Raw genomic sequence first — 244369 nt, forward strand, 5'->3', positions numbered from 1 at the left:
CTCCCCCTGTTACTCTCAATGGGAGTCCAAGCTGCTTTTCTTCTGCCTGTAAGTGCTGTGTTCTCTGTCCAATTGGCATTGGATTTTCAGACATTCTGCTACCCCTCCAAGGGATCAGACCTGCCAAATTTCAGACAAATAGGAAAAAGGGCCCCCATTGTTAGGCTATGTCTATGTCTGTCTAAAGTGGCATTTATTTTTAGTCCAGGCCCTGGACACATAGCTACTCACATACAGCAAACTAATTCCTCCACTCCCAGTGAATATTAAGGCTCTAGGAACCAATGAACAAGCCTAGGGACACTCCATGTATTACAGGAAATAAGCTGTACAGTTTGGGGCTTGCGATGAGATTTTAGTTTGCTTTATGTGAGCAACAATTGACTTTGACTGAAAACAGATTTAACTAAGAGCTGCTCATTTGCTTTTTTTTCACCCTTCCCTCCTTAGGTAACCTCCACCAGCATGTATTCCGAGTTTAGAGAAAAACAAAAGTAAATGAGTAACAAATTAATATGTGCCAATTTGGAATTCATTTGACATTTATCTTGTATTTCAATTTTTAATCAGTTGCCAAAATGAATCTGGTTTTTCTAGCATATGCTATCTTGGCCTTTGTGCTCCCTGCTTCATGTCTTTCAAACTTCCTAAAACCTCTTCTCATCATTCCCCTTAGTCTGTCCGTACCAGAAATAAAGTTCATTCTGTCTCTAAAGGCATTTTGTTCAAGAATAGCCAAAACAGTCTTTCACTTCCCTCACAAAAGCCAGACAGCTTTTGAAAATTCTGTTGTCTGTATTTTCGTTCCCTCAGTATTTAAAATGCTTGTGGACATTCAGCGACAGCACAGCAGCTCAGCCAACCATTGGCAGAGATTTTAACTGCCATGAGATCTCACGGCACATTACAATATGTATGTGCAAAGTGTCAAGAGTTCTTATGCCGGCAACATCTTTGGTAGCAGCAGTCATGTTAAAATGTTAGGATGAAGAGGCCAATGTTATGTACTGAAGTTCTCACCCTGGGCCAGCAGGGGGATACTATAGTTTTTCACTCAGGTCCACATATGCAAATAAGGGATTGAAACTGACATTCAGTGATTGGATAGTTACAGAAAGTGTTACAGTTGCATTGTAGTGGAGCTCTATATAAGCAGCCTGGCTGAACCCTTCAATTCAGTTCTGTTCTGGCCTGTGAATAAATAAGAGCTGTTTGAAGAATTGCTGTGTCATCTGATGTGTTCACCCACAACTTAACAGTCAACATTTAAAATGGGTCAAAATTGACCACCCATGGTTGGTAGAATTTTCAATGGAACCTAACAGACAAGGTTCTCTGTCCTCATTTCTTAGTGTTAACACAGGTTCTTTGAACTCAGTACCTGATATAACATCCAAGAGTGTGTGATACTACACCCTAAAATATACATAACAGGGTGGATTTGATTTAAATCAAATTAATTTAAATCACGATTTAAATCACTAGTCAGTAAGACTTGATTTAATTTATTTTTTTTACAGAAAGACTCATTCTTGCTGGTATAATCTTAGTATTTACAACCATATGAAGGTTTCGTTTTTTGGAGTAATAAATTTTCAGAGTAGTTTTTACAGTTATATCAAAAATTACTGATTTCGTTATGCTATTAGAAATACATTGACAGATAATTATGAAATTATTGTGAGGTTTAATAAGTTAACTGTTTATATTTGGGCAACTTTTCTGCTGTACTTTATTGGAAGGAGAAAAATAACCATTTCCTTAATAACAATTTAAACAATTTATTTAGCTAAAACAATAACATTGTAGCATATGTATCCATGTTTGTTAACTGATGTGGTTAAACAATTTAAAAATGAAACAAAACCCAACAACCTTAGACTGAAATACTTAGCAGACATGAAATACTTAAAGCAAATCCTTATTTCCTGTTGAAAAGCCTTTGGACTATAATGTAACTTAAACAGAAAACTATCTTCAGAAAGATTTTTCCTCCAAAAGCATTTTATTTAAAAAATCCAATTTAAATAAAAATCCAATTCAAATTTTAAAAAAACTGATTTTTTATTTTAAAAAATCATTGATTCTTATCCACCCTGATACATAGTTTGATTCCTAAAATCATTTAGACACAAGTAGGCAATATTAACACTTGCAAAACATATTCATTTATAGGACTCGTGTTGGCTGCTTCTGCTTTAATTACAACTAGTACAGCTATGTAACGCCTATTTCGGTGATAGTTATTTTGATCTTATATTTTGTTTTCAGAGAAAGAGACTTTAAACATTGCTGGGCTTTATCCCTGCTCCACCATAGATTTGCTTTTAGGCTTTGGGCACATCTCTGTCTCAGCTTCAGTTTCTTATCCAACATTTATAGAGGTGACAGGTCTACCTATCTTTCAAGATTATTGTAAAGGCAAACAAGTTTTTTGTTTTTGTTTTAATAAACTAGTGTCATTCAGTTTTACATAATATTTACCTTTTTGTAGGCTTTTAAAAAACCCGAATAGAATACACATGCTGACATTTTTAAAACTCGGCTGTACACATCTTTGATAAATAAGTATTAAGCATTTTATATAAATGATCTCTTGCCTTTATTGAAGTATTGGCATACTACAAATATAAAAGAGTATGTGAGTTGTGTGAAAGCTCACAAAAGCTGATAAACATTCATAACAACCTTTAATATTGTTTCCAAGGTTATTGAAAAATTCATGCTTAACTAAAGTCCTCAAGAAGGTTGGATGAAACACTGTATCGTAGCTTATATGGAAGTCACTGCCCCTGAATGCTGTGAATTGTCTGCTCACATGTTACACCGTTTAGACAAGTAGACTGTTAACATATACTGAAAAAAGAGAAATGAAAGAGGAGAAAATATGTGAATGAGCTCTTTTGCCAGCAAATATGAATCAAGGGCAATAAGCATTATATGTTTCTATACACATCATTCTTCATTTGTGCTCTATTTGCTATCAATACAGATAATTCGTGCTAGAGAAATACAGAATACAACAATTTGGGATATGGACCGGCACACAGTTATAGTTCAGTGTTATAGCTGACAAGTGGAACCTGTAGCAAATAGAATGCTGCTCTATTTTGTCCAGCCTGCCATGCCACAATATTCCATTTCTTCTCCCCTAGTTTTAAGTTTTCCACCCCTTGAAACTCAGCATTCAGTGATCAAAACTCTCAAAGTTTTGCACCGTCCGCCCATTATTATTCATAAGATGTTGGGATTTCCCAGGACCATGTTTGTTTTCCAGTGGTCCTGTTTCACCATCAGTCCCCTCTGCATTTGCTGTGGGAGGGAATGGTGCTTCTACTGGGCAAATGACCCTAGATGAACCATGTCCTTGTATTCTGTCAATAACGTCTGGTATTTCATTGTGACTTTTACTGGCAATGTAAAGGAAGCTGTTTCTTGTTTTGTTACTGTTTGCTCAACACTTTTATGCAAAAACAAGAAAAATTATGAAGAAAACAGACTGTGATCAGTCTGCTTGTGAAAATTGCTCAGCCTGCTGACATAATAGTCAGTCACTTGATATCATTGTTATAGGATTTGTTGCTCACCAGCAGGTGTCAGTATGAGCATTGAAGGTACTATGCGTATCTGAGATGTACTTATCTGCATTCACACCAGTTCTAACATCCCAGCCTTCAAACATTACTTAGAAGCAGTGCTTCTCTTCTAGAAAATGAAAAAGGTGTCGGTACTGCATACCCTTGAGTACCCCCAGGAAAAAAGCACTGCTTAGAAGGAAGTCCCATTTCAGCTTCCTTTTAAGAACATCTTTATACCATTGTTTTGGTGCTTTTTTGTCTTGAAATAATCTAGGATAAGGTTAAGTTTGCCTGTTGTTGCTAACTTTAGTCTTCAGTTATTTGGGGATATTGTGCAGCCTTCTTTCTAGACCTTGAATGAGAGACTCTAGAGAAGCAACATGTGAAGAAAGAAGGGATTCTGCTTACTAAAACCAGCATAAAGAACCAGAACTCAAGTGTTTTTGATGGTATGGATTGGTAGCCTCTGGCCAGTGAAGAGTGTGACTGAGAGGTGATTTGCTTGTTTGTACTTCTGACTGTTTCTCTACATCATCCACCTACAGTGAAGTCTATGGATTTTGCCAACTGGCTCCTCCTCCTTACTCTGCATGAGCTGTTCTCAAATAATTGTTTTCCTTGCCCCTTTCCTACAATATCCGTGTTCATTCCTACATTGTTCACAACGGAAGGCTCAGTAAAATATGTGTTCCCGATCCTTTCAAGATCTGTTTTTCAGCCAGGGATCTGTGAGCATCCTTGAAGGGCTCTGGGGGGGGGGACCCCCAAAAATTGCAATTGCAGGGAGGCTGCAATTCTCTGCCAACGTATTTGGGAGTGGGTCTTAGTGAAACCAATGGGACTTCACTCTGGATAAAAACGTACAGGAGCAGGATGTCAAATGGTCATCATTTGTTCACATGACTACAGGAGACTAGGGTTAGACACATCACAGTTTACTTCACTTTAACCCACATTTAAGATTCTACCAATTCAACACAAAAGAATGCTGCTTGCTTCTTGAGGGGGGTTTACTGATCGCTTAGACCTGCTTCTGCAACATTGAGAAAAATAATGCAGGAGTTTAGTTACTACTCCTCTTTGACAAGCACCACATATTCATGCACTGTTCTTGCAATGACTCCTGTCAGAGGGCCAGATCATCCAGTTTCTAATCTGAAAAAAACTTTGGGTTGTATTCAATCAAGTTATCCCATGAGCAGAAGGATTTCTACTTGTGCAGCAGACATTCCCCTACTTCTACCCCACCCCGTACACCCCTCAAGTATGTTCTGAGAGTTCCCCCAACCCTCCAAAGCAGATGGGGGGCAACAGGTAGAGGAGAAGAAGGGGAAGTTCTATTGCACTAGCAGAAGTTCTTGGATTGATGGGAAGACTTCATTGGATACAGTCCTACATATAGTGGATCAATAAGCTTCACTGAGTGCATGACATAATGCTTTATGTGTGGAATGGAGAAATGGAGCTAGGTGTTAGCACCGCAGTATCATACTGTACCAGAAAGTAAGGCAATGCTGGCATGGCAAAGAGCTGCAGTGTGGGCTCTTTCCATGTGACTTGGGGCTCCTCACATTATCTGGTACAGGAAGAATTCAGTAGCCTCTGTACCGCAAGAATAACATCACAAGAAGAGCGAAATCAGTTTTCTGATTTAGATGACCAGCTGGCATGCCATACAAAGTTACCCAGCTAGAATTGAGTTGTTGAACTATAATTGTCCCAATATCCCTACTGAAATGATTTTCCTTTGAACTACCCATTTTAAGATGAAAACAATTTTGCACAATTGTCATTCTTATTACTCATAATGCCTTGTTTGTTTGGATCACATAGAAAAGTTCTGATTTGTCCCAGAGGCACGTTCTGGTTGTAGCTGATATCCCATTGTATAAACGACCCTTTTTAGTCTAATATAATAGGTTTTGTTTGGGGGGTGCTTTTTCTTTTTTTCCTGTTGCTTGCATGCCGTCTGAAATACTTTCAGTCGCATGAACAATTTGTCTGGGACAAAGTCTTATCTACAGAAAGTCTGATTCAGCTTCAGAGACTTAAGACTACATGGTCTTGTTGTGTTTGTTTCTTTTTTAAAAAAGAATACATATATGTATGTGCGCCTTGTTAAAAAACATTGCTGCCCCCATCTAGGAACAATACAACACTCACATCATTTCCTGAAAAACGTGTAGAGTTGGAAGGCAATTATCTACTTACCAAACAAGCTAAAACAACAGTTCCTGATATTCTTCTGAAATATTTCAACTTCCCAAGAATCCGGAAAAAATAGTTCCATGAGATGGTGCTATGAATGAAGGTATGACATTTCAGTTTCCTTCGCTTGGAATTTGACATCTCAGGGCAGTAGATTACTGTGTATTTGGCACTGGTGAGGGAGGAGATATCAAGTGAGGTGTGGGCAGAGTGACTGCAAATGACACGTTATTTTTCTTCAGTACAGGAACAATGAACCGTTTGTGTATGTTTCTCTCTTATAGTCACAGGCATATAGCTTCTTTCTTGGTGGCCTTTGAGCAACATCATCTGAACCGCCAACAAGAGAAACAGGAACCACATGATTAAATAGTTCAGTAGCAATAGACACCCATCTTTTGTTTGTATCTCCATAAAGTAAAATTACTAAATAAACTGTAAACTGAATATAGTGGAAAATAATTTGGGGAAACAACATTAAGAAGACAGATGGTTTTCTTTTTGTTTCCTTTCTAGCAGTTCAACAGCATTCCCTTTGTGATATTATAAATGTGGCCCTCCATCTGTGGTTGGGGTGGTCAGGAGTGATGGGAGTTGTGACATGCCCAAAATTGTTGGATTACAAGTTCCTCAGCCTTGTAACAAAGTAAAATAGGACAGCATGGTATAAATACTGCTTTTACAGTCTCACATATGGCATGTATTCTCAGTCTTTAGAAATCATTAGCTATTAATTGAAACTGCAATAATATTTTGAGTGACGCTCTTCTACAATGGACATTCAAAGGGAATGCAAGGGTGATTTGCAAAGACGTCTGCTTCAAGCTCAGCTTCTCTGTTTCCTTATTAACAACTTCCTTTTTGTATCTGTGGAACATGCCCTTGCTAGACTAACATCCAAGAAAAGGAGAAGGTCAGATTAGTTTACTGGTTACAGTATTTGGCTTTTGTGGGTTGCATTGCTGAGTTTTGCTTAACGCTTTGTTTGCAGGCCATGTGCAGCTCTAGAACTTGCCACTGTTGTTGGCACCAGTTGGTCCTTTTGGCTGGCAGATTCCTGGTAGAGTTAGGCAAATGAAGTCTGAAAGAGTGAACACCTTGTTTGCTGCAGATGGTTTTTTAAGGTCATGTTTGACTCATTAGCGTTGCTTCAAACCTTTTGCTTTTCCTACATGGAAAGCACTTCAGTATGGGACATGGGTGGCCAGCCTTTGGCATGGGCACCACCACAAGTAGCAATAATTCAAAATATTCAGAGTATTTATATCTATTAATAGAGCAGTCTTTTTATTGAACAGTACTGTTCCCCACCCTTTTATTAATACCAACTTCCTGGTTAGCTCGGGTGGAGAGGTTTCCATTGAATTATCTACAATGGCTTTAAAAAAAACCATTTACAGTTACATTATCTACACACTAGATAATAATCTTGGTAATAAAATAATTGCTTTCCACTATTCTGCACTTCAACCATGATAGTCTTCTTTTCCAAATTTTTGCAGTGCCCTCCAACCCTCATAAACCCTTTTGCAAACTAACGAAATATTTTTGTTGTTGTTTATCCAAATATTTAAGCACTCCCACCAGTCTAACCTCATGCAAAATCCATTAGTAAACATTGGAGACACTACCAGCCTTACTGCAGGCCAGCAACTGCAAACTTTCTAGCTTCAATGAACCCTTTCCACATTGATTTCTTTGCCAAGGAAAAACTGCACATTGGTCATAATATCTACCTATCTATCCATCATCTATCTATCTATCTATCTATCTATAACATGCATCATCTTGCCATAGGCACTTTGCATGTTGCAGAGGATTCAGAGGCATATTTGGGGATGCACATTCAGTTCATACTCTGCCTCACCATTGTTCCACTTTGGACTGCACCCAATATTGTTCTGTGGCTGCATGTTTTGGGGGTGTGATTGCTAATGGTGGGCTGTTTCACAGAAGCTTTTCCATCATTACTGGTCTCCTCAATGAAGGACCATTGACAAGCTTCCAAGAGCCCCAGGACATGGGTTGAGAACCACTGCTATAAACATTTGAGAGGTGGGGAATACTCCTCAATTAACTGTGTTTAAACCTAATTAACTTCCACTTTTCCTGTGCCTAGAAAGCAGGGGTCCAAGTAGTTTTCCGTTTGTCCCCATGCTTTTAAGGCATGGGCCCAAACAGTTTTGTCATTGCCCCGCTGCTTTGACCTAGAAAACCCACTCTTTAGTGCTAAATGGGAGCAAATGTCAACTCAGAGAAAACCCAGTTGACATTTGCTCCAATTCAGCAGTAAATGGCAGGAAGGCGGTGAGGCAAGTCAAAGAATACTCCATTTCCAGCCTTCCCCTTTAGTGTCTTCCATTATCATGCAAAAGAAGTGAACAGATCCTTTTCATTTCCTTTAAAAGAACTCAGCTGTTCAAGCTCTGATTTAGGACATGCTGAAAGAAAACACAGGCGGAGGCAGTCAGAGTAAATGAGGAATGTCAGGACTCAGAAGGCTACGTTGTTTAGCCTGAAGGGCAGTTGGAAACTGAAGTGAATGAAGCCAGGTTAAAGGCCTGGATCAATAAGCGCTTACGGTAAGATGTCCCAGGAGTGAGCACACAAAGACGGCTGTAGTACTCTCAGCCATTTTCTTGCCCATACCAATATCATGCCTTCTGGCGAAATAGGAAGCCAACCACAGTCACGAACCAAAGGTGTCCTAAAGGAGGTTTCATATTCTCCCAGGGCAGAGGCTGCAGTTGTAGCCCCTGCCAACGGCTTGCGTTCAAACCAAGCCATAAAGGCAGAAAAAGGAAAGGCTCAAGAACACCCCAGCCCACCTAGGTGCAATTAAACTAAATAACTGAAACAAGTTGGCTGCTGCTGGCACTTTTGGTGCCCTGGGGAGTTTTCTGTTTTGGAGCCTCAATTGCGGTAACGTGTAGGACGCACAAGACAGCGGAACCAGCCAACCGGATGGGCCTGCTGTCCGCTAATTGGGCTCAGTCTGCTCCCATGTCCGGCCACCGGACGACAGGCACAGCAGCCCCCGTCGAGCACAGCCTCCTTGAAACTGTCGCCACCAAATGAACCACTGACCTTAACTGAAGGAGCCACATATATCTTGGGCAAGGGAGAAACTAAAATTAAAAGGGTATTTTTTTGTTTTTCCACCCCTGCCTTCCTTCTCCCCCATCGTTCCAGAGTTTGTCATCCTATCACACCTATCAACAGTGCCAGCCTCAAGACATTTTAGCACCTTGCGTTGAGTGCCAAAAAAACCCCTGAAATGACATGCTATCCCCCTGCATACTTGAAAAGCTGCCATTCTTTCCCCTTACCCTCAATAAAACTCACAGAATCTGAGCTGCATTGATTCAATTCAGGGTAGAGGAGAAGCTAGAAAAAAAGAGCCCACAGCAATATTGTAATTGAGGTGATATTAGACTTACTTTGCGCTCCCCCTCCACACGCCCTCTTTAGGTGGTGATGGGTATTACTTCACTTGCTTCAAAACATGGCGGCAAGCCAACCTTGCCACTCTTGCTCCTGAGTTGGGGCCCTGGACTTTTGTCCTAGAATACTACTCTGATGGGACTACTGGCCCATGGTCATCCCCTCCACACTTCCAAATTAATGAAGAATAGAGTCCCATAGTTAGCACAGAAGAAACAGACTGTATGTCTGTGTAAATTGCTGTGAGTATGAGGCTCAGCAGTTTAGCAGCAGGGTTGCCACCATCTTTTATTGCTTGGGGTGTGGGGGGGTATGTTGGTGGCATTTCTTTATAAACACAGGAGGCTGCAGGGGTTGATTAAAGAACTTGTTGATAGATGAAAATGATGCATCTGGCGGATCAAGCAACTTTCTTTTTTAAAAAAAAGTATTGTTAATTGTTTTTTATGCAAGAGCATGCACAAGCATGGAGTGGCAAGCATCATCTTGGAGGAGGGTAAATGCCAAGTCTCTCATGCACGAGGGAATGCCTCTGCGAAGATGGTGCCTGCTGTCACTGGCATGTGCACAATGTATAATCTATAAAGAACGAATCCTTTTGTCTCCAGGCGGACTATTTTATTTGAATGCATCTTGTTTGCAGGTTCTGTGGATAGATCTGTTCATTGACTGGAATTAATTCACAATCGACCTATTAGTATTTCCTTAGTTGAGTGACGACGGTCCTGCCACTTGTGAGGAGTGTTTAAAGAGCACTACAAGATAATAAAGTAAGGAGGACATTTACAGCCCTATAAATCCAGAGAATGGGCGTGGATCCAGAGAATCATAAACTAGTTCTGTGAGCCCAAGGAGGCTTCAGTCTTGTTTTTCTTGAACATCAGCCCACTCATCTCTGCTGCATGGCAAACCTAAGACACACATCATGCAGTTCTTCATTTTTCTTCTATTTTTTTTTGGGGGGGGGGGGTAAATAAGTGGATGATGTGTGTATCTCTGTTTGTCCACATGAAAATCCAGAATCCTTTAAAAAGCAAAAAAATATTATCAGGGTCGCGTAAGCCCCACAGCAACACCTTTCATTTTAAGAAGGTGGGTCTTTGTAAAATCATCATCATCATCTTCTCCCGTATCGTGGACCCCATAGCTCAGGACTTGCTACTCCCTTAAAAGGGCAAAGAGAAGATCATGAAATACTGTAAGACAGCATAGCCATTCTCATCCCAATTTGTATCATGATCATGGCAGAACCACATTCCACACAGCAGTTGTAATATGTTTGCACCATCTAAGCAAAGAATAGTGGACTGTTGAGAAAAATAGATATCCCCGCAATGGAAACACTACCGTAAAAGAAAGATGTCTTGAGATTGTACAACGAATGAGCAACAGCTGTGCATTTGTTGAATGGGAAAATGGGTTTGTGGAAAGGCCTTAAGATCTGGAAGATCCAGGAATTTGCCTTTCCAGATTGTATAGAAGATCCTTCACAAGAAATGAATGCAAAAACAGTCCAGAATCTTAACTCAGAAGGACTGAGTATTTTTATGCCCATTGTCTAACTACACAAAAATACTCTCCCACCAGGTGTCCTGAACTTGGTCCTGAATACTAACAGATCTTTAGGCAGCTCTCCGAGCAAAGAAGTGAGATCAGAGCCATCTATCTGAGGTACGGTTCAGAGAGGTTTTGCCTTGCTGGGCAAAAAGCATAGGCTTGAAGCAGTTGGGATTTTGACTACAGACTGCCAATTTGGGGTTTTAAGGTACTGGTGTTACTTTTGGGATCAGCACTGCCCATTTGTATTATTGTTTCTGTACAGTGGTACCTCTGGTTGCAAATGGGATCCTTTATGGAGCCCCGTTCGCAACCTGAAAAGCACGCAACACGCGCAGGTTGCAATTCGCCGCTTCTGTGCATGTGTGTGACGTCATTTTGCGTGTCTGCGCATGCGCAAGCAGCAAAACCCAGAAGTAACCCTTTCCGGTACTTCCGGGTCACCGCGAGATGCAACCTGAAAATGTACAACCTGAAGCAAACGTAACATGAGGTATGACTGTACTCCTCTAGGACCTGTTTTTCCTGCAAATGAATTATGGAAACAGCACACATTTCCAATGTTCTGTCCTTGAAAGGAAGCTTACAATTAACTTCACCGCTTCTTGGGCAAATGGGGAAATAACCAATCACACAGCAGTTTCTCAGTTTGGCCTGTTCAGTAGTTGGTATATTTTTAAAAGTAAAGCAGTCTTTAAAATGAAATATTTGCTTGATATACATGGGTTGTTATATATGTATTGGCTGCTGTTTCTACAACAGTATGTTGTCAGAATAGCAAAAGTCAACAAAATACCATACAAAAAAAACCCTAAAGATGTTTCTACTGAAAGTGATTATGCATACAACATAAACCTCATGGTCAACAGCCCCCAGTGTATCTGTTAAACTAGCAAATAGCACATCAAAAAGGAAAGGTGCCAACACACAGCTCTGGCAGGTGCCAGTCTTGATATAAAATTTCTCCATTGTTTGCCATTTGTCAACAGCATGAGTCATAATGCTGGAACCAATATGAAAAATAGTGGCCAGCTTCATGAAGAATTCAAGAGAGTGTTCCAGTTTATAAGGTCAAACAGTTTTGCAAGATTGACAGAGAGAGAACAGGTCTTGGAGGTTTTCGTCCAATGTTGATCTTTGGGTGATATCCTGTGCTTTGAGGACTTGATGACAACAGCCTTGGCTTGGGTGCAAAGTTCAGGCTAGCATCTTAAGACTAACACAGTGCTGAGCAATGTAACTTTAATGTCACATAGCATCCGATCCTCAAATGATACAGTGACTAAGGAGACAATGAGTAGCCTGAGTAGTTTTGCAGCTTGTCTTTTCTAGTGTTTGTTGAATGGAGGCAGGACTACTCAGATATATCATGGAGATTCAAAGAATGGCAGAACAGCTCAATCACTCTTGTCTTTCCCTTTTCTTGTGAGAGTTATGCCTTCGTCACAGCAAGATACACCAATATGTAGATGGAAATGTTTAAATTGTTTGTTCCAGTATTTCTTTAGTTAATAGATTGCCCTCTCTTTCATAATACCAGAATGTCAGTGAAGCTGAATACTGGGAGATCCAGGACAGACAATAGGAAGTCGTTCTTCACACAGTGCATACTTAAAACTATGGAAATTGCTCCTGCAAGATGTAGTGATAGCCACTAATTTGGATGACTTGAAAAGTGGATTAGAGCAAAGCCATGGAAAATACCACTATATTGACTGGTACTAGTCTCAATGTCTTTATATTATTACCTCTATATTGAAGGCAGTATGAATACCAGCTGCTAGGGAAGGCAAATGGGAGACTGCTATTGCGTGTGTCCTGCGTTAGGTTTCCCATAGTTAGAGAGAACATGATGCTGAATTGGATGGGCCTTTGGCCTAAATCATTAGGGCTCACCATACATTCTTTAAAATGGTACTGACCTCTAGTATAATAATTGACTCTAAAATTAAGATGCATAAAAGGCTTACTAGACTCCCATCTTAAATTTATATTATAACAAAAAACTTTTATTTTATTTTTAAATGATCAAGTTTAGAAGATGGGTGATGTGATAGAAATCTGTAATATATTATGTGTTATATTTTCAGTTGATTTGATCTCTGGTAACTGAAAAGGGCACATGTAGGTGAAAATCATTAAGCTGTGTTTGAAATCAGATGTTGGTTAAAGTTCTTCTGTCACTGAAAAACCTTGAAATGAAGTAGGTTTTAGAAACCCCCTGATCTCCATCTTGAAGGTTTCTTGCAGGAAGCACATTTGTTCCCCCAACAACACAAACTCACATGGGATAACTTTGTGCCATCAGGATGCAAGTGTCTAAACTTGTGAAGCTATTATTGCAGGTGATTGTGTACATTTTTTACAGAGCGAATGTGGCCATGCATAAGGAGGTTAGATGTTACTGTCCATAAACTAGTATTTGGTCCCAAGACCAAAGATACTGGCCATCCTTGGTGTAGAGCAGGGATGGGGTACTGTGGCCCTCCAAATATTGTTGGGATACAACTCCCATCATCCCTCGCCATTGGTTCTGCTGGCTGGGGCTGATGGAAGTTGAGGTCCAACAATAGCTGGAAGGCCTCAGGTTTCCCCATCTCTGCTGTAGAGCAACGACTGGCATTAAACAATGCTAAAAATATTAAATGGGCATTCCTGAGCTCCACCACCCCCATCCGTGAAAATGCTTAAAATATTTTCTGTGCTATGTAAGTAATACATCAACACTGAGGCTGATTAAAATTTGATAACCATTGACCTCCCCACTCCATTGTTAGGAAGACTGTGAAGCAAGATAAAAAACAGTGTCACAGCTATGAGGACAAACAGCATAGCATCCAATAAACTATTTTATGTACATATTTTGTTAAGACTGGTTCCCATTTCCTTGTTTGTTAATGAGTTGACTCATCCAGATTTTCAAAAGCCTAGTTTCCAACACCAGTGTGATAGGTTTGAATTTCTGCCAAGTGGGATTGGAGGCAGAGATAACAGTCAGCAACAACAATAGTCTTCCTTGGTCCATTTGCCAAAAACAATTGGCAGAAAAGGCTTGCCTTCTAACTTATCACTCAGTGCGGTGAGGGCTCTGGAGTTCTGGAAGAACACAGATAACTTGTAGGATACAAGGAAGAGGCAGGCTCACACAAGGGACCATTCTTACCTGAGATTCCACGTCTCACCATTAAAGTTGTTTATTTATGTTTGCAAATGTGTACCCTGGACTATCCTCATTCTAGGATCTTAACAACCCTCTGTCCCAGTAGTAGCCTATGAATGATCCCATAGGCTGCATTTCTCCAGGGTGGGGAAATCCTTTGACTGAGCAGCCTCCTAGTATGTGGCTGTACAGTAACAATCCAGACAAATATCTTGTTAGCAAGATGCAGCCCATTCAATTAGAGATGAGGAACCTGTGGTCCTCCAGGTGTTTTTTGGACTTCAATGCTGGCCAGGGCTGATGGGAACTGGAGTCCAATAACATCTGGAGGACCACTGATTCATTGCCTATTCCATCCCTTATCTTTTCAATTAAATTTTTTGAAGCGTTTTGTCAAAACAAAATTCAACCAAATGTTTTCCTATCTACCCCCCACCCTCGTTTATCTCTGTTCCCATGGGAATCCCTTCCCTTGCACAAATTCTGTTTACTGTTTCATCCCTCCACTGTGCCGATCTTACTCCCTACTCCCTGGACCATCTAGTCCAGCATCTTGTTCTCACAGTGGCCAACCTGATGCCTGTGCAAAGCTAGTAAGCAGAACCCAAGTGCAGCAGAACTTTCTCACAGATTTGCATGAAATGCGCACATGCTACAGTTCAGAAAGACTAGGTGACCTGCTCAGTCCACTGTCAAGACCTCTGTATTCTCTGTTCTTATTGTTCGTCTTTAAAACGAACTTGGATCTGGATATATGGCAACCCAAGTCATTTTCCCAGTTACTCTCTGACATTAGTCTCTGCCCCCAAAACTAAAACCTTGAGCCACCTACAAACAGCCTGGTACTCTTAAAAGTCACCATTTCTACAGGGTTAAGACAGAAGATTATAGAACAAGTTCAAATATCAAAAAGCAAATACTAAGAATAAGTACTGGGAGTGTTTTCTGGAGTGCGGTCCTTTTTCAGAACACAGATCGAGGCTTATAAACATACTTTTTTTTTTTAATAAATTTTTATTGAGTTTTCCAATTTTTTATAAACAAACACACACACACAAACACCAAACACAAAAACAATACATATATAATTTTCATTACCCTCTTTCCTTGACTTCCCCACATCTCTCCTTCCCACATTCCAATTTTAATAGTTAATTCAGCAAGTTATTTCCTCTTCTCTCTATTATATTGTTATCCTCTATTCTTAATATTTAGCATCTCTTGTTAGACTCAAATTTACTTATAAGTTATTACACATTAACTCCTTTCTCTAAGGTCGACCTATCTTCTCTCACACGAATCCTCCCATTTTAAAAAACATTTCCAAATTAAAAAATCATAACTCAAAAATTCTTACTATTCTACTCTCCCCCTCCCTCCCTGGCCCAGTTTCTGTCCCTTTCCACATTTCTATTCTGAAAATCAGTTTCAACCCGGATTTCTCACATCCGAGGCCCTCAAGCCCCAGTTAGTCTCTCTCCGTCTATTTTGTTGCTTGTTGGCCTTCAATTCTCGAAGGAGTTGTATCCCAAGCTCCCTCTTCCTTCCTTCCGCCAAAGTCGATAGCAGTTGCTGCCAAGGATCTGCCAATCTCCCATGCTCAAACTCAAAGAAAGGGTCCCAGTCATACTTGTTCTTTCCTTCCACCGAATCAGTCCATAGCAATTGCTGCCAAGGGTCTGCCAGTCTCCCATACTCAAACTTGAGGAAGAAGTCCCAATCATGCTTGTTAATTCTTTTATATTCCAGTATTTCAGATGTTCCAGGGGCTTCTTCCTTTGTCCTTCTCTCCTTTTGCAAATTTACGGTACACTGGTCCTGTTCATCAAATCCTTTATTTTCTGAAGCTGCAGGCTTTTGGTTGATACTTTCCATCTGAACGTCCTCTCCTTCTTCTTCTTCCTTTCCCCCTATTTCCAAAACTATCTCTTCTGTTCCGGCTGCCGGGTTATTTTCCAGCTTTTTGTCATCAGCAGAGTTACACAATTTCAGATTCAAGGTCACAAGTTGTTTGCTCATATCTGCAGTCTGTTCTTGTAGAATTCCCACGAGAAAAAACATCCTTTCAATCTCTGCCAGTAATTTTCCTTCTGCAGCCATTGCAGTATCTTTTGTTCCCTCCAGGGGGATTGCCAGTCCAATCGTTCCTTTCCAACAGTTCGTTACTTTATTATTCACAAATACTTTGTTTCCAATCAGTTCAAATACAATATGTCCCCTTTAATCCAAAAGAAATTTTCTAAGTCTCTCAATTCCAGCCTTTAGTTGCCCGTCTGACAGCTCTTTTGACAGCTGTCAAACTTTCTTTCTCCTTTTCCTCGGGCTCACACACAGGACCCTCCCGGGTCCAGAATGAGGGGGGGGAAATTACACAAAAACTTCTAAAGTTCCTCTCTCCTCTCCAGCACAATAGCTTTTTAATCCAATTCGTGCAAGTTGTTTTTCTAAGCACAAAAGTCTTTCCACCTCAGTGCTCTTCTCCTTGCTTAAATCTTTTTGTGGGGGGGGAGTGTGGACTTCCTTTTAGCACATCCCCCGGTCGTACTCCAATCCAAGGTAAAATTTTAATATCAAATTTCCGTTCTACTCACGGGTTCTTTATTTCAGTCCGAATTTCAGGAAGAAAGACAGCGCTCTCCGGCCATGGCTCGCGGCTTCGCTCCGCCGAGGTAGCGATGGACTCTCAGCACCGCGCCGCACCCCAGTCCACTCCGCAGCCTTTAAAAAGGCTCTTCGCGGGTCGGGGAGGGCGTTTAAGGTGCCCACCGAGTCACCAAGTCCGCAGGCTTCAGCGCCTGCGGTTTTTAAGGGTCCCCGTGTCGCCGGCACGGCAAGACCCGTCCTCAGCGGAGCCGATTCCCTCTGGAGCTCGGAGGGAATCCGCCATTACCGGATCGCGCTATCCCGGAAGTCCGAGGCTTCTAAACATACAGTGCGATCCTAAACATGTCCACTCAGAAGTAATTAAGTGGGAGTTACTCACACGTAAGTAAGTTTTGCACTGCCACCATCTTGAATGCAGTGAGGCAGGGCTCCCACAAATATATTGATAGGGTTATACTATAAAAAAAAAAAAATATCTCAGAGGCATGGGGAGCAGGGAGTTTATATTTTGTTTTTTTAACTAGGTTTGCTTTAATTTAGTTTACAAATGTTTGCTTTTGAAATTTTATTCCTTTTTACAAGCTGTTTTGAGCTGCCATATTGTAGCAAGAATGATGGGGTATAAATGGAAAAAAATAAATTTAGACCAGTAGTAAAAAAAAATGTCAGTGGATTGGTGGTCTGGAAAAACCATCCGATTGTTTATGGGTTATTACTGTCTTGGCAGAGACCTGCTCTGCAGTCCTCCGAGTTTTGAATGGCTGTGTCTAATATTGAAAACGATGTTGTTGTCTTCAGATCTACTGTGATGGGGTTTTTTTTGTTTTTTTAATCCCTGGGGTTTCTGGCAGTATTATTGTCACTTATTTTTGTGTGCGATGCACTTTCAAATTACAGGTGGAAAACATGTAGCCTCTTTCCACAATAACTTACGGTGTAATGCTAAAAAAAGCATTACAAGTGGAAGAACAAAGCAGCATAATAGGATGGCAGATAAAAGAAATACAATCGTCATGTGGTTTATCACTATGTGGTCCACAATGGTTTTTCTATATTCAGTAATTGTCACAAAAGCAGTCATATATTTTCCAGTGTGCATTGCTCTCAGCACCAGAAAACACAACCATCAATAGTTGTGCTGTGGTGCAGAGTCCTTGTTAACATATTCCGAATTAGAAGGCGCATATTCCAACTTTTCACCTATTATAACAGGGGCAGGGTACCTTTTTAACCCTGGGGGGGCACATTCCCTTCTAAGCAACTTTCCGAGGTGTGGTGGATGGGGCCAGAGGCAAAATTGGGCAACTAATGTAAATTTTACCCTCTTTTGTAGGAGAGCTTCTCCACACACATCTCTAGACTTGTCTAGCTCAGAGGACATCCCTCCAATACATGCAGCCATGCCATAGGAACCAGCAGTTACAGAATAGGGCACTGGCCCTTTAAAAGAACAGAGAGAGCAGGGCCAATAAGAGGATCAGGTCAACCAGCCTTCATAGAAGCTCAGGAGGTTTCAGCATGTTGCTGAAGCAACAGCTCTTCCTGTGCGAGTCTTGGCCAGTTCTGGCTACAGTGAGCTCTCCAGGGTACTGACTGATATGCTACCTTGTGCTGGTTGGGATCTGGCAGTGCTGTTGGGGTCATGACCTCTGTCCCATTGATGGAGGTCCTGTGTTAACCTGGCCTCACCAAGCAGGACAGAGCTTAAATCTGCCTAATGGTTAAAAACATACTTAGCTGAAATAAAGATTATTTGGGTTTGTTGTATATTTTATATATCTGAGTTTATTGTTCTTACTAAACTCAATGTCATTTGTGATTAGTGATTGGTTGTACTAGTGTTACTGGTTATATATTATCTTTATTGCTGTGGTTTTGCATTGATTATTGATTATATGTGGACCTCCAGGCTTCTCTGGCCCTCAGAACGATTCCTCCTCAGGCTACACTCATCATGAACTCTGCTCTGCACATTCAAGTGTTTTTGCCTCGCTCCACAGTGTCCACGGCAATGTCTCTTGTCTGCTTGGATAAAAGAAGGAAAGATGTAAAGTAAGTACGTACATGGAAAACACTTACTTTTCTGTGTCTTGGAATTAATAGCCTGTGCAAAAGGTTAAAGAGACACTTCAGTTGCCCTGTCAAATTTTTGCCTTCCCCTCCCTGCCCACCACTGGCATGAAGACCAAGATGGTTCATCTTGAGGGGTTTTGGCCCTCATAGATTGAAATGATTCGCCACTCTGGATGTGATTGTACATGCTGGAAGATGCCTTGAGAGGGTTTCCCCTAAAAAAACAGCATGCAAATAGTTTAAAACAAGCACTATCTGCTAATGTTAAAGAATCCTTTCACATGATCTCATTGTTCCAATCGTGTGTTTTCTGAATACTAAGGCAGGTTTTGGGTTTAAAGCTGTCACTTCAGTAAATTTATTATTTTGTTGGTACATTTAGTAGATTTATAACAAGCTTTTTTGCCCACCGCAGACGTTACACTCCAAATACTTAATCACTTTGAACGAGCCGATCCTGGAACTCACCTCCCGTTATTTATAGCAAATTGTGGCTTACTGTGCAATCAGCAATCCTGTTAAGTCAAAGTACTTGGATTTAAAATGATTAAGATCTATGAAAGGGCTAAATGTCACAAATATGCATTTCATTTACAAGGCTGAAGTAACACTATACAGTCCTTGGATTATTCTTTTTATAGACCAATTTTCTTTCTTCCTCTAAAGGCTAATCAGATCAAATGTCTGCTTTTACAGTTTGTCTTCCACTGCTGTGAAGAGGACACTTGTTATTGTACAGCTCCCATTAATTTTAATGACAAGAACTGTGCAAGAGAATGTGCTATTTGTCAACTAGTGCAGCCAAGTTAAGTGGTAGTATGTATACTACCGTTATCTTCAGTTTAAGTGTTTGACATAAGAGCCCTTGGGACTGCAATCCTGAACTCAGCGGGACTCACTTCTGAGTAGACATGCACACGATTGCATTGCAAGTCAACTGCATATATTCAGGAACCAGTATCAGAATACCAATCTAGAGCAAAGCTATCGGCTGCCCAGCCACTTTAGGAGGACTAGGAAGCAGCATAGATAGTATTTCTACCTCCCCCTGTTCTTGATTCAGATATTTCCCAGGCTCTCAACTAGTTCCCAGCATGGCCTTCCAACTGTCTGGGGGCCTTTATATGAGCTTAATGGGTTAGTACAGCTTCCACTCCTGGACATTTTGCTGGTAACTAAGGGCCTTCTAGTGCTGCATTTTCTTGGCAGCAGGCCAACAGGCAATGCGGATGCCAGTGCAAACATCCCACATAGACATCTTGTTAGCCACTGTGGAAACAGAATGCTGGGCTAGATAGGGATTTGGCCTGGTCCAACAACAGTCTTCGTATGACTGAATGTTTTTAATGGGAGAGAATCGCAACAAGTGCATTGTGTTTTTTAACAGCAGCAGCAACGTACCAATGACACAGGAAATTTGTTTTCTTCTTGCATTGCAAGCATTAGGCCCATCGGCGTTGTAAAGAAAAACATGCACCAGAGATTTCTCATAAAGAGAGTCAAGCTTCCAGCTCTGCTGTTGCATCCTCGCCCCAGCACAGCACCATGCAGCGACTGATCCACAGGATTCATGGGACAAGCTGTTTCCGAAAGAAGAAAATGTCCTACCCCTTCTTCCATCTGTGCAGTAGCCCAGCAGAACTCATTACGCTGGCTCTCCTGCAAGCACGTTTACTTAATGGAATCTGGCCCTCAGTTAATAGCTTAATGGAAACGTCAAGTGTGTGTGGCAGTTGTAAAAATGGCAAATTCCTTGCTAGGGATTATTGGGAATCAGAAATAAAAATTCCAGTGCTGTAACGCCCTTATACAAACCTATGTATTGGATGCATTTGAAACACTGTGTGCATTTTTTGGTTAGCCCATCTCAGAAAAGATGTCATAGAAAAATGACTTTTGAAAACGACAAAGTCATGAAGGGGTTGGTGCACATTCCCTGCATGAAACAGCTAAAAGCTTTTAACTTAGGAAAGGACAATTAAATGGGAATATGATAGAGATTTACCCAATTATGTGGAGAGTGGATAGAGGTTTTTCGTCCATTCCCGTAATACTGTGACTTGTGGTCACCCAAGGGAGCTGGCAGGCAGTAGATTCAGGACAGATAACATAGGGAACTTCTTCATACACATCATCTATGGAATTCACTGCCACAAAATGTGATGATAACCATTGACTGAGACAGTTTTTAAAAAGGGATAAGACAAATTCATGGAGGATCGATCTATTAATGGCTAATGTCTGCGCTAGCTAAGTGGACACTGGATAAGCCTGGAAGTCTGTTGATTGAAGTGCTAATGTCATGGCCTCAGAACTTTGCAGGACATATCCTATGTTACAGAGAAGCCTGGGTTATTCCACCAATACCCACATTCCAAGCAGAGTGAATAAATCTGTGTCATAGTTTTCATAGGACAAACTACTAGTGCACAAGAAAACAAGAGTTCCGTTGACTGTCAACAACCTCTAGCTTAAGAAAAAAATGGCTAGAGCAGAGATGATCATATCTCAAAAAGTTACGAAAGTAACCAAGCAGCATTTTTTCATTTGTTTTACACTTCCCCAAAGTTAGTTCAATGAGAGATGATCTCTTTCAAGATAGGAAATCAACAGAACAGCACCTTGAGCCAATTCCGCCCAAGCAGCTAGTGAAGGGAAGTAACTGTTGAAACTGGTCTCTGAAACTGCATAATCAGGGTGGTCAGGAATCCACCGGGTGGTGGTTAATAGCTAATAATAGACCTGTGGAAGTTGCAGGTTCTTCTGTGCAAAGTAGAATTAGTATGCAATGTTTCTTTTTTTAAGGAACTGTGCTATTCCTGCACAACTGAAGCCCCCAGTTAAAATGCCTAGAACTCCATTGCTCTCTTGCCCATCCATGTACATGGCTGACAGGAACCAAAGGGGGAAATATTATGGGGTGCCTGTCACCATGCAGCTGTTCTTGTAAGCTTACCTGGTCTACTGGCTTGTTGAAGACCTGAGAGGATGGTGGTGATGACGATACAATCCATATACACAGTACTTTCATAAGAACATAAGAAGAGCTTTGCTGGATCAAACCCAACATTTGTTGAGTCCAGCATTCTGTTCTCACAGTGACCTACCTGGTGCCTATAGAAAGCCAAGTAGGATATGGGTACTCTGCCAGCACAACATAACTGAAACACACAAAGCCCTGCCTCTGGGAGCTGACCAGCTAAATTCAAAGGATGGGAAGGGAGAAGCTTGGGTAATGAGATGGATACGAGCAAATGCAATTGTCAATACTTAACACAGCTTTGTTTCAGTTGAGTGGTAGACTTCACAGGAATGGAGTGTTTTGAGGAGGGGTTTTAAAGGAGGAAAGATGACACATGTAGTTATTCTGGACGAGTTTCAAGCATTGGAAGCACTAGACTAGACAAGACATGAGGATCAGGTTACTTTTTAGATGGCCGAGATGCAGCAGTGGGGGGGGGTCATGCAGGGCCGGGCAGCTTTGGGTCTTTTTTCAGTGCAGGAATGAGGGACAGAATCTGCAGGAATGCCAGGTCAGAGCCTTCTTGCTCTGGCAAGTGAATGGAATGCTAACAAGGCTTTCAACATGAGTTCAGTGAAATTAGTCTTAGGAAACAGGACTGATCCTAATAAAGTTTGTTTCATGCTGCTCTTTGGTACCTCTGTGCATAATAAACCAACATCTTTGGACTCATTTTGGGGGCATGGCTATAGAAGCTGTAGCAATGAGCTCCTGAAGTTCAGGGTTTGGCTAGACAGCAATTAGCGGAGGCAGTGTCTCCACCCAAACACACTCTGAGTCGAGGGCAAAAAGTAGAGTAGGGGTACAAAGCAGATTGACCTAGCCATTCTTAGGATTGTAAAACTGTTCTGGAGTGGGGCAGGGAAGCAAAAAAGTATCCACTTGTTACGAGATTGTACTTTCTCTTACCATGCTCTTACCATCTCTTAAACTGTCTTACTGCATAATGTTTTGTGGGTGGCAAAATTATGTCATTTTATTCAACAGCTTGTAGAAGTTTCCACTCCCAGCCCTACATGAGAGGTACAAATCATTGAAGTAATTGGGACAGATGCTTACAGATGGCAGAATCACTTTTTCCCTCTCCACTGAGATTATATCCTTCCTAACCAATAACAATTGGGCTGTCATGAAAATTACATCATATTATCTCTCTGGAGAGACCAGCATTTCAGTCAAAGGACAGCTGTCAAAATAAAAAACTACTATATTTGGGAGACTTGTAGAATCTGTGTCCTTTTAAAGACTCTCTGAATTGTAGGACAAATTAATAGCAAATTCTCAATTGAAATTGTTCATTCAATTGGCTTGTTATACGTCAGCTGTCTAACAAATGTTACATTAACATTGGTAGTATTTGTTAAGAGTGTTGTTGTTGTGGTGGTGGTGGTGGTGTGTGTGTGTGTGTCAAAGTTAGGCCTGTGGCAAATAGCGGTTCCCTTGATTCAACTAACTGGTGCATTTCTCTGTAACAAAGTCAGCTCTGGTTACAGTTTTGCCTAGCTATTTTATCCTTAGCTATAAAACAGGCTAGATGAGTGTCATGAAAGCCCAGCTCAGCTTTTAGGTATGATAGACACAGGAACACAAAGCCCTGTGTCCACTAGGTCTCTTTCTAATTTGTCCTAAACTTAAATTCTACATATGGTACCCCCCAAATTTATATCTATCTTTGTTAACATAGTGATTAGCTGTGCAATGCCTTTATGACACGGTTAGGTCCTCTTGTGTCATCAAGCTAGGAATGGAAGAATAATACAAGAGCAAAACTAATTTGTCTTAAGAACGTAAGAGCCCTGCTGGATCAAAGGGCCATCTATTCCAACCCCCTGTTTTCATAGTAGTCAACCAGATGCCTTTGGGAATTCCTATGCCTGGGAACAACCCCCCTCCCCCACTACTTTGTGTGGTCTAGGCATGTCTAGAATTGCGTTGTAAATAAGTACCCCTAGTTAAAGCTATGGTTTTCCCAGTAGTGATGTATGGAAGTGAGAGCTGGACCATAAAGGCAGATCGCCGAAGAATTGATGCTTTTGAAGCAGCCAGTGAAGGGAATTATGGTACTGGAGGAGACTCTTGAGAGTCCCATGGACTGCAAGAAGATCAAACCTATCCATTCTTAAGGAAATCAGCCCTGAGTGCTCACTGGAAGGACAAATCGTGAAGCTGAGGCTCCAATGCTTTGGCCACCTCATGAGAAGAGAAGACTCCCTGGAAAAGACCCTGATGTTGGGAAAGATGGAGGCCACAAGGAGAAGGGGATGACAGAGGACGAGATGGTTGGACAGTGTTCTCGAAGCTACCAGCATGAGTTTGACCAAGCTGCAGGAGGCAGTGGAAGAGAGGAGTGCTGGCATGCTCTGCTCCATGGGGCCATGAAGAGTTGGACATGATTCAACAACAACAGTTGCTTAAGAGCTCTATTCCTCATTAGAGTCCTCAGGGCGGGATGCACGCGCACGTGCTTAAGGCGACTAAGTTGACTTAAACGCGCTGCCCAACAGCAGCGGCCCTGAAGGGGGGTCCCCTCCTCCTCTTCCTCCTCCTCCGCGCCCTCGAACCGCTTCTCTTTCGAAACTTAACGGGCAGCTTCCTCGCAGGCGCAGCTTTGCGCCGAGCCGCGAGGGGAAAAGAAGCGCGCTTCGGCGTCGCCGGCCTTTCCCTGCCGGCCCCTCCCCGTCGCCCTTTGACTCCTCCGAGGCAGGCGGAGCGGGGGCGGAGGCTGAGGAGACGCCGCCCTCGCAGCGGAGGGAGCAGCAGCAGCAGCAGCAGGCGGGGTTGGCCGCGAGGGGAGACGTGGCCCGGGCCGGCTTCTTTCTTCCTTCCTTCTTTCCTCGCTCTCTTTCCGTTTGCACCGCCGCCATGGCCGCCGCCTCCTCCTCCCGCCACCACCACTCCACGGCCTGCCTGGCCCTGCTGCTCGGCTGCCTCTCCTTAGGCGCGGGCCCCGCTCGGGCCGAGGGGACGGAGGCGGGCGGCGAGGAGGACCCCCACGCGCGGCACCTCTACAGCGCCGAGATGCTGCGCCATGGCGCCCAGAGCGCGCCGCACTTCGTCATGTTCTTCGCCCCGTGGTGAGCGGCGGCGGCGGCGGCCTGGGGAAAGGGAAGGGGGTGGGCGCGCGCCCAGGTCTGCTCCTCCCGCTGACGTGGCGGGCCGGAGGGCGGCTGGGGCGGGGGGTCCAGCAGGCTGGGGTGGGGGGCGGCGGAGGCTCCTCCTCCTCCATCATCCTCCACCCGCTGCCTCCCCAAATGCGCACACGCGTCCAAAGGTGTCTTTAAAAAGTCTCCACGAAGGCTTGGGTATTTGTGGAGAAGTTGGCGGATCTCGCAGCAGCAGCCCCCCTTTTTGGGAACAGCTGCATCTTCCTGCACGGCAGCGGGTTGGACTAGATGACCCCCTGGTTCCCCTTCCGACTCTACAGTCCTATGATTCTGTTAATCCAGCTGTGCTGCCTCTGCGCCCTATCATTATTCCGGGGTGTGGTTGGGGAGAGAGCAGGTGCTCTACCACTTCAGGGGCAGAAAACCCGCGAGGAGGTTTTCTTTCCCTGCAGAAGTAGCTGCTGCAGCCTGCCCCCACTTGTGACTTTTACCCTCTGTCCCCAGAGAGAGTTTAATGGCATTACCGTAAGCTGCCCTTCGCCCATGGGACCCAGCAGGGTATAAATACTAGCCATGTTGATACCTGCACTATCTTGAGGCAGTGTGCTTCTGAAAGTGGGTCGTTGGGGTGGATGGACAAGTCAGGAGAGGGCTATCGCGCTCAGGTCTTACTTTTGGGCTTCCCACGGGCATCTGGTTGGTAAGAAGAACAGGATGTTGGGACGAGGTGGGCAGTGCTTTTAGGTTGCTAAATGAAAAAGTTCATGGGGGCAAGTTATGTCAGATCGATTGGTGGTCGTAATACCCGAAGTAGCTCATCACTTATTTGTGCGTGCATTTAAAGTACAGGTGTGTTCACGTGATGGCCAGCACAGAAGTCAGGTAACTGTGCGCACACAAATGAGCTATGCATGTGAGCAGGGTACATTCTGGAGTGGAGGCACGCAGAAGATTGCAGAGACAACTTCTGTGATTAGAAAAATGGCAACTTCAGGGTTGCAGATTAGTTCACACATTGCTAGCCTACAGAAAGGTTTAGTAGTTTGCCTACCAGTACATTATTTTTTTAAAAAAACTTTGCTGTTTTTCAAGTGTCTTTAAAAAGAAGCTGAAAAAATATGTATCTGGGCTAACATTAAATAGAGAGTAAAGGGAAAACTAATGGAGTATTTGTGCCTTTTAAAAAACTTTGATATACTTTTTTTGTTCAAATTTTCATAGGCATACAAAGGACCCATAGAAAAATCATTTCCATTGTTGCAGATAAGTCTGTCATTGCTGGATCCCATTCACAGGTCCTAACTGACCAAAGGCAAAGCAAAAAATACACACACACCCTAAGTGGAATCTAAACAAAACAGCAGGACATAGCATGTTAACCTCTTTCCCCCCTCCTCCCCTCCTTTAATTTGAGCCTAGGTCTACTAAGACTCGGGCCAGAACTTGGTCTCAGACCAGCTCCATCATTAATAAAATGCCATTTTTTAACTCACTGAAAATTCATAAGCAGTGTTGCATAGTCCTCAAATAAAGCCCATGCAAAAGTGGTTTCCAAGCTATTTTCTCTTAAGGCAGCTGAAGCTTCTGCAGTAAATGCAAACAGCTAATTAAGAATTCACATCTTTCCTAGGTCTGTGCCTCAGGGCAAAGAAAAAGGTAAATAGAAAGAGCTCCTTCTGAGACAGAGTCTATATGCACAGATAATCTTGCTCTGAGATGTTAATATAGGAAGTGTTGATCTGTGCAGAGCTCCTGGCAGGGCAAAGCAGGAGACTTCTGGCGTCACCCAACCATCTTAATAATTGAGAAGTGTTCAATCAGCACTGAACTGACTTTAAAATTTTATTTTTAAAGGGGTAGACGTCTAGTAGGAATTGCGCTGCAGATCAGGAGCAGAGTCACCACTTGGGTTACGTGGGCGGCAATTTCAAGTAGCTAGCAATGGCCTAGTCAGGTTGCCCCCTTTAGCTCCAATAGTATCTCCGGTCTCCTGCGTGTCCCCACTTCAAATGTGAATTTATAGCTAGAAAGATAAACGGGGGAAACTCCTAACATGAAACATCAGCACAGGGTTTCTCCTGGTGCTCCCACCCCCGCCCCCTTCATCCAAATGAGGGCTATGTTGAGTTAAATAATCCAGAGGTTTTCAATTCCTCTTTCTGCAATACAAATAGGCATCTTCTGTGGGTGTCTTCACATATACAGCTCATTGTTATAAAGGCAGAATTTGAGCATTTCTTCTGTCATGAGATGTGCAATCTGGGTTTCCCCACCTTCAACATGGGAAACCAGGGAGTTGTTGGACTCCCAAGTTCTATTCAGCCCCAGCTATCATAGCCAGTGGTCAAGGATGCTAGGAGTTTGAGTTCAGCAACGCCTGGAAGGCCACAGGTGTTGCACACCTGCATTATGTGTTATACTTGAGGCATGAAAAGATTCATTATCCTTTGTCTTTCTCCACACATGCCTTGTGGTAGCCAGAGGGACACTTGGTGGGGTGGGGGTGGAATTTCCCTATGTATGCAAGTGATCCCATACTGATTGCAACATTTGCAAATAGTCACCCCAGTCATTGAGTTCATGGTCTTCCCTCTTTTTCCAGGATGCTTCTGGGTACACATCTAGCTTGCTATTTCTGGTCTGTGACCATAATTAATCAATTCATTCAAGCTAGCTTGCTAGAGGGTAAATCATAATGTGAGTTTTGGCCTTTGCAAAATTGCTCTGAAGAGGACAAAGGAACCCTGGGAAAGGAATGAGTGGACCATACATCTCTCTAATGCACTATACAGTAATGCCAGACCTGTGTGGTCTTGCACCAATCAGTGTGGAAGTAAAACAGGCCACCTATAAATATAGGGATGATTTCTGCACACTTGGGGGAAGTCTTTGAAAATGGATACTACTTTGTAAAATAAAAAGAAATGTTTGGAAGCCCTAAAGCAGCTCAATTTTGACTTGTGCAATGTTGACAGTATCAGTTTAAAAAATAAAAGAAAATGGAGGAAGATGGAATTGGTCTGCTCGAGCTCCTAACCACTTATAGATATCCTGGATTAGCGTCAGGGTGACACATATTGTGAGGTTAAAGAAAAGTGCCTTTCCCACACTACATTGAGAGGTTTTACAGAATATACCTGATGCTTCTTGTCCAGTGATGGTCTTGATTGACCTTCACATCAACTTGATGATTCGGTTTTCTGCATCCACACTGTTTGCTGTTGTAATGCAATCTTCTTTTTCAAAGCAGCATTATTATGTTTGGGATCCAAAGAGCTGCATTAGACTCACTCTTTATCTCTTTGAACAACTAACTAACTAATGTCAGAACAAATGCTTAAAACTCTGCTGAGTGTTTGTCAAAAGTAATTATTAATAATAGTAGTAATAATAAGTTTTTGAGGCACATTAGTTGCTAGATACAGTGATTTCAGACTTTGTATATTTTGGGAGTCCTTTCCATCATATCAAGTTTTGTGCAGGAAATCTGCTGTCTCTCTCTCAGCAAGACGCTGAGGTTTCTGGGATGTTCTAGGCTATATACTCATTTCACATCACTGTTAACTCGCGTAAACTAAGATTGCATCCAGTACACTCCCTTGGTGGCACCCCATCAGTAAGAGGAGATGAGAAATCTTTTAGAGAATTTTTCCGGCCATTATTGAAATTACCAATAAGCTTCCAAGGAACCTGAGTGTTTCCCCAGAACACGGTTTGAGAAACATCAGCTGAAACCTGAAATTGGACCAAAGCCCAGCCCCCCGGGCTTCTGTTAGACGATAAGTGTGGTTGAAAATGGAGATCCTAAACCATATGCAGTAATCCCTGTAACAAAGGAAAATGAATTCATTAATCATCTTCTTTTTTACTCCAGGTGTGGGCACTGCCAGCGCCTGCAGCCAACATGGAATGATCTTGCAGACAAGTACAACAGTATGGAAGATCCACAGGTCTATGTCGTCAAAGTGGACTGCACTGCAGATACGCCACTATGTTCTGAGTATAGTGTCAGAGGTTACCCGACGTACGTTTAAAGGAGCATTGCATTCGTTAATTGTTCTGTGTATCTCCCTTAGGCCCATGCCAGCATGAGGGGGGGGGGCAGTTGCTTTTGAGTGCTTATAGTGAGGGACGCAGGTGGCGCTGTGGGTTAAACCACAGAGCCTAGGACTTGCCGATCAGAAGGTCGGCGGTTTGAATCCCCGCGATGGGGTGAGCTCCCGTTGCTCGGTCCCTGCTCCTGCCAACCTAGCAGTTCGAAAGCACGTCAAAGTGCAAGTAGATAAACAGATACCGCTCCGGCGGGAAGGTAAACGGTGTTTCCGTGCGCTGCTCTGGTTCACCAGAAGTGGCTTGGTCATGCTGGCCACATGACCCAGAAGCTGTACGCTGGCTCCCTCGGCCAATAAAGCGAGATGAGCACCGCAACCCCAGAGTCGGCCATGACTGGAACTAATGGTCAGGGGTCTCTTTACCTTTACCTAGTGTAGCATTGTGGTGAAATGCTAAATGTCAGCAGGCTCGTCTTTTTTGCCAAGTGCATGGAATGTACTGTATTGTGTATTATACATTAGATTCTATTTCTTGGAAGGACCAGAATCCTCTTTTTCCCTGTTTTGTGAACAGACCTTCTACCTAGCAGCAGCCCATGTAGCAATCACATAGTGATTGTTTTAAAAAAGCCCTCTTAATATTATTGCTTTATTTTCTTAAATTATATCCAGACTTTGTTCTGTTATGGAACTCAAGTCAGCATTTATGAGGTTCTTGGGAAATCTTCCATCTAGGCACTTAGGCTAGGTGATAATATCAATATATCATCCAAAACTGGTTTGATGTCCATATTGTGACTTCGGTTTCATAATTTTTTGACCCTGGCAATATATCTTGGATCGTGATGCGTGTGTCTGTGTGCTACGCAAAAATCACAATGTGAGGAACAGTGTGAAGTCAGCCAGTGCTTCTCTTGATTCCTGCAGCCCTTGTTAACTCTGCAGGATCTGCTCTCACCTGCCTCATTCAGGGGACAGCCAACCACAAGAGCAGGCAGTGGCAAAAATCATGATGCAGGAAAAACCGTGAAGCCAGCCAGTGCCTCTCCTAGGCACTGCCCAGACCTGCTTAGCTTCAACATGGTTTGTGGGTTTATGTGCCCGTGGACTGTACCATGGGATTATGTATTCTGAAGTGATACATATTTGCCCAAGGAAATAAAAGCAATGGGCTGTATTCAACTAGCTTCTGCTCAGAGTAGACCCATTGAAATGAATAAACCTAAGTTAGCCATGCTCATTAACTTCAGTGGATCTAGACTGAGGAGTACTAGCACTGAAAACCTTTCAACATTTGATGCGCTTTCTGTTTCCTCCTTGCTCCTCTTGGGTTTTAGTGAAAAATGCAGTGAGCACACCCATATGTTTGCCTGTGCATGGATAAGAGGAACAGCTGTGCAAATGTGCCACGGTGATGCAAAGGTTTTATAGCTAGCAGAAGGTGGTTGAATTGCTCTGGGGTGAGAGGACCACACCTCATCGGGTATAGTAATTACTCAGTGTTTCCTTCTCCAAGGCCCGTCTTCATTTGCTAAACCAGGAAGAACCTAATTGACTACACCCTGGAAGCGTCTTGGCAAGGGTAGCCTGTTAGATGATTCTGCAGATATAGCCTCTCTTTGATGAGCTCTTCCCTGTTGTGGGGCGTATATACCCACAGCCTGGGCAGGCTGAATTTTCATGAGGTCGGCAGGTTCTTGATTTCATACTTACTGTGAATTATCCAACGACGTGTACGGGCAGATAGTGATGAGCCTCTGGCCTAAGTTTCTTAACATTTTTTTTTACTTTAGATTTCTTAATATGCTGATATAAAATGTTTCATAAGAAGACAGGTGTAACATTCAGCAGTAGTCATAATGGGCTCTTTATTCGTGGTGTGAGAACCTAGCCTTGCAGTTGGGCTTGGAATACATATCTAGCAAGTTTAAACATGCGATTGGCTCTGTCCCTTTATGTGTCAGGCATGCTGTCCTCAAATATATACGTGTGTGTATATAAGCAGAGTTTATATTAGTAAACGCAGGTGGCGCTGTGGTCTAAAACCACTGAGCCTCTTAGGCTTGCTGATCAGAAGGTCAGCGGTTCGAATCCCCATGATGGGGTGAGCTCCTGTTGCTCGGTCCCTGCTCCTCCCCACCTAGCACTTTGAAAGCACGCCAAAAAAGTGCAAGTAGATAAATGGGTACCGCTCTGGTGGGAAGGTAAACGGTGTTTCCGTGCACTGCTCTGGTTTGCCAGAAGCGGCTTAGTCATGCTGGCCACATGACCTGCAAAAACTGTTTGCGGACAAATGCTGGCTCCCTCGGCCTGCAAAGTGAGATGAGCATCGCAACCCCAGAGTCGTCCGCAACTGGACTTAACTGTCAGGGGTCCTTTACCTTTTTTTGCCCTTGACATTACCAAGAAAAAGCAACACAAGCAATTTTAAAGCAGTTGCAGAACTGCTCCATGAATTGTTTGGGTGGAGGTGCAGATATGCTAGTGACGTCACAGGCACTAATCTATAGACCCCTCCCCCCCCCGCATTGCAAATAGTTTGTTTTGGGTACAGAAGGTGGTACTGTTACGTTTTCACTGGCATTCAGACTATCTCCATCACAGTTAGATCTGAAGCTGTCTTCAGTTTTTTAAGTCGTTTTGAAAGTTTGCAGAGAAATTGTGGCCTTGGAAAGCCTAATGCCGTGCTACTGAAATCAACACAACTGTGAAAAATTAGGATTAAAGAGACCACCCTGAGGAAGGTTCTTTGAGCTGGGACATGAGGGCAAAAGTACAGTCGTTTTCAGAATGTTTTGACATTGCATGACCTTAAAAACATTTGCATTTGTTGTCTTGCATTTGCAGCCTGAAACTGCTTAGACCAGGCCAAGAAGCTGCAAAATACCAGGGACCTAGAGACTTTCAGTCGCTGGAGAACTGGATGCTGAAGACACTAAAAGAAGAACCTGCCGTAAGTGATCAAAGAGTCCTTCTTTCAGGAGACACAAAATAAAATGCAATTCAAATGGTTTTTTGTTTGTTTTTAAAAGAGTGCAAATACAGCATATCAGTTACTGAACTATAAGGGGAGCCTATAGAAAGCCAGAAGGCCATATGTTTTGCATTCCCCCCCCTTAGATAATCTGTTAGAAAATAAAGAAGGGATGTGATGTGGCTAAAATTGGACAAGTTGAAGGTCTGGGGCCTTGTGCTAGCCTACCTCTTCCTCTAATAATTTGAGCTGGGCAGTGATGAACAGCCATCAATAATGTCCATGTTTTTAAAAAACCAATGCCGTTCACATTGAAGGGAAACGGTAGCTGAATGTGGGTATTTTTTTTTTTTTTATCCTTCATTCCTACACTGAACCAAATGCAAGCTCTCCTGGTTAGGTGTGGGCTAAGGAAGTAAACTGGTTGAACTTACGAGCTCTACACGCACACAAACACACACACACTCTCTTGCTCACTCACTCACCCTGCAGCCCCACAACATGCCCTCAGTGCTGCTGCTTCTGCTGCCAGCATTGCTTTGTTTTTTTTCTTGAAAGTTGGCTGCCTCTCATTTGTTGCTCTAGGAAAATAAAATTTATTGATCTGCAGACATAACATACATTATATACATGTGGGTGTGTTTACCTTTGGGGGAAAATAATTCCATGCAAGTAGTAGTTACATTTGGCTGTATGGCATGAGTTTTAAAAATGTGTATACAAGCACGTTAGCTTATAGGTGTGTGCTTTTATCTGAAAATTCGAACAAGTATTGTCATGTTTGCAGTTGTGAGTATAACCACAAATTTATACTTGCGGTTTCATTATGCATGCAGCTATATAACCAGCTGTGTCTGTCTTGAGATACAATCGCGTTGTTAATCTAATTTTCCTTTGTATGATAGGAGAAAGATTCTGAACCAGAATCTCCCAAAGACCCGGAATCGAAGCAGGGTCTATATGAGCTCACATCGGCTAATTTCAAAACGCATGTTGCAGAAGGTAGCTTGATAGTTATTGCTGCAAATCCTTCCTTTTTTAAAAAAAAAATGCTCTTTATATTTAATAAATTTATGTAACAGTGGTACAGTGTCCCATAATCTATCTAATGAATCTGTGTAGCAGAAATGAGATTTAATCTTGAGAGTTCCTGGGTCACAGCTCAAGCATTGCAAACTCATGACACTTGCCATGTTCTGAATGTTCATATCCCAAGTTTTGAAGCTGAGTTACAAATCATCCTCATGCCCTCTGCATGTAGCCACTACAACGCCTCCTTTCACGTAGGCAAGTGAACAAAGGACAGCTCAATTGGTAGAGGAATGAGATTCTTAATCTTGGGGCTGTGTGTTTGATCCCCACATTGGGCAAAAAGATCCCTGCATTGCAGGGGGGGTGGACTAGATGACCCTCGTAGTCCCTTCTGTGTTTCTATGAAATCAGGAAGGTTTTAGTTAATGGTTTCAGAGCAAGCCTCTGGTTGGAAGTTGGCATCATGCCCTGCATTGTTCCCAAGCTATTAACCATAGTTTCCCAGTTCGGATGCAACCAAAGACTTCCTGACTTGTTCACTGGTTTGTGTGAAGGGGAAAGCGAAGAGGCTGTGAGCACCCAGGTCCTCCTTGCAAGCTTTTTATAGGTATCTGGTTGGCCACTGTAAGAAAAGAATGCTGGACTAGATGTCTTTGGGCTGATCCAGCGTGGCTCTTTTTGTGTCCTTATGGAGGCAAAAGGCCTACGTTCAGCTTACTAAGATGAACTGTAATCCTCAGAACTCAGCTGTTATCCTGTTGTTACCCAGGACCTGATGCTTGGCAACATACTTCCAGGGCAGATGGAGATTGCTCTGAGCCTTCTTCAGACCCAGTAAGACCAGTGGTTCAAGGAAAGGCCTTTTCCCATCCTTGTTGTTCTGGCACCTCCAACAAACTTTCTCCACTGAGAACTCCAAAAGGCCATCAGTTGCTGATAACCTTTTCACCTGCTGATAACCTCGAGGCCTGCAAGACTCAGAGGAGATGACGTTTTAGAGGAAACATTTTGGAATCAAGATGCTTTAGTAGCCTTGTGGCACGGGTGGCGCTGTAGTCCAAACCACTGAGTCTCTTGGGCTTGCTGATCGGAAGGTCGGCAGTTTGAATCCCCGCAACGGAGTGAACTCCCGTTGCTCGGTCCCAGCTGCTGCCAACCTAGCAGTTCAAAAGTATGCCAGTGCAAATAGATAAATAGGTACCTCTGTGGCAGGGAGGTAAATGGCGTTTCCGTGCGCTCTGGCTTCCGTCACGGTGTTCCGTTGCACCAGAAGCGGTTTAGTCACGCTGGCCACATGTGGACAAATGCCGGCTCCCTCTGCCTAAAAGCCAGATGAGCTCTGCAACCCCTCAGTCACTTGTGACTGGACTTAACTGTCCAGGGGTCCTTTACCTTTTCCCTTTAGAAGCCTTGTGTAAAAAAAGAAAAGTGCTGCATAAAGTTTTTGAGTGCAGTGTGGTAGAGAGGGGATTGGGGAAGAATGTCAGACAAGGTTACCTTGCTTATCTTACCAAGGTTTCTAAGTGGTTATGCTAGGGGACGTATGGAGGAAGTGACTGGGAGCTACAGGTGGGAGCGAGCCCCCTGCTTTACACAGGGCAGCTGTGTGATGCTGGGATCAGGATCCCCACCTCTTGAGAATGGAAACCCAGTCATGGCAAAGGGTAGCAGTACACATTCAAGTGTTGTTTGTCTGCATAAAGACAGACACTTAATCACTGCTGGAATGAATGAACTGAGTGCTGTTTATTTATATACGCCTTGTTTTGTTTTGTTTTGTTTTTAGGCAATCACTTTATCAAATTCTTTGCCCCCTGGTGTGGCCACTGCAAGGCCCTGGCACCAACTTGGGAGCAGTTGGCCCAGCACCTTGAAAATTCGGGGACTGCCAAGATCGGCAAGGTAGGCTTCGTTTACAAGGTCTTAAATTGAACATTATGTACTTGGACAGTAACATCTATGATGGGAGAACGCTGTTTGCTCCATTAACCCGCAATTAACTTCATTTACTCTGCGGTATAATACTCCTGGCAGTCCATTCGCACATCTCGGTTTTTTAAAAAAAATCTGGTGCCTTGCTTGTTTTGCTGGAACCTGCCCACAAAATATTTATCTTACCTGTGTGTATGTCACAGGGAAGCTTATTTACTCATTTAAAACCTTTGTACCCGGCCTTTCCACATTTTAAAAAATAACATAAAAATACAGTGGTACCTCTGATTACGTACTTAATTCGTTCCAGAGGTCCGTTCTTAACCTGAAACTGTTCTTAACCTGAAGCACCACTTTAGCTAATGGGGCCTCCCGCTGCCCCACCACTGCACGATTTCTGCTCTCATCCTGAAGCAAAGTTCTTAACCCGAGGTACTATTTCTGGGTTAGCGGAGTCTGTAACCAGAAGTGTATTTAACCCGAGGTACCACTGTAAAAATCAGGACAGTTAACAGCAAAATCAAATAAATTATCTGTTACAGAAACAGTAAGTAGCAAAGTGCTTACACAGGAGGGATTCTTACTCTTTGTGGGCAAGTGAATGAGTGGTTAATAGGAATATAGCCATACCAGGGCCTTGTTATTTTAAAGAAGGAAAAGGCAGGGTCCCTACAGCTTACTTTTATGATGATGGAGCCCTTCTTTCCATCTTCAGGCAGATGTGTGTGGGTGTTGGAACAACTTCAGCTAACTATAAAAACAGGAGTGTAGTCATATTGTTAGCTTTCTGGTGGAAAAGATTGCTCTCCCAGCCTGAAATGTTCAACTGGGTGCACGGTTAATAGTTTAGACGAAATAAAGTATTCGGGGTCTTTTGGGAGACAAACTACACATGACATTGGAAGGAAAGTCTGATACTTATTTTTTGTTTTTTGTTTTTTTAAATTAAATCAATATTTTCATTTTGTTTTTCTAAACCGAGAGCAAGTTTGGAAGGGGGCAAATAAATGCTTGTTGAAACCAACGCAGACAAGTGTTCTGCCTGCCTTAAAAAATATTGAGTAACACCAAGCCTGTTACATTTTAAACCCACTGAAATCAATTGGATCTAAACTTGCCGAAACAACATGTCCTCATTGATTTCAATGGAGCTACAAAGTGTAATGGATTTCAAATGTAATCCTAACCCCGTTTACCTGGGAATAGGCCCATTTGAATTCCATTGGACTTACTTCTGGGTAAAGTCCTGGGTAGGATTGTGGTGTTCGTCTGGATCCAGGCCACTGTGCGAAGTGTTTGCAATTTTGCTTTTCAAGGGTGTTTGGACTGCTGTTCTTTGACGTCTCCATTTCCCCACCCCTTATTTCACGCTGGTTAGCTGGTAGTGTTGCTCTCAGTGTTGGCCCTACTGCACATTGCCCTCGTCATCCTAATTTAGTTTAAGTTCTCTGTCATGTTGTTGTTGGTTTGCCTTGATTATCATTCTCATTTACTTTCCTGCAGCTATCGAATAAGCCACACTGCTTGGTTTCTTCCTCTGAATTTTCTCTCTTCTTGTTCTTCCAGTCTCTCTCCAGTTGACTGCTGCCTTGAATGCTCTTCCTTAAGTCATTCACTAGTCTTTTCTCACTCCTGCCACCTTGAAGTTTGTAGTGGCAAGTCATCTGTTCTCATCTTCTTGCTTGCTGCAGATTCTTGATTTCCCCTCTTCTAATTCTTTATCTTGTTTCCAACATAAGAAGAGCCAGCTGGATCAGGCCAGTGGCCCATTTAGTCCAGAATCCTGTTCTTATAATTGCCAAGCCTGTGATAAACCCACAAGCAGAATTTGAGCACAAGAGCACTCTCCCCTCCCGTGGTTTCCAGCAACAGAGGCAGAGCATAGCCATCATTAGTAGTCTTTGATATCCGCCCTGAATTTGCCTAATCCTCTATTAAAGCCATCTAAGGTTGGTGGCCACCACTGCCTCCTGTGGCAGTGAGTTCCATAGTTTAATTGTGTGTGTTATTTTCACTGCTCCTTTTAATTTGTGGGCTGCTATGATTTATCACCATCCTGTTCATCCATGTCTTGACTTTAGAGTACTGGCTTACTTTCCTCCTTTCTTCCCTTCCAATTCTTATTCCTGTTGGTTTCACTCATTCTGATAAATTTGTGCTCGGCATTTTCTCTGTCTTCAAGATTCCCTCCTCCTGCCACTCTCACTTCTCGCATCTCCCATCCATTCTGCTGTTTGCATCTTAGACCTTGTCTAATCATTCCATACAAATGGCTATGAATGCCATTGCTTATGCAGCCAAAGCAACACCACCCATGCACAGCTTTTGATGAGGAAAGGCAGGTAAACAAGGGGTTTAAATAAATACATAAACCACCCTGCAATAGCTGCAGGTTTAGGGAAACCCCCAGTTTTTGCAGAAGCACCCCAAAAATGGTGGGGGGGACCCTAAGAGGGGACTAACAGCTTACATTTTTTCCTTAGTAGGCAACAAATGCTGACTGAATGCTGGGAGAAAACTGAGATGAGGGTACAGAGTAGAAGAGGGCCTGGCTGAATGAATGGAGCAGTGAACAGGAGCTCTTCTTTCTGCAGCGTTTACCCCAGGCACCTTAGCCTTTCTTCTCTCCCTTCTCATGCTCCTTTTGCTTCTGGGTCAGAGCTCCTGGATGCCCCTGGGCCAGTTTTGACTTAATTCTAATTTAATGCTTTCATCTTATCCTTCTTCTAACCAAGCTTACTTTTTTCACTTTCTTCAGTCTTCAACTTCTCCATCCTTAGCATCTGTTTGCTACTTCATGCTCATCATTATCCTTCTCCTCCTCTGCTGTCCCTTCATCACTTTCTTGTAATAATTTTGTCCAATAGTTTATCGATTTCCGCTCTTCATTCTTCATTACACTCTAGTTCTGCCTGTATTCTTCATTATCATCACTATTTTTTACCCATCTTCTCTGCTTTCATTTCCTGCTGTTGCTTTTCTTCTTCCTTCAGTCCTTTTGACCCAGTTCCCCCTCTTCCTTCTTTCCTTCCTTTTTTCCACAACAAATACTCCATCTGTTCTTTCCTCTCTAATTCTATTTATATGATCTGAAGAGAAACCAGAGTATCGTATAAATCTTGTTCTATTTTCAGCCTTTACCTTTCTTCTCACCATTCCCTGTTGTGCTTTAAACTTGCTATGTCTTCTCCCAATGCCCCCAGAGCCTATTTGAGGGCAGGGCAGGAGTGGGGAGCCCAGTTGCACAAGTGCCCTGTTGCTTCCTTGTGCAGGACTTCCACTGACAGGGCTTGTTAGGTAAATCCTGCCCTGTGGTTCCCCATTTTTATTTTAACTCCCCTTTGAACCCCTCACCTCCTTTCCATTTCTATCTTTCTTTTGTTATCCAAACTACTTGAACAACAGCAGCCAGGTTTTCTTTTTACAACAGTTCCTTTTCCAGGCTGGTATTCAACATCTGCATTTGATTGAGACGGCCCTATATAAAATCCTCTTGCTCTCATTGATCTTGCCTCATGTTTTGATACAATTGATCCCTCTCTGCTCCTTAGTCCTCGGCGTTATTTGGGGGTTTGCTGATACTCTCCTTTCTTGGCTTCCCTCCCATCGTGACTTGTCCTTTTAAAGCTTCCCTTAATGGCACTCTTCTTTCTCAGTTTCCTCTCTGAACTGGTGTCTGCTGAGCTCAGTGTGGTATAGTGGTTAAGAGCAGTGGACTTGTAATCTGGTGAACTGGGTTCGATTCCCCGCTCCTCCACATACAGCTGCTGGGGTGACCTTGGGCTAGTCACACTTCTCTGAAGTCTCTCAGCCTCACTCACCTCACAGAGTGTTTGTTGTGGGGGAGGAAGGGAAAGGAGAATGTTAGCTGCTTTGAGACTCCTTCGGGTAATGATAAAGCGGGATATCAAATCCAAACTCTTCTTCTTCTCCTCAGTCCTTAGGTCCTTTCATTGTCCCATTTACTCTTGCTCTTGAAATTCTTTTGTTACACGGTGCTGTCCAACTCTGCCTTTCTCTTCCTTTCTTTCTCAGTGTGTTCCTTTCTCTCTCTTCCCCCTTACAAAAAAACATCTCAAGAGCCTTGCTGGGTCAGCCTGAGTGCTCATTAGCCCAGCAGCCCTGTTTCCAAGGGAGACCAACCAGGTGCCTTCAGGAAAGCTAAAGCTGGCCATGAAGGCAAGGACCCTCCCCTGTTTTGTGCTTCCAGCACCCGCTTTTCAGAGCCAATACTGCCTCCTAACACCAGTCTGTCTAATGCTTCCAACTGTCTTCTGCTGGGATGTTGGATCATTATCGCAAACACTGTATACAAAGGATGGAGTTTGTCATGTTTCCCCTTAAATCACATTTCCCCTTCTCTTTCTCTTTCAGTCAGCAACTTCACTCTTCCGTCTTCTCAGCAAGTTAAGAGGCTGGGCATTGTCTTTGATCCTTCTTTCTCTTGCTTGGCTCACATTACTGCTCTAGCTGAGGTCTGTCACTTCTCTCTTTTATAATACTGTTTTTAAAAAAGCACCACACACGCACACACCTTCTGATCAATTGGTTCTGCCTAAGCCCTTATGCAAGGGTTATTGTAATGCTTCCCTCACAGATCTCCCCACTTAAAACTCTTCTCTCCATTCCCAGCTCTTCTGCTCATTTAACTTTTTGTTTGGTTGTGTTTCAATCATGTTACACCTCTGTATATTTCTCTTCTGTGTTTTTATCTTCACTGGCGTCGTCTGTTGGCCCCATGAGTCTTATTTTGCGTCTCTTCACATTTCTACTCCTTTCTCTGTTTTCCTCCTGGGTCCTTCCATTCATCGAACCTATTAAGCTGTCCATTCTAGCTATGCACTTTGTCTCTCTTACAGCTTCTAAGGCATGGAACTCCTTCCCCGTTACATATATGACCTCATATGTTTTCTTGCATCCCCCTCCCCCAAATTCATTTCCTTTGATTATATTTTTCAGGTTTTATTATCACTCCTTTTACTTCGTTTTAGTTTATAGCATTTTTTCATCTCTGCATCCCAGGTCCCTTCTTTTGTTCCATGGTTTTTTAGATGCAACCCCAAGGGCAGGAAAATGTGCCGTTTTCAATCATGTGCCATGCCCAGTATTGTTTAGCTGCTTTATATAAGCAATCATGGCGACACCCTTCAGCAGTTGTGTCTTCTTTTTGCACAGCAGCGAGAGTTAAATATTTCAGCACACCTGCTGACAGATTATACCTTTACTTTGTGAAATTCACAATGGCCTTTTTACTTGATACTTGTGTGGTGTTTCAGGTGGATTGCACACAACATAATGAAGTCTGTTCAGAAAACCAAGTGCGCGGCTACCCAACCCTCCTTTGGTTCAGAGGAGGAGAGAAGGTGAGGTTATTACGAAGCTTGCCCCCTTTATTCTGTTTCCTATGTTTACGTGATGGGATCGGTTACGTCACTTTCAGGCCTGCCCTGGAATGGACTGAAAGCCCGATGGTGTAGTTTGTGAAACTGAATCTTTATGTAGCCACAGGTCATAGGAGCTGTGAAATGCCGAGTAGAACAAACATGTCGTTTTATACACACAGAGAGATATAATGCAAACACACACATATAAAATACCTCCAGCTTCCACTACTGAGCTCCCGCTTTCACAGAGGTGTAAACCATCATGTGTGTTGCCTTTGGACAAGGCTGAAAAGGAAAATATTCTCCAGTCAGTGGAGCATTGAGTCCTTGTGGATCTTCCTCCTCACCGGGGTGGGGTGGGGTGGGGTAATGGAGGTCATGCATGAGTATCAGAGGTAATAATAATTACCTTGCTCCTGGAATGTGTGCTTTGGTTTCAGAGCACTTGCCTTAAATCCTGGCCCTTCCTGTTCAGTTATTGCTCACTTGAAGGGGCGACACAAGTTTTAAAAGGAGCTGAAGGCAGAAGGCCTTCTCGGTAGTGGCGCCCGCCCTGTGGAACGCCCTCCCACCAGATGTCAAGGAAATAAACAACTATCTGACTTTTAGAAGACATCTGAAGACAGCCCTGTTTAGGGAAGTTTTTAATGTTTGATGTTTTATCGTGTTTTTAATATTTTGTTGGGAGCCGCCCAGAGTGACTGGAGAAACCCAACCAGATGGGCGGGGTATAAAGAATATTATTATTATTATTATTATTATTATTATTATTATTATTATTATTATTATTGCATGGATCGTGCCTTTAGCGCTCCCCCGGTAGTTGCACATCTCCTTTCAAGTTCCCTCTTGTTTAGGACCTCCTATACTCATGGAAGCTCCTCACACCTTTTAGAATCCTGCTAACTCAGGGTTCTAGACAGGTGTGAAATTTCCAGAAATTTTGAAGCTGCTTTTTCCTCACAGGGTGGGTTTTTTTTGTTTTGTTTTTTGTGGACGGGTAGGTGGAATTTTTTTTTAAAAAATAGGGAAAATGCAAAGTTTTATATTCTTTTTAAAAGGAAGTCTTAACTTATTGAAACTCTCACTCTGTTACTCAGAATGCATTAAGATTTGCAAGGATCTCTTTCTTGGCAAAAAGCAAAAAACTTAAGCTGTGGAATTCAATAAACCAAGCTAATGAATTGGTAGGATGATATAGATATGTAGCAATGAGTGCTTAAACGTGAACATCTTCAAATGGGGATCCAAGAAAGGTTTGCCTAAACTAAATGATTCACATGTTGTCATTGTTGTTTTGTAGGTTGACCAATATAAAGGAAAGAGAGATTTGGACTCTTTGAAAGAATATGTAGAATCCCAGCTAAAAGACGCCAAAGAAGCCTCAGGAGATGCTAAACCTACAGAAGCACCGTCACCACCTAGAGAAGCAACTCCAGAAGAAGAGGTAAGTCCTAAATCAGGGGTCAGCAAACTTTTTCAGCAGGGCGTCAGTCCACTGTCCCTCAGACCTTGTGGGGAGCTGGACTATATTTTTTGGGGGGGGGGGGATGAACGAATTCCTATGCCCCACAAATAACCCAGAGATGCATTTTAAATAAAAGGGCACATTCTACTCATGTAAAAGCACACTGATGCCCAGACCGTCTGCAGGCTGGACTGAGAAGGCAATTGGGCCATATCCGGTCCCCAGGCCTTAGGTTGCCTACCCATGTCCTAAATAATACCTCTTAAATGTTTGTTTTCCCCAAACTCTAAAAATTATTCTTGCGATTTTGCTGTCACGCCTCCACTAGAGTTCTAGTTATAACACTTGATCAGAATTTGCAATAAATCTGTTGTTGCTTTTTTAAAAGTGTGCATTGACTGCTGCCATGGAGCTGTGCTTTCATGTAAACATGCACAAACATACATACATACATATGTCGCTATACTGTGTATATCAGGTTCGTGTCTGAATGAAATGGTTCCTGGCCTCTCATCCTTTTAGTTTAAAGATAATACAGTGATACCTCAGGTTAAGTACTTAATTCATTCCAGAGGTCCGTTCTTAACCTGAAGCACCACTTTAGCTAATGGGGTCTCCCGCTGCTGCCGTGCCGCCAGAGCACGATTTCTGTTCTCATCCTGAAGCAAAGTTCTTAACCCGAGGTACTATTTCTGGGTTAGTGGAGTCTGTAACCTGAAGCGTATGTAACCTGAGGTACCGCTGTATATGGATAGATAATATATGTAGCTAAATAGAGAGGTGTTTCCTTCCTATTGGATGGTATATGTTACATTTCCTGTAGCCTCTTTCTCACTTAAGTCACCATCCTTGTGACATCACAGCTTGTTGCCAGGACAGAGGTAGTCATGATCAGATTCTGCCCTGTTTTGGGTTGGCACAGCAAGAAGGCAGGGAACAAATGGAGGGGGACGATGGGACTACAATAAAACAGGAGGTGCTGAACAAGGAATTTGAATCCAGAAAATTAAAATGATAGTGATGTCCATTTAGGCTGCAGTACTCATATGAGGGATTTTCAAGGAGTGCTTTACAGATTGCTTTTAATTAGCTCCTCAGGGAGTGCAGCTGCATACGTCTGAGTGCCACGCTTTCCCCCCTTCCAGTGGCTCTCACCTGATGGTAGATAAACTGCAGAGAAAAACAATTGTCCTGGCCCAGCAAGGGTGCTTTGTGGAGGGGGAAGCAAACTCGGGATGTATTGAAAAGCCTCATGTATTGGGTAGAGATTGGGAAATCTCCACACTGCGGCATGGCTTCCTCTATGCACCCCTTTTTCTTAATACAACATCATAGCAGTGGCGAGAGACTTGTATCACTTCCAAGTCCGCACTTGGCGTGTTTGAAGCCGTTTTGACTTTCACCTCCCTTTCCTTTGACAGGGCAAAGTCCTTTCCCTCTCTGAAAAAGACTTTGATAAAGAAGTGTCTCAGGGAATCACCTTCATTAAGTTCTACGCTCCATGGTAAGTTTTCTGCATGAGGATTTTATTGATTACTAGAACAACAAATGAAGTGAATAGATAAACGTTTTCAACAGAGAAAACATTTTGGATTGCAGGCATTTGAACTTTTTGTTTCTGTGCTGTTGCTGCTGCTGTTCTCCCCACTTACTTATTTCCGCCTTTAGAGTGGGATAATTGTGACCTTATTTACCTGTTGGTAGCATTTATCCAGAAGTGAAAACTGGTTTTCATCTGGGAGCTATTCTTTGCCTCCTTGTCTTGTTAGAGATCAGCTGGAGGTACCCCTGGCAGACCGTTAATTTGTTGGCTGTTTAGAGTCTACATGCATGAAGAGGTCCGCCTACCCCTGTCAGATTAGCCAATGGCAGCACCTCTACCTGTTGCAGAAGGGCTTCTCCTCTTTCACGCTACAACTGCTGGGAGGTCTTACCGGTCAGGAAATGGAAAGGACTTTGCGCCTAGCAGTGGTGGTGCGCAAGAGGAAAGAGAGGCGCCTTTGAAAGTTAAGCAAGGGGGTATCTTCTCTATCGCAATGCCGTGCTGCGAAGATCCTCCCCTCCTGCAGTTGCACAGGAAAACCACTCTCTCTGCTCTTCAGAGATGGCTTCCTGAAATGCAGAGAAAGCACTGTGTTTCCACTGGAGAGGACAGAGATATTCCTCTCCTGCTAGCTCAGTGTTGCAGTGGTAAGAGAAATGGCTGCCTCAGCACTGTAGTGATTGCCAGAGAGGAAGTTGTTTTCCTCCCTTTCCCTACTGTGCTATGCTGTGGTGGAGAGGAAAGTTCTACTTTTCTTGCCCCTCTTTGATTCGTGTCTCAAATGTGTAAAAATACATTTTCCACGTGCCCAAATCCTGCTGTGATTGTCCTCTTAATGTACTTATTCCCAGGCCTTTGCGTTGGATGTATTTGACTCAGGCCATAACAGCCTCAAGATTTTGCATGTATGGTATTTTGTACATCTTGCTTTATAACATAAAGGTAAAGGTAAAGGTACCCCTGCCCGTACGGGCCAGTCTTGACAGACTCTGGGGTTGTGCGCCCATCTCACTTAAGAGGCCGGGGGCCAGCGCTGTCCGGAGACACTTCCGGGTCACGTGGCCAGCGTGACAAAGCTGCATCTGGCGAGCCAGAGCCGCACACGGAAACGCCGTTTACCTTCCCGCTGGTAAGCGGTCCCTATTTATCTACTTGCACCCGGAGGTGCTTTCGAACTGCTAGGGTGGCAGGCGCTGGGACAGAGCAGCGGGAGCGCACCCCGCCGCAGGGATTCGAACCGCCGACCTTTCGATCGGCAATCCTAGGCACTGAGGCTTTAACCCACAGCGCCACCTGCTTTATAACATACAATCTTGATTAAACTGGTACTAAAAAGAATTCTGCTGTTCATGCTACATAGAACCCCAGAGGTTTAAGCATGTTTTATTTGGGGGGGGGAGGGGTATCAGATCTGATTTAATTGCCATAGGTACAGGATCAGTACTGTGAGGTTGGGGTCTGGTTCACGTACATTTAAGTCAGTTTCGCAGATCTTCGTTATACTGAAAGTATGAATTGCTTATACTGAAAAACATTGAGCTGGCTCCTCAACTGATTTCACCCAGTCTAAGAATGACACAGTCAAGAACCAACCCGTTCTGTCTGATGGACTAAAGATCAGTTGTTAAGAGTTATACCCCACTTCTCCACTCACATCACAGCAAACAAAATTGCCAGGCAAAAGTTCTGTTAGATCGGTGGTGACTTACTGACAGATGTGTGCTTTCTATAGTCATTACATGATAAATACGGTGTGTGGATCGGCCCAGAGACTGGCTGAAGACCACCTAGTGACTTTATGGCCAAGCATGGATGTGAAAATTTATTTAACTACGGAAGTGGTTCGGTTCTTGATCTCATGCAGTGCTAGCTCCACCATACTGTTCTGTGGTCTCTTTGCTGGCTCCTGGAGACTTCCTGACTTCTTATCCCATGCTATTGCTGATAGCAGGGAAACCTGGAGTTTGGGAAGTTGTTATCAATGTGACATGTAGGTTGTCCCTATGCAATTCACCCACCAAGCCTGCCACTTAGGAGGTAGCACTTAGATGAATGGCATTAGGTGAAACTGGTCTGGTCTTAATTATTTACAGGTGAGAAAGAGACATGTGAAAGAGAGGAGATACCTGTAGAATTCACTGAGCTCTTCTGCAAATCTTAGAGCAGAGCTGCATTCCAAATATAGCTTCCATTCTCTCCTGACTTCATTCTAAAAAGAGCCATGCCACAAGGATGCTAAATATCCAAAAGTGAGGGCTGCGTTAAAGATATTCTAAATGCCACCTGACCAAATCCACTCTCATTTGGCAACAAGTTGTTTCCATGAAAAGCTCCAGTTCAGGCTAATGTTTACTACACAAATAGCCAGTAGCCTATTCCTGGCCAGCTAAATTGTGTACACAATTATAGTTCATTGTATACAAATTGACCTTTTTCTCTTGCATGTCAGCTGTTTTATGTTTGGCTAAGCAACCGCTAGTTCTCTGAGGTCTCCTTTTGCCCTTTACTTTAAGTAAATATTAACATTAAGCTGAACGACAAGTAAAAAGCCCATCTCATCTTAATAGTTTTCAGTACATATGGTCAGTAACCCTCTTAATACACACCCTCTATATAGTAAGAGACCTTAAAAATGATTCCTTTTGTTTCCCAAGGCAGGGAGCAGGTTTTTAATATTTTTATAAGTAGTGCCTTGAATCAGCTACTGACTGGGAAAGTAGTGCGGAACTTAATGTCACAGCAGTGATAGATCAAAAATGGATTTATGTGCATAGGCTGATTTCAGCTTGATGGCTGCCAGTTTGCTGACATCTACTTTATAATAACAGGGATAGTATATTCATGCACCGAGTTGGTTTGCAGGTTTATTCCAGTGCAGCTTACTGTGGACATGCTGTGGCCACAATTTAGTAAGTGTTTAGACTCTTTGCAGTGGAGCATCAGTGGAGCATCAAAGTGCTTCGCTTGTGACTGGATTGCATGCCATGTTGTTACATAACACAGACTGGGTGTTCCACGGGAAGCAGGTCTGTTTCAAAGCACAGTCCTGCATCTGCCCCTGTGCAAATGTGACTGGAACATTAGATGGGCATTTGGATTGGCAGAAAACATTAACCATCCCAGTACTTGCCTGGTTACTCTGCTGCATCTTAAGATAATTCTGTTGCTTGCCAGGTAAGTTATGGGATGCAGGGAGGAAATGAGCAAGCCAGCCACTTCCTCATATATAACCTCACAATATTTGGACCCTCTTTGGTTTATGGAGGCAATTTTTAAATTTATGAATCTGTTACAGCAAGAACGGACCAGCAACAGAGGAATAAATCTTAGGTTTCTCTGGCGAGGTAACTTAAAGGGTTGGGGCACTAGCTGTGCTCGAGTTGTGATTTTGAAATAGACCTACTTCTAGAATAGCAAAGCCACTCCTACTCCTTCTCTAAAAAACACCACCATCTTTTTTGAGCTTTTTTGAGAAGTGATGGATAGTAGCATATTTTAAATGTTAGCCTCACTGTTGTATAAACAACATGTCAGAGGTAGAAACTTTGCTTTATTGCTTTCTGAATTTTAGGTAAGCTTGAGGGCTGTGGCGTGAGGACATTTTGCTTCACTGATTTCAGCAAGAACCTACTTAGCAATAGGTGGGTTTAGGGCTGTGGCTTCAGAATTGTTTGCTCAAATGGTACGTTATTTCCTAATTTGATGACTATGAGACATCACCTCCAACTTTAAGGAAACCTAGGTTGTTAGAGGAGGGCACATTTACATCACAACAGAAAAAGATGAATTATCAGTGGGGTTTCCCCCCCTCCTTTAAATTGGTAGCCAAAATTAAGTTTATTGCTGTCTCCGTCCCTTTCACAAAGCACTTGGAAAGCAGTAGAGTCTCGTGCTGCTCTTCAAGGAGACCTGCACCCTCCTAAGGAATGAGGAGGGCAGGGGCTCTTCCTGACCTTTTGCCGAGCCTTGCCTCATCAAATGTGGGACAAAGTGTTATTTGTAATTTTTGGATGAACTAGTGCTGCCTAAGAATGGTTGAAGTAGATACAACTCAGTGTTTTTTGGTGTCGTATGGCTATTGAAAATGATCCAATGTCTCATGCGGTAGGATTGATTTTTCTTAATTTGTGCTTTTTATTTGAGATTCTGGCTTGAAAAGTATTGTTTTGTACTTTTAAAATGTTACTTAAAAGAAACAAACCTTTGTTGTATATTGAAATCAACATGGGGATTTTTTATTTTTTTAAAAAAAATGTTATATGCTTTCATTCTAATCCCTCCCCCCAGGTGTGGTCATTGTAAAAACCTGGCTCCCACTTGGGAGAATCTCTCAAAAAAGAACTTTCCGGGACCAGTAGATGTCAAGATAGCAGAAGTCGACTGCACCATGGAACGCAATGTCTGCAATAGATTTTCCGTAAGTATGGAAGCTAGATGACTTTACACTGCATTTGTGCTAAATTGTTGAAATTGCAAGTGTGTGGCTGCTTGGTTTACAGTTAACTCTCCAAAGTAATTAGTGTCTGCTACGGGGAAGAATGTGTACAGAATCTTTTCACTATGGGTTGTATAAAAAGACATGAACTAAAGCTGAGGAGTTTCTACATAATGTGCTCGTGGTACCTGCATAACTGCACTGACTACGTGTGGTCAGATGTGGTTCTGAAACTACAGTGGTACCTCCTGTTGCAGACAGGATCCGTTCCAGAGGTACGGTCGGATCCCAACCGAAGGACCGCTTCTGCGCATGTGGCAAAACCCGGTAAAATACTTCTGGGTTTGCCGCTTTCGCATCCTGAAGTTTACTACTGTACTGAATTTAGGGTGTGGCTGTGGGGACGCTTTGAAAACGGAGGAGGTAATCTCCAAAGCCTTACTGCACATACAGAGTTCTCAGTGTAGCCTTGATCATAACCAGGCTCCTTGAATATATTTCATTCTGACCGTGCTTGGCCAGAAACCTTTTCCTAATTAAACTACATACTGATGAGGACCACTTTTCTGGCAGGGCTGGGGGAGTTGCATGCGTTCTCTGTATGTTAAAGGTATTTCCTCTCTCCTGGCTATCTCCAGCTGTGGTTTAACTTCAGCTTAAAACACCTTGCAATCCTGTTGTGTTGCTGAGAGAGAAGGAGGGAATCAAATCAGTCCTGATGAGAGGTTTGTGGGAAGGGAAGCAGGAAGCAACAAGGAAGGGGGAGCCTTCCTGCTGTATGGAGATACCTGCCGCCTCTTCCTGCTTTTTTCTTTTTCACAAATCTCTGTGACAGCTCCATGGGCTTCCTCCTGCCAGAGGAGGGAGGAGACTCTTGGGCCACATGCACATTACACATTTAAACCAGCACTGGCACTGAATTGGGCCCCAGATTATGGGTGCCCAGCAGCGTCTGGGCCTGGGAGGCCCGCCCCCCTGGGGCCTTAAGACGCGACTTCCACGGCCCCCGTGAGGCTGGGTGCCAAGTACCCATAATTTTTTTGTGGGTGCCTGGGCCCCCAGTAGTTTGTGCCAGTGTAAACTAGTATGATAACCCTAACAGCTTCCCCCAAATAATTATGGGAGCTGCACTTTATTTAAGGGGCTGCGATCTGTTAGGAGATCCCTGTTTCCCTCACAGAGCTACAATTCCCAGAGTTCTCTGTGAATAGGGATTGAATGCTAAGCCACGCAGGGGAACAGGGGTCTCCTAACAACTTTCAGCACCTCCCAGAATTCTTTGGGGGGAGCCGTTAAAGGTTTGAAGTGGTATCAGAGTGGTTTAAATGTATATATATAGTGTGGCCTTTAGCGAAGCTTGAAAACAGAAGGAAGAAAATAAATCCCGATTTGCTACTCCTCAGCAATACAGTGGTACCTCGCAAGACGAAATTAATTCGTTCCGCGAGTTTTTTGTCTTGCGAAGCATGGTTTCCCATAGGAATGCATTGAAAATCAATTAATGCGTTCCTATGGAAACCGCTTGCCGGGCTGGCGGTGCAGAGAAGGGCTTTTCTCCCCACCGCAAGCCTTCAGAACAGGTCCGGGAACAGATGGGAAGGCGCGCTGCGCTTCTCCTCTGTCCCCAGAGCTTGTGGGGCTTGTGGTGAGGAGAAGGGCTTTCCTCCCCACCGCCAACATTCAGAACAGCATTCTGAATGTTGGCGGTGGGAAGGAAAACCCTCCTCCCACCGCAAGTCTTCAGGACAGGTCCGGGAACAGAGGGGAAGGCTCTCCGCCCCACCACCAGCCTTCGGAGCAGCCTTCCGAAGCCTGGCGGGGGGAGGAGGTCTCTCCGCCCCACCACCAGCCTTCGGAGCAGCCTTCCAAAGCCTGGCGGGGGGGAGGAGGTCTCTCCGCCCCACCGTCAGCCTTCGGAGGAGCCTTCCGAAGCCTGGCGGGGGGAGGAGGTCTCTCCGCCCCACCGCCAGCCTTCGGAGGAGCCTTCCGAAGCCTGGCGGGGGGGAGGAGGTCTCTCCGCCCCACCGCCAGCCTTCGGAGGAGGTCCGAGGACAGTGGGGAAGACGTGCTGCGCTTCCCCGCTGTCCCCGGAGATTTCCCTATGGGCTTTCCTCTTGCGAAGGAAGCCCATAGGGAAATTCGTCTGGCGAAGCACCTCGAAAAACGGAAAACTCTTTCTTCTTGCGAGTTTTCCGTACTGCGAGTCATTCGTCTTGCGAGGTACCACTGTATGAGCAGTTCCTGAGGTGCTTTAAGCTAAAGGCGGAGAATGTTTGAAGAGAGAGGTTATCATAATTTACAGAACAATTGGCATACACATACCTTCCACTCAGGAGATTAAGCAACCCCAACTACTCACTCTGTCTTATTATAGGTCTTGTACTAATTTGCTCATGTTATGAACATGAGGCCACCTGTTCAAACTCCCTTCCATCCAGCAGTGACATAATATATATATAACAATATATATAACAGATTGTTTAAAGTTCTCAGCTTTTCTAAAGAGGAAATCTGGAGGGGGTGGGGGAAGTACAGGTTGGCAAGGATGATTTGTGAACACCGCAAAAAACATAATAGATTCCAAGCAGTGCCATGCCCATTGGCCATATGGAAGAGCCTTTTACTTTTGAATCAGGACATATAGGATTGCAGTTGCTTTCTCACCTACATTCTTTTCTCCCCTTTTGAAGGTTCGTGGCTACCCAACACTGATGCTCTTCCGTGGTGGGGAAAAAGTCACTGAGCACACTGGAGCCAGAGATCTTGAAACACTGCACAACTTTGTCCTGGGGCAAGCAAAGGATGAACTGTAGAAAACATGTCTGTTTGGGTATTGCTCCTCAAGCTGTGTCTGCCCAGTAAACAAGGGAGTTGAATCAAGGTGTGCTGGTACCAGATTTCCAATAGTGGTCATTTGGGAAACTGAATGTACTAAAATGTGGTATCCCTGTGTGTGTGTGTTTGTTTCCTCTAAGGCCCTACTGTGCTGAGCTTAAGGGAAGCTTACAACAAGCAAATCATAGTTCAAATTGGAAACAATTTTCATTATTAGTTGTGTTAATGAACTTCCATTTTGTCCTGGTAGTCAGTCGCCTTTTTGTATCTAAAACCAGTAAGGAAAGGTTAAAATTAAGGGGGCCTGGTAGATGGTGGCAGTTTACGCAAGTTACAAACTTACTACATGCCTGGACCTTTGCAAAACTGCACATTGTAAACCTTATTTGTGGCAAATCAGTGCTTTTTAAATGTCTCATCAATAGAAACGTCAAAGGAAAACAAACACACACACGCACACACTTTGGAAAGACGCCCCTGACCACTGCTGTCATTTTGTGTTCTCTCATCATGAGAGATGTACAACAAAAAGCAATGGTACTATGTGTCCCTGCATTTATTATTGAACCATGCCATTTGTCAGGTAGTTTTTGACAGCTCAAAGACACAATGGTTCTGTTCAGCCATTTGCAAAGAGATTTGGCTCCTTTTGTGCAGACCTAGATCATGACCGGCCATCCTTTTTTTAAAAAAATAAATTTTTAAAATTCTTTTAAAACCTAGAGATGGGTTATTTTTGTTACTTCAGGGGCTGTAGTTTATTAATCATGGTTAAAGAGCCTCTTTCCAGGTAATATAAACAAAGGAACAAAACCTACCTATAAGTTTTTCCAGGTGGTCTTTCATTCTGAGTAGTTTCTCTCCAGCCAGTCCCCCTCCTTTCCAGTTTGGTATTCAATATGACAGACTTAAAGCCAAAGAATTTCTAGTGCAGGTACTGATAGACACTTAAACTACAGCAGCAAACTAGATGCTGGGGGGGGGGGGAATCTGGTTTATATATAAACATTTATTGCCATTTTATTGGGGGAGTTTTCAGGTATGTACATAGGCTAGATGTTTTCTCTGTAGAAAGATGCTGTTGCCATTTGTTTGTTGCAGATGGAGCAATGCAACTTTCATTAGCCATATCTACATTTCTAATTTTTGTACTGTACTTTTGCCCTTCCTATTGAAGGCCAGGAAATGTGTCCAGCACAAATTTGGGGGTGGGGGGGGATGTAGAGTCAGGGGGTACATAACAGATAGGAAGAATGGAAAGGGCTAATTGAGATATGGCAGATGTATCAGATCAACACACATGTTTCTGCCTTAAAGGGAGCCTTTATTCAACATGGTGACTTTTAAAAACCTAATGAAGCACAATCTCATGAGCAGGCTGAACTGCAAGTCATGACTCCTGTAAAAATCAAGTGGTACAATTGTTTACACACACAGTTTCTGAATAAATCTTTTTTTTTACAAAAAAAAAATCTTGGTCTTGCTAATAGTACATCAAAATTACTATATCTGACAGTTGCAATAAATTATCATTTTCATTTATTTACAAGAGCAAAGTAGTCAAAGGGAAGTGCACTTTTCCTTGCCTTGGGGAAACATTTCTCTTACATTAGAAATAAGTATTGTATATACATTTTAAATTCATGTTTGCAGAAGTGAGAGGTGCAAGTTTATTCCTGACCGACCAGATCACAATCCGAAGAGTGCTTTTTAATTGGGTCAGTGAGACTGAGTAACTTGCCACCTGCCAGTTCTCCTGCATGGTCTGTCCTACCACCTCTACCCACCTCCCTTCCCACACACCTCTTTTTCTTCTATAGTCAGGCTTTCAAAAGGAGGGGAGGGATCAAAACTAGCAAGAGGGAGAGCTGCAGAATGTAAGCATAGAAATTTCCTTTAGAACAAATGTACAAGCTTCTTCCTGTTAGCCTGATGGGACAATTTAACCTCTAGAACACTTCCTTTTGTGATAGCTATAGGGGCACATTGCCAGTTAAGTCCCTGTTGAAGGGCAAGGAACAAAACTTGCTTTAACACAGTGTGTGTTGCAGAAACAAGTGCAGCAGTTCATACAAGGCACTTACCTTGCCGATCAATGTTCTCACCTACAGTTTTCAGGCCTTTAAAGTTAAGCAAGGAGAGCTTGGTTTGGCTACATTTAAGAATGGAGATTTTTGCCTTGAATAGTGCATTTCATTTCTTAGCTACAGTCTCTGTTTTTTCCTTGTGGGCATCGCCACCAGGATTTGGCAGGTGCCTGCTTAGAGAAACGGAATTGAAGATTGAAACAGCGTGCAGGTTTTTGTCTGTACCTTTGCTGCTTCAGCCATGGTCCATACTTTATAATCCTCTTTGGTGTACTTAGAAATTAGAAGAACCAAAGGCTACCATTGTGCAAATACTTTAAAAGGGCAAGTAGCATTGGAGTCCCCTGCTTCTGCTTAAAAACAAACAACAACCAAGAAAATCCTCCTTAAGGCACAAATACAGTCTTAGAAGCTTCAGGTTTTTCCCTTTGAGGCACTGGATGGAAGTTATTTAGGATGGCGCACCAGATCTTTCTGAAGAGAACTTTTTGTCAGTGACATCCACAAGCTCTTACCACCATGTTCCTGTACTTTTTCAAAATGACGTTGGAATTGTCATCAAAGTAGAGAACTGATATTGCGTTCAGCTTTGTAGGGGCACAACATGGCTTAGGAACGTTCTCTGGATTCATTAGGTGAACCTGTTTTAAGTAAATTAACAAACATATTTGTAACTTCAGCCCAACTTGTTAATCTATCACATTTCTGAGCCTGACTCCAAGCAGCTTGGGGCAGTGTCTAGCTCTTTTTTATCTCCATGGCCAACTCTGTGCCCTAAAGAATAGACTTCTCAATGTATTGTTCAATTACCGTATTTTTCGCTCTATAGGACGCACTTTCCCCCCTTCAAAACTTAAGGGGAAATGTGTGTGCGTCCTATGGAACGAATGCAGGCTCCTTAGCTTCAGTGATAGCAACACAAAGCCTCTGAAGCACAGAAAGAGCGCTCCCTCCATGCTCCTTGGCTTCACGTTGCTTTTGCTGAAGCCTGGAGAGCGAGAGGGGTCGGTGCACACTGACCCCTCTCGCTCTCCAGGCTTCAGGGATAGCCGCCTGAAGCCTTTGGAGCGCAGTGCAAGTTCCCGCTGCGCTCCGGAGGCTTCAGGTTCCTTTTGCCGAAGCCAGGAGAGCAAGACTCTCCTGACTTCAGCAGAGAGGGAGAGCTGCGCAGCGCCCCTTCAGCCAAGCGGGAGGTAAAATGGAAGGGGCTCCGTTTCTCCTGCCGCTTCGCTGAAGGGGCCCTGAGCAGAGAGGGGGAGATTTTTTTCCCCCTTGTTCTCCCCCTCCTAAAACAAGGTGCGTCCTATGATCGGGTGCGTCCTATAGAGTGAAAAATACGGTAATCCTCCTTATCCCTTTGTCCCATGGTAGATTTCCACTGATGCCAATGGCAACTTCCCTGCAACCTAAGGAAGGTTAAGCAGTTTTTCTTGGCATTGTGGTAGGGCAAGGAAATATTAAACCCCCCCCCCCACATGCAGCATGATCCTAGTTGCCGCCTACCTGTTAGAGATAAATATTTATTGGGACTTGGAAGTGTCATTTTTAAGCATCAAAGGTGTACTGTGCCCATAAGCTGCATGAAGGCAGTATTTTGAAAAGTGAAATTACGTTGTATGTCAAAGGTCTCTTAAAAAACTCTGCTTCCTCTCACCAGCATGAGAATCCCAGATCAAATTCCAACTCAGTTAGCCAAGTGTATTAGACTAAAGCAGCTGCTCTCAGCTCATTAAAGGAAAGGTTGGATAGAAAAGGTAATGGGGCTAATTTCTAATCCCAGAGTTACTTTCCTCTCCCATCCTGCAAGTGCAATCCCTTGGCCATCCTCATTTACCCAAGACCCAACCACAAATGATGGATGAATTGCTCACCCCCACAACCCAGTCTTACATTTTGCCACCAATATGAAAGAGACAAATTGGAGCCTCTTCACTCCCCCAAACCACATTAGTGGGGGGTGGGGAGGAAACCAGGCAGAGTGGACTGTTTTACAGCATCTGTGAGCTAAGCCAAGGCCTCTACTTACCAAAGTCTGCACAATGGCATGGTTGGTGGCGTTCATATGAGCATTGAGTGGGAAAGAACATTCTCCATCGCAGTAGTTTGCCGGATAGCCCTTGGGTGCAATTATCCAGTCCTTTATAAGAATAATATTACATCTATGAAGCATAACTATTGCAAATGCATACAGGTTGGTCCAGTTCATTGCTTATCAGAACCCTCCCCGTGTCAAACTACAGAATACATGTTGGAAGAGTCTTACCCACTTCCTTATACCCAAGCTTCTTATGTCCTGGCTTCAGTTTTCAAGTATTGGCTGTAGGTAAAGAGTATTATAAATCTCTATGGAGCATGTTTCAATGCCCTGTTTAATTCTCTCTACCCCTCCTACACATATGTTCATATCTGCCAGCTCCTTTCCCATGTGTAGAGAGCTGTGCATGCCAAAAGCAGACATAAACCAGAACATACTCTTAAAATGTTTACATGACATAGTTATTTTTTATAATAAAAGTCTATGGGTATAGTAACTAGTTAATACACACTAAACCATGGTTGTGGTGGGTTATACACTTGGTTTAGCTCAAGATGCAACACATTATGCTTTGACCTCCTTTTTAAAGGTGTTTCAGGGTATGTGCAATCTGGGCTTGCACAAAATTGTGTGCAAATCTACTAAAGCTTCCAAGTGTTTTAAAGAGTTGGAACCATTTAACATGTGAAACCAGTGACAGTCAACCACTGGTTGATACTAGCATGTAAAAAACCCCACATTTTTAGCAAGAACAATGCAGCACTTATAAGCTGTGTTCAAAAAAGGCCTTATGACTGGACTAGCCAACACACATTGTGTTAAACATTATACCATAATTGTGTACATTAGAAGACACATGGGTTCAATAGAGCAAAGAGGATAGAAGAAAGGGATCTCATTCTTCATGACTGCTATAGTGATTTTGGCTGCTAAAGTTAAAGGAACCAGCAACATCAGCCACGTAAATAGAAACATTTTTTTTTAAAAAAAAGGTAATTTAAAATGGTGGAAGCCATCTTCAGTGACAATTGTGTGAAGCTTAAGAACACTGATGGTGAGCCTATGGAATTGTGCTCTACATACTAAAATGTGATTTTCTACTTAAAGCTGAATACAAAATAAACATCTGAAAGAAAAGGTAACTCAATGGAAGCAGACCTTCACCCCACTTTCTTCCAACCTATGCTAACACAGAACTCAGTCTGGTGGGGGGGGGATATACTTTTGTGTTCCGAGCATTGTTTTCAGAGCATGTTTATGGACATAGAAACACCACATACCTGCCATCCCAAGTCTTGGAAGCTAACATAAAGTTCATGCTTTCTGCAAGCTGTTTTTAGGTCACTGCTGTTGTAATCTATGAGGAAGTATATGGGGGGGGGGGGGAGAAGGAGGATATATTTGAAACAACAAATTAAAAACCATATCACCATAATGTGGCAGAGACATTTTGTGGCTTTAAAGCCTAATGCAGATCCAAAGGAAATTCTCTCTCGCTTATCAAACTGCTATTTGAAATTAAAAGAACACGCACAAGGTTTTTGCCAGCACCAACCTGGCCACAGAGGTTTACATCATATAGGGTGCAGTGCTCCAGTTATCACAACCTAAGTCGTGATAGGGCCAGCATCCTCATTATTACTAGTCAGATGCTTACAAAATTTTGTTGCAGCCTCTTGACACCTGTAATCTGCAAGGCTGCAGATATAGAGGCCCTTTGTTAACTGACTCAGTGCCACCAGACCACAGAGAGGAGGACATGGGCAGCTTTCTAGATACCATCTTCCTATTGAAGCTGTTTGCAATTCCTCAGGGTCTCGAAGGAAACTTCTTTTTTTTAAAAAATCCAGTATTTACTTAAAGGGAAAAGTACAGTGCTAAAAGCACATCAAGCGATCATAGAATCCAGCTGGGGCACAGTGTTTTGGCGTCCCTCTGCCTCAAAATAAACCTAACCTAGAAACCACAAGAGATTGGGAGTTGTTTTAAAAAGAGAACAGTGTAAGAGCTTGGGGAATGTTCCTTTTTTTAAAAAAATAAATAAATAAATCTTAAGAATTTCAGATTGACTCTACTTGAATCACAGATTCAATCAACTTTGCAAAAGATGGTTAGCTAGTATAAGAATGCACTCCCCATCACCAGAGGTTTTTAGACAAGCCATTGGATTTCAAATCAAGGCCACTTGTGCTTGACCAAAAGTGGAAAGCATTGTTAAATGCCTGCTTCTTGTACTTCCAGTCCAAGCTAGCAGCTGGAAAACAATCAGGAGAATCGTGTGGTGCAGTTTCAGGCCACATTTTACAGTTTTGGCCAACCTGGAGCCTTCCAGATGTTTTGGATAACAACTTCCACCATCCACACCCAACACTCGTCCACATTAAAACAACAACAAGGAAAACAACTTTTATATATATATATAAAAGCAGCAACTAGCATGTTGTAGTAGAAAGAAAAATAAAGGCTGGAAATGAGCAAAAATTGGGTTGGTAACTATCAGCCTATAAATCAGCATTTTTACATTTTGCACTGTTAACAAAACACTGCAGACCCCTGTACTCAGCACTGGAATTCATTTCTGCAAAAGACAGGATTGAGTACTGTATTGGTACCTAATAATTTTTTATGTGGTTGGTTCTGAACTAGTTTTTAACTTTAGTTTCAATATCAGTTAATGGAAAAGTTTAAATTTGCATAAAAACTAAATATTTCAAGTTTACACAAATATAAATACGTGCCAGTCCTCCCCCCCACCCCAGCCCAATAATGTGGGGAGCAGCTTGGAGCGAACGACCCTTGAAACTTAACTATAAGAAAGGTTCGTTCTTATGTGAAATTTGGCATTTTCGTGGGCTGGACTTAAAATTTTAAAAAGCTTCTCTCCACTGAAAGTATGTAAGCTATATTTATTGGCGCTAATCCTTCCAAAACACATGAACTGCTCCTAATGAGCCCATTCACCAGATTCCACAATGTAATTAATATCCAGGATACATCAACATTGTTTTGAAAGAGATCTCTACGACTCTCCTTTTCTCAGGGTTTGCTTTAGCAGGCAATTGTTTTGAAGGATACAGCTGTTGTAAACTGATTAACCCACTTCACATAAAAGGAGTCGGCTTAGGAGAGATAATGAAATGCCTTGCTTCAGTATACTCTCATATGCTGTACTTTGACAGTCTACACAAAGAAGCAAGATGCATGCAACTTTAGACGCCTGTTCCTACTTTCCCAAGTTCTCTGGCCAATGGTGGAGAAAAACTTACGTCACTTTCAAATTCCTCTGATGAAAACCACAGAGGGCCGCTGAAGGTTTTGGAATGGGCACATGGCCTTAATATCCTGAAATGTGTGATCGTACCATGGCATTATCGGTTCACCAGCAGTTTGCAGTTAACTCAAAAGGAATCTGCGCTGCCTCAGACATCATCAACACAAGATGTCAGTCAAGTTACAGTTCTGTCATAAAACCCTGGACTGATAGCAGTAGGCATCCATACTGAGAGCACAAATCTATTGCTATAGTTACTGAATAAGCAAACTGACCTGCGCTGTCAGATAACCGAAACAAAATAAAAAAATCCCTTCCAGTAGCATCTTTGAGACCAACTAAGTTTGTTATTGGTATGAGCTTTCGTGTGCATTCACACTTCTTCAGATACCACTTCTTTCCCAAAGCATTGGTGTAAAAGATGTTCAGTCAAGGTGTATATCAGTCCAAGGTTTTATGACAGAACTGTAACTTAACTTCATACCACTTCATACCAATAACAAACGTAGTTGGTCTCTAAGGTGTTTCGACTACAGCAGACCAACACGGCTACCTACCTGTTGTCAGATAACCGATTGCAAAGGTATACCAAACAGCTGTTTATGTAGCATATGCAGCTGAATCAAGGCTGGTACTTAAATAAGACATTGCAGCAAAGGAAACTTAACTGTCTTAAAAGCATAATAATTCACTGCTGTGTGTGTAGGAGTGGCACAGGGCTTTTTCGTTGTTGTTGCCTTAGTAGGATGTTTTTACTGCCTGCCACTTCTTTATTTCCTCCCCGTTACAAATGAGTTGGAGCTCAACTGCTGTGACCTCAGCTAAAGGAAGCTCCTCTGACAGTAAGATAGGTTTAAAGCAAGGCACTCCTAAGCCATCCCTGGGTATCTCCTCTGAACAGTTCAGACAGCAACTCATTCTCTCTTCCCAAGACAATTGCATAAGTGAAGCAGGTTTGCACCCTGGACAAATGCTTAGTTTGCCACTTTGGGCCTGGACTTGTATACATGGCTTATTACTTACTTGTCAAGTGCAATAGCATTAAACAATCATTAAGGTAAAGGGGCCCCTGACCATTAGGTCCAGTCGTGACCGACTCTGGGGTTGCAGCGCTCATCTCGCTTTATTGGCCAAGGGAGCCGGCGTACAGCTTCCGGGTCATGTGGCCAGCATGACTAAGCCGCTTCTGGTGAACCAGAGCAGCGCACGGAAACGCCATTTACCTTCCCGCCAGAGCGGTACCTATTTATCTACTTGCACTTTGACGTGCTTTTGAACTGCTAGGTTGGCAGGAGCAGGGACCGAGCAACGGGCGCTCACCCCGTCATGGGAATTCGAACCGCCGACCTTCTGATCGGCAAGTCCTAGGCTCTGTGGTTTAACCCACAGCACCACCCGCGTCCCTTAAACAATCATAACTAGGCAGGTAATTAAAATGTGTGTTTTTAAGGCGTTTGTTTAGAAGCACAGTAAGTTCTGGACTTTAAGGACGGAAGAAAAAGAGCTGACTGAAAGACATATTCAGCAATGCTTGGTTTGTTTTTTGTAGATCAGAGCAGATACTAAAATAATAACAACAACCAAAGCAATTAAGCAAACAATTTTTCAGTTTTTCACACGTTTCAGTTTTTTATCACAAGGCTGCAGGATAAGTTTGGTCAGCTACCTCACCCTGCCTAATGGTAGGGCTCCTCTATCAACTTTGCCTTACTAGAGCCATCATGATTTTGAGTGATGTCCCACTCTACACAAACTTGCAGAACAATGAGTTCCTGCTACCCAGGGAACAGATCCTCCCTTGGAGGGTCATCTAAACTTTTGTGACCATGAGAAAGAAAGAAAAAAGAAGAAGAAATGAAACACTCAAACGATGAGAGATGAATTCAAAGCAGCTTCTGAATGTAAAGTGCTTGGGAAACGAAAGCTACAAAATAGTATTTTGTCCCCCTTTTCATTTTCACATAATCCAGGAGGCAATGAAAAGAGGTTACCTGTGATACTGGATACCCTGGAAACATCTTGAGGCTGAGTAGAGCGGTTTCGACTCTGTTCCCTCCGCCTGTTGGAGGCTGACCTAGCCGTCCGAACGTGAACCTCACTCACTTTGAAAAAAGCCACCATGAAAGGCTGTTTGTCATAAGGGCCATCCCGACCTATTAGTCCTGCTTCTCTAGGGTTTATACCGAGACCTATAAATTAAAAAAAAAAAGTGGTGTGTCATATAAAGAGCACAGTGTTTCTGAATAGCTCTTTTGAGCAACGCAGCTGCTTTCCTACAACTAATGTTCTTCTCACCCCCCTCTTTAGTTTCCCCCTCTCTCCTCCTCCTCTATAGCTGATATCATAGGATACTCTCATTTTCAGTAAAAACTTCACAAGCTTCTTTAAGGCTCCAAAGGCCGCAAGTATACACAAGTGCTGTAAGAGGTACTTCACTCTGCTAATTTGCAAATTTAGGAGGAAATGAGTGGACAATATTAAGGAACAGGTCAGGGTTATGTGTACTCCATATAAAAAATAATGACAACTCTGGGACCTGTGCAAAAAATGGCAAATTAATCAAATTCAACAAAAATTATTTTATCTCACAGCTCTTCTTATCTTGTAGCGTTTATTCTGGAGGGTTTATTATTTTGAACCATCTGTTCTAATTGCTTTAGTAATGGGGATGAGCAATGATCCTTCTCCACTCTCCAATTACTGGGCTTCAGAAAGCAATTGTGAGCCAGACTAGATACTGAGTATAAGGCCGCTTTGCATAGGAGCCAAATCCTAGGGGCTGAGGTCCCTTTGCACCCCTTAAGTAAAACATTTGAGGCCCCCCCCAAATTAATGGACAATGCCATTCAAATGGTGTGTGTGATGTGTCTTGTGACTGATTATGTGGGGCAAGGTGTTATGTATTCAGTGGTCTGTGTTTGCCTGAGCTTGAGTCTGAACTAAGGATTCTGAGTTTCTGTGTTCTGTTTCCATACATGGTGTTCAATCACAGAACATTTCAGGATTAGGGTCTCTGCCATTGGCCCTTGAACTGATTCGCAGCTTGGAAGTTTAGACAGCCAATCACAGTGGGAGTGGGAGTGGCTCAAGCCTTCAGAAATGTATATAAGCAGTTTCTTTGCCCCCATTTCCCAGTTATGTACCGTATTTTTTGCTCTATAAGACTCACTTTTTCCCTCCTAAAAAGTAAGGGGAAATGTGTGTGCGTCTTATGGAGCAAATGCAGGCTGCACAGCTATCCCAGAAGCCAGAACAGCAAGAGGGATTACTGCTTTCACTGTGCAGCGATCCCTCTTGCTGTTCTGGCTTCTGAGATTCAGAATTTTTCTTCTTCTTGTTTTCCTTCTCCAAAAACTAGGTGCGTCTTGTGGTCTGGTGCATCTTATAGAGCGAAAAATACGGTAGTTCAATAAAGGTTCTTGCTGTTATTGCTGTGTCTTGCCTCATGGCAATCCACCTACAATTCACAGGGCTTACCCGCCCCCCACTTCCAATATTTGATTCAAGTTGGTACCCTTGCAGCTTCGTATGCTCTATTGAATTCCACCAGAAAGTGAAATATATTATGTCAAATTCTGGGGCTCCAAAGGCCCCAAATTATCTGTGGCATGTTGCAAAAGGGAAGCATGAGAGGAGAACTCCCCAAAACTTAGCACAAGTTCCTCTCCGTAGCTGCATCAGGAAAAGAGGTTGAAACACTGAGGAAATGTTATGCACTGTGGCATTTCATCAGCAGACAAGCAAACAGAAGGCCTCTTGGTCCGGCTGAAAGATACACAAAAATTGAGGAGCTCACATCACCCTCCCAGAAGACAATTCCACAGCCCCACACAGAGACCTATGGGTATTATTTATATTTAAGAAAAACCTTGCTGTAAGCACCATGCCCAACCCCCCCAACCCCTCACATCCAGAAGTCAGGCATTCCCCAAATTTCACAGCCACAGACATAGGGCATGCAGCCTAGAGAGAGCAGCTTTCCAATATGTGCAGTTGGATCCAGACCCCGGCCATCACATCACAGCTGTGTGCTTGGCTACATTAGCCAGATCATCACATCACAGCTGAACACTATAAACAGAGCTTCCAATTAATGACTAGGACATTGGCCAGATGTTTAAAGTATGTTGGCCTGTTACCTACCGTCCCTGGTCACCACACTCATCTGGAGTCCCAAGTTATGCTGAGGGTTTATCACCCACATGTTGCTGGTGGCAGTGATGTCAAACTCCAGCCAGCCTTCTTCAGAGGCCCATACTGCTCTGGTGTCCAGCAAAAACAGATCTGAATCTCTGAAGAAGAAGAAAGGGGAGGGGAGGGGGAGGAGCAGAGAGAGCATTTTACTATTATTCTGGTCCAAATTTCCCATTTGCTTTCACAGCTTCTTCGCTAGCAGGAGGCAATGTTAGAAACACTTCTCAGCTGTCACTATAAATTTAAACACAGCCTTAAATCCTGATGCATTCAACTGTTCCCTGCACAATCATCATCATCATCTTATTATTATTAATATGCCACCCATCAAACGAAAGAAGTATCCAGTCTCTTCTTAATTCGTTTCCACATTCTCTGACTTCCTCTACACCAAACCATGGGCCTAATTGGGCCTGCCAGCCCTCTGAAGTTGTCCCACAAGGCTGTTTGGGGAAACCATACACACCTGGCAAATCACCTGTTGTCATCAGATGCCAGGCATGGGACAGTTAAAAGGATCTCTTACCCCCAAACTAAGCACCACAGAGCTGAGCTTTCCTGCTCTCTCCTACCAATACACCACCATACAAAACTCAGTGGGAACCACTAAGAACTGAACCATATGCAGAACTGAACAACACTTGCATATTCCAGCCTGTTGCTTGCTCTTCAGGAGTTTGAAATGTGTGTTTGCAGTGGGAAACATATTTGGAACTGAGGAGGTTATGATTTTTTTTTATTTATTTACAAAGCATAGAAATGGCACATGGGAAAAGTGTTACGCTCACACACACAAGCAAATTCTCCTCATCAGATCAAGAAGCAATCACACTTTTGTTACGTATGCGTGTGTGTGTTTTGTTTTAGAAATGTGAAGCTAAGCCCTACAATGAAGACAATGACCCTAGTTTAAGAGCCACTCTGCAAAATGACGAAATGTTTATACAAAGGGGCGATAAGGGAGTCTCTGAATTGGAGGGAACATTTTTTCCTCATGGGAAGATAGAACTTGATAAAAACTTTTTTTTTTTTACCCAAAGTCATCGCTTCTACGTCCATTCACACAAGCATACAGCTTATCGGGAGCAATGTGTCAGTGGCCTGAAGATAATTCTGCTGTCTGAGTCTGTAAGCCCAAATTCAGTGGACTTACATGAAGGCATTGGGAAATCCTATACGTACAGGAATGCCACAACCTGTCCCACTAATATTTACGGTTTTCAAACATTAATTCGCACAAAATGTGTTATTCCCTGTTCACTGGCTTACCACTAAAAGCCAGATGGATTAAATTAACATTTAAATCACCAATGGAGATGACTCATAGAAATCTTCACACAGCAAAGTCCGTTCTGCACTTTGAACCACCTTTCAGCAGCTCTGAATATTTAGACCTTAAGTTCGAAACTCCACCACTTTAGCCACAAGAGCAGCTGCTATGTATTTACAGAATGACTGAAAGCCCTGCCTTTTCAAGTCAGGTGCAGATACACAGTTTCCAAACTGATTTCCAAAAAAGCAAACAGGTCCCTGAGGGACTCGCGGTAAACTTTCTTAAGTACACTGACTCCTTCCCAATTCAGGTGTAAATACACACATTCTGCAAGCTGTCCCCAAGCAGAAACACAACCCCCACCCCCAAGACCCACACCTGTTTGTTTGCAGTAGAATACAAACTAGAGGAGAAACCGGACCACACATACTCTAAAAACTATGCAGCTCTTTTCTGAAACGGCTGGCAGCATGCTGTGTTTTTCACGCCCGATTTCCACTCCTCATGACGACCTGGCCTAACCTTTCTTCATCACCTGCAATACAGAAGAATTGTCCTCTTGCTAAGAAAGATCCATCCATTCATAGAACCTTGTCTTGGTTCCTCCTCAAAAAATAATCCTAGGAACTGTAATTTTACCCCTCAAAGAGCTTCAATCTCCAGCACCCTTAAACTACAGTTCCCAGGATTCTTTGGGGGAAGCCATAATTGTGTTGAGGTGACATGTTTAAACGGCAAACCATAGAGTTGGAAGGGACCCCAAGGGTCATCGAGACCAACCCCCTGCAATGCAGGAGTCTTTGGCCCAACACGGGACTCAAATCCACAAGCATGAGATTTAAGAGTCTTAAATCTGAGCTATCTCCATTCACAAAGAAACACAATTCAGATTTCGCTCGCCAGGAGCTGTTCGCAGCATATACATGTTCACATCCCTTTCCCACACAATCTTAGCCTACCCTACTTTACAGGGTTGTTGTAGGGATAAGAGTGTGTGACTAGCCCTCCCCGATTTATTACATTGGAGTAGAAGAGACATCTCATTAATGACTGGAGAAAGGCCAAAGAACGTTGGATATCTGCTTGGGAGGTTTCTGACGCAGTATTAATTCAGCAAGGCGCCAGGAGTGAAACCGAAAGTAGACTGACCAGCTAGCTGAATCAAATTATATTGCTATGGGGGGCGGGGGGTAAACCTCTAACATTTTACTCTTTGATAGTTGTACTTCCAGTTTACTTGGTAAACCCCCCCCCCGCCGTCGCCGCCCACCTGAGAAAAGCTAATGTTTGAATAGCAGCTGGTTAAGGAACAACACTGGGCAGACGCCACGATTTGATTTTATCTGGACTATTTGTCGGTATGGCAACTACCTGCAGTGGAAGTCTCCTGGACTGATTCGGCAGAAACACCAGTTTGTGAAAAGAGGATGTGAATTTACTGAGGGGAATCCTGGTCTACAGATTTGGACTATAAAGAAGAAGAGTAAATACATAAAATCCACACAGAAACATTTTATTTGGACTTAAACTCACTTGCAGAATGAATGCAGAGGCTGTTGAAAAGAATGAAGGATTAACATCAGAATGTATTAAGGGAATTATTGTAATACTTTGAAATGCAGTAGAACTATGAGATTATTAGGATTCCCTCCGATCTCGAAGCATGGGAAGTCAGCTAAAAAATAATAATAATTTATAATTAGGCATAATATTGGGGTTGTTTTTGGATAATTTGTATAATTTTGAATATATAATTTGGTTTGACTGGAAATTTTTAATACAGTGGTACCCTGGGTTAAGTACTTAACTCGTTCCGGGGGTCCATTCTTAACCTGAAACTGTTCTTAATCTGAAGCACCACTTTAGCTAATAGGGCCTCCCATTGCCACCGCCACACGATTTCTGTTCTCATCCTGAAGCAAAGTTCTTAACCCGAGGTACTATTTCTGGGTTAGCAGAATCTATAACCTGAAGCGTATGTAACCTGAAGCCTATGTAACCCGAGGTACCACTGTAATATGAGTGTGTGACTAGCCCAATGTCATCTGCTGAGCTCCATGGTTGACTCAGGATGTGAACCAGATCTCTTCAGTTCTAGCCTGGGCATTTTAATGCTACTATACTACTCAATCAAAGAGAATATGGGAGAACAGCTTCATGGGCATTGCCTACATACATATGTTTATGTACGTATGTATTTGTGTGTGTACACACAATACACACACTGTTTTTACTCTTCAGTAAACCCCTTCAAGAATAAATAAGGCCATCAAACACATGAGCTAGAAAAAAAGAAAGCAGTGACCAGGACTACCTAAGCAATATGGACTCTGTTGCTGACACAGAAATCATTTATTTCTGGAATTTCTATCCCACAAGGCTCTTGAGAACGGAAAAATTAGCTTCAGCTTTTCGAGGAAGAATGTCCATTTGCTATTTTATAAATATCGCCTCTGAGCTACTATTCTTAAACAGATACGTCCTGACACCTATTTAGAGCATTTGCAGGACAAGCACTTTTGCAACTGAAAATGACATTTCCCATGAAATCTAAACATTTCTTTTACTATAAAACTAAAACTTCTTTCTTCAGGCAAGAAGCTGGAAGATTTTAATTCATTCTAATCATTTATCTCAGCACCGATTATATTATAGAAATTTACGTAATTGGCGAAGTAGCTACTGGTTTTGCTTCTATATTACTGAGGTAGCCAGATTAAAATAATTTTTCCTCTCTTCCTTGAGCACACATCACACCATGGAGCACTGCCACAGCAAAACATCAGAGCTATAAAAAGCTATATTTCATATATACGTGTGTTTTTTCTCAACATTGCCTACTTTCCTACACTCTCTATCCAGCCCTTCAGTTATGTATTTTTTCAACCAGGCATAAATATCCCTGAAAATGCAGTGAGAACAAACAGAACACTTTCTTCAAGCCATTGAATTTCAGACAGGGTCCTCTTATTTTAATTATGGTTCTGAGGACCACAGTTTTTGGCCTGTCTTCAAAGGTCAGCATTACTCAGGTTCTTAACAGGACTATTACACATCAGCAGCCATTTACTGAGCCATTAATTATCCCAAACTCACTAAAAGGTTCTTCATGCCGAACTTCTTCTTTTTTCGTTTGTTTACTATTCTTCAACAACACGTTGACATAGCAGTCTAGACTGAGTACAGTGGTCACCACAGGAAGGATATTTTTTTAAACTTAAGTTATGAGAGTGTTTGTGGGCACAGACTACTACTCTGCATTTAAATGCAAGCCGTATATATTAGTATATCCTTCCTGCGTTGGACGAAATCTTTGACCTGCTAACTCCAGCAGCTATGGGCTGCCATGCTTCCGGATTTTCCTGAACGTTTTACCGATTTCAGCGCGTACGCTGCTGCCAACTGCGGTATTCTGGATATATCTGGGAAATCCTGGACGTACTGCAACCCTATTTTGAATTAGAAACTCAGGCACTGGTTTGGCTCAATTTCCTGTTGGGATGGGGGGGGGGGTTTAATACTGTTAAAGGTAAAGGTACCCCTCACCATTAGGTCCAGTCACGGACGACTCTGGGGTTGCGGCGCTCATCTCGCTTTATTGGCCGAGGGAGCCAGCGTACAGCTTCCGGGTCATGTGGCCAGCATGACTAAGCTGCTTCTGGCGAACCAGAGCAGCACATGTAAACACAGTTTACCTTCCCGCCAGAGCGGTACCTATTTATCTACTTGCACTTTGACGCGCTTTCGAACTGCTAGTTTGGCAGGAGCAGGGACTGAGCAACGGGAGCTCACCCCGTCGTGGGGATTCGAACCCCCGACCTTCTGATCGGCAAGTCCTAGGCTCTGTGGTTTAACCCACAGCGCCACCCACGTCCCTCAATATAATAAATACAATTATAATTAATATGTGGTGCACTCGAGTAAAGGAATATCAACAGTAGAGTTCCACCCTTTCTTCTCTATTTACTTCTGCAATAACCTATACACAAGCACCAGGCCACCTTTAATAAACAGTTCCCGTGCAAAAGGAGCAAGACAAACAGTACCCATTGAGATGGAGTATCTCCCTTTGATCATCATCTCATGCCACAGACTTGTGGTTTTTAATAGACTACTTGTTTGGACAGTGTAGGAGGATTTGGGGGGGAGGGGGGTTGAGGAGGGGTGAGTTAACAGGATATTTACCTTTGAAAAAAATAATCAAGCCCAAGGCTTTATATATTTGATCAGCCACAAAGTTTCAGTCCTGTACTTCTGACCTGACACCTCAAGGGGGTAAAGAAAATTTCAAAGTTTCTTTCTATATTATGTAAACAACCGTTTTCTAAAAATAAATTCCATTTACTTCCCTCTCACTTTAAAGGCCTCCTTCCAAATGAATTACCTCGTTTCCAGAGAGATCCAACATTCAGCTGCTGTCTTTACCACAAACTCAACACTTTTTTAATCTTCTAGTCACAGGGATACTAGCTTCTTGACAATCATGTCTGGAAAATTTACTACAAACCTTTGCATTTGATAATGAACCAGGTATGACTTTGGAGAAAGAGAGATAGATGGAGCCCCATTTTGGCTGTCTGTCAAGGCAGACCCGGGATCTGCCAGGCTATGGTCACTTCCACGGAGAGCAGATACCAAAGGCCAACATACTTCCCTTATAATTTGCTGCAGATCCTGGTAACTGTTCCAAGTTTCAACCCTCAGTGGCTTGCAAGGGACCATACTTTTGTCTGTAGCCTCACATTCCTACAGTGGTCAGCAGCTAACAGGTGGATCTGTTGTCCCTTAAGGCAAGGATTTGCAGGGTGAATGAGATCTTAAACAGCTGGTGACTGGATTCCCTAGATGAGCCATTCACACAGGTGATCTATATTACTGTTTTCAGGATTTCAACCACAGGCCAGTCTTGAGGCTCCTGCATTGTTGCTCTTTCCCTCAAAGTGTGTAGACTCCATCTGCCTAATTTGCATCAGTGCCTCTCTAGTTGATAAGAGCCAGAGATGCAATAGCTTTCCCTCCTCCTAGTCATTCTACCAAACTTCCTTCTACATCTCCAGACTCCTGCATTTTCTATGTGAAACAATTTACACTACCTAATGGCAGGATTACTAGTTGCAGATGCTTCATAAAACTTGGCAGCTCATCCTTTGGACTCTTTTATGACTGGTGCTTCAAAGTCTGCATTGACCTTATATCCTTCTAAATGTATAGTAAAGGGTAAAGGTACCCCTGACCATTAGGTCCAGTCGTGGCTGACTCTGGGGTTGCGGCGCTCATCTCGCTTCATTGGCCGAGGGAGCCGGCGTACAGCTTCCGGGTCATGTGGCCAGCATGACTATGCCACTTATGGCGAACCAGAGCAGCGCACGGAAACGCTTTTTACCTTCCCGCCAGAGCGGTACCTATTCATCTACTTGCACTTTGATGTGTTTTCGAACTGCTAGGTTGGCAGGAGCTGGGACCGAGCAACGGGAGCTCACCCCGTCTCAGGGATCCGAACCGCCGACCTTCTGATCGGCAAGTCCTAGGCTCTGTGGTTTAACCCACAGCGCCACCCGCGTCCCGTCTGAATGTATACTTTTGCACAATTTCCCACTGACTTCACTGGGCTGTCACAGCTGTGTTTCCTTTCCTAGCAATTTTACCTTTAATTATTGCCAAATTCAAACAGATTTTTGATGTGGTGCTGACATGGTTTAGTCACAAGAAGCTGAAAGTTAGGCTTTAATGGTGCTGTGCTCTTCTTTACTAGATTGTTTTCATAATAATAATAATAAAAGTTGTTGTTGTTGTTGTTACCTCACCCATCTGGCTGGCTTTCCCCGGTCACTCTGGGCAGCTTCCAGAAGAATATAAAAACATAATACAACATCAAACATTAAAAACTTCCCAATATAGGGCTGCCTTCAGATGTCTTCTAAAAGTTGTATAGTTCTTTATCTCCTGACATCTGATGAGAGGGCGTTCCACAGGGAGCATGTTACCACCGAGAAGTAATTATATTACAGTTTAATTATTTTTAAACTATTTTCTCTTATACGTTATAAATATAACAACAACAACAACTGATAATTGTAATTTGATACAGTCTTACATATCCTCCAAACTACTCACAACATGCTGTATCATGGAAAAACCTCCAATATGAGCTTGGCAGGTGTTTGATAAGCCATTACCTGCGCTTACACTGGTGCATTTTCAACAGTCTTCAAGCAAGAAAGAATTTTTTAAAAAACTATATTATTTCAACAAATTCCTGTGCCCTAATGATTTAAGAACTGTCATTAAATCAGGGAAGAAATAACTCATGGGGAAAGAGGTAAGAGAATGTTGTGGTTTCAACTTAGATGGTTCCTCTTGAAATAAGGTCAAATGTTACCATCATTTTCTTTTACTAGGGTTATTGCCTTCACAAACAATTGAAGAAAAGCTGTGTAATTTTCTCCAAGGGATGCTAAGGTTGGCCAGAAACTTGACCTACCTTACAAGAATATCATTAATCTTTCCATTATGTTTTGTTAACAATGCCAGCGGTTTTCGTAATGATAAAATGTGGTCTGCAATGATGATGTGATTTAAAACCACTACCACAACTTCCCCCCTGTATTATTATTTTTAAGAGCTCTAAAAGATAGAAAAGGAAGCTTCATTCTGACTATTCATTAAGACTTTTAAAACCCTCTTTTAAAAAAGAAAAGATGTGCCTAAATTGCATTAGGCTGAATGACTTTTATAATACTGTAACAATTCCACAAACACCATTTCTACTTTTGTGTTGCCTTAAATGGTAGCAATAAAATAATGTTCCCCTAAGACACCTTGCTAATTTAAGAAGTACTTTGGGCATGCGTTTAAATGATGATACATTCAAAAGTTATATTCAAGTAATTCAAACAATGCAGCAGCTCATTAAGCTAATGGGTTAGATCAACATTGTGCTCAACTCCATCTGTTTTTGGACTACAATTCCCATCATCCCTAGCCTAGGGATGATGGGAGTTGTAGTCCAAAAACAGCTGGGAAACGCTGGATTAGATGATCTTATCTATTTGCCACTTCTCCAATTCTGCCTCTGCAAAATCATTACAAGTCAAGGTTTTGCCTGACAAGCCCCAATCTATGTGCAAAATTTAATCTTTTTTAATGATACCTCATAAAATAAACTAAGTATCAAGTACCAATGTGATAAATAAGTAAATACAATTCAGGGGTGCCTGACTCTTGGCCATCTCTACAACATGGCAGAGAAGGGTTTGGCAAAAGAGGTCTTTTTTAATGTTCCCCAACTTAAATTTTGTCCATGGAGTTTTCTTGGCAGGGATACTGGAGTGGCTTGCTGGTTCCTTCTCCAGGTGGATCACATTTGGTCTTAACTCTCCACTATGACCTGTCCATCTTGGGTGCCCTGTTTGGCATAGTTCATAGCTTCTCTGAGTTATTCAAGCCCGTTCGCCACAGCAAGGCAGTGATCCGTATAGTTAAAGCTATGGTTTTCCCAGTAGTGATGTATGTAGTGAGAGCTGGACCATAAAGAAGGCTGATCGCCGAAGAATTGATGCTTTTGAATTATGGGTGCTGGAGGATACTCTTGAGAGTCCCATGGACTGCAAGAAGATCAAACCTATCCATTCTTAAGGAAATCAGCCCTGAGTGCTCACTGGAAGGACAGATCGTGAAGCTCAGGCTCCAATACTTTGGCCACCTCATGAGAAGAGAAGACTCCCTGGAAAAGACCCTGATGTTGGGAAAGATGGAGGCCACAAGGAGAAGGGGACGACAGAGGACGAGATGGTTGGACAGTGTTCTCGAAGCTACCAGCATGAGTTTGACCAAACTGCGGGAGGCAGTGGAAGACAGGAGTGCCTGGTGTGCTCTGGTCCACGGGGTCATGAAGAGTCGGACACGACTAAACGACTAAACAACAACAACTTAAATTTTCCTTTGTGTGTAACAAACTGGACACATTAGGGAAGTGGGCATGCTACACAAGTTCTTTGATGTACTGCTTTGCTACATGCAGGTCATTGTTTATGTGGGAAGATCTGTAGTCTGAATTAGTAAAGTCCAGGATTCTACTACCAAAGTCTCCAAAAACTATTGTATGGTTTTAGGTTCAATTCACGTTCACAGCCTCTAATTTTTAAAACTATTGTGAGGCCTGACATAAACAGTCTGGGATTTACCATGTCAACGCTGTATTGACTTTGCCCTCAAACTAAACAAACCCAACTCAAAAGTGCTCATCCTACTTCCAAGTGGACAACAGAGCAATCTCTCTTTGCTTCAGCTTCACAAACTCTATAGATTCATAGTTATTGAAAACCATCTCATCAAATGTTAAGGAACATAACATATTTGCTCACATCATTAGTCTCAAAGAAAAGAATGAGAAGTCTGCAGTTTAAGTAAAAGGCAGCTGTTCACTTTTGGCTTATATGGAACATTTTTCTGGAACTCGGTGTCTTAGAAACTGTTGCTGGCTTCAAATAAGGGCACGGATGATTTGTGGAGAAGCTGAAGGAAGTCTTAAAGAAATAAATTTGTGATAACAAGATGTAAATATTTTTATTTTTGTTTGTTATGGTTTAAAAATCAATAAAAAATTATGTTTGAAAAAAAAAAACTGTTGCTGGCTTGTGTTGTTTTTTTCTTTTCTTTTCTTTTAAGTAATTTTGTCCTTCTCTCCACTCTTGAGCCTTAATAGACTGTTCCCAATAGGAAAGCAATATATTCCAAATGAATCATCAACACAAAAGAAGCAAAAAATTAAGAAAAACATGCTGCAACTTGTGCAGAAGTTCTCATTTTAAATTAGCAGATGGGGCAGGGAGAATGATAAAGAGATAATAAGGGGACAGAATTGTTCCAAGCAAATTTGGGTCCAAATTATTCAAAGAGGCTATAGTGAATTTATTTTATTTTTATTTTTTAAAAACCATGCTTATGAGATCGTGTATGGATTCATACTTTGGGCTTTCCTGGATATGGTTCCTACTACTGCATGGCCCAAGAACAAGTCCCTAAGGTGTGATTCTGGCACCACTGAAGAGAATGGCAAGTCTCCCACTGGCTTCAGAAGAGCCAAGGCTTCTTCCTGGTGATTGCTGGAGTGTTTGTATGAGATCTAAAATGCACCCATGATGAGACCATTGCAGAGCACACATTTGAGATCAAACCTGAGTTTATGCATTTGGTCACAATGCCTAATTTAAAGCCTGACAGTTTCACAGAGCTTGCAGTTTGTGGAATTTTCATGAAATAATCTCAGAGTTGGCCCAGCAGGTGTTTAACACCATATACATATATACAGGGCAATCCTTGTTTTGCACAGGGGTCTGACCTCCACAAGCATCCACAGAGCACACGTAAGCCCAGACCAGCCCCTTTTCGTGACATTTTGGGGTGATATCCCAAAGGTTCAGCGCTGTGCATGTGTGTGCAGCCGTGTGCCATTCAGATGCTCCTAAACCGGGAATTGCCTGTATATTAAATAGTGTTGCAACGATGCTTGGAATATCTACACACAGACGACTCGGTTTGGCACAACTTGCAGATGGGCTTTCATGCCTTCTTAGCTAGCCAAAATGGAAGGGTCCATGGAAGCAAGAGTCAAATTATAGTGGTACCTTGGGTTAAGTACTGTACTTAATTTGTTCCGGCAGTCTGTTCTTAACCTGAAGCACCACTTTAGCTAATGGGGCCTCCGGAGCCCGATTTCTGTTCTTCTCCTGAAGCAAAGTTCTTAACCTGAAGCACTATTTCTCGGTTAGCGGAGTGTGTAACCTGAAGCGTATGTAACCTGAGGTACCACTGTATCCAGTAATCAGAAGAGATCAGACGCACACCAGTTAGAATGCAATTCTGTTACAAAAGCGCGACTGAAGGTTTTCATGAATTGGAGGGGGTTTTTGTATATAGGGAACCCATAAAAACACAAGGGTATTTTCCCCCTCCAACATACCCTTTCTATACCTGTACCTATAATTAGATATTACACAAACACACACACACACACACCACAATATACATGGACTCTGTTTCCTCTATATGCAAGCAGACTAGCTTCCTCACAACTTGACACACACAGCTTGACACATCTTCAGACTCCTCATCTGCAAGTCCTTCATATTCAGCCCTGTTCAGCCCTTTAACTTACGAAATCTCATTTGTTCACTTTATCAGTACCACCATACATAAGCATATTCATTCATGGTATAATCTAAAACAATGCAATTGTCCAAGAATGCTACATATATTCTTATAATGGCAGTTCTAATTTAAAGTACAGTGGTACCTTAGGTTACATACGCTTCAGGTTACAGACTCTGCTAACCCAGAAATAGTACCTCGGGTTAAAAACTTTGCTTCAGGATGAGAACAGAAACCATGCTCCAGTGGCGTGGCGGCAGCAGGAGGCCCCATTAGCTAAAGTGGTGCTTCAGGTTAAGAACAGTTTCAGGTTAAGAACGGACCTCCGGAATGAATTAAGTATGTAACCAGAGGTACCACTGTACATAAAACTTTGGTTTCCAAATAGCTGGCTTGCTTGGTCTTTATTTTAGGCACCGCAGTGCAGCTCCCTGAGGAACTTTCTTGGTGCAGTTGTGTTAATGTTGTTCATATCCAATCACTGCTATTGAAATACAAATCATAGATATCAGCTATGGAACAGCTTCCCTCCAGAGACTGACTGAAATCCCAGCTGGAGCCTATTTCAGAAGCCCCCTAAAACCTCCTTATCTGGGCTAACTTTGAGTGAATGATGGACTTTGGATTTTTAGCTAGGAGGAGTTTGGAATTTTAGGGTGGTGCTTTTAATTACCTTTATTTGGCCAGGTCCAACCTATTGGGATGGAACATATTAAGCAGTACAATCTCTCATGCAACAAAAAATAATATTTAGAATATACTGGACCCCATTACGTTTGTTTAAAAAAGGGGCTATCTAAGGTATGGATATGTTGGAGATGCGATAGGGATAATGCTTCTCTAAAACATATGTTTTTTTCACTGTCTTATATTGAAAGATTTCTGGCAGAAGGTAACTGAAATCATCAACAGAGCTGTACGGAACCACCTTACATTTACAGAGCAAAATATCCTCTTGAATTATATACCCAGCACATGGAACCTTACAAAAGGACAATATGACTGGATTCTCCGTGCCCTTACTACAGCAAAAAGACTGATACTGATGAATTGGAAAAATAAAAATGGGGCTCTTTTCTACGATTGGATTAAAGACTTATACCAACTCGCAACATATGAACAACTTGCATATAAACACAGACTTGCCATGGACAAATTCAATGGTATTTGGAATCCATTGTTACAAATACTGTAATCGGTGAAGATCTGGTGAAGAACAGTAACAAGCTTGTAAAATATACAGTTTTGGGTCCCCGTCCCCCCCCCTTTGTTTCCCCTTCTGCATGGATTTTATTTCTCTCTTTCTCTTTTTTGTTTGCATCTCGCCATGTTTGGTGCACATATAGTTATGTGCTTTTTGAACTTTCAATAAAGATGTTACAAAAAAAGAGAACCATGTTAAACAGTACAATCCTATATATGTCTACTCTGAAGCCAGTCCAAATGAGTTAAATGGGACTTATTTTCCCAGCCAACTTAAGTGTATCCAGTAAATGATTCCTGCCAACAAAAGGGGTGGAAATTAAGTCACAGTCTCCCTCCCTCCAGGTTTTACAATTTTAGCACTGAAAGGCACAAACCTGTTCTGATGTTCTTTCAACACTTGATAGATGCTAATCAGAAAGGTTTGGTTTTTAAAGCCTCCGAAAACACAATCCTTGTAGATTCGGAACTCGGCAGCGGTAACAGCCTCTCCTTCTGGAATCCGAGACAAATTAAACTTGAATTCCTTGTGGTGTTGCTGGTAAGGTGTGAACTCCTTGTCGTATTCAACTGTTTAAAACAAACAAGACAATTCAATTTAACTGTGATTTCTCCACATTCTCCACTTCTCACTCTATTTTGTTTCAAAAAGGGCCCCAGAAAATGTTCAACCTTCAAGTATTTTATATTACAAAGCAACTGAAATTTCACAAGAAAGCCTGTATGGAATTGAAGCAAGTGAGATCTTTCATTCACCCATTCAGGGGCGTCTTACCCATAGAGGCCAGTTGCGTGGGGTGCCAGGGCGCCAAGTTCTGGAGAGCGCCAGGGAAGAGGCAGAGGCTGGACGCAGTGAATCCCGGAATCAGCTCACCACCCTCGCCTGCCTCCGCCATGCCACGCCAAAGCAGCGCCGTGCCTGGAGCCTCCATCTGCCATGACCACCACAGCACGAAGTGGCCAGCTGAGCCGGGACGCACCGCGTCCAGCCTCCGCCTCTTCCCCGCCAAAGGAGCTGCCCACCTCCTCCAGCCCTGCTGGCAGCGCTGTCCTCCCTAAAAAACTCTGGGAAATGGGGGGTGGCACCTTGGGAGCTTTGCACCACGGTGCCAGATATACTTAAGACGGCCCTGGACCAATTCATACTTGACATAGCCACATTTTCTTATCTCTCTTGACATGAAACGATTAAAAGTATTTGTTACATTTATTTCTTGACTTTTCCCAAATAATGTGGATGCAGTGTGCATGGGAATGCCGTGCCATCTGAAATTCCTCTTACTTATTTTTCAGAGATGGAACTACATTAGGCACATCAGAATACAAGACCAGGACCATATACTCAGCCATTTTGTATAGAATTTGCTATTGCACCAGCATATCAAACAAGCTTATAACCCAAATCCAGTATAACCCAGTATAATCCAGTATAACCCAGTGAAAGCTTTGCCACTGAGTTAAGTATCAATAGGTCTTTGATAATGGGGATGCATTACTTATGTGGCAAAATTAATTGGTGTGCTTGAAAAGTACAGCATGAGTAGCTCTTGCTCTCGAAGTTTTAAGTCTTGTTGGTGCAACTCCCTCCCTGCAACGCTTAAAGCTGTACCAAAACTACACACTCTACTCCTAAAATCAAACAGTTGGAACACTGCTTTTCTGCTAGAAGCTACAAGAACTGTATGCTGGAGGGTAGAGGAATGACAGGTAGTTGTGTGTTGTGTTGTTTTTCCATTACATACATTCATTTTTTTCTGTGCTATTCTAGTTTTTCTTTATCACCTCTTTTAAACATTTAATACAACATCTAATAAAATAGTAATTATCTATTACAACCATAAAACATCTATCATGTGAAGACTTCCCAGCCTATCTTTCCTTGACATCCTAGATTTTCATCTAATTTTGCTGCCATCTCCTTGGTTTGTATTCCCTCCCTTTTTTCTTTCCCTCCCTGTACATATCCTTTTACCCTTTCTTAACTGGTATTCATAAATCTATCCCTGCTTGTTTATTTAACACTACTCCGCTCTTTTTAAAGTATCTTTCTAGTAATACCCACTCACTTATTATTATTATTTTGTCCATGTTTCTTATTATGGCCATCATATTGGCTAATTCTATAAATTCTATTAGTTTGAACAGCCACTGATCTTTTGCTAGGATCGCCCTTTCTTTCCACATTTTCACATATGTTATCCTTGTCACTGCTGTTGCATCGAAGAATAGGCTTTTTTGTTTCGTTTGGGATTTTCTGTCTTATTATGGGTAGCAGGAATACTTCTGGTTTGGGGGGAGATTATCATTGGAGCATCTTCTTAAGTTCTTCATGGATCATCCTCCAAAATTCTTTTGCCCTTTTGCACTACCACCACATGTGGATTAACATGCCTTCTGTATGCATATACTTCCAGCTTCAGTTGAATCTTCTTTTGTTTATCTTTCCCAATTTGCTGTGTGTCGGGTACCACCTAAAAACCATCTTTAGTATATTTTCTCTAATTGTATAGCATGCTGAAAATTTAATTGTATTGTTCCATAATTTCTCCCAAACAGCCAAGCTCTATATTATATCCAAATTCGTATTTTAATTTATTAATTTTATTTTGTTATACCTGCTTTGCTGTATGATGTATTGAATATGGGCCTATGGCCATAATAAACTATCTCTATCTATCTATCTATCTATCTATCTATCTATCTATCTATCTATCTATCATCTATCTATCTATCTATCTATCATCTATCTATCTATCCAAATTCCTATTTTTGATCCAGGTTGGTTTTTACAGTGTACCCACCCACCACCTGTCCCATCAAACCAGCTCTCGGAACCAAATAAGCTATGTTTCTGTATATTCAATGGCCCTTTAGACCTACAATTCACAGCAAACCATGTGCAGCCTCTTCCAGCATCTCCAAGCAGCTTCACAATATTACAGGAAGAAAAAGAGAGAGACCAAGGTCTGAGTACATCTCATAATCTCATAAGTACTCCTCATTTTTGCCGTTGTTTTTGTGACACTACTTAGGCACAGGCTCTTAAGGATTTTCCCAGAATTATCTTGGAAAAGCCACATGAACAGGGTGGGATGTACTGTACTTTAAGGTGTCCACATTCAGAAATTGGAGAGAACAGGCTGGGATGGATTTGTCCATCCCTAGTTGGAAGTGCTCCACTGCAGTCACTCAAATACTTAAGACTAATCCTGCCAATCGTACCTCATGTGTTGCCGTTGCTTATCATATCAGACCATTATTTACCAAGGAAAGCCAAAATCTATGGCAATGTGTCTTACCAAGCTTGGCTACAACACAGTACAAGCTAGCTTAAACCAAGCAGGTAAATTTAATATTATTCTGGGTTTTGCTTTATGTCACCCACAATAATGCACTTATAAATTTCATGTTCTCTTCCATTTTCAAACTATTCTCTACAACAAAACACATTTCAGAAAGCTGACACTGGCTGCAACCCCATACCAGTAAACATGTGTACGGTGGTGCTGTTCCCTATGCACTTCTTTCTGTCTAAATACTTTGTTTTGCAAATTTTCTTCTTATTAAAAGATCCAGCTTCTTAGAAACCTTGGCAGACTTGGACAGGCAAAACCCCTTTCTCTTCATTTCCAGGACATAACCAGCTTGCACTGTTCTCATGTTACACTGCAATAAGTGACCTTATTATTGAAATAACAGACCGTGTGCGCAAAAATGAAAAGCAGCCATGTTAAGGAGAGGGTCCTTTCTCATTCTACCTCCCAGTCTTTCCCCACCAACCTGCAATGTGATTTGGTTCAGGCTGGTCTGAGTGCTAGCTTATGGAAACCAATACTAAGCTATAACCAAATGTATCTGTGTACACCTCTTAATTTTACAAACCAATGGCATGTAGGGAGGGGTGAGGCAATCAAGCAGTGTGGGGCTACGCTTTTCTCAGATTTGCTTGGCCAACATTCTCTTAATGCAGAAGAACATGACGGTGTTCAGTGGCTGCTTCTATTAATAAATATGATGAATTATTTCTCAAATTACCATGATTTCAAAGATTGCCTGACACTTGCCTCCGACTGCTGATGCTATATATACATCTCTCTTTTCTTTGGTACGCCACCTTTCCATAGTGAACACCTTCCAGGTGTTGTTGAGCTACAACTCCCATCACCCCTGACTTGGAACTGTAGGTTCAGAAACATCTGGAGGGTGCCATATTGGCTACTCCTGATCTAGCAGCTCCTTGATCAGTGGCTAATAACTTTAACATCTACCTGTTGTAATAGCTGATATACACTAATAGGTGTTTCTAGATAAGCAGACATCCACGAGCCATTACAGATATAACCAGCTAGGAGCTTGTGAGTGGACCACAGATTCACATGCTCCCTGTACCTATCAGGGTCTACTGGGAACAAGTTCTTGCCCCACATCTTAGACAGGCTTATGCCACTACCTGAATTAATAACAATCAAGACTAGAATACCCATGTTGGCCTGACCTAGAAGTGCTGGAATCCTTTTTATTGTTGCCTTCTGTGACAGGGCTCCTATGTCTCTTACAGCCGTACAGTAAGCTGAACACAACCACAGCTTTTAACAGTATGGAAATCCAATGCTGGTCAAAGCTACACCTGTCAAATTTCCGCCGGCCAGTTATCTTGCAAGGCGGGGGAGAGGGGAATGGCAACCCTAATTAGTTAGTACACACCAATGTATCTTTGGTAACAACAACAAAAACGGTGCAATATATAAATGTTAGAGTTATTTCTCTACCTGCCACTTTCCTTCTGGAAATGGTGTTTAGAATTCATTTAATGTTGCTGGTGAAAATGAATTATCAATTCAGTTGATGACAACAAATACAAATTCAATGATTCTGCCATGTAGTTTACATTGCACAGCAACATCACTGGGAGATTCTACTCCCCTTTACTGATGATGAGTAGAAAAGCAGGAGGTAATGGTAATTCCAGATCAGCAAATCTGAGATAAATGGTTATGAACCTGAACGTTGCAGGGCAAGCTCTGACCATCTGCACAGAGGGTTCGGTTTTTTTAAAAGCCCAGTTTCTAAATTCTCTCTCTACACATACGGTTTCAAAATTAATATCCCCTGATGGTTTAGAACATACTTGGAATGCCACTGTCCATCTGATAAAGAGATTGGATGCTGCAGTTCAGTTGCAGATAGTCTTACTCTTAAAATATGTAGCTTCCATTTCTGCATGAAAACCTGCTGTAATTTTAAACAGGAGGGTGCAAAAGTCAGGGAAACAATACACTGGGAATTAACCAACAATCTTGGTGGAAAAGCTAGTGAAAAAGATTGTTCCAGTGGGAGGGGACAGCAGCTGAAATATGAACAAACAAGACCTGAAGAGTCAAAAGAGTTGGCTTAATTCTGACACAGTAGTACAGATGGATAAACCAGCTTAATAAAATATGAGACAGAGGCAAAATCAGCTGCGCATCGAGATCCCGAAACCACCCCCTTGTCAATGAATGAGACACAAGGACACGGATATTAGGTTAATGTTACTGGGCAAATTTTGGCCACAACTTTATTGGTTACAGAATGTGAGCGGTATTGGCTTAGGCTTGTGACTCTGTTTAAATGGGGCCTGGCCATGCCTCCCCAGCCAGCAGATTGGCTGGCTGGGTGGTGGCATGGCTGGGAGCCTCCGGGTGACACAGGACTCTGTCCCCTGCCCCCGGAGGGGAGTTGGTGGCCACCTGGTCCACCGCAACTCCTCTTCACTGTTAAGTGGAGCAGATCTCTTGCCAAGTCTTACAGACACTGAATTCTACCCCCACCCCCATATTTCCATTCTGAACTCAGAAGATTAAACTCAAAAGCTTTTGCATAAGGTATGGGTTTGAATAATATCAGTATGCAAAATTAATTGGAGAATGTCAGGCTATCTTACTGGTGCAGCTAAGCCAGGGCTGGCCCATCCACGAAGCAGAGCTTCTGGATTCCAACAACATTGCGCAAGAGCCCCATGACATCGCAAAAGAGTCCCGCAAGATCCCACGACATCTCACAGGAACCTGGAACCTGCAGCAGCACAACCTCAGTAAGCGGGGCTTCAGTGGGGCTGGCAATGGGGGGGGGGAGAGTGGAGGGCGGCTCATAGTGCAGGGCAGTACCTTTTGCCTCAGGCGGCAAAAAGGGCTGGGCCACTCCTAAGCTAAGCTACTTGCAGGTAGGACTGCCCAGAAACCATATTCACATAGCTCTGAACAAATACCATAGCAATACAATAAAGGACACTTGGAACCTTGCGGTAAGAACAAATCATTCATAAACAAAGCTCTACTAAACCAGACCTAGGGGTTCACCTAGACAGCATCTTAAAAAGCAAAGACATCACCTTGCCAACAAAGGCCTGTATAGTTAAAGCTATGGTTTTCCCAGTAGTGATGTATGGAAGTGAGAACTGGACCATAAAGAAGGCTGATCGCCGAAGAATTGATGCTTTTGAGTTATGGTGCTGGAGGAGACTCTTGAGAGTCCCATGGACTGCAAGAAGATCAAACCTATCCATTCTGAAGGAAATCAGCCCTGAGTGCTCACTGGAAGGACAGATCATGAAGCTGAGGCTCCAGTACTTTGGCCACCTCATGAGAAGAGAAGACTCCCTGGAAAAGACCCTGATGTTGGGAAAGATGGAGGGCACAAGGAGAAGGGGACGACAGAGGACGAGATGGTTGGATAGTGTTCTCGAAGCTACCAGCATGAGTTTGACCAAGCTGCAGGAGGCAGTGGAAGACAGGAGTGCCTGGCGTGCTCTGGTCCATGGGGTCACGAAGAGTCGGACACGACTAAATGACTAAACAACAACAAAGAGGTTCACCAAGTCCAGTTTCTAACAATGGTCAGTCAGAAGTTTCCCAGGAAAGTTAAGAGCATGTTGGTTGGTTTGATTTTGCTAAGTGAAATGCAATATATTTGTAAAACCTCGTTGATTTAGAGCAGATCCATGGCTTTAATACATTATGAAAAGGTCTCCATAAAAAAAAGCACTGAGTGCCCACAGTCAGTATTCAACACATGTAACAGCAAACATTTCATAGCTAACACTGCAGGAAACGAACTTATTGCAAAATGGAATTTATGTCAACACCAGTCACTGTTAGAAGCATCAGTCCTGAAATGCTCTGGAAACATTCGAAATATGCTTTTGCTGCTGGAGGACAGTGATAATCTACTCTTGGAAAAAGTTCGCTGTATCGTAATTGCACTCTCCCAGAGCATGTTAATATGAAAAGCCCCTCAGGACTGTAAATAATACAAGTCATATCACTTTACAAATGTTTCCTATTTAGGCACAAAACACTTATTCTGTAATTTCATACTCACATTTATATTAACAAGATTTGAAATGGAGAACAAAAATTTGAAGCCTCCAACGAGTAGGTGTATAAACAAACAGCCATTTCTGAGCCATTCCAAATCCTTGTGGTTTTTAAATACCCAAGGAAAAATTAGCAGAACAAACTAGTCTAGACCACAGATTTTTTCGCTATTTTATGCTACTTTAATATAATCAAAAAGAATGAACTTCAAGCTTTGATTTTTTTTAAAAAACAACAACAACTATGTCCATGGAGGTCTGCCTATGCTTTTAAAAAGGAATTTGGAGAAGAAAATGTGCTTTCCAGTCGTCACCGCTGGGTAAAATCATTTGATTTTCAACATGTCAGCATTCTTCCATTTCTATTCTACTTCTTTGGTCTAGCCTTTCTATCCTAAAATAGTTCATTAGGTTATATTACATAAACTCGCTCTGTTTCTCAAGTTCCAAGGGTATTTAGCATTTAGAAAAGAAAAGGGGGGGGGGAGATACTACAAAGTGGAAAATAAGTTGTTCAACTGGCAGGAAAACAGCTACTTACAAGCAAATTAACTATCCCCAACTTCTACATGACTGCTCAGTTAAAAGTAATCTGTTATGGTTCAGGCTTTGCCAAACCTCTGGAGGTACAGCATTCCAGTGATCGAAAGCTGTGAGCCAAAAAATGTTCTTGATACCTTAAACATTTGGTAGAATTAAGTGGCAGGTTCTTCAGAAAAGATTGTGATGGGATGTACAAAACAGAGCACTGATATCCATGCTCCTTAATGCTTCCATTTTAAATACATTTTGAAGTATTTAAAAACAAGGAAGGCCTTCAGCGAGAGAATGCTTAAGGAATCAGAATGCTATAAATATTCCATTATACGTGGAATTCTAATGAGATACCACCTGTCACCAGGGCGAATTGCCGCCCTGATAACAATCTGCATGGCATGAATAGAGGGAGGTCTTTTCTCATACCTGTATGTCATTGCATGATTTCACAACCCTCCAAAATATGCTATCAGTTATGAACTATACATTGTTAAGAGATAATAGCACAATGAACTCATTTGTGATACTGAGTCTACCAAAGAGGGGAACAAGTCAGCTTCTGAACTTTGGTTTCACCTTCTGGGTTGTGGGAAATGGTGCTGAACAAAATAGCTGACATTTTTTAAGAATCCCTGTGTGGAGACCTTTCCCTATACATGAGAGTTATAGAGAACCGATATGAAAGAAATAAAAGAGATTTCAGCCTGAAATCCAACTCTGGACAAAAGTCGCCTCCAGACTGTCAACATTTTGCGGGAGGGATTCCAAAGCAAACTAGAAATTCAGAATCCCACCATTAAAATGGCTTAAAGTGCTCTGTCACCCGAGCACAGCAAATTCACAGTCAGGAAAATGATGGGGAAACATACAGAAAAGTGTGGGATGAACAAAGGATTAGCAAGAAGACACATAAAGACTGTGAAGGCAAATGCTCATTATAAGATAAGCTCCCTGCAGACAAACTCATTGAACATCCAACCTCTGTGTAAAGCACTTAACAAACAAATGCTTGATAATCAGGTCATCAGGAGCAGCTCAAAGCTGTAGGCATCCAGTTCCGCTCTGCCTTAATAGAGGCAGCCCCTACGACAGTGGGAGATCGTTGGCAAAGGAAAAACAAGGATGATTGAGGGTAAATCATCCTTGCAAATTTCCCCCAGGGACAGCGGGAACAGGCTTCACCCACAGTTTGTCTCTGTACCTGGCTCTTCCAGCATGGAATGCGGGGGGCAGGGACGTGCTGAGTGCAAAAGCACTTTGCCTGCTGAAAACCCTCCAACGCCGTCATTAAGAAGCAGAGGTTCTCCTGTTAATTAGAGCTTAATTGGACTAAAGTATTGGCACGTGCTAGAAGAGATTACAGTAACTGCGGAACAAACCAACTTTAAGGACTTCAAGGTTTGAATTTGAGATAAGACTTCATTTGGTGCAAAAGACGTGGGAGGGAGCCTACGGTTTCTTTATTTAAAGTTCTATTCTCTACATTTGTGATTCGGCAACCCTCCTCTGAATGTTAGTTCAAATTATATTTGTACAAGTGAGGATGGAAGAAATTGGATTATAAATATGGAATATAACATCAAATGGAACTGTGTATGTAAAAAAGGGGGAGGGAAGCTCTATTTTGTGAAAGGTTTACAATGGAAACTTAGAGCTGAGTCTTCCCCATCCTTTATTATCTATGAAGTGAACTGAATAATGCTAAGAGGACTTGGAATTTAATTGGAAGGATAATTGGCCATATATCTTCAGCTGGAAGGAAGGATTAAAGAAGTTTGGGAGCTGCCAAGGAACGAATGAGGTTCTTTACTGAGTCATCTGCAGTTCAACAGACCGCTCTTCTTCCCAGGCTGAGAGGAAAAATGGTGACAACAGTTTATTTACTGGGGAAAAGAGACTTTTGCAGTTGTTGTTAAAGTTATCAGTGCAAAGCAACGAAGCACAGGACGGAGCAATGGAGAAATTTATGGAAAAACAATGGGATATCAGCTCCACCCAAGGCATGGTGGATAATAGCAACAATCGGGGAAAAGAAAGACCTCTTACAAGAACAGGAAGAAACTCTATGGGCAGAATAATTGCCACACACAGGAAGAACAAGGATATAGTTTGAGTTCCTCACTTGAAGTTTTATAAATCATTTAATGTGTCAACACGAATAGAAGTTATTAATATTGCAGTTGTTGTATAAAAGATTATTATTATGACCAGAATGCAACTGAAACTAGTAAGATTTTGGAACACAGAAATAAAAAAAATCATCAAATCTAGCATGCAGGGGGCCACTTTAAATAAATTATATAATTCAGTATTTGAATGACTGGTATTAATAACTGTATTTATAAATTGGCATTGTTATAATGAGGCTAGATTGTGAAGCTGAGGCTCCAGTACTTTGGCCACCTCATGAGAAGAGAAGACTCCCTGGAGAAGACCCTGATGTTGGGAAAGATGGAGGGCACAAGGAGAAGGGGGCGACAGAGGATGAGATGGTTGGATAGTGTTTTCGAGGTTACCAGCATGAGTTTGACCAAACTGCGGGAGGCAGTGGAGGCCAGAGGTGCCTGGCGTTCTCTGGTCCATGGGGTCACGAAGAGTCGGACATGACTAAACAACTAAACAACAACAACATGCAACATAAAAGCTAGATACCACCAGAGAGGTACTATATCTCCAGTAAACTAGAGCTATTTACGTTTCTTACCATAGGGATCTCTGTGGATGGTAATTTCCCTGTTCCCTCCATATTGTGTTTTGAAATGCTGCAGGCTTATTGTTTTATAGGGAAAAGATGGTAACTCGGAGCTTTCAGCAAATGTTTTTACAATTAGCTCAGATTGTGGAATGCCGACGGCGTGTATGTTTTCGAATGCTTTCCCCACAATATTACCAGATTCCTTTCATTTAGTCTTCATCACTCTTTCATCGGTGGTTAGCCATGCTTATTAACATTACTCAACAAGGAAATCAACAGCTCGCTGAAATATTCGTGCACTGTGAGCATTTTTTTTAAAAAAAAAACTGGCCTTACAAACTTACTGATAACTCTTCAACTTGCAACTGTTCTTAAGAAGAGCATTCTATTTGCAAACACCACCTTCAAAACAAGTTTCCAAAGCAGCCAGATGTTTCATCTGCCCTAGACCAAACTGATTCAACCACAGCATTAAGAAGATTCTTTGCTAGTAAAACAAATAAACTCTCGTATGCATTATCAGTACTGACAAGGATGGTTCACATCCAATATCGCTGCCCAGGTTCTTCTTTTTACTGTGTTGATAATATAACTATTTGTCAATACACAAGGCTACATAGCCCCAGAATTAATTGCGAAGGAGAGAGGGGCATGTTATTAATTTCCTGAAATCCCACCTTTTAACCCATTCCTCTAAAAACCCACAGTTTCAAAACGCTTCCTTTACACTCCCTGCTTGCTCAACTGCATGATGAAATGTGTTCTATGCATCAGGTTAGCTGGGTCCAAAAAAAAGGAAAGGCACATTTGTATGAGGTCAGCAGCCATTTACCAGTTATAGTGAGATGAAGCATTTGACTATCTGTGTGCATGCCCTGTCAGTACTTAATTGGCATAACAGAATCAACCAGAGAAGCACACAGAAACCTTCCTGCCAGAGCAGTACCTACATATCTACTTGCACTGGCGTGCTTTCAAACTGCTAGGTTGGCAAGAGCAGGGACCGAGCAACAGGAGATCACCCCGTTGCGGGGATTCGAGCTGCCGACATTCCGATCAGCAAGTCCTAGGCTCAGTGGTTTAGACCACAGCACCACTCGCGTCCCAAGTTATTCTTACAATGGCTCAAATCATTGGTTTTTTTGATGCAGGACGGCTATCTTAACTTGATTCGAGACCTTCTCTAGGGTTAACATGCATGACCAAATTGTTTCAGCAATGCTTGAACTTACCACATAATCACCTAGACACCTGAAGCCAAGAGAAATTAAATTTTCATTGTAGGGCATTTTTGGGAGCATCAAGCACTCAGGGAACTAGGAGCAGACAAGCCACTGCCTGAGGCCATATGTTTCTTGTTTTGGATTATCCTTCACAATGATTTTAGGGGGTGGGGGGAAAATTATTCACAAAGCAGAACCACATTTATTTGTGGCATTTTCATCCTGCCCTTCTTCCAAGAAGTTCAGCGAGGCATGGATTGCTCCCTCTCATTTTATCTTCCAGAAAAATCTCATGAGGTAGGTTTGGCTGAGAGTATGTGACTGGCCCAAGGTCACCCAGTGAGCTTCATGGCTGAGTACATATTTGCACCCAGGTCTCTTTGGTCATTCTCCAACAATTTAACCAGTACTCTACTTTGGCATCCTGCCATATCTGAAATTCAGACACACTCCCTTCTCAAGCATTTATGGCAGGTAATATTTTAAGAGTGAACACATATTCATAAATTACCTACCCTGAACACATATTAAACAAGCATTAAAATAGAGAATAAATACATGCTTAAGATATATCGCTTTCCCCAAGAAATCAGAAAAGTGCTAGCTGTCCCTCTGTCCGTCGTCCCCCCCCTCCAAAAAAAATACAGTGGTACCTCGGGTTAAGTACTTAATTCATTCCAGAGGTCTATACTTAACCTGAAACTGTTCTTAACCTGAAGCACCACTTTAGCTAATGGGGCCTCCTGCTGCTGCTGCGCCGCCGGAGCACGATTTCTGTTCTCATCCCGAAGCAAAGTTCTTAACCTGAAGCATTATTTCTGGGTTAGCGGAGTCTGTAACCTGAAGCGTATGTAACCTGAGGTACCACTGTATACTGAGGTTTTAATAGATATTTGAGTCATTTTCAACAACCCTCAATAATCATATCATATTTTACTATAATTCTGAATGATCAAAGCTGGCACTAAAGTTGCCTCACTGTTTGCAATTCCTAACGGAGCTGCAGCGCTGTGAGTTATGTGCCTGTCATTTATCATAGAGGCCACCAGTGAAAAGATTTCTCTTGGCGATTGCCAAGCAGGTGCAATGTGATGTGAAAGGCACACGTGCAGACAATTTAAGGCTGAAGCTGCTCCTCCGAGATTTTTTCCAGATTACATCTCATGTTTGGGTAGAAACTATTTCATCTGATTCAACAAACTAAACCAACGCTTGTAAAGAGTTAGAGAGGAGAGAGAGAGGAGGGGGGGGAGAGATTCCCCACCCCCACCCAATTCTGATGGAGCTCCTCAAACATTTCTAGAAACCAGACGAGCGCATTAAAAGCAAGCCAAACCTGTGAGAGAAGCGTGAGCTGGCACCAGCTATCTGCGCTCCATCTTAGAATACTCTCATCCTGGATCTTAAGTTAACAAGGCCAGATTCTCTCCTGTCAATACACACACACACACACACACACACACAAAACTCACACTGGCTTCAGGAGAGTCGCCTACGCACAGAAGAGGGTATAATTTAATCCAAAAAGGAAATGATTCCCTATTCACTGAAATTTGTTTCTAATTAAGATTCATGTGGATCCAGACAGGCGTGGTCCGTAGCTGCAACATCACTTCTTTCTTGAAGGACTGTCTCTATCAGGTTTCAGTGAGTCAGACGCTAGTTATGAAGAACTTGATTTAAGGGCACAAGTTGTTACAATTTGAAGAGGGAGGAGAAGAATTGGGTGGGGGGTATTGAAGCTTTAAGAATAGCAAAACACAGCGGCACTTGCAGCATTTGCAACACAGAAGTGGAGAGGTCATTTTTCCACAATCCATTTTATTCGTTAATTTATTTAAGGTGTTTTATATAGTACCTTTCATCATCTTTATCTCAGGGTGGTTTGGAATAATGCAATTTTTTTTATTAAAGAAAACAACAGGACAATGAGAAAAGATATAATAAAATAATAAACATATCACATAATTAGCTCAATGTACAAATTGAACTGGGATGTGGGTGGCGCTGTGGGTTAAACCACAGAGCCTAGGACTTGCCAATCAGAAGGTCAGAGGTTTGAATCCCCACGACGGGGTGAGCTCCCGTTGCTCAGTCCCTGCTCCTGCCAACCCAGCAGTTCGAAAGCACGTCAAAGTGCAAGTAGATAAATAGGTACCGCTCTGGTGGGAATGTAAACAGTGTTTCCATGTGCTGCTCTGGTTCGCCAGAAGCGGCTTAGTCATGCTGGCCACATGACCCAGAAGCTGTACGCTGGCTCCCTCGGCCAATAAAACAAGATGAGCGCCGCAACCCCAGAGTCGGTCACGACTGGACCTAATGGTCAGGGGTCCATTTACCCTTACAAATTGAACTAGCAATGTTTTCAAAAAATCATTCCTTTCCAGTGCTTTTGATTATAGCATCCTCCTCTGGGTACTAGGGCAAATTATTCTTATTTATTACTACAGGCCAACATTTAATCCAAATCTAAGTGACTGCTTGGATATAATTAGACAGGAAAACTACTTAAGTTGGCAGTCTTATGCCTTCTCATCCAACTCACCCACCTACATGTGGAATTACCTAATCACACACAAATCAGGGTGACGTAGGGACAGCTTCTCCACACTGCTCCTTTGACAATTCTACATGCTTTTTTCGATTCATTCTTTTTCTATTCTCATTTAGACCACGATCCTCCTGCTTTGACTGGCAACAAAACTTCCAAGGAACAGTGGTTTCTTGACCATGTTGGCAGTTCTCCTTGAAACCGGACAGAGACCATTGATTCCACAGTACACACCATCACCTTCATGGGAATGTGTGGGTACAAACATTTAAAATTAGAGAACTAATTCAGGACATGGCTCCAAGCAACCAAAAAAAAAAAAAAAAGATTAATATGTGTCAGAAGAACTTTGCCCCCTGCAAAGTTCCCCCTTCACTAAAATCTTCTAGCCTCCAACCAGTTTTGTTCTGCTAACTCAGTTGCTCAACATCACACATTTTCTAGTGCTGCAAAGGCATGTATGATGTCCTGAGGAAGCTCAAGAGATACAGGAAAATTTACTGCCCAGCAGTAGTCATTCTAGCCACCAGAGCTATAGTATGAATTGTTTTGAAGTACACTAAGCATGCAACCTACATGGGGGTTACATTTCGGGGGCCGCGCCTAAAGCCAAAATCATGTATAGTCAAAACACAATGTGTGCAGTGGTGGGTGGGACTGCCAAAGTCAGATGCTCGCCCCCTTTTTAAAATTATTTTGCTAAGAGTGTAAAGCTAAACATGCACAAGTTAAATGCACATAAGTTATGGTACCGGCTGACTATAAATCAGGCATGGCCAAACTTGGCCCTCCAGTTGTTTTGGGACTACAACTCCCATCATCCCTAGCTAACAGGACCAGTGTTCGGGGATGATGGGAATTGTAGTCCCAAAACAGCTGGAGGGCCAAGTTTGGCCATGCCTGGTATAAATGCTTATTACCAGGGCTGCCATTTAGTGAGGACAGAGAGAAGAAATGCACCCCATGCTTGCCATGTTTCAGACCACATATGATCGCTTAGGAGCTCCTAGTTTTCTAGTCAGCTTACTGGTTCTATATACACTGTGCGTGTTCACTGCTGTAAACAATTAAATGGACACCAGGTACTAGGGATATATGGCTCATATGCTTAACAAAAAATGGCTGGCTGGTTGTTGTTATTATTCATCTATTTATTTATACCCTGCCTTTTTCCCTGGCTGGATTCAAGGTTGCTTACAGATTTTTAAAAATCTCTTAAAACTGAAAAAACTATTATTATTATTTTTCAAAAAACAATTAAATATTACTAGAATTAAAACTATATACATGTATAAAATCTGTTTTAAACCTACAAATAATTACAATAAAGGTTACCGGTAATTCCCAAAATCCTGGTGGAACAAGAAAGCCTTCACCTGCCAACAGAAGGTCAACAACAAGGAATGAGTCAACACTGGAGAGGAGTAAGGCTGGACTAATGGTATCAAATAGTATGGGAACAGCCTTATTAGAAAAACTAACCAACGGGAACAAACAGAAGAAGACGCCTTCACCCTGGTTTGGTTCTCCTTTATCACATACACAGCCCAACCAGACAATAAGAAGAAACCGCTGACAGCATACGAATCAATCTGGCTAGCCTGATTCAAAAATACACACTCACACCTGCTCACACACAAAAACAATTATCACTACAGCCAACCAAAGACAACCAACCACACCCAACCTCTCTCACCACCAAGGAACTACAACAAGTGAATAGTAAGAGAACCCATAGGACGCGGGTGGCGCTGTGGGTTAAACCACAGAGCCTAGGGCTTGCCGATCGGAAGGTCAGCAGTTCGAATCCCCACGACGGGGTGAGCTCCCGTTGCTCGGTCCCTGCTCCTGCCCACCTAGCAGTTCGAAAGCACATCAGAGTGCAAGTAGATAAATAGGTACCGCTCCGGCGGGAAGGTAAACGGCGTTTCCGTGCGCTGCTCTGGTTCGCCTGAAGCGGCTTAGTCATGCTGGCCACATGACCCGGAAGCTGTACGTCAGCTCCCTCGGCCAATCAAGAGAGATGAGCGTCGCAACCCCAGAGTCGGCCACGACTGGACCTAATGGTCAGGGGTCCCTTTACATTTACATCCAAAATCTTGGAAGAAGCTTGCCCTACACGTTGACACCTCCATCATCACTCCAATATGAGAAATAGTGAGGAAACCTCTCAAGTTTCATAGCCACATATATTTTTACCCTTGCACTTACAAGCCAGAAATCTCTGCGTATTCAATTGTACGCTTCATAAAAGTCTATATATTCCTTAGAGTGTCTTGAACATTTGGGAGCAGCAGTTTGCACATTCAGAATTTTTATAGTTGACACCTAAGGTTTTCTTAACTAATTGGGATGGATACAGCCCAACATAAAAAAGGTACTCGGCTATAAATCTGACTTTAATGAGATTTTGGAATCAAAATGTTTAGAGAAGGATCTTCCAAGGCAGTATTTAACAAGTTGCAGTGGATTCAAGAGGGAATAATATTTTTCTGTTCCAATTTATATATTTAATTTTAAAAAATAATAATAAAAAAATACTTTTCCAGAAAAAACCTACAGAACACTTTTTATGTCGCTAGGCCAGAAGTAATTCACTGCTAAGCTTTCATACTTGGTATTCTCAGACTAATTCTGTTATGGTTTAAGGCTTGGCCAAAATAACCCCAACTGAAGTAAAATTAAATTGCAAGTTTACATGTGGTAGTATTTTTATAAATTCATGAAAAGTAAATATTGAGGGCTATGGGATGAGAGTGTGCAGAACTGCCGCTGACCAGCTGTCCAGGTTGGGGGAATTCCACAAGTAGAACATTAAAAGCATTTTGTTTTCCAAAACAGGGTTGTGTGTTTCTCTTTCTTTCCTTTATTTTAAGCGAAGCATTACAAACATCCTGCCAAAATTAAAGAGAAACTTTTAAGTTCCTGCTGTTTGCTTACTGATAAACTAAATGTAGGCATTCAACCATTTGTGCAAACTGAACAGCTTTGATCAAACTGTTCAGCAAGTGTTAAGTATTTGTCAAATTAAAGGATCAATATTCTTGGAAACTGGAGATTATTTTTTTTAAGAAACACTGAAAATTTCCTCTTTAAATTAATGTCAGTGGGAGCAGGAGTTTGATGTTTTCGCTTATTCGTTCATTATTTCTTCTCTTTTGTCATTGCTTTGGCGGAAATTATTAACAGATAACATTGCTTTAGGGAGTAATTAGAATGGAAGGAGAACTATGGAAGGGGATTAAGCGATATGCTAAATGTCCATCACTAATTAATTAGCAAGAGGTAGGTAAACTGGCAGACAGTAGGTGTATTATATATCACTGTTCAGCCTACCACCTGTTCAGCTTCCTTCATTCATCAGACCACTGCCTACAAAAGGTCCTTGCAACATCAGACACGTTAGTTTGCAAGGTGCTTCTGTCTCCTTATCTTAATGAAAATCTTCTATATCACTACAATGAATAAGCCTCTTTCTGGCTACATTTTGAAACCCCACCTATCTATACATTAGAAACCTTGCCTTGATAGTACACAATATCATGCTGATGAAGAAACAAAAGAATCTGCCAGGGCTGGCCCTACCATTAGGGAGAGTACAGCAGCTGTCTCAGACAGTCAGTGCAGGGAGGAGAAGAGAGATATTTGCAGAGTGTTATGTGTGACATTGAGGGACGCGGGTGGCGCTGTGGGTTAAACCACAGAGCCTAGGACTTGCCGATCGGAAGGTCGGCGGTTCAAATCCCAGCGGCGAGGTGAGCTCCCGTTGCTCGGTCCCTGCTCCTGCCAACCTAGCAGTTCGAAAGCACAAAGTGCAAGTAGATAAATAGGTACCGCTCTGGCGGGAAGGTAAACGGTGTTTCCATGTGCGGCTCTGGTTCGCCAGAAGTGGCTTAGTCATGCTGGCCACATGACCTGGAAGCTGTATGCCAGCTCCCTCAGCCAATAAAGTGAGATGAGCGCCGCAACCCCAGAGTCAGCCACGACTGGACCTAATGGTCAGGGGTCCCTTTACCTTTAACCTTATGTGTGACCAGCCCTGTGCCCCCTAAGCTAACCTGCAACTTTCAGATGTGACCAGAGGATTCTGACGTAATATTCAGCTGCCAGCCACGCTGGCTTCTATATCTGTAATGGGACAGGGGTGATATCAAATTCTCCTTCGCCTCAAGCAGCAAAATGTCTTGGGTTGGCTGCAGGTGACTACCATCAATATCATTTTGTGCTTTGTGTTAACAGTGCCTATTGAACTAGATATTTTTTTGTGGGGGAGAATTCATCTGGTTTACATTTCAATGTGAATCAAATTTGCACTTCTGGAACCAATAAGTGAACCGAACCACACCTCTCATTCAAAGACTTCAATTCTCCAAATTAATGGTGCTTTTCTCCAAACAAAGAATGCATACAAGTATGTGCATATTAATGGGAATTATATGCAGAAAATGCATGTATTTGTGAAGATAATACACAAAACAGGAAAATAGAGAATTTAGAATTTCTCTTCTATTTTCAAAATTGCTCATATTTTGTTGATTCCCCCGCCCCCAACCTCTCTTTCTGTTTTACCAATAAAGCTGTCCTTTGTGTGTATATTAGGAAAGGGATGGATAATGTAATTAATCATAATATTTACTCACTGTAGCATATGTTTCATTCTAAGCCACAGAGTTGTATACAAATGCACAGTGAATGTTCTAAAACAAGGAGTATTACCTTCGACTTTCATCTTATTCTAAGCTAATTGGATAAACTGGGCAGCTCTTAACAAAAATTCAGAGTTGGCAACTGTGAGCATTTATCACACAGAATTTGGGTCACCACTGGTAGGAGAGAAAAAAAACTATTAGTTGGTTTGAGCACATCTGCTTTTCTGGAATTCTAAACTGTAAGCTTTCCTGTTTACTGCCTGTTTCTGCTCGAAAACAAGGACAGTTGTTATGTGCATATTGCAAACAACAAATCCAGGCTTCAGCAATAAAACCTCAAAACCAGTGTTTACTTGTTTCACTGTCAGGAAAATAACTCATCTAGATTCTAAATCGTCACTGCCTACCCAGAAGCAGTAGAAACCAGAAATAAAGAGCAATGTCTGAGGGGGGTGACATGAGCAGGGCTGCCATTTCTTGCTCAAGGCTGCAATTCTGACCTCGCTTAACCTGGGTGTCAGTACTTGCTTCCAACTGGACATGGTTAGGGTTGGGAGTCCTAGTTGCAAGAAAAATTTGTAGAGAGGACAGGTTAAAATCGTTTTGAAGGCCAACCTACACCACCAGATTGGAGTCCGGTTTTCCCTCTTTGGAGACTGTTCTCCACTGCCAACCCTGAGGTCACAGTAGGCAGAAATACTGCAGTACTGAAGCAGTGATCAGAATGTCCCATTGCATGCTCAGTTCTCCATTTTTCAAACATTCCCAATTCTGCACTAAATTGGAACTTGGGGCCACAGTGCAGCAAATTTGTGTGTGACCACTTCAATTGCATTTTTTATTTAGGGCAATGGGGTAGAGTCTATGATAATGTGGCATGTTAGCCTAAGAGTCCATTCTGTAAATTCATTCATTCATTCATTTTTTTAATATTAAAAAAACCTTACTAAAAGCAACAAATATTTTGTTGAATGTGCTCTCAAATTATTTCATATGTAGACATACTTATGTAGTCATATTTCTTATTTAGTTTCCTCTCTAAGCATCCAAAACATCTAACAATAGCACATAAAACATGAGAGAGAGACCAGCCTGGTTCCATCCACTGGACAGAGGGCGAGCAACTGCTTGTTTCTTGCTTCTGCCAGAAAGAGCACTCTGGCAGAAGGTTTCCATGGGACTGAAGAAGGAAAAGGAGGCACACACTGGCTTCTGCCACTGGTCAGGAGACCAAGGGCTTCTGGGAAAGTAAGAGGCTGCATACACTGCCTTCCAGGAGGAACGTAACGATGAGGCAGAAACCAAGACAGCCACATCTATTAGCCAATAAACGAGCAGCTGCTTCAATGTTTGCTTTCCTCTTCCCTCCCCATTCCCTTTTCCTTTTGTGCTGTGTCTCATTAGATTGTATGCCTGAAAACAGGGACTACCTTTAGATATCTGCACAGCACTTGGAAATATTAGGCAATTTATTCAAAGAAGATGCCAGGCAGCCAAAGCCAAGGTTATTGGAAATAAAGCAGTAAGAACAGTGTGTGGTTGCTGGAGGCAGGAGTGAAAGCATGTCAGGGAATGCTCAGAGTAGGCCTTCAAGTGGCAGCCTGGGGGATTCAGCCTGTGCCCCAGCACATATTTTTGGCCCAAAAAGGAACTGCAGCAAGACCAGCCACGCTGGCAAGGAAACTTCATAGAATTGTAGAAGTGGAAGGGACCACGAGGGTCATCTAGCCCAGCCCCCTGTAATGTTAGAATATTTTGCCCAGTGTGAGACTCAATCCCACAGCCCTAAGATTAAAAGTCTTGTGCTCTACCAACTGAGCTACCCAGTTCCTTATCAGGATTGCTGTGTACGAATAAAGGATATTGGGGTGGGGGTGGGGGTGTCGGTTTATGGAAATGACAGCAAGGCAAGATGGGCAAAGCCTTTATACAATTATCTGTAGCTCACAGTGGAAGATTTGTAGGTTTTAGTGAAGTTTGTACTTAAATCGGAGCTCTTGATGATCAAGCTTCACGTCATGGGTGTTTTCTTGTAGTTGGTTCCCTACCCCCTTTCATTTGAGCTCAACAATAAAAAAAGTTATGCCAACAATGAGGTGACAGCAAGTCACAAGTAGAGCCTTAAAGACGATACAAGAGAAACATTCCAAGAATTGCCAAGAGTATTATTTATTGGAGAGAGGCAAGGGTTTATGTCAGGCGCTTTCCCGCTCCAGACAAAGCCTGTCTCTAGTTACTGCCATCAGTTTACAGCCTGGGTTTTCAAGGTCTGCACGGATACTTGACTCCGAACAAGAATTCAACGGAATTCCGGACAAAAGTTCAAAATCCATCTCCAGCTAAACAGCTTCCCTCAGCAATACAGCAAAAAGCAGAGTGGCCCCGGGCGTACCTGAAAAATCTGTTAGGTTTAGTTTTAAATGCAACGCAAGCGTTTCAACATGAGCAGAATTATATATCTATCTCATGGTAAAAGCATGCAGCTTTTCCAAAGTAAACTCTCCTGAATTAAGAAAAGATGGTGCTCCTGACATGATCGACTTAGCAAGTTACTCTACTCCTGTTCCTCAACAGCTTTTCTAATTATATCATTAAACATGTCAGAGACGTCAATTGCAGCAGAATCCCATGCTTGCTGGAACAGGGGCTGAGTGCAAGGCCAGTCAGTAAACTTCATAGCTGAGCAGCTAACCTGCCCCTTCCCCACCTCTTTGGCTCTCTAAGAATGTGGGAACAATATAAAATTGCCCTTGCCACACACACACACACCAGCTCTTGTGTAATTATTGGGTTAAAATGCTTCTGCTATGAAGGGAGCAGAAGTCTCATTCCAAACCAGGTTGTTTTTAAAAGTAGCCCACAACGTCAGCTTTCTTTTCAAACTCAACACTTCTCAGCTTTTTCAACCTCTCGGCACTTGGAAAACAGGCAGTACTTTTGCCTAGTTCTCAGAGCCGATCTACATGAGATGCAAGACAACTGTGATTGGCCCACAAACAAATAATTTTTAAAAAAATAATTCAGAAGAAGCTGCAGGGTGCTTGGGATTAGATGGGAGCTACAATGACACTGGAAGAGTGGGTGGGTTAACCGTTTCCCCACACTCAGTATTCTCCATAGCTCCGTTGCTTAGAGCATTTGTGCTGGTAACACCAAGGTTGCAGGTTCGATCCCCACATGGGACAGCTGCAGATTCCTACAATGCAGGGGGTTGGACTAGATGACCCTCAGAGTCCCTTCTGACTCTACAGTTCTATGATTCTATAATCCCCGTGTCCATCCCAAGCTGCTGTTTATCTCAATAGGGTGAACAAAAGCTCCGTGGGAAGAGCAAAATGGAGAAAATTGAATATATCTATATATATATTTTAAAATAAATCCCTGCATACAGAATACTAGCATATCAGGGAGAAGCCTATGGTAGAAACCTTCTCCCTGATATCAGGTTTTCTATGTGCAAGGTTTTGTATACAGGAGAATCCAGTTCTGCAGCCCCCTCCAAGCACCTGGCAAAGTCAACACACAGGTTTATCACCAGGGTGAGAAGTGGACTTTAATCAACTGCATGTCATCTGTCACAAGTTTTCCTATTTAATGAGTTCCAGGAGCAGTGCTTACCTGATTGCTTACCCTAAGGACAGATGACTTGAAGCTGCTGCTATTTGCATTTACTAGCACACATGCAAATTTTAGCATATGAAGAAACAGAGAGTGTAGTACTTCCTACAAGCAGCAAATCCATAGTTTTTCACAGTTCTCCAAAGAAGCAGCTCAACACACACACACACATACGTGTCTCTCTCTCCCCTCCCCTCCCCCCCCCCCCCGACTGCCCATTGTTCTGGTCAGTTACAAGGAATGATTATATTTATTCCTGGAATGCTTTGGCCAAGTGCATCTCCATTTTTAATCCAGGAAAGAAGGGGCCCAGGTATCAAAAGTTAGGGGAACTTGTGAGATAAGCCACCTAGTTAAAGCTTTTAAGATGGACCTTAAGGAAAAGCTTGGCTTCGATTTCCCTGCGCAGGGGTTTGGGGCCTCAGCCGTTGCTCCACAGACCAAGAAGCATTTTCTCCATTTGCGAGTGAGTTCTTTTCCATCTCCTCCTGCGTTGTTTTATGGAATGCTAGATATGTCAGGCGTGTCGCTGGGGGATGACAGCTCTCCGAGGCTGATGGAACCTGCAGAGTCTTCACACATATGCTCCCTCGCTCACACGCACACAAACCCCCCTACACGCCCAACGAAAACAACCTGTTAAATCTATAAACCTACTGTAGTAACAGGTGCTACTTGTGAAGCAATATCTCTGTGCAGCTCTCAAATACTTTCAGCCGAGGAAACAATTGCCAGAGTTCCAAGCCAAGGGAGCCTTCCCCAAGGGATTTGATAAATAAGGGAAAACAGACGAAAGAAAGGAAAGGCAGCTGTTTGGAAACGAACTGCAAAAACATCTGTACTGCACTCCTGAGGAACTTTAAAGGGATATGGCTTTACAACGAATTTCAGTCTACTGGAAAGGACACACTCAGACATGAAACAAACTTGCAGGAAGGAGGTCTGATGCAGAAGTGTGCCTACACTGAAAAACCTTCTTTTACAGGCATTGAAATATACAAACTGGAGTATTCTTAATGAGTGTCCTTGAACGTTTTCGGTTTCTTTCCCCCTTGTTATGTGTAATAAAGTATTTTGGTTTGTTTTGGGGGTTTTTTTGCAATCTGAAGGGCTGTGGAATAGCAACTTGAACCTGATTAACAAACTGAAATTGGGAAAGCTATTAATGGGCCCATCCACAGCTCAGCTTAACATAGATTGTCAACCCCTTTAAAAAGGTAAAGGGACCCCTGACCATTAGGTCCAGTTGTGACCGACTCTGGGGTTGCGGCGCTCATCTTGCTTTATTGGCCAAGGGAGCCGGCGTACAGCTTCCGGGTCATGTGGCCAGCATGTGGCGAACCAGAGCAGTGCATGGAAACGCTGTTTACCTTTCCGCAAGAGCGGTACCTATTTATCTACGTGCACTTTGACATGCTTTCGAACTGCTAGGTTGGCAGGAGCATGGACCGAGCAACGGGAGTTCACCCTGTAGCAGGGATTCGAACCACCGACCTTCTGATCAGCTAGTCCTAGACTCTGTGGTTTAACCCACAGCGCCACCTGCGTCCCTCCCTTGCGTCAATCCCTTGCTCTCCCTTTAATTCCCCCTTGCCCATGCATGGTTCTCCTCCAACCGATGTTGTTCCGCAATCTCCAGAGACTCCCTATGCAATAGATGTAGCTCTCCTATTCAGGTTTCCAAAGCATAGGGAAATTCCACAGCCAAACAACAGGGAAGGGCAGGAGGAAGAGGAAAAAGGAGGAGGAGAATCAAGTGTCCTTGGTGGATGCCAAGGGGGATGTGGAAAGGTGCTGTGAAATTCATGGGTTCCATGCTGGGGACCCAATACAGATTACAGCTTCCAAAACCCAGCCAGATGGGCAGGGTATAAATAATAAGTTATTATGAAAACATCAAAGAAAGGACGAAGTATGCTCTGGATCCATTCCAGTCCGGCTTCCACGTTGGTCATGGGACCGAAACGGCTCTGGTCGCCCTAACAGATGATCTCCGCAGGCAGCTGGATCGAGGCAGGTCGGGGCTGCTGATTCTTCTAGACCTGTCAGCAGCCTTCGACATGGTCGATCACGAACTCTTGGACCAACGCCATGCCGACGTGGGGATCCAGGGCACAGTCCTTCAATGGCTGCACTCGTTTCTCTCTGGTCGGGGACAGAGGGTGGCGCTTGGGGGGGAATTGTCATCGCGCCACTCCTTGGTGTGTGGAGTGCCTCAGAGTGCGATACTCTCCCCGATGCTTTTTAACATCTTTATGCGCCCCCTCGCCCAGCTTGTCTGGAGTTTTGGGTTGGGCTGCCATCAGTATGATGATGACACCCAACTCTATCTGTTGATGGATGGCCATCCTGACTCGGCCCCAGACACACTGATCAGATGTTTGGAAGCTGTGGCTGGATGGTTACATGGGAGCCGGTTGAAGTTAAATCTTTCGAAGACAGAGGTCCTCTGGCTGGGACAGGACAATATGGGATTGAGGGAGGAACTCCCATCTCTTGTGGGGGTGCAATTAGTGCCAGCACTGTCCGTTAAGAGTTTGGGTGTAATCTTTGATAGCTCCTTCTCCATGGAGGCGCAGATTACAGCTATAACAAAGGCGGCATTTTTTCATCTCCACCAAGCTAAGCCCTGACCTAGCCACTGTGATCCACACGACGGTCACCTCCAGACTTGATTATTGTAACTCGCTCTACGTGGGGCTGCCCTTGAGACTGACCCAGAAACTCCAGCGGGTGCAGAATGCCGTGGAGAAACTCCTTACGGGGTCGTCGCTGTGAGATCACATTCACCCGGTGCTATACCTGCTGCACTGGCTCCCGGTGGAGTACAGGATCAGGTTTAAGGTGCTGGTTTTAACCTTTAAAGCCCTATACGGCTTAGGACCCTCGTACCTACGGGACCGCCTCTCCTGGTATGTCCCACAAAGGAACTTATTCTCTAGACCTGTTCCCTGCGGAACACTTAAAGTATACTGGGGTCACTTGTGTGTGGCCTTATTCCACCACTTTTAGGCTGCCTGGAGTTGGGAGTTGAGTGAACACCAATGAGTGGTCTTCTTTTTCTTAGTTATTATCTAAGGAAAACTCAAAACACTTCCCCCATTTCACCATGGACCAACAATACCCAGTACTTGTATGTGCACTGATAAAGCGGTAAATTCCTTATGTGGGATTGACCTAAATGCATAATGAACACTGGGACGAGGGTGGTGCTGTGGGTTAAACCACAGAGCCTAGGACTTGCTGATCAGAAGGTCGGCGATTCGAATCCCCGCAACGGGCTGAGCTCCCGTTGTTCGGTCCCTGCTCCTGCCAACCTAGCAGTTTGAAAGCACATCAAAGTGCAAGTAGATAAATAGGTACAGCTCTGGTGGGAAGGTAAATGGCGTTTCCGTGCGCTGCTCTGATTCACCAGAAGCAGCTTAGTCATGCTGGCCACATGACCCGGAAGCTGTACGCCGGCTCCCTTGGCCAATAAAGCAAGATGAGCGCCGCAACCCCAGAGTCGGTCACGACCGGACCTAATGGTCAGGGGTCCCTTTACCTTACAATGAACACCATAATGCACAATGCATTATTCCTTCATCATTTGCCTAGATCCCAGTTTGTTGCTGCTAAAAGGCTTCCTATAGCCAGTCATTGGAGCACTGTAATTTGCGTGCCCAATTTTTTTTGGGGGGAGGGGGGCACTGGATAATGAAAAACCATATTAGAAAGAAGATTCCGACCAAACTTCAGGAAGAATTTTCTGACAGTAAGAGCTGTTCAACAATGTAACGGTATCCCTTTGAAGGTTGTGGACTCTCCTTCCTTGGAAGTTTTTAAGCAGAATTTTGATGGCCATCTGTCATGGATGCTTTAGTTTAGACTCCTGCATTGCAGGTGGTAGTACTAGATGGTCCTTGGGATGCCTCCCAACTCTTCAATTCTACGATTCTATGTTTTTAGTTCACACCTGACCAGGAGAGTGCTGATCTGGAAAAAGTTTTGAGAACTCTCGAGACTACTGTGCAGAAACTGCCGTGCTACTCAAAGAACAGATAATATAATTATGTGTGACCCAATTAGCTAAATTCAAGGGTATCTTTTAAACTCGGTTCTGCCTATGAGCTAAAGACTTTGGATCGGAGGACAGGCTAACTTCAAGGTCTAAGTAGCACAATTTATTTTTCAGTAACTAAGTTACCAAAAACTTGTAGCAAGATTGTATTTATTTTCTGAAGGAGTATCCAAGTTGGCAAAGAGGTCTTTGGAAGTACATATTTCTTCACGTTCTCTTGATCTCAGTGTGTGGAGATTCATTTAACAGCTGTTTTATGTACAAGTGTTTTTTCAGGCACAAACTCCTGCCCCATAAACAGATTAAAAAGGAAAAGGGGGGGCGGGGAGGGTCCAAATCCATTTAAAAAATCAAAATGGAATTAAAACAAACTGATACAAATCTTCTCTTCTGCTCTTGTAGAAAGTATGGGCCATCTTATAAAATGTGTGTTTTCCATAATGCTGAAAGATGCAAAATGCCTAAAGGCTACACTTCCGTGTGTGTGTGTGTGTGTGTGTGTGTGTGTGTGTAATCAATCACACACACGCACACACCAATTAACCTTGTGCTACTATAACAAACTTCTTTTGCTGCCAATTACTCTACATGGCTGAGGAAAGAAGCAAGCTCTACAAGTGTTACACTGTTAGACATTAAGTTTATTTCACTTATACTTTCCAAAATACTTTTGCAAGCACAAATTCTACTGTCATAAACACCCTCTGCACTACAAACATGGGAGGGAAACCTACGTAATGCTCACTGAGGGCCACCTATTAAGCAATGGAAGGCTGCGACTAATTTTTATACTTATATTTGCATGCGTGGCATAATTTGCATACCATCTGCATGGACATGGTGTATGCCAAGACACATCTGGTTTGTCTGTTGCACTTACTGTGGAATTTATGTTCTGGTATTGTTTAAAATCCTTCAGCTGCCCCTTTAAAAATGGGCTTAGGAATAGAGACTGTGGAAGCAGGAATGAAAAAGAAACCCAATAACATCTCAGACTTTTAGGGGACCTTTCCCATGCCAATCCATCTGCTGCAGCGGGTCTGCCAACGAAATCATCTGCAATGGAACTGCAGTGCTTTGCAGAATATTCTGATAGGTGGGCCACTCGCCTGCTTTGTTGAGCTTCCCTGCTACCCTGCGTGAACTGAAAGCAAATCCTAGAACAAGTCTAAAACTCTCCTGTGGTCCCCCCCATCACAGATGGGTATCAATACTGGAGGCATTTGCTGGCCAACGCCTATTCTCTTGTCTCTTCCTTTGCTCCATATTCTTAAACCCACCACCCAATTTTCTGTGAGCCCCTTTGCTTACGCTCCCCCTCCTCTGCTGCCACCACCGCAATGTTTAAGGTCTTTGTTTTTGTTAACTTGGCTTCTTTAAATGTGCATTCTGTAATTGACCCTCCTTTGTAATTTTTCATTTTGAAAGCTTTAGTTTCCTGTTAATTATGCTTTTTTGAATGGATAACTATGTTTTACTTCCTTCTGTCATGTTTAATCTGGGTTGTTTTATTTGATGCTTTGATGTATACTGTAAACTGCTTTGGTATTTTTTTCCCTCTTAAAAATATAAAGTGGTATAGAAATGAAATGTATTATTATTATTATTATTCAGGGTTGCATGCCAGCTGTTAGTAACATTAGGTCAGTTCAGATGTCCCACCAAACTACTGTTTGGAACTACACAAATGAATCCTTTGCTCACACACTCCCTCCCTCAACCTTCATGCATTCCAATTTCCCTTCTCACATCCAGTTTAGCATTACATTCAAACAGGGCAAATATGATTTGTTCAAGCCATAACTTGCCAGTTCAGGTGATAGCAGCAAACTATCATTTTCCATTATTTCAGATCTGAGCACAAATTGGGAGAATTGGGAACATATGAGTGCAGAGTTTGTTCATCTATTTCCAACCTGTGGTCTGGAAATTCAAATGACCTAACCATATTGAAGAACCCCTGGAAAGCTCCCAGGATCCTTGGATCCTTGTAGCAAAGACTGCAAATCACTAGTAGCTTGACCCAGACTTGCAGGGACAAAGGGTGGGGAGCCAGTGGCAGACTGAAGAGGCAGACTGAGCCAAAAAGAACAGAGTTCCTGATTCTGCAGTCCTTGAACCTGATTTTGTTGAGAGGTTGGCATTCTCACCTCCAAGAGCACTGAGCCTGCCAACAACAAAGGCAACATGACCAGTAATTGACTGGGGAATTGACAGAGTGTGCCAGATTCCAAGGCGCAGAGCTGCTTTTTTAAGGATCTCTCCACCCCTGCAGACCAGAAAGGAGGAGTAGTCAGGCCCAGGACACACAAAAGTGCTCAGCTGAGACTGAGCTCTCATTGGAACAACTCTCCTGTTTCCGGGGCTCTGTCCAGGGTCCTGAAAACCTGCCTTTGGTCACCCTTGGTGCTAGAATCCTGATCTGTTTCAGACTGTCCTTTCACCTCTTCCGGCGCCTGCACCCTCCCAATCCACCTATAAGTTCCACTTCACCAGAACTAGACACTGGCAATTATTACTGCATTTTCTTAATCATCCCTCAACAGCATCATATGTTATTTAAGCAAAAGGCTCAAAAAGCATATAAAGTAAACCTTCAGAATATTAAGACCAAAATTCCATACAGTTTTTTTAATTAAAAATGTCATTAAGCTATCATCCTTACAACACATTACACTCTTGAATATTTTATGTGCTGCAACATCATATCCAGCTGCTTTTATCCAGTTTTCATAAAAGCATAAAACCATCCATTCTGATTTAGACCAAAGGCCCATCTAGTTCAGTATCTTGTTTCCAACAGTGGCCAACCTGACACCTATGAAAAGTCAAGAAACAAGATAGGAAGGCAACTCCTGCTGTTCCTGGAAGCAGTATAAAGCCGTCATCCAGCCAGCAGGTATAGGCCACTATTTGGTGAGATGAGACAGGACCTTCTCTGTCGTAGCAGCCTTCCTTGGGAATTATCTTCCCCAGTAGATGTAGATCGTTTTGAGATTCCACCACAAAGTTAAAACTTAACTTCATTTAATGCCCTTTTTAAGGTTGGCAGCCATCACTACATCTTTTCTTGTTATTTAGTCGTTTAGTCGTGTCCGACTCTTTGTGACCCCATGGACCAGAGCACACCAGGCACTCCTGTCTTCCACTGCCTCCCGCAGTTTGGTCAAACTCATGCTGGTAGCTTCAAGAACACTGTCCAACCATCTCGTCCTCTGTCGTCCCCTTCTCCATCTTTCCCAACATCAGGGTCTTTTCCAGGGAGTCTTCTCTTCTCATGAGGTGGCCAAAGTATTGGAGCCTCAACTTCAGGATCTGTCCTTCCAGTGAGCACTCAGGGCTGATTTCCTTAAGAAAGGATAGGTTTGATCTTCTTGCAGTCCATGGGACTCTCAAGGGTCTCCTCCAGCACCATAATTCAAAATCATCAATTCTTTGGCGATCAGCCTTCTTTATAGTCCAGCTCTCTCACTACATCTTATGCTAGTGATTTCCATAGTTTAACTATGAGCCATGTGAATGTGCCATGTGGCTTTTGTCTATCCCAAAGCTTCCACTATGAACTTTCATATGAACCAACTCCTAGGGGCTGTGGAGGCTTCGGCCCCCACAATAAAATATCTGAGGAGGAATGGGCATTCCCATTCAAATGGTGTGTGTGCACTGCATCATGTGATCAATTATGCAGGGCGGGGCTTACCTGGGACTCCATAATATTTTATTGAAGTTGATCAGGACAGCCCATGAAAAAGGTTGTTCAGAACCACAGTGATTAGCTAGAATGTATGCCATAAATCAGGGAAAGTACCAACCAGCCTGAGATGATACAAATGTTCTAATTCGTCAATTAGCTTCCATACACATAGCTAACTCACTCTGTAGCTTATAACTAACTTCATCTTTAGTATTAATTGTAGTGATTGTAACAGTTGCTCTTTTATTGCTACTAATTGTATGGTTCCTCTTAACACTGTCATATGGTTTGTCCTTCTATAGGACAACCCATGAAACAATCAACAGTGTCTGGGCATAATGGTAAGCCATGGTTTATCATGACAAGAATGTGACTGTAAAAGCCTTGGATTAGTTGCCATTTCTGTTTTAGATTAACCACAGTTTGGTGTTATGCTGAACTCAAAATGGTTGAATAGGTTAACTATGGTTTGTTGAAACAAGTCAGTTATATAAACTATGGTTAAAATACCAGACACTCTGCCTTCATTATTTTGAAGAGCATCTGGCTGGTCACCATTGGCAGCAGTACTAAGACTGACACAATACAACATAGCAATTCTTGTTTTGTTCAGGCTCACAGGAAGTCATTCTGAGCAGTGGTGACACAAACCATTTTCTGTGCTGTGAAATCTTTTCAAATCACCAGAACGCAAGTATTAGTGACATAACTTAATCCTATACAGTGTTACCTTGGGTTAAGTACTTAATTCGTTCCGGAGGTCCATACTTAACCTGAAACTGTTCTTAACCTGAAACACCACCTTAGCTAATGGGGCCTCCCGCTGCTGCTGCGCCGCCGGAGCACAATTTCTGTTCTTAACCTGAAGCACTATTTCTGGGTTAGCGGAGTCTGTAACCTGAAGCGTATGCAACCTGAGGTACCACTGTATGTGCAATATTGAGTTTATTATGCAAGGGAGGGTTAGACTGAGAAAAACGGGAAAATGGCTCCTCTGATGTTTTGTTAATAGCATGTACATACAATGCAACTTTGACCACACCCCCTGGTACCCATCACCCCAAACACATTGCCAAAACACACAAGCAGACACAGGACTTGCCTAGACATCACTCATTCAATGCTCCTTATTAATTCTTCCACATCATTACTCATCTGCTCAGGCTCAGCTATTCATCCATTCTGCAACATTCTTGTGTCTCCTACTCATTTTACTCATCTGTTTACCACTCCTGCCAACTCAAACATATAACACACAGAGAGAGATTTCCCAGTCACCCACCTGGGCTCCAGATCCAAGCTTCTAGGACAATGATGCTCTTGTCCTGGCTGGTCATAGTTTTCCCTTATTCTTATAAGGAAGGGGAACCCTGCTTGTGTTTCTAAGGACAACATCTGTATGGAAGTTTCCTGCGTGGGCAGTTTAGTGTGGTAGTGCACAACGGGGAGGGCAGGAAGCAACCCTGAAAAGGGTCAAGTGTTTTTCCCCTCCAGAGTGACTATGCACAGATCCAAGGAAGTTAGTCATGTAGTTCAGCTGAGCTAGCCCCACCGGATCCCCTTTTAGCTGCACATAATAGGCTGAACTATGACACAGATCTCTGTCCTCAAGGCTATGCTGGTGCTGTGCTTCTCCAGGGTGGGTGTTTCACCTGCAGGGGGCGCTGTGCTGCCTGAGGCAACTGCTTCACCTCGCCTCATGGGTGAACCTGGCCTGGCTGCACCTAAACAAAAGAAACCTTTGCTCCCTCGAGTTCACCTCTTCCTTTGAGTCAGCATTTAGAGTTAAGAATAACACAGGTGACTAAACCAGCCTGGCTTCTTAAAACACCGACTTCTGATTTATTGTGCTACCCAACCTCCCACACTTACCCACAACTATGTACCCGTTCACAAAAACAGCTGCTTGTTGCTTTTTCGGACACATCCCGACAAAAGAAAGGAATGAAGTTTTGTCTCTAAACTGGGTTTAATAAATAATGTTGATGATGACACAGAAAATTACGAAGGATGCCAGCTTGCTTTTGCTTAAGGGGCACTGGAATGATACGAAAAGGACTCCACTGGTTTCCCCTCTGCATTAGCATCATTGGTTTTATAAGCTTTAAGACACTATGATGGTGCTCATTCTCAAGACCGTAGCAAACCTGACCGCGAAGTAGTGGATGTTATGAACAGGCAGGGAGTAGAGTAACTTGTCAGCATCCTAATAATCCCAAGTATTGCATGTCCGGATACACATGTCCTCTCAGTCTATGTCTTACACAAGTACCGTATTGCCCCAAATATAAGCCGCACCCACATATAAGCCGCACCCTTAAAATTCAAGTTGGTTACTCAGATGTAAAATTTAGAACTCCCTAGTGTGTAGGTAACAGGAGGTAACTTCCCCTCAGTGGCGGAGCTTAATGCTCTGGCACCGGGGGGGGGGCGCGGAGAGCAGGCAGGGGCAGGGCTGGCACATGTCTCGGGGGCGGGGCGCCCAACTGGGGCAGGCAGGGCAGTCACGATGGCACCCCACCGGGATCACGATGCCGGGGGCAGTGCACTCCCCCCGCACTCCTCTTCCTCCACCAGTGCTTCCCCCTCAGCCACTGGCTTTGGCATCTGTGTGTATACACATGCGCGTGCGCGCGCGCACACACGCACACACACACACACACACACAGAGTATCAGACATTATTCTACATCTGACTGCAGAAGATGAACCTCAGGATCCTAGCCATACAAAAAAAAAGAAGAAGAAAAAGGAAGAGGATGGAAGATGTGGGGAAGGGAGATATAGAGGAGATATAACCACCTGCTTTTCAGCTACATCTCACTTTCCCACATATCCCCCCCTTCCACAATAAGCTGACCCAATTTGGGAGTTTCTATCCCTTTCTATATACTGGCGAAAGCATGAAGATCAAAGATAAGCAGGAAGAGGATAAAAGGGAGGTAGAACCATCCATATTTGGGGTTGCAGCGCTCATCTCGCTTTATTGGCCGAGGGAGCTGGCATACAGCTTCCGGGTCATGTGTGGCAAACCAGAGCAGTGCACGGAAAGGCCGTTTACCTTCCTGCTGGAGCAGTACCTATTTATCTACTTGCACTTTGATGTGCTTTCAAACTGCTAGGTTGGCAGGAGCAGGCACCGAGCAACGGGAGCTCACCCTGTCGTGGAGATTCGAACCACCGACCTCCTGATTGGCAAGTCCTAGGCTCAGTGGCTTAACCCACAGCACCACCCGTGTCCCATTTGGTACATACATGGTTAATAAATAACAGGATCCATAAAAATGCAGAACGTCCACACATTTCCCTTTTTCCTTAAATCACCAGCTCCTATCGTGTGCCCCGAGAGAATTGCTAATGTGCAATGAGAAATGAGCTGAATAATCAAAGGCTCCGAAAGAGGCCTACTTGCCATCTCCATGCATGATTCACTGCTCTGGAAAGTCAAGCAGAATTGCCCTGTTCCGAGAGGTATTTGCCAATAGTGTCTCTGGATTACAGTCTCGGGTTCACCTCTTTCCAATTAGAAGGCATGCCCAGAACATTGACTCAGGCAGTAAAACAGGGGGCTGACTCTTCTGAGGGCAGGTCACACTTACCCTTACCTCGGCTGAAAGAAATGCTTTTTTTAAATATACACAACCTATTTTAATTCAGAAAGTAAGTGCGCCTCAGTTATGGCAAGTTTGGGGACATTCTGGCTTAAATAGTTCCATGAAACCTTGGGCTCCTGTGCCAATGAAATGTGAGGTGGAGTGTATGGACTGCTTACACACACACACACACCAATAAATATGACACAAATAACCAACCCAACCCAAAGCATCCTTTTACATTTATACAGAATAAGACATCTGGCTGACAGCCGTGTGTGGCCAGCCACATGTACTAACTGCACCAGTAAAAATTATAGAGTTATTCAAACTATTCCAGTTGGGGAAAGCCGCAAGCTGCGACTGGCTCCCATAATGAACTCTGTAAACGTTTGCGGACATTTTGGCCCTTTTCTTGGCAGAGTTCTCCTATTGTGTTGGCTTCCCCACCCCCTTCTCCTTCGCAGACCTCCAGTATTCTCCAGGAGGAATGCTGGGAGGCCCATAAAAATTCCCAAATAGTCTCAATGGACAAAGTAGTCTTCCACACCCAAGTTTAGTCATGTCATTATATATATATATATATATATATATATATATATATGCAGGTTTTGGTGTCCTCGGGTGTCTTCCCGTGTAAAAGTTGGGGTGTCTAGGCGACGTTTCGACGAGGTCTCACTCGTCATCTTCAGGCTGGTGCTTTCGGCTTCTTGTTACTGGAACAGAAGAAGCCGAAAGCACCAGCCTGAAGATGACGAGTGAGACCTCGTCGAAACGTCGCCTAGACACCCCAACTTTTACACGGGAAGACACCCGAGGACACCAAAACCTGCATTCCTGTACCCGTGAAAATCTACGAAAGCATATATATATATATATATATATATATATATATATATATATATGGCAAGAACTGTATTAAACCGGCATTTAAAATTGCTGTATATTTTTAAATGCCACACAGCAGAGCTTTTGCCCAAGACTTTTCTTTTTCGTTTTCCTCAGTCTTGAAGATTACTCAGAAATTCTGGCCCAGCAACAGAGGACCGGTGACATACGCAGAATAACATAAATGAAAAACGATGAGGACAGAAGGTTTTTATGTCACATGTTAGGTCGAATGTACACAAAACCAGATCTTCATGAAGACCTGCAAATTCTTTTGCTGCAGTCTCCATGGCGAGTGCCTGTCCCCACTCCCTCCACTTCTCCCACTGAGTGCAAAAAGCTGAAGTTGACAGCGATGAGATCCTGGCTCCCCATGCAGGAGCATAGGGAGGGCATGACCGCTCTGCTGCCTTCCAAACACTGTGCATCGCTGGCGCTTACTAGAGAGGTGCAAGGCATGGGGAACTCAGGGCTGTGCAGCATGGCAAAGCCAATCCAACACTCTTGCTGTTGCAGCAAGTTCGGTGCACCTTGCGCCTCCCCCTGTGAAAAGCACTAGTGATATATTGTGTTTGGCAGCCAGGAGAACAGCAGTGTCCCACATTGGCTGCTACTGGTCCCAACTCCTTGCACGGGAGCAGGGAGGACAGGAGCATTTATCTCTAAGGCTTTGGGTGGGGACACCCACACACACCCTGCACCAGCAGGTAGAAGGGTGTTTGTGGATTGCTCTGTCCCTCTCGAGGGCGTAGCTTTAGGACTCCACTGTTACAGTGCAATACTATACATGTTTACTCAGAAGAAATTACCACTGAGCTCAACAGCACGTACTCACAGGTGACTATAGGATTGCAGCCTGAATCTCTTTCCATTTCTGAGAAACTGACATTTTCATTGGTGAATAAACGCCTGAATATTGTTCAACTGGTGGTTGCACTTGCCCACTAAGGAAATATTGGCTGATCGCAAAAAAAAAATTAAAAATAAATAGTAACTAGCTCAGTTATTTTTTATTAATTCTTTCAAGCTGTAAATATTCTGCTCAGCTAGAAAATTTAAATTCTGCATGAGATACAGAAAGCTTTGCACTGACTGACATTTGGAGTGTTGATGGATGTTAAGTTTACTGGATAGCAATTCTAGAAACATTTGACATCCAGCTCTTTTTTGGGTTCAAAAAATAGAAGCTTGTTATCAAACTCAAAATTTATAGTGTTTATCTTGGGTAGCACACACATGCCTGGCTGAATTATGTGGTGACAATTGCCTCAGGTGGTGGGCTTGGCGGTCGGCAAATTAGAACCCTCCAGACACCCCACTTACTTGCCTCAATACTTGCCCAGGGAGCAGCACAACCTCCCTTGAGAGGTTGTGGATTCTCCTTCCTTGGAAGTTTTTAAAGCACAGGTTTGGTAGCCATCTGTCATGGATGCTTTAGCTGGGATTGCTGCAATGCATGGGTTAGACTTGATGACCCTTGGGGTCCCTTCCAGGATTCTCTTTCTCCTCACCTCTGCCTCACATTTAGAAAGGTACAGGGGAAGTCCTTCCTCAGAGCGATGCATTCTGGGCAAGGTATACTGAAACTTGCATAAATGCATACCCTCCAACATTTCTCTGATGAAAATAGGAACATCCTATAGGGTGGCACTGTAGGTTAAACCACAGAGCCTAGGACTTGCCGATTAGAAGGTTGGCGGTTCAAATCCCCGCAAAGGTGTGAGCTCCCATGGCTCGGTCCCTGGTCCTGCCAACCTAGCAGTTTGAAAGCATGTCAAAGTGCAAGTAGATAAATAGGTACCACTCTGGTGGGAAGGTAAACGGCGTTTCCGTGGGCTGCTCTGGTTCGCCAGAAGCGGCTTAGCCATGCTGGCATATGACCGGGAAGCTGTACGCTGGCTCCCTCGGCCAATAAAGCGAGATGAGTGCTGCAACCCCAGAGTCAGTCACGACTGGACCTAATGGTCAGGGGTCCCTTTACCTTTACCTATTCCATCATAATAATTACAATTTTATTATTTATACCCCACCCATCTGACTGGGTTGCCCCAGCCACTCTGGGTGGCTTCCAACATATATAAAAATATAATGAAACATTGATTTATTTATTTTTAAAAAAAACTTCCCTACATAGGGCTGCCTTCAGATGTCTTCTAAACGTTGTATAGTTACTTATCTCCTTGGCTCAGGGGGTTGCAAAACTCCATCCCCTCCAACATTTCTCCAATGAAAATAGGGACATCCTAAGGAAAAGCGGGACATTCCAGGATCAAATCAGAAAACGGGACGGCTTCTGCAAATCCGGGACTGCCCCTGGAAAGCAGGGATACTTGGAGGGTCTGTGTACATTTAAGCAAGAGCTACCAAATATATTGAATATTATTTAGCTATTGGTTCCCATAGTTTTTTGCCTCTGTATTTATATCCAGTCCAGACCAGGCTTCTCTTAAATCTTCTTTTAACACACATGGAGTATTCCAGTTTGTTCCTTGAAATACTTATTTAACAAGAGAACAAGCAATATTCTGGTGGTAAGCTTCTTTTAATAAGGTCATAACAAGAGAAGCATATGAACATCATTTCCTTCCAGGCAGTTGTGTCAGACTTCCCTCCCAGACACCTCAGAAGAGAGTCCATTCATCAGCTGCTCACGGAATAGACCAGAAAACATGAAGGGACATTACCCACAGTTCCATCTCCATGATACAGGTTCATTAGTCTGAATGAGACAGCTGTTACATCACTACGTGGTGGGAATATAACATACCTGTCTGGATAACTAATCCTAAAAACATTTTAATAACCCTCCATCGTGCAAATGTTTCCCAGTTAAATAACAACATGGTTGAGCACGTATGGTTCAATTTGTCAACTTGCTGTGAACTTCACAGGACTATGTCCATTCCTTGCTTGGGGTGGTTTAGGACTGTGGAGCTATACCAGCATCTGTTAAAACTTGGTTGTTGTTTTCACTCCATTACAGGGTTTCACAGTGTTAGTACAAAATTTCCCCTTAACCAACATGTTTACTTCCACAATGGAAACCCGCTTAGTGACCACTATCCATTGCAAGTCATGGCGGTACTATAATCTCAAATGCAATCTTCGGAGTAACAGAATTCCTTCTGTATATTGAAAGACCAAGTACTAGCTGAGGACACTGAATCTGAAAGTCAAAATTCAAGCACTGAAGAAGTGTCATATAAGTTGAGTACAAAGTACTTTACCTATTTGTGATTTATTAGTTGGTGTTAATTAGCTGGTGTGGTGGCTTGCAATGTTAAAAACAATTTAAAGCCGTCACCATCCTGATAATGTCTGAAAATTTTATTTCTATTTTCTCATTAACTACTCTCTTAAGCAAACAAAGGGCGCTGTGGTCTAAACCACTGAGCCCTCTTGGGCAGGCATAGGCAACTTCGGCCCTCCAGATGTTTTGGGACTACAACTCCCATCATCCCTGACCACTGGTTCTGATAGCTAGGGATGATGGGAGTTGTAGTCCCCAAATATCTGGAGGGCCGAGGTTGCCTATGCTTGCTCTTGGGCTTGCTGATCAGAAGGTCAGCGGTTCGGATCCCTGCAACAGGGTGAGCTCCCGTTGCTCGGTCCCAGCTCCTGCCAACCTAGCAGTTTGAAAGCACACCAGTCCAAGTAGATAAATAGGTACTGCTCCAGTGGGAGGGTTAACGGTGTTTCCATGCGCTGCTCTGGTTTCGGTATTCCTTTGCACCAGAAGTGGCTTAGTCATGCTGACCACATGACCCGGAAAAACTGTCTGCGGGCAAACACCAGCTCCTTCGACCTGTAAAGTGAGATGAGCGCCACAACCCCAGAGTTGTCTGCAACTGGACTTAACTGTCAGGGGTCCTTTGCTTAAAAAGGTAAAGGTAAAGGTAAAGGTAAAGGTAAACAAAAAAGAAGAGTCCAGGGGACATTCTCTCTCTTTTTAAATATTAAATGGGATGGGATAAATTAAAGCAGTGCCTCCTGCCACTTAAACCATAGGAACTGTCTGTATAGAAGTTACAGTACAGAACATATACCTTGTGGCAGTGTGGCTCTGTGAACCAACTGTCCTCAAGGGTGTCAAAACCTGTCAAATGGGCTGCTGTAAGATAAACTGGTGCTGAAGAAGTTTTACCAATGACTCTCTTCTTGTGTCACTAATCTTGCAATGTGCAGTGGTTTTTAAACCACATATTTGCAAAGATTTAAAGGAACAGTTACCAACTCTCCGCTGGCGTAAATAAATATTGCATCAGGGACATATTAGGAAGGCACCTGCCTTCCAAAAAGGGAGAGCACATATGAACACAGACCCTTTAAGTGTCCTTATTTTCCAGGGACAGTGCCAGATTTACAGAAGCTGTCCCGGTTTCTGATTTGATCCCAGAACGTTCCACTTTTCCTTAGGGCGCCCCTATTTTCAGGACGTCCCAATTTTCTTCAGAGAAATGTTGGAGGGTGTGGAGTTATATGACCCCCCCAAACCAAGGAGATAAGTAACTACACAACCTTTAAAAGACAAGGCAGCCCTGTATAGGGAAGGGGTTTTTTTATATATAAAAAACTGTTTGTTATATTATTATTTTTATATGTTGGAAGCCTCCCAGAGTGGCTAGGGCAACCCTGTTAGATGGGCAGGGTATAAATTATAAAATTATGGAATAGGACGTCCCTATTTCCACTGGGAAAACATTGGATGTTATATGAAGATACATCTGACCAAATGCTTGTAGACCATTTCTCAAAGTTTAGCATTATCAGCTCAACAGCGCTTAACATTCTGGCTGGCTTTTTACATGAGCTGTTGGGGAATGAGAACGACTTACTCATGTTAATGTTACCCTACAGTGCCATAAATATATGAGCTATATAAACAGAAATGGCCAATCTCAGCCGAAGATAGCCTCTAGTCCTGACGCAGCCTCGTGCGTTACATATTTTTTTCTGCCGTGATCTCACTAGCAACGCATCACCATTTTTACCGCTCTTATTCACCGATTCTACACTCAAGCAGCTGTGTTTGTTTACAGGGCTAGGAACTGACTCAGGATAAATGGCCTTCATCCAGCAGATTTTTGGGGCATTTTCCACTACACTTCACAATATATTGGTCCTCGTAGTCCAATTAGGCATTCGTCACTCGCACTAGTCAGAGACCTCGGTTAAGGAAAGGTTCTCCAACATTATGTGCGGAAGCTTTTTTTATGGCTTCAAAACACACACACACACACAGGCTCGTTAACAATTAACGTATGGCCTAGCTAACTTACTTTCGGAAAAGCCATTATGGTATTGTCCACACTTGACTTTTTCACCACAGACATAAAGAATGTCATCAGAGTCCATCCTGCAGCCTGCACAGTGCCAGTCTAGTAAAAGTGATGAAATCCAGCAGTATTTTATAGTTTCAGAGTCTGCCAGTATCCTCCACACATATTATAATCCAGCTCAGAAAAGCGAATGCTGAAAGACCATAAAGCAAACTTTCACACTGTGACATGTCAGCTCTTTAAAAAGCTTGCCATTTAAAGTCTCCACACGGGTTTGAAGTAGAATCTAGGTAATAAAACATCTAAATTTAAAAAATGAAGGTCAACTTAAGACAGCCTGTGGGTTGTTGTTGTTTTTTAAAGGTGTGTGTGTGTGTGTGTGTGTGTGTGTACGGTATGTATGTATGTATGTATGTATGTATACAAACACACACCAAGGTTTGCCAAAAAAAAACCTGTGCTCAGTCTACTAACTGAAAAGTGTTTTTTTTTTAAATAGCAATTTTCACAGCTAATAGCTTTTGGGAGTTATATGCTCTTCTCCAACACACTGTCTCTTCAATAATGGACCTGTTTCATTCATGTATTCTGATAACCTCTTTCAGTACATCTTTCAGAATTACAAGATTGCAAACATTTTAGCATTTGAGAGGTAAGACCTCACAAATTGTGTTTTTTCTTAGTGTGACATATTCAAAGTGGAAATGTGTGTGCGCAAGACATTTTGCAGCTTAAGGAGAAGAACAGCATGGACACACACACCCTCCCTGGTCCATATACTGTACTGCAAATGCCACCTGAATCTTACTTTACTACTGGTGACAAGAAAGTCCTTCACTGCACCTGAGACTGTTTAGGTTTCCTAAGACAGTTTAGGGGACCCAGGACAGGCCATATAGTACTGTATACATATAGATCTGGCATCCCCTTGAGAGTGAACAGCAGTTCAGGAGGAACAGCAGGGTTGGGGTCTGCTGATCAGAAAGTCGGCGGTTAGAATGCCCACAACGGGGTGAGCTCCCGTTGCTCTGTCCCAGCTCCTGCCAACCTAGCAGTTCGAAAGCACGTCAATGTACATAAGTAGATAAATAGGTACCACTGTGGCGGGAAGGTAAATGGCATTTCCATGCACTCTGGTTTCTGTCACGGTGTTATGTTGCACCAGAAGAGGTTTAGTCATGCTGGCCACATGACCCGGAAATCTGTCTGTGAACAAATGCCGGCTCCCTCGACTTGAAAGCGAGATGAGCACCGCGACCCCACAGTCGCCTTTGATTGGACTTAACCATCCAGAGGTTCTTTACCTTTACCTTTTTACCTCACACCATCTGTCACCTAACCTAAAGCATTCACATCACTCTACTGAATGGTAGACCAATCTTGTGTACATACTGTTGTGAGATATATAGTGTATGCTCTTGCAAGATTTACAGAATGGCTCAAATCCAAAAGCTGTGAGGTAGGGCTTTATTATATGCAGGCCAATCTACATGCAAAATGACATGACCATGAAGGCTACCCACACAACTAAGGTGAATGGGAAGACTTGAGTGAACATGACAATTATGTGTACACATCAGAGCTGCCTTTTGCACATATGGGCTGATAGGATCTGGGCAAAAGTCATTAAAGTCCTTTAAAACGAATTGTGCCAGCCATTATAGCCTATTAAACCAGCATGGGGCCACTTCCAGTCAGCAGTCATCTCATTCCAGTCCAACAGAAGCCCAATTAATGCAGGAGAATGGCATGATGTTCTCCTTTTTAGAAAAGCATTGCCTCAGCTTTTGGGAAGACTAATGTTGGCATCAGAAATAGCTATGATGCCAGCTCTTCCCACATGACCTTCAATGTTACCAAAGCAATGTGAGAAGTGGACATGCCTCGGAGGCTTCCAAGCCATTGAGGTAACATTTGTAGGTATCCTTCCTGATCACAACTCCTCATTTCCACACCACAAAGATATTTGCACCTGTCACCTACACAAGCACAGAAGACCAGACATATATCAGGAGATTAGCTTATAAACATTGCAAATGCATTCCTCAGTTGCAATAAATAGGTACTGTACATATATGTAAATTATACCCCTGTGAACCTCCCCAAAATATTTATTTGGAACATCTACACCATCTATTAATCAGGATTTTGATGAATGTGTACACAATAGGTTAAGAAATGTCTTTCCAAAACGACATACACACAGTTGAGTTGCATGTTAGTCTTGCAGTTCTGAGTAGTGGTGAGATAATGTCAAGAGATCACAATAAGGCACATGGAGAACGCTGTCAAAGTAATTTATTGTGCTTTTCTCTGTAATTATGTTATGTTGGAGCAGAGCACTGGAAAAGTTCGTATAATCATTAGCAGAGTGGTGAATGTTTTGATTGTCAGACAGGTTGTATATGATGCAAATATATGACTCAGAAATGATTTCACATAAACATTTTGCTTAACAGTAATCTGACTCATAACCTCCAGCATAGAAAATAACAAGCCTCACAAAACATCTGTGCACTACAAGTATTCCAAACTTGTAACAAGCCTTAATAAATATTGCACAGCAAAATCGAGTGAAGGGGTGGGAATGGGGTAGAGAAGGAAAGGGTGGTTTTCAGCCATTATTCTTGAGAAGGTCTGAGGACCTCAGCTATATCACTGACTTTGTTCCAATCAAATTTAATGTTACTGGGGGGGTGAGGAACTCTGTCTCAAAACACCCCAAGTGCCAGAGGTATCCACTTAAACATGTTTGGTGCAACACACAAGCCACACAGGGGAATGTGCCGATTGTTTTCAAAGTCTGTCCAGGATCTAGCAAAGCATAGCAAAACACAGAGCAGTGACTTCAGTGCAGAACCCGGTCTTCCTAACGGCTTCAGGTTTAATGCTACAGTATAAAGTCAGAGATGGGTTTAACTACTTCTCTGAATGGAATTGTTAAGTTGTTGCCTTACAAAAAGTAACAAACAAATAATCTTTATTACGGTCCAGAGACCAACAAAACATTACAAATCAATACAGAGTTCATACAGCCTGCCTCCAGGTTAATCAAGCACTTTGTTTGGAATATAGGGCTCATTTGTTCTTTCAACCACCGATAAAAACTTTGCCACTGCCAAAGTTCTAGCTTTTGTCCGGTCTTCCAGTAGGAACCTGACATAGTGAGCCTCTGACTTTCCCGGGAAAGGCACCAGCAAGGGTAGTATCAGTTCAGCCCTGGCCTGCTCATACTTCGCACAATGTAACAAAATATTATTTATGGACTCGATGTCTTGAGCACACGAGCAAAGTCTGTCCTGGTAGGGAACTCCTCTCAACCTACCATCCAGCACTGCAGAGGGGAAGACATTCAGTCTGGCCTTGGTGAAAAGGCTTCGATAGTTAGGTACTGTCAGGTTTTTGATGTAAGGTGTTAACTCAAAGACATACCCATATTGAACTCCTGCTGCCAGTGGACTACAGACTGTAGTAAATGTAGCTGTGTAGGCCCATAATAAAGGTAATTTCCCCGATACAGATTTTGCAACCTTACAGAATAAACCCACAGTTACTAGCCCCTCCAACCCTAGTCTACCAGTCCATACACCTGTGGCCTGAAAGAAAAAAGAACATTTTGTAAAGTTTCCCTGCCTAGTTAAGGTTATTCTTTCTTGCTGCAGGTGAGCAGGTGAGCAACTATTTCCAATATTTGGATTAAATCCCTCTTTGGATCTGAAAGTATACTTTCTATAAACCACATTTAGTTTAGATGGAGTTGGTGTGGATTGTGCACACACCTGACATTTGTTTTGTAAGTGCCACTCATGGAATTGCTAATTGCGAGGATGTCGTCTTGCCTAATTCAGTCTTCAGACTCAATTCTCCTGACCCTTTGCTTTCTCCTTGCCCTTACTTCCCAAAATATGAGTATGTACTTTTCTTGGGAAATGGGTGAAACTTTTAAGGAGGGCTAAAGAGCTGAAGACGTGGGGGGGGGGGGGACTTAAAACACTATACAACAACAACAACCTCTCAGCTTGAACACTGGAGCAGCCCAGTTGATTTTAGCGATGGCTTACTCCACTGTGATGGCTGTGTGAGTGTTGTTGCTTCATGCTTCCTTCAGATTTGAGCACATCTGTAGGAAAAAGCACATGGCCAGTAGAATAGGTTAGACCATGTGCCTTAATTGGGATGGAAAACTGATGAACAATGGCCATGTTCACACATTTACCATGCATAAACAGCACACTGGTGCATGAATTACAGGCATTGCCTGTAAGCCACGCAAATCAGAAAGGTTCTAGGTTTATTTTTACAGAGCATTGCTCCTGTAGGCAACTTACGCCCTGAAACTAATTTATCCAACCCTCTCTAGTCTGTTGTTGGAGTATACTATTAATGTGGAAGTTTTTCAGCATGGAATGATTTGTAATTTATTTATTTTTAGACACTGGGTAGAATTAAACATTGCACTATGATGAACACTCCAGCTGCACAAGACTTCTCTACCCCTCTCTGGCTGTGCTGGGGGCTCTCCTGACTCCCCCCCCCCAAGCTAGTTTTTGGGGGGTGCAGGGGGAGGGGGGAAGCCCTACTGCACAAGTGGAAGTTCGTGCTCAAAGCTTCTGCTGAATCCCACCCACTGGATTTGTTTTCGTGCCCCCATAAATGTTGAAGTTCAGTTTTGCTATCATTTATGAGAAAATCCAGATACCTCTCATATTCCAAAAATGAAGAATTTATGATACCAATGAAGAAATCATGCTTTCATCTGCTTCTGCCAGTGTAAACATCATAGTTGTGCCTTGAGATTTTTCTCCATCGGGTTTTACTCATTTCAGCAAAATGATCAAGTTTTCCACATTTTCTCCATTCTTTCCCACATTCTGGGCAGACCACACTTCTAACAGGCTTCGGCCAGCTGGTGCAGAAGGATCACACCCATGGGAGTTGGCAACGGGAGAGGGGGGAGGCAAACACGATCATCTCTAACAAGCGTATCCTTCACATCTCCTTTTTATGTCAGGTGAAAGTTGCTTCATTTTTGCTTGCATCAAGTGCATTGCATCCCTCCCTAAATTTCTTACATCTCTTGGAACTGCCTTGCATCCAACTCCAAGACAAAGAACTAAGCCAGCTTTATCTTTCGGTCCTTTAAGTTTCTGAGCATCGCACTCAGTTTCTCTCTCTTTGACATAGCTGTCAAGCGTCCCTTATTTGGCGGGACAGTCCCGTATCCCAGCGCCATGTACCACTGCTGTCCCTTATTGATGATGTCCCTTAAATAAGCTACCGAAGGTAATGGGGCCCTTTCTATGTCTAGCTGTGCTTTGTCAACAACAGATTGTTGCTGTTTTTTTGAGTTGAATATATGTTATATAGTAATTTATGGACCTAATAGGTACCTAAAGCCATTTGCACGCAACAAAATATGTATTTTATCCAAGTAATTGTTGATCCCTTATTTTCGAGGCTGCTGGTCCCTTATTTTCAAATCTGTAAGTTGACAGCTATGCTCTTTGAGCCCTTCCCTGGCCAAGGGTCCTCTCTCTCCAAAAGAGTGTTGCTAAGAGTAACTGGAAGACTCAAGCTAACCGATGTTCATTCCTGCAACTTCCTTAAAAGCTAGCGCTTCCAGTCTTCTTTAAGGCAGTGGATGAAATAGAATCAGTCTGCCAGAAGTGGTATCCTCAAGGTATGTGGAGGTTTTGAGTATAATTACAAATGTAAATTATCAGTGGACCTTCCAGCTCATGATACATCTCAATGTGACCTTAGCCTCTTGCGGTAGTGAATGAAATATGAATTATTGACTCAACAATTATGTAAATAATTTGTTAGGAATTTACTCCCCCAAACTCCCATGTCTACCTCTTGGTATTTTGTTTGGCCTGAAGCATCCCTTTGGAATGATCCGAATTAAGACAGACACTGTACAAAATCTATTCACTACTTTAACCTGAAAAAGAGTCTACATTATTGTGTTTTTATTGTTGTTCCTATTGCACACAGTTATGACAAAGGACACCAGCCATATTTAACGCTCCCATGCACATTGCTTACAACTGTGGTTCATGCCTGGTTGTGTAAATAAGAAATGTTGTGAGCACACACTGTACCAATGCACCCATTTTGTAATACTGCGCCAGAAATAAATTGCTAGGTGTTTTATTATTAAATTGGCAATATTTGCAAACTGTGGCTGTTAATTCCAAATCGACTACTATTAGCATTGCACAGCATATTGCCCGCAAGGCCAACAACAGCTAGATCGCTGGCAGTCGGAACTTTTTTCCAACAAGGACCTTCACTCCCATGAAGAATGAATCTATGCTCAAGGCTGTCAGTCGCAAGACTACCAACTGTGATTAACAAAAGCCTATAAGGTAAAGGTAAAGGTCCAGTTGCAGACGACTCTGGGGTTGCAGCGCTCATCTCGCTTTACTGACCGAGGGAGCTGGCGTTTGTCCGCAGACAGCTTCCAGGTCATGTGGCCAGCATGACTAAGCTGCTTCTGGAGAACCAGAGCAGCGCACAGAAACGCCGTTTACCTTCCCACCAGAGCAGTACCTATTTATCTACTTGCACTTGACGTGCTTTCGAACTGCTAGGCTGGCAGGAGCAGGGACCAAACAATGGGAGCTCACCCCGTTGCGGGGATTTGAACTGCCGACCTTCCGATCGGCAAGCCCTAGGCTCTGGGTTTAGAGCACAGCGCCATCCACATCCCTAACAAAAGCCTATAGCCCTGCTAAAAACAGGCTCCTGGCATATAACTCTGAAGTATCAGTCTTCTCGTCTTAAAGCATTTCTCCAGAAACATAGGAACACTGCAACATGGGAACAGCTCAGCTACCAGCTTTATCTCTTCTTAGAAAAAGCTACTGGCTTCCTTGCACTGGCTGCCAACTGGTTTCTGGACCAGGTTCAACTGGTGTGGCATACCCCCCCCCCCACTGTTTCCTCGTATGTCCCAAGTCGGGTATTAAGGTCATCGCGACGGGGGCCTGTTTTGCATCCCTTCTTTTTCCACAGTGACATCTGCATGGGAGCAGAGCAGCACTCCCTCTGTACCTCCTGCCTACCAGAGCAAATCCTATTGCATTTTTCTGACCAAAAACACCAATTTATGTAGGCATCACATGCTAATGCTGTGTAGAAGCCACATCATCTTAGTTGGATGCTGCTGCTGCTGCGGCGGCGGCAGACTGTTTAGTTTTATTGGATTGTTATGGCTTTATTTTATGATTGCATATTGAATCGAGCACTCCTTGGAGCAGAATTGCAAGTAAATTTTTATTAAGTTAATAGTGCTGCCAGGAGACCCACACCCCAGGCACTTGTGGACACCCACATAAGAAATCTGCAATGGGTGATGCACCCTTCCAGAAAGGCAGCCGCCATTGCCACCCTCACCCCCCCCAAAAAAAACCCTGTACCATTCAGTTTTTCAAAATTTTATCTTGCAGATTTCCCAATTGTTTGGAGAGTGGCAGAAAAAGTATAATATGGATCATAAGTGCCAACTCCCTTGGTTCCCAAGCACCCACAAAACTCCCCATGAAGGGACCAGGCACCCACAAATTTCAGTGTCTGGGCAATGCACGCTGCATGGCACCCATGGCCCTGGGCAACTATTGTCACGGGGCCAAGCTGACACTCCTGGTAGCGATCATACCGTAAGGGAAGCAATGAAAGCAATGGATTCACACAGGAGGAGGGGAAAGTGGAGCGTTGCACCTAAGACACTGCTCAGCAGCAGCAGCAGTTGTTGTTTAGTTGTTTAGTCGTTTAGTCGTGTCCGACTCTTCGTGACCCCATGAACCAGAGCACGCCAGGCACTCCTGTCTTCCACTGCCTCCCGCAGTTTGGTCAAACTCATGCTGGTAGCTTCGAGAACACTACCCAACCATCTTGTCCTGTCGTCCCCTTCTCCTTGTGCCCTCATTCTTTCCCAACATCAGGGTCTTTTCGAGGGAATCTTCTCTTCTCATGAGGTGGCCAAAGTATTGGAGCCTCAGCTTCACGATCTGTTCTGTCAGCAGCAGTATCACTATTCCAATCCTATATACTTCTACCCAGTCAAGAGACAGAAGAAGGTATTTGGATCTCCCCTGGATGACAAGGCCCTTCAAACATCCATGTCTCTCTCTTGGGCATGACTTCTAGATCAGAGATCTTTTAAAGAAATGCAGTTCTGCTCCATTGGGTAAATTAGTAAAGCTAATGACAAGTGTGGGTTCATAGAACAAGGCTGTTGAAGACGTGACTTTAAAGAATTTCCTACACGATTTCAAACCCAACTTCCCTGGCATCCACAGGCAATTAACATTTTATCCATTGTAATTTTAGATATGTATAGTTAATGCTGCCCTATTCTATTGTAAGTATTGTTATAAAGCTTTTAACTTGCGTCTCTCCCATTTAAAGCCTCTCCCTTCTAAAAATGCAATTTCCACACTGTTTGTTGTCAGGTAAGTGTTTGCAAAATAACTTCACCAAAAAAAGTATCACGAAAAGGTATATAATTTACATTTTCCAATTTCTAAACAACCTTTGCACCATAGAATGGAATGTTTTGTCTAAGCTGCTGTTGCAGTCATTAGCAGTACAGTGACGTGACATGACGACTCCTAAGTAAGCCCTGTTGTGTTCAGACTTACTCTCAAGCAAATGTGCATAGGATCTAAGTTTTTAAAACAAGGAGCAAAAGAGCAATATTCCTGTACTTTGAGCCCTCTTTCCTTGTAGTAAAAGGTTGTAGCCTTTCATCTTAACAATCCCAGTAAGTAAAAGAGTATCCCGTTTAAAAATAGGAAATTGCACACCCCTTGTTGAAGAAAATGAGAAAGGCAAGGCATTCACTAGAGCTTATTCAGTATGCTATACTGAATGTTGGCATGACATCCATGTTTATGCTTTCCTTGCACTGTTTATAACAATAACTTAAACAAATCATTATCTCTATAGCCACTGCTCATTTGCTTTGAAGTAAAATGAAAGGGTTCCTCCCACCTCAACAATTAAGAAACTGAATATCTGTCTTGCACTGGGAGGTGAAGAATGGTTGGTGGGGTAAGAGAGATTTCCATGACTGCCATGTGGCTAGGCTGGCTTCCCTATTTCCCCTTCCTCAAATTAAGATGTGGGACAAATAAAAGGCTAACAATTTGCTTAATCTCCACCCCCAAAAAAGGAATTGTGGAAAAGGCTGAGGAAGAGGGGGTGGAGTGCAGATTGCAGAAAATCTGGTATTCAACCATTACCTTTGAAGTTAAGAATTCTAGTTCTCAGTTAAAACTGGGATTTCCATCACTTTCAAATGTGCTTATGAAACAAAGATTGGCAGATTGATTATATATATTCAGTGGTTAGTATGTACAACAACCAGCAATTGTGCACATTTACCAGGCCTCTCCCATGAAGAGAGAATTATGCACATTAACCAGCCAATATACATAACCCTCAACAAATATTGGGGCATGAACCTATATCAAGTGAATTTTGTATATTGTCTGGGCAGCATGTGCTTTCTCCAGTCAGTACACACAGTCTCTAAGAAACGTGCCCCCTTTTCTATTTTTTCTGTTTCTATTGTTGTTGTGTGCAATCTGTGCTCCCTGGGCTGCTATTGGCCCACCAGCCAAGCAGCAGGAAGAAGTGCATCAAAATAATTTATTTTTAAACAGTTTCTCCAAAGGAGCCCTTTTTTCTTCAGTCCAGCCCCCTTTCCACCAAGAGCCAACCAGTTCAACAACACAAGGAAGACTGCAAGGAGTGGGGTTTTTTATTTTATTTTTTTTAAAAAAACCTCCCCTCTCCCTCTTACAACGCTGATGGAAATCCCTCCCATTATCTATTAAGCATAGGAAGAATTATCTGGGGCAATTAGAATAAAAAATATTCTAGGGAGCCAGTGTGGTGTAGTGGTTAAGAACGGTAGACTCGTAATCTGGTGAACCAGGTTCGCTTCCCCGCTCCTCCACATGCAGCTGCTGGGTGACCTTGGGCTAGTCACACTTCCCTGAAGTCTCTCAGCCTCACTCACCTCACAGAGTGTTTGTTGTGGGGGAGGAAGGGAAAGGAGAATGTTAGCCGCTTTGAGACTCCTTCGGGTAGTGATAAAGCGGGATATCAAATCCAAATCCAAAGATCCACTATTTGTCTATTGATTCAAAACCCTAAAATGTATTTTATATAATCGATTTTTAAATTTCTATTCTTTGTATATCGTATTGTTGTTTTATTGCTATGGCCGATGCAAATAAAGATTCATTCAATCACAGGAAGAAGCTTAATAGCAGCACAGGCCCAATTATCATGAGAACACTGCAGAGGAGGTACATTTTATCTAGCTGAGGAGGGGTTGCTCAGCAGGGAAAAGAGGACTGGGAGAGAAAGTGTGAGAAGTACCTCTGATCTTAATTTTTGGCCCCACTCACTGCTTGCAAATTACCTCCCTCCCTGCCTTTTCACCCTGCATAAAATGTTCTCACTAACATTTAGGGGGAAACTCTATATTACTGTGTATGTTATAGTTTTCATAAATGGATGTAACGTTTTGCCCACACTTGTTCTCTAGCTGGATGTGGGATTGGGGGCCTTGCCAACAAGTATGAACTGCAGAGACGAGCAATCCCTAAATTCAAGCGCTGTGCTGATGTGCTTTCAGCAATGTTCCCCCTGCCCCCAGTATCTCCATGCTAAAATATAAACATCCCAATATGCCTAAGAATCCTTGCTCTGTATTCAATTAATCCTTGTTGCCTAATGGGAAAGGTGCCTTTGCTTCAAATAGACGTTATGTCACTCTTTCGCCGTTGGGTAAACAGAACATCTAACCTCTTTACAAGCAATACCCTCTAAGCAACCATAATATTGAAAATGACAAGATAAGTATTTTTTGCATATGCACCTGTGTGGGGCAGTTCGCTAAAAACATATGCTTTTATGGCTGAGGATTTAAATGATGAAGCAACAGAAAACTGCAAATCATGATTCTTTAATAATGAAATGATGGAAGAATCTTAAACAAAACATTTATTTTGTTTGCTTAAAAAGAATTGAAGGACTGACTTCTAACATGCTATGCCAACAAACAAAAAAACACCCCATCATCATGAAAGCCTGGATGATTTTCACAGCTGCTCAATCTGTCCAGTATGTTGATTTGCTATATGGTGTTATGAATTTGTGCATGCCAGACTCCCCCTAAATTCCTGGGTCCAGTAGGTGTTAGAATTTAATCAAGACATGGGGTGTTAAATTATATGCCAAGCTTCTAATCCTTGGACCCAGCTTTCCATGTTCAGGAGATCACCTGGGAGATGGGCCATTAAGAAAACAAAGGCTCTGTGCCGGATAACAAATGGGTGAGGCTCCTTCTCCAGCTCCGAGATAGTTAGAAATAAAGCCAGAGTTAAGAGCTGAGAGTTGACGCTGATGTGAGGGGAAGGGGGGAGTTACAGGCTGAAAAGCCAGAGCCATGCCTGACTTCTCCTGGAATCCAAGGCTGTGGCTATGGGAGAAGCGAGACTCTCTTGGGGTTGTTGATGCTGTGAACCCCTCCATCGTTGGCTCAGGTTATATATATGTGTAAATAAACCATATAGTCTAAAGGTACCAAAATGTCCGATGTGCCTCATTTCCAAAAGGAAATATGTAAGCACCTGGAGCCTTGCACTGCTCAGAGAATGGGGTGGCTTGCAAAAATATATTTGTCATCTGGCTGCTCCCCATCAAGTGTAGCAAACTTGACTTTGCTGCTGTCTAATAAAATGCAATTCTAGAACTCTAAGGAATTCTAAAACGTTTGCATAAATAAATAAGTGTAAAGTATCAAATGTTCCAGTATGTATATACTATAAACAAACATTTGAAAAATCTAGAGGGAAACTGAGTTACTGATCCGCTGGGCATCAGTACACTACACAGAGCAGTCACGTTAAATGTGAAGATTAGCATTCTTGCAAAGTCACTTAGTCACTATGTAATACATTATTTATTTTTGTTTTTAATCTCTGGCCACAGCAATAGAAACAAGAGAGTCTGATTTACAAATATGAGGTTTTTTTCAAAGATATTGCTACTTCTGGAAAACTACTCCTGGCCCTTTGCACCAACTTGTGAACTTGATACAGTCTAGTGCAGAGGAAGATCCAGTTGGCATACACTGGGCCAGGAGATTCCTCTACTGCAGGGGTGGCCAAGCTTTGGCCATCCAGATACTGATGGAGTAAAGCTCCTATCACCCCTGACTATTGGTCATGCTGAAACACAAATTCACAAATTCCTTAGACACCATATCACCATCTATGTAGGGGTCTCCTTTTGATCTGCAATTTCAAAACTACCCTGTAAACATCACTGGCTTAAAAAATAAAAAAAGAAGTACTGCAAGGACTTTCCTTTCAATTTGGAGCAAAGCTGGGTGGAACACATCAAAATGCGGTATTTCAAAAGAAATGACAGGATAGATACAGGATATGGGTTGTGGCTAGCATCATGTGTACTCTGCTTCTCAAACCAGCAGTGGGAGTGTACTGGGCACAGAGTAAACAGGAGTGTGTACACAGTCAGTTACACTAGACCCAAAGAGCTATGAACTAGCATGGTGTGTTAAAAGTATGTTGCTTAATTCAGACTTGTACAGTGGTACCTCGGGTTACATGCACTTCAGGTTACACACTCCGCTAACCCAGAAATAGTGCTTCAGGTTAAGAACTTTGCTTCAGGATAAGAACAGAAATTGTGCTCCGGTGGAACAGTGGCAGCAGGAGGCCCCATTAGCTAAAGTGATGCTTCAGGTTAAGAACAGTTTCAGGTTAAGAACAGACCTCCGGAACGAATTAAGTTCTTAACCTGAGGTACCACTGTATTTCTTTGTAACATATGATTTATAGACTAAGTTACATCACCATTCTGATTTATGGGTGGGGGGCAAAATATAGCCACCCTGAAATTTTGTCAGTACCATGCGTATTTGGAATATTGGGGTGGGGTGGTCTTTACAAACAGGCCATGCTCTCTACCTTTTCAGAATAGGACAGATAAGCCTATCCTTGCCAAAAGCATACTGCCTATTTAAGGCCCAGTTCTCAATTTCATGTCATATTGTTCTGCTTCTTTGTAAAGTTTTATTTTTTAAGATAAGAACTGTAGTACAGTGGTACCTCGGGTTACATACACTTCAAGTTACAGGCCCTCCAGGTTACAGACTCCACTAACCCAGAAATAGTACCTCGGGTTAAGCTTTGCTTCAGGACGAGAACAGAAATCGTGCAGTGGCAGCTGGAGGCCCCATTAGCTAAAGTGGTGCTTCAGGTTAAGAACAGTTTCAGGTTAAGAACGAATTAAGTACTTAACCCGAGGTACCACTGTACACTACACTAGGAATAGTAGGGGGGAGAAGACAGAAGTGAAAGCAGCAATTAACTACATCTGGTTAAAGCTTAGTTCCAGTTAAAGAATTGAAATGCATCATTGAGGCTTGCAAGCTGGGTGCTAGTAAGAAGTTTCTGGTGTTGATTCATATTTCCTGGTACTTTATCCATGACATGACATGATTCAGAATTCGTCTGCTGTCTGTGTCTCTCTCTCTCGGGAATTATACTTCTCACTGTCCCCCAAAGGGTTTCCCCTGCACCAAGTCATCTACAACACAAACCTCCATGAGTCCCTTATGTTACATTAATGGACCACAAAGAAAATAGATTCAAATCTCTTTCAGGTGATTATCTGCCCAGCACAAAGGCTTTTAAAAAAAATAGTTTTCAGATAAATAAAAAGTTCAGAAAAGCAAAAGGTCCCCAAAAGTAAAATGCAAAATAAAACAATGTAACAAAAAGAGAGGTCATAAACATATTGTCCAGCTTTCATATCTATCAAGGGTGTCAACAAACACCTGATGAATTACAGTTTGCTCCGATGTTCTGAAAAAGTAAGAGTCACATATTCCAAACATCCAACAAAACAGGTGGCAAGGATTGTTTTAATTGTTCTGCAGTGGCATATGAAGCAATGTCCCACCATTTGAAGTAAAGCCCAGCTCTTATTTGCCATGGCTGACTGGACATCTCTGAGCATGGCTTTAACTCACATGCACTTTAAACACGGAACACAAAGGCAAATTAACATACTATCTACCCTAATTCTTACTCCTGGCTGCACAACCCCAGGCAAGGGGCTGGTAGCCAACTGCTGAGCAACAACCTGCAGAGCTCAGTGAAGGCCAGAAGATTATCTGAGGCGTACTTGCCTGGAGGCAGAGTCAGCATGCGAAGTCAGGTCCAGTCCTATGGTCAGGCGAACAGCAATCCAGGGGTTGGGGAATCTGAGGGTCAAGGGTCAAGACAAGCAGGAAGCAGCAAGGTAGGACTAGAAACTATAAGTGTGGTTACCAGCAACTGACTGCTGTTGGAAGCTCTGCTTAAGGCCAAAGCCAGCTGGTTCTCATCAGTGCCTTCTCCACTGTGTCCCTGAAGGCTGATCAGCTGCAGGTGGAGTCACTCTGCCTTCTCCCCCTTCAGGCTGCTGTTCAGCAGGCGAAGCTGACTCCTGCCCCATGACAAATTGCTGCATTAGCAGCACTGAAGTGACCTCCCTGAGGTGCATGGAGGTCCTGGGCTGCCCAGTTTACAGAAGAGGTAAGACCATGTAGATGGCCTTCTCAGTGGTGGCACCCAAGCTATGGAATGCCCTCCCACCAGATGTCAAAGAAATAAAGAACTATCTGACTTTTAGAAGACATCTGAAGGCAACCCTGTTTAGGGAAGTTTTTTATGTTTGGTGTTTTTAATATTCGATTGGGAGCCGCCCAGAGTGGCTGAGGAAACCCAGCCAGATGGGCAGGGTATAAATAATAAATTATTATTATTATTAGTAGTAGTAGTAGTAGTAGTAGTATTACTGCATAACCATCATGGTTAGTAGCCACTGTTAGCTTTATCCTCTAGGAAAGAATATCCTTCATTAAAGGATTTCCTTTATGAAAGATTCAATCTTTTGAATCTTTCTACAATTCTTCCCCCAGTGAAGTTTCCTTCCCCACAGAATCTGAAATGGAGGAGTTTGCATAACATATAGATGCCACCACCATCAGCAGAACTAGGTTAGGATACAATGAAACATCTTGCCTGCTTTTAATGTGTAAATTTGGGGAGGGGTGGGGGGCTTAAAATTCCATATAGCAAAATGCAGTCTCTAGTGTTTAGGTTCTTTTGAAGAAACTTATCCAATATCATTTAATGAAATTAATTAACCAGACTGCTTTTAAAATATGTCTTAGCAAAGTGTTCATTCTGGTTCCCATACTTCTGTTGCCAACTGGGAGTGTTTTGAAAATTGATGTAAACATATCGTTGGACTAGAACTGAAAACATGAAAAACGTTCGGCAGGGTATTTCAACAGCACAATCATTAAAGAAACCATTTCCTGCATAGTTATCGTAGTTCTACTGCTTAGCTTAATGATCAACATCATTTATCAAAACATATATAAATATATAAATCCACAATGAACTCAACATACCAAAATTCTCTCACGATCTCAGAATTTTCATTATTCCCCCATCTCAAATGGCATAATATTTCAGTTCCAAAAATACTCTTCAAATGCCATCATCTTTTTAAAAAAGAACTATCAACATTCTAATCAAGCCTGCTTTAATACTTTATTCTTCTGTACTCATCTTTCTACTGCATTCCAGCTGTCAGTCAGTATTCCTTAGAGAAGAGAGGAAAGATAATTCTCATCCATTCTGCATTATTCTCTAAGATAAGAATCACAATTGTTCAACGTACTTTCATCCAAGTTAAGCACATTCCCTATAGCTGGAAACAATTTTTATGGGCTTTCCCTCATTCTCTGTGTTAATGGACTACCAGAAGGATGAAGTGCATTTATAGCAAAACCATGTACTTACACACACACACACAACCTAAACAACTCTGAAGTGCGTGCAGACGGTACAGTCATTTGTGGTCCTGCACCATTTCACATTAACCAAGAAGGACAAGAATGAGATGAGTACACTGAGCACATCCATGCTGCGTAGCCTAGAATTGCAGGAACACTGCAGTCCCCAACACTGCAGTTTAGGACTCAGCTACACAGCTGCAAATAAAACGTTTTAAGTGCAATATACAATGTGATGCTAGATGGCGATGGTGAGCCTCATGGAAAATTCCATGTATTTTTAAAAACACTTTTAAAAAAAGTATTTTCAGACCGGTTTTTATATGTGTGTAGATTCCACCTAAGTCTTTACATCACCGATGGTTGCAAACATTCATTGTACTCATAGACCATCACACCCAACTATCAAAGCACAATTCGTCTTTTGAAATCGCCTCACCAAAATGCTCTGCACACAACACAGGGTTCACCAAAGCTTTTTCCTAACTCATGGGCCCCAGATATATCTGCTAAACTTACGCGTGGCATCTCTTATTTGCTTCTGCACAACACAAGTTATGTGTGTTTCTGGTTTTGTTTCGTTTCACTTATCTGCAATATTTAAACTAGCTGTAAGGGTTTAGCCACACTTCCTCTTGTCTTACTGCTTCTCCCCTCCGGGAAAACTGCTCTTCGGTGCTCAATTGAAGCAAATGGCAACTCTGGTTTTCTCCTGCTAAAGTACAGGTTTTCCCTAGAAAAGGAGCAGGCAAGGGGAAAACTGTTCAGACTCGTTCTTAGAAAGCATGGGCCAAGCCGACAGTGTGTACAAACCCTAAGTAACTGCCACTTTTGGGGGTCAGCAAGTAGTAAGCTATATTGTTTATTTCCGATGATAAATAGTTGAAGAGGAAAACCAGCATGTTCTGTAAGGGATTTAAGCACCTCCCTTTCCTAAATCAGAAAAGGGGCAGCTTTTTTATTTGATTACCATACAGTTAATGTTTATGTCTGCTCCTAGCGATGCCTTTTATCAGCATATACACCAAGAAGCAACTCTCAAAGGATCAGAGGAATTATGTGCATTTGGGAGGGGTATTTAGGGAACGAGTCGCTAACCTGCGTCCATCCATACACAGGAAAAGACAGACCCTGTTTTCCTAGACGGTATGTCACACTTTAACCACACAAACTCACAGCCGCTGAAGTTTTTAGTGCTTTTAATATCCAACATAAATTAAGGGACTGGAAAGTATAAAATGCTCTGGAATATGCTGGCACGTGGCTTACCTAGGAAGATAGGACGTCTGAAAAGAGGTCATAATTTTGGTAGTAGAGAATGTGCTTTACATGCTGGAGGTATCAGATTCAATTCCTGGCATGAAAAGGATTTTGGGCAGTATACCTGCTTGAAACCTAGGGTGAGGGACTGGGCAAGATGGAACAGTGATCTGATATTGCAGCGGTACCTTGGTTCTCAAACTTAATCTGTTCTGGAAGTCTGTTCCAAAACCAAAGCGTTCAAAAACCAAGATGCGCTTTCCCATAGAAAGTAATGCAAAACGGATTAATCCGTTCCAGACTTTTAAAAACAACTCCTAAAACAGCAATTTAACATGAATTTTACTATCTAATGAAACCATTGATCCATAAAATGAAAGCAATAATCAATGTACTGTACTATAAAATAAATAAGACAGTATTGTAGATGATAAAAATTAAAATTATTATTTTTTCTTACCTGCACTGATGATAGTCATTATTTGGATGGGGGGCTTTTATCCATTTCCGCAGTCACACAATAAATCAGTCAGTAGCTGAACTGGGTTCCACACAGTCACAAAAACAAATTAACCAAAAAAGCCTCAAAAACAAAAACACAAAATAAATAGCAAGAACAAAAGCACCAAACTTAATCCATTCCGGAAGTCCATTTGCCTTCCAAAATGTTCAAAAACCAAGGTGCAGCTTTCAATTGGCTGCAGGAGCTTCCTGCACTCAAATGGAAGTTGCGTTGGACGATCGGCTTCCGAAAAACGTTCGCAAACCGGAACACTTACTTGCGGGTTTTTGGTGTTTGGGAACCAAGGCATTTGATTACCAAGGCGTTTGAAAACCAAGGTACTACTGTATTGCACACAAACATTCACACAAACATACACAGAGAAAGAGTCTCTGAGTGACTAGAAGTTTCGCAGGTCCCATAAAATCTCTTAAGTTTTGCTTCCTTTCAGTGAAAATTACTGAAGACTGCTGCAGTTTCTGTGATATAAGGTTTTTAATTGCGCGCGCACACACACACACACACAGGGTAAGATAGAAGGGTCTCAGAGTTATCACTCCAACAGATCCTGTTCCTCATCAGGTCTTTCTTTCAGACTCAGTTTCAAGACTGCATTGCTGTTGTTCTCTCACACATCACCTCCAGCCAGGGAAGTGGGGGCAGGAAAGAGAAATGCCCCCTTACAGAAGCATCTTCAGCTATTTTGTTTCTCTGGCAGCACACTGCATAACTAAATAGATGGCTAAGTATCGGTAAAGGCCCGTTCCAAAACAAAAGAGAACATGTCTGACTGATATTAACCATTTTCTGCAATCCTCTGCTGGCAAACACTAATATTACCATTAGAAAATCCAACGGCTACCAGGCAGCGGCGAGGGGGCAGGACGCGGAGCGTGCCCTCCCACGCACCACAGTTCAGGGTAGGAGAGGGGCGGGGAAGCTGTTGCTCACTCTCCTCCTGCTCTCCGCAGCTGGGTCAGACATGCACTTCACCACAGCTGAGGATGGCTGCTCTTTGCCGCAAGGTCAGAAGAGCTGCTGCTGTCGGTCGCGAGGTGTGCCGCCCTCTCACCTGCCATTTTGTCACCCTCCTCAGTCATAACACCCGGGGCGGGCCACACACCCCCTTCCTAAGCCTCTGATACCAGGGACCCCAAGACGGCATCTAGCACAACCCCAAACCTGCAGCAGTACAAATCAGCTTCATTTGTTCAAAGAAGCAGAGGTTAATGGTATAGGTGGCACTCATCAACCTTCCAATATAAAGCAAGAGTTTAACAAGAGCAATACTATGCAAATTTATTCAGAAGGAAGTCCCACTAAGTTCAATGGATCTTAGTGCTATAAAATTTTAGCCTAAGAGTTGTAGCCAATCTTAGTCTTAGTTAGAAAATAGACGATTGAAATTAAGGTAAGAAAAGGTAAAGGACCCCTGGACGGTTAAGTCCAGGCAAAGGCGACTATGGCGTTGTGGCGCTCATCTCGCGTTCAGGCCAAGGGAGCCGGCGTTTGTCCACAGACAGATTTCTGAATCATGTGGCCAGCAGGACTAAACCGCTTCTGGCACAATGGAACACCGTGACGGAAACCAGAGTGCATGGAAACACCATTTACCTTCCTGCCGCAGTGGTACCTATTTATCTACTTATGTACATTGACGTGCTTTCGAACTGCTAGGTTGGTAGGAGCTGGGACAGAGCAACGGGAGCTCACCCCGTCATGGGTATTCGAACCGCCAACCTTCTGAACAGCAAGCCCAAGTGAAATTAAGAGACATAGCTAACTTCAGTTCATTAATTTTAATGGGTTTACTCTGAGTACAACTGAATTGCATACCACTCTAAGTGTTTCATTACTGCACAGGTGCTTATTCCAATGAACAAGCCTTTGGGTTTGTTTTCAGTATTGGATGTGTATACATGCTCATGACCTAAATGTTTGAAGGAAACAGACCTCTGGTATCAGAGTCAGCTATCTTAAGCCAGCCAAAGACATATGGAAACAGTACCATGGTCAGTACCATACGTTCACGGAACCTGAACACAGCGTTGCAATAGGCATAGACAGCAATCTCTTCCAGATGACCTATTTATTGAGCATGCATTCAGATTTGTCTGCAAGGAGATGCAATGTCAATCAACTGTTACACCATACTTTCCAGAGCATTTTCTCATCACTTTTCTTGCAAAAAGTTCATTTTGGAAGCATGTTTGTGGCACAAGAGCACCAGGTTCACTTTAATTGTGTAAGTTGATTCTGCTGGTATGTGACTGAATCCCATCCACAAAAGTAGTGAAAGCCCGGGGACAGTCAGTGGCTACTTGAGGTGACTAATGAGCAAGGGATGTGCAGCAACGAAACTGTGCAAATTACATATTCAAAGTCCTTATTAGCACAATCCTGAATTAACAATGGCCAATTTAATGGTTGGACTTCACCCCCAAAGGAGCGCTCCTCCGTTGTCTCCTAAAACAGATGGGTGCCAACCAAATTAACAATATAACTTCACTGGATTGTAGAAACAAGCCCTTTATTTATGTTGCACCCAATAGGTGTGATTTCATATGCCACAACCACTACTCCACCTAGCCCAGAACTTATTCTAGTCATCGGCAGCTCTCCAAAGCCTTAAGCTGAGATGTTTCTGGACTTATTTTAATCTTAGACACCAGGGACTGAACCCGGGATCTTCTACATGCAAGTAAATTCCCAATGTATGGAATCAGGAAACTTTTGAGGTATTCAATATATTTGTTTATGTCCCATACAGCTGAAAGCTCCTCTGATATGAGAGGAGGCTTTAATCCAGGCATAGGCAAACTCGGCCCTCCAGATGTTTTGAGACTATAATTCCCATCATCTCTGACCACTGGTCCTGTTAGTTAGGGATGATGGGAGTTGTAGTCCCAAAACATCTGGAGGACCTAGTTTGCCTATGCCTGCTTTAATCAATTAGTATTGATTGTGCAAATGGAGAGGTGAAAGGCTCCTGCTGCTTTTGAGTGGTCCATTCATAACTACCAAATTGGCTGTTTGGCCTGCACATCCAAATGTGCTTTTTAGACACTTCCATCACCCCAAGAGATGGGTCCACACACAAAGACACACACATGTACATACGTAGGTACATACATACATGCAGAGAAGCTGGCAATAATTCAGTAAATGGGTGTAGCCAGGGGAGGCAGTTGCCCCCCCCCCCACATCAAGTAAATAAAGAAAGAAAACCTTAACTAAAAGTAGAAATCGTAGAAAGATTTTGACAGGTATTTCTGAGCACCTGGGGCCAAAAGAAAAGTAATTTAAAGCAACTCTTGTTGAGACACTTCATTCCGAATCTGCCAGACAGAGGATGATGACAGATGGGTGCCCTGTTCTCCGCCCCCCTCCCCACTCCACATAAATCCTGGCTGCACCCATGCTCCAGTAGGATCGCTGCTCGGGCTTCGTATGCACCTGCCAACTTCATAAAACGGCATCATGCAAATCATGTCATCTGAACGCAACTCACTAAGATTTGGGAGCTCATTTAGGACGTAAAATTGCCGAGGGGCGGTTGCAAGTGGGTGGCACTTTTTTGGCGCGACCATAAACCGAAATATGCAACTTTCCAAGAAAACGAGAGAGAGGGGGGGGGGTGAGAAGCAAGGCGGGGGTAGATAGAGTAAGCGAGAACCATCAATGCACTCCCACCCCACGCGCACGCTTCTTGTTTGCGCGACAAGTTTCTAGCGCGTGCGCGCCACACGCGCACACGCCGCCAGGTGTTAACGAAGGCTCCGCAAAGGCTCCACCCCTTTTCCCCTCCTCCTCACACTCACACTCACCCAGGTTGACGAAGCTCATGACCATGTCCGCGTCGCTGAGGAAGGCGCTATCCTGCGAGGTGGCCAAGGCTGGGGAGCCGCCGCCGCCGCCGCCGGAGGAACCCGGGTGGTGACTGAGGAGCGTCTTCCGCTGCAGCGGGTGCCCCGTGGGGGGTTCCCGGCCGCTGGTGCGCTGCTGCTGCTGTTCCTGCGCCCCCTCTTCGTCGTCCTCCTCCTCGCTGGACAGGGTATTGTACAGATCCAGCATGAAGAGCGGCGCCGAGTTCAGCCTGCCCGGAGGGGGCACTAACTGCTGCTGCCTCCGCTGGTGGTGCGTCGGCGGCAGGGGCGCCGCTCCTTGCTCCTCTTGCCGCGCCAAGCCGTGCGCCGGCCGGGGCCGGTGCGGCAAGCCCAGCACTGAGAGGATTTCCTTCTGCATCTCCCGCTTTTCGTGAGACTTGAGGCGCCGGTAGAGGAAGCCCGCCGCCGCCGGGGACGACGACGACGAGGAGGTGGAGACTGGCGCCTGGGGCTGCTCTTGGCTTCTGCTGGCGCCCTCGCCGCCGCCCGCCAGCAGCGCCCCCGCGACGGGCGGCAGAGGCAGCGCAGGCGGCGGCGAGCAGCAGCCGCTACTGCACACCAGCGCCCACCACCAAAGCCAGCGCAGCCTCGGAGGCATCGCTCCTCCGCCCGCGCCTAACCTGCTCGCTTTTTCGCCCTCGCAAGCGCTTCTCGAGCGCGCCCGGAGTCTCCTCGCTTTATCTACCCCCCTCGGGGGCTTAATTCATTGAAAGGGGACGGGGAGGGTTGGGAGACTCCTTTAGAGTCGTTAACCTCATTCCTCTCCCTGGTCAGGGGCGAATATAAAGGCTCGCGGAAGTTCCGCGCCCGCCCAGCGGGTCTCAGTTTCGCCCGGCGTCTGTTGTTTTTTTTTCTCCTCAGCCGGCCGTTTGCTTGCGCGTCGAAGAGCAAAGTGAGAATGGAAAGCAGCGCAGGCGGGAGAAAGAGCGAAGCCGCCTCGCCCCCGTTTCCCAGAGAAATTCCCTCGCAATTCGGGCAAGGGAAAGAAGATGCGCTTCTTGACAGAGCTGGGCGAGGGGTGGGAAGGACCCAGGAAGAGGGACCCCGACCTAAAATGCCGAAAGTAAAAAAAATATAAATAGGGAAAAGAAGCGTTCCTCCCACGTCCTTGCTTGCAAATTCCTTGCAAAAATAATAATTAAAAAAGCAAAGCAGCCCAATTCCCAGCCGCGTTCCCTGTCAAATTCGCCTTGCGCGAAAGCCCGAGGGCGCTTTTCAAGGCAATCCCAATTGCGCGCGCTCTCCTCTCGCCCGCTCGGGCAGCCTCGAGTCACTCATGTGAGCGGCGGCAAGTTGCTCGCAGGTACCACGACCCAGCCGAGGGAAGCGCCCGCCTCCTCCTCTCGTTGATGGGCAGCGGAGGCGACGATTAAAGAGGCTCCGGGTCCCTGTCTGTCATGGGCGAAGCCTCTCCTCCCCGGGAGGGGGCGTTCCCTCCCGCAAACTCCAGAGCTCGGCTTCTCTGCTCGTTTGCCAGAATAAGATATAGGCGGATAAGGATTAAAACAGAGAAAGGACATTGCCGGAATGGAAACATGCAAGTGCAAAGGACGAGGGAGGAATGCATTTGGTTTCGTTGCTGACCCCGAGCTAAAGAATTAGATTGGTTCTCAAGCGTTGGGCGCGGGCGGGGAGAGTCCCTTCCAGGATAAAATCCAGATGTTTTGGACCATGCGTTTCCTATCATACCTGACTATAGGCTGTTGTTTGAAACATCTGGAGGGCACCAGCTTGGAGAAAGCTGCAATAAAATAATGCCTTCGACGGAACGTAGGCGAGAGGGTTTTTATTTTATTTTTTTCCCTAGCGAGGTTTCTGCAGGGTATTAAAGTTTGTTAATGTTTCTTATGGTGAAAGAGAGAAAAAGGAAGCAGTGGAGGGGAAAGATCAGGGAGGCAAAAGGAGAGAGATAATTTGGAACAGAAGTTAAGTTCTGTGTAGGAATTGGTAGCTTATTCAGATACCATCCCATTCTTGAAGCACAGGCTAATTCTGTGCATGCTTTCATTTTGTGTACCTCCCTATTCAGTATAATGGCTTAGTTCTGAAGAAACACATGTGGTATTGGCCTAAAATCCGTTAGGCGAACTCCACTGAACAACTCTGTGCAGACGTCCGGATTTCAAAGAGCTATTTAAAGCAAAAAACCCTCTTCTACTGTAGGTGTGGCCATGGAAGCCTCATTCTTTAAACCTAGGAACATAGTACTAAAGGATACAATCAGGTGCACTAGCACGGGTTTCTGTAATGGCCTCAAAGAAGGAGGCACATCTCAGCTACATGCACACCTGTGCTTACAGTTTGTCTAATCTAAGATTCACAAGCAAGTAAAGGGCATTTGGGAGCCTGGAACATTACCTAGAGTAGGTATTTCCAACCTTTTCAGAACCCACTTTTAATCAAAACAAGCATTTGGGGACCAATTTATTAATATTTTGCTATATATCTGCATGGTCAAATACATATTTTACTATGTATTCGCACTCTTGAAGCGACCCACCTTGGATCAGGCCACGACCTGCTAGTGGGTCCCACCACCAGCTGAAGACCAGTACTCTAGCAAATATGCAAGGTGGACTTAGAATAGCAGCATGGTCCTCTTCATCTCCAGATCATCAGAAGGAAGCCTCCTTGTAACGGCACATACAATAATATAATTTATACCCTATCCATGTGTGCTTATGCCCGTGACTTTTCTGTTATGAAATGAGGGCATATGGAAACCCGCCTAGAAACTCTTTAGATCAGCAGCCATTCTAACCTTATTTGCTTGGCCTTGTGTTTCAGAATGAAGATGTCCACCACATTACAGGCTCAGTCGTCATATCCATTATCAGTTCTTTTCCTGTTATTCCACAGGATAGTAGCTCTTCTTCTTCTTCTTCTTAGCTCTTCTTCTTCTTCTTCTTCTTAGTTCTTCTTCTTCCTCTTCTTCTTCTTCTTCAGAAACTTCAGAAAGCAGGTGCCAAGTATAGATATTAAGTTTTAACACCACCCTGAGCTCCTTTGGTAGGAACAGTGGCGTAGCGTGGGGGGTGCAGGGGGGGCCGGCCGCACCGGGCGCAACATCTGGGGGTTAGGGTTAGGGGGCGCAAATCCACGGGTTAGGGGGCACAAATTACTTGCCTTGCCCCGGGTGCTGACAACCCACGCTACGCCACTGGGTAGGAAGAGCGGGACATAAACTTTTTTTAAAAAAAAACACCACTGATGTAAATTAACAAGGTTCTGTAACAAATTCTACCCTTTCTAAAGAAAGAAACCACCAAAAAAACCACCCTAATATAAAACACCTCCTATCTTAGAAGTCCAAAGGCACTTTTCACTAGAGAACTGCGTTAGAAATTGTTCCAAAGTCTTGCTTTCACGAAATCTGATCACACTAACTCAATGGAAGCCAGAGAGTTTCACAGGGGTGGGGAACCTGTTGCCCCCCCCCCACCCTGATACTACTGGACTACAACTCCGATTATCCTCTGCCATAGACTGTGCTGGCTGGGACTAATAGAACTGGAGTCAAGCAACATCTCGAAGGCCACAGATTCCCCCACCCTTAGTTTAGGATATGAACTTGTCTTCATCCACCATTCTTCCTATCCCCTGATATCGTATCAGCTGAGCTAAACACTTATCTGGATCAAGATAGATTCTATTTAAATAAAAAGCTTGATAATCACAACTTGAAAAATCCTTCTCTCATCCTTTTTAACAGCGAGTTTAACCTCCCACCCTATGCCATACTTTGTACAAAGGTTCTTACTTGAAGGTACTTTGGAGTGAATGACTTAGGGAATGCAGCTTTTCAGAATAAATTCTCTTAAGACCAGTGGGTCTTGTTTAGAATTGTCCATTGCAAACAGGGTAACTAACCAGCTGCAACAGATGAAGGCTGCTGGATTTTTAAAGCAGGGGTGGAAAAAAACCTGTGGCCCTCCAGATGGTGGACTCAGACTCCCATAAGTACTAGCAAGCATGGTCAGGAATTAAGGAGAGTTGCCACCCAAACAGAATCTGGGAGGGCCCTAAGTTCACCATCCCAAAATGTGCAGCGATGGGACGTTCAACATAGCTGCTTGACAGCATAGTGCTACAAGAGAGAAGCTGCACCTGCTGAAATTCCCTCCTCATCTATACAGCTGTCAAAAGGCAGAGCAGCCCTGTCCTCCGCACGTGACCGTCCTAACTTTCCAGATCAGTACACTGACTTACATTGGGGCGATGACTATGTTTTTTTAAAAGAATGGATCTGTATGGATCTTAAGGATTCAAGTCCATTTGAAAAGGGGGCACAAGAATGGGTACCCTTGCTGGCTGCCAAGCATGTACAGTGGTACCTCGGGTTAAGTACTTAATTCGTTCCAGGGGTCCATTCTTAACCTGAAACTGTTCTTAACCTGAAGCACCACTTTAGCTAATGGGGCCTCCCACTGCCGCCACACCGCCAAAGCACGATTTCTGTTCTCATCCTGAGGTAAAGTTCTTAACCTGAAGCACTGTTTCTGGGTTAGCGGAGTTTGTAACCTGAAGCGTATGTAACCTGAGGTACCACTGTAATGGAAAAGAAGTTCACAAATGATCAGATACAAGTTTATATACTCCCATGTGTTTCCTCCTCCTTTCCACGACTTATTTATGGAGGCCTTCAAACCGAAAACAACATATCTTATTTCACAAGGAGAGTGGTTAACAGGAAGTATAATAACCTGTGAGTAACTTTAACAGGAAGTCCATGAACTTAGAACAGGGTTGTTGTTTTTTTTATAAACTAAGCAGTTAATCTTTGTTCATTCCAAAAGATCCTTTAAGATAACAGGCAGAGTGGCTTTTTGTTTTGCCTGACAAACAATCCAAGCTATAAAAAAAAAAGAGAGAGTGGGTTGCGTATTAAATTTTACATGTTTTAATAAAAACAATGCTACTTAGAGCACTACATAATTAAGTGCTGCAAAAAAAACCCCCACCACACAGCCCAACGTATTATTCAGCGTTTTTACAACCATACAAAGGCAAAGCACTGTTATAGCTCCCGTGTTACAGATGGGAAAAGGCCAGCACTGAGCCTGGGAAACACAGGCTTGTCTAAGGCAAACCGAAACATTATGGCTCAGACAAGATTCTCTCTCTCCACCTATAAAAACAGAATTCTTTTTAATGTAAGGTAGGGGTGGGGAACCATGGGCATAGCCATGATTTATATGGGGGGGCAGGCTTTATGTTAGGGTGTGGAACCTCAGTTAAGTATTTTTACTGATTTTTATTGATTGGTGGGCAGCTACACCCATGTGAGGAACATACGGTCCTCCAGATGTTGCTGGACTACAATTCCCACCATGCACAGCAATGCACGCTAAGGCTGATGGGAGTTGGAGTCCAACCATGTCTGGAGAGCTGAGCAGCTACCCCATCCCCGTTTAAATGTAAAGTGTTTTCACCATTGCAGGACATTAGTAAAGGTAGAGGGAGGAATGTACAGAAACCTCTTCATCTTATTATCTCCCCTCCTATCATCTGCAAGGAACCCAGAGGGATTTTCAGGAGGTCTCCATTGATGCAAAGTTGACACAACAGTCCTTAAAAAAAATCATATTGTGACAGCATTCCCTAGAGATCAGCTATAGAAGAAACAGGGGCTGTAAAATATATAGGTTATAACATATTAGCATAACTAAAAATTAATTGCTGCAGGTGAGGTCCCACAACAAAACACCACAAAGGGTAAGATTCTCTCTCTTCTCCCTCTCTCTACCCATACTTTCTGGTTCTACAGCCTAAGTCACTCCTAAGGTTGACCTGGGAATGTTAACGTTGCTGTTGTCTTTTTACTCTGAAGCCAATGGGGGTCTCTGGGGAAGAACACAAAACTTCCTCTAAGCTTATGGTACTCGGGCTTACACGACAGCATCTGGGGCAAAAACTGTGGGACTGTGGTAGGAAAGATGTTCCACATAATATAGCTGATCATTTGAGGGGGGGTTCAAACGCAGTGCACCCCTCTTCTTAGCCAGCTCCTCATTCCTTAGGTCACTCAGTCCTCCTCCCTTAACGTTCCCCCCCCCACCTTCCTCCTGGCTGAAAGCTGCCACTGGATTTCATGCCTGCACACCTCTTTGACCAAGTTCCCCTCCCAAGCTGTCAAGGGGGATGGAAGTTTCACCATGAGCACAAGGGGATTTGGAAACAGAGTTCTGCGAATATATACTAGATAATCTGCACCCCAAAGGGCCAGTTCTTTATTTTATTTACAGGGATGCATATCATTCGTTTAACTGCAAGCATTTACAAGCAGTTTACGTAAAATACAGTGGCACCTCAGGTTACATACGCTTCAGGTTACATACGCTTCAGGTTACAGACTCCGCTAACCCAGTTCTTAACCTTGGGTTAAGAACTTTGCTTCAGGATGAGAAGAGAAATCTTGCTCCGGCGGCACGGCAGCAGTGGGAGGCCCCATTAGCTAAAGTGGTGCTTCAGGTTAAGAACAGTTTCAGGTTAAGAACGGACATCTGGAATGAATTAAGTACTTAACCCGAGGTACCACTGTAAAGCCATACAGAATAAAACCATCATGCAACCAAACAGAAACCTGAACGCTACCTTAAAATGGCTGGCGGAGTAAGATAATTTTTGCCATGCTCCTGAAGTTCAGCTTGAAGAGCGCCTGTCTAATTTCAGTTGGGAGGGAGTTCCACGGACTTCGGTCTGCAACACTGAATGCATGCCTTCTTCCACTACCAATTGCCTCAGGCTAAATGCTGTAATCCAGCCAAATGACTACTTAGCCAGTGAAAAATGGGCCCTGGATCCTGCTCTCTGTTGTCCAAGTTCTATGGCATCATGAGGGCAGGTTGCATGTCTCCAGGCGGTTTGCTGGGTTTTTCCAACCAATGTATTGCAGACCTCAGGGAAGTCACACACATAAGTTGGGGCACCTTCTCCCAGCTTTCTCCCTCGTCCCCATTTAGCTGGGCACCTTTCAAATTTGCATGGAGCATACTCATTTATTAAGAGGCAGAGCAATATTTACTTAGAGGCAAACCAATATATCTTCAGCCAGACCTTATTTACACTTGCACATTTGGAGAGGTATGACCCTGGGGAGTCACAGCTTAATATTGCAATGTTTCCATTTGGATTCAGGTCATGTTACTTTAATTAAAAAAAAAAAAACAACCTCTGGATGCTCTACAACTGTCAAGGAACTGATGAGAGGAAATGTGAATTTATACGTACATATATGTAAAACGAACATTTTTCCATTTGAAATTTTAAAGGTTTTTTTTTTTTAAGGGTACAGAAAATTATTCCTTGCTGAACAAAACGTAAAGGTGTTCCATGAGGTCTCAGGCTACAGAATTAAAACACCAATACTATTAAAAGAATGTTTCACCTCCTAATATTTGCTCTCTCTCACTCTCAAACTTTCCTTTCACTGTCCTGTCTTAGAATGTTATGAATGCAGAATACAGAATATCATATTTTCCTACTCATGGAGGACACCTGGTGGCGAACCAGAGTTAGCTTTCTAGAAATTATTCCATACAGGAAAAATGGCAAGTTTGCTTTTGGAATTAGCTCCTTTAAATTCTTGCCCTAAAGCCAAGGTACTGTCTGTGCTAGTACTCAGAAGGTGTGTCACCTCTTTGTCAGTGATGTACTGTAAATACACTCATGAAATCATCACCAGAGGAATTTAAGAAATTAAAGCATTTATCAGGGAGAAAAAAACTAAAACACTGCACTTAAATGTATAATTTATCTGTCACCTTATAAGCTCATCTTTCCTCCAAACAGCTCAGGGTGGTATAATTGAAGTTATTTCATCTACATAAGAACCCAATGATGTAGGGTTGTATTGCCAAAATGTCTTTTTCAAGACCACCTAGTGTCGTTATTGCCTCAGGATTTCAATCAGGACTTTTGAATGCATAGCCAATCTCTGTTCCCTATCACGAAGATTTCCTCTGGCAGCTTTAATGAGTAGGACAAAGGTTCCCAAACTGTGGTCCATGGACCACCAGTGGACAGCAAACTTCATCCAGGTGACCCGCAGCAAGCCCACATTACATAGCCGTTTTGATTTTTAATTGTATTTTTATTGCTTCTTTTATTTCTTAGGCTGTATTTTATTACATTACCATTTGAACTCTATGTAATTCAGTAATTGCAACGGACTTATTCCAATAGAATGGAATTTTCCCCATGGAATAAGACAATATAATACATTGGAAGAGATAAAAGAATGAAAAAAACATACAGCATTTAGCATTGAATACTCCAAGTCCAACAAGAGGCAGAAAAATATTTTAAGTGGCCCACCAAAACCTTCATCAGTTTTCAAGTTGGTTAGGCCAGGTCTAGGGCTGAATCTACACATATATTAAAAAACGCTGTGAAAATGCTTTACACCCCCCCCCCAATATATCTAATCTATCTATCTATCATCTATCTAAGCCCACCTGCGCCATCTAGTGTCACATTTGTATAATGCACTTAAAACACACTTAAAACGTTATCTTTGCAGCTGTATAGCTGAGTCCTAGGTCCTACGTAATTAAAGTTGTATAACTCATTCCTGGCCCACATAACAGATATTTGAATCTTTAAAAAGCATACTTGCTGGCATGTACAGCACTGTGGTGCACCCAAGTGCACATATCGAGGCCTGGTGTTTGCATGCTCTTCGACCAATTTAATACAAGGGGAAACACCTCCCTTTAATACAAACACTTTAATACAAGGGGAAACACCTCCCTAGAGGAGCAAACACAGAAACTACTGTGTCTGAAGATGATGAGCTTACATACGAGAACAGCAGTGCCCACCTTTGGATTATTAAACTAAAGAGACTTCTAGTGCAATACAGATGTTCACAGAAAAAAGTAACATTGGAATTTAACTACCAGGCAACTAAGTACAGGATTGAGGCTTCATTAACTGACTATTTTGGAACCTATTTCCTTACGGTTTCAGATACACATTAGTGACCAATATTTATTAGGGATCAGTAGTATTTTGTCAACAACAACAAATGTAAGTATTTATAGGAAGAAACATTTTCGATGAAAAATGAGAGAACTAAATATGAGTTCAGAAGCAATAATTAACACATACTGTCATGGGCACATTTGAAAACACTAATAGAGCAGTCCTATATTTGTCTGCTCAGAATAAATCCTATTGAGTTCAATGGGACTTACTTCCAGGTAAGAATTGCAGTGATTCTGTGACCATTTTAGGCATTAAATATACAAATAGCTGGCAATTCTTAGCTACGTTTACATTTTTGAAAAATATAGCCCTCATTAGCATTAGTTCAAGTGTGGATTTTCTATTTTTAAAGGCTGCATTTTAGTGGGATATGCATATATACTGCATGTGGCTTTTCTTATTTTGCAAGTGCAACATAGATTTATTTCTATTATAAAGCGGGCGTTCAAAGCGAAGAGCCATTATACGCAACTGCTACAACTTTGCCCCACCACGCCCGTGCCCCAAGCTGAACTTGTTAGCACCAGGAACAGATTCTTCTAATACCACCTTTACTCCAGTGTCGAACTCAAACTGCATGGCTTCTGTGAAGGAAGAGGCATCAAACGCACTGTAGTAAGCAGAATTTCTGTCTGCGCGCATGCAGTGCTGGGGAAATGCTGAAATTTGTTCTGCTAATTCAATGGCATGCTGGAGGGCTGGAAGAAAGAAAAGGGGGAAACAACCATATTTTAAAATTAGGGAAAGTGAACCACAATAATAATAAAAACTACCCTGCACCTAGACTTGAGTACCCACTCATGTCTCAGTGTGTCTCTGTATAGCTCACTGTTCTGTGTCTCCTTCCAATCAGCTTCCCCTGAGAGAACGTTATTCTGACAGCATCTCTGCACTGGGAGTGAATGGATTCTTCAATAATAATAATAATAATTTTTTATTTATACCCCACCCTCCCTGGCCAAGACCAGACTCAGGGCGGCTAACACTGAATATAAATACAGTAAAAACATTAACAAAAAACAGTTGATTAAAATATAAGTTAGAATACAGTTTAAAATGCAGCGTAAAATGCAGCCTCGTTTTAGTGGTAGCCTATAGATCATGGGTAGGCAACCTAAGGCCCGGGGGCCGGATCTGGCCCAATCGCCTTCTCAATCCGGCCCGTGAACTGTCCAGGAATCAGCGTGTTTTTACATGAGTAGAATGTGTCCTTTTATTTAAAATGCATCTCTGGGTTATTTGTGGGGCCTGCCTAGTATTTTTACATGAGTAGAATGTGTGCTTTTATTTAAAATGCATTTCTGGGTTATTTGTGGGGCATAGGAATTTGTTCATTCCCCCCCAAAAAAATATAGTCTGGCCCCCCGACAAGGCCCCCTGCTGAAAAAGTTTGCTGACCCCTGCTATAGATCAAAGCCATAAGGGGAGAAAACACCAAATATTCACCAGGGCGATCCATGCTGGTCCTATGTAGGCCAGCAAAAAGAGCCGAGGGAAAATTTATATACAAATCCCATATAAGGGGTTCCATCAAGAAAATAAATGAGAGGGGGGGTTAGACTGAGTCCAGCCCAAAGGCCAGGTGGAACTGCTCCGTCTTGCAGACCCTGCAGAAAATGTCAAATCCCGAAGGGCCCTGATCTCCTGCGGTAGGGCGTTCCACCAGGCCGGGGCCAGAGCTGAAAAGGCCCTGGCCCTGGTTGAGGCCAATCTAACCTCCTTGGGGTTCAGGACTTCCAAAGTGTTGCTATTTATGGACCTTAAGGTCATTTCCAAAGTGGAGAAATTGCATTTTCTTACAGGATGTGGCCTGTTCTATATCTAAGTCCCAGCTCTGGGTTTGCCTCCTTTCAAATCATTCATATATATATATATATATGAAAGCATATATATATATATATGCAGGTTTTGGTGTCCTCGGGTGTCTTCCCGTGTAAAAGTTGGGGTGTCTAGGCGACGTTTCGACGAGGTCTCACTCGTCATCTTCAGGCTGGTGCTTTCGGCTTCTTGTTACTGGAACAGAGGCCAGAAGCTCTGTTCCAGTAACAAGAAGCCGAAAGCACCAGCCTGAAGATGACGAGTGAGACCTCGTCGAAACGTCGCCTAGACACCCCAACTTTTACACGGGAAGACACCCGAGGACACCAAAACCTGCATTCCTGTACCCGTGAAAATCTACGAAAACATATATATATATATATATATATATATATATATATATATATATATTATTAAAAAGATTTTCTTGCTTTACGAAAGTACATGCCTTGTCTCTTTTTTCAAGTTGTACAGTCTTTTCTACAGATCAGTTACATTTGTTATGAGACATTAGTGTTGAGTACAGTATAAGGTCAGGAAGAAAAGGGAGGTGGGAATCTTCTATACTTATATACTTCTGCAGAAATACAGCAAGCCGGCTTCTCATCATAGAGTGAATAATTCTTCCAGACTCTAAAAGCAAACCTCTTTGAGGCGTAAGAGCAAAAAGAGATTCTCATTTTAATTCAGAAGGTAGATGAACTTCAGCTAGCAGAAGTTATGGGAACACTATCATGATCCACTGACCCCAATTTGTTGCTTAACTTATGAGAGGGAAAGTATAATCTTCAAGCAAAAATCACAGCGGCAACTTCCATGAGCAGGAAGTCCTGGTGGAGTGGAAGTCCTTGATCACAGAATTTTTTATTGCCATCTCTAATCCCATGGAGACTTTGCTTCAATTATTATTTCCTGTCTACTCTTCGTTCTCATTCTGCTTTGTACCACTTTATTGGTGCAGTGATTCCTGTGTATTAATCCAGTAATTCCAAAACAGTGAGTCAAAGCTCACCTAGTAGATCACTAATTTCCTGCTCTATACATGTTATGCTTTTCAGTAAGTTAGATAGGCTTTTATGATGTATGTATCATCTTCATTCTTTCCAGACAACTCATTAAAACGAATTCACACATGTTCTACATTTCATGTAATGCCTTCAAGTCAAGCCTCTAAGTACTAGCGCTATATTTTTTTATATATAAACTGCCTTTACATTTCCATAACCTGGAACCTTTCATTTCCTCAAGGTAATGCCAGTCTCAAAACACCCTCAATGTAATAGGAATCAATTGCAAAGTGTAAAAGGGAGGGATGAATGCTTGGCTTAGAAGAGAATATTCTGCTACCGAGGAAGACACAACAGATGCCAGGAGCTTCAGCACAAGACTTTCTGTTTCACAGCTGCCTGCATATCTTTCTGCAAGAACATTTTGCTGAACACATTGCAAAACAAATCTGGCTGAAGGCAAGTAAACACATTTCAAAGCTGAATATTCCAAACTGCAAGAAACAGGCCCCACCCCTCTGCTCCATACTGTGACCAAGAAGACCAAGAAGACCAAGAGCATTGCATAGTGGTGTTAAGAGGATCAATGCGTCTCTGATAATCTGCTGGGAAGCCTGTGGTCACAATAAACAAAGCTGTGAAATACAGATCAACTGATCCCATGATAGCTGGGGAGGAGAAGAGCCTGGGAAGAAGATACCATCTCTGGGCAATATTGGCAGGGCCAGGAACTCTGCATCTATGGAAGAGCATGGGAAGAGCCATCTAAAAATAAAAATTGATGTCTTTGCCCTATCTTCTTTCTTTCTTTTTCAAGTGAATGCATATTTTAATGGAAGACATCAAGCTGTGGGCATTTAATGAGAAACAGCAACACCTTGCTAATTCACACAACTAGCAACCACTCCTTTTCTTTGCCCAAAAATATTTTTCCAAAAATATCGCACGGATCTCCCAGATCAAAATCTTTGAGAGAGAGAGAGAGAGGGAGAGCAATGGCTGTGGTGAATAAACACTGATTAATTCAATAACAACATCACTAAGAAACCAATATTGTTTGTTTATATAAACATTTGAAAGCGATTTAAAAACACACACAAAAAACACCTCATACTTACGATTCTGCACATAATCACAACTTTGTTTGACTATCCATGTCCACGCTTAACCCAGTGTAACTTTATTTGTACTTCCAATACATCCCAATATAGAAATGTACACATATGCGCCAAGGGCTAAGTGTCAAGCTAGATAGCAGCAGTTCTGTGCATTTAAATATAGAACTGCCTCAAACATGCAGAAAGACGGGTGTGAGCTTGTGGTCTGATTTTAACCAAGAAGGCAGGGCATGGGCTGGGGAGCTGATAACAATTTTTTACTTCTCCAGAGCCATCTCCTCTAGTGCTTTCCACCCAACTGAAGTTATTATTTTTTTCTGTACTCGGCTGAGAAGTGCTTGGGGAGAGGGTTCTGTACTCCTTACCCTTTTACTGTTAAAGTTAGAGTTAGAACTCACCCTTCATCTCTTCCTTCTGTGCGATCAAGTGCCTGAGAAATATTTTCTGTGTCAACGTCTATCATTGAACCTCCGGACATCTGCCATGGGGCCCCTGTGTCACAAAGGATTATGGGAGTGTGTTTTGAGGCGCATGTTGCAGTGCATAGGCCTGGCCATTACCTGATGTGAACTGAATGTGTCCACTTGTCCACTGGCAGCTGCATGAGAGGATAAGGAGTGATGGGAAACCATCTTAAAAAGGGGAAATTTCTCCACTGTTACTCACCTTCTAATTAAGTAATTCCTAATAAGGTTCAGTTGTTAGAACACCACTGGCCTCTTCCAAAAAGAAATAGTAGTCATACCTCGAGTTGAATGCGCTTCGGGTTGAGCATGTTCAAGTTGTGCTCTGTGGCAACCTGGAAGTAACGGAGCGTGTTACTTCCGGGTTTCGCCGCTCACGCATGTGCAGACGCTCAAAATGACATCACGCGCATGCGCGGTAGCGGCGAAACGTGACCCGCACACAAGTGCTGTCACGTCTCGCATTCCGTTCAGGATGCGAACAGGGCTCTGGAACGGATCCCGTTCGCATCCCGAGGTACCACTGTATGTGCTTAAACAAGTGCTAGGCACGATGTAGAAATTATATACTGTATAAAAGGGATGGAATCTTTACCACCTAAAACAAGATAGTGGGCAAAGGGCAGAGGACATGAAAGGGAAGGGAAGGGAAAGAAGGACAGGCAGAGAAGACGGCCCTACAGCCAGGGGCAGTGCATCAACGAAACATGAAGGTGCCATTCTGCTACTGCCGCCTCTTTACCTGGGCTGCACAGCAGCACCTGCAAAGCGGCAGTGCCATATCACAACAAGATATTATGCAAGATTTTGACGAGATCTCATGAGATTTTGATGAGATCTCACCAGAACCTGCAGCTGCCGCTTCACCAACAAAACAATAAAATACAGCTAAAACAATAAACACGCCCCCAAAATGTCACAGACAAAAACGGACTCTCATATATTTACCCTTTTTCTCCCACCACATGCCATCACCAAAATAGAGACCATGATTTGCCACTGACAAGCAATACAAAATAAAAGAATTCGTTTACTGGAATTTATCACCCTTTACAGAAGGCTCTTCTTCTCCATCAATAGTACAGAGCTTTGTTTAAGTTCTGTGATTGAACTAGTTTCTGATGCAGTGTGCTAATAAAATGGCCACAACACTTTCTTTTATAACAAACTAGAAAACAAACCCAAATGTAAGCATTCTTTAAAACAAAACAAAACAAAAAACCCAACGCTTAAGGATCTTCTAATTGATACAGTTATATTTATTATGGAATAGCTGAAATACATTCTGTAACATTTAGTATCTATCTTGATGAGTAAGGAATTGTGGGACAGACTAAAGCCCTATTCAGGCACAGTGAGGACAAGAGTGCGAGCTCTGCACACACACACACACACACACACACACACACACACACACTTCACCATTATCATGAGTTGGTGGAGGCTGACCTTGTGACGTGGGGGGGGGGGGTCCTGTACTTCTGGAACACCCCTGGGGCTCTAGAACCTGGATTTTCCAAGATTCTAGAACACACAGGAAGCCTCCACAAATACTGCTGCCTCCCCATTTCAGAAGACAGTCTTCTGCAAGTTGGAGAGGGATGAGAACACAAGTGGGGGTAGCAGAACTAAGACACTGGTCCCCGGACTGCCCAGGCCCTTGTGGTTAACTTTTTTTACACTTATTTTGGCAATGTCTACAAAGGGCTAGAGAGGAAAGCAGCCACACTGTCTTTAGACAACCAGAAAAGAATTAAGTTAACAACCACAGCCTGGGACTCAGATGACTTTTAAAAAGCAAAATAAAATAAAATAAATGCATTTTATTAAAAATTCTCCCCAAATATGGTTACACTTAGCAAGTTCAAAAGCACAACCAGATACAGTGTGTACAAATGTCAAGCTGTACCCCTGTTTAGTGACTCTGTGTCCAGGCACAGAGCATCTGTTCACCCACCCCCAATCCTCAGGGGTATTTAACTTTTGGGAGCTGGAGTAGCAACTTAGGTCAATGTGCAAATATTATTTAGAGCAAATTCTCAAAAGACTCCCCAAATACAAAAATATGGGCTTTGCCATGGACAAAGCAACAAGAAACAAGAATTCACCTTAGGAAATAGGGGCAGTTGGGGGGGTACATGCTTAGGTGCAACCTGTCGCCTATGGTATTTTTTATTTCATTTAAAATAATAAATAAGAAGCACAGAAGCGCAAGTCTGTTCTTGATCTATGTTGTAATTAAGAACTGTACATACAAATTCTGTCACTAAGAACATGTGGCTTTTTACATGTGGCTTTGAGTTTATTTTTTAAAAAAGTGTTTTGATTTTCAGTACCACAATTATAAAGATGGAGAATAGGAGTAATCACAGGATATGACATTTAATAAATTTAAGCCTGAACAAAGCCCTAATTTTGCTCCCTGGTGATTCCAGGAAGCAGACTTTGGAAGGCCCAAAATGGCAAAGTACAAAGTCCTATGGCCTTCCAGTTGTTCAACAGAAACTTCCATCATCCCTGACCATCTTCTATGCTGTCTAGTGCTTACAGAAGCTGAAGTTCAACATGTTCCCTATCCTATGGCTTTAGAAAGGAGCTGGCAGACTTCTATTTTCTTGGCAGCCACTCTGTATGCCAACAATTGTTTGTGAAGCCGGCTAAACCAGGTGAGGGTAGCTGATGGGTGACTTAGGGACTTTCCCTGCATGCAAAGAGGCTCTGGTGATTTGAGCAGACAAGACCAACAGTGGGTCCAATGGTCAAAAAGACAGTTTCTGCGTGTGCCATAGTGGGAAGTGAGGGGCAGATGGGGCTCGTCAACCTGGGAACGTAGCCCATCTAGGAGAAGGGGAACTCTGATGCTAAACCTCTGCTGCCTTGCCTTGTGGGACACTTTTGGGAGAAGAAAAGGCTAAGGAGTAAACCCAACCCAAATCCAGAGCGGACTCCCTAAGACAATTGGTTGGCGCCTTGTACGGCTCCTTCCGGCAATTCCTGCAGCCAAGCTGGTGCCAAACGTATTGCTCTGCTCTGCTTTGGACCACATGAGCACAGCTGGGGGGGTGGGGGGTGTCTTGTCATCTGGGTAGCCCAGGACCTCCATACTCACTGCCCAGGATTGCATCCCAGAGAGGTCACTTTGTTGCTGCTAATGCAGCAGTTTGACTTCACCCCCAGAGACACATCCCATTGTCTCTTGAGACAGAAGGATGCCCAACACGCCCTGCAACTGTTGCTCCTAAGCAGTAAAGCGATTTCCAGTTATAGACTGTATGTGCTTTACTTACTATTACATTATTATTATTATTATTATTATTATTATTATTATTATTATTATATTTAACATTGTTATGTACTGAGCTGAATCCTAGAACAATAGGATCCATAATGCAACAGTCTGATTGGTCCACAGGACCCACCCAATCCAGCTCCAGATGGAAGTGAATCAGTGACCTGATTGGCCTGCAGGAGCAGCCAATCAGGCTTCTAGAGGAGGCGAATCCGCAACCTGATTGGCTTACAGGAGCAGCCCCGCAATTAACCAATCGCGTGGGGCCCATTGTGTAAATAATGTATATATAGCTAGCCGTTTGGGGGAAAGCTTCATTCATTACTACTATGAGCTGAATAAAAAGCATGAAATTCACACTCGACTCCGAGTATATTTCAAACATACATATATTTATAAAATCCAAAAGAGATGCCACATTTAGTGCATGTCTATGCTTGTCTGATCAAAACGAATTCCCGCTGAGTTCAGCAGGACTTGCTCCCATCCCAGACCCAGGTAAACCTCACCCTCAGTTTCTTGTACTTGAAAACATTTACTCTGTTTCTTACAAGTGAAACTGTATGAAAAGACATCTCCAATTAGGTTTGGAAGGGCTGCTAGAGGGAGACAGGTAAAAAAATTTTTTTGGGGGGTGGATCTGGTCCACAGGGGGCTCCCACTTGGACATCCCTGGCTTATGGTAAACAAAACAGGGTTTCATTCATGTTTGTCTCAAAAGATACGTCTCCAGGTGCCAACCAAAACAGCCATATTTTTAAAAAGGAATCCGGATATCAGGACGCACAGAGCACATGGGCAGAAAGTCTGTGGAGACGTTAGTCACTTCTTGGACCTGAAGAATGGCGGCAGCTTCAGGAGGGATTGAATAACTTACTGTGTTATTAATGATCTCCCTCACCCCACCCCACCATTACACTTCCACGATCAAAATAATCTAAATTTTAACACACCCGCTTGCACAGAAAGCCTTAAAAAGAGAGAGAGGGAAACGTCTGAATCTGTACCTTTTTTGTTATGGCTAGTTGACTCCTGGCTTATTTCCTTTCTAAAACTCTGCTACAATATGGATTCCTCACCCCAACAGCAATTTCCAAAGCCTGTTTTGCATTCAGATACGTACATGCTGTCATCGTTTTGTTAACAAGTCAGGGTGGGGAGGAGAACAGCAGCAGCCCCACCAGCTTAAGCTGAATCAAAGCAGCTGTTGCTGGTCATTTTTTTAAGCCAGCTTCCATGCCAATTCAGAATGAGCTAAAGCCTGATTCCGAAGGGTCTTCCTTTTTCCTTCTGCAGGAAACCTCCGGAGTCTAGTCAAGAGAAGAACTGCTGTGTGCATTTACCTTAACGGAGGTAGCTCCCCCTCGGTGGTCAAAGGTTAGCAGCAGGAATGTGTTTTCACGATGGGACACACCCTTGTTATTGGAAGAAATGTATTTCCATGTTGTCAAACCCGCGCTCTAAATTAAACAGAAATCAGGGTTCTGTCTTCTGAATGAAATGAAAGTTCGCAAAGAGCTGCCAGTTGCTGCCTACAGAAAGGATGTCACATGCGACATATGTGTTCTACGCGGCTCTGAGAAAGGGGGGGCATCCTGCCTAGCCTCTCCCACCCATCCCATGGGGGAAAGGGAAAAAAACCCTGGAAAGCTAGGCTTCCAAATTGCTTTTTGCCTGCTAGTCTATGGCCAGTAGCAACTTCTCTAAAGCAGCCTTTGCAAACCCAGCACCCTCTGAACACTTTGGACTACAACTTCCATCGGCCATGCTGGCTGGGGCTGATGGGAGCTGTAATCCAAAACTCGTGGTGCACACCAGCTCAGTGAAGGCTTCACTACAGCAGATGATAATAATAATAATAATAATAATAATAATAATAATAATAATAATAATAATAATAATAATACTGTAATAATTTATTGTTTATACCCCACCCATCTGGCTGGGCCTCCCCAGCCACTCTGGGCGGCTTCCATAAAAACCAAAAACACAGTAAAATATCACACGTTAAAAACTTCCCTGAACAGGGCTGCCTTAAGATGTCTTCTGAATGTCAGGTAGTTATTTATCGCTTTGACATCTGATGGGAGGGCATTCCACAGGGCGGGCCACTACCGAGAAGGCCCTCTGCCTGGTTCCCTGTAACTTGGCCTCTCGAAGTGAGGGAACTGCCAGAAGGCCCTCGGAGCTGGACCTCAGTGTCCGGACAGAACGATGGGGGAGGAGACGCTCCTTCAGGTATACTGGACCGAGGCCGTTTAGAGCTTTAAAGGTCAGCACCAACACTTTGAATTGTGCTCGGAAACTTACTGGGAGCCAATGTAGGTCTTTCAAGACCGGTGTTATATGGTCTCGGCGGCCGCTCCCAGTCACCAGATGCCAACAGGGCCCTGCAACAGATTAGACCAGGCATCCCCAAACTTGGCCCTCCAGCTGTTTTGGGACTACAACTCCCATCATCCCCAGCTAACAGGACCAGTGGTCAGGGATGATGAGAATTGTAGTCCCAAAACAACTGGAGGGCCAAGTTTGGGGGTGCCTGAATTAGACCTTTGTGCTGCACCAGCCTATTGGTCCAATCTTGACCAAAAGTCATCTCCCTATCTAAAAACATGACTCAGCACAACAAAGGCTGTAGTCTTGCATCCCACTCGGTGCATTTAATTCCATTCAGGTTGAATGAAACTGAAACGCGCAAGGTTGTAGCAGCCCAATAATACATTGGATTTGTCCAATCTTATTTATTTACTTGATTTATATCCCATCTTTTCTACAAGAAGGTACACGTGATTCTCCCGCTCCCCAGTTTATCCTCACAACAAACTCTGTGAGGTAGGTTATGTTGTGAGACTGTGACTGGTTTTAAACCCAGTTAATAATGACATGCTGCGAAAGACACCCACCTTGGCCACTGGGAACTATTCGATTAGCCAGTCCAAGCTGAAATGCTTCCTGCGCACCAACAGGCCGCCCAGTGAGAATGAGATCCAGCGCGCGTGAAAGGCCAATTAGCTTTGGTAGTCTAACAGTGCCACCATCTATCAGCGGAACACCTAAAAAAAAAAAAAACCAACCAACAATAGTTAAAGGGGGGGAACCCCACTCAAATAACCATTTTTTAAGCAAACTGGAATGTTAATGTCTCTGAAACTAGGGTTGCCATGTGTCCTCTTTTTCTAGGACACGTTCATTTTTTCATAGGTACGCAAAATGAGACTCATCAAATGTAAAAGTCGGCAAATGTGTCCTCTTTTTTTGCTCTTCAAAATATGGCAACCCTAACACATTATACTCCCATAATGTGGGATAAAGGCATGTAAAATCCTCATCTACCATCCAACTGCCTTCTTATCATGAAACACATGGCCAAAAGGTAAGCAATGAGATGTGTCCTACAGAGACTCTGGCTATGTTCACAATCGCAGTAAGCCATAAACCATGGTTTCCTGTGCACAAGCCAACAACATCCACTTCGTTCCTCCCTGGGGAGAAGCAAATTGTGATATTTGAGCTTAGGGTCGTGTGCAAGCCAAGCACAGTGGTTTGATTCACTCCTAGCAAACCACCCTAAGCCAAGGTTTGCACTTGGCTTATCAATCCTTATCTGTTTGAGCAGACATCATGCGATGCCAAGGATTGTTTCTCCACAGCAAGAGCAGGGCACAATCAGCCCTTGTGCAGCTTCCGGCTTACTGTGATGTGCAAACAACACGGCTACTTCCAACACTCTGAAAATCTGACAAGCGCAGGAGACAAATGTACTAATACCAGTTGTATTGATCCCAGTGCAATTTGAGCAAATGCCTCTTTACCAGGCGACAAAAAGATACATTACCATAATAGGAGTTAGTAGCTTCTTTTGAGTACCTACGGAAGTTACAAGAAAGGCAAGCAACTTCTGATTCTTTTAAAACTGATTTGCTTGAAACACATTGTGCTTAATAACGTCGGCATCAATTAACCTGTCTCCCGCACCTGTAGAATTTTAATCTTTTCCTGGTCTGTGGTGGTTCCCTTTTCGGATGTTTTGTACCCTTGGCTGACTTTAACTAGTGCAAAATGAGTGTAGTGAGCAAGGAAACAGCTGAAGTCAGCAATTTGTCTGAAATGCCAGAGAATAGCGGCCAGAGAGTAAGGGCAGGATTCAACTGTCCTGAGGGATAGCTCCGTCAATACAGCATGAGACTCTTAAAGTCAGGGTTGTGGGGTTTAGCTCCACGTTGGGCAAAATATCCTTACATTGCAGGGAATTGGTCTAGATTAGATGATCCTTATGGTCTCTTCCAACTCTACAGTTCTATAAACTAATAAGACCCATCAGTGGAAGCCCTGGGCAAGGGCTTCCACTTGTGCAATGGGACTTTCCTCTAACCCCACTCCACACCTTCTCTGAAATTGCCTCTGGAGGGGCTATGATAAACCCTGGAACAGCGTGTGGGTTGGTGGTGGAGACGAGACGTCGTTCCATCTGGCAAGCCAAAATGCTTTCCCTGATGGAACCATCAGGGCATTCCTCCCTAAGTCTCCATGAATCCATTGAGTGGGACTCAGCGAAGTTCTGCTCAGAGTAAACACATTGAAATTAATGAAAACGACGTGCACTGCAAAAATATATTCAATCTGAAGACGAAATGGCTTTGCTCTCTCCATTGAGCCAAACTGGCCCTACTATGTATTTACTACATATACTCAGTAAGTCAGCTGTGCAGATCTGCTCACAAGTCTTTTGAGCAGGTATAGTAGACTGCTCATGTAAAAAAAAATAATATCTTTTGATATTTTATACTTTTATAGCTTATCCTCTTTTAGGTCAGCGCTGTAAGCCTTAATTAGCAGCTTAATCAACTAATCAGAGGCCATGTGCTGTACTGACTATAAAGATACAGGGCACACGCACCTTTTTATACCCATTCGAAACCAAACTCCATGCAATTCACGAAACATACCGAAACGCCTACAGAACACTCCGAAGATAGCGCTTTCTTCTACCACACGCAAGTCAGCCAAGAGGGACAGCTCAAGCCCACCAGCCACTGCATATCCACTCACCGCAGCAATCACTGGTTTAGAAAACTTGATCCGTGAAGGACCCTGTAACAGGTATTGGAATTGTGTTAGAACTATTATTCAAAAGGACTAGAATATATTCCAATCAGTATTGCCCCAGAGACAGTGCATTAATAATATTCACAGTGATGCAGAGCATATACCGTATTTTCCGGCGTAGAAGACGACCCCCAACTTTTCCAGTTAAAATATAAAGTTTGGGATATACTCGCCGTATAAGACTACCGCTCTTCCAACGCACACCAAATAAAAATTAAAAAACCAATCTCCAGTCGGGCTTGGAAATCCGCTCCACTTCCCAGTGGCCGGGGGCTTCTGGGGCCAATTTTCAAGCGTATTTCTGCTTCATCTAGAGAGCTTGGTGTCCTCTGATTTAATTTGCTGTCGTTTTATCCTTTGGTGGGGAGTTGCTGCAGGAGCTGCTGCTGTAGCCGGCGTATAAGATGACCCCCGACTTTTGAGAAGATTTTCCTGGGTTAAAAAGTAGTCTTATAGGCCAGAAAATACAGTAGTCAAAACTAACGTGCGAAGTGCCCCAAGTTAGCTGGAAATTACAGGGCGTTACCAAGGAAAAAGAAGTTGATTGAGTTTCGCCCGTCCCTTAAGCAAGAGGCTTACTGATGATCTAGGATACTGACATCTAGGATTACTGAGGGCAGCCCTTTATGTCCAAGTCTCCAGAAAGCAAAAAATATATTCAGGCATTTGTTGATTGTGTCCATGGTGGAGTTGTGTATGCTGCCCTTCTTCCCATGTTGAGGGGGAAGGTCTGATAGGGGCTTGTAGGCATTTGGGTGGAAGTGGTTACACTCCTTCCTGTAACTGGAAACCATATTCACAAGGTGTTCCCAACCACTGGGAGGAGAACATTTGGTCACTTTCAGTTGAAATCCAGCTTCAGAGGAACGAAGGGGCACACACAATGATCCCCCACAGCCCCTTCACACATTCAGCTAAATAAACACCCAAATGGACTTCTGAGGCATCTCTGGAAGTTAGCGTCCTATACTGTTCATTCGGATTACAGGTGTAGGTAGGCTTTGGCTCAGGCATTGTGCATGTAACCTGTATTAGCCTTCTGGCTGAAGGCCGATAATCGAAAAGGGTTTGTGCCTGGGTTAGGGCCCACCCCCCACAAAGGCCATCATTGGCCTTGTCAGATTCAATTTTTGTCAGATTCAATTGGAGGATCCCACTAGCCAGCCACGAGGGAGAAAATATTTCCCGCATCCCGGGGGAGCCGTGCCAGGCCGCAACCACTGCCCACCCAGAATTTGGGTGTTGGTGTTGTTGTTTAGTCATTTAGTCGTTTCCTACTCTTCGTGACCCCATTAACCAGAGCACGCCAGGCACTCCTGTCTTCCACTGCCTCCCGCAGTTTGGTCAAACTCATGCTGGGAGCTTCGACAACACTGTCCAACCATCTTGTCCTCTGTCGCCCCTTCTCCTTGTGCCCTCCAACTTTCCCAACATCAGGGTCTTTTCCAGGGAGTCTTCTCTTCTCATGAGGTGGCCAAAGTATTGGAGCCTCAGCTTCAGGATCTGTCCTTCCAGTGAGCACTCAGGGCTGATTTCCTTAAGAATGGAGAGGTTTGATCTTCTTGCAGTCCATGGGACTCTCAAGAGTCTCCTCCAGCATCATAATTCAAAAGCATCGATTCTTCGGCGATCAGCCTTCTTTATGGTCCAGCTCTCACTTCCATACATCACTACTAGAATTTGGGTAAGCAACCCTTATCATGACAGGGCTTTTAAACTTATTTCAAAACTAACAGAAAGCCATACTTCATGGCACCTCTTCTCACATCTTTTTCATCTTCTCTGAAGTTATTTAAGAATATAATCCTGATGAATCAGTACAAAGCGGCTAATCCAGATGTTCCCATCAGCCCCAGGCTGTGTGGCCAATGGTCAGGGGAGCTGTAGTCAAACCACATGTGGAGGGTCATGAGTTACTCAGTCTTGTCCATTGAGGCCAGTAATACACGAAGGAAACACAATGTGTTGTGTGACTCATGAGCAAGCAAGAAGCAGCACTGCAAATTAATGCTGATGTAGGCTGGATCACGGCTTTCCCATCCACACTGCATAATTTACCTCTGCTTCCATAGGTACCACAACTGCACACTCAAGCACCTAGTTCACATTATATAAAACACAGGGCAGAGTGCTTGATTCCCACGTTTGCTGGGAGTAGACAACTTACAACTTTTCTTTTGGGAAAACAATCCCATTTGGTTTGAGTTACTTTCTGAGAAGGGAAGATTCCTCTTTTCTCTCCCGCTTTTTTTTTTATGTCTGTAACTTTAACTGAAAAGCGCTGTGGTTTCCATAGCGAAACAAAACACTACCATGGAAAAGGGCATCCGTTTTTCAGAAAATCGTCAGGATTTCCCTCCAGAACATACCATGGGGCCAGGCGTTTGGGTGACATCTTGTTCCAATTTGATAGAGGCTGGGGCGTGCGCCAACTCCTTCAAATCATAACCAGCACAAAAATTGCCACCTAAAAGACACACACATAGAAGAAGACACACATAAAAGTGAATGAAGAAAAAAGTTTGGTTTCTATTCAGCCTCTTTTATTGTTTGGCTAGGCTAGGTTATTTGAGCTAGGTTATTTGAGCCATTCTAGATGTTCTTCAATGGCGTAGAGGCATTTTCTTGGAATGGCAGGGTTGGAAGCAACCTTTGAGATCATCCAAGACCTGCAGAGCGGGATGAAACTACAGCATCCTTGACATATGCCCATCTAGTCTCCATGTACATATCTCGAGCAAACCACTGCCCAAGGCAGCCTTTCCCACGGTCTAACAGCTCCTACCATCAGGAAGTTTCTGCTAATGCTTAGGCAAAAGCTGATTCCCTGCAATTTCCCCATTGGTTCTAGACCTGCTTTATGGAACCACAGAACATAAGGCCACTCCATCTTCTGCATGTTAGCTCTTTGGCTGTTTGAAGACCACTATTACGTCCCCCACTTACTCTTATCTTACTAGGCTAAATACACTGGGTGGTAAAACTAAGTTTTAATCAGAACAGACCTACTGAAATAATCATGTCCATTAATTTCAATGGGTCTCTGAGTAACAAGTGGATGAATGCCACCCATGGTGCTTTTTCGACAGTCCCTCATGGGGCTATGTTTCTGATGAACTCTGACTATCCTGGTTGACCCTGCTGGGTGTACTTCAGTTTGGTGGTGTTCTTCTTAAAACGTGGTGTCCATAATTGGATACAATACTCCAGATGCAGTCTGATCAAATAAAAAGGGTAAGGACCCCTGGATGGCTAAGTCCAGTCAAAGGCGACTATAGGGTTCCAGCGCTCATCTCGCTTTCAGGCCGAGGGAGCTGCTGTTTGTCCACAGACAGCTTTCTGGGTCATGTGGCCAGCATCACCAAACCACTTCTGGCGCAACAGGACACCTTGACGGAAACCAGAGCACATGGAAACGCCGTTTACCTTCCTGCCGCAGCGGTACCTATTTATCTGCTTGCACTGGCGTGCTTACAAACTGCTAGGGACAGAACAACGACCTTCATCGCAGGGATTTGAACTGCCTACCTTCCAGTTGGCAAGCCCAAGAGGCTCAGTGGTTTAAACCAGAGCGCCACCTGCATCAGATGCAGTCTGACCAAATGCAGCATAGAGTGGAACTATCACTTCTCATAATTTGGACACAATGTGCCTGTTAATGCAGTCTAAAATTGCTTTTGCCCTTTTTTGCTGTTTGGTCTGCAGCTTGTGATCAACTAAATTAAACTTTGCAGGCCAAATCAACCAGCTTCTTCTTCTTCTCCTTTATTAAAGTTGTATACCGCCCTATACTCGTAGGTCTCAGGGCAGTTCACAACACAAAGTTACAGTATACAAAGCACAAAGCACAGAATTAAAATAATCAAAATTGCTTTTCATCCTAAATCTTAAATTAGAACAGCCAAAACCTGAAATTGGGGTGGGGGGACGTAAGTGTATCAAATTCACTCCCTTTTAGAATGGCATTTTAATAACTTCCAGTACAAAAACCTAAGAAGGGCACATCATTCCCCCCCTCTGCCCCCGAAGAAGCATTTTAACCACAGCCAAGAATTTCATTCAAAGGGTTCCTGGTGGCATGTATACCGGCCAGAACATCCTCCACGTCATCAGCAAAACCGTGTCTCCCTACTCTTCCTCTACCGCAGAGGCAGCTAATTCAAGCCTTTTCTTGAGCGGCGGGGGAACCATGACTTCTTGTGTGCGTTGGAAGCAGAAGAAAGAGCTGCTGTTGACTGTACCACCATGATGAAAACCAAAGCACGAGTGCCCGCAGTATTTACTTTAAGATCCAGCTCTGCAACTGTACAGTGAGGGGAGGAGGGGAATCACTCGCTTGCTGAGCCCAGCACATTAAAGGCCACAAAGCAGGCATCACCCAGATATGAGCTTAACAGATGGGACCACTGTTCTCGGCTCAAGTCCCAACACTATAATTTTCTCAATCAAATTGATGGTCTAAAAATAACCTTATGTATACACATCCTTGGGGGACAAAGCCCTTAAAAAAACATAAATATACATAAATCTTTCTTGTTTTAAAGTTTCCAACTGTAATCTCTATCCTTTCCCCCTCAAGACTACCAATAATGCAGCTGCTTCTGATTCCACTAAATACTGTTTTTCTTTATCTCAGCAAAGTAAATATTGTAATTATAGAGCAGAATTGTTAAGTAGACCATCTACTGAGGAAGGAGAGATGAGGAAGAGAAAACCCGGGCTCTGTTTTGCTTTTCTCTGAAGGCTTGTTATGTTGTTATATTGATAGCTGCAACTATCACTCGCTTATTTAAATGTGTGATTCATTATCACATATCGCAATGGCCAATTTTCTAAAGCCTGCGCCGAGCGGGTTGCCCATTTCAGTTTTTTGGTTCAAAGAACTGCTTTCAGAAGGCCTGGAAAAATTTAAGCCTCACTCCAAATAACCACTGCTCCCATTAAAAACATTCAAATTTTTTTGGTGCCTGTTTGTGGCCGTTGCCATTGCCAGCTCTGTTTTCCTTGGTTAATAACTTAACTTATCCTTCACAATGTGATTCTGGCCAATCAGGGTTCATGTTATGAATGAGATGACATCGTGGTTGTGTTCACACATCATGGGAAGCCATGGTTAAACCATGAACATGCAGACTGCTCCCACTTCACTCCCCTCCACTAAAGCAAGTGGGAGCTACAAACCACAATGCTTGGCTTAGTGCTGCATCCAAACTGGGGATCATGGTTTGTTTCTCTCCAAACAAACCACAATCAGAAGCCAAGGTTTGCTCCATGCTTATCAACCATGGTTTCCTTGAAGTGAAACAAACCACAACCTGCAGCTCAGATGGAATGCTAAGCCACAGATCATGGTTGCTCCTACTCACTACCAGGGAAAACAAAGTGGGAGTAGTCTACACGTTCGCCATAAACCATGAACCATAGTTTACTATGACATGGAAACACAATCCATAACTATTACATACCTGGCACCATCCTTGACACAGAGCAAAAGGAAGCCTGAAACTTCAGTGTGCCCAAAGTGAGCCTTACCTGAAGTGAGGCACATACAAGTCATTTTGTAGGCATGTATGAGTTCTAGTTGCTGACGCAAGTATCCCGACCCATGGCACATAACTTATTTTAAGGCTTTTATGACACACACACCCTTCATACCTTTTGCATCAGTTTGCTCTTGTGGGATTGCCAAGGTTATTTTCCCCAGAACTCTGCCCACTTTTCATTCATTTATTTCTTTTGCTATGTGGCTAAAGCTGAAAGTTCACAAATTAAATGTGTGGAAGTTCTGGGCTTACTGTATATGCAAAACACTGGACACTGCATGGAAAGGGACTGGGTTTCGAATGAGAGCATGACTGAAGAGTATTGTTACAGGCCACCCCAACCCCTGTAGAGCCATGCATGGAGTTCCAGGGTCTCTGCTCCTATGGAGAATTGAAGAGGTGGCAGAGGTTGCTGTAGCTTTAAGAATATTATTTATTCACATATTTACATCTGAGTTTGGAGGGAGGGAGTCCAGATCTTACAGCATGGTCATCTCAAGAGGCACTTGTTTCCCCACAGCAGTGCAGCACTGGAGAGAACCAGGCATCTTTCCCAGCCCGCCTTCAGCCAGCCTGCCCCAAGATGGATCTCCGCCTTTGTGTTCTCCCCCTACTTCTTCCCAGCACACCTTGCTAAAGACACTCTTTACCTGTCACCTCACACCGTTACACCCAGTTTCTGGGCAGGGGGAAAGGACAGTTCTCTTGCATTGCCAATGGCCCTGAATGGCCATTGCATAGGCTCAGGAATGGCCCAGGAATACAGTATAAAGGCCTCACCCAACCCATGAAGCACAGCCACAGTCAACGTGCTGTTCTCTTCAAACGATCTGAAAGCCTCCACCAGCAATCCTGCAGTCTCCTGGTTCACAGCATTCCTGGCTTCTGGCCTGTTGATGCCAATTGTCATTATGGTCCCTCGGATTTCAGTAATTACATTCCTTCTTCCTGAGAAAACAGAACAGGTCAAATAGAAACCCTGGTGTGTGGCTATTACGGTAATTCTTTCTTTTCCTTTTTAGAGTCACCCATTAATATAAGTAAGCTACATTTTGGAAGACTGGCTGAAGGGGTTGACAAGTGAAACGGTTACTAGGTAAAGCTAATACTGTATCATGTTTACAATGTCATCATGAACACAACTAACACTATGGGCTGGATTCAATCTGTTTGCGGTTTGTTGTTCCTTGTCCACTCCCTTAAAAAAAGACAATAGCCAGAGACAGAATGTGAGGCAGTTCATCATCAGGCTTGGATACAAGGAATAAAATTGAGACACTGGGCATTTCCTGGAAATTAATAATAATGAACAGCTGGGTTTTTTAATTTTAAAAATGGGCTGAAGCACAGCAAGAAATAACTGAATTGAGAAGGAATGTCTTAGGTTGAAAAATGTTTTAGAGGAATCATATTAAAACTTTGTTCTCGACCCAAACTGTTAGCCCCCCCGATTCCAAATTCCTCACTTTTCTTGCTATGAATTTCTTTTTTTCAGCCCACGAACTCCAAACTTTTGGGAGCTGAGCAATGTTACCTTAATAACACTTAAGGCAAAGCAACCGTTCTCACTTTCACACCTCTTTTTGATGTCCAAAATGGAACTTGGGTGCATGCCACCTGCAGCAAGATGTGCATGCTTCCAACATGAACAGCCTGTGCATCTCACAAACAAGGGTGGGGGGAGCACAAATTCCACTTTAAATCAACAAAGGACCAGAAACAGCTCAAATAAGCCATGCATTTCGTTTCCAGTACATATGAGGCAGCGGAGTTATTTTAATTTAGTACTCCAGATAGAAATCTCTGTCTAATGGACCACAATGGTTCTCCATTGTAAGAGCTGTTCAACAGTGGAACGGTCTCCCTCAGGAGGCTGTGAACTCTCCTTCCTTGGAGGCTTTTAAGCAGAAGCTGGATGGCCATCTGTCATGGGTGCATTAGCAGAGATTCCTGCATTACAGGGGGTTAGACTAGATGATCCTTGGGGTCCCTTCCAACTCTACAATTCTATCATTCTATGATTCCATGATTACAAATCTTGGGCAATGGCTCTCCAAACAAGTGTTTCATAACATTCAAAAGCTGGTTTCCATCCAAAGTATAGTAAAGGTAAAGAGACCCTTGACCATTAGGTCCAGTCGTAGCCGACTCTGGGATTGTGGCACTCATCTCGCTTTACTGACTGAGGGAGCCGGCGTACAGCTTCTGGGTCATGTGGCCAGCATGACTAAGCCGCTTCTGGCAAACCAGAGCAGCGCACGGAAACACCGTTTATCTTCCCGCCGGTGTGGTACCTATTTATCTACTTGCACTTTGACATGCTTTCGAACTGCTAGGTGGGCAGGAGCAGGGACCGAGCAACGGGAGCTCACCCTGTCACGGGGATTCAAACCGGCGACCTTCTGATCAGCAAGTCCTAGACTCTGTGGTTTAACCCACAGTGCTACTTATGCAAATAACAAATTCTTTGTTGCTTCCTCCCCTTGGGGAGAAAATTCGGGGAAATTAGCTAGAGGCAATTAACTCATATTTTCCATTCCCCTGTCCCCACACCTTCCCCAAAGTCCCTCCCCAACTCTCAGGAGAATCCAAGAACTCAGGTGGAAAGTTCTCCCTGAGCTAGGCCTGCTTTGAATGCATGTACTACAACCCCTTGTTTTTACTGAAATATCCACAATACAAATTAACTAACATTGCAGTTATTATAAATTATTAAAATGGAAAATAGATGTTCAGTTTTTTAATGAGTCATCTCCCAATATCAGTAACCCTAAGGAAGACAGAACTTGCTCTTACATTACTGACCTTAGCTAATTATGAGTAGACTTGCCATATGTCAGGAAAATTCCCAACATGTCCTGGTTTTCGAGTATAGAAATGGTGTCAGAGGGGAATTTTGCAGAATCAGCAAAATAATGTCAGGGAAAACCCAGATGTATGGCAACACGATGGAAAAAGCAACAGAAACAGCTCCAAAAGCTTAAAACCACTATTTTGGAGGATGGTTTCCCCCCAGAAACCTCAACAACTTTGCGGGTGTCAGGAATTTTAAATTTTGAAATATGGCAACCCTAATTATGAGACACTTCTTTCTCCTTTAAAGAACAAAGAGAATTAATTCATGTGATGAGTATTTTAAAACCAGTTGTTATTTTCATGCCTACAAACATAATTTGTAACACTGTAAGTTGCATAACTAAATTCATTTCATTGTTTTGTTTTAAACAGCCAAGGTAAGCAAGTTTCTAATGGCATATTTATTTGCTGATGTTTGCATAAATAACATAAAGCTCATGAGCCAGTTTATAATTTATCTCAGCATGCGCAATAGGTACTACTACCACATGAATTGGTAAGAAAGACCACCAGAAAATAAAATATTTTTTCAAAAGCCAGGAGGCTACAGTATGAAGGGTCTTTAGTAATGCTTAGTTACTCCTGAAATGCCTTTCATTTAAATGTAGGCACAGGGTGGCTTGATGGATCAAAGTCTATGTGTATCACAGCTGTTTACTTGGCCTACTCAAACATGAAGGACTTCAGTCTCTGAACAAGTTCCTTCTCACTGCACATGAGAGCATGCTTAATCAAAGCACAATTAGAGCCACTTCACATCCTGTGAAATTACCTCCACCGTGTATTAGCAATGTGCGCCATCTTTTATTGGACTGCCTATACAGTCTGCAAGGAGGCACAGTCAGCTCTAGGATGTCTATACCTAGTCTAGTTTACCTCATTTCATATTTTTAAAGAGGAAGGGTAACATGACCCAATTTTTGATGAAGCCATGAGAATGTTGGCTTTCACGTTTCATGCTTCTAGGCCTCAAGGTTACGGGCAAAAATCTTTGGTCACCCAATGAGCTTTGTAGCTAGGCAAGGGTCCAAACTTAACATTCTAACCCTAATGTGGATTTTCATACCAGAAGGCTCCTTGGTTCAGATCCCCAAAGAGCCACAAACTCACTACATGGCCTGAGCACGGGAACCTCTTAGCTGAAGTGGAGGTCTGCCACATCCTAACTCCCTCACCTCTGCCAATCTAGGGTTAGGATTGTGTCCTTAGTTATTCATGACAGCGACAAAGGGTGCCATCTTTTTTTTCTGGCAGTACTGCACCTAATTCCGAGCACTTGAAAGAGCACCTTTTCCCATATCAAACTCAGATCAGCAAATGAGGCACTCCTAATGGTCCCTGTGTTGGAGGAGATCCAACACATGGGGCACAGAGAAGGGCCATTTCTGTGGTGGCTGCACACCCATGGAGCTCCCTGTCCAATGAGGTCCATCCTACTACTTGACACCATTATTTCAGACAACAGCAAACGTTGCACATCCTTAGGAGGTGGCGGATAGTTGGGATGAATTTACTTTTAATCGATCCTATAACTAGATAGCTAGATAGTTTTAATCCTATTAATGTTTAATTGTTTTTAATGAGTGGTTCCCCTGATGTTTGCAGCAGTTATTTTATCAGCAAGCCACCTGGAGTCTCCGTGAGAGAAAAAGATGGGGTATAAACAAATATGCAACAACAACGACTTTGATGAGTGTTCCCATCTTGCACTGTTCATATTTCTGATGTTGCTTTCTTCTCGTTGGAATTTTAATCCGGTCCAGTTTCCATTAAGTTTAATTTGCTTTGTTTCTGTACACCACCCTGTGACTGTAAGGTGAAGGGGGGGTGTTCAAATAAATAGATGTATTTAAAAACCACAGCCTTGTGCTGCATACAAGTCGAAAATCAGAAGGACTTCTGCCAAGCCAGAAGCTGATGGGGGGTGGGGATTGGGGGACTCGACCTGCTGAATTTCTGCTTGGCGCATTTTCCTTTCCTTCTGCAGCGCTGGAGCTTGACCTGCAGGCGTCGCCGCGCGGCTGCAGAATAAAACACCCAGCCCGGCCCGGCCCACCACGGCGTCGAGGAGGCTCGCTTTTGCGCCGAAACGAAAAAGTTACGCGCGCCCCCGTGCTTTCCAAAGGGCTCTTCGTCTTCGCTCGCCAAAACCGGAGAACTACTAACCTTCTCCGGGCGGCTGTCCGCCACTCGAGCTGGCCGAGCTCGCCTGCATAACGACGGCGGGGGTCCCCGCGGCTGCTCTCGGCCTCCGGAGGCCTCGGCTGATGAGAGGCGCGCACAGGAGCCGCTGGGCCATTTCTCCAGGGCGCGCAGTTGGAAAGGTCAGCGGGGCTCCAGTGACGGCAGGGCTCGACGGCGCCCGCTATGGCGTGGAAGCGGAATGAGCGTTGTTTACTCGGCCCCGAAGTCCAACTGGGATGGCACCGCGGAGCTGCTGTCAGCCCCTTTATTTGCACAAAGAAAGCCTCTCCTCCTGCTTTGCATACGTGGCTGGGGATCATGAAGCCTACTTGGGGAGAGAGGAAAGCCATACCCTTCAACATTTCTCTCATGAAAATAGGGGTGTCCTATTATTCCGTTGTTGCTGCTGCTGCTGTTTTACTCTTTGTCCCCTGCCCACTTTGGGTGGCTTCCAACATATATAAAAACATAATAAAAAAGTAAACATTACAAAAACTTTCCTATCCAGGGCTGCCTTCAGATGGCTTAGGGGGTTGGATAACTCCATACCCTCCAACATTTCTCTCATGAAAATAGGGGTGTCCTACTCGGTTGTTGCTGCTGCTGCTGCTGTTTTCCTCTTTATCCCCTGCCAACCTGACTGGATTGCCCCAGCCACTCTGGGCAGCTTCCAACATATATAAAACAATATATAAAAAAATAAACTTTCCCTATCCAGAGCTGCCTTCAGATGGCTCAGGGGGTCGGATAACTCCATACCCTCCAACATTTCTCCACTGAAAACAGGGACGTGCTAAGGAAAAGCGGGACATTCAAATCAGAAACTGGGGAAGCTTCTGTAAATCCGGGACTGTCTCTGGAAAATAGGGACACTTGGAGGGTTTGCCATGTGGAAATCTGCTTCTCTGTTCCCAAAGGCAATGACAGGGGACACGCCCTCCCCTTGGTTTCCCAACCTTCGCCTAGGCCTCCATAGTTTTAGGGCAGTGGTGGCAACTAATAGCGAGCAAATCGTCCCGGAGTTGGAAGATCTCAAGGGGCTATTTTCTTGCATAGGAACTGATAAAACATCTGAGGGGACCAGTAGCCCACCCACCCCCCAGTTGATGGGTAAGGTAAAGGGACCCCTGACCATTAGGGGCAGTCGTGGCCGACTCTGGGGTTGCAGCGCTCATCCCGTTCTATAGGCCGAGGGAGCCGGCGTACAGCTTCCAGGTCACGTGGCCAGCATGACTAAGCCGCTTCTGGTGACGCTTCTGGTAAAGGCAGTGCACGAAAATGCCGTTTACCTTCCCGCCGGAGCGGTACCTATTTATCTACTTGCACTTTGATGTGCTTTAGAACTGCTAGGTTGGCAGAAGCAGGGACCAAGAAATGGGAGCTCACCCTGTCGCGGGAATTCGAACCACCGACCTTCTGATCGGCAAGTCCTAGGCTCTGTGGTTTAACCCACAGCGCCACGTGCGTCCCACGCTGTCGCGGGAATTCGAACCGCCGACCTTCTGATCGGCAAGTCCTAGGCTCTGTGGTTTAACCCACAGTGCCACCTGCGTCCCCAGTTGATGGGCATTGCCATTCAAATAATGTGTGTGTGCCGTGTCATGTGATTATGTGGGGCGGGGCTTACCTGCCTCCTACATATTTTATTTAAGTCGACACCTCTGTTTTCTTGGCATGCAGCTGGCAGCCCTCAGTGGGTGATGTACTGCTGTTTTATATTCAGTGTTAGCCCAATTGATTCCTGGTCAATGAGATGATAGCACTTTCAAGTCTCGAGTGATGTTTAAATGGCTAAATAGGAAAGTGTGACACAGCTCTGCATTCTTGTAATGTGTGTGATGCATTACACAACTACTAGGGTGATGATAGAGCAGCAGCCTTGAGAGTCTGTGTAGGGACCAAGTTTGCTAGGGCTTAGTGCAGAAAACCTTAGTGTCTTGCGTTTAGTCAGTGCATGAATGGGGAGCTGGACCTCGCTGCCCTGCCCTCCGATATCTCCATGTGTTGTCTGAAGTAGGCTTTTGAGGGAGGCCTCTGTGCATGGAGCTGTACACAGGAAGGCTGTGATGATGGTGCTGTAGGCACAGCCTTGTTGCTGTTTGAATATGTGGGCATAGCTTCCAGTGAATAATCAAGAGGACCCCTTCACCCTTGATGGCAACAACTAGAAAGATGCTTTCGGGTTCCCACCAGTGTAGTTGCAGTTCGTCCCTTCTCTTTTTCATTCAGGCGGCGCAAGGCACTTGAGAGTGTAAGCAGCCTGCTTGTGTAGTTGTGCAGACTCTTGCTGGTCCTATTGCACAACCTCCTTGAATGTTGTGTGGCTGGAATGTGTTCTTGAACTGTGATAATGGACCTCGCTTGTCTGAAGAGATGTGTTGTGTGCACTCAAGAAACCTCGTTTGCTTGGCTGGAATGTAGCCCACTAAATGAAGAGAGTCCTGTATCTGTTGCTCTGCTCAGTTTTTGTCCAGCCACCACTGGCATGTGGTCCCCATGATACTATGCAGCCCTTGGGCTAAACGCATGCATCTCACTTGATATCTCTACTCTTGATCATGAGCAGCTGAATATTTTTTAAAGGCAATGTGATATGAAACCTCTATGACATTGTATCCACACATGTAAGTTATCACTTGATACTGAAGTCGTCAAATGATGTGCACACACACATTAGCAGAGTATAAGGCAGACCCTTATAACTGAGTTTAGACTCTTTTTAGCAGTGCAGTTCTCATATTATTGCCATCTGAACAGGCACCACTGACGTGCTGCATTGGGTTAATATTTGGGAAAAAATAAATGCAGTTACTCTGCAAACAGGGCAAACTCTGTGTTGATTGACTGAACTAGTGGGACTTACTGGCCATCCTGGAGCTAAAGGGGCTGATGCAGACAAAGGTAAGGACCCCAAAGCTTTTTACTTAACCATTTAAACCATCTATTTCAACTCATGGAACTTTGTGTGATAGGCTTTTGCTATCTAGGAGGAAATGGGCAGAAAAGTGAATGGAGAAAACTAGGTTCAGGCCTCCCTGGACCTGGTAAGATTCCAGAGTTTACGAGACAAATGTCTAAGTGTGCTACTCCATTTCCTCATTATGTTCAACTACCTTCTGTGAAACTCTGCATCCACTTTAGAATAAAGCAACCAGAGCTAACCACAGCTGTTTTTTGCAGGCAGCTGAGCCAACCATTTTGGCCATTGTTTCCCAAAGCATCCTTTGTATATTTGTATACTGGCTGATATGTAGCAGCTCTGTCTTGGGGTATGTAGTCTGGACAGAGGTGCATCAGTTTCTACACAAAGGCGTATTGTGGCCAAGAATACAGGTTAGTTCTCACTGAGGTAATAAATCGAATGCCTGATGGCATTCCATCCCAAACCTCCAAGGCTGTTGCAAGGATAAAATTAAGATAACCGTGTTTTATTTATTTCATTTATATCCCACCCTACCAAAGGAGCCAAGGATGATTGCATATGCCATATTTTACTAATGTAAATAAATGGCTGAATATTCTTTCACTTCGCACTCAGAAACCAGGTAGCAGGAAGGATGACCCTGTTATTTTCTGTTTCTTCATCCAGGATTTCTTGGCTATTCTGCAATTTGGCTGTTCCAAAATTGGCTATTCCACTAGGCTCCCCTGGATATAGTGGTCCCCCGGGTGTTTCTGGACTGTGAGAAGTAAGACTATGGCACCCACCCTCTCATCCTGGATTAGTAAAGGGGTTGCCTATTTATAGAACATTCAGTTGGAAGATTCTGCTGACATGTGTTGGAAGACTGCAACATTAGATTATGATAATTTGTAAGTAAAAATGGCAAGTGTCATTTTTCCTCCTTTCCCTAATTTCTACTATATGCATCCTTGTCTAACTTGCGTATTGTCAAAGTGTGCTGTCTCCCCAAATCACAGGTGTATCCCCATCAGGTATAGATAAGTAACCACTATAAAACAGCCACGCTAACAAGGGTTCCTATGCTTTGTTCCCCTGCTCTTTCCAGCAATGCTGTTTTTTGAGTAGTAGTTCTTGCAATAGATGGATACATAAAGGATGCTTTAAATGGTGGCTACGATATAAGCCACCGTGTCTTGCTTTTCCGAGAGAAAAGAAATTTGTTCCCATGCTAAACTCACTGATGGTTTGCCACAGAAGAGAGCTAAGAGAGATACCATAGCTCAGGTGTAGAGCATATGATGTAGCAGGTCCCAGATTCAAATCCCTTGTTTTTGAAGTATCAGATGGTAGGTAATGGAGAAGACCTCTGCCTAAGACTCTGGTGATGGAAAAGACACTTCAGCCAGTCAGAGCAGTCAGTATTGGGTTAGACAGAACAAATAATCTGGTCTGATATAAGGCAGCTTCCTATGTTCCTATGATCAAGTAAGTTTTAAATGAATGGATGCAGTTCTCCACATCTGTACTTCAGCATTTAGCAATGGAGGTGTAGATCTAGAAAACTGCTCACCAGTTACTTCCGATAGGAAACCAGAAGCAATTTGGAATGTACTTGGCAATGGCTTCCCATCCACTTCCATGGTTTCTAGTGATCATATTCCCACCATGACTTTAAAGTGCATGTCTAATGCCTAGCCTCCTTGACAACCACAGATATTTACAGCTAAGATCTGAAGCAGCTGTTAAATGTGAGACTAAAAGAACCTCCACTTCGCAGTACGCACTATGCAGTTGACTACTGCAGCTAGTTTAGCCACTGCCAAGAATGCACGCAAAACAAACACTTAATGTCAAGATATTTACCACAAAGGAATCAAAGGTGGTTAATTATTATTATTTTTTTATTGCCAGAATAGTAAATGTTACACAGATGGGCCTGCATGGTATTACCCGGGTTACAAGCAAGCAAAAAATGAATAGAAATGTTTGGCCACAGCAAAAGAAAAGGCACATTCTAATAAATCTGCCCTAATAAAAGCAGAGTGACCAAATGAGAATATAGCATAGCACAATTGGGTATAACATTTGTTGGAGAGGATTTTCAGACCATCACCGTTGTGCAGTGCAACATCCACACAGATAAAAAAGTGGCTTTAAAAACATCAACACTGATAAAAAACAATATGAAGCCTGGGATAATAGTTTGTGGCCATGCATGACTATTTGAAGGGAACAAAAGCAAATGCTAAATACATGAGGAAAGATGCTTGCACACCAACATCAGAGAGAGAACTTGCCTCCTCCATTTACTATGAGAAGTCCGCACCCAAGACATTTAGAAAGCATGCACACATGCAAGTGAGTTGTATATATATATACATGTATGGAGAAGCACAGCATCCCATCCAGAAAGATTTATTTTATTGGCATTTGGGTTTGGCTTCTATTCTGCAGCTTAACTATTTCACCCAAGCAAGTGCTAATATCACCAACAACCAGTTCGTTCTGTTTGTTAAAACAAAGAAGGAATACAGATCCCAGCAGATGCTTCCCGTGCTAAATTCAGATAGGCTAGCTAGCTAATGACTAGCGCCCAAGTGAGCTGCTGCTGCTGACGGTTGTATAGGAATAAGAATACGAGGCATTTGTGTTTGCATCAAAGCTTCCTCTCCTTGATCCACTGCGCGAGCCTGAGCGGGATCCACTGCGGGATCCACTGCGCGAGCCTGGTGCTGAAGAGACATTGTATGGGCTGGAGATGCCTTTGGATGAAACCGAAGAAGCTTCCAGTAAGCGGAGCCCAGTTATGTCTTCCACCATCGAACGATTCATTGCATCTCTGAAGGAGATTTTCAGCTTTGTTTTGGGACAGGTCAAAATCTTCCCATAGTTGCTGGTGTCTTGTAACCTCTGGGCTGTCCGGCCATCAATCAGCCCTTTTCGAATGGCTTCTTCAGTACTTATTCTCCCACGGACTTCGGGGTCAATGAGACCTCCGGTGATAAACTGAAACTCGAGGAAGCGCTGGCCAGCCTCGTAAGGAAGCCACTTTTCCTTCACAGCCTCTGCGGCTGACATTCTGTTTCGGCCCTTGATGCCTTCAAACCCTATGAAGGCTTTATGAGCTGGCTTCAGCCGTGTCGACATCTCGTGGTCAATGAGGCCTTGGGCGACCGCTTCCTGAAGGGAAAGCCGCTGGCCTGTGACAGGGCATATTATGCCTCCCGTGCAAGCTTGCGCTTCCAGCAAACGCTGGGCAGTAATGCTGTCAACAATGCCCCGTTGCACGGCTTCTGAAATGGAGATCTTCTCCAAATTTTCTGTGTCAAATATGGCTGCGATTGGACTCGTTTCCTCGAGGGACTCAGAAAAGGAGCCGGAGCCGGAGCCCGAACTGCTCTTTAGCTTGATAGATGAACTCTTGATACTCAGTACCGTAGGGGAACGAGTGGACTCGTGTCTGAAAACTTCATCACCGCCATTCCTGCAAGCAATCATGTCTGCAAACTGAGTGAGGCTTAATGACCCGGAACGGTATTGCTCAAAAAATTTCTTGTCCACAAGGCCTTTGTCAATGGTGTCCTGGATGTCATACTGGTGGCCCGTTTTCCTGTCAACAAGCACTACTCTTGTGCTCCCATCTGAACCTGTTATAGTGATTTCTTCCCATTCGCATTCCTGGTCAGAAAGCTCCAGGTAAGTGTCATAGTCTATGAGGCCTTTATTGTACGCTTCCTGGACGGACATTTCCTTATTTGTGTCTGGATCTACGATGACGACCCTGCGCTTCCTGAGGGTGTTTTTCTGTGAAGTCTGCACCACTTTCTTCTTCTCTCTCAGGGGCAGGAGACAGAGCCCACTTCCTTCATCGACTATGCACCTTTCTTTCAACTGCAAGTAGGTCAGGTTTTCTTCTGTGTTGGGGTCAAAAAAGCCTTTGGTATCGTCACTGGGATCAGAGAGAATGTTATTCAGCTCTTTGTCGAAGTAGCCACGTTGGTATGCCGTGCCGACTGGCAACCGATGACTTTCCTTCGGGTCGATGATCCCACCAGTGGCTATCTGGGCCTCCAACAAACGAATCCCGTGGCCTCTCTCAATGAGTTCCTTGTTCATTGCTTGGAACAAGGAGATGATGTTTCCTGTTTCTGGATCTTTGTACCCAGTGACTGCTCTTTCAGCAGACAGGAGTTTTTCTTTAAATTCTATTCCAACTAGGCCTCTTTTGTAAGCTTCTTCCACCGTGTGTCGTGAATTGTTCACAGGGTCCACAACAAATCCAGTGGCTGCCTGGGCTTCCAGAAGCTCAAGAGCTGTTCCTGGTCTAACCAAACCTATTTTCATGGCCTGGTAAATGCCAAGCTTCTCTCTGGTGGCCTCGTTATAAATGCCAGCTATGCAGCTGGAGCCCTGGAGGAAATCCTTGATTCGGTCGCTGACTTCTTCAACCGTGATTACTCCACTTTCCAGATCATTTGCCGTCGACTCCCGAATGATGCCAGAGTCTACTAACTCAGAAATGTCAATGGGCTTCCTGATGCCTTGGAATGACATGCTTCTCTTCTGCACGGGAAGGAGGAGCAAACCAGTGTGTGGTTCGATTCTGCATTTCGCCCTCAGCTTCGTGTAACTTATGGCCTTCTTGGTGATCGGGTCAATTAAGTTATTTAAACTCTGAGGTTGGTTCAAGGATCTGACCAGGTCTCGATCAATCAGCCCACGAGCTAAAGCGATGTCTTTCGGCAAGAACACACTGTTGATGGGGTCAACGATTCCTCCCGCAGCCAGCTGAGCTTCAAGGAGACGTATCCCGGTCTCTCTGTCGATAAGCTGTTTACCGATGGCTTGTGCCACAGGCACGGTTTTCCCTGAGAAGGGATCTTTAAATCCGGTGATAGCCTTTTCAGCGGTGTAGATTTGCTCCCGGTCATCAAAATCAATCAGGTCTCTAGCAACTGCACTGTCCACGCTGAGAAGTTCGTTGCGGTGGGGGTCAATCACACCTCCGGTGGCTGCCTGGGCTTCCAAAAGGAAGACGGTGTTCTCTGGGCTGAGAAGCTGCTTCCGTTTAGCCTCCACCAGGGAATACTTGTCCTTAGGGCTAAGAGAGGCCCCGGCTATAGCCCCAGCTCCTCTGAGATAGGGTTCGAGATCAGCAGCAACTTCCTCCACGGATTTCTGCCCCCTCAGCAGCTTATCTAGGGTGGACTTGTCTATCAGCTGGCATTCGTACAGCTGGACAGCAGTTATTTTTTTCCGCAGGCCATTGAAGAGTAATTTGGAAGGGTCGATGGCAAAGTCATCTTCTGTCTGGGTGACTCTGCTGGCCACATATGGGCGCTGCTTCAGTTTCTCAATTTCCCTTTGCAGCCTCAGGCGCTCGGCCTCCATCTCCGACTGGCTCTTTCTGCTTGTCTCTTCCAAGCGGCTGCGGTACCTCTCTTCAATCCTCTTCATCTCTGCCTGCAGCCTCTCAATCTCTATCAGCAAGGCACTCTTCTCCCTCTCGCTCTTATCTCGCTCGGACTCAATCTTCCTGATTGTCTCTTCCTTCCGGGAATATTGGCTCTTCCACTGATTTAAGTCGTTCAGGATTTGTTGCTTCTCATTCTCCAGCCGCATTTTCAAGCGGGATTCTGACTCCAGCGTGCCTTTGGCCCGATTCAGCTCTTCCTCCAACCTCAGCAACCTTGCTTTGTCTTGTTCCAAGGCATTAATTTTTATCAGCAGCGCTTCTCGTTCCTGCATAATATGAGTATACTGGGATTTGGATTCTTGGATCCTATGGGATGTCTATTTTTTTTTTTAAAGAAAGAAATAAACAAGGAGAAAATTAGTGCCTCTTCTTAACATCCTATATTCCCTATATTTCAACCTATCCTATAAGGGGTACTGGATAAATATGGCCCTGAGTAATAAATATGATGTTTTGGATGCAGCTGTGGATTTGTTTTATTAATACAGGATAGTACACTGATAGAAATGGGCTAAAAAGAATTCTAACAGGAGAGTCTGGGGCATGACCCAGCAAACTGGGGTCCTGCCAGTTTCAGTGGAAAGATTAAGCATGTGTTTAACAGCGCAGTCCTACAGGTCTACTCAGAAGTAAGACCCACAGAATTAAATGGGGATTACTCCCAGGCAAGCGTGCATAGGACTGCAGCCTTGTGCATACAGCACAATCCTATCTCTTCCCTCTGAAATCAACAGGAATTAAAAATACTTAGCTTGGGGTGGATTGTACTGTCAGTGCTTAATATTTTCCCTTTCTCACCTGTACATATATACGACATGCAGTCTTAATTTTGACAGTAGTCTAGCAGAAGCTAAGTATTTTGGGATGCCTGCACTTCAGTACTGTCTCTGATAAAATTTGTGTCTACTGAAAGGGGACCTTCATCTTGCTCTGTTTACAAAACATATGTATCACGACATCAAATCCAGACTGATCTTACCTGGAGCCGATTTACCCACATTAACAAAAAAAAAAAAAAAACCAAAACCAAAAAACTAATTACTTAATTCCACAATCTTTTTCTTCTTTAAAAAAAGCGCTTATTTTGAGACTACAACTAGACTAATGGATAAAGTTCCATCACGTATCTTATGTGATGAATCTGAGTGAATGAAAGTACATAGATAATAATGTGTGTGTGAATTACAGGTGTGGGGAGGGGACAATGAGAGCAAACAGATACCCCACTGAGGAAAATACTGCTTGTGGACCAATCTTGCACTAGCAAACCAATATAGTTCAGCAAACATTGCTTAAGGTAGGCTCTCCATTCATTTCAGTGAGTGAATTGATATGAATTGAGGCTGAACTGTAGCAATGCCTGATGGGTTGCTCCTAGTAAACAAAGACAGGGAAACATAACTATCATTTTACTTGAAAATTATGAGCCCAAGCTACTAGGCAAAATGGCCAGACTCCAACACAGAAGAAAGCACACTTGAGGCAATGTCAATAGGCTTAAGTATGCTCTACTCTGTGGAGGATTGTGACTCATAGATTTCTTTCTTTTTTTAAGAAAGAAATGAAAGCAGTGACATGTATAGCATGCACACATACACACGCACATATATAATTATGTATAATGTGCATTTTAGACAATATACAGGTACATAAGCAGCAATAAAATGTATACCAAATATACAACACCAGTATAACTATGTATACACTTTTGCATATGTACACTTTTTAAGGTATACATGTATGTATTTATGTATTTACATATACTACCCTACAGCAAAATAAAAAATGAGAAGAGCAAAGGAGATAAGGATAAGCTCCAATATGCAACTTCAAGAATAACATATTGTATACCCCTCTTTGGGGGTTGAGATGTCAGAGTAACAGGTTTTGGAAATATGGCCTGGTCTTCAAAGTCCTGCTCCTTTCTAAGGATGATGAAGAGTTGACCAATTTTCCATAGGAAAAAACGCTAAATTTTATTGGAATGACATATCACCCAAAGATTTTTTTAAGCACCAAAGGTAACAAAAGCAGATGCTAGGTAAGATTTATATCTCCTTTGCACTAGTTTAGAAGCGACCCAAATGAGAATAGCCTGCAGGATCAGGCCAATGGCCAATCTAGTCCAGCATCCTGTTCTCACAGTGGCCAATCAAATGCCTGTAAGAGACCTGCACTTAGAAGCCAGTTGGAATTTTTATATCAAATTTTAAAAGGAATCAATTAAAATCAATACATAAATTTAGGTCCAATGATTGGTTGGAAATGCATTTGGTGTTGAATTATTTGAGGGACAGTAAAGTTGTGATCAAATATTTGTGAATACCTCCATAGCCTGCTTTTGGAATTTCTCAATTTCCTGTCTCAAATTGTCCCTTTCTTTCTGTAAACCATTTATCAGACCCTGAAGTTCCAGGGTATGCTTGCTGCTTGTCTGTAGTTGACTCTTAAGTTCAATAATTGTGGCATTTTTTTCCTCATCCACTTCACTTCTGCCCCTTCTTAGATCATCATACTCCAATCTCACATTACGCAGCTCTTCCTCTAACATCAAGTGTTCTTTTGTAAGGTTCTCGGTAAGAGACTGAAGTCTTTCGATTTCTATTTTGCACTCATTGAGGCTTTTGCTCTTGTCCTCAATAGCCTTTTGCAAGTGCTCATTGCGCATGTGAGCTTGCTTTAGATTCTCTTGCTCTTGCACCACCTGGCGGCGCAAGGTTTCGATCTCTGAAGTGTACTTCCTTATCTCTTCCAAGTATCTCTGCTTTTCCCTCATCTGACCATCTAGCACCTCTCTCTGGTGCTTCAAGTCATCTTCACTCCTTTTCTTGACCATCGAGACCTCCTCTATCTGCTGAGTAAGGTTGGTGATCTTGACAGATTGCTCTCTGTAAGACCTCCTCATAGATTCTAACTCTGCTTCCACTTCCTTCCTCTTGGCAGTTTCTTCTCCTATGGCTCTAGCCTGCCTACTAAGCTCCTCCTCCAGCTTGCGTTTCTGCTGCTGCAGCTCTTTCATTGTGCCCTGCAGCCTTGTGCTTTCTTGATCTTTCCCTTTTTTGTCCTGGGCAAGCCTCTCGTATTCGCTTTTTAGCCGTCCCAGTTCCTGCTCTTGGACTTTCAACCTGCTGATGGTCTCTGTGGCGTTGATGTTTACTTTCTCCAAATCATACTGGACTCTTTGCAATCGGATATTCTCCTCCTCCATAGACTTCCGCTGGTTTGTTTCTGCTTCTAGCAACTTTCTCAGCTTTTCAATCTCTTTGTTTTTGTCCTTAATGGTCCTCCCAGCATCGTCAAGAGACTGCTTGTAACGCATGGTCTCCTCGGAGTATTTCTGGACAGTCTGTTTTAACTCAATCTCAAGCTGCTGCTTCTTTTGCGAGATCTCAGAGCCAATGGCTTTTTGCTGGTGAGCATTTTCTTCCACTTGTCTAAGGTTCTCCGATGTCTGACTTATAGTGTTCTTCAGTCTCCTAATTTCCTCACATAAGCTCCTATTTTCTCTCACGACATTGTCGAGCTGTGCTCGGTAATTACTGGATTCCTCGTCCTTCTGCAGTGTCACCTGATTTATTGTGGTCTTTGTGATATTAATCTCAGTCTCATACTTGTTCTTTAAACTAATAATTTCCTCGTCATAACTGTTCCTTACCTTAGCCAATTCATTCTCAAGTTCCCATCGGCTTTTAGCCTCTTCCTGCAGCTGAATCTTTACTCTTTCAAGCTCCTTGGTTTTGTCCTGGATGGTCAAAGCAGCATCTTCAAGCGCTTGCTTGTACCTCGCGTTGTCTTCGTTGCGCAGATGAATGATCTGTTTCAGCTCCAGCTCGATCTGCTGCTTCTGCTGAGCCACCTCCGAGCCGCAAGCCTTCTGCTGAAGAATATTTTCTTCTGCTCTCCTCCGCTGCTCTGTAGCATCCAAAATGCTGTCATTGAGCCTGATGATCTCATCCTTCAGATCTCTGTTCTCTCTCTGCAGCTTATCGATCTGGGCTCGGAGGTTTTTGGCATCATCTTCTTTCTGGGATGCTATCTGGTGGATGGTGGTCTTCTTAATGTTAATCTCGGTTTCATACTTGTTCTTTATATTACTCATCTCCTCATTAAACTGGTTTCTTACCTTAGCCAGCTCATTCTCATATTCTCTCTTCCGATTCCCCTCGTCCTGGAGAAGCACCCTTAACCTTTCTATCTCGTACTCCTTCTCCTTGATGACTTTCTCAGATTCTATCTTTTGCCAACCAAGGCTTTCTTTCTCATTCTGCCTTGTCTTCTGCAGTTGGTCAAAGTCAGTTTTCTGCTGGTCATATCTGTCCTCCAATAGCTTCCTTTTCCTCTTCTCATCTTCAATCTCATAAGTCAGCCTTGTTATTCTGTCATTCAGATCTTTTATTTGAGCATAGCACTTGTCCAAGTTTTGTTTGGCAGAGCCACCATCCAACTCTGCTTGCCTCTTCATCTCTTCCAAACCCATCAGTTTGGCCTTCAGCTGGGAAATTTCCAACTGGTACTTCTGTAGGTTTTGCTCCAGGAATTTGTGCTTATTGCTGTTATCGGAATTGGCATCTCTGGCTAGTCTCAGCTCTTCTTCCAACAGTTCTATTTTGGTGCTTTTCATCTGCAGATTCAGAAAGCATGAAAGATAAAAATTACCTATCGTAACCATTTTTGACCAACAGCAGACACACACACACACACACACACCACTCCACAGCTAATTTTAATAAAATGCCTTTTTTGCTGTTTGGTTATTTTATTTTTTAATTTATTTATTCTCTTGTTAACCATAATGGACAAGACTCTTGAGATTCTCAGCGAGGCCTTTTTAATATTTCATGGTTTTCAGTGCAAAAGTCCTAGTGCCCCAGAAAACATTGAATCTGGAGGAATATATGCTACTCTATGTCAAGCTCTGAAAGCAGACTTAAACCAGAGCTCTGGGGTTCATTTTTCTGGTTTTTACACATCTGTTAGCCTAGGAAAACATTTTTAAAGGCATGATATAAAATGTTTTTTGAAATAAAGAAACTTGTTGATCGCATATCATGTCTGAACCAATATTGGACCAAATAGAAAACAACTGTACAGAAACCAGGTGTCCACAAACAGGCTAATTTATACAAAAAGGAAAAAGAGGGGAAGGTGTTAATGCTCACAGCGGCCACTAAATACTATTCTCCCTCTTGGATGCCCTGCACGCTAATCTCAATATGTGAAGGAAAACTGGTTCCTTAACAGCAACTGAACATTACTCTATACATTCTCAGGATCCTGTTTTTATTGCTTCATGTGTTCAATGGCCAAGACTGGGCATCCAAAGCCATGCTCAAATTCAGGTTGTGCCCCATGTAAACCTGGTGCAAAACCAAATTCAGGGGTCCTGAACTTGAGAGAGTGACGACCGAAGCTAAAATGAAAAATCACATCTACTCAGGGTGGATTTGATTTAAATCAAATTGATTTAAATCACTAGTCAGTAAGACTTGCTTTAAATCACTAGTCAGTAAGACTTGATTTAAATAATTTTTTTACAGAAAGACTCATTCTTGCTGGTATAATCTTAATATTTACAACCAGATGAAGGTTTCATGGAAAACTTAAAACAAATCCTTATTTCCTGATGAATAGCCTTTGGCGTATAAGTAACTTAAATAGAAAACTGTATTTAGAAAGATTTTTTCCTCAAAAAGCATTTTATTTTAAAAATCCAATTTAAATCAAAAAAAGCAGATTAAATTTTTTTTCAATCCAATTTTTTCCCCATTTTTTTTAAAATCATTTTTTAAAAAATCCACCCTGCATCTATTGTAACAGGAATAACTAGGAATCAATCTACATGGGCAACAAATCATCTGATAATAGCTCATTCTAAGCTATTACATCTTCAAACTGCAGATGAGCCCATCACTTGCTTGAAGGATGCCTCATGGGGTGGGTGGGGGGAGCCTCATGCACCTAAACCACTAAAATATCCAGGAAAGCTACTCTAAAATCTTCCTAATATGCCCATTTTTTAATGTGCAGGAAGCAGCATTTGTTTTACGGGAAGCAGTGTTCAAACAAGGAATCAGCTCTATCTGCAGTCTAAACTGGTCTAGTCCACAAAAAGCTGTACTGTATGAATCTGCTGAATGCACGCCTCAAATTTAAGACTAAAAAAGCTGAATCGTGTATAGCAAGAAAATTTGGTTTCCATGTAGAAGTATAGCCTTAGAATGTTATCTATTATTGCATGAAGGTATTATTAACAGCATCAAAAATATTTACAAAGCACCCAGGAACCGGACAATTCACAATACATAAAGGAAGAGGGATATTACCTTTAAATCTTCCAAGCTCTTTAACATTTCACTCAAAAACTTGTAATAGTCTCCTGATTTTGTAAGAAGTTCAATGTAACGAGACTGGATCTCAGCAGCCTGCATGGAGAGGGGGAAAAAAGCAATCTATTGTCAACCTATCCCAAACGCTATGTTTCGTCTGCATCAACAGGTTTGGGATTTTGTGCTGTTATTATTTTAACATAAAATTTCAGCCTAATCCTAGACATAAGTGTAAATGTAAATGACCTCTGACAGTTAAGTCCAGGTCGCAAACGACTCTGGGGTTGCGGCACTCATCTCGCTTTACTGGCCGAGGGAGCAGGCGTTTGTCCGCAGACAGTTTTTCCAGGTCATGTGGCCAGCATGACTAAGCCCCTTCTGGTGAAACCAGAGCAGTGGATGGAAACGCCATTTACCTTCCTGCCGGAGCGGTACCTATTTATCTACTTGCACTGGCATGCTTTCGAACTGCTAGGTTGGCCAGAGCTGGGACCGAGCAACGGAAGCTCACCCAGTCATGGGGATTAGAACCACCGACCTTCTGATCGGCAAGCCCTAGGCTCAGTGGTTTACACCACAGAACCACCTGCATCCCTGACATAACTATAAATGAGCTTAAATGGATTTAGAGCTGATCTACAAATAGTGGAACATCCCATGGTGCAGCCCTTTCTAGATTTTACCACTTTAGACTACAGTAGTACCTCGAGTTAAGTACTTAATTCATTCCGGAGGTCCATTCTTAACCTGAAACTGTTCTTAACCTGAAGCACCACTTTAGCTAATGGTGCCTCCTGCTGCTGCCGAAGCACAATTTCTGTTCTCATCCTGAAGCAAAGTTCTTAACCCGAGGCACTATTTCTGGGTTAGCGGAGTCTGTAACCTGAAGCCTATCTAACCCAAGGTACCACTGTATTAGCCTAGCGGGGAGAGTGTTATGCTTAACTTCTTCTCTGTGTTTGAAAAACAACCACCACCCTAAACCACCCTGCCTGCAGAAAAACAGCCAGCAAGGAGGGAAATTAGGCTAGAGCACACCAGCTTTGGATCGCAGAGGGGTTATGACATGACATATATATACCAAGTATGCAATTCCCCAATCTGCATTCTGAAACACCACCCCATGCTTTTCTGGAACATCAGTCTCTCGCGTGGTTTAGCAAACAGGTTCCTGCCCAGTGCTACAACACCATAGATTTCCTTCAGAACTGTGTGCACACCTACAGACTTGGTTTCACCAAGCAAGAACATTACCAATTATCATGAAAGTGCACTTTATTATCATTTACCTCTTTCAGAATTAGCCCTGAAGGAGACTGGACCATGCTGCGCTTAATGGGGATGTTCAGCAAAGTCTCCAGTCCTGAGCAATAAGCTGCAGCCTGCAGTTCATAATCCTGCAGAAGAGAAGAAAACACAATTCCTTTTGTAAAGACAGCCACCGTATGCCTCCTGACCTGGATTTTCAGAACTGCAGGGGGGCAATAACCTACTCTTTCAACCTTTTGTCACCAGCTGAAGACCTGGTTATCTGCCCAAGTTTCTGGTGGAATTTTGGTTCCAGTGTTGATGTTTATTTTAGCTGGCTGGTTGTAAATATCTCCCTTGTTTTTAGTCCCTGTGTGATGTATTAAATTTGCAAGCTGCTCTGGAACTACACTTGTAATGAAGAGTGTGTTTTAGACAGACAGATAATAAATAAAACCCCAGGTCCTGATTTTAAGAGTCAGTACTATAGAGGGTTGGAGGAGAGAGTAGTTGCTAAAAAGAAGAATAAGAAATGCATTTAAGACCAGACATGCTGGAAGTAAGGTAGAGAAACTTTTTTCCACAACTTGCATTAAAAACTCTTTGAATGAAAGGCAACAGAAAAGGATTTATTGTACAAGCAGATCAATGGAGTTTAAATAACATGTCTTAAACTTCCAAAAGTCAGCCCCATGATTAACCCAGAAAGGGGTATAACAGAATGATTTGGGAATAAGACCCACTGATTTTTTTTCTTTTTCAAATGCTTTCTAGAAGTATGCTCAGTACTGCAATCTGAACAGAACTACTAGAAACACAAAAATAAAAATAAAATCACAAAATAATCCTGTGCATGTTTTCTTTCCCTTGGCCAATACACCTCAGATTGTTGTCAGCATTTGTGCTTTTCCAAATTTGCCTTGGAAGTTTTGGACCAGCCAGACTATCATGGATACACTTCCAGAAATACAGAGTCTGTCAGTGGATCTGTGTCTTGTAAACTTTGGTTTGCCCAGTAACTGAGCCTATTGTGCTGAGAAATGTGAGTGTGTGAAGGGTGAGAAGGATTTAGTCTAGGATTAAGAAGAGAGAGGGGAGCCTTGCAGGATTAAGCTCTTGTAGGAAAAGGTATATTCTTAGGGGAATGTTCAAAAATAACAGTACCTTGATTGCAGCTGAGCACACCTCTGCATTCTTCATCACATCTTCCACTCTGTCTCGCTTGCTTGTGATTTCAGCATGTAAGTTCTGCAAAAAAACAACCCCACAATATTAATTTTATCAGATTTCTAGCTGTCAAGTCTTCTTTTGGTTCAGGAGAATGGCAACACTTGTCAATCACTCCACTGATGATACTATCTCTCTCATGGTGATCCCAAGAGACAATTGTGGTGACAAAGATGTATAAAGCAAGCTTAGCTGAGATGGGATTTGAAATCGGGACATCAAGCTCCTAACTTACACCCTTAATCATTATTGCATTAGCAGGGATTCTGACACAAACTCCTAATACTTCGCCGAATCTAAGTTGGTTTCACATCAGCCAAATTACTGAGGGGAAACACTTTGCAACACCGAGTGCAAGACAATACCTTTTGCTCCTGCAGATATCTCATGACGGTGCTAACATCTCCCAACTTCATGGCTTCAATAGTTTCCTGCCGCCGCCTGGCATCACAAATCCATTTATTCAGAGCCTGGTAAAGATCCCGATAGGTTTTCAGCTGCTTCACCTGTTTTTCTAAATCCCAGGTCCTGTAAGACAAAGTAGCAACACATGAAGCTGCCTTAAACTAATTCACACCACTAGCCTATGCAGCCCAGTGCTGCCCACTATAATTAAACGCAATCTTCCAGATGTGAGATAGAGGTCTTTGCAAGCAGAATTAATCCTAGGACCACTACACAAAGCATATGGCCTCCTAGGAACAGAAAGAGATCCCCTTTGCTACTTCAAAAAGCTCCAAGTTAATGCACACATCATGCAATATCTGCAAAATCTGCATGCCATGCAACAGTTGCAATATAGATTGACATATGCCAACATAAAAGCCTTCTGCTTTAAAAGGCACCAGTCAGTAGTGGATAGCGCAGTGAAGCAATGGCACTCAGCTGACCTCCCACCAGCTGAATTGCTGCTGCTTACCGGGAGGGAGAATGTGACGGGTGAAGTTGCAGGGAGGTCAGAATTGTGCAAACACACTGGCAGAGCCAATCCAGTGCTCCTGCCAGTGTGTCTGCTCCACACTGACCTGCATGCTACCTCAACCCCTCTCCTTTCCTGTAAACAGTGACAACTCAGTTGGTGGAAGGTCAGGGAAGTGTTACCTCCTCCAACATTCTGTGTGACATTCCATTCTAAACATAACATATAAACTGTAATCTTCATAGAAGTAGCTGTAGTTTCCTAGGGAAGGACGTTTTCAGCTACCACGATCTCAAGTCAAACACTCATCAGTTCAGTCTGGAAATGACTTGGCGTTATGTATGAACCCAGCCCAGCAGCTTAACTTTGGCTTATTAAGTATGGTGAAAAGTCACTCATCAACCAAGGTCTGTAGCTGGTTTACAAACCATACCTAATGTTAACCTGGACCTCCTTAACTATGGCTAAAGAGCTGGCACAGCCCCAAAGCTAGAGAGTTATGAATCTAGAGCAGCAAAAATGCAAACCACTCTCAAGGCTCAGCTCAGCTGATCTCCCTGGTGCCTTTAACTATTACAGGAACTAGAAAGTCAAGTTTTAAATTATTATTTTTGCAAGATGCCTCAGCTTTAACTATTAACTATGGTTAGCATTGATGTGTACACGAGGTCTACAGCTTACTGAACACCTGATTTGAAGTTTACTCTTTAGAAATCACAAACAAACCTGTCATCGATCTGCTTATCCACCCGTTGCCAACGGTCTGTGAGGTGCCCGACTTTTTCAGTGAACTTTCCAAGATCTAAATCGTGGAGAGGATACGCCTGGCAAGACTGCGAGTGGACCTGGTGAGCCCTCTGCAGCTCTGCCTCCATGGTACTAAGCAGCGACTTCTTCATACTAAGGTCTCCTTTCATTTTCTGGAAAAAATAAGCAACAGAATAATCTATCTTCGGTATCCCAGATCTCGCCAGAAAGTAAACACAACCACAACATAATCCAGACAGCTGCAAGAAAGGGCAGAATAGGTTGCATATGATCAAACTTAACATATCTGGCAATATTTAGAGAACGCAAACAATCATAAACTGGATTATTTTTTCATAGGAAATAGAATGTGTTAATTTATGGAAGCAAGACCAAATTATGAATCGTAATATACAAATATATTATAACATTAAGCTTCACCCCTGCCCCATATTTAAAAACAGCACAAAGTCTTTAAGACATTGTGAGTAACCAATTCATGGCTCAATCTCCGATATATACATAAAACCCCCTCTCTTACCTTCAGGCAGGCTCGATAAGCTTCCACTTTATCTGGGTCCAAAGAAAGAGTATCCTCTTCTGTAAGTCTGACTTCGAACACTCGGATCACATCTTCTGTTTGGAGAATTGCCTGGAGCAGGGACCTCAGCGCATTCAAGCTGTAGCAAAACAATGCCATCAGAAAGTCATATGCAGGGTTGGGAAAAGATCGTTTGCTTTCAGTCTCTTTTCTCTCCACCCCTCATTGCTCGGGAGTAAGTGCCACTGGACACAGCAGAACTTAATTCTGAGTAATAGGCATAGCATTGCTCTATGAAGTTGGTTTTGGTCGCCAGTCGATTCTAAGGAAATTTGAGCCCGCACACAAACTGTTCCACATGCAAACTGAGTAATATGTATAGAAAAAGAAACTGGACGCCTTCATCTGCCCCAAGTGCAATAAAACATGTCTCTCCCCTATCAGTCTCCACAACTACAGCAGGCGTTACGGTTTGACTTCACCCCCGATGGCACACTTTCCCATTGTCTCTCGAGATGGATGGGTGTCAACAACAGTATAGAAAACTAGGCATTTGCATAAATGACGCTGCTTTGTACAGCTTATTTTGCTGAAGAAGTTGGACCGCCTTGGTTAGAGTTACCTTAGTTTAAAATACTAACAGTTACGGGTGTATTTTGGATTTAAATCCTTAAAACATGCAGCTGATTAAATAAAAGCACTAATCACTAAAAAATAACAACAGCAAAGCACACCTATAATATGGATAACCATGCTTGTCTGTTTCCTTACCTGTCCAAATAACCAGCAGAGACCCCATTAATGTTTTCCAGTTTCTGAAACAAGGTACTTATTTCAGACTGCAAATAGAGATACTTTTCAGAGCCTCTAAACCTGGGGAGATAATCTTTCTGCCCATTGAGAGCGACCGCTATTGCCTGAGAATCATTTTGTATACCCTGAGAGAGAGAGAGAGAGAGAGAGAGAGAGAGAGAGAGAGAGAGAGAGAGAGAGAAGAAATGTTATTTATTCTCACACACTTCTTAAGATCACATTAACAACCTGCAATTGATGTATCATCTATCTTGCCCCACAGAACATGTGCTTCATGTTTAAGAAAATAAAAGGACTGAAAGAGATGTTCAGGCACTTTTCTCTTTGGTATGCAATCCCATAATAAGCAACTTCTAGTACAAATCCCCAAAACTTTCTACTATCCTTCCAAGCTCTCTGCACACACATACTGTTCAGGGACCAGATCCACCAGCTGTGAAAGATGGCCATCTTTGCAAGCTAAAAAATTCTGATTGGATGAGATAAATGCATATTTTTTAAAAGTCTGCCAGAAAGAGTTGTTGGGACTGACAGGGGCAGGGTCTTCTCAGTGGTGGCCCTGACTGATATTAAATGTGCTGTACTGCTTATAAACAAGTGGAGTTGATGGGTATTTTATTGTGATAATGTTGTGTCCATCTAGTTCAGTATTTTCTAGTGACGGGCAACTGCCCTCCAGGTCTCAGGCAGATCTCTCGTGTCACATATTAGCTGATCCTTGGCTCTCTACCACTGAGCTATGGTCTCTCTCCTAGTAGCTGCTGTAATACTTGCTCTAGCATAGATAGACGTCGTCTCATGACCTCATTGCACAACAGATTGGCCACAAATGCCACCAGTGTTATTATACTAGTGGTATCAATTCATTTTGGCACTGCTGGTGCTTCTTAAGAATATGAAGAGTGGAGAAAGATGGAATCAAGAGGATTTGGGATAGTTGTGTTTCATTACGTCTGAACCACACGCAACCATGCTATGCCTGTCCAATGCAAATCAACACGTACCTCTAATTCGTTGATTCTGACGGACAGATTCTGGGAGGCCCCTTGGTCTGGCTGAAGGATGGTTCTCTGTGCCATGCGGAGCTCACAGTTCTCGATTTGGCGACGAAGCTTCTGGAGTTCCATAAGCATCCAGGCTTCATGCTTCTCTAGCTCCTGCTTCTGATTCTGGACTTGCTGGGATGAGCCCAGGTGAGTGACTTCAGTTGTCACGACTGGTTTAAAAAAAAAGAAAAAAAGGGAAAACAACCAGTGGGTCAGTTTTCGGTTTTTGGAAAATTAACCCCTGTGAATTGAGGTGGTGTGACGTCATGGCAAACAATGCGCTGTGGATAGGGAACAACTTGTATGCACTGCTGAATAAGTCTGCCTTCATTTCTCCTGCCCCATCACCTGGCAAAAGGACATGCAAGCGATTGGGCGTGCGCCAGGTGAGGTTCTAGATCGGGGTCAGCAAACTTTTTCAGCAGGGGGCTGGTCCACTGTCCCTCAGACTTTGGGGGGGATATATTTTTTGGGGGGGTAATGAACAAATTCCTATGTCCCACAAATAACCCAGAGATGATTTTAAATATAAGGACCCATTCTACTCATGTAAAAACACGCTGATTCCTGGACCATCTGTGGGCCGGATTTAGAAGGCGATTGGGCCGGATCCGGCCCCGGGCCTTAGTTTGCCTACCCATGTTCCAGATCAGCAGTTCTCAACCTGTGGGTCCCCAGATGTTGTTGGACTACAACTCCCATCATCCCTGAGCTCTGGCCTTGCTAGCTAGGGGTGATGGGAGTTGTAGTTCAACAACATCTGGGGACCCACAGGTTGAGAAAGGCTGTTCTAGGTGATAAAAATGTGCTTGCCTATAGCGGTCAGCACCCAATTACCTACACACAGACTTCAAGTGCGCTATTTTTTGGTTAAGTATACCCACTGAGCCTTTTGGTGAAGCGGAGGCCTACCTATGAGCAAACTATGGGGAAGAGCTATGGTTCAGTGGTGAATTACATGCTTTGCGTACAAAAGAACCCAGGTTCAATCGCTGGCATCTCCAGGTAAGGCTGGAGGAGAACAGTCTCAGAAACCCTGGGGTTCCTGCCAGTCAGCACAGACCAAACTGAGCTAGATTTGAAGCTCCCAGAGCAGCTTACATAAACTCAGTAATGAACAAGGCAGCCCCGGCCCTCAGTCTAAAAGGCATGACACAAAAGGAAGAAGCGGTGAGGAGGGAAGAGGACAACAAGCAAACTCAGGCACCACGGACTAATTGTCGGTCAAGTTACTATGTGTCAGGCTGAATGCAGTTCACCAAGTACCTGTCGGCCCAGCAAGTACTTGGCATTCCTGTATTTCTGCAGTCCCAGACATGGAAGAGGGACACACAACTGACTGCACCCTTGGTGAATTGCATACATGGTTGGTGGGCTGCATTTGGCTCAGGGGGTTGCAAGCTTCCAAGGTGAAGCACAACTACACCCTGCAACAGACGGTGCGGTTACTACCACTCTTGTGGAAAGCTGACCTTGATTTGGTTGCTGCGGACGCTGCTGGTGTTGGCCTGGCAGCTGGATGACCAATGTTTGGTAGTGCTTCTGAGCATCGGAGAACTGAGTCTGGATTTTCCTCTTATCCTCATCTGCGAACATCTCCGAGCCCTGGCTGTTCCTGATGAATTCTTGGTAATGAATCTCCAGGTCAGCTATTACTCTCTGGTAATCTTCTCTGCGCATGGTCTTCAGCTGAAATGAACAGGAAGAAACAATTTAAGGAAAAGCAGCCAAAAAAAGCTGATGCAATCCTCCGGAATGATGACTACAGGAGAGGGGTATTCTGGAGAGTTATTTATATTTGTAGGATTAACAATGGCAAAATGAGCTAACTGTAGAGGTTTATGTTAGAATGAAGAGCCTACGGTTGCAGGCAATGGAAAGAGCCAATAAAAGGAAACAGGGAGAGTCTTGGTCAGCAAAAGCAAGTGTCAACTGCAGAATCGCCAGTCACGTTATGAAGGTATACAAACAAGGCTTGAGAAAAGGCAGACAGCCCCTGTAAAGTCTAGAATGCATATACCCAAGTCTTCTTATATATGTGCTCAAAAGTTAGGAAAAGCACACATTTGCGAAGACTATGAAAAAAGCTCCTGGTCTAACTTTATAGAAGTTAGAAGTCATTTCAACACCCACCTTAGCAATAGTCAGAGCCTTTATCTTCTCAATGTCAATCATGCAGTAATGCCAAGACACCAGGCTTTTCATGTTGATGTAGAGTTGATTCCAGAGAGCCATAATGGCCTCATAGTATTGCTCAATCCTAAGGGGCAATGAATGATGTTAACTCAGCTTCGAAAAGCAACATCAGTGTCTCCTAGTCAACCAGAAGACGAGCGTCCTGAGCAGATAAGGGCTCAAAACCCCAAATAGGAAAACGCAAATGTTTTCAATATAAATGTGGACTTTTTTCGATGCAGCACATTGAGAGCTAGAAGTCTGCTCCTTGTGCAATGATTCCCAAACTAGGTGCTGCAGGGCTAAAGTGTGTTGGATACCATATTGGATACATTCAGCTAATGATGTGACCTCGTTTAACCCAAAAGAATACATAAATAAATATGAACAAACCCTATTCATATTTAATCTGTACTGAATAACCACAAATTAAAACGAATGTGAGTTAAATTAAACCATTTTTTTTGTTTCCAGTCAGAATTAGCTTTGCTTTGAATCTGGGAGAAAGGCTGCAAAATGGGCTCTTGAGGGGTGGAGAAAGCCCACTCTCTAGAAAGGTTTCCTGTTGCAACACAATGGAGACTGACATTCTATAGCAAGGATGAAGAACTTCTGGTCCTCCAGATGTTCTTGAACACTCATTCCCATCAGCCAACATGGCAAATGCTCCAGGATGATGGGAGTTGGAGTCTCACAACACCTAGAGGTTCGCTTTCCCTATAGACTTGCTCAAAAGCCAGCACTTCCCACTCAAAACACTCGCTGCCCTTGAGTTCCGTAAATAATATATAGATGGGTGCACAGAGTCCACCCAGTCACACTGTTATAAGCAACTGGGCCCTTTTCTGACCCAATCAAAGATACACAACATACAGAGCCAGGGAATAACTCTCACTTTTTTCCCAAGCAATATGGCTTCAGGTTTTATGAATAACTCACTTGGTCGCCAGATCCACAGCTAATGGATTAGGGGGAGGGATAATGAGACTGACAGATGGCACCAGCATATCGACTCCTCCTGGCCCAGTCACATGCCACTTGCTACGTTCGCTGTTGTCTTTCAAAATGCACTCGTCTCCTTTGCGCATGGTTTTCTATGGAAAAGGCAGGAAAAAACGATTGTCGGCATTAAAACACTGGGACAACGTAAATACTTATGATGTAGTTTTCAGTTGCTGCAATTTGTTGTAATCCTCCCTAGGACTAGAAAACTTTTAGTCATAGGTCTGAATACACGTATAAAAAAGGCTTGGATACCCAGAGGCCAAGATGTATGGGATTGAAGCTGGCATGAATTCCTATTAACATGCATAAAATAACCTCATGTAAAAATTGTTAGGCTAAACTACTGCAATACACTGGGGTTGCCCTCTGTGCCCAGAGGTGGGATGCAGAACACCGTAATCTACCATTTGATGGGTCAATCACAGGGTGTTCTCTGTAGCGCTTAGAACACATCATACTTCATTCAAGCATGCAGTTTCCCCAACCTTCAGGAATGGCATAGTCCTACGAGGGCTATACCAAGCAATAGATTTTAATGGAGTTCAACTCCATGCATCTTTGGAAACATTTTAAGACATTTCTACCTGAGCACCTGCAGTAAAGAAGAAACTAGAACAGATTATTTATCATCCAATACGTTTGGTCCATTTTAAGCAGATTTTAGCTGAAGCTACACAGTAGCCTGCCTCAGGTGCTTGGGATGGGATTGCCAATAAATCTAAAATATATACGATCAACAGTTGAGTAATTAATCAATAGCATGATTCTTACCAGATCTTGTTTGTAGTCACACAGAGCCTTGAGAATGATTGGCTTATTGCTCTTGTAATCAGGGTTCCGTGGCTTTAGCTGCACAATCTTCTTAGACTTATTCACCAAATTTTGCACTTGTCTCTTGTATTCCAAAATTTTCTCTCGCTCACTCTAGAAAGATAGAGAAAGTTTGTCATGGCAAAAAATACTTATAAACAAGGAACTGCATTCATTAACACAGACCTGCATTTTCTATCGGTCAAATCCAGATTCTCTTCAAATTTAAGACAAGTTTCTTGGTAGACTTCAGTGGTAACATTTTGAGAAAATCAGAGTTTATATTTTAGAGTTCTATAAAGTCTTAAGAGTTATAAACTCTAAAATTAGGGGTTCTGCAATCAATAACAGAGGAAAAGAACACCAAAAAATCCATCTGAAGTTCTGCTTGAATACACAAAATGCTGCAGCAGGCCCAAATATATGAAGTATAATATACTTGGTGAAATAGACCAAAGCAGCGGCTGCTCATTTTTAATCACATCAGCGTGACAAGAAAGCCTGGAAATTGCAATTTCCCCCAGACCTTCTCCTTAACACCTCTCATTTTCCTCACCCAATGGCTTCAAACAGCCACAATGAGCTTTCATGTCGCCTGTCTTTCAAACACAGTATCTTTCATATACAAGGAAATTTGCCCTTATGGGCTTAGTCCTGCTGAAGTTGAAAGAAGCTGCGGGATCTCAAAACAAAGTGGCAACCATACCTCCAACTCTTTGATCTGCTCCAACAGAACTTGCAGAGACATATTCTTATCACAGATGAACTTCTTTCTGATGGAATCCTGTAGATTCTTCAAATAGCTCTCAGTTGACTGGGCTTCCTCAAAAAACTATGCATAAAAAGCAAACAGACATATGATTATCTTTATCTAATCACAATAGTGGGGCATAGTGGTTAGAGTGTTGTACTAGCACTTGAGAGACCAGGACTCAAATCCCCACTCAGTCATGAAGGTCACTGGGTGACTTTGGACCAGTCACTTTCTCTTAGTCTAACTTAACTCACAGAGTTGTTGTGGGGATAAAATGAAGTGGGGAGAACCCTCTATGTTGCCTTAAGCTCCTTGGAGAAAAAGCCAGAACACAAATGTTGTAAAATAAATTGCAGGTGTGAAGTGTACATTTTGTACAGAATGATAACAGTGGGCCCTGAATGTGATTTCAGTATAGTCTTGTAGGATCCAACAGACTTTTAAGAGATTAGTAATGCTGAACTCGTAAAATCTACACTGGACTAACAGGCATTAATAGGAAATGCAGCACTTGAACATATGAATACAATCCCCTTTCAAGAGCATGGATATATGAAGAATAAATGAAGGACAGCCTAGTACCTTCAATCCAATTTCAGATGCTTTATTTAGCAAGCCTTCCTTACTACAAGCTAAACTCACAATCTGACATTCTTTACTTACTAATAGTTGGAATGCAAGATATTGCATGTTTGTGAATCCCCCCCTCCCAAATTATACAACCAAACATAGAGTTTAAATGGTGTTGCTTGGGATTCAACTTCTAATATCCGTTATGACTGCACACACCTGAAAGTATGCTGCATTCTCCTTGAGATGAACATCAATGCACTTGGTGATCTGGAGAATCCAGCTCCACTGAGTTTGCAGTGTATCCATGTAGGCCTATATATTTAAAGAGTAGATAAATCACAGTTCATCCTCCATTCATTCATTCATTTCTTTTACCTAGCTAGCAATGTCAACTCTCAAAACTTCCTAAAACAGCTTTGCAGGGAAGAAGAGACGATAAACAGGACTTGGCTTAAAGGAACTGGACTTGCTTAAAGGAAAACCAACAGGAAAACTTGGCCCCGCACTTCAAACACAAAGAGTGGCCCATCATTAACTGCAGTTGTAAACCAGGGCTATAAAACGGTCACTCACACAACCAGAGCAACCAGTCTTTGATCAGCATGCAGGTTGCCCTGCACTGTTTCTAACACTGACTCTTGTTGATCAACCAAAAATGTCAAGGTTGAAGATCTGATCTGCAATACCTTTCACTTCTGTGGAACCTTTGTATCTCACCCTCCAGAAAAAAGAACAGAGCAAGAACGTAGGAAGTTTAAGATATACCTCGATTTTGTCTGAGGCAGGATGCTGGTTGACCACCAGTTGGTCACATTCTTGCTTCAGCTTGTTGAGTTCTTTTTCCTTAACCTCCAGTTGGCTCATGCGTTTCTGTATACAGAAAAGGAACAAGCATTAAGGCCAACCTTAAAATAATAATGACAGTAAAAGTTCAATGCATATAAGGTCATATCACCAGCATACAGTGGTACCTCGGGTTAAGTACTTAATTCGTTCCGGAGGTCCGTTCTTAACCTGAAGCACCACTTTAGCTAATGGGGCCTCCAGTGGCTGCCACAGCGCCGCCAGTGCGCAATTTTGGTTCTTATCCTGAGGTAAATTCTTAACCTGAGGTACTATTTCTGGGTTAGCAGAGTCTGTCACCTGAAGCGTATGTAACCTGAAGCGTATGTAACCTGAGGTACCACTGTGTAGTGAGATTAGTGGGTTTGTAACTGAATGAAGCTAAACTAGTCAAGCCCATTAATTTCATTGGGACTTATACCGAGTACAATCAAGAATATTTATACCATGGCATAACATTTATAGGCCTGCAAACCTTTTGCTTTATATTAGCAAAAACAGCCTTACTGACTTAAGCACTCAAAAGATCCTTCGTACCTTTTTCCTACCACACAAAGTATTATCATCATCACTGATTCATTAATTGCCTTCTGAACAACTGTCTCAAGGAGAATTACACCGAAGATAATTAAAAACAGTTCAAACCCCAGGCCAGCAAATACATTTTTAAAAAAGACTGAAACTAACAAGGTAGACACTCATGGCAAATTTTATTTTATTTATTACATTTATGGCAATGATCCCTTTATCCAGCTGGGAAAGCTGGTCGGAACAAAGACGTCTTAGTGTAACTTACAGAGAAGGCCTCCTGCTTCCGGGCAATATCGGTGTTCCTGTCACTCCAGTCATAGAGAAGCTCCTCCTCCTCACAGTCATTGATCCACATGATTTCTCTGCTAGTGGCCTGGATGATGTTTTGCAACTGGCGCAACTGATCCATTCTCTCAAAGGAGAATCTCTACAAAACATCAAAGTAATGAGCTTCAGACTTAAGGATCAAAGCTTATTGTGCAAACAAAACTGTGGAACAAAACAGAGGGATCAAGACAGAGCTCTGGAAAGCAAATGGCTACACACCCAATGCTCTTTTGCCCCCAATTGGGCTGGGGATACTTTGCACTTTTTTTAAAAAAAAAAAAGAGGGGAAATCTGCATTCTGCTCCATGACAACATTTTTTAAAAATGCAAATGCAGTCGTACCTTGGATCTCAAATGCCTTGGCTCCCTTACAAATCGGCTCCCGAAAGACTGAAACCCAGAAGTGAGTGTTCCGCTTTTCCAACATTCTTTTGGGAGCCGAACATCTGAGGTGGCTTCCGATTGGCTGCAGGAGCTTCCTGCAGCCAATTAGAAGCCGCACATTGGTTTATGAACATTTTGGAAGTCGAATGGACTTCCAGAACAGATTCCGTTCAGCTTCCAAGGTACAACTGTAATGGACATGGGTAAGTTGCCATGCAGAGATACTTCAGCAAGTATTGTCCACAAGTTTTTAGATGCAACTTTATAATTAAGGATTCATTGTTGAAATAAAAACGAAAAATGGTCAAGTTCCACCATGACTGGGCTGAACCTGCACTTTTCATCCTCGTGGGATCCATAGTTGTCTTCCCTGACTCAAAGGATGCTAAGAAGGCAAAGCACACATAACAAGCCCTTCGGGTAATTCAGTTGCTCTTTAGCTTACCAGAAGATATTCATATTCCTCCTCCAGCTGATGAACAGCAGCCTTCTCACGCTGCGGACAAAAGAATAAAAAGAATAAAGATCTTCTACAGCTTACAAATTTGACCCATTTACCAAGGAGGCCTCTGCAGAAACAAAATTTAAGATGGAAGAATTTGTACAGTTGGTTTCCTAGGGAGCCTCTTTATGTCACAAATAGCCGCAATCAATGGCCACATGCCTCAGCAAGAAGGGGCAAGAGAATGCTGGCAACCAAAGGACAAGCAGAAGTGGCAAAGGAGACCGTGTTGGGGCTTGACGCCAACCTGAGTGGGAAACACAGGGTGCTTTAGATCAGGGATGGGGAACCTACAACACTCCAGGTGTTGAAGGACTCCAGCTTCCATCATCCCTCACCACTAGCCATGCTGGTTGGAGCTGATGTGAGCTGAATTTCAACAACATCTGGAGGGCCGAAGGGTCCCCAACCCAGGAAGTGTCCAAAAGAGAACAGAGGCAGAAAGAGTGCAGAAAGGAGTGGGTGTAAATATTTAAATATTTTGATAGAATACCAAAATGTGTAATGGTGGCCCCTAGATACATTGCTGCTGACCCCAAGTTAGACTCATTTACAACCATACAAAATGTGTGTGGGGAGAGAGAGAGAGAGAGAGAGACAGAGAGAGAGAGAGACAGAGAGAGAGAGACAGAGACAGAGAAAGAGAGAATGCTCTTTCATGCACCAATACTTCTGAATAAGCAAAACACAGCTGTAATAAAACAGGGCTCTTTCAAATATTTCACCAGATGTGAAACCACCGGTTAGCAATTTAAAACAGGCAGTGATGCAAAAAATCAAGGAAGCAGAATCAGTATCTTACCAGGTCGGTTTTGACTTTGTCCAAGTGCCAGCGATAGTCTCCAATGGAATTATGGAATCTCCTGTGGTCGGCAATTTGTTGCTCAATAGCTGCCGCATCAAATCCCCATTTTACTAACTCCATTTCAGACTGAAAGGAAGAATGCGCATCTTCTTTAGTGGTTTATTTATATAGGTGCCGATGTGAAGCAAAATTAAAACAATGGTGCACAAGCAAAGGTATATAGAGCTGTTTTGCAAGGAAGACATGGTTCGGCAGCTACCAGGTGGTTATCCTTGCTTGCGATATAGTGGCTTGGGATTACTATTTCACAGGAGTCGTGCAAATCGGAAAAGACTAAAGCCTTCCTCAATGTCCCCTTCTGCTCCACAAAGCAGGGGAGAAGGTAACAGAATAAAACTACCTTAGGTGCCACAGTAGAACAGGCACCAAAGAACTTCAGAAGGCATCTACAGGTAGCTATAGACCAGCAGGAGCCAAGTTATCATGCCACCTTTTTACAGGGAAGATTAATTTCCACCCAGCCACCCTTTCCAGCCACATTAGTGAAGCAATTGCCCAAATACTATTAAATTTGTGCACCATGTCTTGTTGCTCTGCAGCCCTCAGCTCCATGCACACCATGACAGAAAAACTTTTGTATTTTCTAAATGGTAAAGTTAAGAAAGTCTGTAATAATTTGAACTTGAAACTAGCTCTTTCTACACACACACACACACACACTCCTTGCTAGCATGTGTTACCGTTGCTTTTAACATGTGAAAATTAAGATGACCAGCCAATATTTAAGTACTGATAACATGTGAAGTATTAAGAAGTGTGCCCTATCCCGTTCTTTCACATGCCAACTCTTTCAGATTCCCATTTTGCAGACAGTGGACTGAGGAAGGGAGACACTAAGCAGCCTTGGGAGAGCTGAGCTGCATTTCAGAAAATGCTCTGCCCATTCAAATGGTGTAGGATATTTCTCTTCTACCTTCAAAATCAGGTATCAGCTGCTATTTCTTTAAAAGAACTAATTATGATTCAGCACAGCAATAACGCTACCACAGACACCACCCTGAGCCACACCTGTGCTTAAGCGAAGCTGGAATGGCTCCAGCAAGCGAAGCCATTTTAGGCTGTCGGCCATCTGAAAACAAGAACTTTATTCCTTCTTTTTTTCAGCTTGCTGTGAGCCAAAGCCATCAAAGCAGCAGCAAGAATGAACGTTTGTCAATGCGTGTGAACGAAAAAAGTGACTCATTTCCAGCTCCCGGCCCCACCAGAGAAACCCAACCCAGGTCCGAAGCCCACGGCTTTCCTATCTCCAAAACGACAGGGAAGTAAAACAAAACACTTTCAAGAAAACAAAAGCTACCGGCGGGGCTTCCCTACGTATCACATTTCTTTGGCATGCTGTAACTTGGGCTCTGCAGACAGAACGCAAAGCCAGAGAAGGTCAAGGTAAGATAAGAAAGTTGGAAGGCAACTAGGTAAGGAAGCCTATTCACATCGGGCTGACAACACAGCAGGTATTTGGGGAGGGACTTAAAGGGAGGCCCCATCTCCCCGTCTGTACCTACAGAGTATGTAGCAATAGTGTGATTGTGTGTGTCATCCTCTCCTGCTTCCTGCCCTATGCTGGTGACGTTGCTCTGTTTGGAAAGAGCATTTCACATTTATGGTAGGTAAACTGTGACCATAGTTGGACTCTGGCACAGCTGAAATGCTGCAAAGGCTTCCTAGGCAGCGGCTCCTGCTATAGGAGGGGTGCCTGCTCCCTTGCAGAACAGGTAGGGAAACTACGCTGCCATTCAAACAGTCATCTTAAAGAATCCACTCCATAAAAATCAACTGCAAGCCCCTTTAGCAAATGCCTTATTGCCATATCTGCAGGTCTCTTGCTTTCATTTCCATTTTCTAATTTGCCAGCCACATGAGATCTTTCATTCGTTTCTTTTTCTGTCCTCTGTATTCTTTTTTTTTCCTTCAGTTATTGTCTGAACCATTATTTTTCTTCACCCCTTTTCTTTATGCAGAAATAGGATGACTGTAGCAATGCACTGTGTACATAGAGTTAATCTTTGCCATGCTTGGGTGAATGTTATGAGCTTGCAATAGGTGCGTCCAGAAGGTTCTAAAACAACACAGACTCAAGAGAAAGGGGCTGGCTTACTTTCCCTTAACTCCTGCTGATATTTTATTTTGAGGCTGCAAAGTGCCGTGCCCAGGAGCAGACAATGGGAAGGGGACTCCCTCTCCGCAGTCCTGTCACTGTGGCTTACCGGGAGGGACACCTTGGCAGGAGCACTGAATTGTCACTGCGTCTGCACTGCACCAATCTCCCCACCTCACCCTTCCCAGCAAGCCACAGTAACGTCGGCGACGTGAAACCAGGGAGACACCCCTGCCACTCCCTGAATTGTCAGCACAAGAACTGGCTGGTGTGGTGTTGGTGGAGGGGAGAAAAAATGCAGTTCCATTTTCTCAACAAAAGCCAGAACACGAAGCATGCTTTACCTTTTGCTGCCTCATCCAGTTCAGACATTCTGTGGTGCAACGCCTGGTGTATTCATCCCATCCCGATCCACTCTGGGAGGTAAACGCACCACCTTTGGAGCTAGCCCTACGGGCACGAGGTACACTGATCGCTTTGTAGAGGGCGCGCATCTGCTCTTGAAGCTGAAGCAATCTGAAAGGATAACAATGGAGAACAATGTCAAGGGGCTATAAGACGAAAGAGATGGAGCAAAGGAGGAGGGGGAATACATTTGCAGGCTCTGAGCCACCATAAGCTTGTAATGAAAAATATGGGATAAAGTCCTCCATTTCCCCCCAGCACTATAAACTTACTGGGTAACATCCAGTAATAGCAATGGTGGTATATGGGGATAATGCACTAGATGCCTGATCCACTAAGATTGTTCGCTGCAGTTTTGTTTTTGTTTAGTTTTTGAAAGACAAATAAATAAGTGCAATGAACATGACATTCCTGGCTTGAAAACAATAGGAATGGAAGGGGAAAATCCATGCTTTGTGTTCCATAGAATGAAATAGTATTAAAAATTCAAGGTACACAGTCTCATTAGATGAGCAAGAGTCCTGGAGAAGGAGAAGGAGGAGAAGAAGAATTTTATTATTTATACCTCGCCCATCTGGCTGGGTTTCCCCAGCCACTCTGGGTGGCTTCCAGAACATAAAAAGCACAATAAAACATCAAACATTAAAAAATTCCCAATACAGGTATGCAGCACCACTATTTAATGTAGTACTGAATGGCTTGCCATTTGGTACGCCTGACGAAAAGGACCACTTGACTCCACGAGTGCACATACCTGGTACAAACCTCCTCGTATAATTCATGAGCATCTATTCATTGATTCAACATAAGGCAGAGTCAAGCGCCTGGACTATGCTAAGTGTAAACTGAGGCAAGCCCACATATAATAACTAGAAGTCTGTGGGGAAAAGGCCAGGAGACAAAAACAGAATGTGGTACCTTTTCTGGTACAGCTCACAGGGCTGCCCCATTTGCCTCATCTCTCTGATCAGCCCATCGAGGATGTCCATGTGCTCGTTTGCCTGAGCAAAGCACTCCTCCAGCTCTCGGTTCCTGCTAATCTGGATACCATCCCCATACTTCAGCTCCTAAGTGAAAGGAAACAAACAAAAAATCACCATATTTGGTTCAAAAGCCCCCCCCCCCACCACCACAAAAATAATGTGATAGCAGGAGGCAACGTGTGTAGGATGTTCTAAACTCCAGATTTTTTTAATGCTGCAAGTTCTCTGTCGGTAATGCACTGAAACCCATGAAACAGCTAATATTTTAAATATATCCAGCGTATTATTTATCGTTGCTGTTATCCATTATCATTATGACTATGCCTAAACTACACCAGGTACGGAAACAAGTGACAAGCGTGGTCTAAAGAAGGATCTGCTGGGTACAATCTCCTGGGAAGCTGTCCTGTGTGAGCCACTCAGGTGCCTGGGAGCTTTTGCTCATTAACTCTTGGTTCATTCCTGCCTTCCTTTCAACACCAGGATGGTAGCATTGCAAGGAAACGCCATTTGTTAAAGGCCTTGCAACATCTGAGGCTAGGAAGGAAAATGAACAAATTGCACTTGCAGGTTTCATAGCAAGGCTCTCTGTTAAATAAGGTCTCACTACAGGCCAGTGATAATAGCCACTCAAAAGCAGTTTGGCTAAGGCAGAGCAGGACATGACCTCCTTGGAGAATAGATGCCTATCCAAGTAGAGAGTAATTGGCCAGATGGACAAGTGGCAATCATTCCCCCTGAAGAGTCACTTGCAAGATTGGGTTGTGTTTTATATACCAAGTCAATCCCAACCTTATTCCCTGGTAAGTGGACGCTTGGATGGACACTTCATTCCTCCTAGATTTGTTCCTGAGATTAAGTTCTACCAGCTGAGAGGGTGTTTTCTTAATAAGCATTTGTGCAAGCAACCTAGAAAGCTGTCCTGGAAAGTGTGAGCTGTCAAAACAGTGAATCCCGAAAAAGAAGAGGGAGAGCCCCAGCAGCAGAGGAGCAAGCAAGGAGGCAGACCTTAACATGGAGCTGTGACTCTGTTTATTAATAAGATGTGTGTAAATACAGGAACCAGTAGGCATTAATATGCTCTTCCTTGGGATGAACTGGGGGAGGGTGTAAATAAATGTACATGCTATTATAGTCATACTGCCCCCCCCTCTCTCTAATATTCGGACAGATAGGTATGTTTTGTACAGGAAGCTTCCTTACACCAGACCATACTGTTTGTCCATCTAGTACAGCACTGCCTACTCAGATAGGTATCAGCTCTCAAGGGTCTTTAGCCAAAGTCTTCTACATCTCCTGCTAGCTAATCCCTTGTAACTGGAGAGACCAAGGATTGAACCCAGAACAGTGGTTCTCAACCTATGGGTCCCCAGATGTTGTTGGATTACAACTCCCATCATCCCTGAGCTCTGGCCTTGCTAGCTAGGGGTGATGGGAGTTGTAGTTCAACAACATCTGGGGACCCACAGGTTGAGAAAGGTTGACCTAGAACCTTTGAGTTTGCAGAGCAGGTGCTGCACTAAGCTACAGAACCTCTCTTTCTTCCTTCCTTCCTAATAAACCAGGGGTCACCAACATGGGTGCAACGGAACTCTTGAAGCATCTTCTTGGTGCCAACAAAGCCCCTTAGCTTCCCGACCCCCAACTACTCCTTTGATCATAAGATCATACCTTTTCTCCTTGAACTGGAGGACGACACTCTTTCTACTCTGGTTAATTCTCCTGAATTCTACCTTGGAAAAATGAAAGTGTTTGTGTGCACTTGCTATCTTTTTCCATCTCACAAGAGTGCAGCTGATCCGGGGGAGCAGGAAAAGAAATGACCAGAGGGACTGGTACCCACAGAACTTATTCAAAAAAGCCAGAAGTGCACACAAGTCTTAAAAAGCAGGTGACCTCTGTAATAAACTGTTCCGCAGCACTTTTTCTGAGGTCTGCGTTCTCGCTTGCTCATTCAGAATGGGGAAACAGAATCTCCCAGGTTAGCATTCATATTGGTTCAGTGGTGGAACAAGACTTACGGGCTGCACTATGAGTTCGGCACGCATGAGGCAATCAGAGCAATTTTGCAGGAGGTCTTGAATGGTGTTTTGACGCCTGGACATTGTGCCGGTTCCATTGTGGCTAAGGAAGGAGAAAGAGAGGCCGAGAATTAATCACACAGATGTAATTAATCATGGATTTTAAATGCATTTTCCAAAGGCAAGCAGCACACCTTATTCAAATTAAAGTGTTGTAACCTGTGCGGCTTCACAGAGATTCTCCTTGATACACTTGCCCCTCCTTTGTGTGTGTGTGTGTGTGTGTGTGTGTTTGTCACAAAAGAGTTACAATGCTGAGTCTGCAGCCTCATAAAAACCACGGTGGGAATGTGAGCTAAGTAAAAAATAAATAAATACTGGCTTGTGGTTACCATTCTGCCAATGAAACAAACACAAGGATGAATGGTGTATGAAACAGACATTCTTAGTCTAGCCTAGAAACACACAGGAAGACCAGGACAGCCGGAATACTCAAGTGCAAAACTGCTCAATCCATTCTCCCGTCTAACCCATCATCTGTAAATTCCTCCAGAATTATATATGACACCAGCTGTCTTCCTTCAAATCCCTCCTTCTTCTGTGAAATCTGGACTAAGATTTCATTTCAAATGAAGCCAAAGCACACACCACTGTATTTGATTTTATACCCATCCCTTGTTATCCTTGGCCAACTCCTTTGTTACCTCCTCTCTGAACTGTCTAAATTTAGGCTAAAAGAATCTTGGGACAGGGGTTCACTTACATTGTACTACAAAGCATTAAGAGCACTGATGGTGGTGATGATATGATGATGATAAATGCTCAAGCTGAAGCCTGCACCTGATATTCTGAACCTGTTATGGATATTTAACCAGACAGAGAATACAGACCTTGCTTTCTCAACCAATCTACAAAACAAGATACTATTCCAGATTCATATATGTGGCATCTTGGTGAGGGTATTGCCAACCAGCTTTTATGTAACAGCGTCTAAGGGCCCAGGCATGACAAGGTTTTGTAGTAAGAAAGAAGAAAGCCAACACATAACGTAAACTTCTGCTGCTACTGAAGTTTTGTCCAGAACAGTATTCCCAAGTAAACTGGGAGCTTGGGATTATATACGTCCAAGGAGAAGGGATCAGAGTGGATTCAGAAAGCCAGTTTGGAACCCAATAATGTGGTTCTTTCCATTTGTAAGTATTCCTAAGAGCTCAAAACACGTTCAGTATAATCAGAGGATTTCCATACCTGAGACTTAATCTGTCTTTTTAGACACAATGATTCCATAGTGATAACAGTCCAAGAAAACCATCTTTTGGAATTCTGTATTGTCAACTGGAAGACTGAGCTGGGATAGCTCCGTCAATAGAGCAGGAGACTCTTAATCTCAGGTTCATGTGTTTGAGCCCCACGCTGGGCAAGAGATTCCTGCACTGCTGCAGGGAGTGGGACTAAATAACTCTTCAGTTCTATGATTCTATTACTTTCAAGGCAGAAAAATACATTCTGGAAATCATGCTTCTAACAGGAACAGCTTAGTAATGTAGTCTGCTTAGAAAATCTCCTTTTATGTAGGTAAAATGTACCAGTACAGTAGAGAAGAGACTACTAGCTTTGGATAACCTTTTTTTTAAAAAAATGTATGCTACCAGGTTGGGAAACCTCTGCCTAGTCTAATGTAGCTTATCAGACCATTTCCCCCAAACAACCACCAGCTGACGTCACTGGTTCTGATGGGTGGAAGGATAGGGTTTAATCCTTCACTCCTCTGTTCCCAGCAGCGAACAGGATCACAAAGCCGAGACAACAGGATTTTATCTTTGCTCATCAACTGATGAGCAGAGATTAAAGTCCCTTGCCTACTTATTTTAGGGGCAGCAGTTGGGAGATGGGGGCTTCCTCAATTCCCACCCTGCCACTGCTGCAGCCTGCTAATAGGAGAAGAAGAGCAAAGTGCAAATTGAAACAACCTCCCTGTTAAAGGAAGGGGTGTTCTGCTTCAAAGGCCGCTTTATATAGAATATACACAAAGGAGAGCTGTGTGAGAGAGGCTGCTTTGCAAGGGTTTGGTCATGCTGCGTTCAACCACAGGTGCAAGCCTGCACTAGTTGTCTATGGGTGAGGTGCTGCAAACTAGGAGCCACACCTCGCTGATGGCATCAGAGCTCTCCCAACAAGCTCAGGCATTTCCCAAATCGAAGCACCTCTATTAAAACAGATACTTTAGTAAACCAACAAACTTCCAAGCTTAATCCAGCTGGCTAAGTACATTCACTTGTACTGGTTATTTTCTGCAGCGTAAGCTAAATTCTATCCTGGGCACTCAGATTCAAGAGCTCTCTCATAACAATAACAACAACAATAATAATTTAACGCGTGAATTATTACAGTCACATGTATATTGCTCACCTAGCACTTCAATGCGATTATGGATTTACATGCAAGTTCATAAAGCAATGAATTAAACATCAAGTGACAACTGGCAATATTCAAAATAGCCAATGCTGTTCAAATGCACAATACTTTTAATATCTGCCAAACTTTGCAGCCTCTAAATGACTTTCTTCGTATGACAGCAAGGGCTACCCCTCCAAATTTAAAGTAGGCTCTTATGTATGATCGAACAAAGTAAAGGAGTAGGAAAAAAGAAAGAGAAATTAAGTGAGCCATGTTCATTAATTTCAACAGGTCTACTCGAACCAGGGTGGTGATTTTCGGGGGGGGGGGAAATCACATTTTAAAAAATATTTTAATCAGTTTTGATTTAAATTGGATTTTTTTATTTAAATCGGATTTTAAAATAAAATGCGTTTGGAGGAAAAATCTTTCTAAAGATAGTTTTCTATTTAAGTTACATTATTAAGTTACAAAGTTACAAAGGTTATTCATCAGGAAATAAGGATTTGTTTTAAGTTTTCATGTGTGCTAAAACTCAGTCTAAGTTTTTTAAAAAAATAATCATTTAACCACATCAGTTAACAAACATGGATACATATGCTATAATGTTATTGTTTTAGTTAAATAAACTGTTTAAATTGTTATTAAGGAAATGATTATTTTTCTCCTTCCAATAAAGTACAGCAGAAAAGTTGTCCAAATATAAAGAGTTAATTTATTAAACCTCACAATAATTACATAATTATCTGCCTATGTATTTCTAATAGTATAACTAAATCAGAATGTTTGGATATAACTGTAAAAACTACTCTGAAAATTTATTATTTCAAAAATGAAACCTTCATCTGGTTGTAATTATTAAGATTATGCAAGCAAGAATGAGTCTTTCTGTAAAAAAAAATGATTTAAATCAAGTCTTACTGACTAGTGATTTAAATCGTGATCCTAACTCTGACTACAACTAGCATTGAGTGCAACCCAAAATCATTTTCACGTGCTGTTACACATGCATATGTAATTCAGCCTTGAACTTGGAAAGATGTGACCATTTCAGTGGGATGTGCCCTTTACCAGTGGAACTCTAGCATTTACTATGTTGCTGTGGGGGTATTTTTCAATAGATTGCTCTCATGTGGCAAGTTCCAGATTTAACCACACATGGGTGTGCGCAAATGAAACCCGCGACACAGAGAACCGATACAGCAAAGTCACTACATCCAAAAAAAGGGTGTGAATCATATGAAAAGAAGTGTCTCTAAGCTACTGTCACAGATGCCAGTGATACTGCTTGCTTTCAGACATAGTAATAAACTACAGGAAAAAACATTCGAAAGCCCCAGGCTAGAACAGGCCTCCCCCCCCCCCCTTCCTCCTCTGGTACAACCATGAAGCGATAGAAGCTTCCACTTGCATTTTTTATTAAACACAATTTGTCATAATGTTCGAATCCGGAGAAAATCTGGTTTGCTGAAACACGTCAATTCACATCTTAAACCTGCCAAGTTTCAACAAACCATAGTTTTGAGTGACTGGCTTTCACGGTTTGGACGAAACACTAAACTGCAGCTAATCAAATACACAAGTGAAAGCTTCTGATCTCCTCTCAGCTGGAAGAGAGAAGAGGGGAGGAGTATATTTACTTGAAGTTCACTGCGGCTTATTTCTGGTGCCACAGTTAGCCATTACTGTACAGTTGTACCTTGGTTCTCGAACGCCTTAAGACTCAAATGTTTTGGCTCCCGAACGCCGCAAACCTGGAAATGAGTGTTCCGGTTGGTGAACATTTTTGGGAAGCCAAACATCCGACGCAGCTTCCAATTGAGTGCAGGAAGCTCCTGCAGTTAATCGGAAGCCGTGCCTTGGTTTTCGAACATTTTTGGAAGTTGAACGGACTTCCGGAACGGATTCCGTTTGAGAACCAAGGCACAACTGTAATTCCAAAGCCACTATGAGTCTGTTGGGTGTGTGAATGTGCATTGGGTGTTTTCAGAACTAGCCAGCATAGATTGTAAAATCAAGTATGGACAGCTGTAGAAAGAATAAATAAGGTTGGGGAAAGGTGAATAGGTGATGTTTGAGCAACTGCTAGGTTTGACACTTGCACTCAGACTTCGAAATTAGCATTTTGCGCCTAAAGGTTCTCCATTTGCGAGCACCTCAAAAAGTCTGGGTGCCATTTTTTGCACCTGGCTGACACTCAAGGATTACTGAAATGTATGTGCTTCAAAGTCTCGAAGTATGTGTTAAGGAGAGACAATATGTTAAACAGTTCAACAATGAAGAGCAGAGTGTTTTGAAAACTGAAGTACTTTACCAATATTTTTATTGTAAACACCAAATTTCTGCTAAAAATGCTAACAGTTTCTGCTAAAAATGTGGTATTAACAAGGTGTCACTTATGTGAATTGCGTACTAGTTCATGCATATCAAAATAATAAATAAAAAGTGTTGCTACCCGACTGCCCCCGTGGTGACTAGACATTCTGTTTCGGCGCCCACAACCCAGGTCCCAGAAGCCCTCTGGCTCCCAGCTTTTCCATGCCAGTTTCTAACACTGCTGCCTTGTTGCCGTGCAGGGCGACAGAAAAAGGAAACAAGCTCAGAAACAACATATTCAAGCAGGGTTCCTAAATCTTCCAGATTCTTCTTTTGGAACTGGGTGTCGTGGCTTCACCTGTTCCACGCATGGCATCGTAAGATGCCAGGTGAAGCACAGGTGGGCATGGCTCTGTCAAGTCTGCCTTCCAGGCCAAATGGAGAAGACTTCTAAGGAGAAACATGGCACCTATGTGACCTCGTGTACGTCCTGCTGATGCCTTCTCCAGTCTATATGCTTCTCATGTCCATCCTCCCACTTTAGACAAAGCCCTTGAAGGAGGCAGAAGAGAAAAAGCAGGGAGGTGGACCCCCAAAGCAGTCTGTGAACCCCCAAAGGAGTACAAGCAGCCACCTATTTTCTCCCATGGAAACGTAAACCCTACCAGTGTCCATAATGTACCTTGATGCCACTGTTGAGTCATAAAGTGAAGTTCATAGGAATGCTTCCTAAAGCGTAGGTAGAAATCAATCAAGGGGTGACAGGAGGCTTTGCGAATAGATCGCTCGCAATTATTGTTGAGGAAATTGTGTTCCCTCCAGCTCAGAGCAAGGGCACTATGGGAAGGACCACCTATATTTGTTGATCCAGCATTCAGATAAGAGACTGGCGTTTACTGGCCCAGAATTCAGGCGAGGGACTGGAAGAAAGCAAAGGAAGCTTTTGATTCATTTTGTGTACATGCCCTCCTTGAATGCATGGAGGAGCCCACAGTCTCCTGCACTGTGGGGAAAAAGAGAGTAAATGAAACATCTCTGCTGAAATAATGAAAATATTCATTTCCTACCGTTCTCCCTGCATGCACTTTCGAACTGCTAGGTGTCATTTTTTGTTTGCAAATCAACAACTTTTGCTGTTGATTTCAGCAACAGCCACCTGTCAGATTTTTCATGTCCCCCTTTGTAAACGGTCTGTGCATCCTGAGTGTCACAGAGAAAGAGTATCACAAAAAAGCACTGTTTTTTGCTCCACACTTGGGCCTAGCTCAGCAAAGTGCTACTGCATGAGGCAGCTAACATGAGTGTGCATAGCCAAATTCATTCAGCTGTATGTACAGAAGTTGTCCAACTTGTATGGAAAGGTCAGAGCAAAGTGTGCGCATGTGAGAATGCATGCCCAGGTATGCACAGATGTGATACAGTTGCTCCACCCTGAGTGGAGTCTGTTTGAGTTTGAGGTAAACGGGAATAAGGACTCCTCTCATTTTTTACGCTTTCACACAAAGGCTGATCGGTAGCCGGCCCTAATTATTATTATTTAGATTGTAAACTCTTAAATGGCTGCCTATGAGCCCTACCCAGACACACACCCTTCCTTGGATGTGGGTGGGGTGTGCAGGCAACTCTACACCACCCTAGGAAGAAACCTCTGGGCAGTATTACTCAGGTGGGGCCCCACAAAAAAACTCTTGACTACTATTAAATTTTAGGAATGGTTAAAAACTTCTTTTAAGTGTTGCTTTTAGATAAGCTGTGAGAGAGAGAGAGAGAGAGAGCACGTGCATAACAAGAATTAGTTGTGACTTCTTATTGCTCATATTTAAATAATTAAGCAATTCTCCCATGTGAAAAAAGAAACTGTGCTTTCTATTTTCACCTCCCAACCAACCTGTCTGAACAAGCATGGGATTACAATGAAAGGCACCCTGGATAAAAGAAGTCAGATGCAAGGGAGGGGGGAGGGAATACTGTATGCCATGATTAAATCATTGAAGGACTTTGTACAGTCACTGATGCATCACTTGGAGATAATGCAGGCAACAGTAACTTCTGACATTAATTACACATGGTAACCCTTAAAGAAATAATGCAGCCTACGAGGCATAGAGAAAAAGGGAGTTAAGCAGGTATTATGTGCATTAATTTTTCTGTATATTGATGCAACATATTAACACTGTCTTGAGGTGGGTAAATATATGAGATCAGAGGTACAGAACATTTCAGGAGATGCTCTGATTCTGAAATGAATAGAAATAGCTGGGGGAAACGCCATGGATCACTGAGGACAGGACTCCTCTCTCTTGTCAAGTACCATACAATGTACTCTGTCCCACTGCGAGGCTCTAAGGCAGGCACAGGCAAACTCAGCCCTCCAGATGTTTGGGACTACAATTCCCATCAACCCTAGCTAACAGGACCAGTGATCAGGGATGATGAGAATTGTAGTCCCAAACATCTGGAGGGCCGGAGTTTGCCTATACCTGCTCTAAGGTCTGCCAAGATTCTCCTCTAAAGTACCTGTCAGACACATCTGATTAAAAATTATCTTCTGATGATAAGAGCTATTTGACAGTGGAGCAGAACTAGGCGACCCTGAGGTCCCTTCCAATGCTATGATTCTATGCTATGGAAGAAGGCAAATCCCATTTCAATCAATCCCTATCTTTGCCACGTTTCCTACCCACACTCCACCGGTCTAAATCACCTGTGATACCTACTTCAAAACATCTGCTGGTGGAGATGTTCTGAAAAGAGTCCCAGTTATCAATTGTTCACAGCGCCAAGATCCATCACATACCTATTATCCTTTTTTAAATCCCAAAGCGACCTTAAACATACATAACTGTGAACTTCACTGCCCCCAAGATTGGATACTCCCCCACCAAAAAGATTAAACCCCAGAATAAACTTTTGTTGGCATTTACAACTGTGGTTGAATGCAACTTGCACAGAAATGAAAATCAAGTGTAAATCTACCCCACTGGTAATTACTATTTTGAAAGCGTTCACACACCCATTCCGCACCAGCTGCAGAACGCTGCTATGATTAGGTTTCCATTGGTTTTGTTTCTTAAACCTTTAAAAGGTTAAATGGCACAAATAAGACAGATCCAATGTCTGTCCCTTTCAAAACTAACCCATGAATGTGCCAAGCAGCCTGTTTGCTTGTTTTTTTTAATAGGTTGAAGGCTATTTGGATAATTACAAATTTTATACCTTTTATTCATTGCATACCACTTCAAAAAAAAAAAAAAACGAAGCAATTAATAAATTGCTCCAATAAATAAATATGGCAAACCTGTCTCCGCAATCACAAAGAACTTTACTTCCTTTTTAAAATGCTAACAACAGCCTACGGTCACACAAAACACTGCCCATTCCTAGCTTTGGAGAATCGTAACAGCAAAACAAAACATTAATCTTCCCAGGGATTATCCAGTGACGTTATCCCCCACTGTACGTTCCCTGCACTTTCCTAGCATAGTCACTCTCCAGCATTAATTCCCCTTGCTTTGTTCTCCTTAACCATGGTTCAGCATTACATGCAAACCATTGCTAACTATAGTTCCCAATTCTTTCAACCAATTATTGAAATGAGAGTTAAAGTTGGCATGCAAGACCTTGATGATGATGATGATAATAATAATAATAATAATAATAATAATAATAATAATAATAATAATAATAATAATTTATTATTTATACCCCGCCCATCTGGCTGAGTCTCCCCAGCCACTCTGGGCGGCTCCCAATCAGTGTTAAAAACAGTACAGCATTACATATTAAAAACTTCCCTGAACAGGGCTGCCTTAAGATGTCTTCTGAATGTCAGGTAATTCTTTATCTCTTTGACATCTGATGGGAGGGCGTTCCACAGGGCGGGCGCCACCACCGAGAAGGCCCTCCGTCTGGTTCCCTGTAGCCTCACTTCTCGCAATGAGGGAACCGCCAGAAGGCCCTCTGCGCTGATCAAGAAACAACCTTTTTAAGTGTTCACCATGGTTAGCAATAGTGCTAATGGTGATTAAAAGGAGGATTATACAAGCCCACAACCTACTTCTGATCCATTTGCCACGGTTAAGAGAGTAGCAGACTAAAAATCTGCACTGGGCCCAAACAGGGATTTGAACACAGGACTTCTTTGTGTTGCAGCCTTTCCACTATGACACATTGGCTTCACTCCTTTAGGACTCTGTACCCCATATCATTTGACTTAAGTGAGAATCATCACACAGTTAATGACACAATATCTGGGCATCAAGCATGCTGCCTCAGCACACCCAACTTTTTGACAATGCTTCATGTGCAGCTCTTCCAGAGTCTGTGGCAAAGAGGCCTCGCCCATTTTTCTAATGAAAGGCTTATCCCTCTTGCAGTTCATCATGACTAAAGATTCACTGTGTTGCAGCACTCATTGCTTCTAGTGGGTTTATTTTATTATTATCATTTCTCTCTCCCTCTCTTGAGCTAACCCACCTGCGATAATTAGCTCTGTACAATTGAAGTGTACTTGGCAAGCAGATTCTGCTCTTTGCTTTTTATCGTGTGATCATTTCATTAGTCACGGCATATACAGGACACTCCTAATGCACAACTTGGGATATCGTGATGGGGTGGCAGCCTTCCTTTATTAGCAAAGAAGAGACTTGGTGTATTTATTCACACAGGGCAGGGCTCTGAAAACGGAGACATAGGAAGATCCCAATTTCTTTTTTAAAAAATGAAGCTGCAATTCTGGTCTTTGCATGACTGTTCAGTCTGCTATTCCGACTTGCCTGTGCAAGTTACATCGGAAGGACATTTGCTACAGCAGATTTTGAAGCAGGCTGTTATGATCGTAAGTATCAATGCAGGTATCATAGACTTGGAAACCTTACGCAGGCCAACTTTAAAGGAAACAGTTACGGGGTGTGTGTGTGTATTGAACAGTGGTAACATGGTGATTGATAGTGCGAATTGTGAGGCAGGAAATCCCCAGGTAAATATTGCCATGAACTCTCTAGGTAACCTGATGCAAGCTACTTAATAACCTTGACCTCGGTATATGTCACTGGTAGAATTTCTAAGATAACGCATGCAAATTATTCTATAAACCTCTATACCTCCAAACAGCATAATGGAGAAAACCCCCTGGCTGAAGATGGCCATCCTGTTATAAAAGCACCAGATAAAGAGATCAAGAAGCTACATGCTGGAATTAGGCTTGAAAATACCTTCTGCTGGTGTCAATAGACAGATGTTTTCAAGCCTAAATGGGGGGTCTGGGGTGGTGAGAGGGGAAGCTGTGAGAGGGATGTAGTGGTTAAGAGTTTGGACTCGAGAGACCCAGGTTCAAATTTCCACACAGCCAGCAAAACTAATAGGTGACATTAGGCTAGTAATCTCTTAGCTTATCTTGCAGGGTTGTAGTTAAGAGAAAATAGGTGAGTACTCTGAACTACATGGGGCAGGGCAGGATTTTTTTAAAAAAAGTAATAAGTACAGAATCATAATATTTTCAGCAGACATGTTTTATCATCATGATTATCCAATGATTATCACAGTGGTTCCCAAAGTTTTCCCCCAACGGAGGCCTGGAAATTGTTGATGGTCTTAGTGGACCTCTTAATTATTACAATAGTGTTTGTCACAAATGTAATGTGCTGTGCCAGATGCTGTGCATTTTTAAAAATTGTCTTTTTATTGCTCCTTGCATTTTATTGGATTGCAATTGGTGTTCCATAGAATTCTAATTTCAGCACCATTAAAATGCATGCAACGTTAAGAAACGGAAGACGTTGCAGAGCAGAGGGGGAAATACAATTAAAAAACAATACAGACATTGAAATGAGGACATGCCACAGACTTCCTCAATGATGCTTGTGACCCATCAATGATCCATGGACCACAATTTGAGAACCCACACTACTCTACCACATGGTGCACCATCATTTTTATCTCATTCAGCATCACTGTTGTGGATCCTGCATCAAACTGGCTAAAGATCTGAGCAAAATAAATATGTGGACCGCCCCCCCCCCGTCAACACACACCTGTACAAATAGCATAGTGCTGCGGATGTTCATCGAGTAAATACTTGCAAAGACTGTGTGTCGACAGGAGGCAACCACCACCCTGTAGTTACAGAAGCCAACACCACTAGAGCAGGCATAGGCAAACTCGGTCCTCCAGATGTTTTGGGACTACAACTCCCATCATCCCTAGCTAACAGGACCAGTGGTCAGGGATGGTGGGAGTTGTAGTCCCAAAACAGCTGGAGGGCCGAGGTTGCCTATGCCTGCGCTAGAGGTATATAAAGACCTTTGGTTTATCTCAAACCTACTGGGAGTAGCTTTAACTATTGTGCTCTGCAGTGTACACAGTTCAAAGGGATTGCTGGTTTAAAACAGTGCTAAGGGTGTTATAAAAATATATATATAACTGAATTGCAGAAACAGGCTGGCAATTGAGGGCAGCCGTGTAATTCCCTGTCAATTGAGGTTCCACAGAAACCACCCTCTTCCTCAGTTCCCAGGGTTACAGAAGCTGGGAACATTACAGAGACAGCTTGCTCAAGCCCTCAGGGCAGGGAGAGGCTGGCAATGCTACCTGAGCAAGGTACTAGTTAATAAAATGAACAAAGGGCGACAGAATAAGCCTTGGCAGGACAAAGACTCCGCCCCAAAGGTAACTATGCTGAAACTCAGATGGAAGTATCGTCACTTTTGCATTTAAATTTCCATATTTCTCTTTCTCTCTCACTCACACACAGAGAGCAGTATTTCTGTTTGGATGCAGTTCATAAAAAAATAATAAATGGGCTAAACGCCTGATCCTGAAGACTCATATCCGAGAAGGGTGCAAGGTTTCAGAAGTTTTTGCAGGCAAAAAGGGAACAAAGATAAATAAAGAAAACATGCACTGATTTCTGTGTTTAACAAGTGCTCCTCTGAAATGCTGCATGCTTTTCAGGAAAATCGCTACTTGTTGGAAGGATAGGAGTTATTGTTTTTACAGCCTTCTATTGCCTAATGCACTTCCTCTGCTACCAGGTTTACTAATCTAATCTGAACTAATTTCAGCAAGGGAACTCATGGGATGAATTCATGGATAAGCTATGCTGTCACTAAAGACAAAAGCAAGGTTTCTAGTCCTGGGTCTATCTTGAAACATTCTTCTGAGGTTACATAGGATAGTAATTAAATTGCTGGCAGCTTTTGCTGGGCTGACAAGGGTGTAAATCTGCCATGTAATCAGACTCCAATTTGGGCCCAGATAAGGTTTAACCTGTGAAATACAAGAAAGCAAGACATTGCAAAACTTGCAATACTATGTGCAGTTCTAACTAGTAAATCACTGATTAACAAACAAGTGGGCAGATCCTTTTGAAACAATACAGAGGCAGCATTCCTTTATGAATTTAGGCACCAAATTATACTCAACTTTCTGAAATAAAGTTCTGCAAGACGCTAAATTTTTGGAAACCAGCCCTAAACTTAGCCTCCAGTTCTGCAACAGAAAAAGTACAAAATTATATAGTTTAGCATATCTACTTGTATAGCAATTTATACAGGGATTCAAACTAGGGTCATAATGAACCAGGCACATCTATTGCATACCTTCAGTTAGGCTGCAGTCCTAACCATGTGTATTCAGAAGCAAGTTCTATTGAATTCAACAGAGCTTATTCCACGGTATGTGGAGTTAGGACTGAAGTCTTATTTATCAACAGGCTTGTATGGTGGAAGTCTTATTTATCAACAGGCTTGTATGTTCAGCCACACAAGCACAAAGGAGCTGATATGCAACAGCAGCACACTGGAAAAAATGATGGAACAGCTCAGAGCACCTTGAGTTGTTCAGTCCTACACAAAAGGAAGAGTAATAATGAGATGAAGAACCGTGACTGCTAAAGTCAACCTATACTTATAGAGCCCTGAACTTTTCAACACCCATGTAAGCATCATGGTATTAATTCCAATGGAGAGGGAAAGTTCCTGGAATCCTGTGTATGGTTACCAGGTTTAATTCCTTCCGGGCTCCTGTGCACTTAACAGCTACATGACAGGTAAAAATCCAATAGGTGAAATTCATCAGCCTGGCAAAATATTTAACCTACTGCATTGCTGCCATTTTCCACATCCACAAGAGTGCCTGCCCATGATCACAGACTGTACTACATATGCTAAATACTATCTTGCCTCTGCATAGCTGTTGCTGAGCTAGCCTGGGGTGGTTGAATGTCCAGATATGTAGGAAATCCTATTCACATTTTCCAAGGTCATTAAGGCTTAATTTTAGAAGGGGAGAACTGGGCCCAGAATGCTCCAGAATTGTACCACTATAACTGGTCACATAGCTTATGTACTTAATGTATGAACAGATTCCACTGAAAAACATTGCGTTTGTGGTGATGTAACATATGAAAGCTCTACCCATGTGTTCATTTGTGAGATTTCATTCACACAGGCATATCTCCCACTAGATGCTGCTGTTATCAAGAGAAAGGAATGATTGCATGAAGCATTCTTCAATAGACTGGGAACTTAACCCCATTTATCCTCACTCAGTACTTTTAACTCACTCAGTGAGTACTGATCTCAGTGAGCAGATCTCTTTCAACCTCCATTCCCCATCTGTAAAATGGGGGTTAACAATTTTGGATGAATTAGGTTATTTGTCCCAACCTGAAGAAGAGTTTAGGTTTCTAGCCTTAAGCAAATACATTCTGAGTGTATACCACTGAGACAAAACTTCTACTGGAGTTTTTACAAGACCAACAAATGCTGATTCGATTTGCTTCCACGCAAAAATACACAACTGCAACTGTTCTGATGTATGACATGGTTCAAACTCGATATATTGCACATGAACAATGTATGTAAAATCTCCATTATGGTCTTTTCAGCATCAGGTGAATACTTTATTTTCCCAGGCTTTTCAATCTAAAATAAAATTTTAGTCCCTTTCAGATCACTTGTTCTGATGTTATCCTCTGCTGCTATAGTCTGTTTTGGATTTGTTGTCACTTTGCATTATTGTATGCTTATAAGCCATACAGAGAACTTTTTTTGTCATTGGGTGGTATATAAATATTGCGAATGAATAGGTAAAATATATGTGAAGCTGCCCTGCTAAGCTGCCTACACCCAGTTTCTTGGGGGAATTGGGGGGGGGGGGAGAGAAACAAAATAAACAAAGCAGAAGAAATAAAGTGCCGAGGGTTATGAGGCAGGGTGGGGATGAGAATGGAATGATTCTTCAAACACAGAACACATTAGGGGGACTTGAAAACAAGCATGCTGTTTTACCAGCTGCCTGTGGATACACGCCCACACAGAAAGTGCAGCCCAAGTTCCAAAAAAGTAAACAGCTGCGTTGCAAGGTGGACTGTGAACTTGTATTTTTTATCATTCATGCCGACAGATCAACTCGTCCTTGGTTTCCTATAGCAGCTTATCTACATTCCTCTGGGAATTTTACATTCCTAGAACACCACACACCAATGTGGCACCATTACTGGAATAGCTTCCAGGTGTCATTTTTACTGCAAATTCGTGATGATTTGAGCTCATGGTGCTAATCAGAGCAGCCACCTGCAACCTGGATTTGTACCTGGAAAAGTATTGCCAATCATCCTGCTTTATTTCCAGTACTTATCCAGTAACCTTCTGCTGAAACCCCCTAATTTAGCATAGCAAAGAGAGTCCTCCCCCCACCTTTTGTAGCATTTTAGCTCCTGCTGAGAGCATTGAAGTGGTAGCATTTGAGCTACCAATCCATGAGTAGTGCATGATGATTGTGTCAAGAGCAACAATTCAGTAGTAAAACACGGATCTGGAGGTGTCCATGGTGCAGAGGAAAAGTCCTTTCTGAGCTGTCTAACAAACTACAACCCAGCTATTAAAAAAAAAATCTACTGAAACTCATTAAGCAAAGCAGTTGGCCTTTGTTAAAAGAAAAGGAGGAAGAAATTTCTGCGAACTTGAACTGCAAAACACATTCCTCAGAAGTTGGTAACTTCTAATCTGCAAGTAAAATGTGTGGGATGGTATCAGACTCAGTAAAAAGAGCAATGCTCAGAAGAGCACTCCCATCACAGTTAGTCCACCTCTTCCACAGCTGAACCACACCATTGAAACCACATTATGAGCTACAGTTAAATGAAAACCAATCAAATGTAAATAATAAAGCAAGACAAAGGAATGTTTCACATGTCAATGTTTTCCTTCTACAGAATGCACTTCCACATTAAGAAATAACACAACCTGCATGTATGTGCACCGTTGAGTCACAAATGTCTACAGCTTCCCACTACATGCATGTTTACTGAACTACACATGTGAAGGACTGCACAATTCACAAGACGCTGAGGCCAGTCACTGCTCCCTGATAAATCTGATACGCTTGTTTGGAAAACATTTGTGGCATACCTTTTGGGTGCACTTAAAAGCTTCATAGGAAATGTAATGTGTGAAGTGGCTCACAGGTGCATGTTATCTTGTAAACAGCAGTGCCTTCTGAACAGGAAAACATAGCACATTTTTCTTTCTCGGGGCAATAAATCAAAAGTCTTTCTCATGGGAGAGCTAGCGACATTTAATTATCCTTCAGCAGTTGTATCACTTTAAAGAACTGGGTAAGGATGAAGACATTCTCAGCCTCTGATTTCTGGCAACTCCCACTCACAAAGGAAGTCTCTTTTACAGTACTGCAAAGAATCCTTATCTGGGAAAACTTAGCTGGAACTCATCCAGGAGGTTATCAGCCAAAGGCATGTAAGAGATAAGGACAAGAGCCGCCATGAAACTTTACATTTTCAATGGGGCTGAGATAACTGGTGGAAACCCCGGAGCATTCCTCCTCCCCACGTGCAAGGAGTTCACATCAGCCCCTTCTCTCCCCTCCCCCGCTCTAAAATCCAACAACAAACAGCAACTGAGCCAGACTTCAAAACACAGAACCTGCAGAGAACCAGCAACAAAAAGTTCTCAACTTCGCCGCGCGCTCATTTTTTTTTTAAAGAGGCCCCCGAGGAAATAGCTTTGCCAATACTCCAAATGCAACCACTATCTTCTCCACCAATAAATTAAGTGCAATGTGGAAAGTGGGGAGGGGCGGCATCAAATGATGGATGGATTTATTGTTTACATACAGAGAGCTCTGATCACAAATCAAAGGTGGGAACCATTCCATAAACCGCTTCGGGTTAGCAACAGCGAGCTACAAATGCGCGCCTTAACGCGTGCGCAACTGGAAAAGAGGAAAATCAGGATGGTAGATCTCTAGACTGGTGGCACTTACGTGTAGCCTTCAGAGCTCATGTCCCCGTAGTTTTTCTGGATGTAATACATCTTATGAGTGTGGGTATGGCTGCTTCCCCCTCCTCCTCCTCCTCCACCTCCGCCGCCGCTCAGCATCGCATGGTTGTTAATATCATAGCGCATATCCGGCCCGGAGTCGGTTCTGACCATCCTCCCCACCGTGTTGATCCTGGGGTGGGATCCGTTGATGCTCATCTTGGCGGCTGGGCTGGCTCAGACTTGGGTGCCTCAGAATCAGAAAAGGAAACCCACACAGATCAGAACAAAAGCATGAACTTCTCTGGCGGGCGAAAGGCTGCTCCCCTGTGACTCGCTCTCTCGTGCGCTTTCTTCCCCTCCCTCCAACGCCCGGCAGCAAGCGGCCTTCGCAAGGCGCAAGTCCTCAAGGAGTTAGTTCCCCAACCCCAAAAGCGACAGAGTCCAAAAAAAGAGAGAAAGAGAAAGCGTGCAAAGGTGGTGAGGCAAAATGGAGGTCAAAGGCCGGGGGTGGGCGTTAAAGAGGGGAAGGGGATCTGAAGGGGAAGGGAGGGGTCTAATGAAGAGCAAAGTAGGAACTTTTAAAGGAAAACAGAAAGAAAGAGAGAGAGAGAGAGGCAGGTGTTGGTGGTGCTGAGCTACAGCGGCGGCGTCCAGGTGAGGAGGCAGCCGAAGGCGCGGCGCTGCTGGAGATGGTGGCGGCGGGCGGGGACTGGGGAAGAGGAGGAGACCGGCCAGTCCCCTCCCTGCTGGCACCGGAGAGGCCGAGCCGCACCTTGGGGGATGCTTTGCTCAACTTGCAAGCCTGGGCGTGGAGCCGCCGCCGCCCTCCGCCCCCCCCCCCGCCTAGCGACTGTGGGACACTCATAACAGCGCTGCGTGTCCCTCCCTCCTGACATCTCTCTCTCCGCCTTTACCTGGGCCCAACCCAGAGGCGAGGGAGCCGACGCCCGCCCCGCTCAGGCGTCCTTAGCGCGCAGGAGGAAAGGAAAGCGCCGAGGCCCGGCTGGCCGCACCCTGGGCGGCGAGGAGCCTGGGGAAGGCGCGCGGAGGGGCTGGGCTGCGCCCGGCAGCTCCGTGGGAGAAAACCTCCCTCTTTCCCGACCGGTCGGCGTAGGAAGCCCACTCCTAGGGGCCGAATGTTCGAGGGGACCGCCCCCCCACAAAGTTTTTTAAATTTTATTTATCCTTTTCGAATTTATACGTTTCACCGATTTTACAATCCTTTTGACATTTCAAAACTTGACTTCCTTTCCCTGCTTTCTGCGGTTCCTTAAGTTTATATCTGCATATCCAAATTAATTTGTTCATTTATTCATCTTCTCATGAAGCTGCAGGTTATTGCAATAATCCTACCAATGTTTTTATCTGTTTACAATTTATCTGTAAATATTCAATAAACCGTTTCCATTCTTTTGAACATCTTTTCATTATATGTCATCACAAAGTTGATGAGCATTGCCATTCAAATGATGTACATGTGCCACATCATGTGATCAATTGTGCATGTTGGGGCTTACCTGGCCCCTACCCCAATACTTTATTTATTACATGTCTATCTAGTCCTTCCTTCCGAAGGAGGGCAATATGTACCTTGACCTTGACCAAATGCCATTTACTGTTCTGGAATGCCCCACCCCTTTAAAGGTAAAGGGACCCCTGACCATTAGGTCCAATTGTAGCCGACTCAGGGTTGCGGTGCTCATCTCGCTTTATTGGCTGAGGGAGCCGGTGTACTGCTTCCGGGTCATGTGGCCAGCATGACTAAGCCGCTTCTGGCGAACCAGAGCAGTGCACGGAAACACCGTTTACTTTCCCGCCGGAGCAGTACCTATTTATCTACTTGCACTTGGACGTGCTTTCGAACTGATAGGTTGGGAGGAGCAGGGACCAAGCAACGGGAGCTCACCCCGTCACGGGGATTCAAACCGCCGACCTTCTGATCGGCAAGTCCTAGGCTCTGTGGTTTAACCCACTGCGCCACCCGTGTCCTGTCCACCCTAGTGAGACATTAACCATTTTGCCTATGGACACAATTTCACCAATGTGGGGTTTTTTAAGTCAGTTTTTAAAATTGTCCTAAAATTTAAGCACTATTGCTATTGCATTAGTATTTTAATGATTGTTTTAAATTGTGTGACACTGACTAAAAAGGTAGTAGTTAAGGTGCATCAGAGTGAAGAGCCAAAGGAATCTGGCTATTTGGCATTCTTCCTGGACTCCTTGAAAATAGGTGTATGGATCAGACTGGTGCTGCAATTTAAAACGCAGAAAGCATGTGCAAACTTCAGCCTGCCTCACTCAAACATCTGAAATTACCGTAGTCAAAATGAGAAGGGATTACTTCTAACTTGAATTTGAGAATAGCGATTACTTCTAATTTGAGTTTGAGAATAGACAAGTCTCATTTTAGAAATTAAATTCCGAATGCCACTTTTGCATCTGTAGATGCGAAATGCCTCTACGGTAATTTGATATGTAAATGAACTGATAATAACATCTTTTAATCAGTGAGCTAATTGCCCACTATGAATACCATGTAGCATCACTTGCATCTGACTAATTACATTTTCAAGTAGGAGTATCAGTAAGAGTACAAAGAAATCAGAGTGCCAGTGGTGAAACAAGTTAGCTAAAATGGCTGATAAAGGGTGTGAATGCTGATTATGTAATTTAAATGTTAAGACTAAAAGCTAAAGTAGACATAATGTAGTTGACCCATTAACCCATAGACATTAATGGCAGACACTGGGAGAGGGAGGATTCAATTAGGACGTGGAGCTGGATAAGGGAAGGTTTAACTTTTCGCTCCAAAAAGAGGCAGTGAACTACACAAATTTAAATAAAATTTGCATGCACAGATTTATATGGATAGATGCACTTGTAGAACAAATAACTAAAATTCAAATAAAAATACAGTGCATCTCACTACCATGTGGATCACTATAAATAAGTGGCGTGGGTACCTGCCATATGCTGATTGTTGACAGACATTTTTTAGGTCTCCGTTTTCCCTTCTTATGGTTCTTTAAATTGGACAGGATGAGGGCTGTCCTCTGTAAAGTTGAGCATCCTTTCAGTCACTAACTGCCTTCATATGTGCTTCCATTCTGTTCATTAGTTCATACATTCACCGCTGGAAGAAGGGGAGCATTGAGAAAGCACAATGGATGGGGAAATGTGCAATGTTCCCACTTCACACTCATTTTTAAGAGGGGAAATTGCACAAATAGCATTGCTCTATTTTCACGAGGACCTCTACTTACATGGAAAGTTATCTTCCATCATTTCCACCACTACCTCTTGCCCCCTCTTCTATATACCTGTCCTATTCCAGGTTCATTGGTTAGACTACATTAGACTAGAAAGGTGGCCACCACAGAGAAGGCCCTTCCAGTGGTGGTGCCGCAATTACATAATGTCCTTGCGACTGAAAAATAGTAAATCATACTTTCAATACAACCCTGTTAAACACAACACTGAATTTCAACGGAGGAGACTTAAGGATGTAATCTCTCCCACTGAAATCAAAAGTGGGAGTCAAAAGTGTGTCTTTTTTAAAAGAAGAATCCTGCAATTTCATTACCCGTATTTTTGTTCTAGTAGATACAGCTGAAATAACTTGTCATTTGTCAGGTTTACAGAGCAGAAGGCGTGTGCATGGCAATGTTTTCATGGTGGTAAGAAAGGCCTAACAACTTTACTAAATAATGCTGATCTTCCTCACCCAGACCACCTCAGAATAAGTCTTTCTGATCCCCCTGTGGAAGAAATTTGGGTGTCAGGATCCAAGTCAGATAAGCGAGCAAATTAAGACTTCATCCAGTCCTTCTACATCTTAAGTACGTTCAGCGAGGTGGCTCTGTCCATAGCTCTTTCCCAAATACGTCATCCTTGACAGAACTATTCTAAGTACTTTGCCCAGGACGTCTTCAGTTATGAGTTATTTCGCACAAGACAAAGCACATTTCAAAAACCTTTATAGGACTGCATGCCTGCTTCCATGAAGCGCCCAGAATGTTTCTCACAGAGGGTGTGGTGAGTGAAGTTTCAGTCTTGTCAGACCTGATGGACAGCTCAGCCGAAAAACTTGAAATGCCTAAGCAGTTTTGCTTCAGGTGGAGTAAGGCAGCGCAGCTGGCACCACAGACAATAGACAAGAGTGGATCATGTTACTTGCCTCACACAAGGCTTTTCTGACAGTGAAATAGCAGGCTTAATTACTTGCTGTCCTTGACATTTTCTTGAACAATTCCCTGCATTATAAATGCTGGACTCTGTCACAGTCAGTGGGGAAAAAAATACATTTAGAAACATTGCGATAAATGCTTGTTAAATCACTGTGGTACAGGCCATAGGCTACTGAGAATTAGACAAGATAAGCTGTGGTCCACCTCATAAAAATGAGGATGCGGGTGGCGCTGCGGGTTAAACCACAGAGCCTAGGACTTGCCGATCAGAAGGTCGGCGGTTCGAATCCCCACGACAGGGTGAGCTCCCGTTGCTTGGTCTCTGCTCCTGCCAACCTAGCAGTTCGAAAGCACATCATGTGCAAGTAGATAAATAGGTACCGCTCCGGCGGGAAGATAAATGGCATTTCCGTGTGCTGCTCTGGTTCACCAGAAGCGGCTTAGTCATGCTGGTCACATGACCCAGAAGCTGTCTGCAGACAAACACCGGCTCCCTCGGCCTATAGAGCGAGATGAGCGCCGCAACCCCAGAGTCGGTCATGATGGGACCTAATGGTCAGGGTTCCCTTTACCTTTCCTTTTTATCTCATTAAAATGTACAAAACAAAGGAAATTAGGGGAGTTGGAGCCATCACTTGGCCATGTGGCTGTGTGTGTGAAGGAGGCTGTGGCATATTACCATAACTGTTTGCGGATCTGACCGATTAGGAGGGAGTGCTTCAGTTCAAGCTTCTGACTGCGGAAGGGGAAGCTTGAAATAACTTCTCTTTCCACTGAAGCTATGCTTTCTTCCTTCCCTTTGAAGGGGGCTTTCTGAAACCCTCCTTTATTATAAACATTACCTGTACTGGCAGTAACAGCTGGTACAATCCTAAGCATGCTTATTTGGAAGTTAAGACCCACTGTGTTCACTCAGGCTTTCTCCCAAGTATGGGTATCTTTATAAGCTTTGAACTAGAAAGTCCCCCATTCAAAAATCTTCTTTCTGTCAAGACCTTACTTTCAGTTCTTAGACAAGCCATAACTACCTCTTCCGTAAATGGAGGCAGGAGCAGAACCACGTATTGAAAGCCACTGAGATGTCTAGGAGAATGAGCAAAGACACTCTCCCGCCATCTTTCCTGAACAAATGTCATCAGCCAGGATGACCAAAGCGCTTTCAGTGCCATGACTGGGCCTCAAGCCAGACTTAGATTAGGTCCAGACTTCAGATAAGCACTTTCCTCCAAGCGTGCATGAAGCTAGACTGCCAGCATCTTGCCCAATGAAGAGATGATCGCCACAGGGCGATAGTAGTTTAGCACTTCTGGGTGCAAAAAAGCCCACTTAAGGAGAGAGTCCACCACTGCCTCCTTAAATGCAGGTGGTACCTCACCCTCCTCTGATTAATCACACCCTGGACCCACCCATTTAGTCGTCCAATTGGTAGCTCTAAGAAGCCAATATGGGCAGGAGTCAAGGTGGTAGATGGCTGACTGCGCTTCTTCAGGTAGCTTGTTCACATCCTCAGGCTGCAATAATTTTGCAGCTACCGGTATTCTCTTGGTATGGTGTGACCCAATGTACCCTGAGTCCAGTTCCATTTCTGGGCAAGTGCTAACCCTCAGATATATTTACTAAATTGTTTGACGAAGGATGAATTTCTGTGCTGTAAAATCTAAAATATAATAATAAATAGACACGCAAGAATATACTGCTGCCATAGGTAGCTGTGTAGCTTTCCCCAGTGGTGCAAAAAGAGTGGTGTCTTGGAGTGGCCCCGATAGATCAAGGAAGTGACCTAAGGAAATGGTTAACTCCCTTCAACTGTCCAAGCTAGCAGGCTCTGCAAATACTTTAAAGAAAATAAATAAAAGAAATAAAAATAATCTGATCACTTGGTGCTTAGTTTGGCCATTTTGTGAATGCATAGGTTCTCTAGATGCTTTTTAGCTGACAGTTTCATTTCACTCTTCTTTCTTCCTGCCTGTACTGGATTCCTGGCAATTCTTGTCTAGGGTGGTGGAACTTTCCCATCTATGCACCACCTCTTGCAACACCTATGTGGATCAGAGACTGCAGAGATGGTGCCAACACAACAGTGTGTGTGTGTGTGTGTGTGTGTGTGTGTGTGTGTGTGTGTGTGTGTGTAGCATGGTGCTTTCCATTCGGGAAAATCAGTAGGTTTGGAGAAGATGCATACAATACAGTACTGCGAAAAAGTGTTCCTAGTGAATAAGAAGAATTGTGAATCAGTCCTGCCTAAGAGGCTTGTACTCATGCTGGAGCCATAGTGAGAGGTTTCCCTAAGAATATCCAAGGATTGCCAGGCCTAAATCCTTATCTTCATTAACATCAAAGGCATGTGTACACGCCTTCTTTGTGTAGCTTTTAATTAAAGCGAAGTGTGTATGTATGGGAAGGTATGGACCTTTTGCAGGCTAACCAAGTTGTTAGTGGATAGATGTGTAGAAATGATTGCTTTTACAAAGAGGAAAATCTGGACTATTCAACTTTGAGAACTGCTTTGCAAAGTTGGGATCTTCTGATTCCCGGTCGCCACTGGAAAATTAAACAGCGCTGGGGTGCCAGCTTGAATAAAAGCTCCACCCTGCACAATTGATCACAAGACATGGCACATGCACACAATCTGAATGGCAATGTCCAGCAACTTGGGGGGGTGTCAAATATTTTAGGGGGGGGTTGAAGGGAACTCGGCCCCTAGGAGTTGGCTCCTACAAACAGCGCCCATGACTTGTTTCATAAGAAGTTAAGAAAAGACTTGCTGAATTGAACCAAGCATCCATTAGGTTCAGCATTCTGTTTCTGACAGCCGCCAGGCAGATGCCTCTGGAAAGCTCAGAAGCAGGGCATCAAGACAACAGCCTATCTATGTCTTCAATAAAGTGGGATCAGTTTGTGACAATGTCATTTTCTCTCTCAGTGTTGTTTGCATTCCCATTTTGGACTGCCTCTGTTTGCAGAGTGTCCAAAAATACACTGGTGACTTTGGGCATATTTGTACAGTATTTTATTTACAAGTACGGAGCCAGTGCATATGGAGGCAAACAGGCAACAGATCCCCAGTGAGAGGCCCTGTAGCTCAATATGCTTCTCTTTCTGCCATCTCACAATTCTCTCCCTCCCTCCTATTTTGACAGCATTAACTACTGTTTCCCATCACTCATCTACTGGGTCTCTACTCCACCCTTACGGGTGAATTGCCTCATCAGAAAACAAGTCATTAAGAAATATTAATGTTGTCCAAGTCTCTGCCGCCTCCTCCTGGGTGTCACTTGCGGTCTGGCCACTAGCAGAAACAGAGCAATTGACCCATTCACATTAATCAAACAACAAAATCTCTGTGTGTGTGTGTGTGTGTGTGTGTGTGTGTGTGTGTGTGTGTTCTGCTGGCAGAAATCCACAAAGCTGCTTGTTCAAACATGAACTTGGTATCTTTCGCACAGGCAATTTTCTGTCTGGCACTCAGAACCTTTTTCCAAGAGGTGTGGCTTCTTCTGGAACAAAAAGACTTGGATGAGTCACACCCATTTTAATACTCAAGCTTTGGGTCCTACCCTAAGGAGTGTCAATGCTCTTGTTTTTTCTTCCTTTCTTGCCTCTCACAGGCCTTAACTCTCTTCAGCTAAGAAATCATGCCCAAGACACGAACACTTAAACATATATTCTACGCAGCGCACTACCCGTAGTTTCACTATCGTTCTTGTTGTTCCGGTTGAAAGTGTGAATACTCTCTAAATTTGTTGCTGCCATTGCCCAAAGGGTTTCATTTTAGGATCAAAGAGATGCGCAGCTACAAAGAAGTGTGAGATAACACCTGGTCTTAAGTAACACTGGTCTACCAATTGATCTATGGCATTGCTCCAGTTTTAATTAGACATTGGGTGTGCCTTTTTGTATTGATAAAACAGCAGGGAGTTTGAACCAACTAAGCCAGAAATGGAATCCTCAGTACAGCCCAAACCTGAGCTTTCAGATCCACAGTAGCTAGCCTTGAAGAACATCCAAAAAGTCCATGAGCCTACGCCCAAACAAGGGTGAAAAAAGAAAACACAAGAAGTAGATTGAGAGTGAGTGTGGGGTGGGGTGGACCTCAGGCCCTGAAGGACTTCCTATCTGGCACTCAGGAATAAGGATGGGAACGAAATCCGATTCAGTTCACATTTAAAGGCGAACTTACCTAATTTGCACTTCCTGAAACAAGTTGCACACTGAATGAAATACATGCATCCTTTGAAATTTGCACATCTCTGAAATTTGCAGTGTAGTTCTCTAGCAAAGTAATGTGTACAAAAAAATGTATATGCTAGTGTAAAGTTTGCGTATGAATGCATACATTAGCGCAGAGCTTTCCCAACCGTGTGTCATGACACATTAGTGTGTCGGCTGCAGTGTGTAGGTGTGTCGCACAAACGCTCCCCGCGTTCCTCTTGGGGCTGGAAAGGGGTTAGTTTAACCTCCGGTTTGCTAGTAAAACTGCATTACGGTGTCGTGAAATGATGCACGACTAAAAAGTGTGTCACCAACATGAAAAGTTTGGAAAGCTCTGTATTAGTGGATACACTGTACAAAAATTAATTCTGTTATGGAAAATTGCTTTGCAAACACATGCGTATTGGGTAACATTGTAGACAAACGTGTCTATCATGAGAAATCCACACTGAAATGATATTGAATTTTCATGAGCACTTAAAGAAACCCAGAAGCTTAAGACTGGAAAGATGAGAAACAGAGAGAACCAAGTTGATATATTTGCCCATCCCTACCCAGGAGTCAGGAGTCTCCCCAGGCCACCCCCCCCCCACCAAAGCCACACCCAACACTTAGTGTTTTCGCCTGGTAGGAATGTGTACTTGACCCCTGCTTGCTTAGATGGAAGACAGAGAGGGATGTTGCGAGTGTGAAGAAACTAACCTACTTTGCAAAGGTAAAAATTAACAAGTTATTGCTCTAATCACTTTTGCCTCTGGCTCCACCACCACTCGTAGAAGACTGCTCTGAAGGAATGTGTCCCTTCCGCTGGAAAAGGTTCTCCACCCATAGGGATCCTTTTACCAAAGTACTGTGTTAACCAAAGGGACATGGAGAAAAGTCAAATAAAAAAGCTTGGAAAAAAGTATAAAGATGAAAACATCTTCGTTGTTGTTGTTGTTAAAAGGAAAAACACAACCAGCTCCAGACACCCCGCTCCTCCCCCTCAAAAAAAATCCCCACCAATTTTGGGGAACACAAATGAAAAGGAAGAAATGAGATAACACCAAACAATTAAGCAGGGTGGAGTTGTGAGTGGATCCCCAAATGCCTTGGAGATCAGCCTCTGCAATTAAAAGTGGAAGGTGCGAAAAAGCTAATAAAGGTACAAGCAGAATGGGAGAGGCATGATTTACAGTGACACCAAGGTTCCAGCAAAAATGTGGAGGGTAAATTTATGGGATTAGGCTAAATAGGAGATCACCAAAATAAAATAAAAATTTGCTTCCCCCTGAAGGTCTGAGGCAGGGTGTTGCCATCGTGACAAAGGTACGTACATGCTATATACTTTTCAGCAGTGGCGCTTCTGTGAGGGTTGCACTCCTTACATTTGCCATCTTCTCCTCAGGACTGAGCTTGGGGAAAACCATTCCACATCTTTGGGGCAGAAACCAGCTGTGGATTCTACTGATTGGCCAGAGACCTTTGATGTCATGATGCATGAAGCTTTGATGCCCTCAACTCATTCCCCAAAAGCAGGTTGTTGTTTTTTTACATTGTTCAAAAATGGAGGCTGAATGCACAGTCTTGTTTACTCTGCAGCCATCACATCGCCACTGCTCGTTTGGGAAACAGGGTACACACAACACTACAACCCACATCTATCCTGTAATTTCTTTATCAAATACTGTGCTTTGATGCATTTCCCCCCAAACCAGCCTCGCTCCAAATTAAGAAAAATAACATCTTAGCTGCATTTTCAGCTAGTATAGTATGCACATAGCCTTTCAATTGTTGTTGTTGTTGTTGTTGTTGTTAATAATGTTATAACGATGATGTACCCAAACCATTAAATGGCATTAAGGTGCAAGCAGTACTTTGAGAAGTTATCTTTCAGACAACTCCGCCTGAAGGATGGCAGAAGGCTGGATACATATGCTTTCTGTCAGTGCCAATAATTATGTCTGCCAAATAATTGTGCAGACATTAAGAAGCCAGGTGAAGAAGACATTAAGAAGCCAGGTTAGCCCCACTGGGGTGAGGGGGACTTCACTGAGTTCTCTTTTTAAGATATGACTGTATGCACAATATATAGTCACCCTTTTCAGCACCGACAGTTAAAATAGATTTGGTTACAGCTCAGCATGATCTGCACTTGTGGGAACTGTTCAGAAACATATCCCTCATCCATCACCTGTTGTCCGGTCCAAACACAGATCTTGGACTTCACTGAGTTCTCTTTTTAAGATATGACTGTATGCACAATATATAGTCACCCTTTTCAGCACCGACAGTTAAAATAGATTTGGTTACAGCTCAGCATGATCTGCACTTGTGGGAACTGTTCAGAAACATATCCCTCATCCATCACCTGTTGTCCGGTCCAAACACAGATCTTGGCCATGCACTTATTGTAGTAATGTTATATACAGTATTTGATGGCGCTGTGGGTTAAACCACAGAGCCTAGGACTTGCCGATCAGAAGATCGGCAGTTCGAATCCACGCGACGGGGTGAGCTCCCGTTGCTCGGTCCCGGCTCCTGCCAACCTAGCAGTTCGAAAGCACGTCAAAGTGCAAGTAGATAAATAGGTACCGCTCCGGCGGGAAGGTAAGCGGCGTTTCCGTGCACTGCTCTGGTTCGCCAGAAGTGGCTTAGTCATGCTGGCCACATGACCCGGAAGCTGTCTGTGGACAAACGCTGGCTCCCTCAGCCAATAAAGCGAGATGAGCGCCGCAACCCCAGAGTCGGTCACGACTGGACCTAATGGTCAGGGGTCCCTTTACCTTTACCTATATACTGTATTTGATGTTAGCCGTCCTGAGCCTGGTTTCGGCCAGGGAGGGCAGGATACAAATAAAAGTTTATTAATTATTATTTTTATTATTTCCTGTTTGGTTTACCAGAGAGTAACAAAGCCAGGAACATTCATTCATGAGCTTCAGACAGTCTAGATTCAGCAGACACTGAGATCAGCATATGTCATTTTATCTGTGCTGACATCATAAAACAAACATTTGCCCTTGATGACAGCATGACTGTCTGTGAGCAACAGAACCTCTAAATAATAAGTGCAAATACAGTTTATGCCCTATGGGTCCAGCTTTGTCCTATATTCCATCAATTGCGTTACTCAGAAATGTGCAAGCACATGTGGCTCAGTAGCACAGACAAAGTAAACATGGGTGTGCATGATCAATAAATGATTTGCCTCTCATTTCAGGCAGATGCATGCTCTACATTTAAAGCATATTCAACACACATTTTAAAGGGCGTGACTTTCACCACAGAATCCTGGGACCTGTAACTTGTTAAGGGCACTACAAATAGTAGTTTTGTGAATGGGGGAACTATAGTTCCCAGGATTATTGGGGGATGGGGGAGTAATGCACTTTGAATACAGTTTAAATGTATGGTGTGCATCTGCCCATAGGAAGCCAACATAGACAGGGTGACTGTACTTAAGTGCTGCATCAAAAAGAAGGTATCTATTTCTGCTTCTCTAGTGGGGATCGCCATGAAAATCAAAAGGGTCTCAGTAAGGGTAAAACCACCGGCTTGTGAAATCCTGACTGGTTTGCCCCTGATCCTGTTTTTTGGGTCTGATCTCAGCTCTAAAGTGTGTACATATTGATTAAAAAAGCGAAATATATCTGAGCACATGCGGCTTCTTTTCCAGCACTATTGTGTAAACACAGCAGCCATTCCACACTGAAAAAGAATAGCTGTGCTAGCAGACATCCTTCATTCCAGGAAGACGTGAGCCTTCTTCCCCCATCAGCACCTCTGATTTTGGAAATTAAGCAGCAGGCCCCACCCTAACCTCAAATTCAACACCGGTAGTACAGCAGCTGCAGTTGGTACAGCTGCTTTTCTTTCCCACTGCCCTTTGGCCCTCTCTGGGGCAGAAGATGTGCCATGAAAGGCTTAAGGGCCAACCACACAAGATGATCAGATATTTGGGAGTTTTCTTTCCCATTTTAAAGCAGCTGTGCTGGATTTTGATCAGAGCAATGATGCCCTTTGCCATTTCCCATATCAAAACCTCCCACTCTGAAATATTTATTTTAAAAATGGGAATGGGGTGTGGATACAGACATGGTATAGGTACCTGCATTCCCCCCTCTGTTTCAGAGCAAATCATGATTTTTGGGAGTGTAATTTACATCAGGGAAATGGGTTAAGTACTCCTCAGAGCCACTTCTTCAGTCAAAACTGAAGCCCCTTGAAGCGGCTTTAAATTAAGCAAATGAAAAACAACATCACTGAAGATCTAATCATGGATCTTCCATGTCTGGTGAGGTTTGGCCAGGGTAAGGGTTCCTCAGTCACTTAGATGAATTTCACACTGAAATTCCACACCTGGATTCACACTGACTTTCCAGAGGTGCTTTCTGAGTTCAGTCAGAATGCGAGAGCAGCCACACCCCAGGAATGGCTTCGAGTTGCCTGCTATCTTCTGGAGAAGAAAAGGCTAAAAAGTAAAACCTACATAAATCCAGAATGCCTTGCATGCCTTCTTCCAGCAACTCCTGCAGCCAATAAACATATTGCTCTGCTTTCCTTTGGACCACATCAGCAAGGTCAAGAGAGGAGTCTTGTCTCCTGGGCAGCCCAGGACCTCCATACACATTGCCCAGGTTTGCGCCCCTGGGAAGTCACTTTGGTGCTGCTAACACAGTGGTTTGACTTGCCCCCAGGAGGGCACTCCTTTTTCTCTTGAGATAGATGGATGCTAACAACAAAAAGTCTGTTTATGTTAGTGAGATCCTGACCGAGCAGGATATAAAATTAAGCATTTAATAAAGGACCTTGTATATTGTAACCTTGTATACTGTTCATTTTTTCATGTAATTTAAAGTGAGAGGAATTGCTCGGGAAAGTATGGGGTAGGTAAATGTAAAATTAAACCAATCGGTGCTTCTTCACTTGTACCTTTCATCTTCCTTCTCCCTGAGGGTGTCTGAATAGTCACTCCGACTCATCTTGCAGGTTTCCAAGTTATAGTATATGTTGATGCTCAGCCTGAAGCAGAGGCAAGGCAGATGATCCCTGCATTCCATAGAGATGTGCCAACTTTTTTGACCACAAGGTACTCCTGTATCCTTAATAGCTGCATCGCAGGGAGACGTTTGATGGCTCCACCTCTGTGGATCACAGATTGGGAACTCTGCTTTTTACATCATAGGAAGCTGGATTCCAACAGGTCAAGCTATTAGGGTGCAACCCCAACCCCTGGCTGGCAGTGGTGGAGCTTGATGGAGCACAGCAGGCCTTGCCACACCTACAGCCCCGGCACTTGTACAGGTCAAGGCAGACTGTGAAGGGACAGGAAAAAATGCCCTGTTGCTGCACTAACTCCCAGGCTGACACAGTGAGGAGACATGGAACAGACTCACTGTCATTGTAGGACGGCATCAGGATATGTCAAGGATCCAGCAAGTCCTTTGGTGCCTGAACTGACAGCAAGAATGCCACTGGCAGTAGTTTCTCCCCACTCTTAGGGCAGGCTCATTGGGGTGCTTCTTGGTGTCAGGGCTTCCCTACCTATGGTAGAGCTCCCTTGCCACCAAAGGCTTGTGGGGCTGGAGAAAACTGAGCAGAGGCACCTCCTCTCCATCCAAATCCCTTTGGCACAACAGATCAGGGGTCTGGATTGCTCTGTTAGGCCATGTAGTTCAATATTGTCTACTCTCCAGGGTTTCAGGCAGTGTTTTTCCCACATCAAATCACCTTCCCTATCCAGTCCTTTTAACAAGATATGGCAAGATAGAACCCAGGACGTTTTGCATGCCAAGTACGTACCCTCCCATGCTCCCCCTTTGTCTTGCTTCAATGCTTCCTGGTTGTTATATGAAGAGCATTGCTCCCATTTCCTCTGCTCATCCTCAATGTGCTCATTCTTAACTATTCCCCAGACCCTGGATTGTGTCTGTCCAATAAACAAGGTTGCTAAAGTTTCATTTATTTTGGGGGGTGATTTAAAATTAAAATTAATCCGAGAGTGGGGTACAATATAATGCATTAATAAAAAAGCAATCTTTTAAAAATAAACTCAAACCACAGTGACAACAGTAAATCAAAGTTGCAGCACCAGAGAGCAACCAAACATCTCCTCCAGCCAACTTAGCCAAAAGCCTCAGTAAATGACAGTAGCTTTTTCAGACAGTTAAAACCCATCAATGTTGGCGTCAACCAAATCAGTGAAGGTGTTACACAACTGGAGTGCCATTGCAGAGAATTCCATCTCGCGTGTCACCACCATCTGCAAATACAACACAGCTGAGAGGGAGTCTTCCCTTTATCTCAAGGATGAGGCTGATGTAAAGGGGAGTAGGTGGTGGCAGCCTAGCAAATACCTAGGTCCTAAGCCTTTAGTTGTGCCTTTAGTGGGAGACCAACATGCATAGACTGAATATCCAGCAAAGTTGTTGGTAGCATGGAGATAAGTGGTGGGGAGAGTTTCACCTGCTAATTGTGGGTGTGTCGAGCTGTTGCTAAAAGCAAAAGGGCAGGGCCAAGTGGGGAAATTGCAACCCTCACAGTGTCATTTGTGTGTTCTGTTCAGCACCTGCAAACACTGGTACTGGTAAGAGGCTGGGGAAAGGTGGCACCAGTAGGTGCCTCCTTGCTGATGCTATCACATCTCATCTTTAAAATGAAATCTTCCCAAGGCACTTGGCTCAGGCACTTGGCATTTCAGGTTGGTGAGGTGAGGATCTCATAACAAACTCACATTCAGATGATTTCATGGAGAGGCCCATGGCAGCAATGATCATACCTGACAACACATTGTGAGCAGAGCACCCAGCAGGGTTTGGAGGGAAGAAAGATGGGAGAGAGCAGTTTTTTATATGGTCGACAATAAAATCAAACCATTGGTCCTAATATTCTGTGCTCATGCAAAAGGACCAAAAGTCCCATCGGCACTCTTGCATATTGACCACCAGACAGAATAGTACAGAGAACTTACATTTTTTTGAAAATGAAGTGTTTGCAATTAGTTCCATTCTTTGAAAAATGTGTTTAAAGACCCAGGCTTTCTCTGGTCAATAGTGGGAGTAGCTGTAATCCAAATGAGTAATATAGATGTCAGTCTGCAAACAGAAAGATGTGTTAGGGATTCCTTTGATGCACCCATGAAGTAGTCTGCTTAATCTCTTCTGCCTCGGCACTGCCTGCTCTCTGTGACCTTTCCTACATAAACACAGGAGAGCCTGAGAATGATATTAAAACCATAGCCCATTCTAGTTAACAGTCTCAAATTAAGACACGGTGGCTATTCAGAAACCTGAAATTTAGGGTGATGTTTCATGGGGTGAATTGGGGATCAGTTTCTGCTGTCAAAATGAAAAATAGGGGTTGGGGAATCAGAGCATGACCGGACCTAGACCTAGACACAGTTTTCACAGACTGAAAGGAGCAATTAGCTATACAAATAGATAGCTGGTAAAAAGACAAGAGTTTTGTGCCACTTTAAAGACTAAAATATTTATTATGGCTTAAGTTTTCAGGTGCTAGAGTCCACTTTATCTAGACCACCTGCCGGTTAAGCCCCACTAAAGACAACTGGACTTACTTCTGAGTAGACATGTCCAGGACTGCATTGCGGATCTGTTAGTCATTAAGGTGACAGAACACACCCTTTTACTCTCTGCCTTTAGTTTCTTCTAAGCTCTCCTCTTAGGGCTGCTCCATAACATAATTTTAAAAAACACCCAACACATATTTAAAGCACAAAGACGTCTTCCAAAGAATCCTGGGAACTGTAGTTCCCCCTCAGAGAGCAACAATTTCCAGTACCCTTAACAAACTACAGTTCCCAGTTGGTTTTATACATTTTTATTCAAGAAGTTTGCCTTCGTCTAGGCCTAATCCACACCATATTTTTAAAGCACTCTTATCGCACTAACAGACATGACTTCTCCATAGAATCCTGTGAACGGTGAGCTGGGATGGGATGTGGGGGAAGGTTGCAATTTTGTAAAGCTGACAGTCTGTAAAACGCACAAGCTAGAGAGAGGGTCAGAGCTATGGCTGATTAAAAAAATAAGAATAAAAATCCAGGGCTGCAGCTATGGGAGAAGCAGGATGCTCTTGGAGTGCTAATGCTGTGAGCACCTCCATCGTGGCCTCAGGTTGTATATCTGTGTAAATAAACCAGCTATCATAACAACACCACAGTCTCCTCATTTTCCAAGAGGAAACACGAAAACTGGATAAGCGCACCTAGAACCCCTGTAACATCACCCCGACAGCTCGAAGATTGGGGTAGCATGCAACAGCATACACTAATCTCACAGCAGCCTTTTGAAAGCAGCACCCAGCTTTTGACAAAACGGGTTGCTGCAATCTATTTAGCATAATGTGACTTGTGCAGAACTAACTTCCTAGTTTGCTCCAGTTGTTTTAGAACAATGACAAACACTGATTGTGCCCATACTTCATTCTTGACAAATGACACTTTTTAAAATTTGATGCATTTGGGCTTGCAAAAGACCTTGGTGCTGTTTCCTACGCCTGCCTCACTTACTGGGCTCTGTGTCAATGTGGGAGTAGCATCCCACACGCCCATATTTACTGCAGTCACCAATTTTCCCCAACACAGATTAAGGTCTTATTGTGTCGGCCTCAGCCACTTTACAAACAAGTACACAAAAGCTAGCTGTTGCTGCACTCTCAAGGAAACAGCTTTTGCTGTCATTTGGCTCCCCTGTCGAGAAATGAACAGGCATCCATTTAGATGTGTGATAAAAAACCTAATGTGTAGATTTCCTGCTATAATAGGCTTGTTTATTACTTATGGAGAACTATAAACTTTATTTATGGGGACAACATGTTCATGTAGCAAACATCAAGAATGGTGGTTGTTCACGGAAAGCCCACACTTTCAAATCTCTCTCCTAGGACTGCTTGACATGTTGCACGTCAAACAGCATGTGCTTTTGTCACCAGTAGGGAATGGAAGCCAAATCCAGATGCCTGGTAGGTGCACTTGTTAGAAACATAGGTATGGAAACAGGCCTGCTGGCATTTTATAGAAACAAGTAAAATGGCTTCCTTTTTAGAAATGTTATTTTTACAGTTCTATACATTTAAATCAGGAAGATCGTAAGAAAAACAAGCATGTTAGCTATATTTGGTGGCAATCTGCATTAAGAATACGGACTAACTGTTTAGTAACTCAGTTCTTTACATATGTCCAAGGTGCAGAAAATGTCTGGAGAATAAAAATATTCCCAGAAGTGGCACCCCATCTGTGGAATAATCTGCCCTAAGGAAGAACCCACTTGGCAGTCTTTGGGTGCTATGTGCAGACCTTTATATTTTCCCCAAACCTCCTTAAACCTTAGTTTTAAATCGAAGACCTGTTCAATCTATTTATTGCTGTTGTTGAAAGGTTTTGTTCTTGCTATACCTTGGATCCTGAACGCCTTGCAAGTTGAACATTTTGGCTCCCGAATGTCGCAAACCCGGAAGTAAGTGTTCCAGTTTGTGAACGTTTTTTTGGAACCCGAACGTCCAACGCAACTTGTGTGGCTTCCAATTGGCTGCAGGAGGCCACGCTTTGGTTTCCAAATGTTTTGAAACCCAGACTTCCAGAATGGATTCCGTTCCACTTCCAAGGTACCACTGTACTTATTTTCTGCTTGATATATATTTGTGTATTCTTTTATGGTTAAGTCACTCAGATAATTTTGTTATTGGGCAGCATATATTGTTATGTGCGATAACTTCGTAAGTACATAGTGGTTTCCAAACCTAGCTATGGTGCATTTGAGTGCTTTTCATAAATCAAAGTCTTTGCAAGCCACATAAGGAGTGTGGTGTGGGATACACCTTCCACGGGTGCTCAGGCTGCCTTACCTGCTCATCCAGTGTTGCCCAAAAGCAGTTAGGCGGCAACTTTCATTTCAGCAATTAACATAGCTGGGGGCACGCCTAGGCCTGGAGCTCTGCACAGTTTTGGGTTATTCTGATGAGTATGTGGCTAAAGCATTGCAGAGGGGAAACCTATTACTAACATGATATTCCTGCAAGCTCACGTTATGGTGACTTTTGCAACCCAGGAGTTTGAAACAGCCTCTCTAAGCCTGGGATGGTGACTATAAAACAAGGAGGAGGAAAAACAAGGAGGACTATAAAACAAGGAGCCTATGGCTTTGCAAATGCCTGTTGAACTACAGATCCCATCATCCCTGTTCACTGGCCATGGTGGCTGGGAGATGGAATCCAGCAACACAAATATTAATAATAATAATAATAATAATGCATTGTATTATGCAACATTGCTTACAAATACGCATGCGTTAGTCAAAACTGCATGCAAAAAAAAGTGTATAATAGACACCTGCACTAAAACACTGTCAAGTTTTGATAAGGGTTTTTATTATTATCACAAATTGTTGTGAAACTGCAGAGGACTGAATTCAAGGCAGGGGAAACCAGAAACTCGGAGAAACAAACTTTGGCAGATCCATCCATCCCTATTAAGAACTGTATTGCACCAGCTCCTTCCGTTGCAATCAGAAAAAGTCAATGAATAAATGAACAGAGACTGTCAGGTATCTTTTCACAACAAATGGAGTGTGTGTGTTTGTGTATTCTTTGTAGAACTGACAGGTCTTGGCAAATCTCAAAACACTGAACAGTTGGATCCCAAATACATTCCAGTAGATGCTTCCATACTGGGGATTGTAGTCACCTAATACTGTAACATGAATGGACTTGTTGATTTTAATGAGTCTACTCTGAGTAAAAATTTGTTTGAATAGAATTCCTAGGTGGAATTCTTCCACTTATAGAAGAATTATATTTGGGATGAAATTTGCCAGATTAGTGTAAAGCCACCTTTGCAAATTATGAAAACGTTCAGTTCATATCACCCAAGTACGGAGCTACACCAAAGCGTTGATGGAAAAATAGGTTTCACTTTATATAGGAATACATTTCCCTCCCTCAGACTTGCCTGTGCCTGTCTGAAGAAACTAACAACCTGCTGGGAACACGAAGATCTGGAAAGCGGTCCAAGATCGTAGCTCACACCCAGATCTGAGGGAGTCAGAAAACATTTCGGAATACTCGCTGGTTCCAGTGGACCACCTACAGTCTACTGGTTGCTGGGGGTATTGCGAACCAATACTGGACCCTGGGCTGATCCAGCAAAGCGCTTACATCCTTCAGGAAGAGTTCATACTCAGGGTGACTTAGTCCCAATTAGTTACCAGTATACTTTTAGGTATTGATGCTTTTGAATTATGGTGCTGGAGGAGACTCTTGAGAGTCCCATGGACTGCAAGAAGATCAAACCTCTCCATCCTTAAGGAAATCAGCCCTGGGTGCTCACTGGAAGGACAGATCGTGAAGCTGAGGCTCCAATACTTTGGCCACCTCATGAGAAGAGAAGACTCCCTAGAAAAGACCCTGATGTTGGGAAAGATGGAGGGCACAAGGAGAAGGGGACGACAGAGAACAAGATGGTTGGATAGTGTTCTCGAAGCTACCAGCATGAGTTTGACCAAACTGCGGGAGACAGTGGAAGACAGGAGTGCCTGGCGTGCTCTGGTCCATGGGGTCATGAAGAGTCGGACACGACTAAATGACAAAACAACAACAACAAATGCTTTTAGGTATTGAAACTGGTAGGGCACAAAATGGAGGGGCCAATTGTAGGTGCAGCCAGAGCCAGTGACAGGCAAAGCTGTCTAATGCTAGTTTTGCCCAGTCCTCTCTACTGAGTTCTATAGTGGCAAAGGCTGAGACTTAGAAGGAGGAAGCTGATAACCAGTGCCACCTCCTGGATTGAAGGCAGGTAAGAAGGCAGAAATGTGGAGGCCACTAAGGGCAGACTGGGGCTTGTTGGAGCACTACTTCACTTGCCAGAGCAGGCTAGTCTTCTACTGTTTGCTCTTGTGTAATCCTGAGTGTGCTATGTCAGCTAAAGAGGAAAACACCTTAGCCTCCATTTCTAACTTTCAGAATGGAGCTGAGCAAAGACAAGGTTTTCATACACACACAGCCAAACAGGATATAGCTAGATGTTGTTTAATCACAAAAGGAGTGTGGCAAAGGTGAAGCATCTCTCTCTTTTTACAAGTCCACTTTTTCTACACTTGCGGCTACAGAGTCCACTCCATGTGAGAAAAATAGGAGGGAGGTACACATAATCTTACTATCTCGGCAGATACGCCTGCTAGTTGAGACAAGAGATCTAATTCCTCTGATTCAGTTCCAACTTCCTCTCTTGCCTATCGTGTAAGGAATGTGATGATTCTTCAGTTTCTCACATGGAGGGAACAGTTTAATAGACAATCTCAGTGTTCCACCAGAGTACCGTGGTACCTCGGGTTAAGAACTTAATTCGTTCTGGAGGTTCTTTCTTAACCTGAAACTGTTCTTAACCTGAGGTACCACTTTAGCTAATGGGGCCTCCCGCTGCCACCACACAATTTCTGTTCTCATCCTGAAGCAAAGTTGTTAATTCAAGGTACTATTTCTGGATTAGCTGAAGCGTCTGTAACCTGAAGTGTCTGTAACATGAGGTACCACTGTATTCCTTTGAAAGAAATATGAGGAGGGAAATTACTGAACAGCTTAACCGGTGCTATTTTTCTAGGAAAAGAGGTGCCAGGGCTCACCATGAACTTCTCCCTTGTTCTCCTAAAGTGGCATTGACTCCCACCTGAGAGGTGCCAGAGCTGAGCTCCTGTGAGCTCCGGCTGAAGAAAGGAAAAGGCCCTCAGCTTAACAATGACTCCCCACTAATAATGCAATCCTATGAATATCTACTCAGAAATCAGTTACACCAAGTTCAGTGGGTCTTACTCCCATATAAGGTATACAGTGGGGATCCAGGGCTCTCTGTCTGAGTGGTTCATGGACTGGGGCATTTGAGTGTATGTAGAACAGAGGCAGACAACATGGTAGCCTTCCAGATTTTGCGGCCTACACCTCCCATCAGCCTCAGCCAGCATGGTCAGTAGCCAGAGATGGTTGGAGTTGTAGCCCAAAACATCTGGAAGGCACCATGTTGGCTAAACATGGTGTAGAAACTAGTGTATTGTACAAAGGTCAATTTTGCATTTGTTGCTCTGTCCACCTTTGCCTCTGACTATGCTCACCCCTGGCATGTGGCCCTTGGAAAGGAAATGCAAGCCTTGGGCTGAAAAATATTTCCCAACTGTAGTGTACAAGATCACAGCCTAACACTGTATTTATATGCTTCTAAACCCCACTGCAAGGGATGCGGGTGGCGCTGTGGGTTAAACCACAGAGCCTAGGACTTGCTGATCAGAAGGTCGGCGGTTCGAATCCCCGCGACGGGGTGACCTCCCGTTGCTCGGTCCCAGCTCCTGCCAACCTAGCAGTTCGAAAGCATGTCCAAGTGCAAGTAAATAAATAGGCACCACTCCGGCGGGAAGGTAAACGGCGTTTCCGTGTGCTGCTCTGGTTCGCCAGAAGCGGCTTAGTCATGCTGGCCACATGACCCGGAAGCTGTATGCCAGCTCCCTCGGCCAATAAAGCAAGATGAGCACCGCAACCCCAGAGTCAGTCACGACTGGACCTAATGGTCAGGGGTCCCTTTTAAGCCCCACTGCATTGGCTGTGGGTCTTGCAGTCCCAGGTCAAGTGAGTAGAGGAATGCAACCTGGATCCCCACACACATCCCCCCACCACAACACAGGGTTAGGGCTGTCATCTTTGGCACCGTTTCTGCTCCTTGGGGTTCAACATCAGGTCTAACAAACAGAAATGTAGAGGTGCCACCTGCTATGTTTCTGTGCGCCTGGCTGCTATTAAAGGTGCAGCAGCCATAAAGAAAGAGATGACAAACAAATGAAGTGGTCTTATATCCAGTCTACAAACCTGGACTTTGTATTGTGTTTGGCAGAAGTTGAATGAAGAAAGGAAGTCATAAAGGGTACGTGTCCTCTGGTGAGAGTTGCCACCTTTTTCTGACAGGGCCCCTGAGCACAACAAACTCAAATTGAGTGGTTCTCCCTGACAAGAGAAATTAGGTAGGTGAAAGTTTTCTTGTCCTAGAGATACTAGCGGCAGTGCCCGGTGCTGGCTGGGAATTCATAGAAATCAACAAATATTGTGATTTTTAAATGGATAATGCAGTTTGTGAGTTTGGATCTGTCACACCAAAGTCATGTTTCGATCCACCATCTTGATTTGAAATGACAGCCGGTGTCCAAATGCCATTGAAGACTACTGCCCCTACATTAGGAACCATCGTGCTGAGTTTGGTGGTGATATTCCAATAGGCGTCTAAACTTATAGAGTACAGATGGGCAGACAAACCAATTCTCAAAATATATAGTTCAGAGCAAAGAGATAAATCTACCTGCTGAAGCTATGCCACCCATACAAATGTTGTAGGCATAAGAGCAATGCTGGGAGCAAAAATATCACATCATTTCCTCAGGCTTGGGAGAGGCACACGTAGCTCAGAGGCTGCAGCTTCTCAAATTGCTCCAACATCACTAATTTTAGAAATGAACCAATGATATGCTCACACTTTCATTTTTATTCTCTTCCTCCAGAGAGAGGTATCGTCTGAAAATATTAACCTATCCTGACATTCAACAGTATTCGTTTCTACTCTTTACTGTTATTTAAACCGCAAAAGTCAGGTCTTCTTAAGACCAGCCCTTTTCATAAACCAAAAGAAACAGGACAGAAGACCTGAGACAGAGAGAAAGGAGAAGACAGAAGACCTGGGAGAGAGAAATGAGAGGAGCAAACAGATGTTCATCACATATGCATAGATCAATGGAAAAAATAACTCAGCCAAAGCATGTGCTGTCATTGCCGTGGGGCAACAGCTTTTTCATATGCCAACAAATAACTTACTTTTTGTCCGGTTTTTATAATCTCTGAAGTTAGTTGCCAACTGTCATGGGATGGTGTGAGACTTGCAATGTCTTAGGCTAAACAAAACAAAACAAAACAAAACAAAAAAGGATGAGGAATTAACACATTATATATATGAAATATCCAACAGGTATCAGTACCATTGCAACTCTGCTTATTTTGGAGTATTGCTTTGCTTCTCATGCCTGCTTCCTCTATAAGTAAAAAGTGGCTTTAAATCAGTCTATAGGTATTAAAATGCCAGAAACCAGGTAACCAATTTCAAGCGGCACATCCTAATACATTCATTTAGAAAGTATAAAGTAATTGGTTTACAATGTCCAGGAGGTTACCAACCTTTCTGGGCAATGGGCGCATTAGGGATTTTGAGGACACCAGTCCCAAATGGGCTGGTGCGAGGATATGCTATAACATAAAATGGCTGCTTTGGGGATGTGGAATAACACCAAGCGGCTGCCACATAAGAGCAGAAAGAGAGAGAGGGCCACAAAATTGTGCAAGCATCCCCAGCCAGCCAGAGTTGCAGAGAACCTCTCCTCGTTCCAAACAGACGGGATGGTGGGTGCTGAATTCTGGCATCCATTGAAATGTGGGCCTGTTTACGGGGCCATGTTCAATGTTGAGCCAGTGCAAACAGGAACCAAGCAGAAAAAGCAAACAGTCTCCCATACGTTGTGAGTGACTAAGGGGCTGTTTAGTGAGACCTTTTTGTAGGCACTGGTGGGCACACTGTTACTTGCATGGTGCTGCACTGGCAACCCGTCATGGAGAAATACATGAACCGGCCTATGTTTTTAAAGTTGCCTTCAACCTTTTTGGAACTGGGCCACGTGACACAAGAGGATATCTGTTGCAGGACCCCAGACTCTCATGCTGGAAGGAAGGTGTTGAAACTTTTGTCTGATTTAAAGTCAG

At 43.3% G+C, this 244369-nt stretch overlaps 5 protein-coding genes and 2 long non-coding RNA genes across 9 annotated transcripts in view; 3 read left to right on the top strand and 4 right to left on the bottom strand.

The window, feature by feature from the left end:
- The window catches only part of BLOC1S5 (biogenesis of lysosomal organelles complex 1 subunit 5), a 20903-nt gene extending 14670 nt beyond the window's left edge, over positions 1-6233 (top strand). Inside the window, exons 6-8 of the transcript XR_014170175.1 lie at positions 3929-4071; positions 5724-5889; positions 6071-6233. The gene's annotated coding sequence lies outside the window, so the exon portion shown is untranslated. The remainder of the gene's footprint in view (positions 1-3928; positions 4072-5723; positions 5890-6070) is intronic.
- Positions 6234-16866: 10633 nt separating this feature from the next.
- Positions 16867-22286, top strand: LOC309373831. The gene is made up of 3 exons (XR_014170206.1): positions 16867-18137; positions 18461-18603; positions 20012-22286. It is a non-coding gene; the product is annotated as an uncharacterized lncRNA (long non-coding RNA).
- Positions 22287-24130: 1844 nt separating this feature from the next.
- Positions 24131-51385, top strand: TXNDC5 (thioredoxin domain containing 5). Its single transcript, XM_081918315.1, has 10 exons — positions 24131-24720; positions 28625-28774; positions 31650-31755; positions 32682-32778; positions 34595-34710; positions 40017-40103; positions 41428-41571; positions 43014-43096; positions 47423-47552; positions 50261-51385. The coding sequence occupies exons 1-10, from the start codon at positions 24509-24511 to the stop codon at positions 50381-50383; spliced, it is 1248 nt and encodes a 415-aa protein (XP_081774441.1). The 5' UTR covers positions 24131-24508; the 3' UTR covers positions 50384-51385.
- A 323-nt stretch (positions 51386-51708) lies between these two features.
- On the bottom strand, positions 51709-137083 carry BMP6 (bone morphogenetic protein 6). The gene is made up of 7 exons (XM_081918249.1): positions 136248-137083; positions 74995-75187; positions 61942-62090; positions 59790-59987; positions 55808-55884; positions 54519-54629; positions 51709-53133 (listed from the first exon to the last, which is right to left on the bottom strand). The coding sequence occupies exons 1-7, from the start codon at positions 136903-136905 to the stop codon at positions 52984-52986; spliced, it is 1536 nt and encodes a 511-aa protein (XP_081774375.1). The 5' UTR covers positions 136906-137083; the 3' UTR covers positions 51709-52983.
- A 4108-nt stretch (positions 137084-141191) lies between these two features.
- Positions 141192-142600, bottom strand: LOC309374483. Its single transcript, XR_014170605.1, has 2 exons — positions 141785-142600; positions 141192-141654 (listed from the first exon to the last, which is right to left on the bottom strand). It is a non-coding gene; the product is annotated as an uncharacterized lncRNA (long non-coding RNA).
- A 3087-nt stretch (positions 142601-145687) lies between these two features.
- LOC309373789 (enoyl-CoA hydratase EchA19-like) lies at positions 145688-169783 on the bottom strand. The gene is made up of 6 exons (XM_081918324.1): positions 168663-169783; positions 164421-164588; positions 160467-160564; positions 157938-158082; positions 155895-156044; positions 145688-145993 (listed from the first exon to the last, which is right to left on the bottom strand). The coding sequence occupies exons 1-6, from the start codon at positions 168793-168795 to the stop codon at positions 145770-145772; spliced, it is 918 nt and encodes a 305-aa protein (XP_081774450.1). The 5' UTR covers positions 168796-169783; the 3' UTR covers positions 145688-145769.
- A 3691-nt stretch (positions 169784-173474) lies between these two features.
- On the bottom strand, positions 173475-220865 carry DSP (desmoplakin). Of its 3 annotated transcripts, none has more exons than XM_081918140.1 (24): positions 220198-220865; positions 204202-204304; positions 202116-202264; positions 201137-201308; positions 198635-198763; positions 197776-197826; positions 196885-197046; positions 196011-196115; positions 195462-195557; positions 194625-194750; positions 193880-194032; positions 193043-193197; positions 192062-192188; positions 191401-191617; positions 189887-190098; positions 188841-189007; positions 188070-188208; positions 187508-187701; positions 186228-186390; positions 185800-185883; positions 184677-184784; positions 183385-183483; positions 181185-181682; positions 173475-177378 (listed from the first exon to the last, which is right to left on the bottom strand). In XM_081918140.1, the coding sequence occupies exons 1-24, from the start codon at positions 220410-220412 to the stop codon at positions 174172-174174; spliced, it is 6831 nt and encodes a 2276-aa protein (XP_081774266.1). In that variant the 5' UTR covers positions 220413-220865; the 3' UTR covers positions 173475-174171. The 3 variants fall into 3 exon arrangements, with proteins under 3 accessions (XP_081774266.1, XP_081774265.1, XP_081774264.1); XM_081918139.1 differs by having other exon boundaries at positions 180717-181682; XM_081918138.1 differs by having other exon boundaries at positions 179388-181682.
- Between the last annotated feature and the right edge of the window lie 23504 nt (positions 220866-244369).

This window comes from Podarcis melisellensis (assembly GCF_964234715.1).
Source record: "Podarcis melisellensis genome assembly, chromosome: 7".
NCBI classification, from domain to species: domain Eukaryota; kingdom Metazoa; phylum Chordata; class Lepidosauria; order Squamata; family Lacertidae; genus Podarcis; species Podarcis melisellensis.

Excerpts from the sequence above, each read along its gene's own strand:
- TXNDC5 (XM_081918315.1), top strand. The coding sequence starts at position 24,509 with ATGGCCGCCGCCTCCTCCTCCCGCCACCACCACTCCACGGCCTGCCTG. Across the intron at positions 31,756-32,681 it reads CACTAAAAGAAGAACCTGCC|GAGAAAGATTCTGAACCAGA; the intron begins GTAAGTGATCAA and ends TTTGTATGATAG. Across the intron at positions 34,711-40,016 it reads GGACTGCCAAGATCGGCAAG|GTGGATTGCACACAACATAA; the intron begins GTAGGCTTCGTT and ends GTGGTGTTTCAG.
- LOC309373789 (XM_081918324.1), bottom strand. The coding sequence starts at position 168,795 with ATGGCCCAGCGGCTCCTGTGCGCGCCTCTCATCAGCCGAGGCCTCCGG. Across the intron at positions 164,589-168,662 it reads CGGACAGCCGCCCGGAGAAG|GAAGAAGGAATGTAATTACT; the intron begins GTTAGTAGTTCT and ends CTGTTTTCTCAG. Across the intron at positions 158,083-160,466 it reads CCCAAACGCCTGGCCCCATG|GGTCCTTCACGGATCAAGTT; the intron begins GTATGTTCTGGA and ends TACCTGTTACAG.
- DSP (XM_081918138.1), bottom strand. The coding sequence starts at position 220,412 with ATGAGCATCAACGGATCCCACCCCAGGATCAACACGGTGGGGAGGATG. Across the intron at positions 202,265-204,201 it reads CCGAACTCATAGTGCAGCCC|GAGCTGAAGTATGGGGATGG; the intron begins GTAAGTCTTGTT and ends CCTTTCACTTAG. Across the intron at positions 177,379-179,387 it reads TCCAAAAGCAGGCTATGGAG|ACATCCCATAGGATCCAAGA; the intron begins GTATTCACAAAT and ends AAAAAAAAATAG.
- BMP6 (XM_081918249.1), bottom strand. The coding sequence starts at position 136,905 with ATGCCTCCGAGGCTGCGCTGGCTTTGGTGGTGGGCGCTGGTGTGCAGT. Across the intron at positions 75,188-136,247 it reads CATGAGCTTCGTCAACCTGG|TTGAATACGACAAGGAGTTC; the intron begins GTGAGTGTGAGT and ends TGTTTTAAACAG. Across the intron at positions 62,091-74,994 it reads TTGAAAGAACATCAGAACAG|AGATTCAGATCTGTTTTTGC; the intron begins GTTTGTGCCTTT and ends CTTCTTCTTCAG.